This window comes from Phalangium opilio, unplaced genomic scaffold (assembly GCF_054372755.1).
Source record: "Phalangium opilio isolate 3A_F unplaced genomic scaffold, DU_Popi_V2 ptg000013l_1, whole genome shotgun sequence".
NCBI classification, from domain to species: Eukaryota; Metazoa; Arthropoda; class Arachnida; order Opiliones; family Phalangiidae; genus Phalangium; species Phalangium opilio.
In genome coordinates, this window is record NW_028324148.1 from 12,650,222 (window position 1) to 12,914,289 (window position 264,068).

General features: G+C 36.8%; 29 protein-coding genes and 7 long non-coding RNA genes across 42 annotated transcripts; 25 read left to right on the plus strand and 11 right to left on the minus strand.

Annotated features, from left to right (window-relative positions):
- Positions 1-783: 783 nt before the first annotated feature.
- LOC149709239 (uncharacterized) lies at positions 784-5,960 on the plus strand. Of its 3 annotated transcripts, none has more exons than XR_016380224.1 (4): positions 784-1,865; positions 1,924-2,110; positions 3,841-4,001; positions 5,804-5,960. It is a non-coding gene; the product is annotated as an uncharacterized LOC149709239 (long non-coding RNA). The 3 variants fall into 3 exon arrangements; XR_016380222.1 differs by having other exon boundaries at positions 3,859-4,001; XR_016380225.1 differs by having other exon boundaries at positions 1,932-2,110; positions 3,859-4,001.
- Positions 5,961-6,014: 54 nt separating this feature from the next.
- LOC149709240 (uncharacterized) lies at positions 6,015-8,733 on the plus strand. Its single transcript, XM_089863353.1, has 4 exons — positions 6,015-6,085; positions 6,813-6,977; positions 8,157-8,283; positions 8,373-8,733. Exons 1-4 carry the CDS (start codon positions 6,071-6,073, stop codon positions 8,684-8,686), a joined length of 621 nt encoding a protein of 206 aa, XP_089719479.1. The 5' UTR covers positions 6,015-6,070; the 3' UTR covers positions 8,687-8,733.
- A 343-nt stretch (positions 8,734-9,076) lies between these two features.
- On the plus strand, positions 9,077-11,072 carry LOC149709241 (uncharacterized). Its single transcript, XM_089863362.1, has 3 exons — positions 9,077-9,335; positions 9,830-10,250; positions 10,362-11,072. Exons 1-2 carry the CDS (start codon positions 9,112-9,114, stop codon positions 10,092-10,094), a joined length of 489 nt encoding a protein of 162 aa, XP_089719488.1. The 5' UTR covers positions 9,077-9,111; the 3' UTR covers positions 10,095-10,250; positions 10,362-11,072.
- Positions 11,073-12,690: 1,618 nt separating this feature from the next.
- Positions 12,691-14,639, plus strand: LOC149709242 (uncharacterized). The gene is made up of 2 exons (XR_016381329.1): positions 12,691-12,932; positions 13,002-14,639. It is a non-coding gene; the product is annotated as an uncharacterized LOC149709242 (long non-coding RNA).
- A 960-nt stretch (positions 14,640-15,599) lies between these two features.
- LOC149709243 (putative glutamate receptor) lies at positions 15,600-16,873 on the plus strand. Its single transcript, XM_089863941.1, has 4 exons — positions 15,600-15,731; positions 15,956-16,120; positions 16,236-16,362; positions 16,597-16,873. Exons 1-4 carry the CDS (start codon positions 15,600-15,602, stop codon positions 16,857-16,859), a joined length of 687 nt encoding a protein of 228 aa, XP_089720067.1. The 3' UTR covers positions 16,860-16,873.
- Positions 16,874-17,012: 139 nt separating this feature from the next.
- On the plus strand, positions 17,013-20,149 carry LOC149709244 (uncharacterized). The gene is made up of 4 exons (XM_089863369.1): positions 17,013-17,313; positions 17,523-18,280; positions 18,359-19,649; positions 19,714-20,149. The coding sequence occupies exons 1-2, from the start codon at positions 17,090-17,092 to the stop codon at positions 17,761-17,763; spliced, it is 465 nt and encodes a 154-aa protein (XP_089719495.1). The 5' UTR covers positions 17,013-17,089; the 3' UTR covers positions 17,764-18,280; positions 18,359-19,649; positions 19,714-20,149.
- Positions 20,150-23,824: 3,675 nt separating this feature from the next.
- Positions 23,825-24,906, plus strand: LOC149709245 (uncharacterized). The gene is made up of 3 exons (XR_016380252.1): positions 23,825-24,375; positions 24,453-24,551; positions 24,621-24,906. It is a non-coding gene; the product is annotated as an uncharacterized LOC149709245 (long non-coding RNA).
- Positions 24,907-31,002: 6,096 nt separating this feature from the next.
- LOC149709246 (glutamate receptor U1-like) lies at positions 31,003-33,667 on the plus strand. Of its 3 annotated transcripts, none has more exons than XR_016380261.1 (6): positions 31,003-31,097; positions 31,157-31,247; positions 31,466-31,630; positions 31,733-31,850; positions 31,950-32,563; positions 32,663-33,667. XR_016380261.1 is itself a non-coding variant. In XM_089863391.1 (5 exons), the coding sequence occupies exons 1-5, from the start codon at positions 31,087-31,089 to the stop codon at positions 32,754-32,756; spliced, it is 396 nt and encodes a 131-aa protein (XP_089719517.1). In that variant the 5' UTR covers positions 31,003-31,086; the 3' UTR covers positions 32,757-33,667. The 3 variants fall into 3 exon arrangements, 1 of the variants encoding a protein (XP_089719517.1); XR_016380259.1 differs by having other exon boundaries at positions 32,746-33,667; XM_089863391.1 differs by lacking the exon at positions 31,950-32,563 and having other exon boundaries at positions 32,746-33,667.
- A 2,585-nt stretch (positions 33,668-36,252) lies between these two features.
- On the plus strand, positions 36,253-39,213 carry LOC149709247 (uncharacterized). The gene is made up of 3 exons (XM_089863942.1): positions 36,253-36,327; positions 36,647-36,909; positions 38,920-39,213. Exons 1-3 carry the CDS (start codon positions 36,253-36,255, stop codon positions 39,170-39,172), a joined length of 591 nt encoding a protein of 196 aa, XP_089720068.1. The 3' UTR covers positions 39,173-39,213.
- Positions 39,214-40,711: 1,498 nt separating this feature from the next.
- Positions 40,712-43,622, plus strand: LOC149709248 (glutamate receptor ionotropic, kainate glr-3-like). Of its 2 annotated transcripts, none has more exons than XM_089863400.1 (6): positions 40,712-40,866; positions 40,936-41,036; positions 41,103-41,193; positions 41,490-41,654; positions 41,748-41,874; positions 42,081-43,622. In XM_089863400.1, the coding sequence occupies exons 1-6, from the start codon at positions 40,822-40,824 to the stop codon at positions 42,332-42,334; spliced, it is 783 nt and encodes a 260-aa protein (XP_089719526.1). In that variant the 5' UTR covers positions 40,712-40,821; the 3' UTR covers positions 42,335-43,622. The 2 variants fall into 2 exon arrangements, with proteins under 2 accessions (XP_089719526.1, XP_089719535.1); XM_089863409.1 differs by having other exon boundaries at positions 43,154-43,622.
- A 3,034-nt stretch (positions 43,623-46,656) lies between these two features.
- Positions 46,657-48,174, plus strand: LOC149709249 (uncharacterized). The gene is made up of 4 exons (XR_016380275.1): positions 46,657-46,733; positions 46,876-46,943; positions 47,011-47,111; positions 47,170-48,174. It is a non-coding gene; the product is annotated as an uncharacterized LOC149709249 (long non-coding RNA).
- LOC149709250 (uncharacterized) lies at positions 48,167-49,595 on the plus strand. Its single transcript, XM_089863418.1, has 2 exons — positions 48,167-48,947; positions 49,186-49,595. The coding sequence occupies exons 1-2, from the start codon at positions 48,724-48,726 to the stop codon at positions 49,439-49,441; spliced, it is 480 nt and encodes a 159-aa protein (XP_089719544.1). The 5' UTR covers positions 48,167-48,723; the 3' UTR covers positions 49,442-49,595.
- A 10,474-nt stretch (positions 49,596-60,069) lies between these two features.
- LOC149709251 (glutamate receptor U1-like) lies at positions 60,070-60,724 on the plus strand. The gene is made up of 4 exons (XM_089863944.1): positions 60,070-60,322; positions 60,381-60,481; positions 60,547-60,637; positions 60,683-60,724. The coding sequence occupies exons 1-4, from the start codon at positions 60,278-60,280 to the stop codon at positions 60,722-60,724; spliced, it is 279 nt and encodes a 92-aa protein (XP_089720070.1). The 5' UTR covers positions 60,070-60,277.
- Positions 60,725-62,734: 2,010 nt separating this feature from the next.
- Positions 62,735-64,118, plus strand: LOC149709252 (uncharacterized). Its single transcript, XM_089863435.1, has 2 exons — positions 62,735-63,037; positions 63,400-64,118. The coding sequence occupies exons 1-2, from the start codon at positions 62,814-62,816 to the stop codon at positions 63,644-63,646; spliced, it is 471 nt and encodes a 156-aa protein (XP_089719561.1). The 5' UTR covers positions 62,735-62,813; the 3' UTR covers positions 63,647-64,118.
- Positions 64,119-66,632: 2,514 nt separating this feature from the next.
- On the plus strand, positions 66,633-67,522 carry LOC149709253 (uncharacterized). The gene is made up of 3 exons (XR_016380281.1): positions 66,633-66,742; positions 67,118-67,371; positions 67,429-67,522. It is a non-coding gene; the product is annotated as an uncharacterized LOC149709253 (long non-coding RNA).
- Positions 67,523-67,558: 36 nt separating this feature from the next.
- LOC149709254 (uncharacterized) lies at positions 67,559-70,741 on the plus strand. The gene is made up of 8 exons (XM_089863945.1): positions 67,559-67,563; positions 67,595-67,685; positions 67,836-68,000; positions 68,174-68,300; positions 68,522-68,754; positions 69,452-69,711; positions 70,075-70,194; positions 70,651-70,741. The coding sequence occupies exons 1-8, from the start codon at positions 67,559-67,561 to the stop codon at positions 70,739-70,741; spliced, it is 1,092 nt and encodes a 363-aa protein (XP_089720071.1).
- Positions 70,742-73,111: 2,370 nt separating this feature from the next.
- Positions 73,112-75,648, minus strand: LOC149709255 (uncharacterized). Its single transcript, XM_089863448.1, has 3 exons — positions 75,090-75,648; positions 74,348-74,637; positions 73,112-73,951 (listed from the first exon to the last, which is right to left on the minus strand). The coding sequence occupies exons 1-3, from the start codon at positions 75,096-75,098 to the stop codon at positions 73,669-73,671; spliced, it is 582 nt and encodes a 193-aa protein (XP_089719574.1). The 5' UTR covers positions 75,099-75,648; the 3' UTR covers positions 73,112-73,668.
- Positions 75,649-75,885: 237 nt separating this feature from the next.
- On the minus strand, positions 75,886-81,568 carry LOC149709256 (uncharacterized). The gene is made up of 4 exons (XM_089864619.1): positions 81,506-81,568; positions 77,277-77,380; positions 77,104-77,161; positions 75,886-76,490 (listed from the first exon to the last, which is right to left on the minus strand). Exons 1-4 carry the CDS (start codon positions 81,554-81,556, stop codon positions 76,194-76,196), a joined length of 510 nt encoding a protein of 169 aa, XP_089720745.1. The 5' UTR covers positions 81,557-81,568; the 3' UTR covers positions 75,886-76,193.
- An 8,679-nt stretch (positions 81,569-90,247) lies between these two features.
- On the minus strand, positions 90,248-93,629 carry LOC149709257 (chitin synthase chs-2-like). Its single transcript, XM_089863946.1, has 8 exons — positions 93,566-93,629; positions 93,197-93,383; positions 92,950-93,032; positions 92,576-92,711; positions 92,081-92,418; positions 91,786-92,019; positions 91,637-91,744; positions 90,248-91,398 (listed from the first exon to the last, which is right to left on the minus strand). The coding sequence occupies exons 1-8, from the start codon at positions 93,627-93,629 to the stop codon at positions 90,248-90,250; spliced, it is 2,301 nt and encodes a 766-aa protein (XP_089720072.1).
- Positions 93,630-94,264: 635 nt separating this feature from the next.
- LOC149709258 (chitin synthase chs-2-like) lies at positions 94,265-98,542 on the minus strand. The gene is made up of 7 exons (XM_089864620.1): positions 97,395-98,542; positions 97,163-97,245; positions 96,786-96,921; positions 96,285-96,622; positions 96,027-96,221; positions 94,818-95,967; positions 94,265-94,357 (listed from the first exon to the last, which is right to left on the minus strand). The coding sequence occupies exons 1-7, from the start codon at positions 97,445-97,447 to the stop codon at positions 94,282-94,284; spliced, it is 2,031 nt and encodes a 676-aa protein (XP_089720746.1). The 5' UTR covers positions 97,448-98,542; the 3' UTR covers positions 94,265-94,281.
- A 1,410-nt stretch (positions 98,543-99,952) lies between these two features.
- LOC149709259 (uncharacterized) lies at positions 99,953-111,452 on the plus strand. The gene is made up of 10 exons (XM_089863952.1): positions 99,953-100,522; positions 100,729-100,782; positions 100,951-101,029; positions 102,096-102,191; positions 102,272-102,403; positions 104,810-105,515; positions 106,938-107,724; positions 109,334-109,422; positions 110,389-110,463; positions 110,514-111,452. The coding sequence occupies exons 1-10, from the start codon at positions 100,443-100,445 to the stop codon at positions 111,038-111,040; spliced, it is 2,625 nt and encodes an 874-aa protein (XP_089720078.1). The 5' UTR covers positions 99,953-100,442; the 3' UTR covers positions 111,041-111,452.
- Positions 111,453-113,125: 1,673 nt separating this feature from the next.
- LOC149709260 (uncharacterized) lies at positions 113,126-115,901 on the plus strand. The gene is made up of 4 exons (XM_089863457.1): positions 113,126-113,321; positions 113,457-113,738; positions 114,395-114,898; positions 115,623-115,901. Exons 1-4 carry the CDS (start codon positions 113,228-113,230, stop codon positions 115,748-115,750), a joined length of 1,008 nt encoding a protein of 335 aa, XP_089719583.1. The 5' UTR covers positions 113,126-113,227; the 3' UTR covers positions 115,751-115,901.
- A 2,136-nt stretch (positions 115,902-118,037) lies between these two features.
- On the plus strand, positions 118,038-120,987 carry LOC149709261 (uncharacterized). Its single transcript, XM_089863465.1, has 7 exons — positions 118,038-118,049; positions 118,199-118,265; positions 118,326-118,487; positions 118,987-119,203; positions 119,285-119,502; positions 120,021-120,313; positions 120,564-120,987. Exons 2-7 carry the CDS (start codon positions 118,221-118,223, stop codon positions 120,802-120,804), a joined length of 1,176 nt encoding a protein of 391 aa, XP_089719591.1. The 5' UTR covers positions 118,038-118,049; positions 118,199-118,220; the 3' UTR covers positions 120,805-120,987.
- A 3,422-nt stretch (positions 120,988-124,409) lies between these two features.
- Positions 124,410-127,440, plus strand: LOC149709262 (uncharacterized). Its single transcript, XM_089863963.1, has 4 exons — positions 124,410-124,740; positions 125,018-125,310; positions 125,720-125,835; positions 127,376-127,440. The coding sequence occupies exons 1-4, from the start codon at positions 124,588-124,590 to the stop codon at positions 127,438-127,440; spliced, it is 627 nt and encodes a 208-aa protein (XP_089720089.1). The 5' UTR covers positions 124,410-124,587.
- A 114-nt stretch (positions 127,441-127,554) lies between these two features.
- LOC149709263 (sialin-like) lies at positions 127,555-138,667 on the plus strand. Its single transcript, XM_089863971.1, has 7 exons — positions 127,555-128,254; positions 136,822-137,052; positions 137,114-137,419; positions 137,480-137,632; positions 137,749-137,944; positions 138,012-138,256; positions 138,374-138,667. Exons 1-7 carry the CDS (start codon positions 128,054-128,056, stop codon positions 138,572-138,574), a joined length of 1,533 nt encoding a protein of 510 aa, XP_089720097.1. The 5' UTR covers positions 127,555-128,053; the 3' UTR covers positions 138,575-138,667.
- A 1,304-nt stretch (positions 138,668-139,971) lies between these two features.
- On the plus strand, positions 139,972-145,622 carry nclb (PWP1 homolog no child left behind). The gene is made up of 14 exons (XM_089864621.1): positions 139,972-140,117; positions 140,184-140,257; positions 140,322-140,380; positions 140,528-140,664; positions 140,743-140,825; positions 140,886-140,988; positions 141,906-142,117; positions 142,334-142,492; positions 143,663-143,724; positions 143,798-143,906; positions 143,982-144,072; positions 144,137-144,258; positions 144,353-144,464; positions 145,377-145,622. The coding sequence occupies exons 2-14, from the start codon at positions 140,195-140,197 to the stop codon at positions 145,601-145,603; spliced, it is 1,539 nt and encodes a 512-aa protein (XP_089720747.1). The 5' UTR covers positions 139,972-140,117; positions 140,184-140,194; the 3' UTR covers positions 145,604-145,622.
- A 4,614-nt stretch (positions 145,623-150,236) lies between these two features.
- On the plus strand, positions 150,237-159,757 carry Arfip (ADP ribosylation factor interacting protein arfaptin). 2 transcript variants are annotated; one of them, XM_089864622.1, is made up of 6 exons: positions 150,237-150,426; positions 150,690-150,923; positions 152,905-153,074; positions 153,885-154,228; positions 154,316-154,490; positions 155,823-159,757. In XM_089864622.1, exons 2-6 carry the CDS (start codon positions 150,695-150,697, stop codon positions 155,973-155,975), a joined length of 1,071 nt encoding a protein of 356 aa, XP_089720748.1. In that variant the 5' UTR covers positions 150,237-150,426; positions 150,690-150,694; the 3' UTR covers positions 155,976-159,757. The 2 variants fall into 2 exon arrangements, with proteins under 2 accessions (XP_089720748.1, XP_089720749.1); XM_089864623.1 differs by having other exon boundaries at positions 150,246-150,426; positions 152,905-153,065.
- A 3,308-nt stretch (positions 159,758-163,065) lies between these two features.
- On the plus strand, positions 163,066-164,483 carry LOC149709266 (peptidoglycan-recognition protein SC2-like). Its single transcript, XM_089864626.1, has 4 exons — positions 163,066-163,406; positions 163,471-163,659; positions 163,722-163,930; positions 164,048-164,483. The coding sequence occupies exons 1-4, from the start codon at positions 163,130-163,132 to the stop codon at positions 164,288-164,290; spliced, it is 918 nt and encodes a 305-aa protein (XP_089720752.1). The 5' UTR covers positions 163,066-163,129; the 3' UTR covers positions 164,291-164,483.
- Positions 164,377-181,806, minus strand: LOC149709267 (solute carrier family 35 member G1-like). Its single transcript, XM_089864625.1, has 5 exons — positions 180,920-181,806; positions 173,361-173,989; positions 172,335-172,504; positions 171,168-171,360; positions 164,377-164,758 (listed from the first exon to the last, which is right to left on the minus strand). Exons 2-5 carry the CDS (start codon positions 173,883-173,885, stop codon positions 164,483-164,485), a joined length of 1,164 nt encoding a protein of 387 aa, XP_089720751.1. The 5' UTR covers positions 173,886-173,989; positions 180,920-181,806; the 3' UTR covers positions 164,377-164,482.
- Positions 181,807-181,841: 35 nt separating this feature from the next.
- Positions 181,842-184,511, minus strand: LOC149709268 (gamma-aminobutyric acid receptor subunit pi-like). The gene is made up of 4 exons (XM_089864627.1): positions 184,393-184,511; positions 184,202-184,284; positions 182,560-182,900; positions 181,842-182,497 (listed from the first exon to the last, which is right to left on the minus strand). The coding sequence occupies exons 1-4, from the start codon at positions 184,506-184,508 to the stop codon at positions 182,147-182,149; spliced, it is 891 nt and encodes a 296-aa protein (XP_089720753.1). The 5' UTR covers positions 184,509-184,511; the 3' UTR covers positions 181,842-182,146.
- Positions 184,512-186,417: 1,906 nt separating this feature from the next.
- On the plus strand, positions 186,418-189,975 carry LOC149709269 (uncharacterized). Its single transcript, XR_016381330.1, has 2 exons — positions 186,418-189,767; positions 189,835-189,975. It is a non-coding gene; the product is annotated as an uncharacterized LOC149709269 (long non-coding RNA).
- Positions 189,976-190,105: 130 nt separating this feature from the next.
- Positions 190,106-194,515, minus strand: LOC149709270 (uncharacterized). Its single transcript, XM_089864624.1, has 11 exons — positions 194,163-194,515; positions 193,502-194,093; positions 193,118-193,181; positions 193,003-193,042; positions 192,836-192,912; positions 192,252-192,318; positions 192,026-192,187; positions 191,786-191,954; positions 191,504-191,724; positions 191,073-191,389; positions 190,106-190,752 (listed from the first exon to the last, which is right to left on the minus strand). The coding sequence occupies exons 2-11, from the start codon at positions 193,653-193,655 to the stop codon at positions 190,482-190,484; spliced, it is 1,542 nt and encodes a 513-aa protein (XP_089720750.1). The 5' UTR covers positions 193,656-194,093; positions 194,163-194,515; the 3' UTR covers positions 190,106-190,481.
- A 27,221-nt stretch (positions 194,516-221,736) lies between these two features.
- Positions 221,737-225,314, minus strand: LOC149709271 (uncharacterized). The gene is made up of 10 exons (XM_089863982.1): positions 225,227-225,314; positions 225,028-225,106; positions 224,730-224,793; positions 224,627-224,666; positions 224,487-224,563; positions 224,135-224,381; positions 223,902-224,070; positions 223,620-223,840; positions 223,217-223,524; positions 221,737-222,927 (listed from the first exon to the last, which is right to left on the minus strand). The coding sequence occupies exons 2-10, from the start codon at positions 225,104-225,106 to the stop codon at positions 222,663-222,665; spliced, it is 1,470 nt and encodes a 489-aa protein (XP_089720108.1). The 5' UTR covers positions 225,227-225,314; the 3' UTR covers positions 221,737-222,662.
- A 4,789-nt stretch (positions 225,315-230,103) lies between these two features.
- LOC149709272 (uncharacterized) lies at positions 230,104-233,883 on the minus strand. Its single transcript, XM_089863986.1, has 10 exons — positions 233,877-233,883; positions 233,620-233,683; positions 233,517-233,556; positions 232,320-232,396; positions 232,196-232,262; positions 231,970-232,131; positions 231,734-231,902; positions 231,452-231,672; positions 231,049-231,356; positions 230,104-230,829 (listed from the first exon to the last, which is right to left on the minus strand). The coding sequence occupies exons 1-10, from the start codon at positions 233,881-233,883 to the stop codon at positions 230,562-230,564; spliced, it is 1,383 nt and encodes a 460-aa protein (XP_089720112.1). The 3' UTR covers positions 230,104-230,561.
- Positions 233,884-237,018: 3,135 nt separating this feature from the next.
- LOC149709273 (uncharacterized) lies at positions 237,019-238,755 on the minus strand. The gene is made up of 4 exons (XM_089863473.1): positions 238,596-238,755; positions 238,313-238,533; positions 237,741-238,057; positions 237,019-237,530 (listed from the first exon to the last, which is right to left on the minus strand). The coding sequence occupies exons 2-4, from the start codon at positions 238,448-238,450 to the stop codon at positions 237,263-237,265; spliced, it is 723 nt and encodes a 240-aa protein (XP_089719599.1). The 5' UTR covers positions 238,451-238,533; positions 238,596-238,755; the 3' UTR covers positions 237,019-237,262.
- Positions 238,756-243,566: 4,811 nt separating this feature from the next.
- Positions 243,567-244,445, minus strand: LOC149709274 (uncharacterized). The gene is made up of 3 exons (XR_016380297.1): positions 244,241-244,445; positions 244,144-244,173; positions 243,567-243,586 (listed from the first exon to the last, which is right to left on the minus strand). It is a non-coding gene; the product is annotated as an uncharacterized LOC149709274 (long non-coding RNA).
- Between the last annotated feature and the right edge of the window lie 19,623 nt (positions 244,446-264,068).

Below are 264,068 nucleotides of genomic sequence, written 5' to 3' on the forward strand. Positions count from 1 at the left end.
CAAAACAGAAAGGGCCGCACATATTAGAAACAAGTATCCATGCCTTTATTAGGACTGTTCACGAGCTCGAGCCAGCTCGGGCTCGTGACGAGCGAGCCGAGTTTGAGCCGAGTTCGAGCCGAGCCGAGCCGCCACTTTTGCGGCTCGATTAATTATCGAGCGAGCTTTTTTATGGTCGAGCCGAGCCGAGCCGACAGGTATCGAGCCACTACGACTCGCGAGCCTAGTCACTGATATAGTGCTTTCCTTTTAGACTAGTCCTTATTCTCTTCACCAATAGTGTTTCGTTGTATTGTTACATGAAATAAAGCGTGGGAAAAATCTCTCGTCTCTAACCTTGAGCATATTTTACAGAGCGGGTTTTACTGAACTACTACATTCCTAAACATGGGATGGTATTTATAGTCGTTATATATATAACGTTGGTAGTAGCAATTTTTATAAACATGTATATACTAATCGAGAAAGCTCGGCTCGGCTCGGCTCGGCTCGAGTCGAGCCGAGCCGCTGTTTTTTTGACTCGAGCCGAGCCGAGCTTTTAAAAAAAGCTCGCTCAGCTCGGCTCGTGAACAGTCCTAGCCTTTATTATTCAATAAAATTAACTTTATGCCTCTCATATATGCTGGCAGAGTCCACGTGACTACTTATACTAAAATACTGTCATAGATGGCGCTTATTGTATTTTATAAAGATCTTTCGTTCATGATCTTTCTTTTGAGCGTTGTATTATGATAAGCATCGACATTGGGACTCTAGAGGTACAATATATTCGTATCTCTATGTTCAAAACAGTCCCCAGTGTTTGGAATTGTTTAGCTGGCGAAATACATTCGCGTTTCCATAAACATTAACGATATGCTTTTTTATTGAGTGCAATGATATGTTCCTTAAGTGAAGCACAAACAACGTGACTTGTTTCATGCGTGTTGTCAGGGTTCTCTGAAGTAAAAAATAAATTGTTTGCTATTGAATTTGCGTAGTAACAATCTACAATTGCCATAGATGAAACATTGTGCAATAAGAATTGCGCTCGGAAAGTTCAAGAAAAACAGGGAAAAATTTTTGAATTAAGTTTTAAAATCTGTTAAAAATAAAACTTTTGGGGCTTTTTAAGCAAATAAAATCAACTAGTCTGCTTCGCTCAAAACCAATAGACCATTGCGAAAATTACATACAGAGAAACCAACATAGGGGTGAGGCCACCATTGGGGTACTCTCCATCGCACCAAGACACAACGCCAGACGGAGCCCAATTCACACTGCCTCTAGCGGCGCTTCTTAGCGAGACAGAGAATTCCCCAATGGTGGCCTCGCTCGTGTGTGTTGGTTTCTGAGTACGTAATTCCCGAAATGGTCTATTTCTGCTTCTTCGGCACCCCTAACACGCTGGCAAACCTTCTACACACTAATTTTTCCACTCCAGAGGCAGTTAACCAATCAGAACTCTTACACTAGAGCGGAGTTAGAAATAACCTTTGCCATGCTTAACGGCTATGGGAGCATCTAGTGGCATTTTTTTTACATTAAACCACATCCGAGACTTTCTTTATGAGCTACTATTAAACCATTTCTTCGGGCATCTCTGGTATTACTTCCGTGGAATAGCACCTGCTATATATAATTTTATTGATCGATATCGCTGAAATTGGTTAAGCGTGTTAGGTAAAAGCCTTCCGTCATCAAAGGAGTATAGTTAAGTTCGGAAACTTCAGCGTGTTGATATAGTTTCTCGGTAACCAACGAGGGCAGGACTGGATGTAATTACCTTGTTAAAGACGCTGTACACCTTAAATACAAATAACTATTAGGTGTTGCGATATACGCAAGATGTAATGTAACTCCTAGGATCAAGCGAAATAATTTGGGTAAGCTTTTTATGTCACGAGAAAGGAATTAAATAAGTATTAACTTTTAATTCTAAAGCTTAATAGATATTAGCACGCAGTGTTGCCAGTGCTTTCGACTCAAAAATCTCAAAGATACCGCTAAAAATCGCCCAAAGAACTCTACTGGAAAACGCCTTCATTTTCGAATTTCAAGAGGCATCACGAATTTAGTTTCTTGGAAATTTGGAGTTTTCAATTCAAAAAGTTACAAAAACATATTTTTGGTGAGTAATTGTTGAAAATAACTACCAAATACTTAAAAATCCCAGAAAACTCCTTGAATTATGTCCAAAATCCCATTATCCTATTTCCAAAACAGTGGTAGCAGACCTCATTTTAATTTTAATTTATAAATAAAGTTGTATGAACCATGGATCAAAATTTTAATATCTATGACAGTGGTTTATAATTTTGATTAACCTTGGAACACCAAAATAAAAAATTAATCCTATGTACGTCCCTTAACGCCAAGCTTGAAACAGTTTAATGAATTTTAGAATAACCTTGGTATACTAGAACCTGAATCTCTCCTTGGTCATGATGTGGTATTTTTGTATTGACAACGCGTTCCCCTGTTGACCTACACACGGTATTCCAAAATGAATGATTGGACCGAAATGCAGTGGGTTCTATGAGTGATTTTGAGTGCAAAATGTTCTGTGACGATTTGCTCTCAGGACAATCGTAGACATGTTGTTTGGATTGTTCTACGGATGGCTCATTAATAAAATTAAACCGACTTGGTCCAGCGAAAAACGTTTTTGCAATAAATTACTAAATAATTAAACTAACATAGTTAGACTTGATGGTGTTTGATAAAACTTGGAAAAGGCACACCCTGAATAGTTACGGATTAATTTAAAAGTTCAACGAATAGTAATTTCGCTGTAGTTTTTGAGTAATTGGAGGTGAACCATCATGAGAAACCCCATGTTATTTCATTTAACATTTCGGATGAGTGTCATGTCATATCTAAAAGGGACCACCGGACCTGTAGCATAACTTGTCGTTCAGTTTTTTAGTTAGTTTTAAGGGGCCATCCCTAAAGCACTCTTTCAGTCATACGTTGTAAACGGTGGCCCTTAAGGCAAAATGGACCTTTTCGACTCAAAATCGTCAATAGAACTTTGGATATGAATAATACGTTGGTATTTATACATATCTTTGATCCTACCACTTTTTTCGAACACCCTGTTTAAGAATCAATGAATCATTAAGTAAGAAAGATCGTTTATTTCTAATATTTTTCAAAGGCAAATAGTGTTTTTGGGTTTTTCTTTGGTTTTGGAAAACCAAACAATTTAAATTTCAACGAATGCATGCTTTCTTGAAAACTTTAAAAATTTCTTTAAACCAAAGAGTGTATAAATAGCGGGAGTAAAAAGCTTGAATGGAGTTTATTCGCTTTCCGGTGTACGCCAATCTTTTTCTACCCTCTTATTTGTTGAAACTCTGTTAGGAGAAAAAAGTAACAAATAAGTAAAAAGGAAAAGCGAGAACTCCTAAAATGCCTTTCCAAAGCTGCTACCTTCCTTTTACCCTCTTTGTTTAAACCCTATTTCGTGTCCGCACGCAAATTTCGCCAAAATGTTTCCTTTTAAAACGTTTAAGGGAAGGTGAAAAGGAAACTACTAACTTTAAGACCTATCTGCATAGTGAGGCATAAAGCGTGCCACGTTAATTTTGTTAACAAGAAGGCAGGGCGTTGCGCGATTCGTTGGAGGTGCAAATTTATAATTATCCAAGAAATCTCAATTTAATTGAAATTTTAAAATCATTGGGAGGTATTTTCTTGATGATTAACTATGAAGAATTAACCGATAAAAATCACTTTATTTATTTTCTTTTCACTCTCCCTTTAAGTGAGTTCGTTCAGTTATTTTACCTAATGTGCAGAACTTAATGCACACCCTAAAACCCTTTATCGAATTAATGGCTCCTTTTGTTGACGAAGGTTGATGTTCTTTGCAAGGTTGCCCACGCGTGCATTATTGCCAACACGAATTCTGTGAACTCTCTCAGCAACGCTGTACTCTTTCTTTGCAAGAGCTTTCGGATGCGTAGACCACAATGGAGACATTTAAAAATTTCACTCTGTTAATTGCCGTGTTAGACGTGAGTATCTTAACTTTGAACGTAAAGCTTAGCTTAATAGCAAAGGCAATTTGAGGTAACATAAAGTATAATTTATTGGGGTGTCATAACTTCCCTTATAATGCAGGGCTCCCACCAGGTCCTTAGAAGTTCGTTTTAGTAAAATCAGGAATACATAGATGTACTACTGGGAATCTTTAAGAGGCCAAATATCTGATTGACTGTGAGGGGAAGCTCCGAAAGCTTTTAAACCGCCTGCTCCTCCTTCCTCGCGTCTCATTGGTTAGGCGAATGTGTGGGACAGATCAAGATCATGACCTTTTAAGCTGTCGTCTGCTTCAGTTTCGGCTCCTAAATGGTCGGGAAGTGCGAGAACTTGGAACAATTTGACGTTAACGACGTTTTTGAGGCGAAAATTTCTCTAACTGTAACTAAAGTCGACGATTTAGAAGTTAGTGTAGCTAGAAATTCAGTATTGAAAACGAATGATATAATAATTTCGAGCAAAGATGACGTTTACTTCCCCTTAAACCCTAAGCCTTTGCATAGGGATACTGATATTTTGTTTTTGTATAACTTTGGTGAAGAGTGGAAGGAATTAAATTGTTACTCCACCCTGTGAGAATAGTAATATCGAGTTCTTAACTGGAAGCAAGTCTCCAAGTATTTTCGCCTTTTTTTAGAAGCGTAATCCTAGGTCTACTTGTTCAGACGACGTATCATGTTTACATTTGGGTTCACCGCGCATAGGTCACGGGAGTCGCGGCGCAGGTCGCAAAATACGTCAAATAAATTATGCATGACGTCAACGGTGACGGTTTATACACCTCCTCCCCTTTCAGTCAGACACCCAGGCCCTTAAAATGGCCTCTTAAAGATTCCAAGTAGTAAATCTATTTATTCCTGATAAAACTAATAACTTGCAATTTTGTTGCAAAACGAAAAAAAAATTTATACGATGTTCCAAACATTACTTGATACTTAAAAACAGGAGTTTGAGACTTTTTTATATATTGAAGGTATCATTAAATTTCAACAGTGGTCTCGTTTTGGATTCCCACTTTTAAAATTATGGTCTCTATTTTACGGTATTTTCATCAATTAAAGTCCCTTTTTGCACTGTTTTCTTTTGCGATTTTGGTGGGAGCCCTGATAAGGTTTGTGGAGTATTTCAAGCCTCAATCTTTAGCTTCGAATTCCGGCTTGGTTATAAAATGTATTTTCTTCTCTCTATTAAGAACGCTGTATTTTGTATTCGGAATTCAAGGCACGTAGTGTTCGCCCACACATTAAGGAGAGAGGACAAAGTCTAGACTGAAAGTGTTTAGGCATTTAGATCGGTTTGTTTTCACACATTTTTATGCAAAACGGCAGAAACGTATTGGGGATTTTAGAATAATATATTTCACGTATACAGGCCAGAGTCAATTAGGGGTAAACCATTTTGAGGAACATGTTTCCGAGTTTTTGAATTTTTTATATCAATTTCGAGGTCTCATAAACCCCCTTTCCAAATTTCAACTTTCTATACCTCAGCCGAAAGTAGGATACAAAGTTAACCTTTGAAAGGAAAAACGAGCACACGCCACACTGATTTTAAATACAGAGTGATTCTGATGAGTATTTCATAAATTAAATGGTGTGTTATTTGGGTCAGACTGAGTGGTAAGTTTCAAAAACATGGTGTCTAAAACATTTAGTTTCGTAGGTAACATTGGTCCCTTAGACAAGGAAATTTGAACACATGTAGAGTACGACATATCAGAGTGCCCATCTGGTTTAGACAATTTTAATCGCTACTAACTTATTTATTTGTTTCGCAGCATCCTTCATTTCGCGTTATAAAAGATAACAAAACATTGGATGGCAAAGACAATGTCCGATACGAAGGCAGTGATTACGAAATATTGAAAGTCTTATCAGAAAAAATGAAATTCAAGTAAAGTTGTAGATAGTAATCTCCCATTTATTATAAAAGGGTTTCTCAGGTGCGCATTTATTTAATTTTGTACAGTTATATAATATCCACGCCACCGGATGACGTTTGGGGTAATTGCAACGATGACGGAAAGTGCAGCGGAATTATTGGAATGGTCGCCAGAAATGTACGCATTACCTTTCATTTTATCTTCTTCAAATGCAAGAAATACGGTTGGAAAATCAGTCCTTATACTCTCAAAATTTAGCAGTTATTTGCCAACGAACCATAGTAATTCGACAGTAACCTTTTGAGTTAAGATTTGAAAAATGTCACCCAGTCTTCGATGTCTATATCACTGGTTTATCTTTATAAAATTAAGGTTCAGTGCCAAGTATTTCAAAAGTTTACGAAGTGAAGTTAAAGCAGAACCTTTAGCTTTACACTCCCTGTATTTAAAATTACCCACCCAATTCTGGCCACATGTTTGATCATTCGTGTGAATATATGATATCTGGCATTAGTATAATCATGGAAGAGCAGAACAGGAGACTTTTATAGCTCACGTATAAGCTTTTAGTTATAATTACAAATGACGTCACGAAACGGATGCGCAACAAATGTGCTCCAAGAGCCCTTTACTCCGTTAACCATGCAATTAGCAACTTGATTTCAAAACCGGAAGTGAAGTAAACGGACTGCGTCCCTTGCGAGCTGTTGAATGCTACCCTTTTCTACTCCTCCATGGTTTAAAGCAAGTAACCCATTAAAACACGACAATCGATCGCCTCTGTTTCCCAAGAACCATTATAATCTCGTGCTTGCTATTGTTAACGTGAAAGCCTTCGTGGTCTGCTAATTTTGCTATAATACATTTAGCATACATACATATAGACCTTTCTTTAACTTTCCAGGAATGCGATCTTGCAATCTCAACTGTGACTCCTTCGCCATCTCGCGCTCGATTTGTTGATTTTTCTTATCCATATGCGCAGGACGTAGTGACCTTTATGACCAAAGCGCCGGACACAAAGAAGGATACTAATGGTTTATTCATGGTTGACCCCATGAGCGTTCAAGTAAAGCGAAGATATTAATTATTTCTTTCAAAGGGAGGGTGAAAGGGAAAATCAAATGATTCTTTTTATCGATTCTTATACTAATTATAAGACCAGTCTGCATAGTGAAACATCCAAGAAATAACACCAAATTATTTTAAAATTAAAATTAGTTTAAAATTTCATGGATAAATTTAAAGAAGTACCTCCGACCCATCGCGTTGCCTTTTTGTTAGCAAAATTCTCTTGGCACGCTCCGTATCGAAGGAAATTTATCGCAAGATTTGATATAGTTTGCGCGTGATGTGACAATCGTGACGTGAGACATGGAGCGGCCACGATAATTTTTTTAATAAAAAGGCAGGGAGTTACGCGATTGGTCAGAGGGGTTTATTTAAATTTATCCATGAATTTTCAAACTTTATTTTAAAATCATTCGGTGTTATGTTTCACTATGCAGTTTGCTCTTATAATTAGTAGAAAAATTTATATAAAATCACTTTATCATCCTTTTCACCCTTTTTTTAAAAAGGTTTCTGTGTAGGGTAGGATATTGCTACCACCTCGGACAGATACTTTTTTAAGCGCATATTTCAAAGAGAACGCAGTTAGTAGTGCCCGTTAGCTTTAAATCGGATGCCACTGGCCACGTGATAAGCTTTAAACAAGTTCTTCCTCCCTCTCTCTCTCGTTGCGAGGGTTAAGAATTACGGTTGCCACTTGCCTGTCTAAAAACCGTTTAAAGCAAGTCTCCTTGACTGCGTTCAACAACCTTCATCGAGAAAAATCAGATTTTTCTCCATTACATTTATTTTTGCAACTCAACCTCATAAGTTTTTGAACGAAATCCAAAAGCTCTTGGACAAGCTATAAATTTTTAAAGGGGCATGAGGTGTCAGAGGAAATTTTCAGGGATGAGGACGCCATTGTGGTATTCTCCCTCGCGCTCAGAAGCTAAAAGGTTGAAGTCTCTTCCCCACTTACGTGAACGAAGTCCTCCCAGCATGCTCAGCGTTTTGGTAGGGTTGCACGGTACTGAAACTATGTCACAGAATTTTAAAAAAGAAATTTCCTGTTATAAATATTAAAACTAGATCGGGGTTGCACTGGCAAGGTTTTTTTTAATAAGCGATAGATCTCCTAAATCTCACTCTGGTGTAAGAACACGTTTGTGAAGGAAAATATGTATTTCCTTCGTAGCTTTGGATCTTTTTTATGGGATTCCTAGCGATTTCGTACGTTGTTGGTAAACTGTTGATCATTTTCAACTTGGTGGATAGAAAGGCTCTGCAATTGAGAATTTTACTGGCTATAATATTTCGACAAGGTATAATTGCAATTTTCACGTATGCATTTCTCAACTAAATGGTTGTGATTTCAACAACAGTTTTTTAAATTTGATCAATTTGTTTTTAGACATATCATTGAAGCTGATTTCTAATTCGTATCTGAACTCGTTGATGCTAATTACTATTGTAATCGTCTGTGGCGTAATTACCAAACTGTACGAATGCATGATTACTTCAACGGCCAGCACAGCCCCACTCTCTCGACCAATAGACACGGTTGAAGATGTGTTGGACGCAGTTGAAAAGGAAAATTATGTTGTAACGTCGATAGAGGGAACTCACGCTTTAAGATTTTTAAAAGCAAGACTAAGTATAACAAAAAACCTTCAATTATTTCTTCTGTTAAATTCAAAAGCAATTGTTACCAAAATGTTATCTTAAAGTTCTGGGTATAAGTTTAAGACCATTAAACACAGAGTGGCTGGAATGGCGATACGGGGCGTGGTTTTTTTAAGGAAACGCCTCTAGCGCTACGCTGAGACCAATGTCGAAACTTTTTCGACAAAAACCAGGGTCATAACATGATCTGCGAGTTGAAATGTTTCGAGACTATCCCGTTAGGGGCGGCAACTGGCGATGCCATTAGAAAAACTGGAATTGAGCTTATCATCCAAGTCCATCTGTGTTTAATGGTCTAACGTTTAGACTCACTTGACTGTGCTGATATTGACTATATTTTACAATCAAAAATATTCCCTGTATAGAAAAACCGTTCCAATTTCTGATTTGGTTTGTTAGAATATAAGTACGAAATTCGCTCATTTTAGTCAGCAAGTTCTGGGATCGTAAAAACCTTACGCGATTCGATGTCAGCTGATTTCCGAGCTCCAGAGACGATTAAGATATTCGCCGAACGAGTTAAAAATGAGCGATTAGTCCTGCTTAACAAGAAGTCAGAGTTTCTGAAAACTCTGAAAATTTTCCATATTTCGGCTGAAGAATTTCATGTTGGATACGAAAATTTCTACGCTGGTTTGGCTTCAATTGCGTTTCGTAGAGGTTTTCCTTTCAAACATCTCGTTAATAGATGGTAAAACGTTCTATTTGAACAGCTAGTAGTATTTATTGTGTAAGGTTACCTTACGTTTTGTTTTGCACTTTTAAGCACTGAAACTTTTTTTTGTGTGTCTAAAAACTTTTCACACGCAGACAAATATATAGTAGTAAAAACTATGGTAGTAAGACTGGCGCAGCTATGCCAGGAAATAGGGAATTTCGTGTGGGTTGGGTAATACGTACAAATAAAAGTGCATACATTTATTATAACATTGAAAAATCAGGAAATTTTGAAATTGAAAGTGTGAACTAACATTACCTAACTTCTGGAATTTCTTTGTAACACTCTTATGCATTTCTCACCAGCTTCAATTTTCACTCATCAACCTCATTCAACTTCATTTTTAACTCATCTGAATTTTTGCACTTATGAATGCACTTGGTTATTGCTAGCATAAATTATGTAAAACAGGATTTAGCTTTTTGCTTTATTTTGAAATGTTCTAATTAATTTGAACGTCGTTTTAGGCTTAGGAGATGTGTCTCTACTGGTCACATTTCCAAATGGGATCAGGATGATATGGAAATCCGCGTTGAGAATGATGATTCTAACACAATCAGTTATATAGAATTCAACGATCTGAAGTTCATTTTTGCGACTTCAATTTGCGGATGGTTATTGAGTATTGTTACGGTGTTACTGGAAAATGCGTACTACTATTCAGCGAAACGTTACACGAATTACAGAAATAGATACCAACGTCGTAAATTATCGTACAATAGAGTTAAATAATTGATGCTTCGTTAATATCGGACAATGTTTAGTTTAAATCCGTAAAATGAACAAATCTTTTGGAATCTTTCATTTTGCAAATGAAAATTTGTTCCATACTCTCGCTTCGATTGTGGCTCGCAAAGGTTTCCATGGAAAATCTCTTTTGAAAAAGTGGTAAGATTACAATGCCCAACTTTTTGTTACCTACTCAGTTTAATTTGTTTTGGAAATCCTCGAAGCTGTTCCCGATCATTTGAAACAGGCAAATTTTATCTCACGTTTTAGGTTAGGATTACTGATCTCCTCTGGTCACGTGGCTAAATGGGAACATGACGATTTGAACTTGCGCAATGAAAGCATTAAAGGACATTTAATGGTCGGTTACTTAGGATTCGAAGATCATGTGTTTGTATTCTGGAGTGTTATAAGTGGATTTCTACTTGGTATCATTTCGGTCTTGTTGGAAAACTTATTTGATATTGTTAAGGAACGTTACTGGAAACTTAGGCAAATTTCAAACAAATAGTTACTGGATATAAAAATCTAAATTTGCACCAAACTTAATCAATCTTGTTGTTAAATTAAGAGTTTAATTCATTTTTCGTGTAAACTGGGTTTTAACGAGTCAAGTTCTATGAAATTGTATTGTGTTGAGTGCACATTCAATAATATCTTTAAACGCACTAAAAAGCAAAAGTCGTCATGTATTTAGGTGGCACTATCTGTGTCTCCAGCTTAGTTCCGAAGTGTGGATAGCGACATCTCTCGCCAATAAGCGTAAACATGGCGCCCCATTTCATTTCCCCCAAGAAACTGCTACATTTAGTTTGGAATACGATGGGCACTGCTTATATTAAAGTTGTTTTTAAAATATAGTCGCTCTAAAGCTTATTTTGATTTTTCAACTCAAGTTTTCCGCTGAATCTGGATCTATGAACTGCTGATAACATTTTATCGAACTGTGTTTTGCGAGTATAAAATATTTACAAAATGATTCTGGTTATTATTTCCTATCAAAATATTCTAATTAATTTGAACATCGTTTTAGGCTAAGGAGAAGTGTCTCTACTGGTCATATTACCAAATGGGATCAGGATGATATGGAAATCCGTATTGCGAATGATGATTCTAACACAATCAGTTATATAGAATTGAACGATCTAAAGTTCATTTTTGCGACTTCAATTTGCGGATGGTTATTGAGTATTGTTACGATGTTACTGGAAAATGCGTATTATTATTTAGCGAAACGTTAAAAGAATTACAGAAATAGATACCAGCGTCGTAAATTGTCATTCAATAGAGATAAATAATTGATGCTTCGTTAATATCGGACTATAATTAGTTTAATCATTTTGAAGAACAATTTCAACCATTCTACTTTTACTTCTGCTTCCAAAAGGGTTTGCAAAAGAATCTGTTCGAATTCTGCAGGCTGATTGGTTTTTGATGTGACCAACGAAAGAATCCATTAAAAGTGCTATTTATTTTGAGTATCTACCTAGACTTACTATTTGTTTGCGGGTACAAATCCTAGACGACGAAGCAAGCATACAATTAACTTTTTTAAAATGAAGAGATTTTTGCGTAAGAACCGGGAATCGAGCCAGGTTAACTCAAAATTAAAATCAGATAATTTTTGAATTGGTTTAGTTACATATTTTTATGTGATTGAGTTTATAAACATCTGGTCACGTGGATCAAGAATAGGTATTAAAGGCAAGAATAAGAATGTTGTGTAATTGAGAATGCGAAGACAAGTGTAAAAATTGCGTGATATAATAATGAAAATGATTTATCGATCTTTCAAGCTAAGAGTAAGTTTTTTTTTCATCATTTTTTTCCTCGGGTAGCGCTTAAAAATTCCGCATAACACGCTGCAGTCGCAGCCTTAAAAAAATACATCATAAACGCCGAGGTGTTATACGCTTCAAACGCCGAAGTAATTGCGTGGGGGATATAATCGTCCGAAAACGCCTTTTGAACGCCATTTATATGGAAATCTACGTATTATATTTTTACCATAATGATTTATTCACAAAGCGCTTTAGTTGGTGATAGAGCAACGTAAAAGAAGCGTCGTGAAAGCCGAAATTAATGGTTTTCATTCGTCTTTTTCCATATAAGTGAAATTGATATTATGGTTTAATGTATAAAAGCACTCCGATATCATTTTACTGCATTTATCGCTCGGAAACCTTTCATCAGACTTTAAGAACAAAACTTACGCACTTTTTTGTCGCATTTCAGTTTCGAAAAAAACATACAGGATAAACCAAGTTCTAAAATCAAATATTAGAAAAAACTTATGCCTCTATGTGGATCTTTAACCGAAATTGATTAGTACTAGTTGCCGAGGCCATAAACGTGAGTACCGCTGAAAATTCGATATGATAATTTAAAGAAGAATAGCATGTTTATTCAGTTAATAAAGCAATTGTTCTCGTATTGACTGCGTAGTTATGCTTTTTTATAAAATCACTACGCATTGTTTGAAAAGAACTTAAAGGAATTGCACTGTTTTCATATGAGGACGTTTGTTTGTATACTCGTTCTGAAGCTTTTCTAGGTGCTTCAATAACTTGAAGGCGTACGATGGTGTTGTCCTTAAGTAGTGAAAGGGGTTGAAAAATAAATCAATTTCTAAATCATTTCGCAACATTTATGCGTCGGAAACAATAAAACGAAGCTTTTACTGGCTCTTACTCAGTGCTTTGGAACCAAAACTGACAGACTTGTTTGTCAGATTTTAGTTCCGCAGATTTCAGTATAGTCCAACCTTTAAATTTCGATCTTAAAACCATTTTTCAAATGGAAACTTCCTTTAATTCGTCTCTGTCTATTGCAGCCGTTAACGTGAGTTTCAATCGCCTAGCAATATTTGCTGTTAGCAATTTTAATTAATTTTCTATGTATATTTCGTAGCATTCTTCATTTCGTTTCATTAGTGATGGTAACAAGTTGGGAAAACCAAAATATTACCTCTCCGAGTCAAGAGAAGGACTACCTACAAACTTATTTACCCAGTTATGGAAATGTTTCTTTTTTTTATGAACAAATACTGAAGTTAAAATTTATGAAATATTAAAGCAGTATACAAAGCATAGCAAATATACTGTAAATCAGACGACATTTTACATCCAATAAGGATATACTTGTACACATTAAAATCATCCGATGGGGGAAAAACGGGAAATGAAGAGATAAAACTTTGGAGGGATATTACCTTTACGTATTTGTAAAGGCCCAATTTGCTACTCCTCAACTGTATACCCTCTATGTTCAAAGCCATATTCACAACAGGGTTGCCATGTAAACACTATCCTCTCCTTTCACCTCAACAATTTTCTTAGTTTGTCAACATGACGATTAAAGTTACATAACACCAAAGCTAATTTGTGGCTACACACACTGAAGGTAAATGCGCACCATAAAAAGCATGAACACACGAAGCTATAATCCGATTACGATCAGACCTTTCACTGATCTGGGCTGCGTTCAGCAGAGCTCACCAAAAAAGACAGCGGATTTTGGAAAACGTTTTCTGGTGAGATCTGTCGTCATAGCTTTTCTCCGGTCATCGGTCTTTTAAAAATGAAGCTAGCGCAATAAAGCGTGCAAGGTACAAAGGCTTAACAAAAATTGTATGATAACATATTTATGGAGATAGATAAGAACAACTTTTATAATTAAACATAGAAACTAACATGTCTCTTAAACTTCTCGCCGCTCTCGCGTGATCAACTTGTTTCACGCCAATTAAATAGCTATAGTCCCATCAGAATCAGCAAGAGCTATTTGTATTAATTCCTCCATGCTTTTTCGCCAAGCTGAGAACTACGCGTTTTACGTCACGTTATCCAAAAACCCGACTATTTTCCTTGAAGACCGCGCTGGCTCACTGAGCACCGTGACGTCAAAATTCAATAACAAAATCCCGTTCTGGATGACACTGCTAACAGCGCCTGACAGCGCTGAGCTCTGCTGAACGCGGCCCAGATTTCCACCATGATTATAAAGTCTAAGCCTAATTATTTAAAAGTGTATTTAACTTTCGGCTCACTCTGAACCGTTAATGTCTCTGTATTACAGAAACGAAAACCAAACCCAAGCGTTTACTTTTTGGTTCACTAGGCCTAATGACAAATAAAAGTTCATTTGCCCAATATAGTTGCGTTCTTCTTGAAATCACTTTAGAAAGAATTATGCTATAAACAGATGTAGTATAGCTTAAGTAATATATAAACATCGATTTCAAATAATAATAATAAAAAATATTCTTGGGATATCAGAATGAAACAGAGCTTTATAGCTACAAAACCACTAAAGGCATCGAAATTACGAAAAATATTTCCATATATTAATAATATATTATGAGAAAACCAAATATTAAGGTTTTGTAGGATTTCTTTCCACAAAACAAAGCGAACTGCTAACGCGGTGCACTAACGGACGGACACACACAGACTAAAACATAGGCTGCTTTTTAACTCTTTCCGTTTTAATTTTGAGTTGAGAAACTAGATTATCTTAAATATTAAAATAAATATAATTAATATTAAATATTTTCTTCGTTAGTTGTTCGCCTTATAGAGCGTTACATCGCGTTGATAAAGAACAATTAGACATTCTTGAGAGACTTGACTAATTTTGGCGTTTGAAATGAAGCATACGCCGGTTGCATTACCTTACTCAAATAGGTAGTATATAAGGGTGTCGAACTACAGCTAAAAGCAAGAACAACCGCAATTGCGAAAACCTTTGGTGGACAACCCACCCTAGGGAGGCTAGACGTTTCTCGTAACCCTAGCTGATCGCCGCGAATGTCTTAAACCAAACGATGACTATGGAGTTAGAAGCCAATAAGACAGATTGGTGTCTATGTGGAATAGACGGAAGACCAGTAGATGGTGGTGTTTAGAAGCCAGTATGTACAGACTGGTGTCCAAGTGGGATGGACGAAGACCAGAAGATGGTGGTGATTAGAAGCCAGTATGTACAGACTGGTGTCCATGTGGGATGGACGAAGACCAAAAGATAGTGGAGATTAGAAGCCAGTATGTACAGACTGGTGTCCAAGTGGAATGGACGAAGACCCGAAGATGGTGGTGATTAGAAGCCAATGAATACAGACTGGTGTCCATGTGGGATGGACGAAGACCAAAAGATGGTGGTGATTAGAAGCCAGTAAGTACAGACTGGTGTCCGTGTGGGATGGACAAAGACGAGAAGATGGTGGTGTGAGAACTCAAGTAAAGGAGCCATTTCCGTGACTGTGAAAGCAGTTCGGAAATGGCGAACACGTTTGCTCCAATTTGGAAACTGCGAACGCGGTCACGTGGGTGTAACAACAGACAAACACACAGACAGACACACACACACGTCGAAATTAGAACCTCTCCGTGACATACGTCACTCGGAGAGGTAAAAACAAATTGCATTACCAAGGGAGAGACGTTCAAATATTGAAAGTTTTAGCAACAAAAATGAAATTTGAGTTAAAAAACTATTTTGTTTTTAAGAATGAAATGCATTTCTATATACTTCTCCACTTGTAATTGCAGTTACACGATTGTACCATCTCTAGATGGGAAGTGGGGTGCTTGCGATAACAACGGAAAATGCGATGGACTTTTGGGAATGGTCGCCCGAAATGTAAGCAATTTATTAATGTTGTGGGTGGTACTCGGTAACAAAGATGCAAGTACATAATGGTAAGAGTGGAGAAACAAAAGAAATCTCGTCATTTTAGTGGCAGTTAAATTTTAGTCAACATCGGTTTATGAGCTTCGACAACGTAACACTAACCAATAATATATCTTTTTTATCTACACCATTTGCGACTTAGTAATATTCGTTGTGCACCTGCCATTTTTCAGGAATGTGATCTTGGTATTTCATCAGTGCTTTTTTCGCCATCTCGTGCTCGATTTGTGGAATTTTCTAGTCCTTACACTTATGATGCTATGACTTTCATAACAAAAGCACCTGGATCTCGTAAAATGGCTAATGCATTTTTCATGATTGATCCTTTAAGCGTCCATGTAAGTTGATAGACCATTGGTGACGTCAGAGCCCCACGTATAATTATTATACTGTCCAAACCAAGCATAGAATGGAAAATCAACAACGTCACACTGTAAATGTTTTTTTTTGAAGGGTTGGATAGCTTCGATTGGATTTCTTGGCTTTTGTTACTTTCTTGGTAAAATATTGAAGAGATTCAAATTGTTGGACCCAAAGGCTTCTCAGTTGAAGACGATTCTGACAATACCACTCCGGCAAGGTAATTTAGTAAAATATTTATGAGTGATTGTCATCATAATGTAGAAATATGCATTACTACGTATATACCGATAGATATAGAACTGCTACAGTACTGTTTTAGTCAGAGTCAATACATAGACTCAATTTTAAATCCGCCTCACCTACTCCACAGCGACTTTGACTTAAATGTTCCCAAGTCTTACCTTTTGATAGGCTCGAGACATTAATGCTAACCTCTATAGGATATTTTCAGATATTCCTTTGAATATGTTTGATAAATCGAATCTGACCAGATTGATGTTAATTGCTATCATAATCGTCTGTGGCGTGATTGCCAAACTCTACGAATGCATGATTACTTCGAAGACCAGCATCGCTCCACTCTCTAAGCCAATAGACACCGTTCAAGATGTGTTGAACGCAGTTTTATATGAAGATTATGTAGTTACATCAGAGCAAGGGTCTTCTACTCTAGATATACTAAAGGCAAGATTTTTTTATAATGATAGAAGTTAAGAATAGGAAAATCTCTGCAGTTTTTCATTCAAATTTCTTTCATCTTTTCATATTAAATATATATTAAGCTATGGAGCTAATATAATTTAAATTATAATAGCTTTATTAGAATATTTTTCCCAGCTGGTAGTTGAATTGCGCGGGATCGTTTATGAGAATAAAATTATTAATGAAATGTTTGTTCTCGTTAGTCACCAAGCACTGGCATTTTGAAACAAATTGGCGACTCAATGTATCCCGGTTTTCAACCTCCTGAGTCTGTTGAGATGTTTTTCGAAAGATGCGAAAAGGAGAAGTTAGTTTTTGTCTATCTCAGAAAATCAATGGAAAAACATCTCTGTAACATGAATATATCTTCCGGAACCTTTCACTTTGGAAATGAAAATCTGTTCCATACTCTAGCTTCGATTGTGGTTCGCAAAGGTTTCAATAAAAAATCTGACGTGAAAAAGTGGTAAGATTGCAATACCATAAGCTTCTTAAGTCAAAATCGGAAACCTGATTTAGTTCAACTTTAAAATATTTGAAAACATTTACGTACTTAGAGGTACGGCACAAATTACATGACAGGCTTTTTGTTAACGTTTCAATTTGATATTTTTTGGAAATTCTTTAAGTTGTTCCCCGTTATTTAAAACCGGCAAATTTTATCTCACGTTATAGGTTAGGATTACTGATCTCCTCTGGTCACGTGGCTAAATGGGAACATGACGATTTGAACTTGCACGACGAAAGCATTAAAGGACTTTTAATTGTCGGTTACTTAGGATTCGAGGATCATGTGTTTGTATTCTGGAGTGTTTTAAGTGGATGGTTACTTAGTATCATTTCGTTCTTGCTGGAAAACATCTTTCATATTGTTAAAAATCGTTACAGGAAATTAAGGCAAATTTCAAACGAATAGTTGTCAGCCGAATAGTTCTAGTTGGATTTAACTAAAACGAAACAGGCTAGTCCAAAAGATATCTGAAATCTAAGGTTGTCCCAAATTTAACCTATCTTGTTGTTAAAATAAGAGTTTTAATTCATTTTTCGTCTAAACTTGATTTTATCGAGTCAAGTTCAATAAAATTGTATACGAGTTGAGTGCACATTCAATAATATCTTTAAACTCATTAAAAAGCAGAAGTCGAAAAAATGTCACGTATAATAGGTCGTACTATCTGAGTCTCCAACTTAGTTCCGAAATGTGGATAGCACCATCTATCACCAATAAGCGGAAACATGGCGCCCTATTTCATTTCCCCAAAAAATGGACTTTGCTTCATTTATTTTGGAATACGATGGGCACTGCTTACATTTTGAATCACAATACGGTACTCTTTGATAAATTCCCTTGACCAATCAGAATCCACGTGTTTCTGTACTCGAAAAGTGTTTCTTTCTCTTCGACGCTGGATAAAATGATATTTCGATATCAAGTTTAGTCTAAATTAGATTAATATTCGGCATGTAAATGATTGAGATGTTCCAAATAAATTAACTCAAAATTGTTCCAGATTACTCAAGAAATAACCCAAATTATTATGACTGGCATCTTCCCTCGCTCTGTAGAGCGTTACAGTAGATGAAAAATAGGCCAAAATAAAAACGGAGTCAAACCACAGAAGTAATTGGGACGAAATAGCTACCCCACTCTGTACAAGCAATCGCATATACCTAAAATAGGCTTCCATGCACCTTCAGTTTCGTTGGACAAAGATAATTCGGACTCCAATAGACCATAAATTATTTGCATTGAAATATAACAGGGGTGGGAGACTACCCTCTTTGGTTATTTCCCTCGCACCAAGAGGGAACGCCAGACGAAGCCCGAGTTCACTACACGCTTAGGGAGTCTAGTTGTTTCGACTGCTTCTAGCGGTGCTACTTGGCGCCAGAGAGAATAACCCAAGAAGGCGGCCCTTCTTAACCCTGTAGTGTCTTCGTCTCCTCTGGAATAAATGGAACAGTCTATTGAAATCAAGTGGCGTTAGGTTCGTGTCATTTGTCTTTGCCATGGCAACTCATGGTGGAATGAATCTCCCAGCCATTTCTAGTGACCCAAGTACCAACCCGACGTCTGTAGCACAACCACGATTAACGTCATCATCAAGGCACTGCTTTTCAACACTTAATATTACGTTATGTATCCCTTCTTGGCCTTTTCATGTCGATTTGAAAAATAATTCACACCATGAATTTACCACGTGACAGTTTATTATATAGGAAGATACATGAATTTACAAAAAGTGCGAGTTAAAATCACACTTCAATCAAGTTCAAAATCAATATAATTATTATTAAGAATGTGCAACCTGTCTATTGGTACATAATCCAGCTCACACACTGCAAGAGGGTTGTAGTATTATTCTACTATCATTTAGTGACTTTCCCCTATAATATAATTAGGGAGATACTTAATTGTTATAGTGCGTTAAATCAAACTGAATTCAAAGGTAAGTATTAAACAAGAAATGTGAATGGTTATTTTTCAAGAAATCTTTCTGTTTAAATAATCGACTAAGCTAGCAAGGTGAAGATTAAACGCAAATTTCGGTAGGTAGCCAAAGACCTACTAATCGTAATTCCTACACGCGCAGGTTCCATCATTTTCAGTGTAACCTAAACCAAGCAGATACCTCGAGGAGAAAAAAAAAGTGCAAAAGCTGTAAGGGTCATCTTTGTTGGGGCACGGGAACCCCTTGCACTGTTGGCCCTCTTTGCACATACAATGACAGGAATGCTCCACTGGAAGGTTTATTATAATTTTTTCGAATTCAGCCAGAGTTATTCTAGGAGTCATTTCTGGTACGTGCATGACGCATTCCAACTTGGTTTCCTTCGGACATTGCATCGTCTCATTTGTACACAGTTTCCTTCTGTCCTCAGGACATACTGCGTTAGAATAAATCATAAATGAAACATGTTGGCAAAGCCAAAATAATTCCTCTCCGAGTCAAGACAACTGTCTCCAAAGACCTAGCCTAACCTAACATTTCTTAACATAAAAACTATAATTATCCACCGAAGTTGTATGTTAAAATCACTAATTAAAAGATAATGTCAAGCTCTACTAGCAAGATTAATACAAATTGCGATTATTGTGAAAATAGACAGACAGATACGTCCAGAACAATGCCTCTCCATGACGTTCCTCACTCGGAGAGCTTGTACAAAAATTTTAAACCTCAATTTCGATTACAAAAATAATTTTTTGGGCAAAATGAATGATCGTCTAAGTAATTTCAGTAAGATGTACTTACTGTACGGGTTTTTATAGCAGTTGCAAAGCTTGAACAGCACCAGAATGAAAAAGGCACATTTGTAGAGCATTTTCTATCTGATGTAAAAGATTGAATGACTAAATATTTGTACCCATGATCAAAGACCGCAGGACCATTTAAGACTAAAAGGCTTAAGAGGTTATGAAGGAATGCTGGCTTAAAAGGTGGACAATGTTCAACGATGAATCGAAAATAAATATTAGCGAAACTTCCAAAGCCAAAAAAGCGCTTTTCTTGTAAAGTTTTACAGATAATTTAGTAATAACGTCGAAGTTAAATAGATATTAATTGGCAATGGAGTTTCAAATAATTGCACATTGAACGATGTGGCTAAAAAGGACTTCCTCTTCAAGATAAGCCTTAGGTACTTACCAGTAAACAGAACTTCTCTTATAGTTGTTCTTACCAGCCTAGAGAAGCGATGATGAACAGTATCTGCGAGAGTTTGTCGTTGGTTAGTTGACTAGGAACTTGTACAGTTGGCAATGGCTCAGCCTACTTACGTTTGTATATGATTCGTTTTGAAATAAAACAGGGGAAGCTGATAGACATTACTAGACAATGACAAGTATAGGTTTAAAGGAACAGTGACGAAAGTAAATGTTCCAAAACTAACCTAAAATTTCTCCTTAATTTATTAAATTCCATTGATTGGTAAGAATATCTTAATTTTCAAGACTGCATCCATCTTGAATTAAGGAAAACTTCAAGAAACAGTTATCTGAAACAGAATGTTTTCCCGGAATGATGAAACAGCATTGACACTCTTTCACGATGCCTTTAATGAATGTCTTAAAACATAATTTAAATAATATTTTTCTTCTCCTATTGTTTAGGAGTTGAATTTTTGGAAATTGTACTTATATAACAATGCGAATGTGACGCATGCCTATTTGAAATGTCTGAAACAATAGGCTCGTTTCACATTATCGCGAACTTGGCACCTTTTAGACTGTAGTTGTCCAGCCAATGAAAGAGTTAACGTTGTTGTATTATTGCGCCAGTGTTTCTTATGTTTCCTCCAGTCCCCAAGTGAGATTGGTTCTTGGAACGAAAAATGTGTTTTGGATTTTTGGGGCAGACTTCTCTTAGGCACTGACGTAAAGGTAAAGGGCAGGTGACGTTTCACCAAAGACCAAAGAATGAACATTTAAAGAGGATTATTCGCATATGGTATTGTTTAATGAAAGAGAAAGCAATTCTTTTCTAATCAATTAAAAATAATTTAATTTTTGATAACATACCAACCACAGGGTTGCCACAGTACCTGGAAAAGATGGAAATGTCAGGGAATTTGAAAATTGTTGTAAAAGTCAGGGAATTTCCGTTGCATACCGACTTTTGAAAATGTGTAGTCACGGTCAACTAGGCGCACTAGCTCAAATACGGGACAATGATAAGGTTCTATAGGCCATACATTAATGGTTTCAGAACTTAGAGAGCGGGCTTTGGTGGACCGGCAGGAATTAATTAAGGATAATTGATTTCATAGAAATTAAAAAAAAAACGAAAATAGATTCGTATTATAAGATTTTGAATTCCTAATTAAGATTTTTAAATTGCAATTTTTATGGTTTCTTAATCAGCTAGTTTTCAGAATTAATATATTTATGGATGCCCCCTTGAAATTGGCGCCTTTTTATTTTCAAATTAATAGATTTCGGTCCAGCTCGCAATGTCGTCTCACGGGTAGCTGTCGCATAGAGGCTAGTCACCAACTCACCACCCCTTTATGTATTGTAGAAGGACCCACCTATAAAACCAGCTTCAGGTTTAGTTTAAACACATCCCTTCTAAAAAATGTGGCGTTTCTTAAAAGTCGCCCCTTTGAAGCGCCCAAGTTAGATTTGTTCTAGATTTTTGAAAGACTGCATGGCACTCTTTGATAAACTCCCTTGATCAATCAGAATGGACTAGATAGTCCTAACTGTTTCTCTTCAGCGGTGGAAAAATGATATTTCAATATTAATTTTAAATAACGTAATTAATGCATTAGTCTATTGAAATCATAAACGCCATGGTGCTAACTTTGCGCCATTTGTCTTTTCCATGGTTACTCTAGGTTTTCTGAATTTTTTTCGTAATTTGTAGTGACCCACGTACCAACCCGATACAGAGCAGAAATAATAATGACCTCATCATTAATGTACACGTGTATTTATCGCTTCTCGACCTTTTCTTGTCAATTTGAATAGCGTTAGTTACAGAAAATAATTCAGCCCATGATTTTTACCACGTGACAGTTTATTATATAGGAAGATACATGAATTTACGAAAAGTGCGAGTTAACCAAACTTCAATCAAATCAAAAACAATATAATTATTATTAAGAATGTGCACCTGGTCCATTAGTATATAATTCAGATGATCAGATCAAACAGTGCAAGGGGCTTGTAGTATTATTCTACTATCATTTAGTGTTTTCCTCCTATAAAATAATTGGGGGAAACACTTAAAGGGAGACTCTCAGCTGAAAATCTTAGTGCCATGTTTTATTTTTTCCTGGTTCATTTCAATTAAATATGAAGCCTCAAATTTTTTTCTGATTTTTCAAAACATTTTTTTAATGAAAATAAATTTTTTTAAAATTTGTTAGGCTTAGCAATGGGTCTCGATTTTAGCGCACTTACCTACCGGCCAATAAAAACCTCTTTAGGGATAGAGCCAAATCAGCCAATCCCGTGAGGGTTAGAAAATATTAAGTGGTATGTTGTCTGCTTCAAACAGGAAAATCAGGGCGGGAAATAAGTATTTTTTCAGAGTGGGCTCGTTACCAGTGACTCCGCGGGGCCCGTCGTCTGCTAAAGTTTGAGGAGGATAGTAATTGTGTTGCAGCTTGACTCTGCTGAGGTGTAAAAGATGGGTTTTTAATTTTTTCCATCTCGAAGATCACAAAAAATAATAGTTACAATAATCTAAGTACACAGATCTTCCCATTCCAAAGGCTATAACTAGACACTCAAGATATACAACAAAATACGACCCGGCTTATTTTAATATGATAAGATTACGAGAGTAATTTGAGTTTAAGTGAAACGTATAAAAGCATAAACCTGCTAATTACTAAAGTTTCTAATCCGCTTATCGTTAAACGATCGAAAACGCGTCTTTCTTTCGAGTGTTAAAAAGTAGAATACATATTTCTGAACATAATGCAGACGACGCAAATGAGACTCTTATAAATCGCGGACGCTGATTGGCCGGTAGGTCGCTTTATCAAAATTCAAATGCATGTTTTGGATACAAAACTTCAAATATTGTTTAATACTATAAATAGCGCTTCAAAAAATCAGAAAAAATTCAAGGCGGCATATTTTAACATAAGGAATCAGAATAAAAATACTTAATTTTTGCCAATAGTGTCCCTTTAATTGTTATGGTGCATTACATCAACTTAATTCAAAGGTAAGTATTAAACAAGAAATGTGAATGGATATTTTTCAAGATATTTTTCTGTTTAAATAATCGACTAAGCTAGCAAGGTGAAGATTAAACGCAAATTTCGGTAGGTAGCCAAAGACCTACTATTGAAAATCCCTACACGAGCAGGTTCCATCATTTTCTTTGTAACCTAAACTATTCAGATAATTCGAACGCCAAAAAGTGCAATGGCTGTAAGGGGCACCTTTGTTGGTGCAAGGGAAGCCCTGGCACTGATCACCGTTTCTGCACATACAATGACAGGAATGTTTCACTGGACGTTTTCTTATTTTTTCGTATTCAGCTGAAGACATATGAGCAGTCATTTTTGGTATGTGCATGACGCATTCCAACTTCGCGGCCTTCGGGCATTGCATCGCCTGATTACAAAGTTTCCACCTGTCCTCGGGACATCCTGCATTTAGGTAAATCATAAATAAAACATGTTGGGAAAGCCAAAATAATTTCTCTCCGAGTCGAGACGATCGTCTCCAAAGACCTAACCCGGCCTTTCATTTTTTAACATAAAAACTATTGCTTGCAAGTACAGCTACGTCATTTTATCCACCGAAGTTGTATGTTTAAATTTGTTGTATACACAACTTTATGGGTAGATAATGCAGTGCTTTACTAGTTAGATTAATATGCAATCTACGACTATTGTAAAAACAGAGAGACTGACACATGGACAGGAACGTCTAGAACAGTTCCTCTACGTGATTTACGTCACTGGGAGAGTTAATTGAGCCTGTGCAATAATTGTTAATTCTAAGTTCGACTACAGAAAATGTTTTGCCAAAATGAATGATCGTCTAACGAATTCCGGTTAGGTATACTTACTGTACGGGTTATTATAGCAGTAGCTAAGCTTGACCAGCATCAGAATAACAAAGACCCACTTGAACAGCATTTTATATCTTGTGTAAAGATTGAATAATTGTAACTCTGCAAAATATAACCAATAATCAAAGACAGTTGAAGCATTTAAGACTAAAGCTCTTAAGAGGTTATAAATCAATGCTGGCTATTAAAAGACGGACATCCACTTCAATCCCCGTTTATTTTTCTTTCCCAGCTTAAACTGACCACCGAATACATCCCAATTGTTCATCGATGTCTCGAAAAAGAAATGTTAACGGACTGTCATGAGCCTATAGCCCTGAATATCTTTAAAGCGATCGTCTTGTAGAGTTATAGAGACAATTCAGTAATAGCTCTTGAGACATCGAATACTCGCAAACCTTTTTTATCAATACACTATTAAACAATCGCCATCCTTTAGATTTACATCAAACTAAGTTGCTAATAACGAATTCCTCTTCAAGCTTAGCCTTAGAGTTTTGGGTACTTACCAGCCAAGAGAAGTGATGACGATGAACAGTTTGGGCGAGAGATTGTCGTTGATCAGTTGACGAGGAACTTGTACAGTTGGCAATAGCTTCGCATACACGCGTTTTTGTATGATTGGTTTTGAAATAAAACAGGGGAGGCAATAAACATTACTAGACCATGACAATTAAGTACGATTTAAAGGAACAGTGACAAGTTAAATGTTTCAAAACTGACCTAAAATTTCTTGTAAATTTATTAAATGCGATTGATGGATAGGAATATCTTCATTTTTAAGACTGCAGCCATCTTGAATAAAGAAAAACTTCAAGAAACAATTATCTGAAACAAAATGTTTTCCCAGAATGATGAAACAGCCCTGACTGATAATCTGATACCATTTCGCGATACCTTTGAAGAGACACGTAAAACATAATTTAAATAACATTTTTTATCTCCAATTGCTTACGAAATAATGTTTTTTTGAAATTATACCAAACATTATGCCAAATTGACGCATTGTCTATTGGAAATGACTGAAGTATTAAGCGCCAACAAGGCGCCTTTTAGACTGTAGTGATCTCCAAACATGATTATATTTTATTTTAACACTGTCATCTTAAAATGACGAGGGAAATATAATTGAAAATTCTTTGTTAATAATTTCTAACAACTCTAGTTGATAAATGCCTGGAGATTGTTTCACCGTCCCTTTAATGAGCCTTGTTGTAAGTCATTGGTTTTTACTGTTTATGCTTGCAATAACTTTTAAGTATAGGCAGATCATAAAATAATATTTTAAATTATATTTTATTATTCTTCCATTTTAGTTTAAATAACGTGACCAGGGAATATATTTCACAAGATGACAAGACAGTGCTGTTAAGTTTAAAGGGATATTGAACTAAGTACTTATTGACTCGCCTTAACTATTGAAAGCGATCTCCAAGTCTAGTTATATTTTAACACAGTTATCTTAAATTGGCTTTATTTAGAACTATAATTGAATCAAATTTAACCTTGGAAACTGCAAACTTAAACATTATGATATTTTGATAATATCTTCTAAAATGTCTTGTTGATGAATAGCTAGAAAATGTTTCACCATCACTTGAACAAGTCTTGTAAGTCATGGTTTTTTTTAAAGTTTATGCCTTTGACGTGGACTTCAATAACTATTAAGTGTTAACAGATCATAAAGAATTATTTGAAAAATTATATTATTCTTCCATTATATTTTACGAGATTAAATTGGAATTTTTTTTTCCGATAATTATGCGAATGCGACGACGTGGCGAAAGTTATAATGTCTGGAAGTTTATGTCTGCTTTTGGTCTGACCTGAGCGTGCCTAATACTGCGGCTGGCCATCCAAAGTTAAATAACCCAAGTATTCGGCGCTGCGCCTTAAGATCTTTGCTACTCTTCCGTAATTAATAGTATATCGTACTGGTTTTTTAGGGGGGGGGGGGCGTTTCTCTATTCACTGGCAACTCAGAGTGTAATGTACGGGACCAATGAGGTTGTTTCAATTACCCCGCCATTTTTAGTGACACACGTTCCAGCCACGAGTGACGTCGACATTAAGGCACTGTTTTACAACGTATTATATCACGCGTCGCTTGTCAATTAGCTTGTCAATAGCGTTATTTACAGAAAATAATCCGGATCATGATTTTTTCCACGTGACAGTTTGTTAAATAGGAAGATACATGAATTTACTGAGAGTATTAGATAACCACTCTTCAATCAAATCAAAAAACAGTATAATTATTACTAAGAGTGTGCACCTTGACCAGACCATTATTATACTATAATTCGGCTCACACAGTGCAAGGGGGTTGTAGTATTATCCTACTATTATTTAGTGTTTTCCCCCTTTAAATATTTAGGGGAGTGAATTAAATCAATTGAATCGAAATATTAGTATTAATTAAGAAATAAGAAAGGTTTTTTATCATCGGTTTGCGGGAAGGGTCAAGACTAAATGCGCATTTCGGTGGCTATTGATCTCTATATCGACACGTCTAACCTAATTCATAGAGAAGATACGATATGAAAAACATTAACATGTACAAAAATGGGCCAAGCCTCGCCTCGTGTCCTTTCCGCCGTAAAACGTTCTGAGATCCCATGTAGAGCCAAGTCTGCCTTTTTGTTCTTATTCAATCGCCAATTGAACAATTATGTTATAAATTAGGTCCTTTTCCTAATTAATAACCAATATTCTTTGACTCTATCATTATTATACATCTTTGTTCGTATCAAAAATAGCGTGACTTGGCTATCGCATGTAAGTAATATCAGGAGCAGATGACAAAGGAGTCTCGGACGCTAGCTTCCATAATGTAGAGGGCAATGGGATCCGCGAACGTCACAATTATTAACCAAAATCATTACGCCAGTGCCACCTCTCGTAGGAAATTTGAGCTTTATTTTCCAACCAATAGCGTGGCTGCAAAGTCTCGAATGGAGATCTGGGAAATCGCGTCTGGAGCCTCTCTTTAAAAATACGTATCGTCTGCTTATAATTAGCCTAGGCTTAACGAGTATTAGAGTTAAAAAATGGATTTCAACGACTTTTTAATCTTTTTTTTTAGACTAAAATTGATAATGAAAAGTCCAGCGAGTAACGTATGTACACTATTAAAAAACTAAAATGTGTTTCAGTGCCAAATTTTTCAAAATTTCTTCTTGAATTAAATGATAGCTACAAGAGGTTGGGAAAAGAAATCACTCACGATCTTTTAAAACACAAAAAGTAAGAGACAGTGATTTCGTTTCCAACCTCTTGTAGCAGTCAATAAATTCCTACCTTTAAGTCTTATCTTTTATCTTAATACCAACGATTACAGCTGTTTGAATAAAGTAATTATATTGTGTAAATTTATGTCGCGATCGGGTAAGGCGAACCTCAGTAGCCACCGTTAGTCCGTTATTACAAAAATTTTCCCAGCAGACTTTGGTGCCAGGTATAATCCACCAAAAGCATCGTCTGCTATAATGTCTGATAGCGCCTCTATGGCAAACGAAACCGCTACAGCTGTGACGTACGCGGGTCCCATTGCCCTCTATATTGTGGAAGCTAGCGTCCGAGACTCCTTTGTCATCTGCTCCTGGTAATATTAAAAGGGAGTCGAGGGGATATTCACTGAATCGTCGCCGATTTTAAAATAATCGAAGGGATGTTCACTAAATCGTTTATGGTCGAGTGTATATGTGCAAGTTTATAAGATGAGTCATGCACACCCCTATGTACACGTTTATACGGTAGTTACATGCGATTGCCAAGTCACGATATTTTTGATACGAACAAAGATGTATAATAATGATAGAGTCAAAGAATATTGGCTATTAATTAGGAAAAGGACTAAATTTATAACATAATTGTTCAATTGGCGATTGAATAAGAACAAAAAGGCACACTTGGCTCTACATGGGATCTCAGAACGTTTTACGGCGGAGAGGGCACGAGCGAGGCTTGGCCCATTTTTGTACATGTTAATGTTTTTCATAGGATCTCACTTCTTTTTGTAGACCCTCTCGTTACACTTCGGTAGTTATACTAAAACAAGACCCTCTCGTTGTACTTCGTTTGCCAATATAATTGCTAACGCTTGTCCATATTTACGCTGAATTACCCTTTCGACCCCTAGAGAATATACAAAAAAGATAGTACGCTATATCCTAATATAAGAATGTAGCATCAGTTACGACCTATAACAAGAACACACACTATTTCTGTTGAAAAGACGACAGCGCCATCTAGTTTTAAAATAAAGAACTAAAGAACAATTTTATAAAAATTTCGGGATGTTTTAATTTTTCTGTGCTTTATAAAATAAATGAAAACAAAATCCTGAATTTTAAGTTTCCATCTACCCAAGAAGTATCTTAGAATTTTGATGATCGGTGAGTGAGTGACAAAATAAGGTAGATTTCACCTTCGATATTCCGAAAAGTATAAAGGGTAGGAACTTGAAATTTGGAAACTATTGCTAGGGTTGACAGTCCTCGCGGCAAGCAAAATTTCAGACTTTTACCTATACCCATCACGAAGTTACAGTGGTCTTAAAAGTACCGTGAGTTGCTTCGAGAAAAGGATGTCAGTGCTCGACTTGGCGGGGAGCACTGCCGTGCTCCCAGATAATTCAAAATCGCAATAGGGGTAAGGGACATCTTTGTCGGGGCACGGAAATTCCTCGCACTGGTGACCGTCTCTGCACATGCAATTGCAGGAATGCTCCACAGGTAGAGTTAATCAAGCCTGCTTGTACAATAATTGTAAATCTTAAATTCGACTACAAAAAAATGCTTGCCAAAATCAATGATCGTCTAACGAATTCCAGTTCGATATACTTACCGTTGAAGTTTGCATTGCAGTAGTTAAATTTGACCAGCATCAGAATGAGAACGACCCACTTGAACAGCATTCTCTATTGAAGATTGAATAATTCCTCTTGAAGCTAAGCCTTATAGTTTTAGGTACTTACCAGTAAAGAGAACTTTTCTTATAGTTCTACTTATCAGCCTAAAGAAGCGATGACGATGGACAGTATCGGTGAGAGTATGTCGTTGGTTAGTTGACTTGTGCAGTTGGCAGTAGCTTCGCCTACACCAGGTGTTATATGATTCGGTTTGAAATAAAACATTGGAAGCTGATAGACATTACTAGACAATGACAAGTATAGGTTTAAAGGAACAGTGACGAAAGTAAATGTTCCGAAACTAACCTAAAATTTCTCCTTAAATCGTAAAATCTCGAGTCATGAGTAAGAATTTCTACATTTCTAAGACTGCGGCAATGATGAATAAACGAAAACCGATGAAAAACAGTTATCTGAAACATAAGGTTTTCACGGAATGATGAAACAGCATTGAATATTAACTTGAAACCATTTCACGATGCCTTTAACGAGACACGTAAAACATAATTTAAATAATATTTTTCTTCTCTTATTGTCTAGGAGATGAATTTTTTGTAATGGTACTTAAATAATAATGCGAATGTGACGCGTGACTATCTCAATTGTCTGAAACATTAAGCTCGTTTCACATTAACGTGAGAGAGGCGCTTTTTAGACTGTAGTTGTCCAGCCAATGGGGTATTTAAAGGGATAGAATCAATGTTTTCCGACTAGTACAAGATGAGGGCAGTTTTAGGTAAAAAAATGTGCCTAAAATTATGTGTTAAAAAAATCGAATTAAAACGTATAAAATTAAGAAAAGTACGTTAGATATTTTTAAATTCAAACTAGCCGCGAAATACCGCCGAACTTGTTTTTCACACAGTGACGTTACTAATGTCTCTTGATTCATTGGTTGTTTGGAAATGCTGCAATTGACTACATGCAAATGAAGATATTTTTGCGTTGGAGCCGGGAATCGAGCCAGAGTACCTCAAAATTTAGATCAGATACTCTTCTTGAAATAATGTTCTATTTTTTGTTATTGTTAAGTAATTTTGTCTCCTAAAGTTAAAAGTGACGTGAACCAAGAGTAAGAATGTAGCTAAATCAAGAATGGGGGCACAAGTGTGAAAGAAATATGTGGTAGATATTTTGAACAATATTTATCGATCCAATCATCATTTAGTTCTTTCACCGTCTCAGCAGCACTACTGGTATCATACATAAGCTTCTAAAAATATTGGTTATAAGCTAGAAGAGAATTTTTTCATTAATATTTTTTCTTCGGGCAGAACGAAAATCGCTAGGCGTTGTTTGGAAAGAAAGTATATGTGAGGACGTTTGTTTGTATAGTCGCTATGAAGCTTTTGTTTGTGTAAGAGTAATGTGAATTGAAGGCATAAGATGGTATTTTTCTGTACAATGGGTTGAAAGAATAAATCAATTCCTTAAGCGTTTCACAACGTTTATGCGTTTGAATAAAACGTAGCTATTGCTGGCTCTTACTCGGCGCTTTGGAACCAAATCTGACAGACTTTGTCGGATTTTAGTTTCGCAGATTTTCATTTAGTCCAAATTTTAAATCTCAATCTTAAGGTATTTTACAAATGGATGTTTACCTGAACTGGTCTCTGGCAATTGCTGCTGTTAATGTGAGTAGCTATTGTAATCGTTAATAGTACCATTTAAAAAATTTAAAACAGTCGTTCGGTAGCATTATTCATTTCGTATCATAAGCAATGGTAAAAATAAATTGCAATACCAAGGCAGAGACGTCCAAATATTGAAAGTTTTAGCAACGAAAATGAAATTCGAGTAATAATACCAATTTTTTTTCCGAATGAAATGGATTTATACATCCTTTTCTATAATAGCTACACCGTTGTGCCATCTCTAGATGGAAAGTGGGGCGCTTGTGACGATAATGGGAAATGCGATGGACTTGTAGGAATGGTCGCCCGAAATGTAAGCATTGTTTATTAAAATTGTGGGCAACACCCTTTATTCCTTGATTACAGTTAAATGTTAATCAACATTTGTTTTTGAGTTTCAATCGTTCCCCCTGAAAAACCGGTTGAAAACGCAGCACTAATAAATTATTTATATTTTAGTAAACTATATAGTTCCTCGCGAGCCGTAGTTATTAATTTAGTAATTTTCGTTGTGTACCTGGCACTTTTCAGGAATGTGATCTTGGTATTTCAACAGTGCTTCTGTCGACACATCGTGCTCGATTTGTGGACTTTTCTAATCCTTACATTCAGGATGAAATGACTTTCATAACAAAAGCACCGGGATCTCATAACATGGCAAATGCATTTTTTATGATCGATCCTTTAAGCGTCCTTGTAAGTTGATAGACCATTGGTGACGGCAGCGATGCGATACTGTCCAAATAAAGCATATAATTGAAAACTGACGCCATCTCACTGTAAATGTTTTCTCGGCAGGTTTGGAAAGCTTTCGTTGGATTTCTTGCATTTTATTACTGTCTTGGTAAACTATTCAAATTGCTGAACCCAAAGGCTTCTCAGTTGAAGACGATTCTGGCAATAACACTACGGCAAGGTAACTTGAAAACAGATTTCGTATATTCTTTACGAGTGAACATTGAGGTTTACACGGCTATAATAAATAGCTTATGAATAGTAAATCTCTTCATTTTAGATATTCCTTTGAATACGTTTGACAAGTCCAATATGAACAAATTAATGTTAATTGTTATCATTATCGTCTGTGGCGTGATTACAAAACTCTACGAATGTATGATAACCTCGACGACCAGCAATGCTCCACTCTCAAGGCCAATAGACACTGTGGAAGAAATGTTGAACGCAGTTTTATACGAAAATTATATAGTTACATCAGAGAAAGGGTCTGCAACTATTGATGTGTTAAAGGCAAGATTTTGATAATCAAGGGTTTACTTGCTCACTCTTTTTGAACTTGTTTCCATGAAGTGGAGTAGGCCATTGTTTATGAGTATATATTTATCAAAGAAATGTCTGTTCTCACTAGTCACCAAAAACTGGCATTTTGAAACAAATTGGTGATTCAATGTACCCTGGTTTTCAACCTCCTGAGTCTATTGACATGTTTGTTGCACGATGCGAAAAGGAGAAGTTAGCTTTCGTCTATCTCAGAAAAGGAATGCTAAAACATCTCTGTAACATGAACATATCTTTTGGAATCTTTCACTTTGCAAATGAAAATTTGTTCCATACTCTGTCTTCGATAGTGGTTCGCAAAGGTTTCCAAGGAAAATCAATTTTGAATAAGTGGTAAGATTCGAATATCATAAGCCTCCTATGCAAGTCACAATCAGAGAGCCCGATAAAGCTCAACTTGAAAATATTTTTCTCTTTTTGCTTGGTTTTTAGGTGCACGGCACACTTTACAAGACAGACTATTGTTACTGACAAAACTCGATTTGGAAATTCTTTAATGTTATTTCACGTTATAGGTTGGGATTAATGATCTCCTCTGGTCTCGTGGCTAAATGGGAACAAGACGATGTGAGCTTGCGCGATGAATTCATTAAAGCTCATTTAATGGTCGGTTACTTGGGATTCGACGATCTTACGTTTGTCTTTTGGAGTGTTTTAAGTGGATTTCTACTTGGTATCATTTCGATCGTGCTGGAAAACACCTTTCATATACTTAAGGAACGTTACAAGAAATTTAGGCAACTTACACAACCAAATAATTCTAGGTGAAATTAATCTAAAACGAAATAGGCTAGCCCTATCTGAAATTAATAATCTAAGATTGTACCAAACCTAACCTATCTTGTTGTTAGAATAAGAGTTAAATTCTATTTTCGTCAAAACTTGCATTTAACGAGTTAATTTCGATAAAATTATACTTCAAACGCACTGAAAAGCACTTATTATAGGTGGCAGTATCTGTTTCTCCAACTCAGTTCCGAAATCGCAAATAAGAGAAAACATGGCGCATTCGCATTCCCCATTTCTTTTCCAAAAAAGTAGCACATTTCAATACGAGAACATTCTTTGTGAACTTCAAAGGCTTAGCGTCCCACTTAATCGAGTGGCGCGCTTTATAGGCAAAAAATGATGTCAAGGTTTGATCACATTTTTAGCGCTATTTGGTCTGGTTTCATATTAAGCCTTGAAAATCCGCAAACTGTGTTCTCGTATTGATTTCTTAGTAACTACTCTTGTGTTATTCGAGTATGACTGCTTACATTTTGAGACCTTTGTAAAATATAGTCGCTCTGAAGCTTTTCTTGGTGCTTGAGCCTTGAGCCTTGAGTATAGTCATAACTTAAAAAGCCATCACTTTGGAAGTGGCTATAAAAATGTAAAACGTCTTCTCTTAAGCACTAGAAAATTCTGAGAAAATAAAGAAATAACGAAAAACTATAAAACTCATTAATGGCGTCACCAATAATAATTGTCTTCTTATCCCTTGAAGTTCTAAAAGATACAACGAAAAAACATTTTGTATATTCTGTAGCACCATAACATTGAGAGTACTAGCTAAGACACTCTTTAATACACAAAAATCGTTAAATTGCATCTACATCCCTCTTCGAGATATTTATGGATTGCACTTCATGTTGTGTGAGGGGTATTTTTCTTCTTTATGACACGAGAGAGGTTTGGAAGTTTATTACTTCAAGCACGTTTTATATAGGCAACAATCATTAGAGTGTGCTTTACCTTTCGGATAATACACCGAGGCAAAAGAATATCGTTCGAAGCATTTGACGAGCTTAAAGGAAAATGTCAGAGGAGGAAATTTTTGTTTCTAGTTAAAAATACTAAGAGGTAATGACTAATTCAGCTTGAAACCAATCATCCCTCTGCGAAGACAACAGACAAAAGACCAGACAGTCAGATGGTATAAGTCATCCAATAAGATGTTCTTTTTGCAGCCAGGCCTAAGGCGTAGTGTTCAATAAGAAAACTTTATTGCTTGTATTTCTAATTTAATATTATAATTGGTATCATTTGAAAATATTCATCATTTTATATGTTCTTCCTAATAAAAAAAATCATACATTTTAGGAATATATGTTTTCCTTTAAGCATTAGTTATACTTTTGTTCTGTTAACGCAAGTTGGCTTTTTTTGAAACTTTCGTCGTTAAATGTAGTTAGATTTTGCTTTGGAAGTCGCGACCAGGATTTAGACACAAACGTATCTTTCTTAAAGCAGCTAAAGCCAATTGTATTCGGTATTTTGTTATTTTAAGTGTTTGCGCTGACGCTGAAGAAATCTGAAAAATTATGTTGTCAATGCTTATTTATTTCAGTTCATAAATTCGTCATAAGCATAAATGCGCTAACCTTGTGCAAAGGTTACTTGATATTTTTTGAGTAATTGACAAAGTTTAGATAAACTACGCTCGTGAGTCCATTTTTATTTCAAGAAGGTATTGGAAACTTTGTTGAGGCATTTTTTTTTTAAATTCGATACAACTACTGATCCAACTAGCAGTTCAATTTTATTTCCAGAAAAAAAAAACCTCTTTAGGTATACGAGAACCCAAGACCTTTAAATGGATCTGCAGCAAAACCGGTCCCTAACTATCGCAGCCGTGAATGTGAGTAGCTGTTTCCTCGTTTCAGTGCGGGATTATAAATTTTCCATTTTTTTCCATACGTGTTTCATAGCATTCTTCCTTTTTTTTGGCAAAAAATGAGAAAAATACATACCAATACAGAGGAAGAGACGTTCAAATATTGAAAGCTTTAGCGACAAGGATGAAATTCGAGTACTGAACACTCTTTTTAACGAATGAAGGAGATATTTAAATTATTCTTTAATTTTTGCTTGCAGTTACACGATAGTAACACCGACGGATGGAAAATGGGGCAGTTGCGATGATCAAGGGAAATGCAATGGATTTATAGGAATGCTCGCCCGAAATGTACGCGTTACATATTTAAACTACGGACAGCAACCATTTGTACATTCATGTGGAAAATGGTCGCAATCGCGGATTCAATAACCGCATTTGCAAGTTGCTCATGAAGGCTTTCGGATTTTTCAGGAATGTGATCTTGGTATTTCATCCCTGGTTCCTACTCCATCTCGTGCTCGACACGTGGATTTTTCTAGCGTATACTCCCAGGACGTAGTTACTTTCATTACCAAAGCACCAGATTCACATAAAATTGCCAATGCACTTTTTGTTTTCGACCCTTTAACTGTTAATGTGAGTTGAATTGAAAAACAATCTCATTTCATGCTTCGATTCATCATCAGTTAGTTTTGACCGAGCCTGATGACGTCAAAGTTACGTACTAACAAGTGCTCATTGTAAAAAATAAGCTATTGTGTCTCCTCTAACAGAAAAACGTCTCTGTCATACTGAGAACGACGTTTTCTTTGCAAGTTTGGATACCTTTTTTTTAATTTCTTGTACTTTCGTATTATGTTGTTAAATTATTGAGAAGATTCAAATTGTTGGACCCAAAGATTTCCCAGTTGAAGACAATTCTGGCAATAACGCTCCGCCAAGGTAAATCGAAACTGATTCCTTCGTATCTATAAGAGTGAAACTTTAGATAATGTTATCATGAATGAATGAATACCAATGAATGTAGAACCGTTATGGTTAGTATCAGTGTAAATCCCATGTACTCTACATACTTTTGCTATAACTGATAATATATCTCTAATGTCACTCCTTCATATCTTCTGATTGGCTTGAGTGAGTATGGTCAAACTCTTTTAGATGTTGAGGTTCCAAGATCCCTATGAATTTGATAGTTAAACTGTTCATAACGTGTCAAAGATTAAAAAATTGTATCAAGTGTAATAACCAAATACCTCCTTCAGGTATTCCTTTGAATCTGATTGACAAGTCGAATCTGAACAAATTGACGCTATTACTTATCATTATCGTATGTGGCGTGATTGTTAAACTCTACGAATGCATGATTACTTCGACGACCAGCAACACTCCGGTCTCAAAGCCAATAGACACCGTTCAAGATATGATAACAGCAGTTTTAAATGAAAATTATGTTGTGACTTCGCTACCAGGAACTTCTAATCAAAAGTTGTTGAAGGTAAGTTTTAGAGCAAACCAAATTCATTGAAATGAAGCTTATGATTCAAAACTGAATTTCACGAAAAACTGTCCGTAAGCTTTCGAACTTACGTTTCTTACTTCTGATTTCCTTGGTCATTTAAAGTAATAATTCCGTTGGGTAGATTGTATCGAATAATTTAATTCCAAAAGCTAATATCAGTTTACGCTAGCTCGTTTATTTAACTTTTTTTTATTAAATGGAATAATTTAATGTTACCTACTGTTCAATCTCCTTTCATTTTCTCTTCCCCATAGCTGGTAGAAATTCTTTAATGTAAATTTGTTCTTCTCTTTAGTCAGCAAGCCCTGGGATCTTCAAGCAATTTGGTGATTCCATGTCATCCAGTTTTAAGCCTCCTGAAAACGTTGAGATATTTGTAGAACGATGTGAAAAGGAGAAATTAGCACTCCTCTCTGGCAAAAATATAGTTAAAAAAGAGCTCTGCAATATTAACATACCTGCCGAAGCGTTTCATTTTGGAATAGAAAATGTGATCGTTGTTCTATCGTCGATTGTAGTTCGCAAAGGTTTCCTTGGAAAATCGGATTTAGATAATTGGTAAAAATTCTGTTTTATAAACCTGTTAGCTAAAGTATCCGTAAGTCAAAGAAATTACAATCTAAAATAAGTAATTCTTATTAAATTGAAAATATTTAGCAAGATTAACAACGAATTTTCAGCGCCATTAGTGATAAAATCGAAAACCTTCTGCTCCCCTTCCTAGCCAACTACTTTCTCTCTTTTTTACCTCTCCGTGTGACGTAGTCCAGGAGAGGTTCTGTAACGGCCGTGTCTGTGTGTCTGTCCGTTGTTACACCCACGTGACCGCGTTCGCAGTTTGCGTATCGGAGCAAACGTGTTCGCCATTTGCGAACTGCTTTCACAGTCACGGAAATGGCTCCTCTACTTGAGTTCTCACACCACCATCTTCAGGTCTTTGTCCATCCCACACGGACACCAGTCTGTACATAATGGCTTCTAATCACCACCATCTTCTGGTCTTCGTCCATTCGATTTGGACACCAGTCTGTACATACTGGCTTCTAATCACCACCATCCACTGGTCTTCCGTCTATTCCACATAGACACCAATCTGTATCATTGGCTTCTAACACCACCATCCACTGGTCTTCCGTCTATTCCACATAGACACCAATCTGTATCATTGGCTTCTACTCCATTATCATCGTTTGGTTTTAGGATATTCGCGGCGATCAGCTAGGGTTACGAGAAACGTCTAGCCTCCCTAAGGTGGGATCGCCACCAAAGGTTTTCGTAATTGCGCTTTTTCCTTATAATTATAACGGAAACGAATCGTATATATACCCCGAAATTTGAAGAAAGCGGGCAAGAGGGGTACCCTTCACTTTAAACGTCAATATTAGCAAAGTTTGAGATGATAATAGGTATAACTTTATTTTAAACGATTTAACTATTATTAATGTTAATTATTGAAGATTAAAATAACTAAAAATAATTATATTTATTTAAATATTAAAGATAAACCTCTCGTGCAAAGAGAGAGATTATCATTGCCTCCTATATCTATCAAGGCCCGTGCATTGTGATATATTTCATTCATTGCCTCCTATATCTATCAAGGCGCGTGCATTGTGATATATTTCATTCATTGCCTCCTATATCTATCAAGGCCCGTGCATTGCGATATATTTTTCAAAACAACAATAAAAATGGGAAGCTCCTCTCAGAAACATAATAATTTCTTTTCTCTATATATGAAATGAAAATATGGATAATATTGCGCTCCTTTAATGGTACGAATCCTTGCCTGTCTATTAATATTTTACGTAGGAGTAATATGTTTTAAGCGAAGTCTAAAGAGGATAAACATAAGCGAGATTGTTTCGGAAAAAATACTGCTTCCACTAATTGGTTTATACTCCTTGTTACTGTTGTATAGAGTAATCATGATAAAAGCTTAAAAAATACGAGAGGACAGACCTTTTTTATCCTCTTGTTTTATTCTTAATAAGAATATAAAACATTTATTTTTTGGTGCTAAGATTGCTTTAAAAAATCCAAACGGTTAGGCATTGGTAAAAAAGACAAATGATATTTTTCAAATCTAATGAGATAACGCCCACCTAGTTGAAAATTGCCCTTTTTTATCCGCGGGAGCCATTCTTAATGAGAATTTCGATGCTAGTAGGTTGTCAATTAAACTACCGGTATATTATTGATGTTGGAAATTGGATATTAAGTCAAATTAAGTGGTTGTAAAGAGCCAGCAGGTTTTTGCCACTTCTTTTTGTGAGTATTTGATTTTTGTATGAAAAATAGAGGAAGATAATGTTGAGAGTAAGGATGAAATGCGGAAGCGCAAAGCGCGGGAAAGGATGAGGGCAAAAAGGTCGACGTTTTCATTGGATACTTAAGTTTATATAATCTTCTCGACACGGAGAGGTAATATTTTGGTTTTCCCAACTTGTTAACAATGTGTTTTAGAGTTATAGGCTTTGTTAAGAATTTTTGTTGTTCCTTAGAGTAATGCTCAAATTTTCTCAACGTCTCTTAAAATGATCAAATTTTATTTCAACATCCTAATAGGTTGGGGTTGTTAGTCTCTTCTGGTCACGTGGCAAAATGGGATCTTGATGACATGAACATTCATGATAAAACCCATAAAGGTCAACAAATGGTCGGATACTTGGGTTTTGACGATTTTAATTTCGTCTTCTGTTGCGTATTAAGTGGATGGCTACTTGGTGTCATTTTGGTCTTGCTGGAAAACGTCTTTAATATATTGGAGAAGCGTTACAAGACGTTTGGGCGTATTTCAAACCATTGCTTGTCAAAATAATAGCTCCATGTGGACCTTCGTGTATCCCTAAACAGAATCGAAACTATGTATTGTCTGAAATTGATATATTACGTTTATGCTTAACTAAACCTGTCTAAGTGTTAAAGCAATGGTTCTATCAAATATATGTCGATCACTCTAAATTTAGAAACCATTATTGTGATGAAATATCACTTGATCATTGGCAACTTGCTAGTTGCTATTAGACGGCAGTACGTTCTACAAATGCAATATATTTTATCAGAAGTAAGATGTGACTAGAAGTACTGAGCTAACTAAATTCTTCACTTGGCGAAAGTGAATATTCTTGATAACACACCAACGGTTGGCCCTCTGGTAGCGGTTTCTGAATTTTCCCTCCAAAACGTGAGACGCTCGTGGCGGTAGAAGGCCGAACTAGATTCAAGCACCCGCGTCCGTGTTCCACGGGTTTAGGTTGAAGGGAAGGGGGTAGGAAATATTTTGGAGCTCGACCAATTTTTTTCTCTCTAGTGTAGGCGCGATGGAAGCGGCATAAAATCCTCAAATTTGTTCAGTAGTGCCAAGATCTACAACCAATGCTAGAGCTCTTTACTTCTAGTCTCATCTTACTTCTGATTTTATTTATAATATTTAACAGCGTGGAAAAGTTCAGACCAGCACCTTCACTATGCTAAATTATTGACCTCTAGTAAAAAGGGTAAATCAATACGTTTTGGACGTCAGGTTTTATTGTATGTAAATGAGAAGGTACAAAAAAAGTAGAAGGCTTGAAAATCCGCATATTTATTTACTGCAGTAAACAATTGTTCTAGTATTGATTTCTTAGCAACAACTCTTAAGCTATTTACACGAAAAAGGTAGGCATTGTTTGGAAGCGCATTAAAGGAATACGTTTGCTTACATTTTAAGACTGGTTAAAAAGTAGAAGCTCTGAAGCTTTTCTCACTTCTCGAGCCTTGAGTATAGTCATAACTGAAAAAGTCACATCTAGTATAATTTTTCGGAAATTCACTCGAAATTATATTACATGACTGACATTTCATTGCATTTTTGTGGGAAAAAGAACGTGAAACCGGCTTGGTCAAGCCATGAAACATGACATAATTTAATAATGATAATATGTTCATTTGTATCGGTCGACTTATAACTAAAATTGACAATGGTTAAAAAAGTTAAAAAAATCTTCTCTTAATCACTGGAAAATTTTGAGAAAAAAGAAATCACGAAAACAACTAAATTCATCACCAATATTAACTGTGTCTTCATATCTCTTGAAGTTCTAAAAGATATAATGAAAAAAAACATTTTGTAATTACTGTAGGACCATATTATTGAGAGTACTAGACTAAAGAATAAATTTTGGAAAAATTCAAGAACTTAAAGAGAAATTTATGGATACAAAATATAGTCAATCTGTAGTTTTTCTTGGAGCTTGAACCTTGAGTAACTTAAATTTTAGTCATCAGACGAAGTTTTCCTTTATAGGTAAATAGGACAAGCGTTGAATAAATGTATCAATTCTTTGAGCGTTTCACATCATGTATATGCGTCTGAAAAAAAAATCGAAGCTTTTTCTTTCTTTTACTCAGCGCTTTGGAACCAAAACTGACAGGCTAGTTTTTGGATTTTTGTATAGTCCAACCTCTGGATCTTAAGGCATTTTTCAGATGGAAGTTTATCTTAATTGGTCTCTGGCAATTGCCGCCGTTAACGTGAGTAGCTATCTCCTCGCAATCGTTGCAGGTACAAAATATAAATATTTTTCCATGGTTGTTTCGTAGCATTCTTCATTTCGTTTCATAAAGAGTGCGAAAAATAAATTGCCATATCAAGGCAGAGACGTCCAAATATTGCAGGTTTTAGCAACAAAAATGAAATTCGAGTAAAAACCCAAATTATTTTTTAAGATTAAATAAATTTGCTTATTCTTTTATATTCGTAATTGCAGTTTCATGATTGTACCACCTCTAGATGGAAAGTGGGGCGCTTGCGATGATAATGGGAAATGCAATGGTCTTGTAGGAATGGTCGCCCGAAATGTACGTATTTTTTTATAAATGTTGTTGCAAGCACTTCTTATAACTTGGTAACAAAGATGCGAAGATGCAAGAACATAACGCTAAGAGTGGAGACACAAAGAAAATGTCGTTATTGGACAGTTAAATCTTAATCAACATTTCTTTTTGAGCTTCAATCGTTACCCCTGAAAAATCGTTTGAAAACGCAGCACTAACCAAATTCTTATTTTTTTTATAAACTTAAGTCACTCATGAGCCAAAGAAATCTACACCATAGGCGATTTAGTAATTTTCGTTGTGTACTTGCCATTTTTCAGGAATGTGATCTTGGTATTTCAACAGTGCTTCTTTCACCGTCTCGTGCTCGATTTGTGGACTATTCTAAACCTTACACTCACGATGCTATGACCTTCATAACAAAAGCACCTGGATTTCATAAAATGGCTAATGCATTTTTCATGATTAATCCTTTAAGCGACCATGTAAGTATTTGTGAAGTCAAAGCCACTTCGTGTAATTATTAATTGGCAAAGCGACGCAATACCGTCCAAACACTGTAAATGATTTCTCGGCAGGTTTGGATAGCTTTTGTTGGATTTCTTGCATTTTTTTACTTTATTGGCAAACTATTGAAGAGTTATAAATTGCTGAACCCAAAGGATTTCCAGTTGATGAAGATTCTGGCAATACCACTTCGGCAAGGTAACTGGAAATCAAATTTCGTACAATATTTACGAGTGATAGGAAAAATCATCACTGCGTATACATATACTGAGAGGTACAGAAACGCTAAAGCACGTTTCCGTCTTAAACTTTAAAACCGACTTACCTACTCTATAGCGCCTTTGACATAAGTTCTCCTTCGACTTACTAAATTATGAATTTAATAATTAAACTTTGTATTTTAGACATTTCTTTAAATATGTTTGACAAATCGGATCTGAACAAATTAATGTTAATTGTTGTCATTATCGTCTGTGGCGTGATTTCCAAACTCTACGAATGCATGATTACCTCGAAGACCAGCATTGCTCCACTCTCAAAGCCAATAAACACCGCTGAAGAAATGTTGAACGCAGTTTTACACGAAAATTATGTTGTTACATCAGTGCAAGGGTCTTCTACTCTAGACGTGTTGAAGGCAAGAATTTTTTTATCATAGAAGCTAAGAATTCGAAAATGTCTTTTGTTTCTCAATCAAGTTGCAAATTAATCTATAAAGCTATATGATAATGATAACTATAATAGCTTTATGAGAATATCGCTCGCGGCCCGCGGGTGATAGCTGAATTCCATAAGGATCCTTTCCGCCTACCTCCTACAGTCAACTCCTCATTTAAATCAATTTCTAAAAGCTGCTTAACTTTCGTTCCTTTGGAAGATTCGGTAGTGAACCACCTGCAAGCGTCTATGTCAATTGTAACAGGGCGACCTAGAAATGGCAGAGGCCATCGTTTTTGAATATTTATAAATGAAATCTTTGTTCTTCGTTCTCGTTAGTCAGAAACCTCTGGGATCTTAAAACAAATTGGTGATTCAATGTATCCCGGATTTCAACCTCCTACGTCAATTGATATGTTTGTTGAACGATGCGAAAAGGAGAAGCTAGCTTTCGTCTATGTCAAAAAAGGAATGAAAAAACATCTCTGTAGCACCAACGTATCTTCCGGAATTTTTCACTTTGGAAATGAAAATTTGTTTCATACTGTAGCTTCGATTATGGTTCGCAAAGGTTTCCATGGAAAATCAGTTTTAAATAAGTGGTACGAGTCCAATACCATAAGCTTTATCTAAAAGATTTTCATAGTTCAAAATCAAATTGAAAATATTTGAAAACGCTGAACTTAGATTTTTCTCTTTTGTACTGAACTTTAGAGGCACATGACTGACTTTTTGTTACTGACTAAATTTGATCTCTTTGGAAATTTTTCAAATTTACACCTCATCATTTAAAACGAGCATTATTTATTTCGCGTCATAGGTTAGGATTACTGATTTCCTCTGGTCACGTGGTTAAATGGGAACACGAAGATATGAGCTTGTGCGATACAAGCATTAAAGAACATTTAATGGTCGGTTACTTGGGATTCGACGATCTGACGTTTGTCTTCTGGAGTGTTTTAAGTGGATGGCTTCTTTGTATCATTTCGGTCTTGCTGGAAAACATCTTTCATATACTTAAGGAACGTTACAAGAAATTTCGGAAAATTTCAAACAATTAGGTTTTAACCGAAAAAGTCAAATCTAAAATTGTTACAAACTTAACCTGTCTTTTTGTAAAATTAGGACTTGGTTTAATAAGTCAAGTTCGATAAAGTTGTATTTTAGTTGAGCATACATTCAGTTAGCTATTTAAACGCACTAGAAAGCTAAAAAAAGTTGCCAGTAAAATAAGTTTATTCAGTGAAATACGGTAATAAATTTTCCTTAAGAAAGTCTTTGTTTTATTAAAAAAAATATTCAATATCTGATCCTTCAGTCAAATGATAACCTAAGTCTTATCGATACTCTTGCTTCAATCCAAGACACTTTTGATTAATAATATTTTGACTTCAATCAAATTTAGTTTTTTATTGGGATTGCTTTTTCCAACCAAATTCAACCTGATAACGTAGTGTTTGTTAGCAAGAGTGTTACAGTTATTTTAAAAATGAATTAAGCATTTTAAGGTGCTAAAATAGTAAACAACCGTCGACTGCTGAAAAACAAGTGAAACTTTCAACATAATGAGGCCCACTGAAAAAGTCAACTTAACTTGTTATCACGCACAAAGCTATAATCTCCCTTGTTCTCAATTTGTTTGAAAAAAGAAGAAATACCTATTAGCGCGCTAACAGTTTAGACTGACATCTCACTCAAATGGATTTTTTGCCGTCCTTCCGTAATTAACTAAAATTAACATACTTAGACCTAATGTTTTTGGATAAAACTTGGAAAGGCACACCCTAAACAGTTACTTATTAATTTAAGAATATTCTTAAAAGTAACTTCGATGTAGTTTTTAATTAATTGGGGGGACAACATCACAAAAAACCCCAAGGTTTAGTGAAAAGGTGTGTCCTTTTAAATCTAGTAAGGGTGTCAAGTCATATGTACAATCTACAACCAAAAATTACGTCAAAATTTATTTGGGGGGAGGAAGAATTTTTGAACAGCGTCATATTTCCTGTTATTGGCGATAGGTGGCACTATCTGCGTCTCGAATTCGGTTCCGAACCTGTTTCTATGAACAAAATTGGACTTTTCGTCAATTGACGTTGCTCGGTTAATAGATGCTCTTAGAAGTGGTAAAAGGAAGGCTTAAAATTTCTCATGTTTATTTACTTAGGAAAGCAATTCTACTACTACTTTACGATAATCGGTAGGCATTGTATGTAAGTGGATTAAAGGCATACGTCGCACTACATTTTTATACTTTTGTATAATATAGTCACTTTGGAGCTTTTCTTGGTGCTTGATCCTTGAAAAACGTAAATTGAGCGAAACTAAAAGCAATTACACTGCTTCCATATGTGGACGTTTGTTTGTACAGTCGATCTGAAGCTTTTCTTGGTGTTTGAAATTTCCGTAAGTGGTACGATTCCAATATCATAATTCAAAATCAACTAGAAAATATTTAAAGACGATAAAATTCGATTTTTTCTTTTGTGTACTGAATTTAAATTGTTTAAAACGGGCTAATTTAATTTCATGTTATTTAGGCTAGGATTATTAATCTCCTCTGGTCACGTGGCTAAATGGGAACAGGACGATATCAGCTTGCGCAATGAAAACATTAAACGTCATTTAATGGTCGGTTACTTGGGATTTGACGATCTCACGTTTGTCTTTATGAGTGTTTTAAGTGGATGTATCATTTCGGTCTTGCTGGAAAATATCTTTCATATTCTCAACGAGCGATACAAGAAATTAAGCAATACTTTGAACAATAGTAGTAGTGGATAATTATAGGTAGGTGTAATTAAAGTTAAACCAAACAGGCTAGCCCAGAAGGTAACTGGATTTGATAATCTAATATTGTACCAAACTTAACCTATCTTGTAGTTAAAATATGAGTTAAAAGTTTTATTTTAACGAGTCCAGTTCGATTAAATTGTATACGAGTTGAGAATACATTCAATAAGATCATTAAATGTACTTGAAAGCAAAAGTCTTAAAGGTAATTTAATACCGACGGATTATTTTAATCTCACAGAAGTTAATTGAAGTTGCGAAAGTTTATAAAACTCGACTAATGCGAGTTTTGTTCCGGCTTCTGGGTTCTAATCGAGCTATTTTTTAGCGTAAGCTAATAACCCTGTTTAAGTATCTATCATAAGGTCATTGGTAAAACGTCTCCTGCCTTTACGTCAGCGCCTTAAAAAAACGGGCGCGATAAATACTTTTCCCTAGTGGCTCCGCTAGTTCAAATCTCTACTTTAATCGCTAGCTCCAACCGGCAATTTGTGTTATTTACCCGGATCAAGAGAAAATTATAGAGAGGTCGGGGTGGTCTGACTCTATTTGGTGGAATATTAAGTTTTCCTACCACTAGCTTCGACCTGTGTTTTTTACGTGGATCACACCGTACTTTTCCTTCCCTTGCGCTTCTGATATTTTTACGTTTCGTAAGAAAAAGAGGGTAAAAGACGAAGAGGTTTTTCATCATGGTCTTTCGGGAGTGCATGCTACTGTATAAACATTTTGGGGAAGAAAACTACTGAACTCAAACCTCGCCGGAAATCAATTAGAAGTATTTATATTCATGTTTCGCGTGTCAAACGAAGAGTACGCTACATTGAAAAACTTCACGACGGTAATGTCTCATATATTTTAAAACCAGGTTATAGTGAGACGGTTTCTAAGTTACAGGGGGACAGACTAGTCCTCTAAAGATCCCATTCAGACATTTAAACTTATAAGCAGATTATTAATTTATGATATTAAAAGAGACGCTGTTTACGTTAAACCATTATTAGTAGCGTTAAAATCGCGTGATAAACCTTGGCAAGGCAATTATATATATAATTGAAGCGTGAAATTAAGACCAGCTCTATGTTTACAACGTAGCTTTCGAAAGAAGAATGGAATATTTTAGTTCGTACTGCCGTTGAAACACGCCTGGAAATCTCAGTTGAGTGTTATGAAAGGTGGGTCCTTAAAATTTTACGCTGTTTCAATATTTATTACAACTATTTATTTCCTCATCACTGCGTATATTCCGAGAAAGACACATTAGGTACATTTTGCCACAATGAAGATACAGAGGGCTTAAACGTGCCCAAGTTGTTTCGAGCATATAAAAGTGTGTTTAAACTGCTTTGAGCCTGTGTACGGTGCATCCAGGTTAAAGTTTTTGACCAAATTGAGCTATAATTACTCCCGTTAGTTCATTTTTAGTTCCCATAATTTGTTTCTTCCTTTTCCTAGATAATATTTGAACTTTTTTCCTGAATTACTCCAAGCTACTGATCAGTACTAGTAAAACAACAGTCTGATCCATCTAGCAGTTTGATTTTACATGTATTTGAGTACCCAAGAGGCACTTATTTAAAGCAATTCGACTGCTTCCATTTTAAAAGGTTTGTAAAATATAGTCGCTCTAAAGCTTTTCTTGGTGCTTGAGCCTCGAGTAACGTAAATTGAAGTAACCAGATAATGCTTTCCGTTTAATTGAAGAAGGAAAAGTGAAGAAAGAATAAAATAATTCCTGAAGTATTTCAGAACATTTATGCGTCATTTTTCAAATGGAAGTTTACCGTAATTGGTCTCTGGCTATTGCTGCCGTTAACGTGAGTAGCTCTCCTTGAAATTGTTGAGGGTATCAATTTTAAATATTTCTCCCTTTATGTTTCGTAGCATTCTTCATTTCGTTTCAAATATGATTGGAAGAATGAATTGCAATACCAAGGCAGAGACGTCGAAATATTGAAAATTTTAGCAACAAAGATGAATTTCAAGTAAAAAAACAATTAGTTTTTCCGAATGAAATAGATTCATTCCTATTTGTAATTGCAGTTACACGATTGTGTCATCTCTTACTGGAAAGTGGGGCGCTTGCCACGATAATGGGAAATGCAATGGACTTGTAGGAATGGTCTTCCGAAATGTACGCATTAATTATTAATCTTGTGGGCAGGAGTTTTTGTTCCTAGGTAACAATGACGCAAGTACATCATGGTAAGAGTGGAGAACAAAAGAATAGGTCAGGTTAAATGTTAATCTACATCAGGTTTTGAGCTTGGATCGTACCCTTTACAAACCGGTTGAAAACAACAAAATATTTATCTTTGTGAATAGTAGATTTCTACACCGTTAGCCATATAATAATTTTCGTTGTGTGCCTTTAATTTTTTCAGGAATGTGACCTCGGTATTTCAACAGTGACTCATACAATATCTCGCGCTCAATACGTAGATTTTTCTAATCCATACACTCAGGATGATATGACCTTTATTACTAAAGCACCGGGATCTCATAAAATAGCTAATCCATTTTTTATGATCGTTCCTTTAAGTGTCCATGTAAGATTATAAAGCATGGACATTGGTGACGTCAGAGATTCGTATAAGTATTATTATTAAATGTGTTCTTGACAGGTTTGGATAGCTTTTGTTGTATTTCTTGCATTTTATTACTTTCTTGGTAAACTTTTGAAGAGTTTCAAATTGCTGGATCAAAAGGCTTCTCATTTGATGACGATCCTTTCAATTACTCTCCGACAAGGTAACTTGAAAACGGACTTCGTACATACTTTACGAGTATTAGTCATCCTAATATAAACAAGTTACGGAAATTTTAATTTCCGTATTAGTTAGGTGTGGTTGGTGGTGAGGATGACCTTTGAGTTTCGTATGTACTATACTCTACAGCGCCTTGACCTTAATGCTTATCCGTTTTACCTTCTGATTGGCTCGAGACCTTAATGCCAACTTCTTTAGAACATATACGTTACCACGGCTGTACCATAATAATTTATGAATTTCATATTTAAACTCTATTTTAGATATTTCTTTGAATATGTTTGACGAATCGCATTTGAATAAATTGATGTTAATAATTATCATTATCGTCTGTGGCGTGATTGCCAAACTCTACGAATGCATGATTACTTCAAAGACTAGTCTTGCTCCACTCTCGAAGCCAATTGACACCGTTCAAGAATTGTTAAACGCAGTTTTACACGAAAACTATGTGGTAACTGCTGTACAAGGATCTTACTTTTTAGATGCGTTGAAGGCAAGATTTTTTAAGTGACTATAAAGCTAAATAATGCTACTTATAATAGCTTTATTAGAGTTAACTGGTAGCTGAATTCCATGGGGTCCCTTCAGCGTATCTCCTACAGTCAGCTCCTCATTTAAATGAATGTCTTAAGCAGTTGAATTGATAGATTGAACAGCTTCGGCTCACATTCAAAATCAATTATAACTTGCCTACCTTATCTTTTCGACCTTGTTACCTTGTGACCTTGGCTCTAGAAAATGCGGAGGCCTTTGTTTTATTTAATAATGAAATCTATGTTCTCATTAGTCACCAAGAACTGGAATTTTGAAACAAATTGGTGATTCAATGTATCCTGGTTTTCAACCTCCTGAGTCTATTGATATGTTTGTTGAACGATGCGAAAAGGAGAAGCTAGCTTTCGTCTATATCAGAAAAGGAATGCAAAAACATCTCAGCAACATGAACATATCTTCTGGGACATTTCACTTTGGAAACGAAAATTTTTTCCATACTCTAGCTTCGATTGTGGTTCGCAAAGGTTTTCATGGAAAATCTATTTTAAATAAATGGTAAGTTTCCAATAACATAAATTTCATGTGCAAGGTACCCATAATTCATAATTAAACATCGTGATTAAGTTCTACTTAATTATATTTATAGACGTTAAAATTAGACTTTTTTCCTTTTGTTTGTGTACTTAGAGGTACGGCAGACTTTACATGACTGATGTTTTTACTGAATAAAGTTGATTTCTTTTTGGAAATTATTTAATTTGTTCCCGTAATTTAATTTTATTTCACATTATAGGTTAGGAATACTCATCTCCTCTGGTCACGTGGCTAAATGGGAACAAGACGATATGAGCTCACATGATACAAGCATTAAAGGTCAACTAATGGCCGGTTACTTGGGATTCGACGACCTCACCTTTGTCTTCTGGAGTGTTTTAATTGTGTGGATACTAAGTATCATTTCGGTCTTGCTGGAAAACATCTTTTCTATTCTCAACGAGCGTTACAAGAAATTTAGCCCCACTAATTCTAGGTGGGCGGAGTTGAGGTAAAACGAAACAGGCTAGCCCAAAAGGTGTCTGGATTTGATAGTCTAAGATTTTACCAAACTTAACCTATCTTATTGTTAAAATAAGAGTTTAAATAAATTTTCGTCAAAATGTGGTTTCAAAATTGTATTCCAATCTTCTATATCTATATAAATCAAAGTCCTGACTGACTGACTGACTGCTAATCAACGCCCAGCCCAAACCGCTTACCCTAGAAGGCTGAAAATTTGCACGAACGTTACTCATAAGTAGTAGGCGCGTACTAAGAAAGATTTTTCCAATCCGCCGCCATCTTAAAAAATGGCGCTCAGAAATGAAAAAACTCTTCTCTATGCAACAAAGTCCGATTTCAAAAATATTTAGTACACTGGTTTCTTTTAACCTATAGAAGGGCTGAATGGTCTTTCGGGTTCGATTTGTCGCCATCTTTTTAAATGGCGGCCAAAAACTTAAAAACCCTTCTTTATGGAATAATGTCCGCGTGAAAAGTAATAAAAAGTGTCCCGACGGGCTGACGGGCAACGCCGAGTGCCTTCGCTCCCAGGATGCTTCAAAAATATTAGTCATCGGTTAAATCTACCCATTCTTTATATCCTTTTGATGGAAGTTCTTATTACACGCGAGCGACGCCGCGGGTAACAGCTAGTTTAGTATACGTTCAATAAGCTCTTTAAACGCACTAGAAGGCAAAAGACGTATATAGGTCACTAATTTTAAGTTTCCGGAATTTAAAATCTACAGAAGTTAATAAAACTCGACTAATGCGAGTTTCGATCCGTTTCTTGACCTAGTTACTTGATATTAGCTTAAGCGAATAATCCCCCTTAAGTATCCATCTTAAGGTCTTCGGTAAATCGTTTCCTGCCCCCTTCTTTAACGTCAGCATCTAAGAGAAAACGGGAGACAAAAATCCCAGAGAAATCCCAAGCTACTAATGAGAGAAGTATATGGAGCAGCTTGACTTTCTTCGGTGGAATTTTAAGTTCAGTCGCACAGTATTCCTCCGCATGGTTCTACCTGTGTTCTTTACGCGGATCACGTGGTACTTGTTCACTGTTTACACTACTTATGTTTTTACGTTTCAAAAGTAAAACAGGACAAATACGAACTCGTTTTTAACATAGGCTTTTCAAAGAGCGCGCTCTTTTGTAGACATTATCTGAGTGAAAATTACGGAATGTAAACCTCAAATCGAGATGTTTTTATGTTCAAGTCCCGAATTTCATACAAAGAGTACAGTAAAGGGAAGACTTTCCTTGCGGAAGTGTATCTTATAGTTTAATATCAGGTTATAGTGAAACAGAATATGAGTTGCAGGGAAACAGAATAGTTGTCTATAGATCCCATTCAGACATAGAAACTTAAATGTGGATTATCTATTTATGATTTTAGTTTAGAAAGATTTCTGTTCGTGTTCAACTTTAAATGACAGAGTTGAGTTCGCCTGATATGCTATTGGCAAGGCAATTATGTGAGTAACTGAAGGGTGAAATAAAGGCCAGCCCTTGTTTTATTACTTTGCCCAAGAATGGGATATTTTAGTTGTGATATTCAACTGTTCAAACAGCCGCTGAACCACGCTTGGAAACCACAGTAGAGTGTTATAAAAGAACGGTATTTTAAATTTTATTCAGTTTCAATAGTTATTACCCCTTTTTATTTCTTCATCACTTCACATATTTTCAGATCAAGAATGTCTCTGAATACATTTGAACGTTAAAACATAACTAACAAGTAAGTGTTTCTTTTGAGTATTTGTAAAACACCCATTTGACTCGATGTTAGGGAATGTTATGAAAATATTCTCCCATAAAATTTGTAAATAAAATGTGACTCCGTATTGTTCGTTGAACAAAGCGAGATTATAAATAGCAATTTCATCTTTCACCAATGGAATATAAATTCATTTATTCCGAAGATTAAATACCCCAACTGTGTTACGTCCGAGAATTTCCGGCGTTTTGTTTTTAAGCTAAAGCTCTAGTCATGCGAAAGGCTAATTATGCTAGTAAATTGATCAAGTATCGCATTAATTTACCTCCAACAGCAGGAATAAAACAGAATCATCAATGCTAACGATTTCAGATTATGGTAGTTAAATAGATTAGGAAAAACATTGCACGCACTTAAAATAATTTCCATTAATTCATCGATATCACCTTCGGACATCTTGTTGAGATGTTTATTCACGTATCGGCGATCATTTATAATATTCAATTGACAGTTTGGTAACTTAACTGAAAATTGTTTCCCTCAAATAATTTTGTTAAAGAGGTCGTCTGTTGCTTGAACTTCCAGGTGCCTCGAATTTTATTGGCTACCTCGATGACGCGTATGTAATAGAAAGGTACCTCCCATCCGTAAATAACATGATATAAAGGCTAATGATATACATGTTAATGAATAAATTCATGGTTACAGGGATAAGACTTTTTCATAAATCGCAAAATAGTGAAATGTTGCTTGTCTATTTTAGAATTAAATATTTAGTCTTTGCGAACTGTTACATTAATGGAAAGGTGAAAAAGGTCAAGGCTGTATTATTTACATCGCAGAAGTTTATTGACTCTTCCTAAACTTAATTAAATTCCTCTAATGCTAGTTTTGTTCCGAGACTTGGGTTCTCCTTGAATTATTTTTTGATATTAGCCTAAACAAATAATCCCATTTAAGTATCCATCATTGGGTCTTTGGTAAAACGTTTCCTGCCCCGTTGCCTTACGTCACCGCCTCAATAAATAGGATGCCAAAAAATATATCTTTTTTTTCCTTAGTGGCACCGCTAAGTCATGAGTAGCTAAAGGGAGAATGGGGTGACCTGATTCTTTTGGTGGAAAAAAACATTTTTACTATAATTTTTCAGAGAGCCTTGACATTTTGGGTAAGAAAAGTTACTGAAATAAATCGAGGAGAAGTTTTTATATTCAAGTCTCGCGTGTCATATTAAGAGTACACCAAATGGAAGGCTTTCAATGTGGTAATCTCTCATATAATTTGATACCAGGTTTTAGTGAGACTTTTTGTAAACTGCAGTGGTACAGACTAGTCCTAGAACCCATTCAGAAACTTAATGCTAGATTATCAATTTATGATCTTAATAAGGAAACGCGGTTTGCGTTCAGCCTTAATAGCATTAAAATCGCGTGATAAACACTGGCAAGGCAATTATGCATATAACTGAAGCTTGCTTGAAATAAAGCTCTTAAAAGAAAGAATAGTATATTTTAGATGCAATTGATCCAACTGTTCGTTCTGCCGCTTAACCACGCCTGGAAGCCATAGTTGAGTGTTATGAAAGGCTGGTCCTTAACATTTTTTTTCTGTTTCAATATTTTATATTACACCTATTTATCACATTGAAGATACAGAGGTCTTTAGCGTGGCAAAGTTGCTTGGAGAATATAGTGTTGTAACTCCTTGAGGCCAATGTACGGTGTCCTCAACTTGACTGTTGCGCGGTAGTGCAACCATAATTAAAGTTTTTGACCAAATAAAGCTATAAGTTAGTTCGTTTTTAGTTCTCATATTGCGTGTATTAGTAGACTGCGCAACTGGAGAGTTTCTTCCATTTCCAAGTTACTGATCAGTACTAGCAGAAGTATGATGAGACTAGAAGTGAAGGGCTCTAGCATTGGTAGTAGATCCTGGCACTAGTGAACAAATTTGAGGATTTTATGCTGCTTCCCACGCGCCTACACTATTGATAAAAAAATTGATCGAGTTCCAAAAACATTTCCTACCCCTTCCCCTCAACCTAAAGCTGCGCAACACGGACGCGGCTCCTTGAATCTAGTTCGGCCGTCTACCACCACGAGCGCCTCACGTTTTGGAGGGAAAACTCAGAAACCGCTACCAGAGGGCCAACCGTTCTTGTGTTATCAAGAATGTTCACTTTCGCCGAGTGAAGAATTTGGTTAGCTCAGTACTTCTGGTCTCATCTCACTTCTGGTACTAGTAAAACATCAGTCTAATACATCTAGCAGTTTGATTTTATAGGTCGAGTACCCAAGAAGCAATTCGACTGCTTCCATTTTAAGACGTTTGTAAAATATAGTCGCTCTGAAGCTTTTCTTGGTGCTTGAGCCTTGAGTAACGAAAATTGAAGTCACCTGATAATGTTTTCCTTATAAGGGAAGAAGGAAATGTGACGAAAGAATAAAATAATTCCTAAAGCATTTCACAATATTTATGCGTCGTTTTTAAAATGTATGTTTACCATAATTGTTCTTTGTCTATAAATATTATTCGGAAAGGTGTTAAAGGAATATGCTAATTTAATTTCTAATATTGTCGATTTGCAGAACTTTAACGTGGTGCTTGAGCTTTTTTTTACACTTTAAGAGAAGTAGGAATGGAAGTTTAATCAAAAGTAAAGAGATTATAATCTACTTACTTTTTATTTAATGTAATAAAGCACTCCGAAATTATTTTACATTGTTTATAGCTCCGAAACCTTTCAGGAAGTGTTTCTGACTCTTACCAAGTAATTAAGAACATAAACATATAGACTTCTTTATCAGATTTTAGTTTTACATCAGTGCGAAGGAAAAGTTGGAAGGATAAAACAAATCCTAAAGCAATTCACAATATTTGCGTCATTTTACAAATGAATGGTTACCGTAATCATTCTCTGGCTATTGCTGCCGTTAACGTGAGTAGCTATCTCCTGGCAATCGTTGAAGGTACCAATATTAAATATTTTACCTATATGTTTCGTAGCATTCTTCATTTCGTTTCAAAAGCGATGCGAAGAATGGATTTCATTACCAAGGCAGAGACTTCCAAATATTGAAAGTTTTAGCAACAAAAATGAAATTCGAGTAAAAACCCAATTTTTTTTTAGGATTAGACAAATTTTTTTACTCTTTTATATTCGTAATTGCAGTTTCACGATTGTACCACCTCTACCTCTAGATGGAAAGTGGGGCGCTTGCGATGAAAATGGAAAATGCAATGGTCTTGTAGGAATGGTCGCCCGAAATGTAAGCAGTATTTATTTATATTGTGGGCAACAGTTTTGTCTTTTAAGTAAACTTTAGTTACTCGTGAGCCGTAAGAATCTACACCATTTGCGATTTAGTAATTTTCGTTGTGTACTTGCCATTTTTCAGGAATGTGATCTTGGTATTTCAACAGTGCTTCTTTCACCGTCTCGTGCTCGGTTTGTGGACTATTCTAATCCTTACACTCATGATGCTATGACATTCATAACAAAAGCCCCTGGATCTCATAAAATGGCGAACGAATTTTTCATGATTGATCCTTTTAGCGTCCACGTAAGTTGATAGGACATTGGGGAAATACGTCAGAGCCACTTTGTCTAATTATTAAAGGGACTGTAAAGCTGTTGGCTGACCTGTTGAATTTTTGGTTTTTTTTTTGGAAAAATGCACCCAACACCCTCCCCCACACACATAATCACTGACGTTAGCAGACGATGGAAAACGCCAGAAAGAGGAATTGTTTCATGGTTGTAAAGTGGTTGCTCTCATCCGGTTAGTCTCTCTCGTGATTGGTTGTGAATCACCACACTTCGGCGTTTCCCCAGTCCTCAATCTCGAGAGGACTGGTGCGTTGCTCGATCCGTCGGCTATAGCTATAACGAAGGCGCTTAGATTGGCCCAATTGCATCACTTGCCGGATAAAATTCATCGGGCCGTCGCTCACTTTTCAGACCCTTTAATTGTCAAAGCGGGGCGATACTGTGCTAACACTGTAAATGTCTTCTCGGCAGGTTTGGATAGCTTTTGTTGGATTTCTTGCGTTTTTTTACTTTATTGGTAAACTATTGAAGAGTTTTAAATTGCTGGACCAAAAGGCTTTCCAGTTGAAGACGATTCTGGCAATTCAAGTCCGGCAAGGTAACTTGAAAACCGATTTCGTACAATAGTTACGAATGAATATAGTGAAAATGAATCACTACGCATACACATACCGATAGGTAATTTCCGTATTTTAGATATTTCTTTGAATATGTTTGACAATTCGGATCTGAACAAATTAGTGTTAATTGTTATCATTATCGTCTGTGGCGTGATTGCCAAACTCTACGAATGCATGATTACCTCGACAACCAGCATTGCTCCTGTCTCAAAGCCAATAAACACCGCTGAAGAAATGTTGAACGCAGTTTTACACGAAAATTATGTTGTTACATCAGTGCAAGGGTCTTCTACTCTAGATGTATTGAAGGCAAGATTTTTTTTAATCATAGTAGCTTAGAATTCGAAGCTGAATTTTGTTTCTCATTAGAGTGTTGGGCCAGCAATTCCAGTTTTCAAACTAAATTTTTTCCAATAGTAATTATAATAGCTTTAGTAGAATTTCCCTCGCATCTTGGTAGTTGAATTCCGTGGGGATTCTTTCCACCTACCTCGTAAAGTCAACTCCTCATTTAAATTAATTTCTAAAAACTGCTTAACTTCCGTTCATTCAGTAGATTCGGTAGTTGAGCAGTTACGTTGCTAGATTGTAAAGCATCAGTTCACTCTCTAAGTCAAATGTAACGAGGCCACTTGCTAAGTCTTTTTCAATCTTGTAACGTTGACTCTAAAAGTGGCGCAGACCATCGTTTTTGAATATTTACAAGTGAAATCTTTGTTCTCGTTAGTCAGAAACCACTGGGATCTTGAAACAAATTGGTGATTCAATGTATCCCGGATTTAAACCTCCTGAGTCAATTGATATGTTTGTTGAACGATGCGAAAAGGAGAAGCTAGCTTTCGTCTATGTCAAAAAAGGAATGCAAAAACATCTCTGTAACATGAACGTATCTTCCGGAATCTTTCACTTTGGAAGTGAAAATTTGTTCCATACTGTGGCTTCGATTATGGTTCGCAAACGTTTCCATGGAAAATCTGTTTTGAATAAGTGGTAGGATTCCAATACCTTAAGCTTTATCTAAAAGTTTTCCATAATTCAAAATCAACTTGAAAATATTTAATGACGTTAAGATAAGGTTTTTCTCTTTTAGCTTTTGTACTTCAGAAGTGCATAACTGACTTTTATAGTTTCTAACTGAATTTGATCTCTTTTGGAGTTTACCCCTCATCATTTAAACAGTCTAAATTTATTTCACGTCATAGGTTAGGATTGCTGATCTCCTCTGGTCATGTGTCTAAATGGGAACAAGACGATATGAGCTTGTGTGATACAAGCATTAAAAATCATTTAATGGTCGGTTACTTGGGATTCGACGATCTCACCTTTGTCTTCTGGAGTGTTTTAAGTGGATGGATACTTAGTATCACTTCGATCTTGCTGTACAACTTCTTTCATATTCTTAAAGAACGTTACAAGAAATTTAGGCAATTCTCATACAATTAGTTATCAACCGAATAATTTTAGGTGGAATTAACTAGCCCAAAATATATCTGGATGTGATAATCTAAGATTGTACCAAACTTAAAGGAAAGGACCTCCACTTTTGCAATCTAATTTTAAATCAAGGACCAAGATATGAGGGTCTAAAATTTGCAAATATTCTGTGTTTTTGAATTAATTTTAGTTAATTATAAATTTAAAACGAAATTAGAAATGGAAAGGTATGAGGCGCCATAGCTTTTTAATTTAAAACTATGACGTTTTACGTAGCTTGGCGTTTTATTCGTCAACGTCGTTTTGCGATCACGTGATGGCTTTATTTATTTCGGAAACTTTTAAGGCCAATGCTGAATGATTTATAAAGTGACGCAGACCTTACATAAGAAGCTTTGGTTAATAACTGAAATATACTTGTTTTGGAAATTCTGTAATTTCCTCCCTGTTCTTGGGCTAATTTACTACGCCCATCATTTTAGGTTAGTGTTATTAATCTCTTTTGGTCACGTGGCTAAATAGGAATTCGACGAAATGAAGTTGTGAGATAAAAGGGTTAACCTATGGTTGATGTCTTGAGATTTGACGACTTTCAGTTTGTTTTCTGTTGAGTTTAAAGTGCCGTCAGTTTCGGGTACTGTAATGTAGATATATCATTCATTCGCCTTTCGATTGAGCATGAGTGGAAAACCACGGGATTCGTATAATCAACTTTGCATTGTTAAGGCATAGCCCACGCGCATCACAACGCAAGCTGCTCACGTCCGTGAGCGCTGATCGAGTGTGCTATGGTTAAGGATTTGCTTTGAAAAATTAGACGTACTCTGTTTAACAAGTAACGAAAAATACAGAGAGTATACGCTGATTGTGATTTATTAATTACTCTTTAATAACGTTTGACAAAGATAAAATATTAATATTCGGTATGATTGCGTGATATATTTCTCCTTTCTTCGGTTCTGCCAATCGTACTTAATGTATTGATCATGAGCTAAAAGTGACCCACATTGTGACTGCAAGACGCCAGACGCCAGACGCACTTGGCTGTTTTCGAATTTATATTACATATGGATATAAGTTCTTGAAACTAACGGTACATATCGATCTTCATTGTGCCAATTGGCAGATTGCTAACAGATATGAAACCAATTATCCGTTGGAAAGTTTTCTGTTAGAGAAAAATGTACAAAACGTTTATGGTATATTATTTTCTACCAGTAATTTCACATAAGAACGGATCCGCGATTCGATAAAGGGTAGATCAGTATACGTGTCGTTTGAGCTTCATCGGTTGTATTGCAGTTTGATTCTGATAAGTTGTTACAAACCGACGTCATTATATTATAATAATTTTCAAATTAAATTCAGTTTCCATTTAAAAACCGTCACTAGTTTCGCGAGGACAGTAAAGGACGGAACTTAATCTCTAAATGGATCTTTACCTTAATTGGACTCTGGTTATTGCTGCCGTGAACGTGAGTAGATATATCCTTACAATACTTAAAGCATTTTAGGATGACGTTACGGAGAGGTATTACACTGGACGTGTCTGTGTGTGTGTGCGTGTCTGTTTGTCACTGCGTTCGCGGTTGGCAAATCGAAGCAAACGTGTTAGCAGAAAGCAACTTTTGGCTTCTCCTCCCATCGCGCGGTGATCGGCTTGTGCTACGAGGTCTAGCCTCCCAATGGCAGGGCTTCCACCAAATGTTCTCGCAATTGCGAGTTTCCTTATCATTTATTTGGAATCAATCGCCTTATGTACCCTAAATTTCCAAAACTCTTTAAAGAGACATACGCTTTAATTCAAACGCCAACAATAGCTATGTTTGAAATTATTTTAGGAACAACGTTTCTTAAAACGATTTAACTAGATTTAAGCTAAATTAATTTTTATTAAAATAATTAGTATCAATTATATTTATTTAATCAAGAAAAACCTCTTAATTGAGTCTCGACTCGGAGAGGTTTATTTTGGTTTCCCAACTTGATTATTTTTGCTAGGGGGACGTGGAAAAATAACATTCTGGTAAAAAATCGATCCAGGGAGAGGTTAATGAATGTTTTTTGATTTCGAATTGTGATGAGCTTTAGTTGTGGTCTCAAGTCTCTCCTCCCTGGTCTTCTTTGATAAAATAGATGGATACATGGTTCAAATTTGAAATATCCATTAATTTATACGCTCTTTTAAGTCAATTAAAATAACTAGCCTGCGAGTTTTCATTTAAGCATTAATTATACATTGGTACTTTCCAGAATCTATTAGAACACCAATATTTATCTACTATATGAAACAAATCCCCATAGAATTGTGAATAAGGGTGGTTTATTGCAATTACTGAAAGGTCCATTATAACTTTAAAACTGTTTTTTTTTCATTTTGGTAACGATTTGGTTCCGCCTCTTTGCTGTTCGTTTAAACTTCCTTTCTTAATTGTATTTAGAGACTGCTTTTCCCGTACATGGACAGACGTCGATAAAGGCACGACTGAACAGTAGAAACGAGCGTGACTTTCTTAGCTTAGTTAAAGCACGATTGCAAAGCTAAATCTAGTTGTATAACCACACCTAGCAATAACCGAGCGAAAATTGAATTTGGTTCTTGGTTGTTAATTAAATATTTGCGTCGTCGCTGAAACAGTCTTGGGGTAATGCACGGCTAAATGAATGTAAAAGGTTAGTCAACTAAGTCTTTTTACTATTTCTTCACTACATAAGTTTGCTTGCATTGCATTTATCGCATCTTTTTAATATTGATCAACCTTTTTGAACCACACATGATTTTTTTTTTCGTATTCCGAACATTTGATAGGGAAATTTGAGCTATCATTACGACCGTAAGTCTACTTTTTACCTCTTCCAGTGAAGATAATGACACGGAGAGGTATTACACTGGACGTGTCTGTGTGTGTGTCTGTTTCCGCGTTCGCAGTAATTGAAAAATCGGAGCAAATGTATGTGCAATATCCGGACCGAGTTTGCAATTCACAGAAAATAATGTTGGCATCTACTCCATTATCATTGTTAGGGTTAAGATGTACGCGGTGATCGACTAGGGTTACGAGAAACGCCTGGCCTCCCCCAAAGGTTCACACAATTTCAGTTTTTCTAATCATTTACTGAGAATGAATCACCTTATATACCCTAAATTTGCAAAAATTTCGAAAAACTTATTCGCTAGAAGTCAAACGTTAACAATAGCTACGTTTAAAATTATTTTAGGGTTAATGTTTCCTAATTATCTATAATTAAGGTAAATTACTGTTTATTAAAATAGTTAATATCATTTATATTTATATAATTATTTAGGAAAAACATCTTGACTGGGTAGATAGCCCTTGTGTCGACTCGGAGAGGTTTATTTTGGTTTCCCAACTTGTTCTACATGCATGTGTCGAGACTGCATAATAAGCCGATAAAAAAATAATTTTCTCTAAATTCATTCAAGTACGAGAAAAAGAGCAGTTCGATTTTATTTAACGACAGTGGATTTAATTAATTGGCGTTTCGTAAGGAATTCTTTACATGGATGTTTACCGAAACTGGTCTCTGACCATTGCTGTCGTGAACGTGAGTATCCATTTCCTTGCTAGCATTTAAAAAAATTTAATATTTGCTTGATTCGTAGCATCAATCATTTCGTATTGCAAACGAAGATGAAAATAAATTGCGATACCTTGGCAGTGATTTCGAAATATTGAAAGAATTAGCCACAAAGATGAAATTTAAGTAACGAAGCCATTATATTTACGAATAAAATGGAGTCTTTAATTCTCATCCCTTCTTGTCAACAGTTACACGATTTTAACGCCAACGGATGGGAAGTGGGGCGCTTGCGACGATCAAGGGAAATGCAATGGACTTGTCGGAATGGTCGCCCGAAACGTACGCATTATATTTAGGGCAGTAAACATTTGTGATTTTAAATAGAAAATCGATAGTGGTTTCACGTGCTTGCTGTCCTTCAAGTGAAATGATTGGAGTTTGCAATTTTCTTGAGTACATACATGATGCTTTGGTCAATTTCCAGGAATGTGACCTTGGTATATCATCACTGGCTATTTCGCCATCCCGTGCTCGATTTGTGGACTTTTCATATCCTTATACTCAGGATTATGGGACTATTATTACCAAAGCGACGGGTGCTCATAAAATTGCCAATTCATTTTTTATTCTCGACCCTTTAACTCTCCATGTGAGTTAATTTAAACAACATTTCCCCCTCGGGGGTTATTTTCATCGTCTGTTAGCTTTGATAGATTATTAATGACTCCATTGCTACGTCGAAATAATTAATCATTATCAAAAAACGTTCTTCTTGTCAGGTTTGGATAACTTTCGTTGGATTTCTCGTATTTTCGTATTTTCTTGGTAAATTATTGAATCGTTTCAAATTGTTGGACTCAAATATTTCTCAGTTGAAAACAATTCTGTCAATAACACTTCGGCAAGGTAACTCTAAAACTAATATATATAATCATAAGTAACATAATAACCATAAGTATGACAATTAGCCAAAACTAACTATAAACCTATTTTCGGACCTTTTACGTCATCATAAGTTCGCGCCCAGCACAGAGACCCCTAGCGGTGAAAAAAAGCGACTTCCGCCCCATATCGGAAATCCAATTTAAAGAGACGATATTGAGATTTGACTCAACGGTCCTAAGCCTTGGTTATATAGTTGATTTGTACTACCTTTTACCGACTTTAACGCGATCACATTACGAAATTGAAAATTGCACTGGGCAGATTTAGTTACCGAATATTAAGACTACAAAAGGCTTATCATTTTTGTGCTGAAATATCCGACTTATGGCAATCTCAAAGTCAAACATACAAACACCGCTACCGCGCGAGCTCGTTCAATAAATAGCAGACGAGCTATTTCCGACACGTTCAAGGAGATGGTTTATTGTGATTGGCTGAAATTGTAGAACTATGTCATTCGCCAAAGACCAGCATGAAGTACTCGACGGGGTTGCAAGTCCTGGCCCGATGTAAGTGAGAGTGTCAGTGTTGATTATAGGTTTCAGTTTGAAATTTGCATTATTACAATAGGAAGAGTCATACTTATGTTTATTATGTTACTTATGATATAATGCATGAACTAGGAAAACTCTCCATTTCAGATATTTCTTTTAACACGACTGGCAAGTCGAATCTTAGCTCTTTGGTGTTAATTCTCATCGTTATCGTCTGTGGCGTGATTGCTAAACTCTACGAATGCATGATTACCTCGAACACCAGCATTGCACCAGTCACAAAGCCAATAGACACCGTTGAAGATATGTTAAACGCAGTTACATTCGAAAATTTTGTAGTAACTGCGCTGCGAGGGTCTTATACTCTATATTTCTTGAAGGCAAGATTTTGATGAAACAATAATCATAGAAATTGTGTGTTTGGTTTTCAGAAACAATAGATTGTTTTTTCCTAATCTGATTGTGAATATGCCATTCCGCTGGTTTTTTAGCCCTGATTTAGGATATTGTTAGACTTAAGCCATGTTCACATTTACATGAGAAATCGGTTCAAAGCGATTCAAAACGTTTCCAAATTTAAGTGTGAAGAAAATTGATACTCGAGAAGCTAATTACAAACGCGGTTTCTTGAAATTGCTTCGTGAACCAGCTTAAAGCGGGTTTGGATGTTAGTTTCTAGTTTTCAGGGTTATTTCGTTGTATTTTCACCAACCTTAGCAGACAGCACCAACGAAAGTATAAACAAACAACACTAAGAGAAGCGTCTTAAAGTGTGAACCGAGGCTGTTGAAATCGCTTCGTAGTGGTAATCAAAGGGGTTTCAAAACTAGTTGGGCATTCTAGTTCTCAGCCGACTCCAGTGCAAGTGTGAACATAGCTATAATTCTGTCTTAAAATTTGATTTCCAAATGCTTTCCGCTACGTGGGACGAACCTCAATTGAGGTTACAGTCAAGGCTAGGGTCAAATTGTTCTTGTAGCTTCTTCTTTCTCATGCACGTAGTGGTAAGAAATTTATTAATAGACCGTTGTTTTCTATAGTCAAGCACGGGGATCTTCAAGCGTTTTTCTGATTCGATGTATCCCGGCTTCCGACCTCCACAAACATACGAACTTTTTGTCGAACGTTGTAAAAATGAGAAATTAGCCATCATCGATATCCGAAATTTTTTACTGAAAAATCTCAATAATTACAACACGTCTTACGATTCGATTCATTTTGGAATCGACAGTTTGTCTTTAACTCTAACGTCGATTGCGGTTCGCAAGGGATTCCCTGGAAAATATCTACTAAATAAGTGGTACTATTCTTATAATATACGCCTATTGTGCGAGGTGCTTATCAGTCAAAAATTAAACAGTTTTCAGCTAACGTAAACATTTCTTAGTAAGTTCAGCTTAAAAATAATTAGAGAAAATAAATGACGTATTTATAACGCCATTAAAGATAATATCGAAGACCTTTATCTCCATTCTAAGTGAATTATTTTCCGTCTTTTATCACTTATGTGGCGTCGAGTTATTCATTTCAGAAACCTTTGTGCCAGTGCTGAAGGGCTTATAAAGTGGCGCAGTTTTTTTAATAACTCATAATTTATTTGTTTCTGCAAGTGCTCAAATTCGCTCTCAGTTACTTGCTAATTTATTTTGCATATCATTTTAGGTTAGGATTATTAATCTCTTCTGGTCACGTACATAAATGGGAACTTGAAGAAATGAAGCAGCGGGATCAAACCACGAAGGGTCAACCAATGGTCGGTTTCTTGAGATTTGACGACTTTCAGTTTGTTTTCTGTTGTGTCTTAAGTGGATGGGTACTCGGTATCATTTTCGTCTTACTGGAAAACATCTTTCATAAACTTAAGGAACGTTACATGAAATTTAGGCAAATTTCAAATATGGAATCATGAAACGAATAATAATAGATTGAACTTGTTGGATCCGTATTTTGAATTGTTTTGGTGAAGTCCTACGTTATTTGAAACTGATAACTTTAGGTTATATCTAATTGAGCCCATATTGACGTTAAAACAATCTTGAGTTCGATTTACTACGGTTTATAATAGTATTTAATTTCTGGGAAATATTATTGAAATTACTCATTAAGTCACCTTTGGTATCTGACAAATAGAGAAAATTGTGTATTTATATTGAATATTACTTGTGTTTTATACCCATTACCATAAGTTTATAAGATATGTTCCATAAGTATGACGCTTCCTATACTTCTTACTGCAAGACACTTACTGATAGCTAGTTAGAGAATGACGCGAGAATTGACTACACTTGGTTTTGCAGTCCATCTTCCTATTTAGCCTGTGCTAAGACTTTGACAGCTATTAAGAATAACCAATACATAAGATATAAGAGAGATCGAATTATGTCCGTCATTTTTTGTTTCTATTGACTTTACATTACGAGCCTGACTTTAACAGAGTTTGGTTTCATTGTACTAATTATTCATGGAATGAAACTCGTTTTACGAAACCGTTCACTTAAATATATCTATGTAGTTTCCTTTCTATCAAACCTACAACGTGTACTTCTCTTTTAACATCGTTAGCACGTGAATTTTCCAAACAAATATTTGAACTGCTACGGTGCTTTATATATATTTTAGTAAAATGCCAACAATAAATATCACACTGAACGAAATTGTTTAGGTTATAGTGTTTCCGACTATAACCTGAGTTCTACCAATTACAACTAGCTTTCGAAGAAGTGACCCTTGGTAAGGCATAGCAAATACGTGTAACCATTAAGGAGTAATCCGCTTTTAGTGTTAGGGAAGCTGGCTGTCGAGAGAGTTTGCTGGGACCGGAGAAAATGAAGAAAGCTCGGACCCCATCAAGACTACCCTATAGGTGACCCGGGCCCCCTAGAAGGCACGGGTCCCTGAGAAACTGATCGGATTGCCCTCCACTCTCGACGGCCCTGAAAATTTTTTTCCGGTTTTAACATAAAAGCCTTAAAGCATTGGATTAACATACCTTCCCTAAGAAATTTAGCATTTCGGCAGTATGTGTCACACATTAATTTTTGCCAATAGTGTCTCTTTAAAGGGAAACGTCAGGATAATTTTTTTTTGAAATTTTTTTGATGAATTAATTATGTAATTAAGTCTTTCGCGAGTATCAAATATCCCTCTATTGGACAAGAACCAATCCGTCAGATGGTACTAGTCGTCCAATAAGGAAGTCCTCAGTTTGGCGTAGTTTGCACTAGGGTTTGCATTAGTAATCTTAACTGCTTGTATCTCTTCTTTGATATTATAGATGGATACATGGTTCAAATTTGAAATATACATTAATTTAAATGCTCTTTTAAAACTCAATTAAAATAATTAGCCTGCGAGTTTTCATTTAAGCATTAATTTTACATTGCTACTTTCTAGATGCTTTTAAAACACCGATATTTTTCTGCTATATGAAGCAAATCCCAATAGAATTGTGAATAACGGTGGTTTATAGCAATTTCTGAAAAGATCATTATAACTTTAAGACAGTTGTTTGCGTTCTGGTAATGAGAGTTGGTTCCGCCTCTTTTAGAGGCTGCTTTTCCCGTACATAGACAGACGTCAATAAAGGCACGACTGAACAGTAGAAACAAACGTGACTTCCTTAACTTAGTTAAAGCACTATAGCAATGCTAGGTCTAGTTGCAGCAATCCACACCTAGCTATAACGGAGAAATTATTGTATTCGGTTCTTTGTTTGCGTCTTCGCTGAAGCAGTCATGGGGCTAAATGAATATAAAAGGTTAGTCAACTAAGTCTTCACTACTTAAGTTTGCTTGCATCGCGTAGATGTATATTTTATTTATCGAATATTTTTAATATTGATCAACCTTTTTGAACCACACATGAATTGTTTTCGTATTCCAAAAATTTGATTGAGAAAGTTATGACCTCTTCTAGTGGCGATAACGACACGGAAAGGTATTATACTGGACGTGTATGTGTGTGTCTGTCACCTCGTTCGTAGTAACTGGTAAATTAGAGAAAACGTATTTGCAATATCCGAACCGCGTTCGTAATTCCCAGAAAGCAATATTGGCATGTACTCCATTATCATTGTTAGGGTTAAGATGTACGCGGCGATAGGTTAGGGTTACGAGAAACGTTTAGCCTCCCAATGGTAGGGCTTCCCCCAAAGTTTCCAACAATTGCCACTTTTCTTATCATTTACTGTGAATCAATCATCTTTTATACCCCAAATTTGCAAAAATTCGGAAAAACCTATTCGCTAGAAGTCAAACGTTAACAATGGCGATGTTTAAAATTATTTTAATAATAGCGTTTCTTAAAGCGACTTAACTAAAATTAAGGTAAATTACTGACTATTAAAATAGTTTATATCATTTATATTTATATAATTATTTAAGAAAAACATTTTAATTTGCCTAGGTTCTAAAAAGTTTAGTTTGGTTTCCCAACTTGTTCTACATGCATGTGTCGAGACTACACAGCAGGGTAGACACAAGGATTATTTAAAATGTCTAAGGATAAAACGCACACACAGATCTCTATAGTAAGGGAATGTTCTCTAGTTCAACTAGACTAGTTGTTCCGAAATTTTAACCCATCCCCCTATTCTCCACCTACTGTTTTGGTGCGTCAAACGGAAAACAAATAGCGAAATGGCGCCACCTATCTTATTATCGCGAAAGCATAGACGAAAGAGAGATAGTTTTCGATCGCATGCTGTATAGTTCTTGTTCGAATTGTCAACGGTCGTTAAGAACATTTAGTTCAAGATTCAAGAATGAGGTTAGGTCCTAAAAATCATAATTTAATTTTAATAATAGATTAAAGCAATTATCCTTGATTAAAGCAAACATTCAGTTCAAGAATATATGAGGTGAGTTTACACTAATTTAGTGTAATAGGAAGGCCTTGTTTGAGTACATCTGCTAGAGCAGACGAGAGCGACAAAACTTTCAAGAACCCGGTCACGTGTTGACGCTTCAAAATATTGGCTTTCCGGTTTGCCGATTGTGCCCGCTCAGTACCGTCAGGGAGGAGGAATGTAGAGGAGTAGCCAAAGGTATTACGAAGAGGTCTCCATTTAGCGGTCTGGAGAGAGAGATCTACCCGAGTCCGACTAGTAGCTACTACGCATCAGCGGTGCGCAAGTACGTCATCACTGACGTTAGAGAGAGAAAAAACCAAGTTTCAAATTTCTAAGCCGAACGACTCGCGCCGTCGCGACTCACGCGAGAGTAAATTTTAGCGGCCGACGGTCCGGAGAAAAAAATCGCGCATGCGCCTGAAAAAAAAAGAGCCTCGGTTAGGCCTCAGCGCTCTAACCCGGAATCTGCGAGAATTCTCTCTCTTTTTACAACGTGCGTAGACCACTCCTTTACAACATTCCTCCTCCCAGGTACCGTTTGGAACATCTACCTTCGATATTTCCTTCTCTGCGTTTTATCCTTAGATATTTTAAATAATCCTTGGTAGACATAAGCGAAGCTGATTTTCGATAACAATTTAATTTTGTCTAAATTCGTTCAAGTACTAGTAAAAGAGCAGTTCGATTGTATTTACCGACAGTTGATTTAATTAATTGACGTTTCGAAAGGAATTCTTTACATGGATGTTAACCGAAACGGGTCTCTGACCATTGCTGTCGTGAACGTGAGTATCCATTTCCTTGTTAGCATTAAAAAAATTTAATATTTGCTTGTTTCGTAGCATCAATCATTTAGTATTGCAAACGAAGGTGAAAATAAATTGCAATACCAAGGCAGTGATTTCGAAATATTGAAAGCATTAGCCACGAAAATGAAATTCAAGTAACGAAGCCATTTTATTTACGAATAAAATGGAGTCTTTAATTGTCATCACTTCTTGTCAACAGTTACACGATTGTACCATCTCTAGATGGAAAGTGGGGCGCTTGCGATGATCAAGGGAAATGCAATGGACTTATTGGAATGGTCGCCCGAAACGTACGCATTATATTTAGGGCAGTAACCATTTGTGATTTGAAATGGAAAATCGATAGTGGATTTCTCAATTATATTCACGTGCTTGCTGTCAAGTGAAACGATTGCAGTTTGCAATTTTCTTAAGTACATGATGCTTTGGTCAATTTCCAGGAATGTGACCTTGGTATGTCATCACTGGCTGTTTCACCATCACGTGCTCGATATGTGGACTTTTCTTATCCTTATACTCAGGATTTTATAACTTTTATTACCAAGGCGACGGGTGCTCATAGAATTGGCAATTCATTTTTTATTCTTGACCCTTTAACTCTCCACGTGAGTTAATTTAAACAACATTTCCACGTCCGGGGTTAGCTTTGGTAGGGTATTATTGACGTCATTGCTACGTCGTAATAATTAATAACTAACAAATCTCGGCGACGCTGTCGAAACGAAGTACATATAACAAGAAATCAAATCTTTCATGCTACAAACGTTTTTATTGGCAGGTTTGGATAACTTTTGTTGGATTTCTCGTATTTTCATATTTTCTTGGTAAATTATTGAATCGTTTCAATTTGTTGGACTCAAATATTTCTCAGTTGAAAACAATTCTGTCAATAACACTCCGGCAAGGTAACTCTAAAACGAATGTCGTAGACTTGTATAATATACTGAACGTCGGCGTAATGTGATATAATGCATGAACTAGTGAATGTAGAATCTTTAGCGCAAAAAAAATATTGGGCAGTAAATTCCGTAACTACTTTTACATCGAATCGATTTGGGACGACCGTTATGCTTATGATTGTATTTTAAAAAAATCTTGGATTTATTTGTAAAACCTTCCATTTCAGATATTTCTTTGAATACGACTGGCAAGTCGAATCTTAGTTCTTTGGTGTTAATACTCATCGTTATCGTTTGTGGCGTGATTGCCAAACTCTACGAATGCATGATTACTTCGAACACCAGCATTGCACCAGTCACAAAGCCAATAGACACGGTTGAAGATATGTTGAACGCAGTTACATTAGAAAATTATGTAGTAACTGCACTGCGAGGGTCTTATACTCTACATTTCTTGAAGGCAAGATTTTGATGAAACAATAATCATAGAAAATGAAGTGCAACTGTGTTTTGGTCTTCAGAAACGATAGAAATTTTTTCCTTATCTGATTGTAAATCTGCCATTTCGCTGGTTTTTTAACTGAATATTCCTTTACTGGCATTCCTAAATTAATTTTGCGCTTTAGTTAGACCAGGGGAAAGTCTAATTTTTAGGCAGCATTAAGTCTAACCAGGGATAGATTTAATTTTAGAAGTAGGAATGGAGAACGGTTAGTATTTATTTCAGTCATAGCCCAGTGTAGAGCCCCTCCCTCCAACGCGTATCAAAAAATTTAAATTATCTTATTGGCTCACTTAAACTACGTTTTGATGACGTTGCTGCCGGGGATGGTGAAAAATACGTTTTTCCTTTTTACCTCTGTCGCTACGACCCGCCTCTTCTTTCATATCCCCCCCCGTCCCGTGGAAGGGGGTTCGGGACTTTGACGCGCGCCCAGATTAACCTGTTCTCCATTCCTACTTTTAAAATTAAATCTATCCCTGGTTAGACTTAATGCTGTCTAAAATTCAGACTTCTTCCGCTACTTGGGACGTTGAACCTCAAATGAGGTTACAGTAAGGGCTAAGATCAAATTTTGTCCTTAATGTTCTTGTAGCTTCTGCTTTCTCTTGCACATAGTGGTAAGAAATTCATTAATAGACCTTTTTTTCTATAGTCAAGCACGGGGATCTTCAAGCGTTTTGCTGATTCGATGCATCCCGGTTTTCAATCTCCTCAAACTTATGAAATATTTGTCGAACGTTGTAAAAATGAGAAATTAGCCATCATCGATATTAGAAATTTTTTACTGAAAAATCTCAATTATTACAACATATCTTACGATTCGATTCATTTTGGAATCGACAGTTTGTCTTTAACTCTAACGTCGATTGCGGTTCGCAAAGGATTCCATGAAAAATCTCTACTAAATAAGTGGTACTATTCTTATAATATACGCCTATTGTGCGAGGTGCTTATCAGTAAAAATTTAGATAGTTTTCAACTAACTTAAACATTTCTTAATAATTTCAACTTGAAAATAATTAGAGAAAATAAATGACTTATTTATAACGCCATTAATGATAAAATCGAAGACTTTTATCCCCATTCGTAAGTGAATTATTTGCCGTCTTTTATCACTTATGTGGCGTCAAGTTATCATTTCGGAAACCTTTTTACCAATGCTGAAGGGCTTATAAAGTGGCGTAGCTTTTTTTAAAAACTCATAATTCGATTCTTTGTGTAAATGCTCTGATTCGCTCTCCGTCGTTTGCTAATTTATTTTGCATATCATTTTAGGTTAGGATTATTAATATCTTCTGGTCACGTGGATAAATGGGAACTTGACGAAATGAAGCAGCGGGATAAAACCACGAAGGGTCCACCAAAGGTCGAGTTTTTGAGATTTGACGACTTTCAGTTTGTTTTCTGTTGTGTTTTAAGTGGATGGGTACTTGGTGTCATTTTCATCTTACTGGAAAACTTTTTTCATATAATGAAGAGGCGTTACAAGACGTTTAGACGTATTTCAAACAGTTAACCATGAAACTAATGATAATAGATTGAACTTCTTGGATCTGTAATTTGAACTGTTGTGGTGAAGTCCTACGTTATTTGAAACTGATAACTTATACTTAATTTAACCCATATTGATGTTAAAATAATCTTGAGTTCGATTTATTACGAGGAATAATAGTATTTAATTTCTAGAAACTATTATTGAAAATACTCATTAAGTCACCTTTGGTAACTAGCAAATAGGCGGCAGCACATTAAGCGAAAATTCTTTCTCTTTTAACGTCGTTAGCACAAATATTTGAACTGCTTTGGAGCTCTGAATTTATATAAGTAAAATTCCAACTATAAATATCACAGTGAACGAAATAGTTTAGGTTATAGTGTTTCCGACAATAACCTGAGTTCTACCAATTACAACTTGTTTTCGAAGAATAGCAAATACGTGTAACCATCAAGAAGTTATCAGGTTTTAGAGTTCCGGCAGGGCTGTCGAGAGAGTTTGCGGGCCACAGGTAAAGTGACGAAAGCGTAGGCCCCCATCAAGACAGCTCTACAGGTGGCCCGGGCCCCTTAGAAGGCGCGGGTCCCTGAAAAAATGACCAAATTGCCTTCCACTCTCGACGGCGCTGAAAAGTTTGTTCTGCTTTAACAGAAAACCCTTATAGCATTTTCCCTAAGAAATTTAGCATTAGTGTGTCACACTTATTGTTAATTTGTTACACATGGCTCTACGAACGTTACCTGTTAAATGAAAGGAAAAGTGCAGCACATAACATTATACCTTAAAATAACCGCGGTTTTCTAAATATAAAAGGAAAAATATTTAAAAAAAAATAATAATAAATTCTCTTTTTTAAAAAATTAGCATTTAATTAGTCTGAAAAACGAGGACTACTTCGTCGCCATTGGTTTAGTGGCAGTAGATAAGATTATCTGCTAAACTGAACCTACATTACCCTTACCTCTCTCATCCTTTGATAATTCAACCAAGAGGTTAGGTTTAGTGGCGACTGTGTTCAGTTTAGCAGATAATCTTATCTGCTGAACCTTTCCTTTAAAGTAAGATTGACGTTACAGGTCGCGATATAAATTTACTAAGAGCTAATAAATCAGAGCATAACATGAAACTTATTTGTAGAATATATTAAAATGGATTTTTCACAAAATTGAAAAATAACAAACGTTTGTGTATTTTCAGACAAAGGCTTAGAATGAAACCCTAAATTTTATTGCAATATCTGAAAACGAGACCCATTTATCGGGATTTAGTTTAGGATTTACTCTCCGTATTAATTCTTAATAGTAATAAAACATTGCGTGTAATTGCATGCTTCTATTTTTGTATGAACTGCAATGTTTGGTTGACGTTAGCGGGTATATTGATCAAATGTGTGACCTACATTGCTTTCAGAAGCTAGGAACAATAGAAACGTTTGGAAACCAACGGGAAAAATTAAAGCGGTGGTTTCAATACTAAACTGAACTATTCGATCGTGTTCAGTGTACTAACGCGCGAACTGGCTTCACTAGGGTCTGTTTTTCAGCCAGTTTTGTTTGGTTTTTGATTTTCCAATTATACGTGAGATGAGTTGTCGAGTTCCTAAGTCACAGTATGAAGAATATGTTTCATTTTTTTCTGCTTGGATTTTATGCGTTACTATGGCTTACATAAAACAATGTAACAAATTGCAACCTGATGAAGTTGGAGATTTGGAATACGATTCTTTCAATGTTCTTAGAAATATATTAATGTATAATATATCAGGAAAAATCATTTCGTCTAATGAATTCTTTGAAGAACGGACTATATTCAGTAAGGTCAGTGTTCGTGAAAAATTATCTTGTCATAAAATGAGTTCTTCGTTAATTTTGACAGTTGGTATTAATACGAGAAGGATGGATAGTTATATCCTTAATACCTTCCCTTCCCTGATTGGCTAACGAGGTTCTGTCGTAGTTGTGCCGTTTAATGTCGTGAGGGGGGCCCTGGAGAACCAAATAATAGTTGAGGGTGTAATCTGAATTCTTTACATTATAATCGTTGAAGTTAGCGTCGTGAAACGGAATCAAGCGATTCACCCTGTAGCTGACAAAGCCGGGGAAAATTAAAGTTGCGTAACATGGGGACTATTTTTTGTGTAAGTTGGTTTCACGCTGTGTAGCTGCAATTTTCAGGCTATTATTGAGGTTGGTTGGGGTTTTTTTTTTTTTGAGGGGGTTTCAATGTGAATTGGGCTCTAACGTCCGCGACAAGGATGCGATTATTCAGGGTTCAGTATGTGAATAATCAGGGAAGGAAATGAGGTTTACTTGGGAGGTGACGGAAGGGGTGTGGGGGTCAAGTCACCTCCGGAGGACACGGGGCAGTCGGCACCTATAGGGTAGGATCGCCGACATGTGTCGTATTCCCTCAAACTTTGCCGCCCAGAAGCTTGGCTGACAGGAGTGCGCCACACTCCCGGCTCAGGTTGGTTGGGTTCACTTTTTAATCCTGAATCTACATGGCTCCCTTCTCTTATTATAGATAGTTTAAAGACATGGAGGATTCATACAATTTAGACCTGAAGGCCAGGCTACCTGGAGGACAAAAGCAGACGTGTTTTTTCCTCCAGGTAGCCCGGCCTCCTGGTGTAAATGTTATGAATCTTCCATGTGTGTAAATTATCTATTCACTTCGTTGTTACTTATTTTAGATGAGAAAAGATTACCTTCGATTCAAAGACGTTTTACAACAATCATTCTACAATCCCTTTTCATCTTCTAACATTGAAAATTATGAGTTGCCATTTGTTCAACGAACTATTAACGTATTTTTGAAAGGAGATATTTTTAATGAAACATTGAAGGAAAAGCTTAAAATTGAGCTTGTAAAATACATCAAAGATGAATTAATCATTTCTAAAACCGAAGCGAGTCTGGTTGTAAATATAACTTTTTCAACTGTGCAGTTGTGAATACAGAAGTTGAATGAACACATTAATCTGCGAGCATAAGTTACCAATCAACATTGTATGACAATGTATGAAATACGGAGCCTCTTGTGGTATTTGTTTAAACCATAAGTTTATAAGATGTGTTCCATAAGTGTGACCCTACTAATGCTAGAGACTTCCTGAGAGCTATTTCGAGAACTACGCGAGAATTAACTACACTCGGTTTTGCGGTCCATCTTCCTATTTAGTCTGTACTAAAACTCTGACAGCGTCTCACTAGGCGTCGCTTTACGAGAATCTATGATGTTTCACCTACGTAAACAATGGTAGACTTATGGAACATATCTTATGAACTTATGTTTAAACTAAACCGCAGCCACCACTTGATTTAAATTTTATTTAAGGGAATGAAGATTTCTAAAGAAATGTTGATAAACCATTGTTAAAAGTTCTCAAACCAGAAATTCACATTTCTTCGCAGCTTTTGCCGTTTTTCAACATGCCAGTCTTTGCATATTTTGAATATCACTTGTGTTAACCGCATTATTGATACGAAAGACAACCAAGCACCGTACGAGGCAAAGAAATGCAGCAAGTCCAGAATTGACAATTTTTTAAAGGAGTTATTGACATTGGACACTCTTTCTTCGTCATCGTTGCCCAGATCTCTGCTAAAAAATCTTTCTAACGGAACAGACTGACTTGTTGCGTGAAACCATGATATTCTGAAAATAAAACAATATCCTAGTCATATTTGAGCTTTTCGCTATGAACACCATTCAAATAAACAAATGACCGACCCCTCGAATATAGACTGAATTTCAGGCCCATTTTTCAAAAATTTCTGAATTTCCCTAACTTATGAGGTCAATTTCAAAACTTTTACCATTACCTGACTTTAAGGGTCAATATGAAAAAGTCGCACATTTCCTGACTTTCAGGATCAATATGAAAGATTTTCCTGACATTTAGAGTCAAGTTAAAATATTCCTACATTTCCCTGACTTTCAACAGCAATTTTTTAAATCCCTTACTATTTCCCTGATGTTTAAGGCAATAAAATTTTTAAAAAGCCATATTTGAATTTCCTACAAGTTTCGCAGTCGTACGGTAACACTTACCGAAAGTTTATGAACCGGTATATTTTTTCGCTGATATTTTTTTTCAGAGGAAATACAATGGGGCGTGGAAAATACTTTTCTTTTCCAATTTTAACCTGTTTCAATTTTGTTTTGTTCCTCAATGAAGATAGAGCATAACGAAGATTGTATTCGGTGTCTATGGCCACTTTTTCTCCCGATATGATGTCGTCGATCAAAGGTCCACGGCGTAAACTATTTCCGACTTGCCCATAGCGTGGTGCTTCAATCTTTTTCAAGAGACCTTTGTATTTATCAACGTTGTTAACTATCTATAAGGTAAATTTCTTTGTAATGTAATATGGATGACTGAGAACATGTTATTTTTAAACGGATAAGGACTCAATAGACCCAAGTAACAAGTAAACAAGTTGGCTTGGTCTCGTCACCATCATCACGTGACTAACAAGGTTGCCTGTAGCACCATCTGTTGTTGAGGGACGAAAATAAATTTACTTTTTTTCTGATTGGACTAGTCTCGACAGAGTCTGACTCTTGGGGTAAAATAGGTTCTGCGCATGACAAAATCGAGCCAATCTGGTTATCCCTTTTCTCACCTCAAAACCCGAGAACAAGATCTGAGCCGTTATGAAAATTCAAAAGATTTGTTGGTTTTGGTGAAAATAACGAAGATGGGTGTTTTTTCAGTTTTAATGAATAATGAGTGTCTTTATATCTAAAAATAACTCGTTCCCATGGTTCAATTGTTTGGAAAAGTAAGTACCGATTGCATAGGGCTCTTAGAAGGTGAAGTTTCCGATAGAATTATTTTAAGGTTCTTTCCAATCAAGTCATCTAAAGTGTCGAATTTTTCATTTATCTCCGTAGCATAACCCGCTTGAAGATTACCGTTATAATAAGAGCTTACAAATAATATATTAAACAAAAATGTTACATAAATAATTTTTGCTGCCCTGGTTATGGGTTTCAAGGCTTGCTCTATAAGGAAAAATCAGTGATTAACTTAAATGAATGGGAATTGGCCACAAGCTCAGATCCCGGAAGCTCCGTTATTCTCAATTACGCAGTCTCTATTGAGATTTGAAAATTTTCTCATGACCCAAGTTGAAACGCCTCCCTCACACTTCTATTTTGGAGTAACTGTTTAAAAATTCCAGCATCCTTTTCGTGGTTAGACACCATTAAGTGCACCCATAAATAATTTAATAGTGCAAAGTCACGTGTAAATAAAAGTTCTTTTTTCTATAACCAGGTGTCACCAAAAACTTATGTCCAACCTAAAACCAGGGAACTATGGTTAAAATTTACGTTGCTATAGAGTTTGCTACTATAGAACCAAAACTTTGCAGTGGAAACACCGCGTAAGAACTTAACGTGATCTAAAATAACCTTTGTAAAAAATATTTTTTCAAAGGGATGGTTGTTGTTACTTAAAAAGTAACAGTATTTAAATTAAATTTCAGTTTTTTACGTAGCCATAGAAAATAGTTTTATGCAAATGAGTAAGAATTATTTAGAGTCTTTAAAAAAAGGGGAATTAACATATATAAAAAATAATATCCTTTTTAAAAAATAAAAATTTTTACTTGAAAATAAAAAAGTAATTTCCTTTATTGCGCGCATACAGAGGACGCGGCGGCCGACATAATTTAGGCAATGAACTGAGGTGGAAACTTATCAGTTAAAGAAACCCCACTTTCACTGCTGATTTTGGTTTGAATAGATTAATTTTTTCCCTAAAATTAACGAGAATAATTAGGTCGGGATATCGGTTTTTCGGAGCTGCGCTTATGGCCACAAATCATGGAAATTATCTCCAGTGCAATAATTCAAATATTATGGTTCGGTGAGTATGACCGTAATTTTTTTACTTACCTTTGAAGATTAAGGTTTCGAAAAGTAATAATGAACCACTGAATATATTTTTACGTCGTGTAATGTTATTGAAAAGGATATACATGAACCACGTGACCATCGATGAAACAATAACGCAACACCACGTGCTTGGTCGTAGACTTAAGGAAGTTTTATAATCGACTGTTGTCCTCTCGCTGCTAGTTTTAGCCAATATGGCGGTGTACGTTGTCGTTAAGCTATTTGTCAGACTATTCTTCAAGTAGGATGCAAAGCGTGGTGCGATTCGATGATAAAGAACATCCGCTTTCTATAACATATGAGTAATTGTTAAAGACTAATTTCGCAAAAGTTAGGAATGCCATCAGTTGTGATTACGAGTGAGGAGAAAATAAAATGTCTACTGTATCATTCAAATATGACATAAAAACCATAATGGGGAATTTTTAAGTGAGAGTTGGTTGATACGTTATACTGGGTCGTAGAATTGAAGTACAAGGGATGTAAGCCGGTAATTTACCAAATACCGCCATAAATTACCGATTTATATCATACCGTAATTACACAATGGTAATTTACTGCTTCGCACATTCATAACCTTTTTGAGTAAATCTAAGTGTACTAGAGACTACATAAAGATTAGTCCTCCAATTTTCCATTAGTTCCCGTTGTTTAAAGCACCACCAACTCTAGGTATAAAGTGCTCGCAATTCAAGGTGAACAGAAGTTGGGCCAGTTGAATCGCGAATTAAAAAGTTATCACTGCCCGATTTTTGCTGACAACTTTTTCACTCATCTAGTTGAGTCGAAAGTTGTATCATCTGACAAGGCTTTTAATGTCTATATTGGTAATCGTAATTTATGGAGTTTACTGATGGCAAGCCAAGTATTCGAATGATGTTTAAATTTTAAATTTTTCATACCTCTTCTAATATTCTGTTGCTACTATCAAAATTCTTGTCGTATTCGATAAAACAAATTCTAAAATAAGTGACGCTAATTTTAGTTAAAAAAATGGGTAAAGTTCCTAAAAGTACAGTTAGTAATGGCAATATCAAAAATGTTCGTATTAATACTGTAAATACAATTTGCAGACCTTTTTCGTACAGTGGTGAAAATGTAATGAAATATATCGTCCCCAGACCACTTTCCAACTTTGTAATTAACCCACCAGTAATCATCTTTGAAACGCTCTAAATACTAACATAAAAGTATAAATGCAAATATTTAGACAGTATGAATTTTCAGTTGCACGAGTGTGGAGTAGTGTACACCAACAGCTTGATTGTAGAAAATAATCTGTGTCTATGTAAATGAAAGACCTGACCGTGATTGATAATGAACGCCCATTTCAAACCGTAAATATCTAGAAGCCTGAAATTTGGCGGGGACGTTACTCTTAAGTAGTAGGCACAATAATAGAAAGATTTTACAATTCGCCGCCATCTTGAATAATGTCTGCGAGGAAAGTAAAAAAACTTCTTTATGAAGTAACGATCGCGCTTTTCAGCCAATTTATTTATATTTAGTTCTCTGGTTTCCTATATCTTAGAGACAGGACTTTTAGTTTTTGCTCTATGAACTTCTGTCATCTTTATTAGTTGGGCTGAAAACTAATCAAAATGTTCTGAGGGGATGACGGGCAACGCCAGGTGCCTTTGCTTTTAGTATGTCATTAAACGCAAAAAAACATGGGGGTACCTCTGCCACGTGGCGATAACAGTATAACTAACCGAATTACAATTTGTAGTACAAAATAGGATTAAATGGGCAATTTATATCCAAAAGCACAGATCCTAAAAACACAATTCAAGGCATTTTGTACTTTTTTCCAGTCGCTCACTTAACAGCAAAACCTAAGCTACTCTAACTTAACCAGTTAACTCAGCAGCTAATTGAATGCCATAAATTTGCATACTTTATATAAACTTCTAATCAGAGCCGCTACGCTCTTCTTCGAAACATGTGCTTTTGATTAAGTGAGAAAATACAATTAGGAAATTGCGCGCTTATATTATGGTCTTTCATTATATTACGCCACACATACTTGCTTTTCTACATCAAGAGATAGCCGCCAAAACATTTAACAAGCACACACAATTTAACTAGAAGGGAATAATAAGAGAAGGGTACCATATAGGTGCAGAATTGTAACGCGAGTCCGGCCAACCTCAAAAATACCCAGAAAGTTCGCGCAACTGCACAACGTAAAACCAATTTACACAGACGGCACAAAGATGACAGCTCGTTAGCCAATCAGGGAAGCATTATCAGGAATCTATTAATTAACATGAATATATATCTGCGTTGACTAGTTAGACTATCTATTCAGGGATAGGAGGGGCTACGTGCTTAATAAGATATTTATTGTAAGCAGTCGACGCGTCCAGTTAGTGATAGCGTTTTATCAATTTGTTTTCACCCGTTACAATTTTTTGTAGTTCAATGGTTACGGCTTCACTAACAGTCTTCACACTTAACAGATGACGATAATGTTCTGAATTGTGCTGGCGAATAATTTTTAATTCAATTCACAAAATGTTTCCAACTTTTGTACCTAGCAGTCGTAACTAACCAAAAATTGAGGCTCTCAAAGTTGGTGACGCAAGCTGGATGGCACGCTTCCTCTTCCCCCTTGCTCTGCTGCCTCACTTTTTTTCCTACCTCGTGACCGCCAGCTTGGGTCTTCAACAGTGCGTTGTATCACACCTCCTCGGTGGTGAGAGCTGGTCAACCACTACGTTTTGTGGGCTAAGCTGATACGCGCCCTTCCCAAGCCAAGGTGTGGAGGCATCGTGCTGAGGGCTGTATGGTACCGGGGAAGTTAATCTACGGTATCATGAACAATCCCCTCGGGGAAGCAGGCGAAACCCCGTTGTATTTAGCCTTCCACCCGGGTTGAGGACTACCGGGTGGTGACCGTTTATTTGCCTCATTTCTCGTGGGACCATTTATGGATACCAAAAACAAAAACATAAACCAACCTCGGCATGGAACCGGTTCTGCCGGCACCCAGCTTTCTCTTAGGGAAGGGGTTGCCTCTGGCAATTCCCGACCTGTCTCTGTGCGAGGGGCTCCATCCAGCAGTACCCGCACTCCATCCGCGGAAGGACGTATGGCTCCTCCTGCTCCTCAACAGGGTCAAACCTGGTTGAGTGAGATTAATAGGAGGCGCAATGCTAACCACAGGAAAAATCGATATCGCCAGGGTGGCAAGGACTCTGCATCGGGTGCAAGAGATACGTCCCGCGATAAGGATTCTGCACCTTCGGGTGCTAGAAAAACTGTCCTGGGAACGGACTCTACGCCTGGTGCTAGAGAGACTACCACAAGTGCTGGGAAAAGACCTTGGACGTTGGACCCTGTTCCTTCGCCTAGATCACAAGCGGTGGCACCCAAAAAGACTAAGTCTTACTGTGACGTCACCAGCCTAGTCAAGATGGCCATTATCAAAGATGGCTATCCGAAAAATGCAGTCACGGAAGCGGATATTATTCCCATTCAGGCTGCTATATTGGACGCACTTGATGCTGAGCTTTCTTTGGGAAGCTCATTGCCGCGTCTTGTAAATTTTCATCTCATGACTGGGGCCTTGGTGTACTCCTGCGGAGATGCTGCGACCGGCGATTGGCTTGTGAAGGTGTTGCACCTTAATGAATGCGCTATTGGGAGAACGCGTCTTTCTGTTATGAGAGCCAGTGAACTCCCGAAGCTGTTCAAGGTGTCCTTCCGGACCAAGGACCGGTGCACCACAGATCCAGCCACACTTTTTCGGCGGCTCAGAGCCTATAATGGCAGGTTTTTAACCGACTGTTGGAGGTGCCTGGAGTCTTATGACGAAAGGAGGACAAGATTCTGGATCTTCGTTGTTGATGGTACCTCTATGGAAGCCATCAAAGACGCTGGCTTTGAGGGCCTCACTGGTGTGGACGTCGGGACCTTTAAAGTCCTGCACGTTCCACAGGACCAGCAACTCCAAGGAGCTGCCTTAGGCTTCTACTGACGAAGAAAACGATGGCACTGTCAGTGAGAAGATGACAGCCAACATTGCAAGTATTACTTTAGAGTCATCTATTCTAGATGTCTGTGATACTTTCACTTCATGACAACAAGGTTTTTAGGAAGTACAATAGGTTTGAGCCATCTCTCACAATGTGCTCAGACAAGACTGTCGTGACCTATCACTTCAATTAGCCCTTCAACATGCACTTTCCAAGTCGTGCTGCTAGGGTGACCTCCCCAGTACTTGTAACTGTAGAACCTGTCTGGTTCCGGAGGGTTCAAAGACAGACTCTGGAGCTGGTTCCGTAGTCTGCAGGTATGGTTTCTATGAGAGCCTGGGCAATTTAGCCAACTTTTTCAAGGCGGAAATCGCAGACATTGTGTGGATTTCAGCATCAAAACAAAAAACCTTTCGTGGTCGGACGATACAGATCCATTCCAAAAGTCTAGCCATTCTCAGCGCACTAAACCAGTCTTCAGCGGTCTTGATTCCCTGGGTTTCTTGTCTGCCCTCGGCAACGAGAGGACTGATAAGTTTGCCAAAAGTGGGCGGCTGAGGTGAAGTTCTATGAACATGAGCCTGCAGTTCCCATTCCTTACGACATCATTCGTCAGAGGATTCACAGCCGGATGCCTGCACATCAATTGCAGATTTGACTCCACACGGATGGACAGAGACAAACCAAGGTATTTGTCCGAGGTCCCTCTAAGGCGAGCGAAAAGAACAGCTTGCCCTCGCCAAATCAAAATCAGGTTAGTCACCACTTTTATTACTCGACACTGTCGACTACACGTTATGAACTTTGCTGATGACCCGCTTGACATGTTCTGCCGGGAGGAAGAGGAAACCTTCCATGTCCTCTGTAGCTGTGATTACCTTGGGATTTTTGAGCATTTTGACATGCATTCAATGGAGCCTGACTGTCTCAGCTAACTGGATTCTCCGTTTCGTCGAGGCAACTGGATTCCCTGCAGTCTAACTAGTTCGAGGTTCGCAATATACCCTAGATATCGTGGCACGACGTATCAACGCATCACCCTCTTTGACAATGACAATGACCACCAAAAATTGAAGTTCTCACTTTCTCCCCTAAATTTCTGGTGTGCTATTTCGTCGTCCAGGTGTTTTGATCCTGATTGGCTTCGGCGATGATGTAAACCGCGAAAAAGGGTAGAAGAGTACCGCCTATCCCTAACTTACTAGATATAAGGGCTAATGATACAGATATATATATTCATGTTAATTAATTGATTCGCGATTTTATGGGATTATCAAGTGCCATCTCTTATTATTCCCATTATTATTAATGGATTATTTTTTACCCCTGAAGTGATAACTATCTTGATCGAACAATTTTCCAAAAATGAGTTCATGATTATATTACATTTGCAATACTAATGTTAGCTCGTTATTCTAACTCGTAATTAGTACCGTTGGGCGTGTAAATAATGACTATAATGAGGATAATGTAACAACGTTTATTATCGTGATCTATGCTTGTTCGTAGCCGTAGCGCGAGTCCTCGGTAGGTCATTGGGTGTATTGGTATCTAACGTGTTGGTATCGATCGTATTCTCGTCGGTGGCGCCATCTATGCCTACTGATCATATAGTCTTTGGCGGGACATTTAAAATATGCTAACATTCGGCCAAGCCTGACCACCCAATAATCTCCCGATTATTCGCATTACAGTGCGTATTACATAAAACGTTAGAATTACAAAACTAGATAGAGATCGTAATTATTCAATTATTAAGAAATATTGAGAAAGTATTTTTAGTTCAAAAATGTTTAAGTTCAAAAATGTTCTCGCGAAGAAAATAACGTTAAGACATAATGAAAACGTAAGGCAAGGGCCTAATCCAATATATAATCGTTTAAGTAACTTGGTCGTCGTTTCATACGTGGACGTCGTTCAAGTTGCACGTCATCGTGAGGGTTTACGTTTTCGTCAGTGGCGTCGATTTGACTGGTAGTTTTAACGTTTGCGGTTGTCGTCGTGTCCGCAAGTACTGTAGGCTTGTTGCCCATCGTCGTTTCGTCTATTTCGTCTTCGGATTCGTGATCGTCATCAGTATTGTCGATGATGGAAAAACGTTTTAATTTATCAATGGGTGCAGTGTTACGATAAAAGCGATTAGTTCGTTGATTTTCAGGAAGGTCTTCGATTAAGTAGCGGTCGTGTTTTAATTTCTTCGCTATCACGTAAGGACCTTTATATTTAACGGCGGTTTTTCGTGGTAATCCTGTTGCTGCTGCTTCACGTTCGACGATTACCAAGTCGCCGGGTTCAAATTGAGGAGCGTTTGCCCTTTTAGCATTGTATCTTTCTCGTTGTTTAGCCTGGTCGATGCGAATGGAGTCGATGGCTTTCTCTCTTTTCCGAAGGATCTCCGTGTCAAACGAATCGTAAACAGCTGTGTCCGTGAAGTTACTTGTTGGGTTTCTTGACGTGAAATTGAATAGTAGGGAAAATGGAGTGAACTTTGTTGCGGCATGATACGTATTGTTGAGACCCCACTGTATTTGATGGATGTGCGTGTCCCAATCCTTTTGATCAGTTCTAGTGCTCATGCTGGCGATAGCGGGTGTTAACTGTCTATTTACCCGTTCAATTTGACCGTTTCCCCGAGGAGTAGCCGTAGCATTAACGATATGGGTGATATTCGCGGAAGTACAAAGTTCCTTAAAAGCTTTTCCAGTATAAGAGGTTCCTTGGTCTGTGATTAAACGTTTCGGTGCTCCGAATATTCCAATAATGTCTTCAAGAAACTTCCTCGTAGCTGCCATCCCAGTATCTCGTACTGCTCGTAGGAGGACAAATTTGGTAAACGCATCTATGGCGGCGATAAGGTACGTGTTGCCTCGTAAGCTGCGAATGAAGGGACCCAAGTGGTCCATATGAACGGTGACGAAAGGAGTTCCGATTTTGTCTATGGAATGAAGCATTCCTGGCTTTTTGCCACTGGGCACTTTGTGGTATAAACAATCCAGACATCCGGAGATGTACCTACGTACGTATCTTCTTAAACCAGGAAACCAATAATTTTCCAAGATCTTTTTACACGTTTTCTCGATTCCGACATGCCCAATATCATCATGATTGTTCTTTACGATTCGCCAGCGTGCGCTATCAGGGACAACCCATAGAAGTTTTTCTTCTCCGTCGGTAGTTGTAATGCGTCGAAAGACCTTTTCTTGTTTTAGAGCGTATTCGCGTTTTATTCTTCGTTCGTTCTTCGTTAATTTTCCAGTCTTCGTAAGCAGCTCTTTAATTTCCCTAATCTTCGGGTCCGTGTATTGCGCTGCTGCTAACCAGTCGTTCGTGAGTAGTTCGGTAGAGAATACCGTCAAATCGTTTGGTATTTCTACTTCTACCGGTTCGTTGTAGGGGCTCCTACTAAGGGCATCAACGTGAGCCATCTGCTTGCCTGGTCTATGTATGACTGTGAAATCGTAATCTTGCAATCGAAGCCACCACCTGCCAATCCTTGGTATTAAATGACGTTTAGATAGTGTCCCTCTGACCGAGTTACAGTCTGTAACTACACAAAATTTGATTCCTATTAGATAGACGCGGAACTTCTCCAAGCTCCAAACTACTGCGAGAGTTTCAAGTTCCGTTGAATGGTACTTCGATTCTTCTTTGCTGTTCTTCTTACTTGCGTAATAAATTGGATGTAGTTTGTCGTCTTTACCTCTCTGCATGAGTATTGATCCTATGCCAACTTGACATGCGTCCGTGTGAACCTCGGTATGTGCATGGGGATCATACAGAGCCAATATTGGTCGTTCCGTTAACAGCGTTTTGAGCGTGTGGAATGCACCTTCTTGTTCTTCATTCCAAGTCCAATCGTTGTCCTTTTGCAGCAACCTTGAAAGGGGTTCAGCGATCGTAGCAAAACCCTTGATAAACCGTCTAAAGTATCCTGCTAGTCCTAAGAATCGCCGTACTTCGTGTACGTTCTGAGGTTGCGCAAATTGTGTTACGCTAGTTATCTTTCGTTGTCCTGGTCTCACTCCATGTTCGTTGATATCAAATCCTAAATAGTCAATCTCACTTTGCAAAAAGAAGCATTTTTTTAAATTTAAAGTAAGATTGGCTTTTCGTAGCACGTCAAGGATTTCTCTCAGGTGCTTAAGACCTTCTCCTTGGTTCTTAGATGGTATTAGAATGTCATCCATGTACGTTAGTGCTATAGCGTATCGAAGCGGACCTAAAGCAGTATTCATTAGCCTTTGAAAAACAGCTGGTCCGTTGGCTAATCCAAAAGGCATCGTTTGAAATTGATAATGGCCGTCTGGAGTTATGAAAGCCGTTTTTTCTCGGGAGTCGCGACCGACAGGTACTTGGTAATAGCCCGAAGTTAAGTCTAGGCTCGTAAAGAAAACGTTCCCTTGTAATCGTTCCAACTGATCGTCGATTAAAGGAAGCGGAAACGAATCCTTTTTCGTTATGCGATTAAGAGCTCTGAAATCAACGCATAAGCGTTCGTCCCCTGTTTTTTTCTTGACTATGAGAATAGGGCTTGCATATGGTGAACGTGACTCTTCAATAATGCCAGCCTGTAGTAACTCATTTATTTTCGCTCGAACCTTCTCTCTTTCGGCATATGACAGACGATATGGTCTATAGGTGATTGGTTCGGTTGACGTCAGTTCGATATCCAGTGTTGCTAGATCGGTTTTACCAATTTCGCGCAGATTTTCTGCAAAACAGTCTCTGTATTCGTTTAGCAGGTCGCACAGTTTCTGCTTCGTGTCTCTTTCTACTTTTGGACCAGTATTAATTTCATCAGTCGTAAATTTTCTGCGTTCAATTTGATCGACTCGTAATATTTCGTACGTTTCTTCTACTGGTGTCAGTGTGCACGTTTGAGCTTTGACCATTTTCTGACCCTTATCAACCATCAACTGGCTCACAGACATATTTATAACAGGTATGCTCGTTTTTCCTTCGTTGTCAATTTGATAGATTCCCCTTGGAATACCGTATTCTTCTCCTGGAAGAAGTCGTATTTGACCTTCAACGTAAATATCTCGTTTCGTTCCCGTGTCATTCGTTAATACTTCTATGAAACCAACGTGGTTAGGAGGAATCACCGTTGCGTTCTTTGCCCATAAATTTACAGGAGGAGGGTCTAAATCAGGGATTTGGATATTCCTCAAACAATCATCGTCGTGGGCTGGTTCGAGTGGTTCTTCAAACAATCTTAGTGTATCTCCCCTCTTAACAATCGTGATATGAGTCTGCTCCGTAACAGGTTGACCAATGAGCAGAGGAATCTTTTGAACGTTATCTTCAACCACTAGAACATCAGTTTTTGCCTTAGCTTGATCAACGTGAATTTCTGCTTGTTTAACAATTCCCACCGGCTTCGTGTCTCCTTTCCCGGCATATCCTCTAATGAAACACACGTCATCAGGCTTTTCAATGATCAAATTTAATTCGTTCGCTGAGCTCTCTCTAATAATAACGCATTTACTACCCTGGTCAATATAAGACTTGATTGGGTGACCGTTAATCGTTGCATCCATGAAATACTTTCGACCGTCTTCTGTATACTGAACTGCGCTTTCCACGTGACGGACAGCCTTCGTACTTTTGCAATCTTTTGTTTCATGGCCCGAGAGGTTGCATGATTCACAACGGGGTCTTCGTTGCGGTCGATCGCACTGTTTTGATATGTGTCCAAACCTATTACAATTAAAGCATAATGGTCGTCCTTCTCTATCGTATACTCTGTTGCTATTGTTTATCCATCGATGTCTATTGTAGTTATAGTTTGATGGTTTTCCATCGTTTATTTTCTTTTCGCCTGTATCATATTTTGCGTCACCACCGTTTTGAGTATGGACTTCTTGGCTTCTGTTGTTGACAAAGTTCTTTTTGCTTCTGTTAGCAGTATTGTCACGGTTCGTTGATGTTGATGTTAATGTTAATCGTTCTTCTAAGTTGCTGATACATTTTAAGACGTCTGGTGGACTTGTGAAGTCTTTCATTGAAAGGGATCTAATTAAATCTGCGTCGTCCAGGCCAGTTATAATGTATTCAATCATATCCATCTCTGAATAGCCACATTGACGAAGCTTCGCTACTTTATCGTGGTAGTATGTTGTTACTTTTTCACCTGGTTTCCATCTTCTTGCTTCCATCTCTCTATGTAATGTCATTACGCTTTTCGTTTCTGGGAACCACTTCTCCAACAGAGTTTTCCACTCCGCCCACGTTTGCACCATCGTATCTAAAGACTCGTACCACACCTTCGCACTTCCTTGTAATCGTGGGAGAGCATTATGGATAATCGTTTGCTCCGGCCAGTGATACGTGTTTGCTACTTCCTCTATCTTCTTTAACCACATTTTCATGGTTTGATGTGGCGCTTCCTCAGGATTAAAATCTGGTATTAATTTACTGGTATCACCCCAGTGATGATACTGCACATTACTCGTCGATCCTGTGGTTATCGGGTTAGCTTGTGCTGGCGTGGAACTTGCAAGGTTTGCATTCGCGCTCTGGGCACTCGCCAAAGCCGCCGTGACGCTTGCTTGAATCATGGTTTGTATTTGTGCTTGATTACCTAACGTGGCAGCAAGAGTCTGCTGAATTGTAGCAGCAATAGATTCCTGTAACGTTCGTTGAAAAGTCTGGATGGGGATAAATCCCTGCGGTGCCGTAGATTGACTTTCGTTCCTCCTTCTTTCGTATCGTTCATCGTCTTCTTCCATTGTTATGTTAACGTTTTGACTTTCCGTTGTTTCGTTTTCCCCTAGTTGATCGTTATCAAAAGTGTGATTATCGTTTCCCGTAAAGTTAGAATGTAATTGTTCGTGATCGTTAGGCTTAGGTTTTCCGTTTACGTTCTCGTAGTCGTTTAGCGATTGCTCGTTATCGTGATCAGGAGTTTGATTATCGTTCTCGTTGGTATCATGGGCTTCAGGGGTGAAGTCTAAGTCATTCAAGTGTTCGTGCAATACCGTCGCGTTAAAACGTTGTAACTCTGCTTGGTTACGCGCGAGATAATGTTTTTCGTTCGTTTTTACGTTATCGTTGACTTCGTTAACGTGCTGAAGTTTCTTAATACCCGACTTGTTAAATTCCTGATAATTAAGCCTTGTCGTTTGTCTCGTATTACGCTGGGAGCATCGCGCGCGTGTACATTCGTTAACTTTTCCCTCGTGCATAGAAGAATAAGGAGCACTTACGTTCCCTCGTGGAGTGTTCAATAAATCGTTTTACATCATCTTTAATTCGTACGTAATAGTCAAATATTTTGGCGTATCCCACTTCTGAAATGTTAGCTCGTTATTCTAACTCGTAATTAGTACCGTTGGGCGTGTAAATAATGACTATAATGAGGATAATGTAACAACGTTTATTATCGTGATCTATGCTTGTTCGTAGCCGTAGCGCGAGTCCTCGGTAGGTCATTGGGTGTATTGGTATCTAACGTGTTGGTATCGATCGTATTCTCGTCGGTGGCGCCATCTATGCCTACTGATCATATAGTCTTTGGCGGGACATTTAAAATATGCTAACACTAAGACTTGTGAGCCCTATCGTTGAGATAATCCTTTTTACTGTACTACTCTGACTGTAGTAGTTGCTAGAAACACGCGAATCTCTCATAAAGACAGACTGGAGATCGATGTATTTTTAAAAGTGCATTTCAGTTCAGTTAAATATATACAAGTTTATGATATTAAAGACAGTGAGAGTTTGCAATATGTTCCGAGATTAATTATTGAAACATTTTTATTTTAACTTGAGACAATTGCTGTTCATCGTACGATCGCATGCATTTTATATAGTGGTAAGGTTGTAAAATTCCCTAGTGTCATCAACTACGTTGTAAATTCACTGTTAGGGTCTAGAATTGCTAGGACAATGGGGGCGTGATTTCGAGAATTACTAGATTTTGAATTACTGTACAGACATTTCTGCAATGTTGCTGTACATCAATCTATTGCGATTATATTCAACATGTTTTCGGAATTCAGTAAAACAGTTTGATGATTACTAAACTGCATGAAAGAGAAAAATAAAATTCGTATTTGTAATAACTCCCAGTGTTGTTACCAAATAGTTATTATGGAATAATTTTTTTCTCTTGCTATTTTAGTCATTAAGAAACTAAAAGCAAATGAATTAAACATAGCCAATCAAATTATAAAACCCAACTTTGACGGTATAACACAGGCAAGTTCCACTTTCGAATAATTATATTTTTTTTCTGCAATGTGAACGGTTACATTTCAAACTCGCTTATATTTTCGTTCCAAGAGTTTTAAAACTTATACCTATTAATCTTTTTTTTAAATAATTGCACTTAGAGTGCTTTTCTCGTTTGAAAAATAACGGGATTTTTAAACCTGCGAAATACATTGTACACGGTGCAACACTTTTCAACGTGCTTCTTAATGGAATATAAGGCTAAGTTGCTTCAAGTTCAGCTAATGTTAAGGCACCGTTCCCCTAGAATTTTAAATAAGGCCATTTCCCATGCATTTTCCATAAATGATTGTTCTATTGATTTTTAAAGAACGCATGTGTTGTTTCTCATGTACCATAATGTAATCAATATACGACACATTTGATAAGCTAAAGCTGGGTAAAAATAAAACGACCTACTTCTCAGTAGCGGGCATTGATTTCAAAAATAAATAACAGTGAAACTCTAATACACTCATGAGGGGGTCAAAGTTCAATTTGCTAACAGGACATATTTAATTTCCTAATAAGGCTTACAACTTCTACTCCCCGGCTCGTACTCCCATCTTAATCTATTTCAGCTTCATCTATTCCTCGAGCTACGCACTTTGTCAAAGTTTCTTTGGTGGTCTGATCGTTCAGGTATTTACCTTAGCTACCAGCTTTTTCCTTTATAATATCTGTTGGTGTCGTCTTGGTAATGATTACTTACGTAAATTGCCTGGAAACCTTCTTTGAAAATATAAATACTAAAGATAGATTTATTTTATTTTATATTTTGAAAAGATACATTCTCATATTTTACATCGTCACCACGATAACAACTGTATTAAAGGAAATTTCGGAACAAGTGTAGTTTACCAAAAAAATTTGAAGTTAGCTAGAAACAACTAAATAAGTTGCTCAAATTGTGGGCTTAACACAACCTAACCCTCACCCTGACTCAGCCCGAAGATAACCCGATCCAGCCCGAAGATGACCCGAAACTAACCCAACGCAGCCTGAGACTAGATAATCAATATGACCCTGACCCAACCCAATATGACCCTGACCCGACCGAAGACTCGTTCACCTTTATTCCACCAAACAGATTTCTTTGTTTCTGGACATTTTTGGGCGTAAAACACGAATATCGACTTTATTTTCAGTTTAAAAAGGTTCCAGGTAAACTGCACTTATATGGAAATCTCCTCAGTGTCATTTAGTGAAGTTATACTGTAAATCTTCTTAGGGGTTCGAAATCGTTGTCATTCCACTCCGATAAGAGACGAATTACCGTACGATACCTAAAAAAATTATGGTTAATTTGTTCCAAGAAAGTTCTGAACGAATTTCACTTAAGGGAGTTGAAAACAATACCAATTTCGTAGGCGAAAAAGCACTGATTTTACTGTCCCGGCTTGTTTTTAATTTAAAGGTTTCATAAAAAGTGTCGAAATATGCTAATTAAATGATTGATCCTGAATTTCAGTTTTTATACTTCATTTAAAGTGTTCCTTCGGGGTCTTGTATGAGAAAAATCTTTGTCATGACGCTGTAGCCTAGGCCTCCGAAGGGACATCGTTAGTTGAAGAAACTCCAAAAATTACAGCGGCGGGTTCGTGAAAATTATTTGAAATACGTTACAGGCATCACGAGACGCTTAGGTCCAAATATGTATTGAAATACATAGAACCAGTACACCTCTCCTCGGTTAGGTGATTTCAAATATTTTCTAATCACCCGCCACAGCCCTCTTTGGAGTCCCTCTAACGTTTGTAAATGAGTGAAGACATTGCAAACACCAATCCTTCGCTATTTCGACACCTCTTACGAAAACCGTATCGCGCTAAGATAAACATGAGGAATATTTTTACCTATGAATTATTATAGCCACCAACTGCATCGCTGTTATTAAAATAAATATCGTCACGAGGACCAAGTCAGTTATACGCCAACTCAAATATTCAGTGTCCACACTCGCGTTGTAAAATAAAGGAACGTTGAATAACTTCGGAAGGGGGATCTTGATGAAAACTTCGAGCTGTCTTACCACAAGATAAAATAAACTAATTATTGATAAAGCTACTAATACTTTGTTCCTGAGGTCAATCATACGACGTTCAATTTTAGATTGCTCACTCAAAGACAGTGTAAACGGTTTTAACGATTGTTCAATCAAATTATACCAAAATCTTTCTTCGTCCGTATGTAAATTTTCAATTGTCACTTTTTGAAACGGTTCAGTTCGCGTCCAGTAATATTCGTCTATTATAATTGCACCGAGATTATTTTCGTTCGGAGCCTTATCACAAACTATTATTAATTTTTCATCGGAACTGGTATTTTCACGAGTCCCCCACGATGAAATGTAACACAAATTAATAGCGGCGTATAACATCGAGAAAAAGTGCATTGTTGGCAATAATGCGAAGTACGGTATGATGTAAAACACATCAATAAACTCGTTCGCGTGCAGTATGCCAACAATTAAAACGTAGATCAAAGTTGTTAGTGAAATTGTAAAACTTATTTCGCCATAATCTGCTCTGTTTTGAATAAGCTGATTCAGTTTTTGAAGTAGAAATACGATAAATATGATCCCATAGAAGGAACTTAATACTCTGGCGAAACGTAATTGGTTTTCATTACTGTCTTGAAAACATGTTGTAACGAAAGTGGCTGTCAAAATCAAGGTTATGATCGTTGATACAATCAACGGAATTTGCAACGCCGATGAAGTTGCTTCGATTGTCAGTAAAAATACGTTGCTAGGTGTGAGAAAACTGATGAAAACGGTGAAAGCTAAGTAAACTGCAAACATTGGATGGTATTTTCGCATAATATCTCGTTCTTGGAATAGTAGATCTACGTGGTTGACGAGGGTACTTGGTTCCCAGCGACGTCTTTGTTTGAAAAATTCATCCAGTGTTTCAGGTGCTTGAGTGTATACTACTGATAACGCGCTGTATTTAGCAAGAAATCCTTGTCTCATTGTCAACGTGGTTAGCCATCGGTCCTCGCCTAGCGTAGTTTAAAATGGATTAACATGTTTGTGGCAAATTCCATGCTACGATTTATGTTCCTTCAAGTTTGACGAATGAACCTTTATCGTAGCGTTACCTTACCTAATAATATAGGGGTTCATACAAACAAATTTAACCTGACCTAATAGGGGATAAATTACCCATATCAAATTTACCTGACCTGAGTCCAACCTAAATAATCATAAAAGACAACCGTTTTCACATCCAGGTTGTACTGCTCTTGTGGGAACTGCTGTAATGGTACACCTCGTTCACGGCAACTGCTATATAGGGAATTGCTGTGACGGGTAAATTGCGTTTCCGGGAAAAACCTACATAGGGAACTGCGTTTTTGGGAAACCACTATTATGGGGTCTACTCTTACGGGAACCCATCATATGAGGGCTTGCCAAGTTGGACTCACCTAGATCGAACTTCAAAAATTCTTTAGCTTCAACAGCTTCTGCTTCATATGCACGAATTGCAACTTTAAGAGCAGACGCTCTGTATAATGAAAAGCAGCCAGGAGAGCACAACACACTGCCATACACATCTTCCGTTGCTTTTGTTGTCCAATGACTAATTGCGTACTCAAATTTTTGGTACCACACAAATGGACCTGTATTTTTGTATTAACAAGGATTTTAGACTCTGCTCTCAACTTTTGGTTTCGAACTTACCAATACCGACCGGTTGTATCCTCCCGCATACAACTCCAACTCGTTTATCGGACATTACGTCATAGGCTCGACCAAGGGCCACTGATTCGAAACTTGTGTCACCATCCAGGGTTAGTATAAATGTGTTTTCGTAGTCTTTGATATTAAAGTACTCCAAAATGTAACGAGAGTACATTATTTGGCTCCATCTCTTTCGACGACGTACTTTGAGCGAGTCTTTAAGGTGAAGCACCAACGGTGTACCACCGGATAATGTCCATTGTATTTTTCCACCGTAAGGTGTGGGTTTTAGTTTAGATGGTGTCGAGACGAGAGTAGAGGACTTCTCGTAGATAATGCTGAAATTATAAAGTAAATCTTATACACTCGGCCTTTAAAGGAACACTATGTTGAGTGGCAAGTAATTTGATAGAATGTGTTCAAGTGTGGGGCGACGTTGGTACTTGACGTCGCACTACGATCTCTTTAATTTAAGTGTAGCTCGTTAAATCTTACTTGGCGGCTTCATTTTTGGCAGAAAAAAAGTTTTTCGCAAAGTCATTCACTTGTTTAGAAATGATTTCACTTTTTTGACCTTTGATGTCGATTATTTCGTTAGACCAATTGAAGGCGTCGTCCAAGAATATATGAACTAAAGAAAACCACAATCAGTGCGCCTTATCATAAAAACCGATTCCAGTTTAATAGTGCACATAGAATACAAAGGTTTTGACTGAGTATATTTTCCACCATGATCCTGCAGGCAACATGGTAGTGACCTACTAAATCGAAAGAGAATCTGTCGTAGCCATATTGCGGGCTACGTTCGACGCTTGCTCAAACGCTCACAAAATGCCGATAGGTTAGGTCTGAATAATCTAATTTAATACTTTCTAAATCTTCCATCCTTTCGAATAATTTCATTTGACTTCGATTTGTGCTTTGACTCTGATTCATCAATTCAAAATCAAGTCTGTAAATAATATTGGAAATCTAGATTATCAATATTGTAAATAGACTTTAGGACAGCAGGAGAAAAGATCCATGTTTCTTAGCTTAGTATGCGTGGTTATATTAGATGTAATTGATTAGACATTTTTGTACAAAAACCAACGGTTTAAAATGTTTTAATCTTACCCCATAACGGATTTAAGTAATTCCGTCATCTCATTGGTGGTTTCGTGCCACATGGTAACGCATGCGTAAACCTTAAAGTTCTTGTGTGATGCCTTTGTTCCGAGTGAGAGTTTAAACCTAGAAAATATTTTATTAACTAATTTTGGTGAAATAAGGCAACGGTCGATTTCGCAAAATTCAACCAATTCTACCCAAATTATATAATAATACAAAAAATAAGTTTACCTCTGATTTATACATCTTCGAGCCTTTGTGAAAATGCTGCCCATAGAATAGACGAAAGAGATGAACAATTTATACATATATTTTGTAATTGATAAAATGCGTTTTATTAAGTTCGTAATGCAAAACATCTTATCATATCACAACCGTTCGTAACCTTATTAAGATCCAACATAACTACTGTATTTTCTTTCTCATCAAAAGGAGGCATTTTTGAAAGTTCGAAGTACAGTTATGCCTGTATGCAGGTTAATGTCTTAAAATATTCCGATAATTCTTGTTGTGTAGGGATTTTTTGGTAAGAACTATGTACTCTTTATATAATGGTCTATGATGTTAAATAGAATATTGAAAAAGAGTGAATCTTGGAATTCAAGAAGCTAATAAATGCTTTCTTTTTATTTTCTTTCTGGCATCATTATGAGCATTACTTATTCACATTTTCTAACCTTGTAAGAAAGAAAAGCGCAAACGCCAAAAATTAATTGCTGGAAAAATGCTTCTTTCATTTTTAAGGCTTTATCAAAATTATCGTGTTCATTCTTTGGTGATTTCATTTGAATAAATAGAAAAGCTATCGTTTGAATCGCGCCTTAATATTTTTCTAAGTAGTGAATTTATGTACATTGGTATAGTGTCTCTTGACTATATAGCTACTTACTTGTCAAGTTCAGTTGTTGTACTCTAAGTACTATTTCCTCGGCACTTATCTAACTATAGTGATTTTCTTTAGGATATGTAAAATACTTGGAAACCCTTCTTTAAATATCAAAGATTGATAGATTTTTATTGCGTATTTTGTACGGATACATTCTCATATTTTAACACATTGAAGTTAATTTCTGCAGTGTCATTTTGTGAAGTTACACTGTAAATCTTCTTACGGGTTCGAAATCGTTGGCGTTCCCTTCCGACAAGAGACGAATTACTGTACGATACCTAATAAAAAAACATTTGTAATTTTGTTACAAGCAAGTCCTGCGAAACGTATTTCATTAAAGGGAGTAGAAAAAATTCTAATAGGAGTCCAAAGAAGCACATCATGGTACTGCCCGGGCTTATTTTTAAATGTAGCTAGTACCATTTTAAGCTAAAATTTTGATAAGAAAAATATTGTCAAATTATGGCAATAAAGTGGCCCATCCTAAATTTCGGTCTTTATACTACATTTAAAGTGTTCCTTCGGAGCCTTGTCAGAGACAATTCTTTCGCCTTCGTCATGACCCTGAATAAGCTTCCAAAGTTCCTCTATTATGGCAAAGAACCAGCGAAAAACACTAAATCTATTCCTTAAAATTGCGAGACAGCGTTCGTTAAGGTGGTTAAATGAGCGAAGGAGTTGCACACACTTCTTACGATGCTGGCTTGCGCTTATATAATAAAAAATTAAAATATTTACCTATGAACTAATAAAGCCACCAACTGCATTGCTGTTATAAAGAAAAATATCGTCACGAGGACCAAGTCAGTTATACGCCATCCCAAATATTCAGTGTCCACACCCGCGATGTGAAACGAAGAAGAAGCGTTGAATAACTTCGGAAGGGGGATTATGATAAACACTTCAAGCTGTCTTAGCAAAATATAAACTAAACTAATTTTTGATAAAGATACTAATACTTTGTTCCTAAGGTCAAGCATACGACGTTCAATTTTAGATTTCTCATTATAAGATGGTGAAAACGGTTTTAACGATTGTTCAATCAAATTATGCCAAAATATTTCTTCGTCCGTGTGTAAATTTTCAATTGTCACATTTTCAAACGGTTCAGTTCGCGTCCAGTAATCTTCGTCTATTATAGTTGCATCGATATTATTTTCATTCGAAACCTTCTCCCAAACTTTCTTCAATTTGTCATCAGAATTGGTATCTTCACGAGTTCCCCACGAAGAAATATGACACAAATTAATAGCGGCGTTTAACATACAGAAAAAGTGCATTATTGGCAATAGTGCGAAGTACGGTATGATGTAAAACACGTATATAAACTCGTTCGCGTGCAGTATGCCAATAATTAAAACGTAGAGCAAAGTTATTATTAAAATTATAAAACTTATATCGCCATAATCTGATCTGTTTTCCATCAGTTGATACAATTTTTGCATTAAAAATACGGTAAATATGATCCCATACAAGCGACTAAGTGCTATGGAGAAGCCTATTTTGTATTCGTTACTGCCTTGAAAGCATACTATAACGAAGGTGGCTGTCAAAAACAGGGTTATGATCGTTGATACAATCAACGGAATTTCTAACACCGAAGAAGTTGCTTGAATTGTAAGTAAAAATACGTTGCTAGGTGTGAGAAAACTAAGGAAGACAACGAAAAATAAGTAAACTGCAAACATTGGACTGTATTGTCGCATAATATCTCGTTCTTCGAATAGTAAATCTACGTTGTTAATGAGGGTACTTGGTTCCCAGCGACGTCTTTGTTTGAATAATTCTTCCAATGTTTCAGGCGCTTGGGTGTAAACTATTGATGACGCGCTGTACTTCGCAAGAAATCCTTGTCTCATAATCAACGAGGTTAGCCATCGGTCCTCGCCTAGTGTCATTTAAAATTTTATAAACTGCCCCGATTTATATCCCTTAAGTTTGACTCACCCAGATCGAACTTCAAAAACTCTTTAGCTTCAACAGCTTCAGCCTCGTATGCGTGAATTGCAACTTTAAGAGCCGACGCTCTATATAATGAAAAGCAGCCAGGAGAACACAACACACTGCCATACACGTCTTCTGTTGCTTTTGTTACCCAATGACTAATCGCGTACTCAAATTTTTGGTACCACACAATTGGACCTGTAATTTGGTATTAACAACGATTTTTAGAGGCTACTCTCAATCTTTGTTTTTCGAACTTACCAACACCGACCGGTTGTATTCTCCCGCATACAACCCCAACTCGTTTATCGGACATTACTTCGTAAGCTCGACTAAGGGCTACTGATTCGAAGCTTGTGTCACCATCCAGGGTTAGTATAAATGTGTTTTCATAGTCTTTGATATTAGAGCATTCCAAAATGTAGCGAAAGTACATTATTTGGCTCCATCTCTTTCGACGACGTACTTTGAGTGAGTCTTTAAGGTGAAGCACCAAAGGGGTACCACCGGGTAATGTCCATTGTATTTTTCCACCGTAAGGTGTGGGGCTTACTTTAGATGGTGTCGAGATGAGTGTAGAGGATTTCTCGTAGATAATGCTGAAGAGATAAAGGAAATCTTTAACACTCTGCCTTTAGAAGGAACAATATCTAGCATGAAAAAGGCATTTGATAAAATGTATTCAATCACATTAGTACTTGACGTCGCACTAGGATCTCTTTGACGAACAACAAAATCTAAAACTAACTCGATAAATCTTACTTGGTGGCTTCATTTTTGGCAGAGGAAAAGTTTTTCACAAAGTCATTCACTCTTTTTGAACAGATTTCACTTTTTTGACCTTTTATCACGAATACTTCATTTGACCAATTGAAGGCGTCGTCCAAGAATATATGAACTAAAGAAAACCACAAGCAATTACGCCTTAGCCTGAAAAAACTGATTCTAGTTTAGTGATAGGGGCTATCATGTTAGAATACATGGTTTTTGTCTAAGTTATTTTCCATCATGGTATTTCACCTACTAAACCGAAAGACAATCTGTCGTAGCCATATTGCTGGCTACGTTCGACGCTAATTCAAAACGATAAAAAATGCCGATAGGGTAGGTCTGAATAATCTAATTTTATACTTTCTCACTTTCTAAGTCTTCCATTCGTTCAAATCCTTTCATTTGACTTCGATTTGTGCTTTGACTCTGATTCATCAATTCAAAATCAAGTCTGTAAAAAATATTAGAAACCTTTGTTATTAAAATTTTATAAATAGACTTTAAGACAGATCATGTTTCTTAGCTTATAGTAAGCCTTGTTAAATAGTTTGATTAGTTGTTTTTCTGTATAAAACAACGGTTTCAAAAATTTAAACTTACCTCATAACAGATTTAAGTAATTCCGTCATCTCATTGGTGGTTTCGTGCCACATTGTAACGCATGCGTAAACCTTACAGTACTTGAGTGGTGCCTTTGTTCCAAGTGAGAGTTTCAACCTTTAAATTATTTTATTCTCTTAACAACTAGGAATTTATTGAATCTATCACTTGGGAATACCATATGTGTATTTATACATTCCTGATAGTACCATGATAAATTTTAGTACATAATTAAAGACTCGTAAATAATAAAATATTCGTTATTGGCCCACTCTAAGGTTTATTTCAATGAATATTACTAGGCCTAATGATCGAACTGAGGCCCTTGATCGCCAATGACTGTTATGGACATTTTTATCTAAATTGATCGGAAGACGCGTACTATACGAGTATGAAAGTGACTCTATTTGACGCATTTTTTTACAAGGTAAAGTTTATTTCATTTCTCGAGAAAATTTAGGTTAGCACGGTTAGTTTCCTTGATTTGGGTGGAATAAAAGAGTTTCTAGCATCAGCCATTCGTTAAACTATGGTTCGATCATTTCCTGCTGCGATCGGTGATCTAAAATTCAACCAGTTCGACCCAAATGATATATTATGATCATGTGTTTATAACTTATCCTCGGAGATATTTTATGTTATGATACAAAAATATAAGTTTACCTCTGAGTTATGCATCTTCGGACTTTGGCGAGAATGCTGCCTATAGAGCGTAGTATCCAGACAAAAGAGATGAACAATGTGTAAAAACATTTTATTATCGTTAAAACGCGATTAATTAAATTCATAATGCAATCCATCTTAGCATGGATATCACAACTTGGATTCTAAGTTTTGAAACCGTTTTCCAGATACAATATAACTATGGTATTTGCTTCCTCAGCAAAGTATGAAGTTTATAAATAGTTGCTATGCATTTTTGAAAGCTCGAAGTACAGTTATGCCTGTATGTTAATGACTTAAAATATTCCGATAATTTTTGATGTGTAAGGATTTATTGGTTAGAACTATGAGCTCTTAGTGTAATGGTCTATGATGTTATATAGGATATTGAACAAGAGTGAATCTTAGGTTTCCCAGAAGCTGGTAATGGCTTGATTTTTATTTTCTTACTGCGATCATTATAAGTAATACTTTTTTATTTTTCCAGTAATGTTTAAACAACAAAAATGTAATTGATGGAAAAAATGCTTCTTTGATTTGTTAATGTTCTTTTTAAAAAAAATTCCGCTTTAATGTAGCCTCTGTACTCCCATCTACGGCAATGAATTCCTCCCAGCATCCTCTACGTTTCGGTAGACTCATACGTTACCGAAACGTCGAGGATGTCCCCTGTGCCGTTAAATAGAAGCTAGTTCTCAAACAAATACAATAGCATTAGGCGGCAGCACTGTGTTTGGTGGGAGCGTGCACAACGTACTCTGGGACTCTGGGAGACATTCGTAGCTACGAACATTTCTACTCCATTACTCTCTCTCATCAAGGGCTCATACATACGATGTTTTTTGTTTTGACCAGCGTGGGAAATAAGGCACAGGATAAATGACCAGTTTAAAAATTGCCTGGTCCAATTTAAAAATTAAATCGGAGGGGGCTCAGTGGTCCACGGGACCACTAAGAAAATTCAAGGGTAACCAGAGTCCAGGCATTAACTCGACGACGTGCTCCGGTCAATGGTGGAGGACCAGTTTATTTATTCCAGTCCAGGGGAGTTGCTCAATGAGATAGAATATACTATTGAGTTGCTGGCCTAAGGTCCAGTTTAAAAAGAAATCCTTATTTCCCACCCTGGTTTGACAATAAAAAAACTCGCATGTCTTATTCCTTCTATTTTATCCCTGGTTGCAACCATAGATATATATACGGGTCTAGATACCCTACTGAATCGGGGAAAATACGGAGATGACAGCTAGCAGTCGACGCGATTTTCCCGGGGGAAGATACCTAGTGCGCCATCTATCGCTGAATTTTGAAAGCTAAAAAATTGGATAAATAACTTTTGCCAGCGGGCGTGCTGATGCTTTGCAGTAACAGCTGATATTTAAAGAGATTTAAGCGAATGTTTGTTCAAAGTAAAACTATTTCCTAATCTGAAGGGGAGGTCCTCTTATTCTGTTCGTAAGTAAATCATTTTGTAAATAAGAACAACTGTTAACCATCTTTAATGCCTTATTTCACTAACATTTCATTAAAAACACTACTTCTTTTACATAAAAACTATTTATTTCACTTAAGAACATAATTACACGTATAAAGGAGATCAGAAATACGTAAAGCTATTTGAAAAGTTAAGCCTAATTTGAATTTCCCGCTCTTTTCATATTCGAATTTCCCGCGCTTTCCATATTCGAATTTTTCGTTTTTTTGTTTCTTGAAACTCTCAATAGATGGCGTTTGGATCTAATTCCCCCGCCGTAAAGCGTCGACTGCTAGTTCTCACCTCCGCATTTTTTAAAGGGCCTAACAGAGGGGAAGTGTATCTAGACCCGTATATATATCTATGGTTGCAACCAGGGTGGGAAATAAGGATTTTTTTAAAACTGGACACTGGGCCAGCGACCCCTCTGGCCTGGAATAAATAAACTGGTCCATGACCACTGACTAGGGCGTGTCGTCTGCTAAATTGAAGAAGTGGATAATTACAATATATTAGCTAATGTCTGGGCTCTGGAAACCCTTGAATTTTCTTAGTGGTCCTGTGGACCACTGACCCCCCTCCGATTTAATTTTTAAACTGGTCCACGCAATTTTTAAACTGGTCATTTGCCCTGTGCCACCGCCTTATTTCCCACGCTGGTTGCAACTCTGTATTAAATTCGTAGCCCAATCGATCTTGCGCTTGGGATTAGCCTGTGGTATGGCCAACTGTTTTCTTAACGTGTAGTAGGAACGAAAGATAAAGTTGAACTTGGCCATCCATTTAGGATCATTCTGATTCTGATTCATTCAGTTCAAGTCAAGATATTGAAGGATTCTAAAGATGGGTAGGATGTTGATGGTGGAGAACTTCAACGCCAAGAAGAGTAATTTGTACGTAACTTAATTAAAATGAGTGTTAGGAAAAGAAGTAGAGCTAATTCCAGCGACATTGAAGAACTGTCTTCCCCAAGCAAGAAGAGAGTAGAGTTGTAAGTTTTCCAGAATATTTTGAAACTCAATTTAGCGATGTTTACACTTTCTATTAGGCCTTGGTCCTTTTGTGTGTTATTTTTAACTAAAGTTGCTGTAAACTTTAAACGAAGCTTAATGTATCTTTTAATTTATGTCAAATTATTGATGCGATAGTGTTAGTTGAATTCGAAGGGCTGACATAATGTGTTTTATGTATTTTCAGAAACGGAGAACTAAAAATAAAAGTGTGCACAGTTAGACTGAAGCCTCTAAGCAGGTATGTTTATGTTTCAATGGGGGTGTGTTTTAAAGGATGATAAGCAAACATTTACGAAATAAAACTATTAAAGTTCTATAAATAATTGATTTTCATGGTTAAGAGAATATGTTAGGCTCAAAGATTATCATTCTCTATGTAATTCTTACACTTTGTTGATATGTTTAGGAATGAAGTGAATCAACATAAATTGTCTCCTGATAATGGAAATGGTTTAGTGGAGATTCCGCCTAAAGTCATTAAAAAGGTTTGTTTGACCTTAAAAGTATCCATAAAGGGCATAGGATTTGCAACAAAGGGTCAGGGGATTTAGAAAAGGAGCAATTAAGGGTCGGGGGATTTAAAGGGGCAATTAAGGGTCGGGGGATTTAAAAAAGGGGCAATTAAGGGTCGGGGGATTTAAAAAAGGAGCAATTAAGGGTCAGGGGATTTAAAAAAGGAGCAATTAAGGGTCAGGGAATTTAGAAAAGGAGCAATTAAGGGTCAGGGAATTTAGAAAAGGAGCAATTAAGGGTCAGGGGATTTAAAAAAGGAGCAATTAAGGGTCAGGGGATTTAAAAAAGGACCAATAAAAGGTGGGAAATTTAAAAAAAGGACCAATAAAAGGCCGGGAAATTTTAAAAAAGATCAATATAAGGTCGGGAAATTTAAGAAAAGGACCAATAAAAGGTCGGGTAATTTAAAAAATGACCAATAAAAGGTCGGGTAATTTAAAAAATGACCAATAAAAGGTCGGGTAATTTAAAAAATGACCAATAAAAGGTCGGGTAATTTAAAAAATGACCAATAAAAGGTCGGGTAATTTAAAAAATGACCAATAAAAGGTCGGGTAATTTAAAAAATGACCAATAAAAGGTCGGGTAATTTAAAAAATGACCAATAAAAGGTCGGGTAATTATAAAAGGACCTAAACAAGGTATGGAAATTTAAAAAAGGACCTAAACAAGGTATGGGAAATTCAAAAAAGGCCCTAAACAAGGTCGGGAAATTTAAAAAAGGACCTAAACAAGGTCGGGAAATTTAAAAAGGACCAATAAAAGATCGGGAAATTTAAAAAAGGACCAATAAAAGATCGGGAAATTTAAAAAAAGACCTAAACAAGGTCGGGAAATTTAAAAAATGACCTAAACAAGGTCGGGAAATTTAAAAAATGACCAATAAAAGGTCGGGAAATTTAAAAAATGACCAATAAAAGGTCGGGAAATTTATGAAGAGCACAAAAGATAATGGATAACCTGGCAAATTTAGCTAGAAATTGAATAAGAATCATCCAAAATAGCCACCACGAATAATTTTGAATATATTTTTTAAAGGAAATTTGTTTAGTCAATGATTTGAAAGAAGAGCTATTACAAAAAGATAATCAAGTCAAAGCTTTGCAACAACAATTGGACAAAGAAAAATCAAGGGTATTGACACAGTTTTAATTAATGCATCCCTATCATTAATTGTTATTGGCAAAAAGGTCTTACTTTTCTTTTGTTTGTAGTATAATGCTTTAGTTGAAAGTTCAAGAAAACAACAATTGAAGAATTCTCAAATGATAGCCAAACAACGCGAAGAAATTGAAAGTCTTATCAAAGCAAATACTGAACTCAAAAATCTACTTAAAGATCTAACAGTAAGTTTAATAATTATTAATTAATTACAATTTAATTTTTCTTTAATAACACAATCAAGGAATATGACATGCTGAGTCCAATTTTGTAATGTCAGAAGTCAGAACTACTTTTTATATGGCATTTTTCCAGTCAGAACTCATTTTTACATGGCATTTTTCTTGTGGTCTTTATCATCTTGTTTCTGAGTCATACTGTAGCGCCATCTTCAGTTCAAATATTTTAGAAACAAACCCTGAACCAAAACAATCAGTGGCCATACATTATAGTTGACACTTTTTTGGTTGATTGAATGGGAATGAATTAATTATGGGCAGAGTTTGTTGTGTAAGTACTTGTCGTAGTAGGAGCATTATAAACATCTTGTTCCTTTGCTATTTTAGCACTCCAAATGCGATTAGTAATAAGTGTAGTAAAACTCAAGTATATCAGGGTTCATACAAACCTGGAAAACCTGGAAAAATCAGGGAAATAAATAGTTGACAAAAACCTCAGGGAAAACTCAGGGAAATTTCGAATTTTTAGTAAAATTAAGCAAAATGTTCATAAACATCACCTCCATAGGATTAACATCTGACTATACTTTGGAGGCTCATAACTCTGGTTATATTAGAGATACGGGGATGTCCTTTGATTATGTAATAGTCCTATTTGCCCCCCCCCCTCCTTCGTTAACATTTGCTCCATAGGATACTCCATATACGGGAAAATTCAGGGAAGTATATGGGAAAAAACCTGGAAATCTGTTTTCCAAAAGTTGTATGAATCCTGTATAGGGAGCTCCAGAGAGGGGTGGCTTAAGATGGCTTCTCCCCTTTCCTCCAAAATGGTGGCAAACTTCACAAGAGTGAAAGGATAGTGGGGGATGGCTCCTGATTGGCTAAGTGAGGGTAGGAAGATTTTCACCTCTTTGTCCACTCCCTATTGGTCGAAAAGACGCGAGGAATGGCAGTAGATGTTAAGCCTTGGCTTCTGTTAAAAATGGCCGCCGCCACGATTATTCTGGCCAATGTTCTGAATTTCTGTTGTAGAGATGGCGCTTCAAACCGTGGGAAAAACAGGTTGCCATGTTGTGAACTTGCAGTCTGGGAAATATGGATATTTTTTAAATTAGTCCTTGGGACCAGTGAACCCCTTAGTGTCTGAAATAATAAACTGGTCTCTGGAGTGAGTGATCCCAGCCTTTCTTCTCCTATCGATTTGTAATTAATAAACTGGACCATTAACCCCCACTTCTTGAATTTAAAAACTAGTCCAAGCAATTAATAAACTGGTTTTGGACCAGAAGAAGTGTGCTATTTCCCAGACTGTTGTGAAGTATTAGAAGTTCAAGCCAAGGCTATTGACGCACTCTAGTCTCTATATTCATAAAAAGTTAAAGTTGCCAAGCAGCCCCAGGTCAGGAAAATAAGGAAATTTAAAATGGGCCAAAAGATCCAGGACATTGAACATTTCTCAAAGGAATCTGGGAATTTGTGTTTTAATGGGGACAGTTTCTTGGTTTTAAAAGATTTCAGTGTTGTATCATATATTAAATCAGTTTTAAAATAAAATTAAAGGAATAGCGACGTGATTTAAAAATTATCTTAAATCTAAAGAAAACCTTACTTTTTTGAGAGTTTAAACTCTTCTGATTCCAAAAATATGCCTGATCAATATTTAAATATGAGGGAAAACACAGAAAAAACACTTGGAAAACTTGAAATTTGGGGGCAAAAGCAAATTTGCGGAGAAGATTTTTGGCGGGTTTTCTCCTTGCTACGTCACTCACGGCATCTCGCGGAAAATCCAAGCGCGAGCGTCCGAGACTCCCCAGTCTACTAATGCCGCGCGAATCTGAATAAAATAGGCTTAACGCGGCGCTGAGACTCTAACAGGCGTCACGTGAGCGACACCTAGAGAGAAAGTTTCTCCTTACTACGTCATCAAGTGAAACAAAATTTTAACTAAGCCTTTTCCAAACACAAAACTTTGATTGCAATTTTACAAATTTCTACGAAACCAAATACAAAAGTAAACGTATCATAATAAACTAGATTTTTCAAAGGATTTTTTTAGCATTTTAAGTTTGTGGATGACGAAAATTATGTCACTAACACTTTAACTAAAAATTGGTCTTGTTTCTCAATGATAAAAATCCTAAAAATGTGCTTTTAGCATCGAAAATTTTTAGCTTTAAAAACTCATGGAAAATAACAGGAAATAGACAAAAACACTTAAAACGTCATCTGGGAATTTTAATCTAAAATATTTGTGACAATCTTGTAACAAATTCATATAAAATCATTGAACTGATGATGACCCAATTGAAATTGTTTAACACAGGCTGACGAAACTCAAATCATCTTTACTATTTCAAGTTAAAAATATAATTACTAATTACAAAACACAAAATTTTACATTTCCAGGAAAAAAATCAAATCTTAAACTCAACACCACCACCACCAGCACCAAAGTCAATTTTAAAGAAAAAGAAGAAGAATCCAAATAGCAAAACTACTAAAATAAACCACGCAAAAAGCGATGAACTAGAACCCGCGATTGTAACTAACGAACCCAAAAATAGTGACAATTCATCTAGTCAAGTTCAACCTGATGATATTTTAATCCCTACGGTGATAAACATTGACATTGACCCGGAAATTAAAATTAAATCGGAAACATTAGAAGAGACAACCACCGATGAACCAAATATGTTTCAGGGTGAATTAGATTTCGGTATTCCTGTTCAGGATCTATTGTTCCCCGAGATTGATTACGCCGAATTAACACGTGTGCCATTATACGTTCCTAAACCTGACATTTTTAACATGGAAAATGCGCAAACTTTACAACAAGATACTGTTAATGTTAATGTTAATGTTCCGCAACTGCAAGAACGCCTGCAAGAAGTTAGTGACGTTAATACAACGTCCGAGCAGTTTCTGACTTCATCGACCTTAAAGGAAACAACTACTACGCAAAATAGCCAGTTTGGAACTGATGGAACTGAGCAGCTTTCTACCTTAACTACGCTGGAAGTACAAACCCCGCCACCCCAAATTTTAGAGAATGGTGTTGGCTGTGGAGGTCAAGAAGAGCAGCAGCAGCAGCAGCCGTCTGTGCCCAGAAAAGGTTAGAGTGGTTTTTATTTTGGGTTTAAATTAGAGTAAATACACTTTTCAGTAAAGGGAGGGCTTTCGAAAAAGAAAGAATAAAGTCACTTTCTTTTTATGTGGCTACCCAGTACCCACTAACTGTTAAACGTCATTGAAGGGTGTACTATAGGTGTCAGTCGGTAATTTACCGTATGTGACTTAAGTTACTGGTAATTTACTAAATACCGTCGTAAATTACCGATTTATATTATACCGTAATTTTGCAATTTTAGTATACTGGTACATTACCTTTGTAAATTACCAGACAGTAATACGTGCTAAGTGTACTAGACTGCTATAGATTATGAAAATTGGTCCCTTTTACTCTGGAGTGCAGTTTCCCTCAATTTCCCATTAGTTCACTAGGTATAAATTTCTTCCAATTCAACGTGGTTTAATTGAGTACATCAACGTGAAAAAATTAGTTAACGACAGAATGGTAATTAAGCATATATAGGTGTTACATACAAATGGTTAGAACCTCGGTTCTACTAAACTATTTAGGTTATTGTTCAAAAGTAAACCCCTAAGTAAGGCCTGCTATTCACCTTCTTCGGATATTAAAGGTTGCATTTTTGTATATATGGCAATAAAGAAACCTTGATGGGGAAGACAGTAGTGGTTATACACAAGAAATTACAATATGCAATTTTCGAATGGGTGAAGACCAATATTGCAACTCCATACATATTATGTTGGGACCAACGAAACGAACTAGTGAAGGTACTTGTTTAGTTTTGGGTTTTAATGTTAGCTGTAAGGCCAGCCAGTTCTTAAATTACGATACTGGATCTTGTTACAGTAACGAGACAAAGTTATATCATAACCACATTTTTCGTCCTTTGGAATATGTATAGAGAAATAATCAAACGTTAATGTCACTCTCTAGTTAGTGTGAATCACTGTTAAGCAAATGTCAAATGGTATTCCAGTGGACAGTTGTAATGATTGCCTCTGTAGTTGCCAATAACTTTGATTGCGAAATAAATGTTATCATTATTATGTTATTGAGCTATTTAAGTGAAGTAAATTATAGACAAACCTAATCCTACTAATGAACTGTATTAAATATCAGTCTAAACTTCTACGCTGAAAATACATAGTTTTAAATAGCCAGAATTATATAGTGAGCAAACATCGGTTTCCCAGCAGAAAATGTTAAGAAATCATTTAATGAATGAACACAAATTAATATATTTTTTCAACAGACGCGTGACACTTCAAAATAAGTAAATATTTAATTAACATCGCGATCTTTTTTAATAAAAATAAAAAATCCTCGCGAATTTAGATAGCGGAAATGGTTAACAAAATACTTTTTGATGTATGTATTACTTTCACCGTTGAATTTCACGACAGAAAGTAATATTTCTCATCTGTTTTTTGTTGTTTCAATCAGATATTAATCCCGGATGTTACGAATGTCATCGATGCGCTTATTACACATACGTTAAAGAACAATTTGACATTCATTCTAAACAGCATACCAACGCCCGCAACAGAAAAGGCGGTGGCGTTGTACAAGAGAAGAAATCAATCGGAGGTTTAACGTGCTTCGAATGTAACAAATGCGATTACGTAACGCATCGTAAAAGCAATTTTATCAAACACCAAAAAATACACGGCATCGAGTTACCGCCGCTAATAGACGTTAAAGTTAAAACCGAACCGACGGAAAGTTTTAGCGAAATAATGATATCGGAACCTAAATTAAAATCGCCGTTGAAGAAACTTTTCAAATGTCATCATTGCGATTACGTTTGTTCGAAGAAGTACAATTTTTCCATCCATAAATGTGCCGAAACGATGAAACGTTCGTACAAATGCACTTTGTGCCAACACGCTTGCAAATCTAACGCTGATTTGATAAAACATCTTCGAACTCATACCGGAGAGAAGCCGTTCATGTGCGACGAGTGCGATTTTCGATCCGCTTTCAAGTGTAATTTGGTTGTACACAAACGGAATCATACCGGGGAAAGACCGTATAGATGCGATTGTTGCGGGAATACTTTTAAACAAAAGAGTGATTTGAATAAACATCATAAACTGAAACACGCTGTTAAACCACCGTCGACTGTTGTCACTATCGTAACTACTGAAGTTCCAGTTAATGAAATACCGTTTGATCATCATGAACTTGCAGCAGATACGGCCGAAATATCTTATAATGGAAATTTAATTTAGTATTGTATCTCGATCGTAATTCTGGTGAAATTATTGAATTCAGTGTTGGTCGATGGGGGGACTGTTCTACGATTTTTCAGTGGTATTGGCGAGTGGGTTAAAATTATTTCAAATACGTCATAGGCACGTGACTGAGTGAGGAAAGACGTGGATCAATTTAAAGAAACGTAGTTTATTTTAATTCGGAAACTACTATTTTGAGGAATTGGTGCTGCAATCTATCGAAACACAAGGAGTAATTGTCTAGTCCAGCTCCATGTTGAGTATTTGTATCTTGGCGTTACGTGGTGGCTGTGACGTATTTCAAATCATTTTTACCCACATGCCGATGCCAACTTTGCAGTCCCCTTTAAACTTCCTATTTAGTTAAAATTACTTCAAATACGTCATAGGCACGTGACTGAGTGAGGAAAGACGTGGATCAATTTAAAGAAACGTAGTTTATTTTAATTCGGAAACTACTACTTCGGGGAATTGGTGCTGCAATCTATCGTAAAACAAGGAGTGATTGTCTAGTCCCACTCCATGTTGAGTATTTGTATCTTGGCGTCACGTGGTGGCTGTGACGTATTTCGAATCGTTTTTACCCACATGCCGATGCCAACTTTGCAGTCCCTTTAAACTTATTATTTATGCCAAACCTGTTTTCCGTTTTACTTGATTTCCACAAAGACAAGGCCACCGAGAACATTGTTTCTAAAATCTACGTGTGACGATGTAATCGCACAAGTAGGTAAAAAAATCCTTCGCCAAATTTTACAGTCAAAGATGCATTTGGTATTGTATTACTTTAAACGATAATGAAACCAGAATTCGCGTATTGAACCCAAATTAGTAAATTTGCCAAAATCATGTTCACAATTTTAATTAATGCATGTTGTACTGTTTAATTTATTTCGTGTTGTTTTTAATGATAATTTGTTTGAAATGAATTTTTGTCACGAATAATGTTGAGTGAATTTTACAATGGCAATGTTTTTACCTTTGCTTTAATTTTAAATTTTTTATGTATTACTTTTCGAGTAAGGCGAATTTTTTGAAGCTTTTCTTACGAAGAAGAAAAAATTATTCAATTATGATCTCATCCTTTTTTATGTTTTAAAAACATGGCGCTTGAGGATTTTAACGTAGTTATGGCCTACAAAAGTCATGGTTAATTGCCATCACGTTCCAATCTTGTATTTTAGCGATCAGGGCATTTTAGTGAAATTAGTTGCGCTTTACTAATAACAAGATAGTCAATCTTGAAGCTCTCCAAAATGCGTTTAAATTTACTTAATTAGTAACTATTTTAAGTATCGTTGTAATGCCCATGTATGGCATATGATACTGTAATAAAATTGGTATTTGTACCAAAAACATTAAGGTTTTGTGAATTTTTTGAGAAACTCGTTGCTAGACTTTTAACAAGTTTTCGTTGAACATCCTAAATAAACCAATTAGCCTCTTCGATGTAAAAAAGGGGTTGGCAACCCTCAGTATCGAGACGTACAACGAGCTTGACCCTTAGCCGTCTCAGCGCACTTTCTGGACCCAAAACGCCTAGAGCGAAGGCGCCGAAAAGCGAGATAGAAGGTAGAGTTTTACCCCCGTGTCTTTCTCTCTTAGTTACATCGATGAGGCTTATTCCGATTTAGAGGTTTTGCCAATTCCGATCTTTCACCACTTGCAACCACTTTCCACTGGTGTTTTTACGTGTATTTATTTTCTCTTCGATTCAAACTTCCTATTATTAATCGATTTAATACTCGATTAATACCTAACAGTAACGGAGATATTCATCAGCGTGTTTTATTCCAATGTATTTTTAAGAGAAACATTTTAAAACAAGATGTTTATAAGTGGTTTAAATGCAACCGTTTCGAGTGTTAAAACATTTTATCTACAAATACCGGAGCTTGTGAAGATCGAGAAATTAATGCAGCCTTCACTTTCCCGAGCTTTTAATCTTGATTCTTTGCAATGGTCCTAGTTAGCTACTCGTCGTTCGTACTTAGATCTAATACAGTTGAATAAGTGCGGATCTTTTCCATTTCAAACATACTAGTTACTGGCAGGGTCACGCGTGGCACTTCTAAGAATATAGTTATTCCTCACTGCAACACTGATGTTAAGAAGTTCTCATTTTTCCATCGCATGCATGTTTGACTTGTTTAATAAGCTGTATCACAAGAGGATAATAGAAGAATGACACTCTGTATCATCTTAATACTTAGGCCCTAAGTTATGTAACATGACTCTCCCCAAACTCCTCCATTTTGGTTGCTCTCCTGCTCATCAAACTTCAGATGGGGATCGTACCGAGGGGTGAATTCTATAATGCTTTGGTACTAAATCCTCAGCGGTCAACTTACAAACCTCATCTTGATGTGGGACAAAAATCCGTTAGCGCCTTGGCAAGTAGTTAAGCGCTAATGAGGGAACCATTTATAGGGTATGTGATTCGGTTTAGTAACCTAGCTCCAAATGTTCTGATGTTGGGATGAATCATGTTACAATTACCCCCCTTTGTGGTAAACTTCTCTCGAAGTTTCTCTTCTGGCTGTATGTAGCATTGCCCTTAGGTTACACTGCCCAAGTATCAAAAAGCTTATTAGAACGTTGCTTTAGTTACGGTGTTTGTGCGCATATTCAACCGAATGTCTGAGAGTCATTGGTTGTAGCGAAGGCCAAACAAGGTGTTAATCGAGGTGGCGAGTATTGGAGCGTTTTTATTGTTCTATGTACTGTTACAAGCTGTGCGTAATTGTTCGTTCTTCACATTTTCTTTCTTTTTATTTTTCATTAGACTCTGTTCGAGACGAAACGTTACCCAGATCTCCCATGATCATTCTTAAAAGAGTGTGTTTGGAAACTTACCAAGAAAATTACAGACGCAAGATTAAATCAGAGAAGGGGTTAAAGTGTAACCATTGTGGTTTCTTCGCCACAACATTCTGGAGGTTCACTAGACATCAGCGCAGTCATACCGGCGAAAGACCGTTTAAATGCGCACAGTGCGACTATTCATCAGGGGAACGAAGCGGGTTAACGAGGCACCAAAGAATTCACAGCGGCGAGAAACCATTCAAGTGTACTTGGTGCTCTTACGAGTGTTCCGAAAGAGGCGTATTAAAAGTACACTTGCGAAAGCATACCGGAGAACGACCTTACAAGTGTAATTTTTGTAAATCAGGGTTTATTAAGAAACACGATTTAACTCGACATGTTCGAACCCATACCGGTGAAAAGCCGTTTAGGTGTCCCGAGTGTAGTTACTCGTATTCTGCCCAGAGATATTTGGATCGCCATCTATCGGTCCATTATGGTTGTTAAGTATGCGTTTCAAAGTGTTAGTTAAGTGAGATGGTGTAGAAATTTTCGTGGGCCATAGTCTGTTACTACGAACTTTCTCGTGACGTCACACCCTCTTATCTCTAACCTCGGTTTTGGCGACCATATTGGAAGCCATCAGCTCAGGCCGCAAAACTTACACTACCAATATTGACGTCACGTCCCCGTAGCTCCTTCTCTCTCAGTACCTCTCTATATGCGGCAATGGAAGTACCTCGAGCACTCCCCTAACTTAAGAAGGGGATCGATTGTTAAGTGCTGCCGCGCGGTAGTTTGTCAATATTAAAATCGCCATAAATCCTAGCTTTTAATATATTTTATTTTGATTGGGCCGGTAATTTTTAATTCATTGTGATTGTACGTAATAAATTAAATTTTAAGTTGTGATTGTAAATTTTGGTCATTAATATGTTTGAAGTTAAAACCGTTGCCTACGTTATTTAAATAAAATCTTCGAAAGCTAGTATGCGGGCCTTGATTAATAAGGTAAGTAACCAATCAACAGTACTGTCTTCTGTGAGATTTATTATTGTTTATTTAATATTATGCATGAACCATGATTAAGAAAATAGCAATAAGTATGACATACCGTTCCCATTGCTAGTGGAATTTTTTTTTTCAGTGAGCTAAAAATATAAAATTTAGCATAAGGGCGCTGTGATCGCAGCGATAGAAAAATTCCTTGCCAGCGCCGATCTGGGAGAGACTTCTGGTGTGAACTTCGGTGTAGGTTATAAGCTTCTGTTTGTTTGTGTTGACAACTAAGAAGTTGGTTGCCGGTAATCTCGTTTTTCTCGGAAAATCCTTCAGCCCGCCGTTTGTCAAGCTAATGACATCGTAACTGTATTAGCAATTAGCTTCTGTAACTCGCGACAGGCATTGATTCATAAGGCATTGAAAATTTCTCTCCAAAGATTATTTTAATCGCAATAGATAATTCTCGAAACATAAGACGTATATATCGAGAGTTTTCTTTTTATGTTTTTTCGTAAAACATTTCGCTTTTACTGTGTAGTGATATAATAGTGATTTCAAGGAAACTGTCTGTGAAAGAAGGGTTTTTATGAAAAGCAAGGTCGTTTAAGATAGGATTATGCAGTGTTTTGGTTAATATAATATCGCAGATATGATCCGATTGCTATTTATTCTATATGAAAACTGAGGGGTTAATCACTCCTTAAATGAAGTTTTATTGCTACCAAGTGGGTATGTGACGAAACAATACGATATAGGCAACCAGTGTACTAAATATGAGGGAAAATAGTGGAAACGCGTTGACATTATTTTATATAGGTTTTTTTTTACATTTCTGGCCGCCATTTTTCAAGATGGCGGTGGATTGGAAAAATATTTCATAGTGCGTGCTTACTAGTAACGTCCCTGTAAAATTTCAGGCGTCTAGGTAAAGCGGTTTGGGCTGAGCGTTGATTATAAGTCAGTCTGGAAATCAGAACTTTGTCTTATATAGATGTAGATAAAAATCGGAGTGCAAAGTTTTCCAGAGTGAATTAACCCTTCAAATTATGGTCCACAATTCGTGTATTAAATTACCGGATAGATAACATCGATGCTGAACTAGTTGCATTTTGATGTCTTATGTCTTAAATTGAAAGTGGATTCCATTAGGGATGGGGCTATTGAAATTTGTCTTGCAAAGAAATTCGCAGGTCGACTCGTCATTTTCTTGGTTTATAGCGATCTGTGGATGTTTATATTGTACCATTGTTGGTGGTTTTTATCTAACTTCCGGAGCTCTATTTGTATTGGTTCAGGATCGTTATGACGTATCTAAGCAACAAGCTTCGTATCCAATTAACACATTAACGTCGGTTCAGTTTATATCCCGTAAGTGTCCTGCAATGTTTTTTCGTTTTTACTTTTGCCTTCTTTAGAGCTGGAAAAGTATTAGTCTGGCACCTGCTGGCTGGCAGGCTGCCTTTTCTAGTGTGCTCGTTAAATCTCGAAGCTAACAATAGTAGTGTTTGATTTGGATTGATATGTAACTCTTTCAACATAATTAAGAAAATTATGAATGATTTCTTAATAGAAATAATTAATAACTTTAAACGGTAACCGACGTATAATAATGTATGAAGATTAATTTTGTTTACAGGTATTCTAAGTGGTCCAGTACTTTACAAATTAAAAGAGCGTAATACTTTGATATTGATGGTATTCCTCGGAGTGCTTGGCTCGTGCATGTCCGTCTTCAATCCTCTGACCGACCCAATCACTTGGCTAACAATTTGTATGTCCATAAGGGGTAAGCATTGATTCGACGAATACTTATGGTGAAACATGTTCGTCACAAGGGACGAAGGGAGAAGATGAATTGGAGAGACTTGAACTTTATCAATTATTATGATATTCAAAATTTATAATTATTTTTCGTTGCTAGGTTTCGCTGGTAGTTTTTCTTTGCCGGTTGTTGTGCAAGTAGTGTCCTCACACTTCCAGAGACACCGAGCCAAGGCGTTAATGATAGTTTCATTTTTCTATACCGTCTCGAGCCTTACCCTTCCATCCATTATAAGAATAGCGGCTGAAGAATACGGTTTAGAATCTTCGTGGTTTATTCACGCAGCCATTTATTGTCAGGCCTTTGTACTGGCCTTGATAATACGGTCACGTCAATCTAATCCAATTAGTAACGAAGCTGGTGAAGCGTTACCATTGACACGTACGTAGTTTCTGTAGTACGTTTCTGTCTATCAGTGGTTCTTTGACTGCCTAATAGTTTTTCTTTGCTTTGCTATTTTGCTTTATTCGTTTGCCTCACGATGAGGTATTTTATTTATTTTTATTCCTCTATATTTATTCTGTACTTTTCTGTTCTATTGGTGGTTTCTTTGAGTACCGTTCATTTCGTTTTGCATTGGTTTTGCAATTCAAGTTTATTTGTTAACTTCCTTATGAATAATACCAGAAGTGAGATGAGACTAGAAGTGAAGGGCTCTAGCATTGGTAATAGATCCTGGCACTAGTGAACAAATTTGAGGATTTTACGCCGCTTCAATCGCGCTTACGCTAGAGAGAAAAAATTGGTCTAGTTCCAAAAACCTTTCCTACCCCCTTCCCCTCAACCTAAAGCGGCGGAACACGGACCCGGCTCCTTGAATCTAGTTCGGCCGTCTACCACCGCGAGCGTCTCACGTTTTGGAGGGGAAATTCTGAAACCGCCACCAGAGGGCTAACCGTTCGTTTGTTATCAAGAATATTCACTTTCGCCGAGTGAAGAATTTGGTTAGCTCAGTACTTCTGGTCTCATCTCACTTCTGATAATACTATTTTCTGTATCTTTTAAAACTACGATATTTCTTAAAACTTTATTCTTAGAACTGGCATCTGAGAAGCCAACGAAGGTAACTCAAGAAGGTTTAATATCTATTCTGAAGAGTTTACTGGTCCAAAAACGACTCTACATAATCGGAATTTTCACTATCATTTTAATGTCATCTAACTCGGCTTTTCGAACTACCATAGTTGATTACGGCCGTGACATTAACGTTAATAACCTCAATAAATACATCTTTGAGATTATGGCTTTCGCGGACGTAATTAGAATTCCGATTGCAATGCTGATTGACAGTCGTTTGTGTTACGAAGAAACGATTATATTGTTCAGTTCCTTGATAGCAGCACTGAGCTTTCTATTCTTGACAATAAGTTGGGGATACGTTTATGTCGCGATATCTTTCTTGTACAGTTTATGTTACGCGGTTGGTGCCGCGTGTCACGCTCCAATTATTGCGACGCTAGGGACATCTAGGATTGCTATTGTGTACGGATTAATTTCGGGAACGCACGGAATACTACAATTGGGATTACCAATTCTGATTGGTAAGTATCTATAAGAAACAATGTATTGAAACAGAGCATTAAGCCCGAGTACAAGTTAAACGTTATCAATATAAAGGTTTGGAAACAATGGATAAATTGGTGTGAAGGATTGTAGACTATTCACAAATTACGTAACATGGACAGGAAGGTAACGGGTTTCAATTAATGATACTAATTGTTAGTGTAGTATAGAGTCATAGAAAATGTTACCCTTTAGTATAGTTTCGCCTATTTTCCCACTCTTTTTAGAGGAAATTAGACGAAAAAGCTTTTTATTCTCAAAATTGTAGTATACAGGAGGGTTAGCAGTGTTTGTTACGTAAATGTGTGGAGGTCTTCTTGATTGTTACCTTCTGCGTTACGTAATTTGAGATTAGCTCGTGGTAGGGGCAAGGCTACCTTGGAAATAGAACAGATTAGAAATCACTTCATTAATCGCTTATAGCAGGTTCTAGATTTGATAAATATAAATTTAGATACGGGAATCGTGTTTCCAATCAATTATAAGTCACTTAATGATCGACCTTGATAGAAGGGCTTCTATGTATCAACGAGCAGATCTGCACTTGATCATGACGGAAAAACGGAAGCTGCGCTAATTAGAATTTGATTGATCGTTAACTCTTTTAAGGAGAGATAATTGAAAAATGTAACTCGTTCTTGGGTTTAGTTCTTTGTTAACACTATACGACTTAAACTTAAATTCAAATAAACTTTCTTTTAGGACTGTTCCGAGATGTTCATGGAACTTACAACTATTTATATTATGTGTTCGCTATTTTAAATGTGTCTTTGGCAGTTTTACTCGCATTAAGTCGTTGGAGTAGGTGGTTTACTCACTCAACCACGTGATAAAATATTTAATTAGTTTTGTTTTACCCATTTGTCGACTGGGTTGTGAAACTATTTAAGCTTTTTAAATAAATTGTATTGAACGAAAAATGCAAGACAATTATTTTTTACTGCACGTAATATTTGTAGGCGAAGTCATTTTAAAAATAAAACAGATGATAAAAACAGATACTATCAAAACGCTTATTATCAGAAGCTTATGGCATTCACCGAAGTTAACATCAGTGGCCTCTCCAGAGAGGAGAGAAAGAGGGAGAATGGGAGATAGAAACGCGCTTTATAAAATCCGCCGAAAAATGGGAAAATAGGGGGGTAGTAAAAACAATTTTCGGTACGTTTCGTCGTTTAGTTTTAGTCCTTTGCGCATGGGGCATTGACCTCCTCGCCTTATCTCTGTCATCCCCTACCTCAACTGTGCGCGAGAAAGCAGCGCATAGGCACCGCGGTGTACCCTAGATTTACCCCCGTTTTCACCACGCATGGATCACGGCTGCCTATACTGATTCTCTCTCCCTCTTTCTCTCCTCTCTGGCCTCTCCCGGCTCGGTGTTTGCGATGAATTTTTCTTTGGCTGCGACAAGAGCGCGTTATGCGAAAAAAAAAATAAAATAAAAATAGACCATTTCTAAGTAACGGGGTAAAATAGTTATTGACAGGCCTTTCAAAAACACCCTTCATTTCTGTACAACAAAGAAGGAATCAATTTCCAAATACAGGCGTGAAACGTACTTTCCTTCACAATGGTTATATTATGCTTCGATTGTTACACAAATTTCACGCGGTTTAACATACTACCCTAATTTTAGTGTCATTGATACTAGTATCCTAAAGATCTTGTAGCGTTGTTTTGTGTCGACAAAAACGCCAAGTTTCCTATCATCTATAAGTTAAAAGGAATGATACTTTAACATTCTTTTTGCATTACATTAATTTAATATTATTATATCTTTCAATAACAAATGTTTTAAAAAATTTTATTGTTAAGACCGTATATTCGCGAACCTGAACTATCGTTTATTAACGAGACTACAGCCTTCAATATTTTCTAAATAACAACTGTGGGTTAACTAAACCTAACCTTCAGTTTGTGTAACTGTCTAAATAGGAGTGTAAATATGGCTTTGAACGTACAAACACTTTTATTCTTTATACTTAAATACGATTGTCCGAAACGTACACGGAAAAACAGTTACCAAATATACATAATGGTTCTCTTAACGATTGATTTTGGTATATTTTACTGTGTGTTACAGTAAATATAATAATAATATAATCTGCGTTCGAGGTCAAGTTATTCCGTCAAAATTCCAGGTAGCAAAAAATAAAATCCTTTTATGCGTACTTTAATTCAAATGCTATCTCAGATTTCCTGTTCACCGCTTACGGATCACTAGTAATTATTTTAACATTATCAACGGCAGGAGTTTGAAAGATTACGCGTAATCACTGTAGTACAGTCAAATTTACAGTGTACATCGATTGATTACACTGGGTCCCTTGGTGTAGCCTGAGAATGAGGAGTCTAAACTCGTCTCTCTATTCCAAAGTTCAAATTAGTGAAGTATGTTTGTTATATTTTTTTCCAATCCCTGAAAAATACTTTTGAAATGTTTAAAAATGTTAGACATGTTTAAAAACGTCCCAAAGACATTTTTTAAAACAACCGTGCAATGTTTCCGTTCCCTTATATACCCTCACCGCGGTTGAACATGGCTTTTAGTTATCCAAAAATAGGCTATGGCGCTATGTTCACCGTGAGTAGGAGGGTATGCACGACGGAGCACAAGTGTTTACCGTTTCGATATAAAGAAACATAACTATTTACTGGCTTTGTTTTACGTAGCCAACATGCAAGCTGGCACCTATTTATGAAAAATGGTCCAATTATATTTGTTCCTTACTGGAATCGTGCAACAAGACGTAAGGAATTGATTAAGGGCAGCAAGCCCATTCATGTTACATGTACTCTTTACTAAATAATGCACAAATTTTAAGATAAACGTTTTTCGCAAACTGAATGTTTATGAAAACATCTTATATAATTTTTTATATTTATGTCTTGAAAACTGAACAGTTCAAATGTTTTATCATGAATCCATTAGAGCAATGACTATACACAGGGAATACCCCGTCTAATCTCGAAACATAACGCGTTAAAAAAATCTCTAGTAAATACCGTCAGGCAGGAGCTGATGGCCCTAGCTCAGAAGCTCTCTAGTTCTTCTATCTCCGGGGGCGCCCTCCTCCTGCCTTATGATTAGTTTTTGAACTACTCAAAACTCCTCAATCAAATCGAGAGGTTAGAAGGGGTATTCATTGTTTTATAGATTCATGGTGTTACTTTTTCCAATCTGTTTTGTCCACTTACTTTATTCTTTTTCAAGTATTTGTCCGCAAAAATAGTTTTTTATAAGTTTGTAGCGTAATAATTACGGCATATTTTGTTAGTGTTACGAAAGATTACATTTTCATGCCAAACTCAGACTGGACAGTATGGCGAAATCTACTCGATGATGTAATTCGTTTTAAAACACAATACATTTTAAAGTGTACACATGTTATTATTAAACCTTAGGGTTATGACGTGGTTGTGCACGGTACAGAGCCAACACCCGAAAAATACAATGATGCCAAATTCTGCACTGGATTTTACTTTGAGAGGGTCACGCTGATGTCTATCAATCCGAAAAAACAACTTAAGAAAGTGTTCGGCTTGCTATTCAACGTATCAAACGGCGTAAGTTTATTAGTTTAACTCTTGCCGTGCTATAATTTTAAAAACCGAAACTTCCTCATAGTAAATATCCTTTAGACCCATGATACTTATCGAGAGTATGATAGCTTTATGCCAATGTGATGGACGACAATTGGGGGCGCTGATCAGGCCCCTCATCTAGGTGCAGCGCCTAATAAAATGTTCTGACATGCTTGAAGGGACGTCGCCATTTTTTGACAGCCAGTAAAAGAGCAAGGGGGACAGGGAAAACATTCTGGTAAAATAGGTCCAGGCAACATGCAGGCAGAGGGAGAGGGAATGTTTTTCAAATTCTAATTTAGAATTTATCTCTCTACTCTCATCAACTCTCGACTTTAGAAAGGGAAACAACTTTTAACCCCATGTGAAATAGAAAAGGGAGCTATTGGAAAATATTAGGCCAATCGCCAACGCTGGTCACAGCATAATAAACTTTTGATTTTAGTAACACAGATTATTATCATTTTTTTTCTACAAATAGGTAACTCTCTTGTTGTGTTTCTGCTTTCTATTGGTATTGTCGTTTCTTGTATTGAACCATCTGCCCGTGATATGCAGGAAGAGAATGAAAAAAACTACAAGAACATCCACGATTACGAAGCTTTATTATATCCGTTTGGCTAAACCGTCCTTCAGTTACTATTTCTTTTTAATTTTGCAAGTCCTTTGGAATTTGCTACCGACAGTATTTTTATTTCGTGAGTAAACTTCTTCAGTCTCTCTCATTTCTTATACATCCTTCTAGGTGTTCATCTGTTTAAAATTTGTCAATTTTCAAGCCCCCAATATTAACGCTCAAGTAAAAAAATTATGGGTTCGAATTGTATACGGATCATGGCTTTTGATGTCATTCTTTGTCATACATTATGTACTGAGTGTGCAGAAGTCCGATATGCCCGTGAACTACGCAATCATCGATAACTTGTATGATTTACATAAGCAAAAGGATGTGGTGCCTATCATTGAACATGATCACTATATTTATACCCGACTAAAGGTATGTGTGAAACGATTCAAATTTCACTTGATCAGTTATGGTTTATCTGATTGAATACTGGTTGGTCGAAGTCGAACGGATTAGACAAGCGGTAACGTTTTTTGAGACTTATGGTAATTTTTCAATCACTCCCAATTCGATTACAATGTAATAAAGAAAATTTTGTCTATAGGGACAATCATAAATTGATTATACTAATTCCTGATCATTTTCTCTAAATTTAATTGCAGTTAACTATCAAAAGCATCATTTTTGTTATAAAATCAGTTTAATAATGATAAATTTTGAATTGATCACAAATGAACACTGTGATAAATTTTATTGCGGTAAACTTGACGATCAAAACATAAATTATTTCGTTGTGTTCATGTGTGATTAAGTTAAAATTTATCACAAATGAAATATTTGTGACCAGTAAACTTGACGAACAAAAACATTTTTTAAGCCTCGATCAATTTAATCATGATAGAATTAACTATATTTGATCAAGATTTAATATCCATGATTTTTGAAAACAGGAATCAACGGAATCATCGGCGATCGAAATTAGTAATCGAATCAATAGACTTGGATCGACTTATAAACTCCCAGAATTCTTTACAAGAGTTAAGGAACTTACTTCCACCAAAAACTTCGTGTATTTTTTCACTGATCCATTTTTGTACAACTTCGAAGTATCAATATTCATGAACGATTTTCGCTTTGGGACTGACTTTATTTACTTCAGCGAGGAAACCGTGTTAGAAAAACTCATGTCCATACCATTTAGCAAACATATTTCTGATACTTGCATGGATAAAATCAATATCGGGTAAGCGATCTTTCGTTATTATTATGGCTCTATTGTGGTTGGTTCAAAATATACCGTGCTAGCTAAGAAACACCAAATAATAATATAACCGCTTGAATAAATTGTGATGCCATGTGAACGTTTTGCCCTTTGAAGCCGTGACAAGAACGGTGAATGGCGATCCATAACCAGTGATGTGATATATCTCTAGTTTTTTCCGTTTCAAGAAAACTATTTTCTATAATCTAATACAGCATTCATTTTATTTCAGATTGTACAGAACGTTTGAAACGCAATGCTTCGAAATTGAAATTAAGAAAATCAAATATAAATGGGACAAAATAACTTGGTCAATTCCTAATGAAAGTGAAATTGTTCTAGACCAAAGTGAAGCGGTTATGTGTTTCGTGTTATATTCATTGTTAAACATTATCGCCATTATTTGCTTCATCATCGAATTCTGGACTCGTTTCATTGGAAACGGGATAAAGCCCAATCGTCCATGGAGCTAGTGTCTTTGAATCCTCATTAATGTCCATAAATTAACGAACAGTAATTCTCTGAACCAATGAAGGCGAAGTCAAATAAACAGACGATTCATTTCAAACCCCTACTATGTCACAGTGAAAAAAGCTGTAATTTATCCTGGGGCATAATGTTTATTTTGGCTACGTTACGTCCTAAGTTGTTGAACTCGTTTTTGGTGTGTTGTACAGTTTCGATTAAAATGGCGTTTCCTGAAGACTTAACTAATTTCACTATAATAAAATTAATTTCAAGAAGTACTGGGCTAAAACTCTTTTCAAGGCAAACGGATGCGCAACGAAAGAACCTCGTCGAGCTATTTACTTCGTTGACGATCCGATTAGCAACTTTCGAAAACGTCCAAAGAACATACCCTATAAATTCTTACAGTCCTTTTAGAAACCTCCCTTATAACGTGACTGCATATAATATTCCTCTTTGAGCAATATAACGCCATGCTAAACAGGGTGGCCTAGTTATTTGAGGAGAACCGATGTCTTTCATTCATGCAACTGAACTGAACTGATGATGTAGAATTTCCATCAAATATTCTAAATTCAATTGCATGGGTGATGTATTAAAAACTATTGTAGAAGTTTACCTCTCCTCTAATAGCTAAGCCACGCTGTATAAGCGACGTATATTTGAGAACAGAAACTGAATCAATTTCCAAATATAGATGCGAAACGCAGTTTGCTTCTACAACAGTTATAATATGCTTTGATGGTTACACAAATTTCGAACGGTTCAACATGCTAACCTAACTTCTGGGGTTTTGATGTACTAGAATCCATAACGACCAAATTGCTCGTGCATACGATGGTTTTTCGTTACGACAAAAGCGTACAATTTTCCCATCATCAAAACCTCAATTTCGAACTTATATAATACCTCTTATTAAGAGATATCTATATCTATATAAATCAAAGTCCTGACTGACTGACTGACTGACAGACTGACAGATAATCAACGCCCAGCCCAAACCGCTTGCCCTAGAAGGCTGAAAATTTGCAGGAACGTTACTCATAAGTAGTAGGCGCGTACTAAGAAAGATTTTTGCAATCCGCCGCCATCTTAAAAAATGGCGCCCAGAAATGTAAAAACTCTTCTCTATGCAACAAAGTCCGCGCGTTTCAACCGATTTCACAGATATTTAGTACACGGGTTTCCTTTAACCTATAGACAGACTAAATGCTCTTTTGGGTTCGATTTGTTGCCATCTTTTTAAATGGCGGCCAAAAACTAAAAAACCCTTCTTTATGGGATAATGTCCGCGTGAAAAGTAATAAAAAATGTCCCGACGGGCTGACGGGCAACGCCGAGTGCCTTCGCTCCTAGGATGCTACAAAAATATTAGTCATCAGTAAAATCAACACATTCTTTGTATCATTTTGATGGTAGTTCTTATTACACGCGAGCGACGCCGCGGGTAACAGCTAGTTTAACATAATTTGTTTATTAGGGCATAAAAATGAAACGTTGTTTAGTTTAGTAATGTTATGAACTATGCTTTAACAGTAGAACTACATTTTTCCGCCCTTAATACACAATGCTAGCAGTGCAATCCTGCAATATTTCCTCAGTAAAGAACTGCTGGTTAACTAAACTGTGCCAGCTTCAGTTTGTGTAACGGTCTAAATAGGAGTGCTGCTTTGAACGTGTAAACACTTTTATACAAAAACATGGCCATTAGCGACTTACACGGAAAAAGGCTTTACGAATATTTATAATGGTTCTTGCAAGCTTGATTTTTATTATTTCTTTTGCTCCTAACAGTAAATATCATTATGTAATCCGCGTTTAAAAGTGTAGTTATTTCCTCAAAAATTGCGAAAGCAGAAAATATAAAACCATTTTTTGTTGAATCTCAACGCCCTTGTTAAAGCTTAGGGGAAAGCTTACGTGTAGGAATACGTAATAATAGATCTCATGGGAAAGGAAGTAGTGTCGCCTGGATATGAGCAATCTAAACTCATCTTATTATTCCAAAGTGCAAATTGCTGAAGTAAGTTTCTTTTATTTTATAATTATCCAAGGTTTGTTTCAAGTGTTTAAAAAATAGTTTAAGAAAAGGCGGGCTCCTTTTTCGCCACAAGTATGCTAGGTAAATCATTACATACCAATTTTACCTTGTTAAAGGCGGCAACCTTTTAAAACTCGTGCACGCGATGGAGGTAAAACTAGCCCTTGCCAAGCTTAGCATGCTTCGCGGCGGGAAATCAGTCTTTAAGGTTCGACAACGGAGTCACGCTTTGCTTTAAGATGTTAGACTATTTTAGAGACTAATGATGTGAATGTGTGGGAAATTCGATTCTCGCCCCCCCCTCCCCTCTGCGTTTGGGCGAAATTTCAAATCCACCACTCGGGATTCGCCGGATAGCTATAGTTCCTTTAAATCAGGTGACCTAGCTTCCTCCAACTCAATTTAAAGCCACCTCTTAACACACGGTGTACCGAAAATTTGATAGCCTGCTTTTTAGCCTAGTCGGGAATCCATAATACCATAAATTGATATTCTACCACTAAGTTTCTATGTCTAAAGTGGATCTTTAAAGGACTAGTATTTTCCCCTGCTGCCTATAATTGGTCTCACCCTAACCTGGTAATAAATTATATGAGACACTACCACACTTCAAGCCCTCAGTTTAGTGTACTCTTAACGCGAGAGGTGTTAAAAAACTCTCGTTGATTTCCGGAGAGGTTTTCGTTCTAAAATTTTCTTGCCCAAAATGTCTATACAAGAGCAAGCAAAAAAGAGACACCCAGGAGATTAAGGCCACCCCCATTATGTGCTGAAATAAAGGATGGGGGCAAGAGACGTTCCACCAAAGACCTAATGAGGGACACTTAAAGAGGATTATTAGCTTGTGATAATACGTTTCCCTGTGAAGGACCATATTATTTATTGAAATTGTTTCTACATAGGCACCGTATAATTTGGCCCCAATTTATAAAAAATGGTCGAATCATATTTGCTCCTTGCTGGAAACATGCAACAAGAAGTAAGAAAATGATAAAGGGCAGCAACAATTAAGTCACTGTGTAATAATGATGGCATGTTTTGCTAGTGTTACGAGAGATTTCATTTTCCTGGCGAACTCAGACTGGACAGTATGGCAGAATCTACTCAATAATGAAGTACTCAGTTTCAAAGCACAAAGCAACACAAAATTTAGACACGTCCTTATTAAATCTTAGGGATATGACGTGGTCGTGCACGGCACAGAGCCAACACCGGAAAGGTACAACGATGCAAAGTTCAGCACAGGATTTTACTTTGAGAGCGTCACGCTAATGTCTATCAACCCGAAAATTCGCCCCAAGAAAGTGTTCGGCTTGCTATTCAACTTATCCAACGATGTAAGTCTAACCCTTGACCTGCTCATAGGAGGTCCGCACCCAGCTAATACGGAAATCTTAATTTTTTACGATTAGGTAGCTTTCTTGCTGTGTTTGAGCTTTCTATTGGTATTGACATTTCTAATATTAAATCATCTGCCCGTGATCCGCAAAAAGAGGACCGAAAAAGTATCCACAATTAAAAAACTTTACCATTTCCATTTGGCTCAACCATCTCTCGGTTACAAATTCGTTTTAACTTTGCATGTACTTTGGAATTTGCTACCGACTTTATTTTTATTTGGTAAGTGAACATTCTCAGTTCAGAATGAAATTTAGCTTGAGAAAATGTATTCTACTTTACAGCCCCCAATATTAATGGTCAAGTAAAGAAATTATGGATTCGAATTGTGTACGGGTCATGGCTTTTGATGTCATTCTTTGTCATACACTATACGTTGAATGTGCAGAAGTCCGACATGCCAGTGACATACTCAGTTATCAATAATTTGTATGATTTGCATAAACAAAAGAATGTGATGCCCATAATTGAACATGATCACTATATTTATAACCGACTAAAGGTTTGTGCACAACTAATCAAATTATACTTCATCAAATCGTGGTCGAACTGATCAAACTAGAAAGAATAACAAGCTTTAGGACTTCGACCAATATATACAATTACGCGGGTTTCGATTAATAGAGTGAGAGATGGAGCAATCAATGCTTGATCATGTTAATTTTTGATCAATTTGTCTTAGTTTTGTAGTTAATTTTTCGATAAGTCTCGATCAATTTAATCATCATAGAATTAACTATATTTGATCAATCTTTAATAAACTTTACTTTCGAAAACAGGAATCATCGGAATCATACGCAATCGAAATTAGTAATCGAATCGATAAACTGGGATCGACTTTTAAACTTTCTGAATTCTTCATAAGACTAAAGGAACTTACTACCACCAAGAACTTCGCGTTCTTTTTCTCCGATCCCTTTTTGTACAACTTCGAAGTATCAATATTCATGAACGAGTTTCAATTCGGGACTGACTTCATTTACTTCAGCAAGGAAACCATGTTAGAAAAACTCATGTCAATACCATTTAGCAAACATGTTTCCAATGCTTGCATGGAAAAGATCAATATAGGGTAAGCGACATTTTGATATACATATATACTTTGACTATTTTGTTGTAGTTCTAAAATAAACAGTTTGAAATATATTGACCTAAATAAAAATAATAAGATAAAGAGACTAAAATAAACGGTCAAAAATAAATAGGCTAGCTGAAATAGGCTAGGGTTAACAGAACAAAAAATTAGATTAAAATAAACAAAGCAAAAAAAATAAATAAATAACTGGCCATAATAAATGATCAAACAGAAAGTATGAACCAAAAATAAAGCACCAAAATGAACATGCCAAAAATAAATCAACTAAAGACTAAGTAAGAGAGATTAAAATAAGCTTTGTCGAAAGAGAGTGTAATAAGCTTATAAACCATTTTACTTTGAATAATGAGCTTAGTTTAATGCAGGCTCATTCATTTTATTTTAGATTGTACAGAACGTTTGAAACGCAGTGCTTCGAGATTGAAATTAAGAAAATCAAATATAAATGGGACAAAATATCTTGGTCATTTCCTAAAGAAAGTCAAATTGTTCTAGACCTAAGTGAAGCTGTTGGGTGTTTCGTGTTATATTCAATATTGAACATTATCGCAATTATTTGCTTCATCATTGAATTCTGCACGCGTTTCATTAGAAAAAGGATCAAGACCAAGAATACATGGACCTAGTTTCTTTCAATCCTCATTCAGGTTCCTAAATTAACGAACATTAATGCTAGGGACCAATGGAAAGCGAAGTCAAATAAGTAGACGATTCATTTTGAACATCTGCAGTGGCCCGCTATCTAGGATTTGTATATAGGAAGCAAACTTTCAATGGGCTCTATCTAAAGCAGATAAAGACCTTACAGATAACTAGGCCTAACTATATACGTTTATGAACAATAGTTTAATTTCTAAATCACGACCCAAAATGGCTATTTCCCAAAATAGTGTCTTTTCTCCGCCCCGCAACAACTTTACCTTTTGAAAGATCTCTTTGTTGTTGCTAAGAGTTATAAAGAGTTATAAAATATATCAGCGGTACTCCAATACCATAGTGCAACGCGTCTTTAAACATGGTATTTTCCTTTCACGTTTCACCGACAAAATTCACGGAATCTTAAAAAATATCGGCATAATTTTGCGGAAAATTCTACGGAAAAAACGACGAAAAACCGTTTTCACTGAAACAATTTGAAAGAGCGCGAGCACCAATGTGGAGACCAAAGTTGAAATTGCACCAATAGCAACGCGTCGATTTTGTTTAACTTTATTGTCTTTGTAAAAACCTTCAAATTTATCATATAGATAACGATGAAGACAAAGTTTTTCAACAAATTCTTCGGGATTATACATTTTAAGAAATTAAAACTCGACAAACCAAACGCCTTCACTTAAAAAAAAATGGCGTTGAAAAACTTCTCCCTGACCAAAATAACGCCTATGACGTCACGGATTCGTCCCTTCCCTATGGCGGCCACTTTCCTTTCTGTAAAAATGGTCGGGAAGTCAAAAACCAATAGGGACTTCGAAATTCGGGTTTAGCTCCATCCCCCAGCGCCATTATTGTATGTTCTTTCTACAGAATGAAAGTTATTTAAACACCTCCGCCTGGTATCTTAGCGCATGACGTAGTTCTGCCAAGTCCCTATTCCGTGCTTGTTGCCTAGAAAATGCGCGGCACGTAGATGTTCTTTTGATCCAGATGGCGCTCTGATTTAACAGATGGTGCTCCGTCTTAAAACCTGGTGACTTATGGTTAAATCTTGTGATAACAAACAACCTAGTAACTCATTATGATAAAGGAGAACGCAGAAACTACTTTCACTTATTGATAATAAATAACTTCACGATTTTCATTTCTCACATCAGTATCATCAATATACTTGGATGCTTTATCAGAGCATATGGAACAGAATTCTTAAAGTATTATCAAATTCAAGAGAAAGGGTGATCAATTCATTTGTAAGAAAAAAAATTCTGTTCCTAGAGTAGACAGGACCTATATTTACTCACAAAATACATGTTTCAGATAATGAAGATAAAAGCTCTTAAATAAAAATAAAATTGATGTGATAATTTCGAATTTTTGTAAATTGAAGCAAAAAGCCACATATTAAGTCCGACTGATAAGAAATTGGATCGCGGAAGATTAACGGTGGAATAGAATACTTGTTTAGTTTGAAAATTTAGGCCGACTATTATCATAAGATTATAAGTTTTTTTCCATAAGTATGACACTTCCTATACTTTGTAATGCAAGAGACTTACTGAGAGCTAGTTAGAGAACGAGGCGAGGATTGACAACACTCGGTTTTGAGTCCATCTTCCTATTTAGTCTTTGACAGCGCCTCATCAGGCGTCGATTGACAAGAATCTATGACGTTTCACCCACGTGACTTCGTGAGAAGCTCTCAGTAACCAGTGACAAACTTATGGAACATATCTTATGAACTTATACTACTATCAAGCTGTTGGACTCAAAATTGTCAATATGCTAAAATTTCCTGAGAAGCTCTTAGTTGGTAATCATTCGGGTATTTTCTTCTAATGTTAAAATTATGTAATAAAATTGTAGCAAAAAATAGGGAATTATCATCAGTTTTTTGTTTCGAGTCAGGCAGTTTCTAACTCTATTCCATGATGATTTGTCCAATCACCAATTTTTTTGCGTAATCGAAGGGTTTACGGTTGATAACCTTTTTTGTTTATCGATGCCTAGTGATTGTTACAATAAATAATGTTCAATCGTTAAACGCTTTGTTAGAAAGCTCTTCAAAATGATCGGAAAAAGATGGATATTCGTTTTCTTCTCGTTTTGGGGTTTAATGGCATTTTCAAGTTTAAATTCGTCAATGAATTTGGCCATCGTAGCGATGGTCAATCAAGACGTCTGGGTCAAGGAAACGAAAATATCCGACGAATGTTTGAGCAAACCTGATAATAGATCTGATACCAGCGTCAAGCATTCAACCTCTAGAGTATGTTGATTTGATCGTTTACAAGTATTACCAATGTATATAGGGTGGTGTGAAATTTATAGAAGAACCGAAGTACAGTAAGTTCTACGGACAATTTTTGAGTCGAAAATGTTCTATGACATTTTGTCGTATAGCCACTTAAAATTAAGAAGAAAACTAAATGTCAATCACGGCAAAATGTTATAGACATTTTCGACTCAAAATCGCCCTCTGTACTTTGGTCCTTTTATTTTCAGAGCATGCGTTCTTTTTAAATGTATCTGGGGCTATTAGTTTGACCCAAAAAGATGTAAATTGTTTAATATTCTATTAAAAAAAATATGTAGTGTCCCTACAAAGATATATTCAAAACTCCCGCTAGTTAGTTCCACTGTTAACCGCTTATGGCGCCCCAAACTACCTTCCCCAAGTTTCATGAGAGAGTCTTGGAAAACGGGCATTCTTGTTCCGGAGCTTATGAGCAACACTACTTTTGTACCTGATCATCCTCGTATATCATTATCATTAAACTCTTATTTTAGTTATAAATGTATTTATTATTTAACTCACGTACACGGTAAGATTTTACTTTACCTACCTAACCCAACCAACACTTGATTCTGACTAATTAGGCCACGGGGAGTTCGGAAAAAATAGTGAAAAAATTCTTAACCCGCCGCAAGTTGGTCAAAAAAATTTTTGAAAATTTGAAAATTGCATGTACTTACCGCCATTAAGACCGCTACGCGCCTAAACGCATTCTGCCCTCGATCTTGAAAAACTACCCGGGGGGGTAATAATAAGGACTCGCGACGGAAATCAAGGAGCACATACTGCGGAAATATAGCTATGAAATTTTAAACACCCACTGAAACATTTAGAATTCTCATACCAGGATAGAAAAATATTTGAAGCGAGCTCCAATTTTAAAAATAAACAACGATATTTTGCTAAATTGCGTAGATTATTTCGGAAGTAAATAAAGATAAACAATAATATTTTGGAAAAGGTGTAACATTATTTGGGAAGTAAATGAAGATAAACCACAATATTTTGGAAAAGGCGTAACATTATTTGGGAAATAAATGAAGATAAACAACAATATTTTGGAAAAGGCGTAACATTATTTGGGAAATAAATGAAGATAAACAACAATATTTTGGAAAAGGCGTAACATTATTTGGGAAGTAAATGAAGATAAACCACAATATTTTGGAAAAGGCGTAACATTATTTGGGATGATAAACAACATATTTTGGAAAGGCGGTCACTTATTTGGAAAATTATATAATATTTGCTTAAAATGTGGCACTTAGCGTTACCCGAGAAACACCACATGGAGGTGGCCACACGTCGTTTCTCATGGGGAGTTTTGTTTAGGCAGGTCCCCTTGCCTACTGCCGTATATATTTACTGAAATTCCACCAAATCTCGTGAAAATCGGTAAATAATAAATTAATTAAGATGACTCAATTCGAGAACCTAAATATCTAGTAGCCCCATCCAAATATTTTATAAGTCCTGAATGAATATCATATGAATAATATCTACCCTGATTTTCCGGTTTTTTCATGTAAATGAAAAGATCTGCAACCTTACGTTCGTCCTGCCTTGAACAATCTTTCCAACGAATGATTCGCCAAAAATTGTATTCCGATATTCCATTCAATATGCAGAATGCTACAACTTGCATTCTTTTTACGTATGTGCATTTTACTGGAGTGGCCGAGTGGACGCTCCATGAGCAGCCTAAGTTTGGGTTGGTGCGTAATATAGTGCTGCCATCTGTGTACTAAAATTTGTACTAAAATATTTCAAAGTTTCTTTGAATATTTTTAAATTATTTTCACCATAGAAGGCGCTATAGTCGTACGCACCAACCTTAACATGTAGCGCCTCTGGTGGATTCTGTGCTACACATCGGTACAACATACGCGTGTTGTAGGCATTGTATCGGCCACTCCAGTAACACCTTTCTTTCTCTATGGTGCATTCGTCAAAAAAAGCACACACAATATGTTCAGGAACGCTGCTAAAATCAGATACATCCTTTCCATTTAGCAACCTTCGCATCGCTGCAACGCGATTGCTTTTGAAAGCCATAATTATCAACTTTATCTCAAATAATTTTTATTTTTACAAACCGTTAATCCTTTTCAATAAATGGTTTGAAAAAAAAAGATCTAAATCTACCTTTTATTGTGGGCAGAAGCAGGTTCGGTTAGGTTTTTGGTTCGGATAGCTTAGGATTTCACTTCACGTGGAGAAAATGAATTTTTGTTCTAGATTTAAAACATCCAAACCCACCGCCGGCACAATGGTTGTCATGGTAACGTGGCAACCTTCTTCTTTGCCATGGCAACGGTTCGCGCATGCGCGAACCGTTTTTAAGTAACAGGTGACCTTTTAAGACAATTCTTTATTACTCATCAGACGCGTTTGAGCGAGCTAAGCGAGAGGTTTAATAAAACTCAATTTTGTGGCATTATTTTGTTGGGAAGAGATATTTTTGTTGGGAAGAGATATTTTTGGTGGGAAGAGACATTTCTGGTGGGAAGAAACACATTTTTGGTGGGAAGCATTTGGTTTTGTGGCTGGCCTATTTTCAAAAATGGAAAATCCAACTTTTGAAAACCCTAATTTTGAAACTGCGGAACAGTTTTTCCACAGTATTTCGTTAAAAAATTGGGGTGGATTTTTTCCATGTATGAACGAAGAGTTAAGGGCCAAATCTGAAAGGGACGCTAAAACTCTGGTGATTTCATTGGACTTGGTTCCAAGCGTTACTTCTTTCAATGAAAGAAAGATCGCTTGTACTTGCGGAAATAAATCCGACGATGGAATTATCGATGGATTTCTTGTGGGGGTGTTTAACAACCAAAGTCGGTTTGGATACGTAATCCGATGTTCCACTGGGCAATCTCGAGCCAACAAGCGAAAGGCTTTAAGGGCATTGAAGAAAAAGGTTCCCGATCATTTGGTTTCCGAGTGTGTGAAGGCTTTCGTCCCCTCCAAAAACACATGGTTTTATAATCAAAATTTGTCGGTTACCGACAATCTTTTCCTCGTTTTCCTTTGGGTTTGTAAAATGAGCGTCACTGACGCTACAACCCATAGTGAATGTTCCTCACGAACAGTTGTGGATTATTTTTCCATGTGTCGTGAGGTAACGGAGATTGTCATTTCTAATAGGGCCGACAAAGTTCAGATTGGAGGACCAGGACTGTTTGTGGAGGTGGACGAAACCTACCTTCATACTCGCAAATACAACCGAGGGGCGGAGTTAGCCGGGGAAACCATTTGTATCTTTGGAATTTATTGCCGGGATACAAAAGATGGTCTATTTTTGAAAGTGAAAAATAAGTCCCGTGCTGTTCTGTGGACGCAAATGGCAAAATATATAGCCCCTGGGTCCATCATCGTGTCTGACGGAGCCCCTATGTACATGAATTGTACGTTAATGGGCTTTCGGGAGCACCTTACCGTGCTTCATAAGTACGAGTTTGTCAACTCGGAAGATTCTCGCGCCCATACGAACAACATCGAGAACCGAAATAGACACGTGAAGGATGCCATTAAGTCCCACAGAACAGACAGGTCATTAAGTAGCTATATGGCTTCTTATTGGTACCGATGCCTATTTTTCAAGGACCAGGATGGAAACTGGCTTCCTCCTGGAACCAATTTTGCTCGGTTCTTGGAAGACGTAAAGGCTTGCTACCCTGGACCGGGCAAAAAAGGCCTTGAATTAATTGAAATCGGGGTCTCGGAGGAAGAGCTGGCTACTCTCGATCCCGAGACAGAACCAGCATTTTTAATTGCTGGCCAAAACGAAGAAAACACTGCCGAATTCACTGACGAATAAGGCAACGTTTTCTTAGTTTTTGGCAGTAGGCAAGGGGCCTGCCTTATCAAAACTCCCCGGTTGGATTATAGCGGCAGTAGGCAAGGGGCCTGCCTTATAAAAACTCCCGGTTGGATTATAGCGGCAGTAGGCAAGGGGCCTGCCTTATCAAAACTCCCGGTTGGATTATAGCGGCAGTAGGCAAGGGGCCTGCCTTATCAAAACTCCCGGTTGGATTGTAGCGGCAGTAGGCAAGGGGGCCTGCCTTATCAAAACTCCTCATGAGAAACGACGTGTGGCCACCTCCAAGTGGTGTTTCTCGGGTAACGCTAAGTGCCACACTTTACTGCATAGCCATCGGTATAAACAGTTTTGCAGTTAGTAGTGTATAATTTTTAACATACACTTTCTTCCAACATATTGAAGCCTTTTTAAAATATTGTTGATCACCACCATTTGCTTCCCAATAATTCGCCGCCTTTTCAAAAATATTGCTAATTATCTTCATTTACTTAACAAACAATATTATGCCTTTTCCAAAATATTGTGCTTTACCTTCATTTACTTCCCAAATAATGTTACGCCTTTTCCAAAATATTATTGTTTATCTTTATTTACTTCCCAAATAATGTTACGCCTTTTCCAAAATATTATTGTTTATCTATATTTACTTCCCAAATAATATTACGCCTTTTCCAAAATATTGCGGTTTATCTTCATTTACTTCCCAAATAATGTTACGTCTTTTCCAAAATATCATTCTATGCCTTCATTTATTTCCCAAAAAATATTATGCCTTTTCCAAAATATTGTGGTTTATCTTCATTTATTTCCCAAATAATGTTACGCCTTTTCCAAAATATTGTGGTTTATCTTCATTTACTTCCCAAATAATGTTACACCTTTTCCAAAATATTATTGTTTATCTTTATTTACTTCCCAAATAATGTTACACCTTTTCCAAAATATTATTGTTTATCTTTATTTACTTCCGAAATAATCTACGCAATTTAGCAAAATATCGTTGTTTATTTTTAAAATTGGAGCTCACTTCAAATATTTTTCTATCCTGGTATGAGAATTCTAAATGTTTCAGTGGGTGTTTAAAATTTCATAGCTATATTTCCGCAGTATGTGCTCCTTGATTTCCGTCGCGAGTCCTTATTATTACCCCCCCGGGTAGTTTTTCAAGATCGAGGGCAGAATGCGTTTAGGCGCGTAGCGGTCTTAATGGCGGTAAGTACTTGCAATTTTCAAATTTTCAAAAATTTTTTTCACCAACTTGCGGCGGGTTTAGAATTTTTTCACTATTTTTTTCGAACTCCCCGTGGCCTAATTAGTCAGAATCAAGTGTTGGTTGGGTTAGGTAGGTAAAGTAAAATCCTACCACGTACACAACAAATGGCGACGGAGATGGGATCTCAACACCAACGCAAGTAACTTAAAAATATCGTTTTAAAATAACTTTTTTGGACGAGATCATCTATACGACCACGCGGACGAGGCTTAGACGACCGTCGGCTAGGAACAAGAATCGCAATTCATCAGACACGGTGACTGAACTACGAACTTTCGCGGACTAATTTTCGTAAATAAACGGCCTATACATCACGGACATCACGGATATTTCGCCGGGGACCAATTATCCTTACGCGCTTTACGATAAAAGTACGGTCGACCCATACGCGATAAACGGGCCTTGGTCACAACAAACCAACATTCAACTACACAGGAGCTATATCGGAAATCGCCGCATATACGGGCCTAACAAGTTTACACCGAGCCCAGAACGTGGAAATATCGTCCCATTCAACCAGCAACACTTGGGAAATCGCCCAACCAACATTCAACTACACAGGAGCTATATCGGAAATCGCCGCATATACGGGCCTAACAAGTTTACACCGAGCCCAGAACGTGGAACTATCGTCCCACTCAACCAGCAACACTTGGGAAATCGCCCAACCAATATTCAACTACAAAGGAGCTATCGGAAATCGCCGCATATAGACATGGCAACGACAGGCATCATCGGTAAATTAAACATATTCGATAACGAACAAGAATCATGGGAGCAGTATTCCGAACGATTAGACGCATATTATAAGGCGAATAAGATCGAGGACACGGATACTAAAAAGGCGGTCTTACAAACAATTTTAAGCCCCGAAACTTACACGCTTCTTCGAAATAGACTTCGGCCGGATAAAATCAGCGCGAAATCCTATGAGGACTTGGTAGCTGCATTGAACAAACATTTCAACCCCACGCCTCTACGATGCATAGCACGCCTTCGTTTCCATCGCCGTGACCGCCAACAAGGTGAATCAGTGGAAACCTACATATCGGCTCTTCAATCTCTATCGGAAAACTGCAAGTTCGATAAACCAGATGAAATGATTGTTGACAAAATCATTTTTGGCATCAATAATGACGTGATGCAACAAAAACTCATAGCCGAAGAGGAGGAAAAGAAAGTGGTTACGCTGGCACGAGCCACCACACTTCTCGTAGCCATGGAGAATGCCAAACGCAGTCTTGGTGAAATGAGGAATGGAGATATTGACCTTAGGGTTGCACATATGCATACTCCTCGGGAACACCCTGAGCACAACGAATCTGAGCAACAAGGACGTTCTAACAGGCAAAACAACGGCAACAGCAACGCCCTTCACAATGACAACCCTCACCCGAACCTGAGACCACGACAAAGCAACCAGAGGGATGGAAAACCAATTCCCGACTTCAGTTGTTGTCTTCGGTGTAAAAACGACAACCACAGGGGTTCGGTGTGTCCCTATATTAATGCTATATGCGGGCGATGCAATCGTACAGGCCATCTAGCGAGAGCCTGTCTAAATCCAACTCTTCCTATGAAGAAAAACTACCCTCATCAATCAAGATCTCGTCCACCGAGATCGAATCATATAGGTGACATCGCACCCGATGGAAATTCCGAGCACGTGGAACCGGATGAATATGACGTAACCTTATACCATGGCAATCTCGAGCCCGTGGCACTTAACGAGTATGATGTAGACGTGTATCACATTAAAGTGGCGCTTGAGCCTCCTTCACCCACATCGCATACCATACACAATATCGACACAGCTCCATCGCCTGATGAGACTGTTCCCCCTCCGGAGGTGATAACGTTGACCGTTAATGGTAAACCAATGACATTTGAACTCGACAACGGGTCCGGGTACACGATGATATCCGCACAGGATTTCAAGCTCATCGGTAGCGAACAGAATGTTCGCCCATTCTCCCGAACACTTGAATCATATACGGGCGATGCGATCCAAGTCATAGGCCAGACAAACGTCCAAGTATCCTTTGGAACACGAGAGGCCAGTCTACCTATCCTTGTTGTCCAAGGTAACAAGCCAAATTTATGCGGACGGAAATGGTTGTACTCGGAATTACAAATCCTCCCCTCAATCAACCAACACGCTGAACAAATACACACTGTTCTGAATGCCGATCCGAAAATCGCTGCTATGTTTTGGTGGCCACATATCGACCGCGATATTGAGCACCTGTCCGCAACATGTCCCACCTGTCAGGAACATGCGGCCATGCCACCTACTTCCAATGGACAATCGCCACCTCCCACGAGCCGCAACTTCGCACTTCACGACGACGTTATCGCTTGCAATTTCGGAAAGGGGGAAAAATGGTTTGCCGGTACCATTAGCGATATAATCGGAAAAACCGTGTATACCGTGAGAACACCACAAGACGAAATACGCCGTCACAAAAACCAAATACGTCCTCGGTCTGCTTATGATATGGAAATTGGAACCACAGAATCGTCGGAAGTGGAATTCGATATAGGGGATTCCGCATTCAAGGAAAAGCCGAAGACTCCACCCAATCCACCTCCCGTCAGGACATCACACGGCCCTCGGCATAACACTGTCCCTGACCATGACACACAACATGACGCCATGCCTCAGATCAGGCAAGTACACAAGGGGGTCGTATCCCCAACGACAGAAGAAAGACCATCAGAATCTATAGCTACCACAAAAGCCACAAGACAAAAACGCGTACCTGCTCGGTACCTGAATAACTGAAATATGTCACTGAACAAATTGTAACTTACATGTAATATCAATATTATCTTAACTCACTATTGTAAACAAACAAAAAGGAAGGTATTGTAGTGTCCCTACAAAGATATATTCAAAACCCCCGCTAGTTAGTTTAACTGAAATATGTCACTGAACAAATTGTAACTTACGTGTAATATCAATATTATCTTAACTCATTATTGTAAACAAACAAAAAGGAAGGTATTGTAGTGTCCCTACAAAGATATATTCAAAACTCCCGCTAGTTAGTTCCACTGTTAACCGCTTATGGCGCCCCAAACTACCTTCCCCAAGTTTCATGAGAGAGTCTTGGAAAACGGGCATTCTTGTTCCGGAGCTTATGAGCAACACTACTTTTGTACCTGATCATCCTCGTATATCATTATCATTAAACTCTTATTTTAGTTATAAATGTATTTATTATTTAACTCACGTACACAACATTTTGATAATAAATTTAATGAACGCTTTATATGCTTATACTTTATCAAATTTTCCAATGTCAAAAAACGTGGCATTGAACCTCGTAAATGATATTCATTAAAAACAATTTTATAAATAATATAATAATAATAATATGTAATAATAATCTAAGTTTTATCTATGAAGGGATGGCCAGACTAATGTGATTTTCTTTGCCTTAGGGTGAATTCAACTGGGACCCTTACACTCAAGGTATAATATTAGGAGCCAACTCTTACGGGAATGTCATAACTCATCTTTTGGGCGGATACTTGGCGTCTCGATTTGGTGGAAAATGCGTATATGGAGGAGGTATCTTCCTGATGTCAATCTTTTCGTGTATGACACCTTTAGCCGCCCGAGCTGGTGTCCCATTCATATTCACTCTTAGATTCATCTCTGGAATGGCTGAAGTATGATTTCCTAATGTATATCAAATTTCTGGAAATAGAAAGCACTCGCATCTTCCACTAGGGTGCGGCGCAACCGGCAATTTCACAGTTGATGGCGCGTTGGGCACCAGTGAACGAAAGAGGCACATTCGTCAGCTTAATTACAACTGGAACATATATTGGTAGCGTCTTGGCCAATATCTTAACTGGCTTCCTCTCAAGTTCACCCAGTCGTGGAGGTTGGGCAGCCATTTTCTACGTTGTCGGAGTGTTTGGCTGCGTATGGTTTTTCTTCTGGGTGATATTCGTGCATAGCACGCCAGACTTGCACCCAACTATATCCAAAAAGGAGTTCAATTACATAAAGCTGTCGCAGAGCACCACTACGGTAATGAGTGTTCGTTTAAAATATTTTGATAATTTATAAATTTTCCTAACCCTTTTACAGGAAATTGTTAAAATTCCATGGAAAGCCATATTTTTTTCGATTCCATTTTGGGCTTTGATCATTTGCACCTTTGGCAATCTTTGGTTCGTGTACACGTTTATTATGTCCATGCCGATCTATCTAGAGACTGTCATGCGATTACCCATTGAATACGTAAGTTAACCTGTCGAAGATAAACGGGATTGAAACAAGACTTGTAAATAGGTGGTACCAGGGAGGTTTTGACACCCAAGAAAATCCACAGGACACCCTGATAATGAATTTTTAAGGGAGGGGGGGGGGTTAATGATAAAAATCATCATAAATGCAAAAAAATTCTCATTAAACTAACAGAATGGCCTAATTATGGGAATCAACTATGTGTCAAATATTGTTGGCACGTTTGTTGGTGGAACAATGGCTATTTCATAATGCGAAAATTTAACATGAAGATAAATACGATCAGAAAGCTTTTCTGCACAGTTGGTACGCGCGACGAAATAATTTACGAAGACATACAGTTGCTCAATGTTTCTTTCTTTAAATATTTCAGCGTTTGTTGGGAGCATCTTATCTTACATTAGTATTCCATTGTTGGGTGGCTGCAACATGAATGTCGTATTTTTCTTCATGTTGGCTACGAAGCTTTTCGTGGCTCTAAACAGTGGTGGATCATTAGTCGTTCTTTTTGACATGGCACCTCAATACAGTGGGGTCTTAAGCGGATTCAAGAACACGATTACCGCTACTGTAGGATTTTTGTCACCCATGTTCACAGGAAGCATTATCAACGATGATGTAATTGATATTTTATATTTAACTGAAGTGAATGTCACATGTCACATGTGCAAGTCTAGAGTGACTAGATTTTAGAGCAGTCTCTACACGAACTATAAGACGTATTGTGTATTTCAGGTGACACCAGAAAGATGGCTGATTGTTGTCTTTGTGGCGGCTAGTGTTCAATTAGCAGGTTTAATTGTATTCCTAATATTCGGTTCTGCCGATGTACAGCCTTGGGCCACAGTCCAGGAAAAATCGAATGAAAATAAGCATTCAGAAAAGAATGGACTTAACGAGAAGCAAAGACTGTTAAATCACACCATTAAAAAATAATTTATTAATAGAAATAGGCTTTATTAATTTTGTTACATTTTATCAAGAAGATTGTGTAGTTATTTGATAATAAATGACTGATAATTTTTATAACTTTTTCATTTATGATTTTACTCCTGATTTCTTGAAACTATATATAGGCACGGGAGTTTAAAAGCCCTCTGTGAATGTAGGGACGCTAAGGATCTATTTTTATCAGAGCTTGGAGCAGGGACGAGAGAGGTGATGTGGAGTCGTATGGTGATGGGTGATCCGTGGCAATTAAAGTCTCCCAGTTTACCTTGTGCACGCCCCTACCTTTTTGTAGGCGATTGAAAATTGCTGCCGCGTAGCGCCATTGTGTTTGTATGAAAGCTAGCTTCTTTTTTAAGACACTCGACGTTTACGTACAGAACTACCTAACCGAGTCACCGAAACGCTGAGGATGCTGGGAGTGGGAGGGCTTCGTTGCCGTAGACGGGGGTACAGAGGTTGCGTTATAGATATGGAGGTTGCGACTACATCCCTCTCTCCTCCAAGCCTGGGAGCGTCAGTCAGTACTTTGTTGACCGTACTTTTCTATAAGAATAACTTACACCAGTAAAGATGTGTCACAAAAACCCATTAAAGATGTGTCACAAAACCCCATTAAAGATGTGTCACAAAAACCCAGTATAGACCCGCGATATTACTGGCGAGACGAATCATTCCTAATTAATTTTCATCTCAATCACCTATCTTGTTTATTGCATTGTCAATTCTTTGCCACATACTTCTATGGTGTTTTCAAAAAGCCCGCCGAATATGGTGTTGTACTGCGTGACCAGTCTGGGACATAGACATTAGAATACTATAATATAATGGTCTGGGAAATAGCACACTTCCTCTTGGTCCAAAACCACTTTATTATCTGGACTAGTTTTTGTATTCAAGGAGTGGGGGTTTCTCCATTGGTTTCTCGTCCTCGGGACCAGTTTATTAATTTCAAATCTATAGTAGAACAAAGGCGGGACCAGTCAGGAGACGAGTTTATTATTTCAGACCCTAGGGGGTCACTGGTCCCAAGGACTAGTTTAAAAATATCCCTATTTCCCAGACTACTGGACAATGGACACCAGTCTGGGAAATAGCACACTTCCACTGGTCCAAAACCAGTTTATTAATTATCTGGACTAGTTTTTGTATTCAAGGAGTGGGGTTTCTCGTCCTCGGGACCAGTATATTAATTTCAAATCTGTAGTAGAACAAAGGCGGGGCCAGTCCGGAGACGAGTTTATTATTTCAGACCCTAGGGGGGGTCCCTGACTCCCTGGTCCCAAGGACTAGTTTAAAAAATATCCTTATTTCCCAGACTACTGGACAATGGATACATGTCCTATAAGACATTTTTCTTATTTCCGGCCCTGGTCTTATCCTGGAGGATTGTAGTCTGCTTTATCTTCTGCACATATTTATTTCTTGAATTGATAGCCCTTGTGGGCGCCACGTGTTGAAGTGCATTTTTGTTCATATTAAAATAAGTTATTTATTAGGAGACTTTGATTATTTCGTCGAAGATAAATTGGTAATATTTCTTTTAACATTTAAGGTGAATAAATACATTTTTTCAATACATGAGCCTAATCTTTAGAAACTTCAAATATGAATTTTGTACCATGTGTCACATGGATCAAAAGAGGAGTTGCTAAATCAGTTCCCGATAAAGTAATCAAAATTAATTTAATGCATAGATAAATAAATTATCAGAGTCTAATTAAAATATAAATAGGTGCAATTAACAAAAGAAGAATTGCAATTATTAATACAAGAAGCCAGAAGTGATTTAAAGTACGTTAAACCAACAAAAAAATTACCCAAAAGGGTATAGAAATAGAGTAATGGCACCTACTTACCTTTGACTGTATTAAGCTCTATGGGTAGTTAACATGGAGTGCCACTACTCTATTGAACATTTATTTATTTATTGTTCATCAGGGATATTGTTGATGACGAAAATGATGAAAATGAAGAAGAATCAACGGAGAAAACAGCAACAGTAGACGTAGAAATTGAAGAACCGGAAGATATTGATGCCAAATATAATTTAGATGATTATGACAATGAAGAAAATGGTAAGTGCTTATCATTAACCATATTGTAATTAATTAATTAATTAATTATATTTAATTATTCTACTATTTTAAAATCAGCCAATTATGGAATGAGTAGTTTGGCACAATTCACACATTTTGCCAGCAATGATGAAGATCCAAATATAACTGTTAAAGATGAGGTAAAAGTTTGTTTTAGATTTTTTCATTGATGAAATTCATAGATGAGTTACATATTTTAGGATGACGACTCCGAAGATGAAGAAGACTTTAATATTAAAGCAACTGATAACCTGATTGCCATTGGCAAGGTTGAGGAAGATTATAGCTCCATGGAAGTTCATGGTAAGTGTTATTAAGGGTTGATAAGTTGCCACAATGCCTGGAATACTTGGAAAATGGGTGGGGAAAGTCCGGGAATTTTAAAATTCTTTTAAAATTTAAGTTAATATGATGCTAGTAATTTTTAGCAACAACATTCAAGCCACTTTATTCCTGGTGCATGAGCCAAGGCTCCTTTAAATTACGCGTCGTCTGCTTTAGAGTCGGAAATGTTGAAACGTTCAGACTCTGAAGCAGACGCCACATCTGCCATCATTTAGATCCAGAATGTCAGTTAAAAGCAATGAGATAGATAGAGTTACAATTCAAATCGGCTTACCACGAAACACTTTGTTTTTATCAAGGAAGTTTATCAAAAAATGACAGCGCCATCTGTGAGCCTCTAGCGGAACTAATTACAACTTTTACTCGCTTATTTGCAATCAGAAACACAGTTATGATTTTTATTTCATCTATTTATTAGATTAACACGTTTAAAAAACTATCTTGACAGCTTGTTACACAGATTATAGCATCAGACGGTAATAAAAAAGTTCTTAGGGTGGCGCCACCCGTATTTGATAAAGATTCATGCTCGACAAAAGGTGTATCGCGAAACGTCGATCTCGAGATTTCACGTTGTGACTCTAGGTTTAATATATATATTCTATCTCATTGGTTAAAACTGGCGCGGTAAGCCTTGGCACATGCATCCGAAATGAGATGGACTATAAAGCAGACGACGCATTATTTCGAACCAGATAGTTAGTTTAAAATGGCGCGTTAAGCCTTGACACATGCATTGGGAATAAAGTGGATTAAATATGTGAAAATTGGGTCAGGGAAAGTGGGGAAATTTTGACATTACAATCTTTAGCAACAGTTTCCCAAATAAAAATGTTTTTAAAATTAAAACTCACAATTATCTTTTGCAATATTAGTTTATAATGAAGAAGGGGCCTTGTACGTTCATCACGACATCGTCTTGCCCGCCTATCCATTAGCTATGGAATGGATGGACTATGACCCTACTGATAGAAAAGGAAATTTTTTGGCAATTGGTGATATGACTCCTGTCATTCAAGTCTGGGATTTGGATATCGTTGATACCTTAGAACCAGTTGCCAAATTAGGTTCCAAGAAGAAGGATAAGGTACTATATTTCAGTGTGTTTTGAACTTAGTTGGAATTTCTTAGTTATGACGTCAGTGTCCAGGTAAAATGTCATAGGGCTTAGGTTTGGCAGTGGGCAGCCATGTTTGGTACCACTTTGGTTCTACTGGAAAATAGCATGGGTGACGTCACACTAAGGCTTCTGAGATAGCTCTATTAACTTAGAATTGAAATTTGTGTATTTTGAATTTGATAGAAAAAGAAGGGACCCGGACACAAAGACGCTGTCTTATCCCTTTCATGGAATCAAAATGCCAGGCATATTTTAGCCAGTGGTTCAGTAGACAAAACAGTTATCCTATGGGACTTATCAGAGTCTAAACCCGTTAAAACTTTACAGCATCATACCGAAAAGGTAACTATTCTGTTTTTTAATTTTTACTTTTGCGCGCGTTTGGCTTGGCTACAAAAGTATTGGTCTGACCCCTGCTGGCTGGCTGGGCGCCCTATCATTCTAAAGGCTCTTTCAGACGATCCAACTTTTTGACTCAGCTCGATGGGTCAACTCGAGCTGAATCAACTAGTTGGATCGTGTGAATAGACGCTGGATAAGTTGAGTCACCAAAAAAGTTGGCTAGGAAAAATTGGATCAGTGATCCAATTTTTGCTGACTCAACTTTTTAATTTCATTTCTTCAGCCAATCAAAATGAATTACAAATAAAGCCTTTTTCGCGGGTTATTTCGTAAGTGCTAAGGTAGGTGGCGCTTAAAAAGTTCCATTTGGCGTTAAAAGTTTAGTCGTATGAATAGGAAGGATTTATTTCACTTTTCCCATCAAAAGTTGGGCAAGTTGATCCAACTTCTTGACCCATCGAGCTGAGTCAAAAAGTTGGATCGTCTGAAAGCCTTTAAACTTCTTAACTTTTAACAAAATTTCAAAGATAAAAACGAAAAGTATGTAAGAAACCCCCTTTACCTCTCAGAATAATGTTGACCTTTCCCCTATCAACCGGAACACAGGGAACGTGTGTGACTAGGCTTAATATAATAGTCTATGCTAGGTCTATTACCAAGAATTAACGTTTCGTTCGGCACAAAGAATACTATTTTCAATAAACCTTTGACCGCCACTTCTCTGATTGGTTATTTCGTGTAGAGGTTGAGGGAGGGTCGTTTCCTTCTCATTTTACATGGAAACTGTTTACGAAGTACACTCTTTGTTTGTATCCATAAACTTTTGCTTGCTTTTACAAAATAGGCATTACAAAACAGACCTTTATAAAGTCTCGGTTGTCATTTAGTTTAAATAAATGCCGCTAGATGCTCCCATAATCGAGGGGTGGAGTTGGCTGGCACTCTAAGCTTAACTAAGGCTATTTTTAACTCCAGCTATCGACATTAACGAGTTCTGATTGGCTCCTGTCTGCCTTTGGCAAGGTAAAATTTGTGTGTAGAAGATCAGCTAGAATGTTAGGGGTGCCCTAATACCCGACATTAGCATTGAGTTTAACTGTAAACATTACTTAACATGATGTTTTCCTTTCAACATTTGTTTAAACATTGTTAAACTATTTTCATAATCAGGTACAATCGATAAAGTGGCATCCATGTGAAGCTGAAATGTTATTGACTGGCGGTTGTGATGGGTAAGTTATTATAGCAACGTATAATCCCGGAACTTTTCATATACTATACAAAAAATGTGAAATTAATTCATAGAGACATAAATTTATGTGATTGTCGAACAACTGATGAAAAGAAAACGTGGAATGTTGAGGGTGAAGTGGAGAAAGTTCTATGGAATCATTTTGATCCATATTACTATTTGGTAAGTGTTAATTTTCTTCGTTTTTAAACCGGTTTTGTACGGTTAAAGAATTTGACCGAAAAACTTGGGTTTAAGGTTGGAACAGATATGGGATTTGTTGTCGGATTTGACGTGCGATCTGACAAATCTGTATTTACATTAAAAGCCCATGATAAAGCTGTTTCTGGTACGTTATATTTTGCAAACAAACCAGTTAGGCCTATTTTAAATAATTCTGGGTTATATTATAGACCTAGCTTTAAGTTCGTCTTGCGAGGGATGTTTAGTAACGGTTTCAAGTGATAAATCTGTTAAAATTTGGGATATCGCTAATAATCAGCCATCTATGGTTTTAGAAACGACACCTGGATTGGTTAGTTTGTATATTTGAAATTAATTTTACATGATTTTAATTAATTTACATTAATCAATCAATTTTGTCCCCATTCTCTTAATTTATAATATAGGGTGATTTGTTCGCTGTATCACCTTGTCCCGATTGTCCCTTTGTTTTTGCTGTTGGAGGTGATAACAGAGCTGATAATTTTAAAGTCTGGGATATTAGAACGAGCAAATCAGGTAATTATCATTTTAATGGCGGTAGATGGCGCTTTTTACTTCGTTTTCAACTGGTGATAAGAGGTGTTGCCACTTACGCGTCGTGGCATAGAGGTGTATTGTAGAAGGAATTGAGACTCGTAGCTTCCCCTCTACTAAGAAAAGCGCTATGAATTTTGACCAAAGTTAAGCCTCGGTTTTTTGTGCATCGGGAGTTTCTCAAGCATTTGCAAATAATTCAAGAATTATCGTTTAAATGACGGTAGATGGCGCTTTTAACTTCATTTTCAACTGGTGATATGAGGTGTTGCCACTTACGCGTCATGGCACGTTGTGTATTGTAGGAGTAGAGACTCGTAGCTTCCCCTCTACTAAGAAAAGCGCTATGAGTTTTGACCCTCCCTCCAAAGTTAAGCCTCGGTCGTTTGTGCATCGGGAGTTTCTCAAGCATTTGCAAATAATTCAAGAATTATCGTTTAAATGACGGTAGATGGCGCTTTTTACTTCGTTTTTGTCTGGTAATATGAGGTGTTGCCACTTACGCGTCGTGGCACGGAGGTGTATTGTAGAAGGAGTAGAGACTCGTAGCTTCCCCTCTACTAAGAAAAGCGCTATGAATTTTGACCCTCCCTCCAAAGTTAAGCCTCGGTTTTTTGTGCATCGGTAGTTTCTAAAGCATTTGCAAATAATTCAAGAATTATCGTTTAAATGACGGTAGATGGCGCTTTTTACTTCATTTTCAACTGGTGATATGAGGTGTTGCCACTTACGCTTCATGGCACGGAGGTGTATTGTAGAAGGAGTAGAGACTCGTAGTTTCCCCTCTACTAAGAAAAGCGCTATGAATTTTGACCCTCCCTCCAAAGTTAAGCCTCGGTCGTTTGTTTATCGGGAGTTTCTCAAGCCTTTGCAAATCTTATTTATGCTTTTCAGTTAGAAACAGGTTCTTGTCAAGAACGTCTCTGGGAACGTCAAATGAAGATGACGAAGAAGACGAGACCTTTATGGAAACGGAAGCAACTACATCTGGTTTAGAGAAATTAACTCTAGACGCCAACACTATGAGTGAAGATGAAGAAACGCAGGCTTCTAATGTAAAACTAACTAAGGTGAAGAAAGGGAAAAAGACCAAAACTAAATCATTTTTAAAGAGAAAATAAAATTGTTTAATAATTTCAATTGTACGAATTATTAATGTAACTTTGTCGTTTCTACACAAACATTTTTAAACACTTCATTTCAGTCAACAAACATTTTCAGTCCATTGACAACGTTTTTGGTAACTATTTTGTCATAATCAGCAAGTGCATCTTCTCAAGGAATGCATTCTGTATTGTTGTAACATTATTATTTGCGCAATTACAATTTTACTATGGATAAAGGATGCACGTGGGGAAATGTGTTTTCACACTATAGGATAGGCAACTCCCTATCTCCGAAGGTAGCTTATTCGTATACTAGCTGTTACCCGCGGCGTCGCTCGCCTGTAATAAGAACTCCCATCAAAAATTCAAAATGATATAAAGAATGGGTAGATTTTACTGATGACTAATGTTTTTGTAGCACCCTAGGAGCGAAGGCACTCGGCGTTGCCCGTCAGCCCATCGGGACAACTTTTTTTTCTATTCACTCGGACATTATTCCATACAGAATAGTTTTTAAGTTTTTGGCCGCCATTTAAAAAGATGGCAACAAATCGAACCCGAAAGACCATTCAGCCCGCCGATAGGTTAAAAGAAAGCAGTGTACTAAATGTTTACAAAATCGGTTGAAAAGCGCGGACTTTGTTGCATAGAGAAGATTTTATACATTTCTGGGCGCCATTTTTTAAGATGGCAGCGGATTGGAAAAATCTTTCTTAGTACGCCTACTACTTATGAGTAACGTTCCTGCAAATTTTCAGCCTTCTAGGGCAAGCGGTTTGGGCTGGGCGTTGATTATCAGTCAGTCTGTCAGTCAATCAGTCAGTCAGGACTTTGATTTATATAGACATAGATAACTCTGTTCGGAGCCTCCAAAATTATCCCTTTTTCAGTTAAACCAGGGTTCGGACGAAATTCTTATCCCTGATCATTTTAAAGTGTTTAACAGAGCCCACTTCATCACACCTGGCTCATATTTATCACTGCTCAAAGCATGGTTTCATCATAAGTACCAATTACCCCTAATAATAAAGGGTAATTATGGTACAAACGATAATAATGATAAACTTCTCTTATGGTTTAGCCCCAAAGTAATGACTATGAAATGGAACCCATGTATTTCATTTTGATAACTTTCGTGTGTCTGTATCCTGCTAAATGTGGCTAATCACTATTAAATATGACCATATGAAATGTTGAGTTCGTTTTTAATATCAAATCATACATAGTACAAAAATGAAATGAATACATTCAAACAAGCTTTCTCTTTTTAACATGTTCAATTGGTTCAGTTTTAATTGCTTCCGTTTTAATTGGAAAAGGAATTGGTGCTGCGCTATTGGCGACTTTTCTTTTCGACCCTAAAACGGGCTTCACATTTTTAAATTCCAATTGCCTGTTAACAATACTTTTAAGTAACTCATGTAAATAATCGTCTTTTTTGGGTTCTTTGATAGGTTTCGCGATCCATTTAGCAGTGGCATCGTCGTAATAATAATTTTCGGACATTTCGGAAGGATATTTTTTCTCAGCTTTCGAATTATGTTCTAGAATCGTCAATATCATCCTTGCTTCCATCGCATCAAAGTCAAAGGCCGTCTGTTGACCACTGCAATACTTGTTCATGATATTATGATACTTTTCACGAGAGGAAGTACGACAAGAAGTATTAATTTGGCCGATATCATTCAACAATCTCTTGTCGTTAATCAGGTTATTGAGAGCCTCGTGAGTTGCACTTGAAGGCACTAAAAACCTTTTCTTCTTAATGTCCTCTTTGCTCCATTGACCATGACTGCATATTTTGTACTTTTTAAAGCTTGGAAAGTAATGGCGATTAGTCACGTGGTAACCGATTGATTTCCACATTTCAATAAGAACCTCAGTGTTGTTTTTACAGTTCAGCGCGCAAAACCATAAATGCCTACAAATGGATTTGATCCACGGTTTTAATGTTACGTGATTTTTGTTTGTTGATGTTATTTTGGTTAATTTCGTTCGTAGGCTTTTGACAATATGCCAAACATCAAATCGATGCTTAATCTTGGGCCAAAACTTCTGAAGATACTCTTTGAGTTGTCCGTGACGATCCGTTGTTAATTGCGATATTTTAATCTTCAATTTCTTCATTTTATTCAAACATCTTTTTAAAGCTTCTACATCCATGTTTATCGATTTGTTCTCAACATCTGACTTTTGAACTAATTCGAAATGAATGCATTTGTCCGTTTTCTGATCAATTAAAGTCATCGCGCAATATTTGCTACTGTTCCCTGGTAAGTCGTACATCCCATCAGCGGATATATTGCACGTTTTTCGGTTTCGTACGTCACTTAAAATCAAACGTTGCATTTTAAGCCATGCTGATTTGATTTCAGGAATGACTATCTTTCGTTCTAAAGCGTAATACGATGATTTCCCAATTCCCTTTATCCTCATGAAATCGAAAAACGCTAATACTTGATTAAACAGACAACCAGTTAACAGTACACACGCTACGATTAACAAATTTCCTGCTGGCATTTTTCCCATTTTAGGTTGACTTTCCCATGTCTGCACATGTCCGTCTAAACAGTAGTATTTAACTGTAACAAAACTACCCTCTTTCTCAGATTTGGTTATTGTGCGTTCATTGATCATGTGAGCGCATCCTTTAACTTGACATTTTGCGCGGGAAAGTAGTTCATCTAATTGTTTTTCGAACACTATGTACTTTTTTTGGGTTATTATTTCATTGGGAATGGATAATAACTCTTCCTTAGAAGAATCTAAAGTTTCTTCTTTAATTGCGTAATTTGCATCTAAGCTAGGCCTTGGCTCATCATCAAATGTTACTGTAGAAGAAACTGGCATAGAGGATTTGATAGATGTAATTGCATTTTTCTTAAGATTAGCCAGTTTCTCCTCTGTTGACTGAGGAATTTGGGTTAAGTTCCCTTGTAATGGGGCTAAAGTTAAATTATCATTTATTTCTGGAGGTTGAATTGCGCCCAAATTTAAATAAGTTTCAGTTCCAACAAATGAGAACAAGTTCCCACTAACAGCCTGAACTGGGTTTAGTTCAGTTTTGGAACTTTCCCCTGAATTTTCCGCGCTTAAACTCTGTTTTACTTCACAAATTACATATGGGCTTTGTTGTACTTGTACTTCATTTTCGCAAGTATTTAGGTTTAATGTAGGATACGCGTGAGGGTAGAGTCTTTTTGGATTAAAGAATGTGGGTTTAACAGGCTCAAAATCATCTTCAGAAAAGTGCTTTATGCATACTCTATATACGCATCGCGAATTTATATTTTTTAATGCAGTAATTTGTTCCTTTTCCTCGCCTTCAAAACATTTTGCATATATAGCTTTTACGTTAGGTTTAGCGTACAACAACCATTTTTTTGTCACTTCGGGATGTCTGAAAGGTATATTAAAAAACCTAATACTGCATCTTGAGTGACTTTTACAGCCTTCTATCGCGCAACAAACCATATTTGGGTTTATTTAAATTAAAATATTTGATTAGTTTCAACAATTCTCGTCAAACTACATCAACCGACTTCAAGAATAATTTTCTCTCTGCTAGAGAAGAGAATCGCCAACGACGCCATCACTGATGGTCTCTTAGCCAATTAGAATTGAATCAATCCCGTTCGGGGAATCGGGTTCTGCATAGCAGACTCTAAACGAATGGCGAGTGTTTTTCATACCAATTAAATGGTAATTACTTTTAAATCAGAGATGATTTATTTTTTAAATACTTCCCCTTCTATTTTTAGAAAAAAAGGACGTTCTTTTAATGTATAATGTAACGTTATCCTCATTGACAATTCAAAAGTAACAAAAATATTGCACTCATGTCAGTCCACTCTTTACCCAAGTTCATGTCTTATTCCTCTTATACTACCCCAGCGCACCAGCAGCACAGAAAAAACAAGCAGTGAAGCTGCTCGCTTGATCGAGTGGGCTATGGTGTAGCTGACTGTCACTGCTCCGTAGAAGTCTGGGAAAAAAATATTTTTTTCAAACATGTCCTTGGGACCAGTGATCCGCGAGTGTCCAAATAATAAACTGCTCCTGATGACCGGTAACCCCTACTTCTTGGATATAACACTAGTGCCGGGAGTGTGGCGTACTCCTGTAAGCCAAGCTTCTGGGCGGCAAAGTTTGAGGGAATAAGACACATGTCGGCGATCCTACCCTATAGGTGCCGACTGCCCCGTGTCCGCCGGAGTTGACTAGACCCCCACACCCCGTCCGTCACCTCCCAAGTGAGCCTCATTTCCTTCCCCTGCTTACACACGTTCTGAAACCTGTATAATCACATCCTTGCCGCGGTCCACTGACCCACTCGCATTGAAACCCTCAAAAAAAAATATATAACACTAGTCCAAGAAACTGGTTTTGTTCCAGAGGAAGAGTGCTGTTTCCCAGAGTGACTGCTCAGTGCTCACTAGTGTCTACTAAGTAGACTGTACTTAGCATACTCGATCACGCAAGTGTGAGGTGATTTTTAAACAAGATACTCCTTTATCTTATGGCTAATAATTCAATAAATAAGTTTCATCCTTCAGACAGGTATGTTAAGTGCTGAAAGTCTTACACCACGCTACTTTTATGTCAAAAATGAAGGCATGCAGGAACACTCGAGTAAATAATTCGGTGCCATTAGCATAGCATTTGACGATGTGCGTGGCGTGATCGAGTCGAAACCGGCCGTGTACGGTGTATCTCTATGATACTATTAATGCAGTGTATGTGTTTGTCCATTGTCAACGCCCAATGGATTGAAATAGATGAGAAATAATAAATAAAACTTAAATTAAGAAACATTTTATCATAAATTTATTTTGTTCGTAAGTATTTCTGTATAATTTAAAAGTTTAAAATGTATATTTGTAAGTGTAAAGCGTTGTTGCGTTACAAAACTTGTGTACTTTATTAAATCGGTAAATGTATCGGCCTCGAATTTGGGCCTTGCCAGATGTTTAGGCCCTGGCCTAATCGCCTAAGCATGTACTTGGCTTCATAATTTCCTCCTTACTCCTCCTATGATGTGAATCATCGTTGTAAATTTATATTCTGTGTAATTTATAAAGTGTTATTTTAACATATTCAGTGGAAATGTCCCGATCTTTATTGGGAGGAAACACTCAGAGTAATAACTTGGAAGATTTAAGAGAAGTACTTGACGATATGCCATCCCTCAATGAAAGCTTAGATGTAGTCCATTCTGGTTTATCAAATGAAAATGATGATAACCAGCAGGCAATGTCGCCTGGCCAAAAAAGGTCCGCTGCCCTACCAAATTCATTCCCATCAGAATTGAGAAGACACAATTCTGTACCACCAGGTTTGTGGAATTATGTGTTTTAATAGTGAAAAATGGTTGTTGGAGGTGTTACTGTCCGTTTAATTTAATGTGAAAGTGTTAACTACCATTGAGGCTTTCTAAACTGTGGTAAGAACTGCGTTTTTCTAAATATAAAAGGAAAATTATAAAAGAAAATAAATGATCTCTTATTTCAGAATAATTAGTATTTGATTAGTCAAAAAAACTAGGACGACTGTGCCATCTGCCATTGGTTTAGTGGCGTCTGCTAAATTGAACCCCTTACCCTTACAGTATTGGTTGAATTCTCAGGATGAGAGAAAAGAGGTAGGGGTAAGGTTGGACATAGCCAACTCGATCACGCGCGTGAGAGGTTCCATTTAGCAGACGCCACAAAACCAATGGCGGGTGGCGCAGTGGTCCTCTTTTTTAAGACTAATTGAACGCTAATTATTTTGTAATAAGAAATAATTTATTTTTTAATGTTTTTACTCATTTAGTTTTAAAAAAGGGCCGTTCTTTTAAGGTATAATGTTATGTTAGCAGGGTCCCCAGAGGTCCTATAATTCCTATATAATCCTTTTTTTAAACTGTCCTGTAAAATCCTATAATTTTGGCTAAAATCGCCAAAAATCCGATTAAGTCCTATAATTTTGAAATTTGGGCGAAGCAACCCATGGGTTAAACCAGAACTATGGTCTAAAAAATGTCATAAAATGGGGATGCTTTCCTTAGTATTGTAGCTAACTTGTTAAAAATAGCTCGGTAAATGGGAGACAAATGGGACTGTAGCATAATCGAACTGCATCCCTATATCTCTAGTAGAACGAGAGTTATGAGCCACCAAAGTTTAGTGTAATGCTTTTAATATGGAGGGGGCTATGTTTTTTTACGTTTTACTTAATTACCAGGCCCCCGTTTGTCCTAGCCCTAATTTTTTAGTATGGTTGGATGGGGGACAAATTGGACTATAACATACTCAAAGGACATCCCTGTATCTCTAGTAGAACCAGAGTTATGAGCCTCCAAAGTTGGGTGTAATGCTTTTCCTATGGAGGGGGGTATGTTTCTTTACGTTTTACTTAATTACCTGGCCTCCGTTTGTCGTAGCCCTAGGTTTTTAGTACGCTTGGATGGGGGGCAAATAGGACTATAGCATACTCAAAGAGCATCAACGTATCTCTTGTAGAACGAGAGTTATGAGCCTCCAAAGTTGGGTGTAATGCTATTTCTATGGAGAGTATGTTTTCGAACATTTTGCTTAATTGCTCGGTCCCTGTTTGTCGTAGCCGTATGCTTTTAGTATGGTTAGATGGGGGATAAATAGGGCTATAACATACTCAAAGGACATCCCCGTTTTTCTAGTAGAACCAGAGTTATGAGCCTCCAAAGTTTAGTGTAATGCTTTTCCTATGGAGGGGGGTATGTTTCTTTACGTTTTACTTAATTACCCGACCCCCGTTTGTCGTAGCCCTAGGTTTTTAGTACACTAGAATGGGGGGCAAATAGGACTATAGCATACTCAAAGAGCATCCCTGTATCTCTTGTAGAACGAGAGTTATGAGCCACCAAAGTTTAGTGTAATGCTATTCCTATGGTGGGGGTATGTTTCTATACATTTTACTTAATTACCCGGCCCCTGTTTGTCGTAGCCATATGCTTTTAGTATGGTTGGATGGGGGACAAATTGGACTATAACATACTCAAAGAGCATCCCCGTATCTCTAGTAGAACGAGAGTTATGAACCTTCAAAGTTGGGTGTAATGCTATTCCTATGGAGTAGTATGGTTGGATGGGGGGCAATTTTTATACAACTATTTATTCAGAAAATTAAAATTTCAATTAACTGATAATAAATTTATTAATATTTTAAAATCAACAAGTTTATTTATGTTTATTGTTTTACCCTGTGTTTCCCTATGACACAATTTTAAACATTAAATTTCTGTTTAATTTTAAATTGGTATATACTTAATTAAATTACAAATTATAATATTTCAGCGAACACAACGGTGCCCCTTTCCAGTCCCAGTCCATCTTTAAATGGAGAAGATGGCCGACATTTGTCAAAATCATCCGTATCGAAAATAGATTTTCTGAAACAGTGGAGTATTTCCACTTATAAGTGTACCAGGCAAGCCCTCTCTGAAAAACTTGGGAAAGTATGTACGGTAATATTTTTACGCATCATACTCTCAGCTCTTGGTTTTCGTTTAGTGACAGCTTCACGCTTTAAAAACTAACTAATATAATATAACGCTTAATATTAAAACATTTGTGACACACGCTAAATTAAAACCAATTAATTAACTTCCGACAAAATTGCGTTTTACTTCTGTTAATTAAATGAAATCGAGCTTAACATTAGCTGGCTGTGTTTAGATCATTTAAGAGCAGATAATCAATGTAAAATTAACGTAGAATTGTCTTGAAGTATAAATAAGATGACAACAATAAGTATGATTCTGAGTGAAATGCGGTGAAAGCCTTATTTCTGCCGACACAAGAAAAAACTGTACTTTAAAAAATTAACATTACCGCACTTAGGATGTGTCATACTTTAAGCTGCAGGGTTCGTACGGAACCTGGATAAGTCAGGGATATGAAAGTTAGGGGAAAAAGTCAGGGATAAGTCAGGGATTTAAAAGTTTTTCCTAAAAAGTTAGGGATACGTCAAGGATTTCGTTTGGCATATCAAACCATGATTGCTTCGAGCAATGCTAAATATGAGACAGGTGTGATGAAGTTGGCTCTGGTAAACACGTACTTAAAATAGTCAGGGATATTGCTAAATCTTGGTCAGGGATAACCTGGAAAAGTCAGGGATTTTCAATGCAAAAATTTCGTACGAACCCTGTTAACTGTTATTATGTTATTTATGCTTTCATTGCATCCATGGAATTTCAAACTAACAAATCTTTCTTAAATGCCGTACTTAAAGAAGAATATTACACTTATTAACCGAAAGATTTCGTTATTAGGGCACAAAAACTGTTGATGTGGAATTAGAAACCCAAATTGAGCAATTACGAGAAACGCAACGCAAGTTTTGTAACATTCTGAGACTGGCGCGTGCCTTGACCAGCCATTTCTATCACGTGATACAAACTCAGCACCAATTATCCGAGTCGTTCTCGGAATTGGCGACAAAATCGCCTGATTTGCAAGAAGAATTTGCCTACAATGCGGAAACGCAAAAGAATTTGAGCAAAAATGGCGAAACGCTTTTGGGTGCTTTGAATTTCTTCGTCTCGAGTCTAAACACACTTTGTAATAAAACAATGGAGGATACCTTGCTTACGGTTAAACAATTTGAAACTACAAGGTACAAGATTTGTTTCTTGTGTTTTTATTAGGCTTCTTTATCGGAAGTTAATTGGAATTGTTGCAATTGCCACTTTTGCCACTTTAGACTCGAATACGACGCTTATCGAACTGATTTGGAGGAATTAACCGCTGCCAATCCAGGTGATAGCGCATCCTCCAGGTTGGAAGAGGCCAGACGGAACTTTGCTATGCAGAAGGAGAAGTATGAGCAGTTGAGATCGGATGTATCGGTTAAAATGAAGTTTCTCGAAGAAAATAAGGTTTGTGGTTTTTAAATGGTGAAGAATTTAAGCTTTACGCTGTTGTGTGTTTGTTTCCTTGGTGAACTTGATAAGGACAAGCTGATTTATGGTTGCACTGTTGTTACAGTATAGTTATAGTTGTTGCGGGATAGTAGTTATAGTCGTTGCAGTATAGTAGTTATGGCCGTTGCAGTATAGTAGTTATGGCCGTTGCAGTATAGTAGTTATAGTCGTTGCAGTATAGCAGTTATAGTCGTTGCAGTATAGTAGTTATTGTCGTTGCAGCATAGCAGTTATAGTCGTTGCAGTATAGTAGTTATGGTCGTTGCAGTATAGTAGTTATGGTCGTTGCAGTATAGTAGTTATGGTCGTTGCAGTATAGTAGTTATGGTCGTTGCAGTATAGTAGTTATAGCCGTTGCAGTATAGTAGTTATTGTCGTTGCAGTATAGTAGTTATTGTCGTTGCAGTATAGTAGTTATAGTCGTTGCAGCATAGCAGTTATAGTCGTTGCAGCATAGCAGTTATAGTCGTTGCAGCATAGCAGTTATAGTCGTTGCAGCATAGCAGTTATAGTCGTTGCAGCATAGCAGTTATAGTCGTTGCAGCATAGCAGTTATAGTCGTTGCAGCATAGCAGTTATAGTCGTTGCAGCATAGCAGTTATAGTCGTTGCAGCATAGCAGTTATAGTCGTTGCAGCATAGCAGTTATAGTCGTTGCAGCATAGCAGTTATAGTCGTTGCAGCATAGCAGTTATAGTCGTTGCAGCATAGCAGTTATAGTCGTTGCAGCATAGCAGTTATAGTCGTTGCAGCATAGCAGTTATAGTCGTTGCAGCATAGCAGTTATAGTCGTTGCAGCATAGCAGTTATAGTCGTTGCAGCATAGCAGTTATAGTCGTTGCAGCATAGCAGTTATAGTCGTTGCAGCATAGCAGTTATAGTCGTTGCAGCATAGCAGTTATAGTCGTTGCAGCATAGCAGTTATAGTCGTTGCAGCATAGCAGTTATAGTCGTTGCAGCATAGCAGTTATAGTCGTTGCAGCATAGCAGTTATAGTCGTTGCAGCATAGCAGTTATAGTCGTTGCAGCATAGCAGTTATAGTCGTTGCAGCATAGCAGTTATAGTCGTTGCAGCATAGCAGTTATAGTCGTTGCAGCATAGCAGTTATTATATTACACTTTGTTAAAAAAGATGTACATTCCGGAGAATACCTGCAATATTGTAGAACTCTCCGAATTATGTAGAAAGTTATGTAATTGCTGCAGAATGCTTGCAATATTCCATAAATGTGTTATTGCAATCAATTCTTTGCATAATTGACGATATTTTTTGCGCGTATCTTTTAAGGTGAAAGTAATGCATAAACAACTGCTACTATTCCACAACGCCGTCTCGGCCTACTTTACCGGTAACCAGGTGGTATTGGAAGCTACTTTAAAGCAATTTAATATCAAACTGAAAAATCCCAACTCTTCGGGAGCGTCTTGGCTCGAGCAATAGCTACTGTTGTAAAACATGGCCGCCACCTCATCCTCCTTAATCTAAATTATATTCGTACTTATCCTACGAAATAATCTAAGCTATTTTTAAGGACTCGTTAACGATCTTTAAAAATAACGTAGAAAATTAAATATTCTAGTCTTTGAAGCAAATGCGATAAATTAGACTTTAAAAAAAAAATGGTCTTAAGAAAAACTATATTGGGTTTTATTGAAGAGACGTTTGTGTACTTTGTAAATAGTTAACGAATTAATAGTTAAGTTAATATTAACTATTCTTACTTAATACGTATACCACAAAAGCAAAGGCACTAAAACGGGAGCTGCTGAAAGGTTTGTAAGAATTTAAACAGTAATATTCGAATAGGTTAATTGAAATTAAATTAATAAACAAATGTGTTACCGTAGATCGCCCAATACCGAACCGTAATATTTGTATTGATGTAAATATATGTAATTCATGGTTGTAGATCTAGTTTCAAATGATAGTATTTTAGGAGGTTAATTGCGTTCGTTTAGATCTAATCCCCTATTGACAGCAAAGGCCTAAAAAGTATAATGAATTAAGCTGGGCATATTTCTTGGAATGGTCGTTTTATCATAGAAGTTAGCTATAAGTGAAGGGACGCATTCTGGGGTTCAGATGAACACGTCATTCATATTAATCTAAAAACTACTCCTCATTGGTTGATATATTAAAGAGAATGGGAGGGGCCAGTGCCGGATCAACACCCTCGGGAGCCCCTAGACATAGGCACTAGGCGTTCAGGGGCCCACTGCGATATGACAACTGAGAGATTAAGGCTGACATCTGGGGTCCCTAGGCACGTGCCTAGTGGATAACCCGGCACTGAGGAGAAGTGGGGTGGCGTAGCAGTTAGCGCTTTCGCCTCGCAGCAAGAGGATCCCGGACGGGATCCCGGACTGTGGCACCGGGTGAAAATCTGGGAACAAATCCTTCTGCGTAGAGTTTGCAAGTTCTCTCCCCGCTTGTTAAAAGGAGTTTTCCTCCGCGGTCTCCCCCGGTTTCTCCTTTCCATCAAAACTTGCAGAGGTTAACGGTAATAGTTAGTATAGGGCGCTGTAGGTTAGCTGTGGCTTAGGGGCTAGCCACCACCCCTCTATGCATTATAAAGGGACCCACCTGTAAACAAGCCACAGGCTTAGTGTGGATATCCCTTCATAGACCAAAAACAAAAAAAAAAAAAAAAAATACGATGTTGATTAGACTCCCCCACTACTCTTTTTTTCTACTGAAACAGTTTTGAATATTGATATGAACCATTCCTAAGAGTTACCATCTGTTAATGAAAACTGTCTTTGTCTACAAAGATTCGAAAAAGTGAAAGATAAGTGAACCAAATTGAATGATTGAAGTGCCAGATATTAAAAATTTTCAGTATAGAGACGTGATTATAAAATAGTTGCTTATCTTCGTTTTTTTTTTCACAAAATGTTTTGCAAAAATTATGGATAGTAAGCATAAGATTGAAAATGAAATATTGTTAGTGTTACTGGCCATATTTTTGTGCCATAGCTATCATTATGAGCACGGAAGTTCTGGGTGTACGTGGCAAAGTCAATACCATAATCATATATGTTTTTGAAGTTTCTAATTGCTGCCAAAGTCGATATTTAAAGACTGAGTTCGAAATGCACAAATTATCCGCTAGAGTTAAGGATTATATAGAAAAAGAAACTCGTATATTTTGGAGGATAAAAGTTATTACTATTGCTGATGTTGTAGGCTTAGATATGAAACGTCTGCAATCGAAGTGAAGCATTTATTGCAACTTCAAAAATATAAATGTGCAATTCGCTTGGAGAATGACCTCAGGTTTTTAATTGGAAAATATTTATTTCAAAGATAGTGAGTGAATTCATATCCTCAATGTAGCTCATGTAAATTGCCATGTTCCTAGCGCTCTTTGTAAGATCATAAAAATGTGCCACACTTAATTATTAGTGACAAAGTATTAGAAGAATTCTAAAATCAATTCTGTGCTAGTTATACGCATATAACCTCTTCAAATACTATCCTTCAGCATTTTGCACAATGATTAGTAGTAATCATTAGCATTTTTCCTTGCCGCAATATGTACTTCTTTCTAGTCTCTACCATGCAAAGTGCACGGTGACTAAATACAAATGTTTTGCACTAAGTTGAAGTTGAATTTAGTCGAGTAAAGCAGTTCCTTATTTTTTAAATACAACTAAAATGGCATTATTTTAACACACCCCAGGTGCACACTTAATAGGTTTTAGTGAATTAAGTATTACCGGTAATTTAAGTGATATTTTAAAACTTTATTGCAAGTGAACACGATCCATCTGAACTGACTCGTGTACTTATTTAAAATGTAAAATAAATACAGAATCAGTTAACATTAACATTAAGTTTTTACATGGCACTTAATGGAACACTAGATTTGAAGGGAGAACAACCAACGCAAGTGTAAATTTTAGGACTGAGACATAATACATTGTAACGCGAGTTCATAACTAGGAAAACTTAGGTGAAGGTGTTTATCACAGTGTTCAAAAATTGTAAAATGGACATTTTCTAAATCACCTACAAATGGTATAAAGCATGCGGGATAATGCACTGATAATTCAAGATAAGTTATACGGGATTTACGGGAGGTATTTCTGTGGGCGCTGCCATAACCTGTCGGCGGCCTTTAGTTAGTGGCTGACATTCCCTGTCGTCGAACGCGCTCCGTAGCCTTGGCAGAACAACTCTCCGAAAAGGGTGCGGTAACCTCGTAAGTCCCGGATAATCTGGGGTTATTCTTGATCACGTGCCATTAATCAATACACCACGTCAGAGAAAGTGTGAAACGTCAGACCCCGCTTAGCCAATCAGGCTCATTTTCTCCAAATGTTCGCCGCCATTTTGGATGAAAGGGGAGGTGCCATCCTGAACTACATCCATCTGGCTTTTCTCTGTTACTTTTTTCTCGGTAGAATAATTTGTTTTCTTCGTTTTCACAACTATGATACTTTTCTTGTGAACTTGTAAGATTTGGCTTTTTACACTCGAATAAATGCCAAGCCTTTGCATGCACGAATAAGACTTATTTTGAAATATAGATCCCAACGAATAGACACGTCACGATTCATAGGCAGCATGCGCTATTTTTAGAACTTAGCTCGAAATTCAATTTTACTCGTCTGGATCAACGGCCATATCTTGTACGCGACATAATTATTAATTAAAGCATGCATGGAGGACTTGCATATTCCAAAATGTTTATGCCTACATTTTACGTCACGAGTCCTCCAATCAATATATCACTCTGGTTAAAAAAAAAAAAATATAACAGCGTGTTAAATTTATCAACGTGTCTTTTACTGCCTAGTTATAATAGGCGTGTTCATATATTGTAAAATGTTTTTTTGATTTTAGTTTTTATCGCAAAATAATAATTAATATAGAATTGTTTTAAACCTACTGTACGCTAGGTAGGTCTTAGAATTTATCACTTTAACACTTAGCGCCTATGTTGATTCCAAGATTAACCAATTAGTAAATTAAAATTAAACATTCCAATTAACGATATACATGTTTGACCAACTATTTGTGAAATTAATTTTTCGAAATTTTTGTAAAAGGTACATCTTTCAAAAGCAAGAAAAAAAATTAACCAAAAGTTATATTTTTTAAGAAATGGTTCTCAGTAAAATAAAATCTTGTTAAATTTTCATCCGGTAATGTATAATGGTACTAAGTTAATAACAAACCAAAAATATATGAAATAAAAACCGTTTCTGGTAACATTACCGATTTGTTTGTTTTTTAATTAGATTTTTGCGTACGTTTAAAGGTTAATTTAACATAAATATAGAATAAATAAATGCATTTTGCGGCTATAAATACTAGTATATATTTGGGAAAATCGGTGTTTGTTTTTAGAATTTAGTTTTAAGGATTTGGCGCTGGTGCTGGTGCCGGATCTGGCGCCGGGGCTGGATCAGGAGCTGGTGCCGGATCAGGCGCCGGGGCTGGTGCAGGGGCTGAATCAGGCGCCGGGGCTGGATCAGGAGCTGGTGCAGGGGCTGGATCAGGAGCTGGTGCAGGGGCTGGATCAGGCGCCGGGGCTGGGTCAGGAGCTGGTGCAGGGGCTGGATCAGGCGCCGGGGCTGGGTCAGGAGCTGGTGCAGGGGCTGGGTCAGGAGCTGGTGCAGGGGCTGGATCAGGGGCTGGGTCAGGAGCTGGATCAGGCGCCGGGGCTGGGTCAGGAGCTGGTGCAGGGGCTGGGTCAGGAGCTGGTGCAGGGGCTGGATCAGGCGCCGGGGCTGGGTCAGGAGCTGGTGCAGGGGCTGGATCAGGCGCCGGGGCTGGATCAGGAGCTGGTGCGGGGGCTGGATCAGGCGCCGGGGCTGGGTCCGGAGCTGGTGCGGGTGCTGGATCAGGCGCCGGGGCTGGGTCAGGAGCTGGTGCGGGTGCCGGATCAGGCGCCGGGGCTGGGTCAGGAGCTGGTGCGGGTGCCGGATCAGGCGCCGGGGCTGGGTCAGGCGCTGGTGCAGGGGCTGGATCTGGCGCTGGGGCTGGTGCTGGAGCAGGCGCCGGTGCTGGACCTGGTGCAGGAGCCGGTCCTGGGGCAGGTGCAGGAGCCGGATTTTGAGCGGGTATTGCTCCTGGTGGAATAACATGATAGGTGTGTATCAACGTAATACCACGAGGGCCAGCTGGACGCCGAACGATAACTGGACGCCGAATAATCCGCACATAACGCGGTTGTTGATAAACAACCTGTCCGTGTGTGTTTGACAATAGTGACACATTTATAACTAGAACCAAGATCCGGACAATCAGCTTAACTGTCATTGCACTGTAATTATGTTGTCTTCAAAATCAAACCCGATATGTTCAAATAACAGAAATATCAAAATCCGTGTGATTATCTTGGAATTCCAAACCTTTTATGTCCAACGCTCTGTAGTTTCGCAAATTTGTATCGTTCACATTCATGGTGTCTTCATATTCTCATTCTGAAACCAACAGTTCACAAACGTGCTTAAAAAAATATGATAAACCCGTTCTGTTAATTGTTTTTAAATAAGATGCTTTTTTATACCTCTCTTACCTTTATTATCTTGCCAAATGAATAGAACTTTTGTGTCTCTACCTTTTGTATACATTTAGTTATACCTCTGCTCTCTATTCAGTTAATTAACTTTTTCGTTTTTTAAACATTATGACTATTATTCTTGAACGGTAGCTGTGCAAACTTCCTGCTTTGTGCTTGCATCGCTAGATATCTTTTACTGTAGTTTCACTACTGATGTTTTCTTTTTCTGTATAAAGGCAACTGAGCATTTGTCTTGTGTAATCAAGTGCTACTGAGACAAACATTTGCGTATAATCGTAATGGTCTTTTGTTAGCATTAATTATTCAGATTTAACATAAGTTTGAGTAAAATATACAAGTAATAAGATTTAGAATACTTTCCCTTCAACTTGTCATTAAAGAAAATTTCATCTACTACACCCGTATTAGGCTTGTGATCAATTTAGCAATAATCTACCAAATTCATTGTAATATGTAAGGATTTTTTTCAATCTTTCTGATACAGGTGGATCCCCTTTTCATAGATAACCGTTGTTAATTCGATTGTAATCTTCGAACTTACATGCGCTACCCCTACTTTTTTTAATTCTACCCTTTTCTTTTCATCAGAAATAATTGTCAAAAAACAGATTAATGCATTCTTTGGAAAATCATTTGTAACCTATCTAATCTGTTCTTGTACCAACATCACAACTGCTATTAATTCTATCTTAGAATATTGGAGCACGCTCTAGATTTATTTCTTGAAACCTACACAAGTATAGGGCGCTGTAGGCTAGCTGTGGCATAGGGGCTAGCCACCACCCCTCTATGCATTGTAAAGGCGTTAGATAAGTGGCAATAAGTCGCAAGATGACTTGGTCCAATTAGCTAGCTGAACTTATATTAAAATTTTGTAAGCAACTTCAAATTACGAAGAAGATGTGAAGCCCTTAAGAAAAACTCTTAATGATTCCGTGAAAACGAGGGTGTTTCTCAATACAGCTTTTCCAAGGACTGAACTTGAGAAAATATTTTTTTAGTAATTTAAGAAGCGGAAAATTAATTTTCTTATCTGATTATCTCGAAATTATTCGCACTAATTCTAATTAATAATGTTATCTAAACGGAAGTATTAACTACGCAATCGGAATCCGAAGTAAAATTAGTTGATGGTTACATTGAAACTAATTAGTGCATCCGTTTCTTGAGGTTTAAATACGTTTATAATAAAACGAAAAAGTTGCAATTTCTAGAGCACATTCAGTCGGTGTGTGCTTCTAAATGAAGGTGTTAAAAATAGGCAAGACGATACTTTTCGTATCATTGATTATCGGTAAATTCTCTTTCTTTCATTCATTTATTTATTTATTTTAATCTGAAATGAATTCTATAAATATTGGGAGGGTTATTATTAGCAGTAAAGCCATCAGCTTATTCAAAATGAGTGTTTTTCAGAATGGTTTCTGGGTAGAAATTAAGGTCATTTTCTCATTCTGGTGCTATTACTGAGATTTATGATAAGCTAGCTCTTGTTAACTAAAACTTGAATGTGACACGTAAAATTTTAGCCCTCTGCGATGCCAAAGGAGGTCGTGGTAGTAGTGGCAGATCTAGCAGTTCAAGCAAGTCATCCAGCAGTTCGAGCAAATCGTATAGCAGTTCGAGTAAATCGTCTAGCAGTTCGAGTGGATCCAGTTACCCTAAACAACAGTACCGACCAAGCGCGCCCTCCTACAACTACGGACAACCTTCTGCTCCACCTTCACAGCCTTCTTACAACTACGGGCGACCCGCCGCTCAACCTTCATACCCTTCCTACAACTACGGACAACCTTCTGTCCCGTCACACAACTACGGACAACCTTCTGCCCCACCACTCCCTTCACGCAACTTCGGACAACCTTCTGCCCCACCACTCCCTTCACACAACTTCGGACAACCTTCTGCCCCACCACTCCCATCACATAACTATGGACAACCTTCATACCCATCTTACAACTACGGTCAACCTCCTGCCATACCTTCATACCCATCACCAAATTTCGGGCGTCCATCCGTACAGCCTTCCTACCCAATACCAAACTCACCAAACTTCCGAATGCCCTCCGTACAGCCTTCGCACTCCTCACATAATTATGGACAACCTCCATCATTCGGATCCAGTCACCCTGTTGTAACAAAACCTAATAAGGGATCATCCAAAACTAACGCCATTGTCGGAGCTGCTGTTGGCGCTTACGCGACACACAAGGCTCATAAAAATGCTAAGAAATTGAAAAAGATCATCAAGGGACCAAAGATCAAGGGAGTTCACATACATGGTTCTGGAAGAATGCACCACGGAGGGCATAGAATTTCGGGCAACGGTGGTAGCAGTGAGTTTAAACAACTGAGAGTTAATTACTGTAAATTACACTCTAAAACGGTTTGTGTTTTTAGATATAATCTTTTTGGCAACAGTTTCAACAGACGAATGGGGCTCCCGCCCAATCATGGGAGTCCATCTTCGTAGCGCTGTTGAAACCAACAAAATTATCGTACATCACACCACGTTCGAAGATTGCTATAATATGAGTGCATGCATTGATGTTTTGAAAAAGGTTGAGGCGAAAAATATTGACGTGTTAGGTAATCTGTTGAATGTTTCGATCCACTGACTGAATTGTAATTGGTGACGACTTGGGTATTAGGGTATCCAAATATTGGATATAACTTTATGATTGGCGGAGACGGTCGAATCTACGTGGGTCTAGGATGGCATCATTACAGCAAACTTACCAATACATCATATGATGAACGGTCTCTACAAGTCGCTTTCATTGGGGATTTTTCAGTTTTTCGACCGAACGATAAGCAACTGACCGCGTTTAGAGCTTTAATAAGATATGCCGACAAAAGGGTAAGTTTTGATTCCCGGAAATGGCCAAATACTCTGACCGGACATTTGCCCGAAGAATCAATTCGTAGTCTAATAGGTTAACAGGAAGAAATAATCGAGATTGGTGTGTCATTTCAGGACTACATCAAACATTATCGTATACACGCTCATCGTGACGTGGCATGCACCACTTGTCCGGGTAATGCGCTTTACCTCAAGTTAAAGGAATTTGCGCGATACGAACCTCTGTTAGATCAAGCTACTTTATGCCCTTTGAACAACACACTTGGCCTAACCAACACAACAACTGTTTCTACTAACACCACTGGCACAATTACTGTTTCTTTGACAAGCATCAATGGAACTGACCTCGTTGTCTAATCAAAAATAATTGTCTGTTCATGAACCTAAAATTAACAATAAATGAGCCCCTATAGTCAATTATAAAATATTCAGTAATGTAACCAATAATATTTTATTCTTAAAGTTTAAAATTTTGGCTTATAAAACTAGTACATTCGTTTTCTTCAGAAAAGGCACTGCCTTTTTATAACAATAAATTAAGTCAAAGGTTTATAAAGATCTTAATTCTTCAGCTTCTTCACCTTCGTCTTTTTCGTTGTCTTGGCATAAGTGACACGAGAGTAAGCAACTCTTGAATGGAGTTTTACGGTCTTTGTTACTTGAGGCCCATTTCTGAAAACCGATCAGGGCCACGGAGGAAACGACGGCCGTTGCTCCGACTAGACTAGTCCAATTTGGAATATCACCTAGAAGGGACATTTGCCAACAGAATGCGAAGACTATCTCGGATGTCCTGGCTACACTCACGGGTCCAGCGTGTTCAATCTAGTGATATGATAAAGTGCGATGATTCAGTATTAAAATAAATCTGGTATCATGAAATATTACTGCATAGTGGAAGAAAACAAGGCATATCGAACGGAAAACGCTGTTAATGAAATTTTTCATGAGAATTTAGTCTTAAATAGGTTCTAATTTGGTAGATTTTACATAAAATTCCCTAGTTTAAATTTTCTTTTTAATGTAATCCGAAGAGAATTATACTACTCCATGGTAAACCGTCATGTGTGTATTTTCAAACCGGTATGATATTGGAGGAAAGAGGTGAGATGGAGTAGTTTGGAGATAATGTCTTAACTCCGGTTACCCTTGAATTTTCTTAGCGGTCCCGTGCACCAAACTGGACCAGGCAATTTTTAAGCTAGTCATTTGCCCTGTGCCTTCGCCTTGTTTTGACATATTGATTACCACTCCACCTAATTTACCTCCTCCAAGCTCAAGGTTCGTAAAGAAAAGCAAGCAACGCTCCAAGCATAGACAGGGCCGGAAATAAAGAAACTTATTTATAGGGCATGTGCCCAGTGACGCACCCTTTGACTAGAAAAATATAGGACATTGTCCACTGTAGTATGCAAAAATAGTGTCGCATCTTCATAGTCAAACTATCAAAACTTCAGATAATTTATTGGTCAATATGTCCGGTAGGCCTAACGCCGTAGTTTTTAGAAAAATTATGGGACATTTTATAATTTTTTGGCCCATATCCAGTGTCCTGTTACAGGAAATAAGCACAGGACTCCTGTGCTTATTTCCGGCCCTCTGGAAAAAAAGCGTCTGCTTTCAAAATTCAAATTGGTGTTTTTCGTGAATCGTGAGGAGGACAGCAGGACGCTGGTCCGGGCCGGCCGCTTCGGCGGGAATCGGCGCTACCTCTACTCTACTACCGTCCGTTAGTACAGTACGTGACTCAACGTGCTTTGTGTTCATAGCGGCGATTGATAGATGATTTTGCAGAAAACCATCTTCACATATAAAGGTATGTTACAGTAATTAGTTATAAGGCGAGGTAATTATTATAATAATTGAGTGTAAATTTGCGTTGTATTGTAAGCTTTTACCATTGGTTTTATATTATTTTTCAGTCTATGTTAAAATTTATCACTGCGAATGCGAAATGTATATATTTAAGCCTTGGTCAGAAATTATTTTAGTATGTATTTTATTGTAAGTTTGTTTAACGCTACACGTCTGCAAATATGCAATCGGAAATCAACGTGTTTAGGCAGAATCTATGCTGCGCTATTAACTAAGCAAATAAATAGGTAAAACTTTGTTTGGCCTTCGATACAGAGGGCGGCCATGTTTGGTACTGTTTCTATGGGCAAATTGCATTAGTGGGCTCCGAGTGGGGCTTCCGAAATAGCTCTAGGATTCGTTTGGTAAACATGTAAGATTTGAAATGGAAGGTGAACGCTTAAAAATTTATTTCTATGCGTAATATTTTTGCTAAAATATTTGGACTTTTTGCATAAAAAAGAAAAACAAATGGGATTTGTAGAATTCTTATGTCCAACCCTGACCCATCTTGTAGCAGACGACAAAACCGATATAAAAGATTACTGCGTAGTATAAGCTGATGCAGGGTTGTGTTTACTGTAACGCGTAGTTTATGAGTATTAATTAAATCCAAGTGTTATGTTATTAAGACCGACTCGTTTCTAACATAAGCATAAAACATTACAATGGCGACGGAGCGGTTTTTCTCTCTCGTGGGTATATAAGGTAGTTACGGAGCTACTCTTTTTCCCTGATTATCAATTTCTGGCTAACGCCTTGACCAAGGCTTCGGGAAGAGTGGAACGATTTCTTTGTACTGACCGGTACATCACCTACCATGGCTCTATCCTTGCCATTGATTCTTCCATTCGACTTGCGTGCTGACCCAGAAAACCTAAATGCTGCTTGGAGGAAGTGGTGTAACAAGTTTGAGAACTATCTGGTTGCATCTGGGATCAAAGATGTAATTCGTCAGAAAGCATTGTTACTGCACTGTGTGGGTGAGTCTGTCCAAGATATTTTTTACGCATTGCCGGGAAATGACGCCACCAAAGACTACGAGGAAGCTAAGAATCTTCTCACCACATACTTCGCTCCAAAACAAAATGTCGATTATGAAATTTTCAAATTTCGTGAGGCGACACAGCAAGACCGAGAAACAATCGACGAATATCACATCCGTCTACGCTCGATAGCAACCTATTGCACCTTTGCCGATTTGGACCTGGAAATAAAACGGCATATCGTACAAACCTGTACATCGAAGAGTTTGCGAAGAAAGGCGTTACAGGATCCTACCATGGATCTCGCGCAATTACTCCAAAAAGCACGAATGATGGAAATCTCTGAAAGTCATGCTTCATCCATTGAACACTCTAGTCAAGTACCGACTGCCAAACCTAAGGAATCAGCCTTCTTCGTTCGCAACCAAGCCTCTTCACAAGGTAAACAATCCTCTACCACCTGTAGTCAGAAGTCTAACACCAACCATGCAAAATGTGGACTTTGCGGAGGAACTTATCCTCACCTTTCGAACCGTCCATGCCCAGCTAAAGGCAAAACATGTAATAACTGTGGCAGAATGAATCACTTCAGTTCAGTATGTCGGACCGAACCTGCCAAACCCTCAGGCAACACCAAAAAAAACCAACCAACGACCAAAGAATAAACATCGAGTTCATTCTCTACAATCATCCAACAGGGAATCCAATCAGCAACCCAATCAGCAACTCGACGACCAATCATCGGACTTTATCTTCACTCTTGTCAATCAAGAGGGTTCATCAGAACTACTACCCAGTTCGGATTCTCTACCACGTATCAATATCCAAATTGGTACCACTCCTGTCACGCTTGTGCTGGATACAGGGGCTAGTGTCAACATCCTAAACCAAGACACCTACCGTTCTCTTGAGAAGCAACCCCACCTCGAACCGACAAGTTTGCGAATTTATCCCTACGGATCTAATGTACCTTTACAACTGTTGGGTCGCGTTAGAACTGAAGTATCCACTGATTCACGTAAAACCACTGCCATCTTCTACATTGTCAAGGCTCGTACCGAAGTATCGCCATCTATAATTGGATATCAGACCTTGCAAGATTTAAACCTAGTTCCTAACACTCGCACACCTCTTGAACATGTACATCTTCTCCAAGGTCAAGAAATAATCACCAAATACCCAAATCTGTTCAGTGGCATTGGGAAACTTAAAGATGTCAAAATAAAACTAGCCATAGATGAATCCATTCGACCGATAGCGCAACCTCACAGACGCATTCCTTTCCACCTAAGAGAATCTCTCGAAGATGAACTACGTCAATTAATCAGCGATGACATTATAGAACCTGTCACTGGTCCTACTCCTTGGGTCTCACCAATCGTGTTAGTTGTCAAGGATAAAAATATTGCTAAAGTAGAGCCAGTGAAGACAACGAAGAAGAAAGTACGACTCTGCGTCGACATGCGACTACCCAACACCGCCATAATACGAGAGCGACACGTCATGCCCACCATTGACGATGTTATTCACAAGCTCAATGGGGCTACAGTCTTCTCTAAGCTAGATCTAAACAAGGGATATCACCAGGTCGAATTAGACGAAGACTCAAGACCGATTACGACCTTTAGCACCCACAAAGGTCTATACCGCTATAAGCGACTGAGTTTCGGCATAAGCTCAGCTGCGGAGGTATTCCACCATCTGATCAGATGTTTGATCCAGGATATCGAGGGTTCCCTAAATGTGACTGATGACCTGTTAGTATTTGGGAAAAGTCAAATTGATCACGATCAAGCTCTGGAAAAAGTTCTAAAACGACTCGAAGAGAACAACGTCACCTTAAATCGCTCAAAATGCGAGTTTAACCAAACCACGCTCGAATTTTATGGTCACGTCTTTACTCAGTCAGGTGTGAGCGTACATCCAAACAAAATTGACGCATTACGAACCATCAAAAATCCAACCACCCCCGATGAGATAAGAAGTCTTATTGGCCTTGCTACATATTGCGGAAGGTTTATACCAAACTTCTCAGATGTAACGGAACCATTGCGCGCTTTAACTAAAAAGAATGCAACATGGCTGTGGACGGAGGCGCAGAATACGGCTATACACTCTCTAAAAGCACACCTTTCGCGTGAGACAGTTTTATCGTATTTCGATCCGCTCAAGGACACTGTGGTGCACGTCGATGCCAGCCCCACCGGTCTAGGAGGCATTTTGTCACAGATAGACAAACATGGTCAACACTCCATCATATCATTTGGCAGTAAAGCGCTTACCGACGTGGAAACCCGTTATTCCCAGACGGAACGAGAAGCATTGGCTGTTGTGTGGGCATGTGAGCATTTTCACTTGTACCTACATGGAGCACCGTTTAGAGTGGTTACCGACCACCTTCCGCTCCTAACGCTCCTTGGCAAACCCCAGGCCAAAACCTCTGCCAGAATCGAGCGCTGGAATTTAAGGCTCTCACCGTATGATCTAACTCTCGAATACCAGCCAGGTAAGCTCAATCCGGCGGACTATCTGTCCAGACACCCGCTTCCTGCAACCGGTATGAAATGTCTCTCGCCTGCGACGGAAGAGCACATCTGTATGATTCTCCAACAAGCAATCCCGAAAGCCATCACTTACGAGGAAGTTGTCAAAGAATCCAAGAATGATCAAACGACACAATATGCCATTCAATGCCTAATCAAAAACCAATGGGACCAGAAACCTAAGAACACGGCGGTTGATATCGAAGCTATTCGAGCTCTGAAGCAAGTTAGGAATCAACTGACTGTCTATGATAACGTCATCCTAAAGGAACATAGGATATACGTACCACCGACTCTTCAACAACAGGTTATATCCATAGCCCATGAAGGTCACCTGGGTTTAGCAAAAACCAAACAACTACTTAGAACCAAAGTCTGGTTTCCCAAGATGGATTCTATGGTCGAACAAGTCTTGAAGTCGTGCCTACCCTGCTTAACCGTAACACCTCAGTACACTAAGGAACCACTGAAGATGACGCCTTTACCAGATGAACCTTGGTCACATTTAGCGGTAGATCATATTGGACCATTTAAAAACGGTCATTACCTACTGGTCATCATGGATGAATACTCCAGATTTCCAATTGCCGAGATTGTAACATCTACCTCACTAGAAGCCAACGTCAGGGTTTTTGACCACATCTTCTCAATCTTTGGCCTACCCACAGTTATCAAGTCGGACAACGGTCCACCATTTAGTTCCTATGGGTTTACTGAATACCTATCAAACTTAGGCATAAAGCACCAAAAGGTCACGCCTCTTTGGCCACAAGCAAATGGCAACGTAGAACGCTTTATGGCCTCTTTGAACAAGACACTTCGCATTGCAGAAGTGCAGGGTACACGTTGGCAAGACCAGCTTCAACACTTTCTCTTCAGCTATCGCATTACACCTCATTGTACCACAGGCACTCCACCATCAGAACGCCTGTTTGGCCGATCCATTAGAAGTAAACTTCCTTCAACGAATCAAACCACTACATCAACGGATCCGTCTCTCACCGACATAGTTACAAGAGACGCTGCAGCCAAAGCTACCATGAAGCGTTACCATGATCAACGAAGCAATGTAAAACCAAGCACCCTTCAAGTTGGCGATAAAGTACTTGTCAAAACACACCGCACCCATAAACTATCACCACACTTCAATCCCGACCCGTACAGTATTACTTCAATCCGCGGATCGTCGGTAACAGCTGAAAGAAACGGTCATAGCCTGACCAGAAACACCTCGTTCTACAAACGTATACCTCAAACACCCGTTTCGTACATTCCTCTCCCATCGTCACCATCGCCAAGCGCAAGTAGCGACGTTTGCGACGCTCCAGCTCTGGACTCACCAGCAAGCGCCCATCCTCAACCCACAACCGACCAGCTTCTTCTCCCTTCAGTACAAGGGACCCCGCGATACAACTTGCGTCAAACCCGTTCGGTGCCCAAGCGGCTTATAGAAGACATGTAACGTGTGTAGTTTTCCACCTGTATAATGTTTCTTTACCACTGTATAATATGTTTCTTTACCAGTGTTTACTATTACTATTATCACCTAGGTCCTAGACCTTTATTTTTCATAAGAAAAGAGGAATGTAGAATTCTTATGTCCAACCCTGACCCATCTTGTAGCAGACGACAAAACCGATATAAAAGATTACTGCGTAGTATAAGCTGATGCAGGGTTGTGTTTACTGTAACGCGTAGTTTATGAGTATTAATTAAATCCAAGTGTTATGTTATTAAGACCGACTCGTTTCTAACATAAGCATAAAACATTACAGGATTGTTCAAAATTCTCTCGCTAACTTATTTTTTCTAATGAAACTAAATCTGTAATAAGTATGAAATATATATTACCTGAGTAGCGAGAACAAACATAAGCATTCCCATTGTTCCCAAAACTGCACTTGACACGACAAAAATTGAATCCCATCCGCAATTCGGTTGCCTAAGGCCATTCCCCGTGATTAATGAAAAGCATATTCCAACGATTATGGAGAACACTGCGAGAACTGCGTTGGTTATTGCAAATGGAACGTGGGCCGCCTTCCTGAAATTTTCAGAATTTAAAAAAAAGAAAACTTTTTAGAATAAGCCATCGTTCATAGGCAATGGAAATATAAAGGATAATTTCCCACTTTGCAAATCACGTGACTCAATTCAAAGGATTTCTTTAGCAAATCACCTGACTCAATTCAAAGGATTTCCTTAGCAAATCACCTGACTCAATTCAAAGGATTTCCTTAGCAAATCACCTGACTCAATTCAAAGGATTTCCTTAGCAAATCACCTGACTGAATTCAAAGGATTTCCTTAGCAAATCACCTGACTGAATTCAAAGGATTTCCTTAGCAAATCACCTGACTGAATTCAAAGGATTTCCTTAGCAAATCACCTGACTCAATTCAAAGGATTTCCTTAGCAAATCACCTGACTGAATTCAAAGGATTTCCTTAGCAAATCACCTGACTGAATTCAAAGGATTTCCTTAGCAAATCACCTGACTCAATTCGAAGGATTTCCTTAGCAAATCACCTGACTCAATTCAAAGGGTTTTCTTTCCTTAGCAAATCACCTGACTCTATTCAAAGGATTTCCTTAGCAAATCACCTGGCTCTATTCAAAGGATTTCTTTAGCAAATCACCCAACCCAATTCAAAGGATTTCATTAGCAAATCACCTGACTCTATTCAAATTATTTTCTTAACATATCACATTTGGCAAATCCCATAATTTAATTCAAAGGGTTTCTTTAGCAAATCACATGACTCAAGTCAAAGGATTTCCTTAGATAATCACATGATCTATTCAAAGGATTTCCTTAGATAATCACATGATTTATTCAAATGATTTCCTTAGATATTCACATGTTTTAATTCAAAGGTTTTTTAGATAGGAACATGATTTATTTCAAAGAATTTCTTTAGTTTATTCCATGATTTATTTCAAAGAAGTTCTTTAGTTGATTCCATGCTTTAATTAAAAATAATTCGTTAAAACCTTGAATTATGCAAAATCATTTACCTAAGAGATATGTACATAGCGGCCATTAGAATACACCCTAAGCCGATTAAACCAAAACCAATTATTCGGTCTCCATTATCTCTCTTGTCCGCGTGGTCGTCGGCTCCAAATATGAATGATGGACGGCATACTAGAAACACTCCAATCAAAGCTAGAAGGACGGTGACTATCTGGAATTTAGATAATTGAAAGTTTTAATACATTGTCAATTTTGTTGGATCAGCTATCTGTTGCCAAATAAAATATATAAACCAAACCAAACTAAGCTTTATCCGCAAAGGGACATCCACCCTAAGCCCTGATAGATTCTTGATGAGATATCGTGCCCATGGATAAAGAATGTGCGTGAGGACATCTGTTTTCACGCTATAGGATAGGCAACTCCCTATCTCGGACGACGGCTTATTCTGCACATTCTCTGTTACAACATCGGTTGTCAGCACGAGCAATGCTAGACCTCTATGTAACTTAGCTTTGTACGTGCTGTCAAGAGACAAAAAACTTCAGGATCTTCAGGATTTAAAATATTCGCGAGTTTTTTAGCTCGGGTGCACGGACCTCTAGACCTTAGTTTCAAATACGTGTAGTAGGTCTAGCATTGCTCGTGCTGACAATCGATTTTGTAACAGAGTATGTACAGAATAAACTGTAGTCGGAGATAGGGAGTTGCCTATCATGTAAAGTGAAAACAAATTTCCTCACACGAATTCTTTATACATGTCGTGACATTTAAATAACTCTCAGGAAAATTGTGCAATATTTGATATAATCAAAAATAATAGTGCACTTTCAAATGGTGTTTGATTAATCAATTATAATAGACGAGCAAGTTTGAAGGTCGCAAATGTCCCCACTCTCGTAGCTAGAGGTGTCAAATTATAGCTTTGATACTATTTTTAATTTTTTTTACTAAGTAAACCAACAAAAATTCAGACCTTTTTAGGTTTCAGAATAACAGATATCATTGAAAAAAATTTCATTGGTAATTTACCAGGTAGATTACTGAGGTAAAATAGTGTTATTTACCTGAAACAAGCCACATTTTTCTTTGAGAAGAACACACGCGAAAATACTAACAAACACTGGGGCACTGAGAAGTACTGCAGTACCATCAGCCACTGGAATAAACTTAATCGCGTAATAACTTGTCACTTGTTGAATAGATCCAAAAACTCCCGTTAAAAACAGACAAAACACCGATCGCCTGTCTAACAAATTTCGTAACGAGTGTCCCTTGTAAACTGCTACCGCCGTAAACAAGAATAACTGAAAATATCCGCGGTATATTACGAATAAAACCGGGTCCGCCGACTTTACCACTTTCACCAAAAAAATGGCGATACTGAAGGAAAAACTTGAGAAAATTGCTAAGATTATTCCTGCTGCTGGAAAAATTGCTTTGTCTCTGCATAAGAAATTTACTGGGCTTTGATCGTTAATTATCACAGCACTGTCGTTAAGATTTGGTTTTTCTGCTGTTCGTAGTCGCACAATTTGAACCTTCGGAGTTGTAAGAACTAAGGAAGCCGCTGGAGATGGATTGGACGCCATTTTACGAGTTTTCAAGTTGTACTGTTAGAATTACGTTACAGGTTGCCTTCTTTACACGGTTACATTCTCGTTTACGCTTCGTAGCCGGATTAAAATTTCGGAACCTGAAATGAAAAGGTGCAACGTTAGCAAACATTCATAGCTAAAACAAAAAGTATACTTCATTCAAGCTTGCCGTGCCGCGTAATATGAAACCCCCCCCCTTTACTTCAGAATAGTGTCGACCCCTTCTGCATATGATTACCTTCACGACCGTAGCACAGGGAACACGCTATTCTAGCTCTAGTACCAAGAGCTACACCTCCGTAGAGTACTAATTTCTATACACCTTTGAGCTTAAAACGTTCTTCTCTGATTTTTGTATAATACATTCACCTTTATAAGCGATCAATTATACAAATACCTTAAACTTGAATTCATTATTAAACATCTAGCTCCTTTTCATCTTGAAGTTTTAAACCTCCGCTTGTTACGTGACGAAAATAAACATTTTTGACAGTGTTCCAACTCTTATCGAAGTAAAGGTGTGACCTTTAAAACTAAGAGAGTCAGTGTTACATTTGTCTCAATTTAGTTTCGGCAATGAATTAAAAAAAAATATAATGAACTACTGCAATAATTTAGTTTGTGAACCAGATGTAAGTGGTTCGTTATAGAAAATAATAAACAATTTCACAGAGTAAAAATGTGCCTGCTAAGAAATATTTGAATGCCCGAAGAATGGAGGAATAAATTAAAATTTCTAAATGCTTCATTTAAGAATATATTCAACAGCGAAATTGCTTAATTGCATTAAAACTGCTTGCTACAAGCATATGAAGAATAGACGAAAAATAAAAATTTGCAAGTGCTTCATTTAAGAAAATATTGTACAAAGCATTGATTTAAATGTGCTTAATAGAACTATTTGTATATATTAAAAACCGAACAATGAAGTTTAATTTTTTTTAAATTTAAGTGGAAATTTGATTGCAATTTTAGTAGAAGCCTACCTTGAAGGAGTAATTTTGAATGCAGAAAAAATTGGTTTTCGTTGAAAATATTTACCCCGAAAAGCAAAATAACGATTTGTGCAAAGAACGGGGATATTAAAACACTGCAACAGATATTTTTTTTATCAAATGAACATCGAAATTATCAACTATATTTAACTTGTATTGTATTTTAGATTAAATTGGAACGAGGTTAAATTCATAATTAAATTTTTTATGAAAGATATTCCTGGGTTTTTCTTTTATCATTGAATTAAATTTTTGTTAAAAATTGATGTTTAAAAATAAACTTACGATTTTCCAGCACAAATTCCGTAGTTTTTTCAAAATTTATTTTGTTTAAATTAAAATTTTTTTCAGTTTTAAATATCTTAAATAAAGTTGGAAATTTTTCCAAATAAAATTCCGTAGTTTTTTCAAAATTTATTTTGTTTTAATTAGATTTTGTTCAGTTTTAAATGTCTTAAATAAAGTTTGAAATTTTTCCAGGTCAAATTCCGTAGTTTTTTCAAAATTTATTTTGTTTAAATTAAAATTTTGTTCAGTTTTAAATGTCTTAAATAAAGTTTGAAATTTTTCCAGTTCAAATTCCGTAGTTTTTTCAAAATTTATTTTGTTTAAATTAAATTTGTTCAATTTCAAATATTTTAAATAAAGTTGGAAATTTTTCCAGAACAAATTCTGTATTTTTTTCAAAAACGTTTTTTGATTAAATTTTGAAATAAAATGTTTTAAATGAAAATGTAAAATATAAAAACACGGTTTCAATAAAATAGCTTTCACACTCGAAACGCTTAAAAGTACTTACTGTATTTTATCACAGAATCGGAGTGAAAATTACTCAATTTAGGCTATCAGTCTTAAACACAACGTTCTTTGAGATGAATCCGCGATTAAATAATCGAAATGCTTTTATTTCCTAAACTAAAAACCTGTAATCGCCTGAAGTGTTTTAATAAATTAAAATGTCCTCGTAATTTTTTGGGTGGTTCATTTCCCGTTTAGATGTAAACCGGCGCTTAGCAAAAGAAGTGTGTAGTAACAGCTGGAAGCGATAGTATTAAGAGTTGCTCCGTAACTCTTTAATCACCGGATGTCGTGGGTCGAAACAATTGTCGCTTAATATAAACTATGCCGAGATACTGAAGATACTGTAAAATTAATGAAGTTGAAATATTCAGGATTTGAAACAAGTTGATTTCGCACATAATAGAAGATTCACGATTCACAAGAAATAATTTTGAACTGTTTTTCAAGGATTTTATGGACAATTAAAAATTTGAAATGAATGATTTGAAATTCTTGTTTAATTGATTTCGAGAACTTATTGTGGTTTTGATTAATTTCACGAATTTCGTCTTCAATGATTTTGCCATGGTTTTCAATGATTTCAAGACTTATATGTGGTTTTAAAAATTTTCAAGGAGAGATTTGTTTTCAAATAGGTTGTGGTGTTCAATGATTTAAACTACAACTTCGTTCATTTCATTTTCAAGAATTTTACGTGGTTAGAAATTATTTTAACTCATATGTCAAGAGTTGGAAATTGGATTTATTCATATGTCAAGAATTGGAAAGTGGTCTTTTTTTCATGTTGCAACAGTTGGAAAGTGGTCTTTTTTTCATGTTGCAAGAGTTGGAAAGTGGTCTTTTTTTCATGTTGCAAGAGTTGGAAAGTGGTCTTTTTTTCATGTTGCAAGAGTTGGAAAGTGGTCTTTTTTTCATGTTGCAAGAGCTGGAAAGTGGTCTTTTTTTCATGTTGCAAGAGCTGGAAAGTGGTATTTTTTTCATGTTGCAAGAGCTGGAAAGTGGTCTTTTTTTCACATTACAAGAGCTGGAAAGTGGTCTTTTTTTCATATTACAAGAGTTGGAAAGTGGTTTTATTCATGTGTCAAGAGTTTAAAAATGGTTTGATTCATATGTCAAGATTCGGAAAATGGTTGGATTCATATGTCAAGAGTTGGAAAATGGTTGGATTCATATGTCAAGAGTTGGAAAGTGGTCTTTTTTCAGGTTGCAAGAGTTGGAAAGTGGTCTTTTTTTCAGGTTGCAAGAGTTGGAAAGTGGTATTTTTTTCATGTTGCAAGAGTTGGAAAGTGGTTTTATTCATGTGTCAAGAGTTTAAAAATGGTTTTATTCATATGTCAAAATTCGGAAAATGGTTGGATTCATATGTCAAGAGTTGGAAAATGGTTGGATTCATATGTCAAGAGTTGGAAAATGGTTTTATTCATATGTCAAAATTTGAAAAATGGTTTGATTCATAATTCAAGGCTTGGAAGTTGTTTTTGTTCATAATTCAAAACTTGGAAGTTGTTTTTATTCATAATTCTAAACTTGGAAGTTGTTTTTGTTCATATTTCAAGACTTGGAATTTTTTTTTGATCATAATTTAAAACTTTTTAGTGGTTTTTTGTTCATAATTCAAAACTTGGAAGTGGTTTTCTGTTCATAATTCAAAACTTGGAAATGGTTTTTTGTTCATATTTTAAGACTTGGAAGTGGTATTTTGTTCATATTTCAAGACTTGGAAGTGGTTTTCTGTTCATAATTCAAAACTTGGAAATGGTTTTTTGTTCATATTTCAAGACTTGGAAGTGGTATTTTGTTCATATTTCAAGACTTGGAAGTGGTTTTTTGTTCATATTTCAAGACTTGGAAGTGGTTTTCTGTTCATATTTCAAGACTTGGAAGTGGTATTTTGTTCATATTTCAAGACTTGGAAGTGGTTTTTTGTTCATATTTCAAGACTTGGAAGTGGTATTTTGTTCATATTTCAAGACTTGGAAGTGGTATTTTGTTCATATTTCAAGACTTGGAAGTGGTATTTTGTTCATATTTTAAGACTTGGAAGTGGTATTTTGTTCATATTCCAAGACTTGGAAGTGGTATTTTGTTCATATTTCAAGACTTGGAAGTGGTATTTTGTTCATATTTCAAGACTTGGAAGTGGTATTTTGTTCATATTTCAAGACTTGGAAGTGGTTTTTTGTTCATATTTCAAGACTTGGAAGTGGTTTTTTGTTCATATTTCAAGACTTGGAAGTGGTTTTTGGTTCATATTTCAAGACTTGGAAGTGGTATTTTGTTCATATTTCAAGACTTGGAAGTGGTATTTTGTTCATATTTCAAGACTTGGAAGTGGTATTTTGTTCATATTTCAAGACTTGGAAGTGGTTTTTTGTTCATATTTCAAGACTTGGAAGTGGTTTTTGGTTCATATTTCAATGAATATGTTCTGGATCATATGAAAAGAGTTGAAATATGTATGTTCTGGGTCATATGAAAAGAGTTGAAATATGTATGTTCTGGGTCATATGAAAAGAGTTGAAATATGTTCTGGGTCATATGAAAAGAGTTGAAATATGTTCTGGGTCATATGAAAATAATTGAAATATGTTTTGGATCATATGAAAAGAGTTGAAATATGTTTTGGATCATATGAAAAGAGTTGAAATATGTTCTGGATCATATGAAAACTGAAAAGAGTTGAAATATGTTTTGGATCATATGAAAATAATTGAAATATGTTTTGGATCATATGACAAGGTTTGAAAATTGTTTTGAATTATATTTCTAAATTTCCCATTTGTTTTAGGTAAGATTGCAAGACTTGAAATTTTTGGTTCATATGACAAGTATTGAAAGTGGTTTTCATTCATATTTCTAAAGTTGGAAGTTGTTTTGGTTATATGGATCCATTTCAAGAATTTTATGTGGTTTACTTATGAATTTGGTTATTTTCCAGAATTTTTTCTGGTTTTCTACAATTTAGTTTAATTTGTGACTTTGAATGATTTCTATAATTTCATTAGTTTCTCATTTAATATATGGGTGAAACTAAAAAAATTTACATAAGGAAAAACCAAATATTCCTGTTGAAAAAGGTTGCTAAAATCAAAACCTGATCGATGATGTTTACGCAATCAACAAGAAAAACGTTATCCGACAGTTTAATGAAATCAACGAAATACCGTAACTTATGAAGCTGTTTTTTTTTTATTAAATTTCAAATTGAATTGGAATTACGCCTCTAATTTGGGGCACCGGCTTTTTAATCGATTTATAATTTTTTAATTACAGAACTCTAAAAAGCATTACTGATTTTGTAATTTAAACGTTAAATTCTGAAGAGTTAAATGGTAATTAATTTTGCTTTTTATTTGAAACATATATGTCATAGTTCACTAGGTTTAAACGTGTCTCATGAGATGTGAACTAAGTTTATTGTCTAATTTACTGTTTTGTTTAGTGTGAGTTGACATTTAACACCTGCGCTCCTATTGTGTAATTATTAATAGACAATCAACAGTTCTAACTGAAGGGTCACGTATATTAACCGGAATTTTTGGTTTTGCACCTGCACCATGTTTTAACATAGAGGTTATCCCTAATAACCTATATTGTTTTTTATCCCACCCAATTTCATATAGGCCTATTGATTCGACCTCCGTTTTTCAGGTTTAAAATTGCTTTATTTACCAATTAAGTAAACTAGTCCTTCCAATCATCGAGATTAAAATTACCAAATATATAGAGCAGCGATTATATTATTATGCAATCAATACCTGTTTATTAACCAATAATTTGGAAACGATTAATATTTATCTTTGCATAAGTTAACTCGAGTCTCAATTATTTTAAATTCCGTTGATAGAATTTAAGTTAAATACAGTTAAGATAATAGTAAAAAAGGGTTGAATTAACCCTTTTTATTTAAAATCCTAATCCTAAAAAACGAAGCAGGAATATTACTTTAAATGTTTAAAAGAAAAAATATTTAAATATCTGGGGCTTCAATCATACGATTAGCTTCACACTTATCGTTAATTTTTTACGTCTTGGATTAAACGAATACCTTTTTATTTAACACTAATACTTTAGATTAAAAAGTTTTACCTGAATAATAATAAAGTTAGTCCCAATCGAGCTGCAATTGAAGGTTGTACTGCCTTCGACAAAGTACTGTTTTTACTTTCAACAGGTAAGTGTTTTAGACCTCGACTCGATGCACCTACAGATATACGTATTTTCGACTGATCAAGTACAACCGTTAACCGCGTGTATTAGCGTTATCCGCAGCAGGTTTGAAATGATGTTCTAACGTTCTAGTCTATTTCGACATACTGTAGAAGATTTATGATCCTTTCCCAAAGCTTCTGACTTAACTCTTACTCTCGCGACATCATAATTTTAATTACGCGCAATGCTAAACAGTCGCTTAAGGCGTTAACGTTTTCGATCCTGTTCTATTCAGTGTAGATGTACTAACTCCGAAAAAAGTTAAACAAAACAAGTACAGTGATAGGTAATTCATCTCACGTTTAATGACGGTTTGCGTTACGTCAAAGCCGCCAGTCGTTTAAATTCCAAGCCATTTGGAATGGGATATGTTTTGGAAAGAGCCCACGCTCTTTGGCACCTTAACTTAAAGGGATAGTGGCGTATTTAATTTTGCTTCGAAACGTAACTTCTTTTGAGTAGAATATAAATGAGATTCCAATTTGGTAAAATAGCTGTTGTTTTTTTTGAAGAGACTAATGAAGCCATCGATTTGTGGGTAAAATTATTTGAAATACGCCATAGGTACCTGACTCAGGAAAGCCATGGTTCAAAGAAACTTAGTTCGTTTAATTTCGAAAACTACCACTTCCAGGAATTGGCGCTGCAATCTCCCGAAAAACCAGGACAAGGTTTCCAATCCCACTCCATGTAGAGTCTGTATCTTGGCGTCACGTGATGCCTGTGACGTGTTGTAAATATTTTTTATTCTCCCACCGATTTCTACTTTACTGTCACTTTAAATAAGCTTTGTTTGTGAGACCATTTGAAGAAAACGACACCGATATGGCGCCCTGTTGCTAGAGTTATGTCTCTCTATGGAGCATGCAGATTCCTGTCGCCAGGAATCCTTTTTCACCCGAAAGCTGAAAGCGATACCGTTTAGACTTCATCACCCAGTCAAACGGTGTACTTTCATATTTTCAAGAATATGAAATTATCAAAACCGAAAGGTAGTCGCAAAATAAATGAGAGATTTACCTGTTGAATGTAGGCCCACATGGTTGAATCCGTTATAATCCATTTTATTGGCACAGTACAATCTCAACCTGATGTTATACTATTTTTTTAGATCTTTTTCATTATTATAGCGACTAACTGGTTAACTGTAAGACCTAGCTAGAGCTTTTGTTATGACCGCTGGTTAAGATCGTTAGGTTTTATGAATTTTTTTCTCTCTTTTCTGTTGCATTTGTGTAGGGGTATAAAACTTCACGCGATTGTACTGCTAAGCGATCAATGAAAGCGTTGCTAGCCAAAACATAACACCAGTACTTGGATACAAACGTATGCATATATTCCATTGAAGGGAGTATATTCAAATTTTGGGAAAAATAAAATTGCCATTCTGTCGGTGATTTATTTGAATTTTTCACTTGTATAACGTCTATAAAACCACACTGAATTTTCAGAACTTCACACATAGTTTAGGTGGTGCTATAAACCACGTCAAATAATGGGTAATTGAGGAAAAATTGGACAAAAATAGGCAAATTATTATTGTCTTTGGCAGTCAAGTACACTCAGTTTTATTAAAAAACGTTTTGCCTCTGTGAGCCAAAATTTGAAACTGATTGATAATTTTTCATTGTAAAATTACGGTATTATATAAATCGGTAATTCACGCCGATATTTGGTAAAATTACCGGTTTAGTTGACATATTTGACGACGGCGGTCACTTTCTTTTCTTTGTCAAATGTTGTACAGTCGCCGCAATTAAAAACTTTCTCTCTCGCGACGTCTTGTTTCAACAACAAGCCGCAAATTATTGATCTGATACAATTGATTAAAAACTTATCTTATGTTGTTGTTTTAATAAAGTTTTTACTAAGCGTTTTTTTTAAACTCGCCACTTTCCATTTCCAACTGCAAAATAGAGGGTTTTGAATGATTGGGATGATTTTAAAGAGGTCCAAATAGCTCGTCCAAATTACCGAATGACATTCCAGTAAAGGGACAGTCCAAACTCCCTTCTACTCCCTTTAAACTCCTAATATGTTTTATCAAAAGAGCAGTTTCCAAGAATATTTTACTCAGATATGAATTACGTACTTTGGTGTGCTGGTAGTCTCAAGTTATTATTTTCTATAATGTAATTTCTCTTATGTTCTTTGAAACAACAAAAATGAACTGTGGTCTGGGTTGCAATGCTGAACCATGTTTAGATAAAAAACTGTTAATGTATGGTAGTAGCGATTGTATCAAGTTTAGTTTGTTGTGAGCCTGATAAAAATACACCAGTATGAACTGAAGAAAGATAAAGCCAGAATGGGATAAACAATCTTGGCAACCGAATCCACGTTAAAATTACATTGTGTACTCTTTTCTTTTGTGGTGTTAGAATTTTCAGCCATTTCTTTATCTTCATCTTTCGATCTTTTATCTTCATCTTTCGATCTTTTATCTTCATCTTTCGATCTTTTATCTTCAACTTCCATTCTCTTATCTTCATCCTCTACAACCTCCATTTTCTTATCTTCATACTCTACAACTTCCATTCTCTTATCTTCAACTTTCGTTCTTATAATAGCTTTAATATTTGGTGGTTTTACGTCTTCCTATGTAAACAAAATTGTCATCAAAGTTTGTGAATGGTTAAAACGAAAAGAAATAGCAATACCTTTGTTTCGCAAGACGACTTGGGACGAATTGATAATGTATGGGATATTATGAATAGAAAAAGTGACAAAACAACAAGCGTAAGACATCCAAACAACCAAACATCAATAGCTGTAATGTAATTGACATTTGGTAGGGAAGTTCGAACGGAAACCATTTGAGTCGATACGGTCAAGAAAGAGGTAACGCCCAGCGACACTCGTCCCGGGATCGATTTGACATCCAAATAAAAGGAAATGTAGGAAACCCAAACAATTAGGAAACTTGGGAGATACGTATTGACGATGACCGCTACGGGGTGTCGCGTGAATTTGAAGCGACATTCGAGGGTTGATGTGTTTACTGTAAAGAGAAATTTATTCGTAATCAATCTATTTTTAGTTCGTATTATGACAGATTTCAAAAAGCCTAAGGGTAAGAACCCATTTAGAGAAATAAAGAGCGATAAAAAATTCAGTGTAAAAATAAGAAAAGATTGAAAGAGCTGAAACGATATTTTCTTTTCTTTTTGATGCGCAGCAGTTTATTTTTGGGAAATGGGACTATGAAAAGGACCTATTATAGCCCTAATCATAACTTTATGTACGCGTGCGCATGACGAACATCATGGAAAAAGTAGACGACGTGATTGCGATATTGGAAAATGGCTAGAGTCATGATGCTTATTTAGATCATTATAATGAGAAATTTAAAGTAAATTTTGAAACTATAAGAATTGTGGAAACACAATAGAAAATAGTTTAAAATTAAACTATAAAAAAATAAATTGCGTATGTAGGCGCTCTGAAAATCAAGAAATTTAAATTGTTCCCTTTGGTAACCAAGGCTCATCGTCGTTACCCACCCGTCCTCTGTGCGCGCACGAAATTTCGAATAGAACCTTTTGAGTTAAGCTCTAGTAGCTTTATTTGTTTTTCGGTCACATTACGTTTCAAGTATTATCATACATGATAGCTAAGATTGATGATTAATACCTGCAGGAAACCTACCTGATGATCGTAGGTGAAATTTACAAATTTTAGTTTCTTACCAGACTTGTCGAATCGATCAATCGTTAAAGCGGTAAGACTCCTCATTTCAAAACGTGTAAGCTTTTCTTGAATAAGTTTGTTCGTTTTGATACTTAAGAACTTATTGATTCTTTTGTGACTAGAATCGTGCACCCACTTTAAAATTGCTAATTCGTCTCGACTCGAAACTAAACCCAAATAAAAGTTTTAATTATACAGTGTGTTTCTGATAAATCTGCTGTAAATTAAAGCCTTGAACCTTTTTCTAGCTGAAGTTTGATATTGAATGGGTAGAATTAAATTTGCATACTCTGGTGAAGTAAAACTAATTCGAATGTTACTTCTATCTATTAAGTAGTACACTTTTGCTAGAAAAAGGTTAAATTACGCTCTTAGGTTGAAAGCTATTGAAATTGTTTATTACATCTAAACAAAATGGGCAAACTGATATATTTCTCTACGTTGGGACAAATGTTTGGCAGCCCATATCTCCGTAATTAAATATTATAGACCCCATGTTCTTTGACATTTTCTACTCTGTTTGACCCAAAGAATACACCCTTTATTTATTTCAGATTTATCAGATACACCCTGTATACTCAATAAATAGTAAATTTATTAATTTTCACCTACAGAAAGTTATGTATAATGAACATTCTTGAGTATCCATAGGGTAGTTAGTGAAATCCAATTGGCAAGAGACTGTTATTCGATACCTACATCCGGAAATATAGTTGAAAGAAGCAAAAAGAGTTCAAAGTAGTTCGTTTTAAGCGCTTTGAAAAATAGACTGAAAGATAACTCTACTAAAACTCATTTCATACCTGCTGTATTTATAAATTAATCCATCTGGATATAATTTGGAAACGGAATTGGGCACGGTATTGTTGAACAACGATGAATCTTTGCAATTATAAAACACCAGGTCAGGTTTCCACATACATTTCTCAACATCATCCGGGATTGTCTCTAATCTTTTCGACATATTTTCCAATCGAACTAAGGGATCTTTCCAAAATAGTCGAGGAATGATTTGAAGTTTAAATTGCTGCATCGTAAATAGTAAACATTATAATTAGAAACGCACAAATATGTCTGCCTCAAGAAAGATGGCGCAGAGTTAGTTTTCATAAGCCATTTTTGAGCAAGGAGCATAGATGATGGAGTGTTTTATAATAATGTTGTGTTCTTCGTGCCAAACTGAGTGGAAAATCTCCAGGAACATTTGGTCAACAACATTTAGTTAGGGAGATACGAGCTCCCAAACATTGGCCCCATGAACAAGGAAATTATCACACATGTGGAGTAAGATATATCACCCTGCCCATCTTGTATATGAGTTAAAGCAATTACAATAGCCTTCTATGAAAGATTGTTATTGAACCTTTACTTAGCTGAAGTCTAAATGGATAGATGCGTGCTCAGAAACACCTGTTTCACGTAAAAAGCCAACAAAGATTAAATATGAAGTGAAATTTAGGTGTCATAATTTAGAATGTTGTAGTCAATTAGAAACCCTGGGAAATGCTAGACTAAATTATAGTATTTGTAGTTCTAAAGTGAACCAGTGACTACAGTGCTTTGACATTTCGCATGGCCTCATCATACTAGAATCAAATATTCCCCTAGCTTATGAAGTGGTTCTTATATAGAGAAAGCGCTCTCCAGTTTTTACATCCATTATAAGATTTGTAAGATCCAAGATTCAAATATGAATTTATACCATGTTTTCTTCGTTGAAATCGTATATTTGAAGTATGGTTACGGATAGTGACACCTCAACTGGAATTTCTCCTGAAAAATAACAAACAAGTTAAATTTATGTATTTACATTTCAGATTAAAATTAATGATTTAATACTTTTATCGTGCAGTTTATAGTTATATTCTTGGGAACATACATCTTTTTTAACCGAAGACCAAAAGGAAGTTTTGCCTTCAGTTAAGATAATGAAACAGCTCCTGAAAACACTTTTTTAATATTGTTGAATGAAATTTTGATAATTGACTAGGGTTGTGCAGATCAGGCACCCGCAGAAAATTATTTTTTTCTCCTTCAATTTCCTCGCTCATACATTTCATCCCAATAACAAATTTTATGTTGAAATCAGGATTTTTAAGTCAATGTGATTAGAGGTATATTGTAGTGTGGAATGTCAAGCTCTTGGTTCTTCAAATAAACCGAAACCAAAACTTGAAGCTAAAAACCTGAGGAAGACCCTACTTCCAGTTTGAAATATTCAATAATTTTGTTGAGTATTTCAAACTACTGAAATAATTTTTTCTACTTTATAGATACCCATTATAAAAACTTGAAACGATAAGTATTGGTTGTAACTTTTCCGGATAAGCCTAGGTACCCGGATACCAGAGAAAAATATCGGGTACCCGCCCTGACACCTGAAAGCAACTTTTTGAGTACCCGAACCCAATTTTATATCCAAAAATCACTACCCGCGCACCCCTACTATTGACCAATAAACTAGGGGATGTATGATATCTAAAGTTAATTGAGAGAAATCAAAAGTGTATTTTGTTCACAGTTCACAGCCTTTGGCTGAAGACACCGTATAGAATGAGAAGCAAATGACCTTCCTCTCAACCCCTACACAAGCCAACCGATCAGGCTTTTTTGAGGTCAAAGGTTTATAGAAAATTGAACTTTATGGTGGCGATCCAAACGTTAATTCTTGGTACTACAGCTAGTACCTGCTACTACAGATAGTTTTCACACATGGAGGATTCATACCATTTACACCAGGAAGCCGGGCTATCTGGAGGACAAAACCAGACGGGTTTTTGTCCGCCAGATAGCCCGGCCTCCTGGTGTAAATGGTATGAATCCTCCATATGTGAAAACTATCTATAGGAGCCTATTCGCACATGTTCCCTGTGCTACGGTCGTAAAGAAATCCATACGCAGAGGGGGTCGACACTATTCTGAGGGTAAAGGGGGTGGTTCTCATATTACACGGTGCGAGCAAGCATAAATAAAATATACTATTTATGCTTATCTTTGTACTATTGATAATATCCGTTATATTATGATTTTAATACACCGCGTATGGAAAATAGCACATGAAACATTCCTGGGACGCCGAAATAACTTAATTTTCTCACCAAAAGAATGATGTCCAAATTCTTACTTTCATCTTGGAAAACGTGTCTTAGATAAGGAACGAAATTCGTTAGTTCTACAGCAAACCCTAGAATAAAGATAATGAAAAATCCAGACCATTATTTTGGTACGTGTCACTGGAAATATTGACTTGTTGAGCGTGCTACTGTACATGAAAGCGATTACTACCCCTGTGCATGCGTAGAATAATTATTTATTTCGCTAGCGACCGTCAAGAAAGGCAAACTTCATGTACTTTGCAACACTGTGGCCTTTATATGAGAGCCAAGTTTGGAAACGACGCGAATATTAACCACAGACGGTTTTGCAGTCGCAGTCCACCGTCCTCCTTTTTAATCAATATGAAGAGTTTTGACAGCGCCTCACTATACGTCGCTTTACGAAAATCGATGACGTTTAAACTTAGGTCACGCAGTACATTTAAAATTCATAAAAGTGATAATAAATTACAGTCGTGAGTTGAAAAGTTCCAATCCAGCAGAGCATCTGCAGGGACTCAACACTTACAAAGTTCCAATGACGATAATATCAGTCTTGAAAAATTTTAGGGAGGATATTATTCTATACGCTAAAACTCGTTGAGAGAAAGAAGTCGTTGATATATAAAATTAACAATACTTCAAAATTGGAAAAGTAACTAAAGTGTAACCCTAAAATAATCTGCGTAAGGTACGCCTTCCGTAGGAGCTTATATTTAAGGGATTGTCCATGTGGGAAAAATTAAAGACATCTGTGTCATGATTGCCATCGTCATTTAAAGGGACTGTAAAGTAGGCGTCGGCGGGTGGGTAAAAATTATTTGAAATACGTCACAGGACAGGCACGTGGCCGCTGAGAGGCGTGGTTCAAAGAAGCTTAGTTTGTTTTATTTCGAAATCTACCACTTAGGAGAATTGGCGCTGCAATCTCGCGAAAAACAAGGACTAAATGTCCAGTCCCACTCCATGAGGAATCTTTCTATCTTGGCGTCGCCCACGCCCTCTTTTAAGGGACTGTATTTACATGGGTAAAAATTATTTGAAAACGTCACAGGCACCACGTGACGGCAATCACTCCACATGGAGTGGGACTTGACATTAGTCCTAAATTTTTGCGAGACCGCAGCGCCAATTCCCCAAAGTACTAGTTCTCGAAATAAATCGATCTAAGTATCTTTGAACCATTCTTCTCCTCGGTCACGAGCCTCTGACGTATATCAAATAATTTTTACCCACCAGCCGATGCCAATTTTACAGACCATTTAACTATTTAACTGGGACAGAGTAGAGGCATGGCCTACTGTGATTTCATTCCTTGGTCAAGTCAGGTTGCGTATAGATGGTGATAACGGTAGATAATAGTTTCCGTTTCCGCCACTAGGAGACGCTCATCTACAAGAAATACGTTGAATCGATCATTTTATAAAGAATGCATGCTCGTAGCAAATAGCCTTTGGAGATTACCATAGGGTTATGGTTATAGTGGTTATTATTGATCGACTTGAAAAGCGGTTTGCGTGCTTGTGAATTTACCAACTTATGCCCTACATGTATATTAGAAAATTGTGTGTATTTAATATTATAAAGAAAGTTGAGGGGTACAAATATGCTAAGTTATCTAAATGCACGAACTAAACTACTTTCCATCGGAAAATTACTAATGTAATATTCCTTTACGGCAATGGGAAGTACCATACGTATTGTTGTCACGCTACATTGGCATTTATCAATTACTATCTTATCGCTAAAGTACCCTAGATATTTTTAGCTATCTATTATTTTACCTTGATCGTCAATTTTTAGATGCACATCTAAAAGTTCCACCACGAGCAGGATATAATTAAATTTTAATTCATTTATAAATATATCATTCTTGTCACTGACCCTCAAAAATAAATTCATTTGTCTAAAATAACCACAGTTACAAGGATGAAAATTAAAAAATATGGAGTGAATGCGAGGGGTCTGCCATTTGAATGAAATCTGAAACCATTGAAAATGTCGCGGTGTATTTACCGCATATTTGTTATCTAGTATGAAAATTTGTCAGATTTGAGAATTATTGGTAGAAATCTGCAGATATTTTTCAACGAAATATACACATACTTTCGTAATTAAGGAAATAATGTAAAATCTGTGCATTTTAATCAAACAAATATATGAAAATGGATGTACAATAACGAAATCCCGGCAAACTTTCTGCAAAATTGAATATATCATAAGGTCAACGAAATAATATAAACCAAGAAATCCTGCAAGACCATGGCGTAATAAACGAAAGAAATTTCATATAATCTCTGCACCATAAAGCAACGAGATTCCACAAAATCTCAGCATAAAAAACAAGACATAAATCATGCAGCAACATAAAATAATAAACCAAAACATAAATCCCGCTAGAACATGAAATATTATACCAACAAATCCTCGCAATCTCTTTGCATACGATTCCATAGAAATTTAATATGGTTTCTTACAAATGAATTTCTGTTAAATATACATGAAACCGATGATATCTCAACATCTTTATATTATATTATTATTCGTGATCTCTGCATAATCAATTAAATCCACAAAATAGTTGAATGAATCAACTAATATTCCAAAGTGAATCCACTTTCGATAATGTTCGTCCCCTCGACTGCACTTTCAATATCAACATCCTAAAAAATTGTGTAATTAGCAAATTACGTATTTTTGTCGACACGCTTGGTGAGCTTGACAGTATTGGTACAAAAGGAAGCAAAGTCTCCTTATAAATACGGCCTCCCAATATTCATCAACCATCAAATTATCGAAAGTTCTTCAAGCAGAAAGTCGTAAAGACAGATTTATACACTACTCGTTATTACAACGAAGTTACTTCAAGCTATAATGAATTCCCAAAGTTTCATCGTAACGGTTCTCTTTGCTCTCGTTTGCACTTTCACCATTATTCAACACGTTAATGGAAGCGAAATTGAAAAGTTAGCATTTTTGGCTTTGATTTTCGGTGACCAAATGAATCAACATCACCACGGACACGTTATTCCAATCCCGATTTTAATTGGTCATCATGGACATCACGGACATCATCATGGACAGTAAGAGTTCTTTAATTATGCATGATTTAAAACATGTTTTATTAATTGTTTTTAATTTATCTTGTAGTCACTCCTTTATGCGCCGGTGAAAACAATCTATGTAAAATGCCAAGTTGCGTTAATTATTTATTGTATTTATTTTTTTATTCAAAGACTTTGTGTACATATATAAGTATTTAATCATATTAAATTGTATTTTTGAAGTGAATTTTTCGTGATTTTTATTTAAATAGTTTCGTTTAAAATATTTGAATTGTTCAAAAATTGTTAATTCTGATTCTATGCAACCCATTTTTATGTTTTTTAATTGTAAAAATCTTTATATAAATTTGCAATTATATCAAACGGTGTTATGATATATTCCTCACGACCCACCTTATTCACTAATTACGTGGCATTATTATTAACTTCAGTTGAAAACGCACGCAGCGTTTCTAAATTCAAAAACAAAAGTTTAACTAATATTTTAAAGTGTTTTTGAAAAACGGATACAATCACTCAAGAAAATATTATGTTAAAGTGTGCAAAATTTCAAAGTTCAAAATATGGCTTAACAAGAATTTTTTAAAAGAATCCACCGTAGTTATGGTTGTCAATCATTTGCGCTACTATCATATTCAACAACTTGTTGGTCTTAGCTACTTGATTCTTCCATTTTCGTCCCAATTGATCGTAAAATACCATCATTATGACAAGCGAGGGCGCTTTATGGTATCACATTAACATATTTGACCACGGCCGTTGCTGCCGCTGTCTTTTATTTGACTTAAACTCGCCAACGATGTACCAGACGAAAATTTCCAATATGAGAACAGCAATGCACAGCATATATCCAACAAATGCAATGTAGAAAAAGAAAGACAATGAAGTCAGATTTAGTGTGAAATCTTCCTTTTGAGGTTTTCGCCAAGTCATAAAATCCAAAGACAAGTGAACGAGAAAGTACAAGTAGTCGAAAGGCTTCGTTTCGAAGAGGGCCATCAAACTAAAAGTCACATTTGTTTTTGTATCAATAGGAAAGCATTTTTAAAGGAATGTTGGCGTGTAATTTCGACTACAATAAGATTTTGATAAATTTAATAACTAAGGAAGACTATATTAGTGTCGACAATAGGCACTCCATTATACGGTTATCATGAAGAGTCTCCTTAGTAAGGGGTTTCTAGGCTTCGTCTAGTGTGTCTTTTGATAATAATATTTTTCTCCAATGTGGAAAACGTTACCCTACGTGCATTTTTTATGCCATTTATGTATCAGTCTCTTGCTGATAAATTGGAAGGTAGAAGAGCGTATCTATTGACTTACGATAAACCGTAGCTTTCTAGGAACTCGCGGTGACTTTCGTAAAAGGATTTGTTGACGAGATAGGCGACGAATTCCTGATCACTGGGTTTCGAAAAATACACTCCCTGGCAGAGATCCTTCATTTTGTATCGCTCCTCAACATTCTCCATCAACAATCTGCCGATGGTCCACAAGAAGGTTTGCTTATCGAGAATGATTGCTTTCGTTCCGTCGCAAATTTCCATAAAATAATCGATACCATTATAGTCGACGATAGTTCCGAAACTTGACTCATCCAATTTATCAAACCAGTTTTTAATTTTATCGTCATGCAAAGCCTAACACCAAAATAAAATTAAAATTGTTAATCAGACGTAGGATTTGAGCAGCGGACACAAGTAGTTCGAAATATCTTGTTTCTATGCTCGGGTAACGATATCATTCAGTGTTACCTTTCTCTTCAAGTAATTGGTGGAAATACCACCACTCATTAACTGTGGTCGAATCGATTTATCATCGATTAAATCGTACACGGAATCGATATAAGAATAACTCTCTGCCATTAAATCTGATTGCATGTACGATGTCAGGAAGATGACAATAATGACAGAACACAAGAGCCAAAATAGACAAATAATCCGATCCGGAACTCGGTTCCTGATTCGAGGATAAGCTGCAATCGAGAATGAAATTATTACGCTGACCTTTTTCCCTTCTTCTTACCAGCGACTCACGTTCAGCGAAAAACACAGAAACAGTGTCCCATAAATGAATGACGAAGCGATAGATCAGTGCAAGTAGAAGTTTTTTCCGATTAGCTAATTGGGTTTCCCCATAAGTAACGCTACTCGCCGTCAAAATGAAAGCCACTAACAACAGAGCAGCCAATATGAGGAGCTTCACCTAATTATTAACTTTATTATTACGTATGATTTTATTTCTTTTTTGGGGGGGGGGGTGAATTTTCAACTTGCCGTGGAATCCATTTGGAGAATATCTAGATTGGTGGTGACGTATTTGCGAGGTGCATTTGTCATGACAACTGTTTCCGTCACCCCGACCAAACCAGTCGACGCCCAAAATTTTTCTTTCTCGAATAAACTTAGTTCCCATGGTAATGCCACGAAATGAAGATGCTGAACGAAAAGAAACTGGAATTTTCCAGGTCCAATCTCAAATTATATTACAAGGCAAACTTACTCGAAACTTTTCTGGGCTTTTATACATTTCAGAAGTCGTTTCCAAATCGATAAAATCGAATTGGAAGCTACGATAGGTTAAAAAATGATCAATTTCCATGATTTCTTAGAGGAAGTATCCAAGCTAAAATTTCCGTCGGCTTAAATCATTTCTCACTGCTAAATATACTAGAATCGGAAAGTAATTATTCATAAAGTTGCATTGGTTAGCTTTTAATTAACATCAAAGTCCTATTTTTGGGGAAAGAAATGGAGAACGTGTCATGTTTCCGTTTATCGACGATAGGTGGCGCTATCCCCATTTTGTTCATAGGACTAACTTCGGACCCATGACGCGTTCGCCGGTTCTTTTCCTATAAAAATAGGACTTTGACGTCATTTTTGACTTATTGACCAAGACACGTGCAAACACAAAGTGAGCCTTGCTTGCTTAACATGGATGTAATCTTCCAGGGTTAATTACCCATTCAAATTTGAGAATTATTAGTTATTCATTTCAGAATTTTAACAGCAATGAATTATTAAACTCCAAGAAACTTTTATCTCGAATCTTTCCTTTAAGTTCTTGATACTGTTAAAACTTACTTGAGGTTGTGCATTTTGTTCAAGTACTGTACTATGCCTTTTACCTCTATATCTATTACTTCTAATAAGGTGGTTTCCTGTGGAAAATTATTCGTTTATAGAAATTTAAATTTACTAAAATAAACCTAATTTCGAAAGCCTTAGCTCAAATTTACAACAACACTCACGGTAAGAAGACCCAGTGTTAACTCGGTTACGTTGGAAAACCTTCGACAGAAATAATTGATTTTCATAAAAAGCACAACAATAACAATCACAACATACCACAAGAAGAACACTTACTTGTATTTAATGAATTGAGTGTCGGATGTTTTCACATATGGGAAAAGGTCCTCAACCATGGTACCTGTATGTTAAAGCAAGAACTTATGAATAGACAGCTTAAATCTCTGTGGTCTTATATTTGATTCTAGCAGGTCGTTATAATGTGGTGATGTAAGGAAACTGAGAGTAGTGGAAATAAAAAAGCTGAGGTCGCGAGACGAAAGTTCAATTCTTTCTGTGAACTTTCTAAGATTCAAATGGTTAAAAGAAAATTGCAGGCATCATAACATTATACCTTAAAAGAACAGCCCTTTTCTAAATGTAACAGGACATATATATATATATTTTTGGTAATTAGTATTGGTGCGTTCCCTCGCCCATGATTTCATCATGTGTTCTTACCTTTAAACATTATTATTATTATTAAAGAAATTATAGTTCGTCTTGAAACGTTGTTCATCATGTTTTTTAGACAAATTTTTATCAATTTCTGAAAATAAGTATTTATTAGAATTATCAATTTTAAATCGAAAGCGTTAATTTTTTGAGTGGTCATATAAGCGGTCCTATAATTCTTATAAAATACTGGACTTCCTGAGATTGTTATTTTAACACGCTTACTTAAAGGCAAGTGTACTTAAGAACAGCTTAAATTCAAGTTCAGCGATATAAAGTCTTTGGAGTAGATTACAATGCACTTAACGTGCACCGAAGTCTTTGTCGAAATTCTCTTGGTAAATAACGCGGGAATTTTTTTCTTTCTATTTACAACTAGTATGTTTGATGGAAAAATCAAGTCATAACGCAACTCTACCTCAACATAGAGCTTTGAAATCTTACCGTTTGAGAAGTGTACTTTACTCGCTCGTGCGATAAATAATTAAGCTGCAGCAAAGGCTTACCGTTTGAATCAGTAGGGAAGTGTTGGCTTATAGAAATGTTTACCAAAAAAAATACATCCGGTTCTTTCGAAACAAACATTATCCATTACAGGCTGACATATATAGAACGGGTGTAAGTTTGCGAGAACATCTAGCTTGGCCATTAACGAGTCATTTTCTACCTGCAGTCCATGCTTATCTTTCAAGAAAATTATTTTTATGAAAGGAATAGTTTGGATATCTAACATTATATCTTATAAGAACGGCCTTTTTCTAAATATTAAAGGAAAAATAATCTCTTACACTAAAAATAATTGGCATTTAATTAGTCTTAAAAATAAGGACTACTGCTCTGAAATTGGTTTAGTGGCGTCTGCTAGGCCAAACCTTTTACTCCTACGGCATTGGTTGAATTCTCAGGGTGAGAGAGGTAAAGTAGGAGTAAGAGGTTCCTTCTATTATCTGCTTCTATCTGAGCCTATTCACGCGTTTCCCTGTGTTTCGCAGAGGAAGGTTCGACGCTATTCTGAGGGAGTTTGACATATTACACGGCTCGAGCAAGCTTCAGTGAAGTATAATTTTTGTTTTAGCTATGACCTTTGTATTGTAGATATTAAATTTGGGATCCATTTTGTTTTGTTTTTTCATTCCAACTTTGTTAATATAAATAAGAAACTGCTACTTCATGGAATTCGTTAAAATTGTAATTTTATTAACAAACGAAAAATTATTTTGGGGGCTTTCGAACCGCGGTCCTGTTTCATCCTAGTTTTAAATCTATACTTTGTTTGCATATTCGCGTAACAACATTTTAATTTTTTCTAAGAGAGCTAGAAATAATATACCTCTAAGTAGCGAGCTCCACCTACCGCCTTGTTCCAAATCTTTTTGATAAACAACGCCGGTGTTGTTTCCCTTATTTTCACCACTAGAATTATCGATTAACACATTGTTTTCGCAGTATTAAGCTTTGAAGTCTTAACATGTGGGAAGTGTAGTTTACTTTCCCACGTTATAGTTAATGAGGCTGTACTGCCCAAAACAATAAAAAGGTGTAGATGTATAGTTACAAGTCTGGTAATTCTAGAGGATAAACAACTTTTACTGTCCATAAAACACTGTCCTGGCTAATACATATATCCATTAAGCTGCCATATTATGAAAGGGTAATTATCTTTTTTGTTTTTTTATTCAATTTATTCAATTCGGTTTAGGTACATGAAGTAACATTGGCGTGTGGCGACCACCGATATTCTTATTGATAATTACAATAGGCTTTAAGTTAGAATTAGAAGAATTGTAATGTATCAAAATAATGTTAACAGGGACATAGAATGATTAATAAATTGTTTAATAGATATGTAGTAAATATATACATTTATTTTTAGTGGTAGGGCATAGTGGTGGGTAGGGTGAGTCAATTTGTGTTTCGTAGACCAAAGTTGGTCCTTGTGTGAGTGATTTCTGTTAGGCAAGGAAATTATCACTGATGGTAGGTTCCAACGGTCAATGACCATTTTGTGAAATGATTTTGGCTTAGAGTTGTCTTAATTTTTGACCTAGCCAATTTCATAGAACGACCACGGGCAATAGTGCGTAAATGGACTTCGTAGAAGTCATCAAACTTTAAGTCTTGGTTGTTACTAAAAATCTAGTAATAGGCAAGGATAATTTATGCCATGTCTGGTATGAACATTCTCTATTTTCAAGTGGTGCAGTCGTTTTGGTGTCTGAATTTTCTATCGTTTTTTGCGAGAGCTTGATGCGGTTTTGGGCTCTTTGGATCACAGTTTGGGATCCAATATGGTCCTAACGGTCGAAACGTCATCGAGGTTCGGTAGGATAAGGAGATTGTAAAGAGTATGGATGTGATGGCGAAAGCAATTTGCGAAATTTCTTTTTCTTCTGGAATTAACGGAATGTTCTACTATGACGTTAAAAAGTTTTAGATAATTTTCTGGCCACGATTTGCAACATGACCACTAATTGCTGCTATAAATGATATCATTGAGCCATTGCGCACTGTTTCTGTCGAAAAGGTTTGAAATATACGACAGTTAGTGCTTTGAGAAATTATACATGGACAAAACGATATATAAAATCCTTGGTCACGTGCATTTAAGGGGCGATTGAATTTTTACAGTTTTATTTTGCTCTACCTCAATTTCAAGGAAATATTAGTGTCAAAAAAGTCTCTGTAAATGTGAATTAGGATTGTCTGGTTCTTAGTTTTCTATTAATGAAATAACATCATGATTCTGGAGCGAGGCCGATGTACTTTCTTGCATCCTTTTAAGTGGCTAATAATGTAGGCCACGAAAATTTCCGATAAGAGAACAGCAATGCAAAGCAGATATCCAATAAATAGAATGTTGAAAAAGAATGTCAACGAAGTCAGATTTAGTGTGAAATCTTCCTTTTGAGGTTTTTGCCAAGTCACGAAATCCGTAGATGCGTGAATGAGATTGTACAAGTACTCGAAAGGCTGGGATTCGAGGAATACCAGCAATCTGCAATATTTCAATTGATTTATGTTAAGGTTGTTTTGGAAAGACGTGTGTATGGAGCGGTTTTTCTTTCGATTCCTGACAATAGGTGATATCTTTGAACCGATACCATTGTTTCTGGTAACTTACGATAAACCCAAGCTTTCCTGTAACTCAGGGTAATTATCGTGAAAAGATTTGTTGACAAGGTAAGCGGTGTATTCCTGACCACTGGGTTTCGAAAAATACACTCCTTGACAAAGGCAGCGTTTCGAAGAATACCAGCAATCTGTGTTTTAAAATTATTTTGCGAGTTTAGTAAAATAAAACGTAAATTTAAAGATTGATATCTCTTAAAAACTACGAGAAAGCATTTCAAGTGATTCAAGTTGAAAGGTGTTGATTTGGGGAAGACATTTTGTATGGAGCGGTTGGACTTTCGATTCCTGACAATAGGTGATATCTTGGAACCAAGAAAAATGATTCTGGTGACTTAGGATAAACCCAAGCTTTCCTGTAACTCAGGGTAATTATCGTGATAAGATTTGTTGACAAGGTAAGCGGTGTATTCCTGACCACTGGGTTTCGAAAAATACACTCCTTGACAAAGATTTTTCATTTTGTTTCTATCCTCAAGATCCTCCCACAACAATCTACCAATCGTCCACAAATACATGTGTTTATCGAGAATGAATGCTTTCATTCCGTTGCAAATTTCCATAAAATACTCGAAATCAATATAGTCGACGGTATTTCCGTAATTCGACTCATCCAATTTAAGTAACCAGTTGTTATCTTTTAAAGCCTAATACCAAAAAAAACCCCAAGAGTGTTGGTTAATTAAACTTAAGTCTGAGAGATGGACCTCTGCTGTTCGAAATACTTTCATCAGGAGTTCGAAATACTTTCATCAGGAGTTCGAAATACTTTCATCAGGAGTTCATAATAACGGGGAAGTACGAAACTGATTAAAAAGCCCGTAACAACAAAGTTACGCCGTAAAGCTCAGCGGATTTATACACCGTTTAACTCCCAAAGAAATAGTTATCCCAATTTTTAGCGCCCACGCGCATTAACTTCCACACTTTCGCTTTAGCACTATTTTTATCTCTTGATTTTGGGAGCGAAAATAGCTCGCGTCTGCGTCTGTCAGCGCGGTGGAAATTAAGCCTTGGCTAAGAAGTTCATCGATGGTTTCTAGTTTTCTACAAAACATTTCAACGATCGTCATTAATGTTTTGTTGTGATATGTGTGACTGAGAATTCCGTGGTTAAATTAAAACGGTATGGACATTTATTCCCAGTATCTTTAACATAAGAATTCCATCGTGTTTCTACGTCCACCATAGTCGCCATTTTTCTTAACGACGGAGATCCCAGCCAACGGAAGTTTTGGAACGAAAACTAAGGAGCATAGATATGACAACAATTACTGTAAAGTTGTATGTCCATCAACGGCTAGTCCTTTCTATACGCAACGACAAAATCTTGTTGTTCGCGATTTTTACCATTAGCTCTATGGCCAGTTTCGTTAGGGGGGGGGTTATTATGAACTCCTGCTTTCATCGATATCGTGTGCCCTCTTTGATCATGAAATTATTTGAACTGGACGCCTAGGTCTTTGGTGCAATGTAGAGTTTCTTTAAAAGACTGAGTATATTAATTTCACCTTCCCCTTCAAGTAATTGTGAGAAAAACCTCCAAGCAAAAGCTGTGGTTGAATCGATTTCTCATCAATTAAATCGTATACCGAATCTACATAAGAATAACTCTCTGCCATTAAGTCTGATTGCATGTACGATGTCATGAAGATGACAATAATGACAGAACCCAAGAGCCAAAATAAACAAATAACTCGATCCGGAACTGTATTGCTGATTCGAGGATACGCTGCAATGGAGAATTAAATAACAATGCTGACTTTTGCCTCTTTTTTTCACCAGGACTGACTCACGTTCAGCGAAGAATACAGAAACAGTGTTCCACAGATGAGTGACGAAACGGTTAGTCAGTGCTATTAGACATTGTCGGTTAGCGGTCAATCGGTGGTTCCCGTGAATAAAGCAACTCGCCGTCAAAATGAAAGCCACTGTCGACAGAGTTGCCAATATGAAGTGTTTCACCTAATTATTAATTTCGTTATTATGTTGGAATTTCTTTAGAGGATGAAGTTTAAACTTGCCGTCGAATCCATTTGCAGAATATTAAGATTGGTCGTAACGTATTTGCGAGGTGCACGTGACATGATGACTGTCTCTGTCACTCCGGTTATACCAGTCGCTTTCCAAAATGCTTTTTTCTCGAATAGGCTTAGTTCCCATGGCATGGGCACGAGATGAATATGCTGAAGCAAAGGGAATATATAGCGGCTCTTATTTTGCCCCAGTCTAAACTGTGATTTTCATTCGTTGGAAACTTACGTTATACTCTTCGGGTTTTTCATATATTTCAGGAAGGGTTTCCATTTCAACTAATTGCCTTTGAAACCTTCGAGAAGTCAAAAATTATTTATTTTACGTTGTCCTAGCAAGGTTTCTTTCTTAAGGAATGAATATATTTTTAATACGTTAACTTACTTGATATTGTGAATTCTCTCTAAGAAGGAAATTTTTCCTTCAACTTCCGCATTAATAACTTCTATGAAAGTGGCTTCCTGCAGTGAAATTAAATATTTCTGATAAAACTGCTATAAATTTAACGTGTTTTTTGGATCAAACTGCTTGGCATGTGTCAAAGAACATTCGGTTTAAAACATTTTTTACGAACACAACATTGGGCCTTAAAACAAGGAAATAGTCATACATGTGAATTAGACATATATGCTTCAAGCTAAGAAATGTACTACTCAATGTTAATAAGTAATAGTAGTAAATGTTAATAAGTAATAGTAGTAAATGTTAATAAGTAATAGTAGTAAAAGTTAATAAGTAATAGTAGTAAATGTTAATAAGTAAAGGTAAAATAAAGCTCATTATCCATTGTGTAACTATTTTCTTGATTTAGTTGCAATGTTTCGCAGGCCATATATCCGTATCTAAGTGTTGCAAATTCCATGTTAGTTTTCTCATATTTACGAAAAAAACTCACCCTAAGGGTAATTATAGCTAAGTTCGTCACGTTCGAAAACCTTTCGTTGAAATGAAAACGGTTTCGTAATATTAGAACAAAACAAGTTGGGCAAACCAAAATTTTACCTCTCCGAGTCAAACGGATTATTATCTTACTATTTATTTCCCATGAATATGCTTATTTTATTTAAATTTAATTAAAAACTACTGCCGATATAAAAATTACTAATCACAGCATCACAGCTAGGTTTGAATTTACACAACGTTATCAATAATTGTGCCGTGCATTTCATTTTTTGGTTCAAACTAGTGCTGAATGATCTTTTGCGCGTAGGAATGTGAACTTATAGTCCGTCATGACTTAAAACTATTTTTATAGCTATTTTGTTTACATTCCTGAGTTTTAGTAATGAAATGAAAGTAATCATTACATTGTTAAATTTACTTTGGCCTTGACCGAACCCTTGAACCGATTTTTAGAGGACACACAAAAATGCCTATTATTTTATGTTATATCTTTGTAACTTCTAACTTCAATGCTGAAACAGAATTAGTCCAGATCCAATAAATCACAGGTCGATCCGTGGGGTCCGACATTTTAGCGGAATCGCGAAATCTTTGAAGAAGTCATGAAATTACGAAATCAAAGAGTAAATTCCGAAATATTTGGCAAAATCGTGAATTCAAGAAGGTATTTCTATGGCGAAATAAATGAAGAAATCCCGAAATTTTTTGCGAAATCAAAATAGAAATCCATAAATCTTTTGCAAAATCGCGAAATCACTAAATATTTCTCTAAATCACGAAATCTTTGGTGAAATCGTGAAATCATGAAATCCCGTACGCTTTTTTGAGTAATGTTGGACCCATCAGGTCGATCGGTTTGCGTAAGAGAGCTGTGCTTTGAAACGGGTAAATTCTACTATTTATAGAAAATTTAAACAACTAGGCCTAGGTAATATAATAATATTATAAGAGTTAGTTATGATATTTTGTTGAGGCACGACACTTTGCTTACAAGCAGAAGTTAAAAAAATCAGGGGAGCAAATGCTGTCCCCTGGTTTTGTAACAACAGACAGACACGACTTTAACAGAACCTCTCTTACATACGTCACTCGGAGAGGTAAAAAGAATGCACTTCTAGTAAGAATAAAAACATAACATTTACTTGTATTTAATAAATTGAGTGTCAGATGTTTTAACGTATGGAAAAATGTCCACAACCATGGTACCTATGGGTTAAATCAAGTAAATATACATCAACTGGGAACGTAACCGGAAATGCAGACGTATTCTATTTGTGAACGTTGTCTGATCGTACCTTTACCCATGGTAAATTGTCTCCCCGTATTCTTACCTTTAATTAGTGTTGTTACCATAAAAAAAATTATAGTTCGACTTGAAAAGCCGTTCATCGTGGAGTTCGGTACTTTTTTATATTTTAATTCTGAAAATAGACGACGTAAATTATAAAAATTTATTTAAAGCGGACAAAGTGAGATATTGAAAGGAGTTCGTGTAAACGCGCTGAAAAGTAATAATCTACGGAACACCCAAAATATTGATTTGGTTTAAAGGCCGACTTCCATCGAAAAGACTTCTAGCGAACTGAAAACCGAGCATCGAGACTAACAATGGAGCGACCGTGCCAATTTTCTAATCCCCGCTGGGGTAAAAGATGGAAGGGTTCTAGCTAACAGAAAGCCGTGCAATGTGGTTCTAGCGAACTTAAAATACGCCATGGAGAATTTCCTTCAGGGGAAAGCAAAAATTCGAAAGGAAATAAATTTAAAAGGATTTCTATTGTTCATCTTAAGAGCGACTAATAAAATTTTTGCCCAAAGAGCACAATTTTTCGCGTCCTTAACGCTGGTGTTTCTGTTAGAAAAACTGCTTTGTGAGAATTTTCTACTAAAGTTTCTTTTTGTTAATTTTTTTTCATTTACCAAAACACGCTTTTCTTATTCGTAATTATTCATTATTTCTTCGTACTTACAGGCTTTTTTGATGGAAATAAAACTCATTTTATCATGAAAGGTCTCTATAAATAAATGTCTCCGTTCAAATTGCCAAGTATCTATCCCAGTAATATCGATATGGGCATTGCGTTTTTTTGGTCAACCTCGAAAATATAGCGTGTTTGGAAATGAGTGGCGAAATACGAGAAAAGGCTTTTTTCATAATTAAACGCTAACGTTAAAATAATACAGTGATCTGGTTAAGGCATAACGCCGAGTTTTTTATTGTTTTCTTTTAATGTTAGACCCGCACGAAGCCTAGCGGAGGTAGTGCACCTAAAGCAAAGACAAGGGTTAATTTATGGAATTGTATAGGTTTTAAAGCAAATATCGGCTCCTGTGGCACCACTAACACGCTTGCTAACCATTTACACACCAATTTCACCGTTGCCAAAGGTAGGAACCATTCAAAACTCGTAAACTAGGGCGGAGCTAAAATTAGCCTCCACTAGTTAACTCCACCCCTCGGCTATGGGAGCATCCAGTGGGTTTTGTCTAAACTAGGCCCCAGCCGAGACTTGCTTTAAATGTCCTAACCGACAATTATGAAAAGTTGTACGGATATAATTTATACAGTAAACAAATCCATACTTTCTTGCCATGTAAAGGAAAAAACCAGAAACATCTGTCTGGTCCCCTAACTATCGATTTTCATACACTAACATACTAGAGGCAAAATTCATGGAAAAATTAGTATTTACTTAAAAGTATGAAAGAATTGATTACATTATTAGTAATATTAAGTTTGTAAAAGATAGTTAAATTTATGAGCACCCGAACATTTTCTTTAATTCAAATAAGCTTGTAAGATGTTTACAATTTAGTCAAGTTACAACATTAAAGGGTATGCGAATTTACAATTTTATATCATATTTTACCACGAAAGTGGTATTATGTTACACTTTCAAGTCTCTACTTTCAAAATATCAAGTTTTTAATAAAATTGAACCAAAGTTTCTATTTTTAAAATGCATTGAAAAATCACGAAAACTCAGTTTCGATATATCAATGATTTTGTCTTGTCGAGCTTGTTTGCCAGTTTTGTGACATCACTATGACGTTGAGGAAAAAAAGCGCGGGAATCCTATACGCATCTCGAGCTACTCGCCAGTGCAAACTCTGGGTCTGATAGCAGAGAGTGGCACCATCTCACGTCGAAAAAATATATCTGTGACGTCAAACTACTGGGAACGTTTTAGCCTTTCATAAAAAGTGCATTTGAAATAATTTCAAATGAAGTATTTTCAAATGCATATTGCCAAATAACCAGAAATCGGAGAATTAAAAGCTTCATATTTTTGAATTCACAGAAATTAATTCTATCTTTTATTATATAAATCAGAGGTTTTTCAAACGACGCTTCTCATACCCTTTAAAGAATATACGAAAAGTTCAGTTGTTTAAAAGAGCCATTGTGCGTTAGGCTTCTGTGTGAAGGAGTATATGGCGTTATGTTTTTTGACGAATGTAATTGGCCATCCTAGACTCAAACCTGAGAGAGCAAATGAGATAAAGTGTGATGAAACGTTTTCTTCAGTGAGAAATTACGGCTTGAGACCTATTCCGTATGAAAATAGTTTCAGAAAAATTCGGGTTCAGGGTTCTCAAGCAACAGTAATAAATCACTAACAATGATAATATTTTACAAATATGTACTAGGAGCATAGAGATCCGGTATTTTTCAATTTTCTTTTATCCCCTTTAAAGTTAATTAAAACTGGACGTAATATATCTGGTTCATTTTATCTCTCCGAGGGACGTATGCGCACAAAATCATAATGGAGCTGCAGGGTTCTCTCGTTAGACTTATGGTGACCTTTTATGACGATTCTGAACCGTCACCGTATTTTTTGACTTAATAAAATCACCACGTGAAGATTCTTGGGCGAGGTCGATGTACTTTCTTGCCTCCTTTTAAGTTGCCAATGATGTACGCCACGAGAATTTCCGATAAGAGAACAGCAATGCAAAGCAGATATCCAATAAATAGAGTGTTGAAAAAGATTGTCAACGAAGTCAAATTTAGTGAGAAATCTTCCTTTTGAGGTTTTTGCCAAGTAACGAAATCCGTAGAGGCGTGAATGAAATTGTACAAGTACTTGAAAGGCTGGGATTCGAGGAATACCAGCAATCTGCAAATATTTCAATTGATTTATGTTAAGGTTGTTTTGGAAAGACGTGTGTATGGAGCGGTGTTTCTTTCGATTCCTGACAATAGGTGATATCTTTGAACCGATACCATTGTTTCTGGTAACTTACGATAAACCGAAGCTTTCCTGTAACTCAGGGTAGTTATCGTGAAAAGATTTGTTGACAAGGAAAGCGGTGAATTCCTGACCACTGGGTTTCGAAAAATACACTCCTTGACAAAGTTTCTTCATTTTGTTTCGATCCTCAAGATCCTCCCACAACAATCTACCAATCGTCCACAAAAACATTTGTTTATCGAGAATGAAAGCTTTCATTCCGTTGCAAATTTCCATAAAATACTCGAAATCAATAAAGTCGACGGTATTTCCGTAATTTGACTCATCCAATTTAGGTAACCAGTTTCTAATTTTGTCATCTTTTAAAGCCTAATATAAAAAAAAAACCAAGAGTGTCAGTAAATTAAACTAAAGTCTGAGAGATTTACCTAATCTGTTCGAAATATTTTCATCGCTATCGTATGCTCTCTTTGATCTTGAAAATATTCGAACGTTGACCCCCTTGGTTCGTGGTGCAATGTAGTGTTACTTCAAAAGACTGATTCTATCAATTTCACCTTTCTCTTCAAGTAATTGTGAGAAAAACCTCCAAGCAAAAGCTGTGGTTGAATCGATTTCTCATCAATTAAATCGTATACCGAATCAACATAAGAATAACTCTCTGCCATTAAATCTGATTTCATGTACGATGTCATGAAGATGACAATAATAACAGAACCCAAGAGCCAAAATAAGCAAATAATCCGATCCGGAACTCGATTCCTGATGCGAGGATACGCTGCAATCGAGAATTAAATCACAATGCTGACATTTGCCTCTTTTTTTTTCACCAGAGACTCACGTTCAGCGAAGAATACAGAAACAGTGTTCCACAGATGAGTGACGAAACGGTTAGTCAGTGCTAGTAGACATTGTCGGTTAGCGGTCAATCGGAGGTTCCCGTGAATAAAGCAACTCGCCGTCAAAATGAAAGCCACTGTCAGCAGAATTGTCAATATTAAGTGTTTCACCTAATTATTAATTTCGTTATTATGTTGGAGTTTCTTTAGAGGATGAAGTTTAGACTTGCCGTCGAATCCATTTGCAGAATATTAAGATTGGTCGTAACGTATTTGCGAGGTGCGCTTGACATGATGACTGTTTCTGTCACTCCGGTTATACCAGTCGCTCCCCAAAATGCGTCTTTCTCGAATAGGCTTAGTTCCCATGGCACCGCCACGAAATGAATATGCTGAACCAAAAAAAAATATATAGCTCTTTTTAGCCACATCGTAGTATACGATGAGGCTCTTAATTTGACCCGAGCCGTAATAGTAGTAGTAGTAGCAGTTGTGGCCGCAGTTTTCGCTTTCGTTATCGTTATAGTTATATTTTAGCTTAAAAGGAACTCTTTTACCACAACCCACCCATAGAGGTAACTGGGCTCGGTTAGAGATTTAAAATTTTTTCATATCGCAGCCGGGAATCGAACCCGGGTCGCTCACGCATTAGAAAGACATTCTACCACTGAGCCATAGAGACTTGATAAAAACTCCGAGTTTATGTCGTTAAGTTTTATCTCTCAAATGTTGGGGTGATGTGGGTTGGGGTACCTCTTAATCTGTGGGGTCGGATACTTTTGAAATTTTATCTGTGGGGTCGGATACTTCTGAATTTGTATTTTTTTTGCACCGTAAATCATTTCAGCATTGTACTCATTAGGGTAAGGTATAGAGGAGTTATCCACTCGTACGATGTGGCTACTATTACGAGCCCTTGGGTCGTCTTGTTTCCCCTGTCTGTGATTGTCATTCGTTGGAAACTTACGTTATACTCTTCGGGTTTTTCATATATTTCTGGAATGGTTTCCATATAAACTATTTGCCTTTGAAACCTTCGAGAAATGAAAAATTATTATTTTTTCGTTGTCCTAAGGAATGAATTTATTTTAAATACGTTAACTTACTTGATATTGTGTATTCTTTCTAAGAAGTTAATTTTTCCTTCAACTTCCGCATTAACAACTTCTATTAAAGTGGCTTCCTGCAGTGAAATTAAATGTTTCTGATAAAACAGCTATAAATTTAACAACGTGTTCCTTGGATCAAACTTCTTGGTATGTGTCAAAGAACATTCGGTTTAGAACATTTTTTTACGAACAAAACCTTGGCCCTTGAAACAAGGAAATAGTCACACGTGTGAATGAGACATATCTGTTTCGAGCTAGCAACTTTATTGAAGCGGAAATGTACTACTCAATGTTAATAAGTGTGTATGCAGGTAAAATAAAACTAATTAATCATTTTGTGACTATTTCCTTAATTTAGTTTCAATGTTTCGCAGGCCATATCTCCGTATCTAAGTTTTATAACCCTTTCTCGTATTTACGAAAAAAACTCACCCTAAGAGTAACTAGAGCTAAGTTCGTCACGTTCGAAAACCTTTCGTTGAAATGAATACAGTTTCGTTATATTAGAACAGAACAAGTTGGGTAAACCAAAATATTACCTCTCCGAGTCAAACGGATTATTATCGTACTATCAGGAGCAGATGACAAAGGAGTCTCGGACGCTAGCTTCCACAATATAGAGGGCAATGGCACCCGCGTACGTCACAGCTGTAGCGGTATCGTTTGCCATAGACGCGCTATCAGACATTATAGCAGACGATGCTTTTGGTGGATTATATCTGGCACCAAAGTCTGCTGGGAATTTGTTTTGTAATAACGGACTAACGGTGGCTACTGAGGTTCGTCTTATCCGATCGCGACATAAATATACACAATATAATTATACTTTATTCAAACAGCTGTAACCGTTGGTATTAAGATAAGACTAGGCCTACATTTTGTGACTTTAAACCTACTAAAATTAAGTCCAAACTAGCAGAGAAACCCAGGTAAGCCAAGGCTTAATTAACAATTTGTGCCCACTGGAATGATTGGGGCATGGGCTCGGGTTTTCAAATTATAAAGCAAGGTTTTAAAAGATGCCGAAACACAATGTTATAAATGTGTTTTAGGGCCAAAATATTCCGTATGTTTTTGAATTAATTGACTGCTACAAGAGGTTGGAAACGAAATCACTGTCTCTTACTTTTTGGGTTTTAAAAGATCGTGAGTAATTTCTTTTCCCAACCTCTTGTAGCTATCATTTAATTCAAAACGAAATTAAGAAAAAATTGGCACTGAAACACATTTTAGTTTTTTAATAGTGTACATACGTTACTCGCTGGGCTTTTCATTATCAATTTTAGTCTAAAAAAGATTAAAAAGCCGTTGAAATCCATTTTTAACTCTAATACTCGTTAAGCCTAGGCTAATTATAAGCAGACGATACGTATTTTTAAAGAGAGGCTCCAGACGCGATTTCCCAGATCTCCTTTCGAGACTTTGCAGCCACGCTATTGGTTGGAAAATAAAGCTCAAATTTCCTACGAGAGGTGGCACTGGCGTAATGATTTTGGTTAATAACCGTGACGTTCGCGGATCCCATTGCCCTCTACATTATGGAAGCTAGCGTCCGAGACTCCTTTGTCATCTGCTCCTGGTACTATTTATTTCCCATGAATATGCATATTTTATTTCTATTTAATTAAAAACTACGGCCGTTAACGTTATAATCATGCATTATTCTTTAGCGCATAGGAATGGAACTTATAGTCCGACATGACTTAAATCTATTTTTATAACTAGTTTTATTTACATTCTTGAATTTAAGCAGAAGTTAATGACTTCTTATCCTGGGAAGTATTGGACACTAAGAGTTTATACAGGGTGTTTTTGAAAAGTCCATCAATAATGAAAGAGCGTATTTATTGGGCCATTTTGAGTCGAAAATGTTCTATGACATTTTGCCGTCCGAGCCACGGTTTTCGAGTTATGATTTGAATATTTTAGGGATGACCCCTTCATTAAATTAGCGCTGTCTTTCAATTTCTTAATTAAATTTAAGGGGTCATCCGTAAATTACTCCAATCATAACTTGTAAACAGTGGCTCGGACGGCAAAATGTCATAGAACATTTTCGACTCAAAATGGCCCAATAAATACGCCCTTTCATTATTGATAGACCTTTCACAAACACCCTGTATAGTATCCATCCCTGCTAGTCAAAATTGCCTATGGCAATCGTAAAAGAGGGTCGAAAGTTTCCTCCCCACTAGGAAAACTATTTAATCTACTGAAAAAATCCCACGCGGAGAGGATGTGGCACTCAAACTGTGGGACGTGTTCAAAAGTTCTTCAGCGCCAATCGTTGAAAAGCCGTCTATGAAAATCCATTTCAATCCATGGGCCTAGGACCCCACACTAGTTTGACCGGAATTTCTAGCAAACTCTATTAACAGCTGTTCTTGTCACCGTTTCTGATTCGTTACCTCAAACCACAGGACACGCCTTAAAGTTTCGTTACTTGCTCGCTGCTGGCGCGCAAATCAGTCTGCCAGCTCAAAATGAGGGAAACGCCGTAGGTGGCGCGGTGATCGGACCTAACAAGAAGTTGGCTAACAGAGATGTTCCAGATATGGTAAGAGTCCAATACTTCCCAGGATAAGAAGTCATAAACTTCTGATTTGAGTGATAAAATGAAAAGAATCATTTCATTGTTAAATTTACTTTGGCCTTGACCGAACCCTTGAACCCATTTTTAGAGGACACGCACAAAAATGCTTATTATTTTATGTTATGTCTTTGAAATTTCTAACTTCGTTGCTGAAACAGAATTAGTCCAGATCCAATTAATCACAGGTCGATCCGAGGGGTCCGACATTTTAGCGGAATCGCGAAATCTTTGTAGAAGTCGTGAAATTACGAAATCAAAGAGGAAATTCCGAAATCTTTGACAAAATCGTGAATTCAAGAAGGTGTCACGAAATCTATTGCGAAATATCGAAACAAATGGAGAAATCCCGAAATCTTTTGCGAAATCGCGAAATCAAAGAAGCACGAAATATTCGCGAAATCACTAAATCTTTCTCAAAATCACCAAATCTTTCTGAAAATCGTGAAATCTTTGGTTAAAAAAATCAGGGGAGCGAATGCTGTCCCCTGGTTTTGTAACAACAGGCACACACAGACAGACACGACTTTAACAGAACCTCACTGTGACATACGTCACTCGGAGAGGTAAAAGGACTGCACTTCTAGCAAGAATAAAGAACATGACATTTACTTGTATTTAATAAATTGAGTGTCAGATGTTTTAACGTATGGAAAAATGTCCTCAACCATGGCACCTATGGGTTAAATCAAGAAAATATACATCAACTGGGAAAATAACGGAAAATGCAGACGTATTTTATTTGTGAACTTTGTCTAATTGTACCTTTACCCATGGTAAATTGTCTCCTCGTATTCTTACCTTTCATTAGTATTGTTATTATGAAAAAAAATATAGTTCGTCTTGAAACGCCGTTCATCGTGGAGTTCGGTACTTTTTTATATTTTAATTCTGAAAAATAGAAGACGTAAATTAAAAAAATTTATTTAAAGCGGAAAAAGTGAGATTTTGAATGGATTTCGTGTAAACGTGCTGAAAAGTAACAATCTACCGATCGTCTCTGCCTGAAAGCAACACCGAAAATATTTTTATGGTTTAAGAATGTTTTCGGCATTGGTCGATTGATTATGAGGCCAGGTACTAGACACGGAAAAACGTTTGAGGAGCATGCAGTTTTGCAGATTTGGGATTCACGATCATAGCCAAATTTCGACCCACTAGGCCTACCTCACCCACAAGTAGGATTTAAACCCTCTTAAGAAAAATCAGGTTAATATCCGCCTCTGGGATTTTATATATTACCCAGTCAATCTGCATATTTTTTTCCCGTTTTCAAAGTACCTACTTTCAGTTAACGAAACTAACTTTTAAGGATAAATTTCCTCGTATTTAAAGCTACCCAAGCTTTTTATAATGGTAGCCAAAATGAAACGCTATTATCCCTTAAATACATTGAAATTAAATTGAAATACCAACCTTTGATAAAGACTAGTTTAACATTGCAAATTATTCTTCTGGATTTTTGTGTGAGAAACTTTAGAGCGACTTATCAAATTTTTGCTCAAAGAGCACAATTTTTCGCGACCCTAACGCTGGCGTTTCGGTTAGAAATTTGCTTTGTGAGAATATTTTACTTAAGTTTCTTTTTGATAAGTTTTACTTATTTCTAATTATTCATTATTTATTCGTACTTACAGACTTTTTTGATGGAAATAAAACTCATTTTTTCGTGAAGGATCTCTATAAATTCAAATTGCCAAGTATCTATCACAATAATTTCGAAATGACCATTGTGTGTTTTGGTCAACCGCGAGAATATTGGGAGCTTGGAAACGAATTTCGTCATACTTGAAAACGCTATTTGCAATTCAAACACTAACGTTAAAATAATACAGAGAGTAAATATCTAGAGCGGAACTATCCAAATAAAAGCTGCGTGTTTTCCTAAATGAGAAAGTATTGAAGTTCTGGACATAACCTACAGTAGAAAATATCTTCAAAATCAATATCATAATAATTATTATTAAAAACTATGTGGAAAAAGTAAATAAGTGAACAAAAACGAATGACTAAAATACCATACTTTGAAAATTTTCAGTTTAGAGACATAATTATAGAACATCAATTATTTGATAAAATATCTTGCGTACGCTTTTTTAAGCTTTTTGCCCATAGCAAAAGCTTTATACGCAGACCCCTGGAAGCAGGCTGGCTGGCAAGGACGGCTGGCTGTTTCGCGTTCGCGTACATTTTCGTGAATTTAAATTACGCGGCAGAGCTCGGGGGAATTTGATTCTCCACCGCACTAGCGACATCTATACTAAATTCGATCATATTTTCGACGAGAAAATGCGGACTCTCGGAGGTAGCGGGAATCGAACTGACGTTGCCGGTGTGGGATACGGATACTTTACGTCTGCGCCACTACGGATTGTTGTTAAGCTATCGATATTTTTCCTATATTTTTCCACGCCTTTGGTTATTGGTAGCGGGATTTGAACTGACGTTGCCGGTGTGAATATCCCTAATTTCGGGTTTTGTTAAAGACAATATCACGCTGCAAAAAGCGTTAATATGGTTTGGGGCATATCTTGTTTTCAACAAAGTTTAGTGCTGTGCGTGTATTCGATAAGAGTCGAGTACGTACAGAGTACTCGACTTGATACTCGACAACAGATTTTCTGAGGCTCCAAAAAGTTTCGAGTATCAAACCAAGGCTCGATAAATACTCGAACCTGCTTTTGGAAGGCCTTTAAATATGTAAATGGGAAATAATAGTTATAAAAAATAAAACTACTAGAAAATCACTCTTAGTAGTTAACGGACGCAAGTTAGTGCTGATTGGGTAGTTTATATCATAATGCCAGTGTAATGTAGAAGGGTAGTAGCAAAGCATTGAGTTCGGGTAGTAGCACCAGGCTGGTTCAATTGTGGAAATAAAACAAATGAAATGAACGTTGACGGTTAGTAGAATTTTTTTTTTTTGGGACTTGGCGCGAATTATAACTTTGGCTAGTGCAGTGACTCTGCTGAAGAATGAGGTTCTGAAGAAGATATTTATGAGGAATTAGTTTCTTAAATTGAAAGGAAACAAGACTAATACCGTCTGGGAATTGTTTGAAGTAGTTGTCGATGATCAAAATTACTCCAAGTGTCTATTATGAGAGCGATAAATTAACAGAAAGTGTGGAAATATTAGAAAACCAATTCCCAATTACTCGATAAATGTTCGAAACAAATTTTTATATCAGCTGCTGACGTCAATGATTGGGGGTGGGACGTAGTATTTTTTTAATTTAACGATCCGTCGACTTCTTTACAATTTCTTTTACAATAAAGATTTTTTGAGCGTCGGCTGTCCAAATTTTGTAAAATTTCATACAACTACTAGAAAAACTAATCCACTTTTTTTATGTATTTCTTAAAGTTGATTTGTATGATAAAAATCATTAAATAGGCATTATGAAGTTTTAAAATGAAATTTTTTTATCATAAAAAATTTTATAGATAAATTTAATCATTTCAAATTGTATTCTTGAAAGTGTCGTGTCGAGCCGTTTATGCTCTTGTTAATATTAGTTGGATCAATTCTTCTACGTGAGTCTGTTTTGTTACTTTATTTTTTCTGGGTTTATGTGAAATATAACAAATTAAGTTTAATCTATCGAAGAGATTATCGATGTAAATACTAGTAATACAATTCATAGAAGGTTGTTGCGTCGCATTTAGGCCACAAATATCCGACCTCACCTTACATTGTCGCACTGGCCTTAAAGGGGCTCACCGGCGCTGTTGGGGGGAGACCGCCCTTAGTTCAGGGGGAAAACACCTAGTTCTTTGGCCATAAGGAATGGCGCTACCGTCGCGGTGGGCGGGTAAGCAATATGCTAACCAACTGTTTGACCCCCCTTCACCCCAACAGCTCCGGCCAGCCCCTTTAAATTATCCATTTCTCGAAGCAACTCTGGGCACCTTTAAGCCCCCTGTATCTCTGTGGTGGACCGTGGGTTTGAAATATCGCGTAAAAAGAGTATTTACCAAGCTTACATTCATCCCAAAAAATTAAAGTTTTTTTCCTAATATAGTTTTCGAAATATATATTGTCAAATATCTCTTATTTTGTCACTCACTCATTGATCAGCAAATTTTGAAGGTACTACTATGAGAGATAGATACTTAAAATTTGGAATCTAGTTAGTATTAGTTTCCACAGAACGGAAAAATTATAAATCCTGAAATTTCAATAAGACTGTTTTTTGGTACTGTTTTTTGTCATTGTCGTCTCATTGAATCGCCAACTGAAAAATTTTGTTAAAAATTAAATGGATTTCATAATTAATAACCAATATTGTGTAACTCTTAATTATAATACATTGTGTCCATATAAAAAATATCATGGGTTGGTAACCTCAGACCAAAAACATATCTCCTATGGACGTAGCTACGATTGTGAAGTTAACAAAATTTTTATATAAACAAAATGTGTAATAATAATAAAGCCATAAAATATTGGTTGTTAATTTGGAAATGTACTTAATTTATTTCAAAATTGTTCACTTGGCGATTGAATGAGAAGTAATGATAGACTAGGCTCTACGTGGGATCTCAGAACTCTTCAAGCTGGTGAGGTCACGATGTAAGACTTGGCCTATTTATGTAAATTTTTAAATTTAATAATGGTATACTTACTATTACCGTTAGACTCAGCAAGTTTTTAATGAATAAAAGAAATAGGGTAATACCTCGGGGGAAAACTTTTAACTAATGGGGAGAGAACTTTCTGACTACGCAAATACTGAAGTTTCAAATTTAAGGGAAACATTTATGCAAAATACGTCACTATGGCTTGAATAAACCTGGATTTCAAATGTTCCGGTTCTTTGTAGTCTGACGATACATGAATATACTTGACCACGGTCTTCGCCTTTTCTTGCCTCGTTTTAACTGGCCAGTGATGTATGCCAACATAATTTCGAATACGGCAATAGCAATGCAAAAGAGATATCCAATGAATAAAGTGTAGAAATAGAAAGCCAACGAAGTCAGATTTAGTGTGAAATCTTCCTTTTGAGGTTTTCGCCAAGTCATAAAATCCACAGATGCGTGAATGTGGTTGTACAAGTACTCGAAAGGCTGTGATTCGAAGAAAACCAACAATCTGCAAATAACGTGCGTTTTAATATTGGGAAGAGATTTTACTTTCGAAATGATTGGTGCTCTAAAAAAATTCATCCTTCAAAGTTGTAGACCTTTGGTTGTGAAAACTTATTATTGATTCCCATACGTGCAAATACGTGGATTGGAATTAGAAATAACCCGCTTCTCTGGTTTGATTAATATGAAATTTTACAAACAAGAGCAACGTTTCTATTGGCTTACGTCAAACCGTAGCTTTCCAAGAACTCGGGGTAGTTATTATGAAAAGATTTGTTGACGAGAAAAGCGGTGTATTCCTGACCACTAGGTTTCGAAAAATACACTCCTTGGCAGAGTTCCTTCATATTGTACCGATCTTGAACACTCTCCGACAACAATCTACCGATGGTCCACAAGAAGGCTTGTTTATTGAGAATGATAGCTTTCGTTCCGTCACAAATTTCCATAATATAATCGAGGTCGCTAAAGTCTATGACATTTCCGAAATTCGATTCATGCAATTTATTAAACCAGTTTTTAATTTTACGATCTTCTAAAGCCTAATACCGAGAAACAAAGGTTGAGTTAATTAGACGTAAGATTGATTCGCGAAATATATCCTTCGATGTCTAGTTTGTCAACACGAATCAAGACATTATTCGAACATGGACCGCTTGAAGGGAATGCGAATTTACAATTTCATATCATATTTTACCATGAAAGTGGTATTATGTTACAGTTTCAAGTCTCTACTTTCAAAATATCAAGTTTTTAATATAATTGAACCAAAGTTTCTATTTTTAAAATCCATTGAAAAATCACGAAAACTCAGTTTCGATATATCAATAATTTTGTCTTGTCGAGCTTGTTCGCCCGTTTGATGACATCACTATTACGTGAGGAAAAGAAGCGCGGGAATCCTATACGCGTCTCGACTTTCTCGCCAGTCTAAACTCTGGGTCTGATAGCGGAGAGAGTGGCAACATCTCACTTGAAAAATATATCTGTGACGTCAGCCTACGGGAAACGTTTTAGCCTTTCATAAAAAGTGGACTTCAAATAATTTCAAATGAAGCATATTCAAATGCATATTGCCAAATAAGCAGAAATCAGAGAATTAAAAGCTTGATATTTTTGAATTCACAGAAATTAATTCTATCTTTTGTTACATAAATCAGACGTTTTTCAAACGAAGCTTCTCATTCCCTTTAAGGTCTTTCACCCAATTCTTTTAAAAGAATCTGTTATTTTCACCTTTCTCTTCAAGTAATTGGTTGAAAGAGAACCTTGCAGAAATCGTGGTTGAATCGATTCGTCATCGATTAAGTCATAGACGGAATCGATATAGTAATAACTTTCTGTTATCAACTCTGATTTCATGTAGGACGTTATGAAGATGACAATAATAACAGAGCCCAATAGCCAAAATAAGCAAATAATCCGATCCGGAACTCTATTCCTGATTCGGGGATACGCTGCAATCGTGAATGAAATTATTACGCTGACTTTAGCATTCTTTTCTAACCAGCGACTCACGTTCAGCGAAAAATACAGAAATGGTGTCCCACAAATGTAGAAAGAAACTATAGGTCAGTGATAGTAGACACTGTCGGTCAAGAATTAATCGGTGTTCACCGTAAATTAGCCGACTCGCCGTCAAAATGAAAGCGACTGTCAACAGAGCCGTCAGTATCAAGTGTTCCACCTAATTTTTAATTAAATTATTATGTGGTTGTTTGGGATATAAATTAAACTTGCCGCCGAATCCATTTGCAGAATATCGAAACTTGTCGTAACGTTTTTGCTAGGCGCACGTGACATGATGACTGTTTCTGTTACTCCGACCAAACCAGTTGCAGCCCAAAATGTTTCTTTCTCGAAAAGGCTTAGCTCCCATGGTACTGCCACAAAATGAATATGCTGAAGAAAATTAAGTACATAGAAGCGTTACTCAACTCAACCCTAATGTATTATGATTGTGTTACATCGCAAACCTACGTGATATTTTTCGGAGTTTTTATACATTTCAGGAATTGTTTCCAAACTCATGAAAAACGGTTGGAAACTATAATTGGTTAAAAAGTTACAATATCCATTATTTCTTAAGATTCCCAAAAACTAGCAATTTACTACTCTAAGAGAGGTTTTATTAAGTATTAAATAGTTCCTTATTTTGTTCATAGATGGCGCACAGTGTACATAAGAAAGTTACCTATTTTGAACCGGTCTGGGAAATAGCACACTTCCTCTGGTCCCAAACCAGTTTATTATTAGCTTTGACTAGATTTCAAATTCAAGAAGTGGGGGCTACTGGTCCTCGGGTGTAGTTTATTAATCGCAAAATGCATGTTAAAACTTAGGGGTGACCACTCCGGAGTCCAGTTTATTATTTTGAACAGTAGGGGGTCACTGGTCGAAAGGACTAGCTTAAAAATATTCTTATTTCCTAGATTGTTTTTAATGTGAATTTTTTCACTGATGATAATCACAACTTTCAAAATAACGAACTAACCAAATGCATATTTTACATAACTTTAAAGAACTTAAAAACGTATGTACTCAATATTGTGCATTTTCTCCATGTAAAGTATTTTTCCATTAATCTCTAAACTCGTTACATCTAATAAAACGGTTTCCTGAAGAAATTTTGAATATAAATATATTTTCTAGAGCAATAGCTCATGTCTACGAATTTACTTACGGAAATAACACCTAGAGTTATGTTGGTTAAATTCGAAAACCTTTCAGAGAAATCAATACAGATTCGTTATTTTAGTGTCGAAAAGGACTGAAATTAGTTTAAATGCAACATATCACATACTTGTATTTAATAAATTTAGTATCTGATGTTTTAACATACAGGTGAATGTTCTCAGTCATGATACCTGTGTGTTATATCAAAAACTTATATATATATAACGCCCTAGAACGTATAAATAATCCATTATATATCAATTGGTCTTTGCTAATATACCCTTTTTTATCAAGTTCGGAATATGCATTATTCATATTGACGGGTAATCTGTCCCATGATTGTCACCATACATGCTTACCTTTCATTATTACTATTAAGGCAACTATAATTTCCATTGAAACGCTGTTCATAGTGGACTTTTACAATACCAATTTTAAATTTAATTCTGAAATTAAGCGTGGATTACAAACTTTTAACTTTAAATCCAAAAAAATGGATTATGAAAGTTTCTTAGCGAATGATTTTAAGACTGTTATTTTTATATAATGTAGCACTGCCTATAACGACAACGCAACGCTTTATCCAATTCTTTCTGGGAAACAACACCGTTAATTCCCTTTTTTATCGTTGCTATTTTCGATCTGGTTAAGGCATAACGCCGAGTTTTCCCAGAGTCAGAGCTTTAATATCTTAACATTTGAGAAGTGTAGTTCAATTTCCCACGGTATGATTATTGTGTTCTTTTAATGTTAGGTCCGCACGAAGCCTAGCGGAGGTAGTGCACCTAAAGCAAAGACAAGGGTTAATTTATAGAATTGTATAGGTTTAAAGCAAATGTCGGCTCCTGTGGCACCACTAACACGCTTGTTAACCATTTACACACCAATTTCACCGTTGCCAAAGGCAATAACCAGTTGGAACTCTTTTACTTGGGCGGAGCTAAAATTAACCTCCGCTAGTTAACTCCACCCCTCGGCTATGGGAGCATCTAGGGCTTTTGTTTAAACTAAAGCCCAGCCGAGATTTGCTTTAAATGTCCTAACCGACAGTTATGAAACGATTCACGGATAAAAATTATGCAGTAAAAATCCATACTTTCTTGCCATGTAAAGGAAAAACTGAAACATCTGTCAGCGTCCCTAACTATCGATTTTTCATACACTAACACACAAGACAGAGGCAAAATTCATGGAAAAAATAAATATTTATTTCAAAGCATTATCGACATTATCAAGTTTTTAGAAGGTTGTTAAATTTGAGCACCAGGATATTTTTTATTGAAATAAGCATAACACAATTTTACAATTGGATCTATGTGTCAATTTACATCATTAAATAAGATACAAGAAATGCAGTTGTCTAAAAGGGTACTTATGCCTTGGACTTCTGTATGAAGAAGTTAATGACGTCATGTTATTTAGGGAATTAATTGGCCATTCTAGACTTAAACCTGAGAGGGCGTATGAAAAGTGTTGATAAACATTTTCTTTAGTGAGCATTTACGGCTTGAGACCAATTCCGTTCAAAAAAGGTTTCAGAATAATTCGGGTTCTGGCTTCTTAAGAGGGGTGTTTACTTGTTATGACGATTCTGGACCGTCACCGTATTTTTGAACTAATAAAATCACCACGTGAAGATTCCATGGCGAGGTCGACGTACTTTCTTGCCTCCTTTCAAGTGGCTAATAATGTACGACACGAATATTTCTGATATGAGGACAGCAATGCAAACCACATATCCAATAAATAAAATGCGAAACAAGAAAGCCAACGAAGTCAGATTTAGTGTGAAATTGTCCTTTAGAGGTTTTGACCAAGTTACAAAGTCCAGAGATGCGTGGATGAGAATGTACAAGTACTCGAAAGGCTGCGTTTCGAAGATTAGCATCAATCTAAAAATCATGTTAATTTTTACTAAGAAATGGTTTTAATGTAACTTGAAAGAAGTCAGGGCTGGTGGATTCAAATTATTTGAAATACGTCAAGGGAACGTGACCGAAGGGAGGCCATGATCAAAAAACTTGCGTTTCAATTGGAAAGCTATGTGTCTATTTGTACAGTAGAACTAGACACATAGCTTTCCAATTTCTACTCCTTATGGAATCTTTGGATCTTGGCGTCATGTGGTGCCTGTGACGTATTTCAAATAATGTTTCTAGAGACACTTGAATCAGTAGACTCTTTGATGTTGGCAAATAACTTACGATAAACCGTAGCTTTCCAAAAATTCAGGGTGACTGTCGTGGAAAGATTTGTTGACGAGGTAAGCGGTGTATTCTTGACCACTGGGCTTCGAAAAATACACTCCTTGGCAGAGTTCCTTCATTTTGTAGCGCTCCTCAACATTTTCCACCAACAATCTGCCGATGCTCCACAAAAAGGTTTGTTTATCGAGAATGACAGCTTTCGTTCCGTCGCAAATTTCCATGAAATAATCGATACCATTATAGTCAATGAGAGTTCCGAAACTCGACTCATCCAATTTATTAAACCAGTTTTTAATCCTACCCTTCTATAATACCCAAAATTCAAAAATTAGAGATTCAGCTTCGCAGCTACCACTAGAAGCTTGGAAGAGGGAAGTAACTGGAATGGAAATCTTGCGGTACCCAAGCTCGGGACACGGAATTGCGCAATTGGTTGAACGTCATATAGTGCTGCCACCTTTAAGAGTAATTTTGAAGTAAAAGTACTTTTATTTTTATGGCGAACGTTCAGGCTTGGAAGAGGGAAGTACTCTTTATTTATATTTTTATGATATCGGAAGTCACTTTTACCATTAATGTAACACAATTAATGTAACAGCAGTACTTCCCCATAACTAAACAGAGTAAAAATAATAAAAACAGTTGCGAATTGCGCGTTGCTAAACTTTGGAAGAGAAAAGTTAGCCTAGACCGTGCCTCCCGCCCGTCACTGAATTTATTTTTTTCGAAACTGAAAAAAGCAGACGAATTTCACAAAATAAGAATAAATTTCAACACTAGGTGCCGCTACAGACTGACGTTCAACCAAATTCGCCCCCCTCCTGTCCCGCGCCTGGGTACGTACGGCTTATGTTAGAGGTATCCTATTTTCCATTCCAGTACTTCTCTCTTCCAAGCTAGAAGTCCTTCGCCCAAAAGACTGAGTGTCACCTTTCTCATCAAGTAATTGATAGAAGGTGAACTACGCAATAATCGTGGTTGTATCGATTCATCGTCGATTAGATCGTCAACGGAATCGATATAAGAATAACTCTCTTCCATAAATTCTGATTTCATGTAAGATGTCAAAAAGATAACAATAATGGCACAACCCAAGAGCCAAAATAAACAAATGATCCGATCCGGAACTCGATTCCTGATTCGAGGATACGCTGCAATCGAGAATGAAATTATTGCTTTTGCCCCTTTTTCTGACCAGCGACTCACGTTCAGCGAAAAATACAGAAACAGTGTCCCATAAATGAATGACGAAACGATAGGTCAGTGATAGTAAACACTGGCGGTAAGCAGTTAATCGGTAGTCCCCGTAAATAACGCGACTTGCCGTCAAAATGAAAGCGACTGTCAATAGAGCAGCCAATATGAGGTGTTTCACCTAATTATTAGCCAAATTATTGCGTGTGATATTTTGGGGTAAAGTTGCAACTTGCCGTGGAATCCATTTGGAGAATATCAAGATTGGTAGTGACGTATTTGCGAGGCGCACTTGACATGACAACTGTTTCCGTCACCCCGACCAAACCAGTCGATGCCCAAAATTTTTCCTTCTCGAATAGACTTAGTTCCCATGGTAATGCCACGAAATGAACATGCTGAACAAAATGAAACTGGAATTGTCCAAGTCCATTACCTGATTTATCTTATGGGGTAAACTTACGCTGTAGGTTTCTGGGTTTTTGTACATTTCCGATATGACTTCCAAATCAGTGTAATCCAATTGGAAGCTACGGTAAGTGAAAAACTATCAATTTCCAAAATTTCTTCATATGGTTCAAACTTACTAGATATTGTGCATTCTGTTCAAGTACTGAATTATGCCTTTCACCTCCGTATCCATAACCTCTATTAAAGTGGTTTCCTGTAGCGATATTATGCATTTATAGAAATATAAAGTTAGTAAAATATTTATTTCGAAAGCCTTCGCTCAATTTGTGTGTACCCTGTCATAGCAGTTTACAGAAGAGCAGTTCGCGAAAAAGCTACCACGATTTCATAAAACAACGGCTCCTGTTTTAGAATTAGAGGTTGATGTTTTGAGAAATAGCAGTATTTTTACAATTCTTAACCCTACAGTTTACCTTACCTATTATGTACAATTAGATCATCATACGCTAACCTTACCTGACCAAATACTATTGGGATTCAAATAGCAAAACCTCTAATCTGACATAACACTATAGGGGTTTAAACAACCTAACCTAATACTATTGGGGTTGAAATAACCAAAAATACACATTCATAACCGACTACCGTTTTTCACATGCCGGTTGTACTGCTATTTTGGTAACTGCTGTAACGGTACGCCGCGTTTACGAGAACCGCCCTGGAACTGCCCATCGGGTAAATTGCGGTTTCGGGAAACTGATATTTGAAGAACCGCGATAACTAGGTTCGTTTTTATGGGGGCTTCCCGCTCATTACACTCACGGAAAGAACGCCCAGTGTTAAATTGGTTAAGTTGGAAAACCTTTGACAGAAATGAAATATTTTCATTATTGAAGAAACTCACCAAGAACAACATATCACTTACTTGTATTTAATAAATTGAGTATCGGATATTTTTACGTATGGGGAAATGTCCTCAGCCATTGTACCTGAGTGGTAAATCAAGAACGTCATGATATATTTCCATGACTTCACACTGCATCGTTATGTGCTTTTTACTGGACAATTTCAACAATTCCAGAAGAGAAACAAAAACCCAAGGGGCTGGGAGGCCTTCTTGGGTTATTTACAAAGCTCGTTCCAACAGCGCCGCTAGAGGCAGTGCGAGCGCCGACGTTGTCTCTTGGAGCGAGAGAAATAGCCTAAGAGGGCGGCCTCACGCCTGTGTGTTGGTTACTCTCCAAGTGGGATGGTTAATATGGCGACGAGCTGATATTATCACAATACAACTTTCTGCCATTTTTATTGGTCTTTGTTAATGTACCCTTTTCCCAAGAACTGTTAATTTTCTTTCATTTTGGGATATGCATTATTCGTATTGATACGTAATCTGTCCCAGTAATGTCATCATAGTGCTTACCATTCATTATTACTATAAATGAAACTATGATTTCCATTGAAATGCTTTTCATCATGGATTTTATAACACCAATTTTTTTATCTAATTCGGAAAATGTACGTGGATTACAAGTATTAACTTCAAATCAAAAATGTGGATTATAAAAGTTTCTAAGCGAATGATTTTAATACGGTTATTTAGATATAATATAACGACAACAACCCAACGCTTTATCCAATTTTTCGGGGAACAATGCCAGTAGTTCCCGATTTTATCGTTGCTATTTTCGACCTGGTTATGTCAAAGCGCTGAGTTTTTCCAAACACGGAGCTTTAATATCGTAACATTTGAGAAGTGTAGTTAAATTTCCCACGCTATATTTATTTTAATCTATTAATGTTAAGTCCGCACGGCACGAAGCATAGCGGAGGCAGAGTACCTAAAGCAATAATAAGGGTTGAAATATAATTTATACAGTATACAAATCCATTTTTTCTTGCCACGTAACTGAATAAAAAATAACCCCAAACATCAGGCTGGTGCCATTTCTATCGATTTTTCATTCAATGACATACATGAAAGAGGCCAAATTCGTGGCAAATTTAATATTTACTTCAAAGTATGAAAATATTGATTACATTTTCAACATTATTAAGAATGTGAAATATGGTTAAATTTAAGCACCAGGTTATTTTTTATATTCAAATAGGCATAAACATTATATATACAATTGGATCTATAATACTAAAGAAGATACAAGAGGTTAAGATTCTAATAGCGCCCTTATGCGTTAGGCTTTTTTGTGAAGCAGTTAATGACGTAACGTTATTTAGAGATTGTAATTGGCCATGTTAGATTTAAACCTAAGAGGGAAAATTAAGAGTGTTAAGAAATGCTTTGTTTAGTCAGCATTTACGTCTTGAGACCAATTCCGTATGAAACTAGTTTCAGAATAATTTGGGTTCTGGCTTCTCAAGAAAACACTAATAAATAACTAACAGCATAAGCATATCATACCACTCGGGTGGTAATATATGCTTATGCTAACAGTGGTGATATTTTACAAATACTAGAAACAAAGAGATCCGGTGTTTTCCGTCAGGGCATTGCTGTTACTTTTTGGTCCGCCATTTTTATATATCAGGGCACATTCAACGGGCAAAGCCTTTAATATATAATTTTTTCGTTTTCATTTTTTCAATTTTCTTTAATCCCATTAAAGTTAATTTATAACAACTGGACTTATATCTGGTTCATTTTATCTCTCCGAGTGACGTATGTGCGCAAAATCATAAAAGGCCGGCGGGGTCTCTCGTTAGACTAATGATGACCTGTTATGACGATTCTGAACCGTCACCGTATTTTCTTGTCCTAATAAAATCACTACGTGAAGATTCTGGACCGAGGTCGACGTACTTTCTTGCCTCCTTTCAAGTGGCCAATGATGTATACCACGAATATTTCTGATATGAGGACAGCAATGCAAACCAGATATCCAATAAATAACATGTAAAAGAAGAAAGCCAGCGAAGTCAGATTTAGTGTGAAATCGTCCTTTAGAGGCTTTGCCCAAGTTACAAAGTCCAGAGATGCGTGGATGAGATTGTACAAGTACTCGAAAGGCTGTGTTTCGAAGATTACCAGCAATCTAATAATCATGTTAATTTTTACTAAGCAATGGTTTTAAATTAGCTCGAAAGAAGTCAAGAGCGGTTGGGTTCAAATTATTTGAAATACGTCATAGGAACGTGGACGATTAGTGGCCTGGATTAAAGAAACATTGTCCGTTTTATATCCAAAGCTACGGGTCCAGTTCCACACCTTATGGAATATTTGCATCTTGGCGTCACGTTGTGCTTTCAAATAATTTTTGGAGACCCTTTAATCAATAGACTCTTTGGTGTTGGCAAGGTGGAGCAATCTTACTATTGACTTACGATAAACCGTAGCTTTCCAAGAATTCAGGGTGACTGTCGTGGAAAGATTTGTTGACGAGATAAGCGGTGTATTCCTGACCACGGGGCTTAGAAAAATACACTCCTTGGCAGAGTTCCTTCATTTTGTATCGCTCTTCAACATTTTCCACCAACAATCTGCCGATGGTCCACAAAAAGGTTTGCTTGTCGAGAATGACAGCTTTTGTCCCGTCGCAAATTTCCATGTAAAAATCGACACCATTATAGTCGATCATACCTCCGAAACTCGACTCATCCAATTTATTAAACCAGTTTTTAATTCTGTCCTCCTGTAATACCAAAAATTCAAAAGTTAGAGATTGAGCGGCGCAGCCACTCGAGTCACACCCAAAAGAAGTCCGTCGCCCAGAAGACTGAGTTTCACCTTTTTCGCCAAGTAATTGATAGAAAGTGAATTACGCAATAATCGAGGTTGTATCGATTCATCGTCTATTACATCGTAAACGGAATCGATATAAGAATAACTCTCTTCCATATATTCTGATTTCATGTACGATGTCATGAAGATAACAATAATGACAGAACACAAGAGCCAAAATAGGCAAATAATCCGATCCGGAACTCGATTCCTGATTCGAGGATACGCTGCAATCGTGAATCAAATTATCACTCTGACTTTTGACTCTTTTTCTAACCAGCGACTCACGTTCCGCGAAAAATACTGAAAAAGTGTCCCATAAATGAATGACGAAACGATAGATCAGTGATAGTAGACGCTGACTGTTAAGAGTAATTCGGTATTCCCCGTAAATAACGCGACTTGCTGTCAAAATCAAAGCCACTGTCAACAGAGAAGCCAATACGAGCTGTTTCACCTAATTATAATTTTAATTATTACTATTATTATTGGTTTGGTGCAATTTAAGTTTTTAAACTTGCTGATGAATCCATCTTCAAAATATCTAGATTGGTCGTGACGTATTTGCGAGGCGCACTTGTCATGACAACTGTTTCCGTCACTCCGACCAAACCAGTCGAAGCCCAAAATGTTTCTTTCTCGAATAAACTTAGTTCCCATGGTAATGCCACGAAATGAATATGCTGAACCAAATTAAATGTGTGTTTTGTTGAAGTCCAATTTCTTATTATGTTATGAGCAAATCTTACGTTGTAAATATCTGGGTTTCTGTGCATTTCAGAAAAGACTTCCAAATCAGTATAATCCAATTGGAAGCTACGATTGACGAAAGATTATAAATTTCCACAATGTTTTAATATGGTTCAAGCTTACTTGATATTGTGCATTCTGTCCAAGAACTGTATGATTTCTTTTACCTCAGTATCCACAACCTCTACTAAAGTGGTTTCCTGCACCGAAATTTATAGAAATATAATATTACTCTCATATTTTTCCGATACCGTTATACTCACGGTAAGAACACCCAGTGTTAACTTGGTTAAGTTGGAAAACCTTTGACAGAATTTAATTATTTCCAATGTTGAAGAAACACCATAAGAATTACATATCACTTACTTGTATTTAATAAACTGAGTATCGGATATTTTAACGTATGGGAAAATGTCCTCAGACATTGTACCTGAAAGTATCAAGAACCAATATAACGCACGTAAGGACATTCACGTCGTAAACTTCGTAATTGAACGTTTTCACCTAAATACCTTTTTCGCGAGAAACACTAAGTTCTGATGTTAGGGAGATACATGATATAATTACCCCTTTTTTAGTATACTTCCTGTTTCTTACATTTGGGGATATGTAGTTTACGTATTCTCGCGTACCCTGGACTAATATTGCCATCCTGCATACATACCTTTCATCACAATTATTAGTAAAGAAATTAAAATTCGCCTGCAAGGGTGGTTCATTAACTTTATCATGTATTTCTCCATCTGAAATTTTAAATCCAATTTTTGCAACTAAACATGGATTAGAAGAGTAAATTTTTAGTCAAAAACCAGATTTTTAAAAGTGGTTTTATAAGATGGTTACCAAATGTTCTTTTAACTTACTTAACCCTAAATGAAATTTATTTGCTATTCATTCAGTTCAGCGCCATAAAGCCAGTGGTTTTCTTGATTTTTCTGAATCACTACTAGTAGAATACCCTACACTAAATGTGGGTGACTCAACAATATCTGAAAATATGTGCAGTGACAAGGAAATAAAAACGCGTAATAAATGCTGAAACGGTCTAAAATTTAAAGTACCTACCTTTCATAACACTCAACCGTGGTTTCCAGGCGTGGTTCAGCGACACTACAAACAGTGGATCAATTACAATTAGAGTATGCTATTCTCTCTTTCGTGAGCTGCGTAATAACACTTGCGCTGGCCGTTATTTAACTCTTACGTACTTAAATGCTTTGCCAATATTTTACCTGGCGAGCTTTTACACTGTTATTTAAGGTTGAACTCAAACAACGTACAGTAATCTTTCTCAATTATTATCATAAATTGGCAATTTTTCATTAAGTTTGTATGTCTGAATGGGATCTACAGAGGAATAGTCTGACCCCTGCAGCTCATAATTCTGGTATTAAATTAAATGAGACCCTAGCCCCACGGAAGCCTTCTCTTTAGTGTGCTCTTAGTATGGCAAAGGAGACATAAAATATTATCCTTGATTGCAGGCAAGGTTTTCGTTCCGTAATTTCTATACAAAAGCATGCTCTCTGAAAAAAATCATGCTAAAAACTTGTCCTCATTTTCTTTTGAAACGTAAAAACCACAATAGTGTAAAGAGGAGGGAAACCCTTCGACTAAACAATGATTTCCACCGAAGAGAGACAAGCCACCCCATATATATGTTATATTTATAATTATATCTATGTTATATTTATAATTATATCTATGTTATATTTATAATTATATCTATGTTATATTTATAATTATATCTATGTTATATTTATAATTATATCTATGTTATATTTATTATTATATCTATGTTATATTTATAATTATATCTATGTTATATTTATAATTATATCTATGTTATATATTTATAATTATATCTATGTTATATATTTATAATTATATCTATGTTATATTTATAATTATATTTATGTTATATATTTATGTTATATATTTATAATTATATTTATATTATATATTATATATATGGCCTTTATACCAAGATAAATAACATGTTCGTGGACCCTACGCATAAAACGAAATTAGTAATTGGATCAACTTAGAAAAACCTTTTGCATAAAGAAAGCAAACTTATGTTTAACCATGGTTTAACTCAATGCTGAGGAATTTGAAAGTGCAATTAGTAGTGAAAAGTCTGACCTTTTACAATCTAAGGTCCTTTGTTTCGCTGGGGAATTTGTATAAATGCGGTTTTTTAAGGGATGCGACGCCAAACTCGTTGTTGTAAAATACGTGCATAATTTAGCGATTCCAACAGACAACGGCTTATAGTGCTTTAAATTGTAGGGGTATTTATGGTCCTACATGGGCAATAGGAAGACAATTTTGCCAGTCACTCAGCGTAATCTGTATACACGACTGTACCCTTCCTTGTACTAAAACGATTACGCAAAATTTTTATAAACCCCACTCTTGACAGTACAGAATATATCGCACTTAATACAAGGGTAGTATGAGCGTGATTAGGCCCTCGAGTCATAGCTCTTCGGGAATTGGAGTGGAAAGGCCTGGAGGGTGTGAAAGCAAGGGGATATTGGTGTAACGTTATAACTAAGGTCGGCCAATAAGCTCCCGTCGTCGGTGCCGATGTGCTAATGCGCAATTTTCTAACGCATCATACTGAGGCAGACGACAATTCTTCTGGCATCTGACGGTGATTGTGTAAGGAAACGGCGTGTTGCGATCATGCACAATTAAACCAAAAGCCGAAAAATGGACACGTGACCCGCTACTTTTCGCGAAGAGAGACTTCTATACTTCGTTATCTTGAACTTCCTTGGTGAAAAATGAAATTGCTATTTAAAATCTGGCTCTGTTCTACGTGACTTTGGGGGTCTCATTTCTCAACAGAATTGTTGGGAGATGATTTCACAACAACGGGCGTTGGCCAAATATCATTTCAGAGAGAATTTTTATAAATACTCAAAAGAAACACTTATTAGTTACAATTTAACGTTCAAATATATTTAATTAGTCACTCTCGATGCAATATCTCAATATATGCGCAGTGATGAGGAAAAAAGGTGCAATAAATACAGGAACGGTCTAAAATTTGAACTACCAACCTTTCATAACACTCAACCGTGGTTTCCCGGCGTGGTTCAGCGACACTACAAACAGTGGATCAATCTCAACTAAAGCATGCTATTCTCTCTTTCGTGAGCTGCGTGATTTAACTAGCGCTGGCCTTTATTTTGCTCTTCAATTGCATACTTAAATGCCTGGCCAATATTATATCAGGCGAGCTTTTACATTGTTATTTATGGTTGAACTCAAACAACGTACAGTAATCGTTCTCAATTATTATCATAAATTGATAATATTTCATTAAGTTTGTATGTCTGAATGGGATCTACAGAGGAATAGTCTGACCCCTGCAGCTCATAATTCTGGTATTAAATTAAATGACACACTAGCGCCACGGAAGCCTTCCCTTTAGTGTGCTCTTAGTATGACAAAGGAGACATTTAAAATATTCTCCTTGATTGCAGGCAAGGTTTTCGTTCCATAATTTTCTTCCCAAAATGTCTATACAAAATCATGCTCTCTGAAAAAAACCATGCTAAAAACTTGGCCTGATTTTCTTTTGAAACGTATAAACAACAATAGTGTAAAGAGTACCGCGTGATCCGCGTATAAAACACAGATCGAAGCTAGCAGGAGGGAAACCCTTTGACTAAACTATGATTTCCACCGAAGAGAGACAGGCCACCCTATGTATAATTCTCTCTTTAGCCTCTCGCAATTTTGCGGTGCCACTAAGGTAACAAAAATTAATCTTTTATTTTTGGCGCCCGATTTGTCTTATGCGCTGACGTAAAGGAGGGAGGCAGGTGCCGTTCAACCAAAGATATACTGATGGATACTTATAGACCCTTAATCGCTTATGATAATATAAAAATAAATAAACTTTTGACCGGGAGCAGAACTCGAATCAGTGGAATTTAATGATCCTAAGTCCCGCAACAAAACTCGAATCAGTGGAATTTAATGATCCTAAGTCCCGCAACAAAACTCGAATCAGTGGAGTTTAATGATCATAAGTGCGCTAAATAATAGACTTTTTTCAACTTTTGTTTTCTTGTGGGTTTAGGGAGCTTATTTAATGTACGCCCAACTCGAATAGAATTTTGCGGAACCATAAGAAAATAATATATAGCTCTCTATAAGTATGAAACGTAGTACATTTTCATACTAGACCATTTACTTCTAAATTTGGCGGGTTTACGCTTTTACGCCCCGTGAAAGAACTTTTGTTACTACGAGTTAAAGGTGGGCGAAACCGCCGCCTACGTGGTCCGCAAAAAGCACGATGGGTCACAAAAACTGGGAAACATGGCCGCGCCCGTAGAGACACAAGTCACTCCTTACCTTGTAGGGGGAAGCCCTCAGATGAGCGAATTCCATAATAGCGGTCCTCATATCAGCAGTTTCCTAAATAGCGGTTTCCCGAAATGGCAGTTTACCCGTTACAACAGTTACCGATACAGCGGTTCTCGTAAACGCGGCGTACCATTACAGCAGTTCTCTAAAGAGCAGAAAAACAGGAATGCGAAAAACGACTGTTGTTTGTTATGGTGTACGCTGTGTTATATGAACTTAAATAGAACTAGGTCAGATATGGTTAGCTTCAAGTTGATTATTTGAACCCCCAATAGTGTTAGGTTAGGTTTGGTTAGGTTAGGTTAAAGTTGATTATTTCAATTAAATGATCACAGAAAAAGGTAGTTTTCGAAAACAACGAATATAACTGTATTGTTAAGAAATACTCGAAACTGAAGACAAACACTGCTATTTCCCAAAATAGCAGCCGCTATTTCTAAAACAGCAGTTTTGAACAACGCCGCTGTTTTTTTGGAATCGCGGCTGCTATTTCGAGAACTGCTCTACCGGGAACTGCTCATACGAGGTACAACCCCTTGTAGGAGAGGTAATGGATTGGAAACCCCCATACCTATATCGTTGCCTCTGTACCACCACCTACGGCACCGTAGTCCGCCCAGCGTCCTCAGCGGTAGGTAGGGTCGTACCGAACGATATTGTGAAAGACGCTCCCTCTATCTTAAAAATACAACCTAGTTCTCATACAAATATGACCCAACGAGGCAGCACTTAACAATCGCCTACCAAAGGGTAGTGGCGGCCGCGAGGTACACTGGGAGAGATACGGTGCTGCAGGTCACCCATCATCATTTCCAATCCATCTCACCTCCCTTATCCCTGCTCCTTACCTCGTTCAGGTGTATGGGACTAACCACGGTCGTCCAAATCAAAAATTTTAAATTAGTTTTTCACACCATCTATTAATTTTTTGTGGTAAATTATTAAAAACAGAGTAGAGATGTCGATTTAGGATAAAAAGCAAACGAGGTGTTTCGTGTGGCTCTCAATTACGGTAAAGAAGGTTGTTTTTTTCATTTTGTAGCAAAATAAAAACAAAAGCTACAGTGCGACACATTAAAATTTATTTAAAGAGGTGTTGAGATATGCGATAACAATTCATATTTCCTACTAATTATACTGCTTCTATTCTTTGATTCATACTCCCTGCTATTTTTGTGTCGGTGTATTAACAAATCCTACAAAACCTTATTATTTTCTATTTTCGCAATATAAAGCCAAATATGAACAGTAGGTTTTGTAAGATTAGTGCCTGTAGCTCTAAAGCTTTGTTCCATTTCGATATTCCAAGAACATCTTTTGATATTAATATTTGAAATGGATATTAATTAGGGTCTACAACATTTATACGTGGCCCGAAAAATGATTTAGACATTGCTAGATTCAAAGTGAAGTAATGCATTATTACTTTACATTAAGGTTTTACCTGTTTGTAGTGGACTTAAAGTAAATACTCAATAGCTTATCGTTAAATAGCACTAATAGATCAATATTCAGGGAAAATAAATGGAGAGGATTCAGGTAATATTTTGGTTTTTTCCAAAATTGTTGCTTTTGCCCTCTTTGGTATTGTGCAAGCATTGATTATTGGACTCCTTGTTGCTGGATGCTTCATTCATCCGCCATTTTTCAAGTGACGTGAGATAATCCATTATAAAGGTAGCTTCTCGTATTTCACTCTTCCCGCTTGAAAAATTCCAGCAACTAGAAGGTTCGCAAAATCGTAATTTGCCTGCTGGGGTCACTTTTTATGACGGTTCTGGACCGTCACCGTATTTTGAACTAATAAAATCACCACGTGAAGATTCCATGGCGAGGTCGACGTACTTTCTTGCCTCCTTTCAAGTGGCTAATAATGTACGCCACGAATATTTCTGATATGAGGACAGCAATGCAAATCAGATATCCAATAAATAAAATGCGAAACAAGAAAGCCAACGAAGTCAGATTTAGTGTGAAATTGTCCTTTAGAGGTTTTGACCAAGTTACAAAGTCCAGAGATGCGTGGATGAGAATGTACAAGTACTTGAAAGGCTGCGTTTCGAAGATTACCATCAATCTAAAAATCATGTTAATTTTTATACTGAGAAATTTTTTTAAAATAACTCGAAAAAAGTCAAGAGCGGATGGGTTCAAATTATTTGAAATACGTCAAATGGGATATTTGGATCTTGACATCACGTGGTGCTTTCAAATAAATTTAAAAAATTTTTGGAGACCCTTTAGTCAATAGACTCTTTGGCGTTGTCAACATGGAGCAATATTTCTATTGACTTACGATAAACCATAGCTTTCCATGAACTCAGAGTGACTGTCGTGGAAAGATTTGTTGACTAGGTAAGCGGTAAATTCTTGACCACTGGGCTTGGAAAAATACACTCCTTGGCATAATTCCTTCATTTTGTATCGCTCGTCAACATTCTCCACCAACAATCTGCCGATGGTCCACAAGAAGGCTAGTTTATCGAGAATGACAGCTTTTGTCCCGTCGCAAATTTCCATATGATAATCCATACCATTAAAGTCGATGGCAGTCCCGAAACTCGACGCATCCAATTTATTAAACCAGTTTTTAATTCTACCCTCCTATAGTACCAAAAATTCAAAAATTAGAGATTGAGCTGCGCAGCTACTCGGGTCATGACCACTAGAAGTCCTTCGCCCAAAGAACTGAGTGTCACCTTTCTCATCAAGGAATTGATAGAAGGTGAACTACTCAATAATCGCGGTTGTGTCGATTCATCATCGATTATATCGTCAACGGAATCGATATAAGAATAACTCTCTTCCATAAAATCTGATTTCATGTACGATGTCAAAAAGATAACAATAATGGCACAACCCAAGAGCCAAAATAAACAAATGATCCGATCCGGAACTCGATTCCTGATTCGAGGATAAGCTGCAATCGAGAATGAAATTATTACGCTGACCTTTTTCCCTTCTTCTTACAAGCGACTCACGTTCCGCGAAAAATACAGAAACAGTGTCCCATAAATGAATGACGAAAGGATAGGCCAGTGATAGTAAACACTGGCGGTTAGCAGTTAATCGGTAGTCCCCGTAAATAACGCGACTTGCCGTCAAAATGAAAGCGACTGTCAATAGAGCAGCCAATATGAGGTGTTTCACCTAATTATAATTTTAATTATTGTTATTGGTTTGCGTGTGATTTTTTTGGGGTAAAGTTGCAACTTGCCGTGGAATCCATTTGGAGAATATCGAGATTGGTAGTGACGTATTTGCGAGGCGCACTTGACATGACAACTATTTCCGTCACCCCGACCAAACCAGTCGCTGCCCAAAATGTTTCTTTCTCGAATAGACTTAGTTCCCATGGTAATGCCACGAAATGAACATGCTGAAGAAAAATAAATTGCAATTGTCCAAGTCCAATGTCTAATTATGTTATGGGGCAAACTTACGCTGTATGTTTCTGGTTTTTTGAAAATTTCCGTTAAGGCTCCCAAATCAGTATAATCCAATTGGAAGCTACGATAAGTGGGAGATTATCAATTTAAACAATTTCTAAATAAGGTTCAAACTTACTTAATATTGTGCATTTTGTCCAAGAACTGTATGATTTCTTTCACCTCCGTATTTACAACCTCTATAAACGTGGTTTCCTTTAGCCATATTAGGCATTTATAGAAATATAATTTTACTAAAATATTTTCTTTCGAACACTTTCGCTTAATACGGGTATACCTTATATCAGCAGTTCCCAGAAGAGCAGTTCCCGAAATGCCAAACATGATTCCATAAAACAGCCGCGTTGTTCAAAAACTACTGCTCTAGGAATAGTGATTGCTATTTTTGGGAAATATCAGTGTTTTTACGCGATGTTTGATTAATTCTTAACCCTACAGTTTACCTTATCTATTAAGTACAACTAGATCATCATACGCTAACCTCACCTAACCTAATACTATTGGGATTCAAATAACAAAACCTAACTTAATGTGACCTAATACTATTCTGGTTTAAACAACAAAACCTAACATGGCCTAGTACTATTGGGGTTAAAATAACAAAACCAAAACTGACATAATTCAATTGGGGTTCAAATAACACAACCTTAACTGACGTAATACTATTGGGGTTCAAATAATCAAACTTAACCTCACCAGACTTAGTAATATTAGTGTTCAAATAACCAAACCTACACCATAACAGAAGTGAGATGAGACCAGAAGTACTGAGCTAACCAAATTTTTCACTCGGCAAAAGTGAATATTCTTGATAACACACGAACGGTTGGCCCTCTGATAGCGGTTTCTGAATTTTACCCCCAAAACTTGAGACGCTCGTGGCGGTAGACGACCGAACTAGATTCCAGCACCCGCGTCCGTGATCCGCGGCTTTAGGTTGAGGGGAAGGGGGTAGGAAATGTTTTTGGAACTCGACCAATTTTTTTCTCTCTAGTTTTAGCGCGTGGGAAGCGGCATAAAATCCTCAAATTTGTTCACTAATTCCAGGATCTACTATCAATGCTAGAGCCCTTCACTTCTAGTCTAATCTCACTTCTGACCATAATAAACGATTATCGTTTTTCACTCCCGGTTGTTCTGCTATTTTGGTAACTACTGTATCGGTACGCCGCGTTTACGAGAGCCGCTGCCCAACGGGTAAACTGCGGTTTTGGGAAATCGCTATGTTGGGGAACCGCGTTTATGAGGACCGCTTTTATAGGATCCGCTCATAGGGGAACTGTTTATATGAAGGCTTCCCGCTCAATACACTCACGGTAAGAACACCCAGCGTTAACTTGGTTAAGTTGGAGAATCTTTGACAAAAATTAATTATTTTCATTATTGAAGAAACACGCTAAGAACGACCTACCACTTACTTGTATTTAATAAACTGAGTATCGGATATTTTAACGTATGGGAAAATGTCCTCAGGCATGGTGCCTAGAAGTATCAAGAAATTATATAAAACACGTAAGGATATTCATGTCGTTAACTTCACAATTGAACACTTTCACCTAACAGAGTGCCTAAATTCATTTTGTAATATATCCTTTTCACAAGAAACTCTGAAGTTTCAAGCATTTGAGGATACGTAGTTTACGTATTCTCGCGTACCCTGGACTAAGATTCTTACCTTTCATCACTATTATTATTATTATAAAATAAATTATAATTCGCGTGGAAACGCAGTTCATCATGTATTTTTCAACTGAAATTTTAAATCCAATTTCTGAAACAAAACTAGGATTAGAAGTATAAAATTTTAAGTCAAAAACGTGATATTTTGAGTGGTTATACTGTACAGTGTAAGATGGTTACCAAACACGCTTACTCTAAGGCAAGTGCTGTTCATACAGTTTCGTGCTATAAAGCATGTGCGTTTCTACCTTTTTTTTCCGAATTTCTACCAGTAGAATACGCTGCACAAAATGTGGTCGACTACCGACTTTAGTAGCGCAATCATATTGATATTAAATTTATATTTAGTGCGTTTATACCAAGATAATAAACATATTCGTGGACGCTACGCAAATAACGAAAATTACGCCTTTTTCAATTAACCACAAAACGAAGTAGCGTAAAAACTATAAGTATAACGCTAAAAGAAATAATGGTGTTTCCGAATGAAACGTTATTTCCGCCACCGAACAAAACATAAATGTAGAAGTGAACCCTGGTGAGGCTGAACCATTAGCCAACGTTTGACGTCCAACGAACGCTTTGACCAAGTTCTCTTTAAAGCTAGATTCCCACTCGACGGAAAACACGACGGAAACCCGGCAGAAAGGGGTTCGACCGAAAAATCTGTCACGTGACGCAGAAATATCTACCGCCAAACTGAAAAATTCAGTCGTAGTGTGAACGGTCTACCGCCGGACGCCGGCGTAAGTTAAAATTTCTACCGTTGGATGTGTGATTTCCGCCGGTTTTTTCCGGTCGAGTGGGAATATAGCTTAATTTTCAGTTTGGCGGTAGATATTTTTGGGTCACGTGACAGATTTGAGTGGTTTCCACTCTGAATTGGTATCTTTGTCCCCTTGTCGCTTAGATTGTACAAGTAGGGATATTTTCCAACCTCCTCAATAAAGTCTTCCTTATTTAAATCTTATATCTTTTCACTTCCGTTATTTTCATTCAAGGCATGTTTCCGATAAGCCTTGGTCAACCACAAAAAAATGGCGGCTATCAATCTATCTCGCGTATAACAGTTTCTAACCGAATGATTTGAATGGCTATATCAACGACAACGCGTGACTTTATCCAGTTGTTTTTGGGAAACAACACCAGTAATTCCTCCTTTTTTGTCGTTGCTATTTTCGATCTGGTTAAGTCCAAATAGAGACCTTTAACGTCAACTACCTTTGCCAAGTGCAGTTTTTACTATAATTAATGGACCCTTTTAATGTTAGGTTTGCACGAAGCCTAGTGGAATCAATCCACAAAAAACAAATTGAACGGTTGAGTAATGAAATTGCATTTAAAGCAAATGCCGGCTTCTCTCTGACCAAAGAGGGTATGAAGAGGGGAAGTTGAAGATAGCAGCTTTGGGTGGCATTTTCTATTTTTTTTTGTTATTTATTTGTTATATTATCCTCCTAATATCAGGTTCGTCGTATTTCAACCAATAAGAAGGCAGAGATAGATGCGCGCGCACCGGAACCTTAGAGGTAAACTTTCAAACGAGAACACTCCAGTTAAGCCTTCTACTCCACCTCTTTGCCCTTACCCTAACATGATGGCTAATCTTCTACACACCAAGTTTTCCTTGCCAAAGGCAGGAACCAATTAAAAAATGCCTACTAGCTAAAACTAACCTTCGCTTAATTTAGCGGGCCAGTTAATTCCAACCCATGGCTATGGAAGTATCTACTGGCAATTGTTTATACAGCAGAGACTCGCTTTAATTAATATAATATAGTTGTGTAACGTAAAAAAAGTATAGTTTATACTGTAAACAAATCGATACTTTCTTGCCACGTAACGAAATAAAACCGGAAATATATGGCTGGTACCCTTACTATCGATTTTCACACACTAACACACAATAACTCTTTGCAAAAGCACGAGGGGTTAGTCACTTGAATAATCAGGTATACAAAACCGCGCAAAAATCGTTTACTTGATTTCTAGAATTCTTAGAAAATCATCAGTAATCACATTAATTTTTTATGGGTAATCAAAGGTTATCAGAAATCGCCGATAATCACTGGAAATCTTGAGAAAATCACATGATTTACTTGTAATCTTTTGTAATCACAAATTTCGTGAAATAATCACACATAATCAATCGAGGAAATCGAAAATCCAAAATAAAAATCGTATTCAGTTGAAATAGAAATAATCACTGAATTCATCGTAACTCACCAAGAATCCAGTGGTAATCACGGCATTCACCAAAGTATCACCGGAATTAATTGGAATTCAAACAGAATCACAAGTAATCTGCGGCGATAACGAGAAATCAATGTAAATATTATGGAAATCACCTAAAAAATCGTGACAGACGTTGAATTTAAAATTGGACACGAATAATTTCTCTACCTTTCTTTTCTTACGAAGGTTTTGGTATTTTGATGATTATTTAGGCTCGTCTCCGGCTAGAGAATAACGGCAAGGCAGATACAGGTTATTGTTGATTTAAATCGTTTGATTAAAAACGCTGATTTAAATCACTCGTCTTTTTTAAAAAAATCGTTTGATTAAAATCAAATATTTGTTTTTCAAAAAATCATTTCATTAAAATCAAATATTTATTTTTCAAAAAATCGTTTCATTAAAATCAAATATTTATTTTTCAAAAAATCATTTCATTAAAATCAAATATTTATTTTTCAAAAAATCGTTTCATAAAAATCAATTTTTTATTTTTCAAAAAATTCTTTAATTAAAATCAAATATTTATTTTTTTTTCAAAAATCGTTTGATTAAAATCAAATATTTTTTTTTACAGAAATCGTTTGATTAAAATCAAATATTTATTTTTTTTTCAAAAATCGTTTGATTAAAATCAAATATTTTTTTTTACAGAAATCGTTTGATTAAAATCAAATATTTATTTTTCAAATAAAATAAATGCTTTAAAAAAATTACAACAAATAGTTTAAGAAACTTGGGGCCTCTTATCAAAGCAATCATGGTGTTGGCATATTTCAGTTAAGGCTTTTCCCCAGACCTCCATGCTGTCTATCAAATATTTTACTCATATAAATACAGTATAATACTCATGTGGTCTCTATTAACTCGAGTAAGCTTCGAAACACGCTCGAAAATGGCCAATCTAGTCTTATTTGCAAGCATTTGAATAGTAATAATAAGAATAACTCTGTAGAAAATATCTAATAGCTGCGTAAATGTAATGATTATTTTGCTTACTCAAAACGTTTTCAGGTTGGTAATTTACTAATAGTTCAATAAAAATAATAGCTTTCTGACGTACAATTCCAAATGATTACAAATTGCTGCTACAGATTATATTGACCAGATGTAAATTTTCTGGTTATTTGTGTTCTATTAATCAAATCACCACGTGAAGATTCTGTTGCGAGGTCGACGTACTTTCTTGCCTCCTTTTAACTGGCCAATGATATACGCCACTAAAATTTCCGATATGAGAACGGCAATGCAAATCAGATATCCAATAAATAAAATGTTGAAAAAGAAGGCCAACGAAGTCAGATTTAGTGTGAAATCTTCCTTTTGAGGTTTTTGCCAAGTCACGAAATCCACAGATGCGTGAATGAAATTGTACAAGTACTCGAAAGGCTGGGATTCGAAGAATACCAGCCATCTGGAAATTACGTGTTTTAATATTATTTTGCGTAATTAGTGATTTCTTTACAGTTAAATGAAATGTAAATTCAAAGATGTCTCTTTTAAAGCTATAAGAAAAATATATGTAGTAAGGGGCGTTGATTTGGGGAAGACATTTTGTATGCAGCGTTAGGATTTTCGATTCCTCACAATCTTGGAACCTAGTCGAGCAATTCTGGTGACTTACGACAAACCGTAGCTTTCAAAGAATTCAGGGTTGTTATCGTGAAAAGATTTGTTGACAAGGTAAGCGGCGTATTCCTGACCACTAGGTTTCGAAAAATACACTCCTTGACAAAGTTCCTTCATTTTGTGTCGTTCTTGGTGGTCCTCCGACAACATTCTACCGATGGTCCACAAGAAGGATTGTTTATCGAGAATGAAGGCTTTCGTTCCGTCGCAAATTTCCATAAAGTTATCCATATCACAAAAGTACATGACATCTCCGAAATTTGACTCGTCCAATTTTCGTAACCAGTTTCCAATTTTATCATCTTTTAAAGCCTAATATAAAAAAACCAAAAGCTTCAGTTAATAAAAGGGGCAAACGACAATCTTCCTCATAGAGCTTAGCAAAGCGGGTGGGTAAAAACGGAGAGGGGGTTGGTCAGCCCCTTTAAATGTAAGACCGAACAATTCGAAATATTTTCATCGATATTGTATGCTCTCTTTGATCACTAAAAAATATTCGAACTTTGACCCCCTAGGTTCGTGGTGCAATGTAGAGTTACTTCAAAAGACTGATTCTATCAATTTCACCTTTCTCTTCAAGTAGTTGTCAGAAACACCACCAAGCAAAAGCCGTGGTTGGATCGATTTCTCATCAATTAAATCGTATACCGAATCTACGTAAGAATAATTCTCTGCCATTAAGTCCGATTGCATGTACGATGTCATGAAGATGACAATTATGACAGAACCCAAGAGCCAAAACAAACAAATAATCCGATCCGGAACCCGATTCCTGATGTGAGGATACGCTGTAATCGAGAATTAAATCACAATGCTGACTTTTATCTCTTTTTTTTTACCAGGGACTCACGTTCAGCGAAGAATACCGAAGCAGTGTTCCACAGATGAATGACGAAACGGTATGTCAGTGCTAATAGACTTTGTCTGTTAGCGGTCAATCGGTGGTTCCCGTGAATTAAGCAACTCGCCGTCAAAATGAATGCCACTATCAACAGAGTTGTCAATATAACGTTTTTCACCTAAATATTAATTTCGTTATTATGTTGGGGTTTCTTTAGAGGACGAAGTTTAAACTTGCCGTTGAATCCATTTGTAGAATATTGAGATTGGTCGTAACGTATTTGCGAGGGGCACGTGACATGATGACTGTCTCTGACACGCCGATGATACTAGTTGGTCCCCAAAATGTTTCTTTCTCGAATAGGCTTAGTTCCCATGGTATGGGCACCAAATGAATATGCTAAAGCAAAAGGAATAATATATAGCGGCTCTTATTTTGCCCCAGTCTATGATGTGATTGTCTTACTTACGTTATACTCTTCAGGTTTTTCATATATTTCAGGAATGCTTTCTATACTAATTAGTTCCCTTTTAAACCTAAGACAAGTCAAAAGTAATTAATTTCCAAGATTTCTTACGTTGTCCAAGCAAGAATTCATTCTTAAGGAATGAAATATCTTCTTAATAGGTTAAAAGTTACTTTATATTGTGCATTCTCTCTAAGAACTGAATTTTGCCAACAATCTCCGTATTAATAACTTCTATGAAGGTGGTTTCCTGCAGTGAAATTTATCATTTACATATACAGTGTGTTCTTGGGGTCAAATTGAGTGGCAAGCGCCAAAGAACATGTGGTCTCAAACATGTATCTACGAAGATATGACCTTCACAACATTTACCTTCAGGAAATAGACACATGTGGAGCTTACATCCACCTTGAATCTAAAAACGTTATTAATCTTTTTCAAGCAGAAGTGTACTTCTACTTGGAATCTTTAAGAGGAACTAGACCCCATAGTATTATCTGATTGAAGTTAAGGGAAAGGCCTTAAAACTTTCTTAAACCTACTTCTAATTCCTAGCATTTCAAGGGCTATTTACATATATAGTGGGGTGGCGTAGTGGTTAGCGCTTTCGCCTCGCAGCAAGAGGATCCCGGACTGTGGCACCGGGTGAAAATCTGTGAACAAATCCTTCTGCGTAGACTTTGCAAGTTCTCTCCTCACTTGTTAAAAGGAGTTTTCCTCCGGGGTCTAACCTGGTTTCTCCTTTCCATCAAAACTTGCAGAGGTTAACGGTAATAGTTAGTATAGGGCGCTGTATAGATTAGCTTGGGCATAGGGGATATCCACCACCCCTCTATGCATTGTAAAGGGACCCACCTGTAAACAAGCCAAAGGCTTAGTGTGGAAATCGCTTCATAGACATAAGCTTAGATTATTATTATTATTATTATAAGACAACCGTCGACCCTAGATTTACTAGTTCAGAACACACAAAGAGAACTTGTTTACATTCGAGTACGGCACTAATAGGCCGCGGGAGTGGCTGCACGGGTTCCAAGCTACGTCAGTGTCACGTTTTTTTTTAAGTTAAAATACATTTCGCATGATTCAAGGTGATAGATTTTACTCCTCCCCTTTAATTCATGCAGAAATACCCAAGATGTGACCTTTAAACAATTCTAAGTAGAAGAAATCTAGGTATTCCTGGTTCTATTAAAGGGGCTGTCTCTAAGGAAACTATTAGCAAATGTGGATGAGAGGGAAAGTATGACAATGGCCATAGAGCCTGTGTTAAAAAACGCGGACATCAAAGTTTCGCCAATAACTATTTAGTTTACTAGTGACTGATGGGCTTGCAAACTCGCGACTGAAAGTAGTTCAGACATTTATGCTCCTTGGTTTAACCATGACCCACTCGATCACGCGAATCACGATGCAAGCTGCTCACGCTATAGCTAAATTACCGATATTTATTTTAAACGTACCTAGTTTTATGTGCTCTTCTATTGCTTCGTTAACCTTACTTAAATCCATATTATACCTTCAAATAATTTTTAAAACATTACCAGCTACTCTGTCCTGACTACAAACACAAATCAAGGAAGTTCTAGCATAAAAAATAGCAGACGACGGTAACCGTGTAGCCGCGGATTAACACAAGACCTATTTTAAGGGAGTGAACAGGCCCAGTATAGCTACGCCAATAAAACGGTCAACTACGGCGAAACTCTTATGACTCGCAACTTTTGACCATTTTCATACTTTTCCTCTCATCCACTTTTGCTATTAGGAAAATCGTCATTTGTCCTGCGGTCTGAGGAGCCCCTCGTGCAGTGGTAAAGTAAAACTTAATTATTACTCTACTTCCTTGTTTTAGGGGCCAGTGTTGGCAAGTAGTATCTCCGTAACTAAATGTTGTAAACCCAATGCTAATTTCAAAAGCCTTGGCTCTTCTTTACGAAACAACTCACGCTAACAAGACATAGAGTTAAGCTCGTCACGTTTGAAAACCTTTCGTAGAAATCAAAACAGTTTCCTTATGTTAAAACACTTCTTGTAAGAATCAAGAACATAACATTTACTTGTATTTAATAAATCCAGTGTCAGATGTTTTAACGTAGGGAAAAAGGTCCTCAACCAAGATACCTATGTGTTAAATTAAGCACATGCATATATATCACCTGAGAACGTAATCGGAGATACAGTCGTATTCTATTTGTGAACGTTTTCAGATGGGGTTTACCATGGCAGATGTTTGTCAACCTGCATTCTTACCTTTTATTATTGCTGTTATTATTAAAGACATGATAGTTCGCCTTGAAACTCGGTTCATTGTGAAGTTTTGGTACTTTTTAGCTTCCGAGTTTGAAGTGAAGTAGTACGAGAAACTTGCAGCGTGTTTATTAACCTTTTCTGGGAGAGTAGAAAGCAAAATGAGTATTGTGTGTTTTGCGGTTAAAGCGAAAATTGCGTTAAGAGGCGTTCTCCAAACTAATTATTAACGTTCAACAGAGCGTAATAGGACAATAATATCAAAATAAGCGTTGCCTTTATAGCTAAATGAGAAAGTTTCGAGTTTCTAGAAATAGCTTTCAGTAGAAAATATACGAAATGGTTTTCTCTCTCTCTCTGGGAGTCGTTGTTAAGCGCGATCAAATGTAAAAGAGGCTAATCAACAAAGTGGAGCCATTACCTGCACCTGCAAATGCATTTCTTCGGTGTATTGTAAAAATTTTCGATGATTGGGAGAACTAAAACCAATTAATTTTCGGCTATGCGATTTAAAAATAGGTATTCTTGGTTGGATTCGAATTAGCGTGTTGAGAATTGCTAAGGTAAAACTATGAGTTAAAATATGAAAAAGAACTTGTTTTATAATACAACAATATAGCTATGTTTAAATTCATTTTAGGAATAAAGTGTCTTAAAACGATTTAACTAAAATTAAGGTTAATTAGTGACGATTAAAATAATTAGTATCAACTATAATTATTTAAGAAAAACCTCTTAATATTGTCTCGACTCGGAGAGGTTTATTTTGGTTCCCCAACTTGTTCTTACCAAAAGTAATATAAGAAACCTTCCTTTCCAACGACCATATCAAAGGACTAAGATCTACCGTACCTTGTCCATGAGCAATAGTGTCTGAATATGGTATTTGGCGGTTCGAGGATGTCTCGCGTGTTTTAACGTTATGCCTATGGCGTCTTGTATACTTCCCTCCCGTAGGGAGGTTTCTTATATTACTTCTGTTCTTACTTTATTCTCCGCCATTTTAAAAATGGCATGTTGAACTGCAAAAGTTTTGTTTTGAGTTTATAAATTTTCATTTATTCTATTTAAATTTAAAGAGGTCATTTATGAGACACTGAAACACAAGAATTCTTTGCAAACGTTTCATTTACTTCAAAGCATGAAAATATTTATTACATTTTCGGCGTTATTATGTTTGTGAAAGGTTGTTAAATTTAAGCACCCGGTTACAACTGCAAATATGTGCCTATCTCAGGGCCGGATTAAGGGGGGGCAAGGGGGCACTGGCCCCCGGACGCAATGCTTGTTGGGGGCGCATTGAGTTTAACTATTCCCCCTTAGGGACATTTGCTGTTCCGTTTTTTCCGACTTAAGGGGGCGCACACTATCTCGGCCCCCGGGTGCAAAATTGCTTAATCCGGCCCTGGCCTATCTACAATATTAATAATGAGATACGAGCAATTAAGTTTTCTAACGCGTTATGATATTTGGGGACTGTATTTGGCTTAGACTTAAACCTGAAAGGGCGAATGAGATCAAGAAGTGTAAACAAACGTTTTTGTTAAGTGAACATTTACTACTTAAGATCGATTCCGAATGAAACTAGTTTCACAATAGAACGGGTTCTGCTTCTGAAGGTTTATTATTTATTTGTAATATTTTCCTCTTAATATCCGGTTCGCCGTATTTCAACCAATAAGAGGGCAGATATTTAGATGCGCGCGCATCGGAACCTTAGAGGTAAACTTCCAAACGAGAACACTCCAGTTAAGCCTTCTACTCCACCTCTTTGCCCTTACCCTAACATGATGGCTAATCTTCTACACACCAAGTTTTCCTTGCCAAAGGCAGGAACAAATTAGAAATAGCCCTTTTCACATGTCGGAGGGTAAAAGTGGGGGAAAATGAGAGGCGCATGCGTGGATAAAATTTACTTTCACTCCCTTTAAATTTAAAGAGATCATTTATGAGAAAACCGTTAAAGTAACTTTGTTAAATCTGGATTTATAATATCTGGTTCTTCTTAGACTTTTGAAGGCATTATATGAACATTCTCGATCGTCGTCGCATTTTCTTGACTCCCTTAAACTGGCCAATGATGTACGCCACGAAAATTTCCAAGACGAGAACGGCAATGCAAAACAGATATCCGATAAATAAAATGTGAAAAAAGAAAGAAAGTGAAGTCAAATTCAGTGTGAAATCCTCCTTTTGATGTTTGCGCCAAGTTACGAAATCCACAGACGCGTGAATGAGATTGTACAAGTACGCAAAAGGCTGCGTTTCGAAGAGGACTATCATTCTGAAAATCAAGTTTGTGTTAATATTGGGTAAAGGTTTAATGTAAAAATGGTTAGTTCTTGGAATAATTGCAGCTCAAATTTTTTGAGCAAGCGCAATGGGCGACAGTAACCACCTTGTTGGTTAACGTAACTATCGCGTAATTGACCAAGATATGCTAAACATGTGACAGAAAATTGTACCAAAATGGCGGCCGTGCAATAAAGCGTGCAAGATACCAAGGCTTAACGAATCTTGGATGAATACATGTTCATAGAGGTAAGTAAGAACAAAAGTGGATGAGGGGAAGTATGAAAATGGCCAAAAGTCGCGAGACATCAGAGGTTCGCCGTAGTTGGCAGTTGAATCGGCGTAGCTATATTAGATTTATTCACTCCCTAAAAGTAGGTCTTGTGCTAATTCGCGCAAGGGTTCGCGGTTACCGTCGTTTGCTATTGTGTATGCTAGAATTTCCTCGAATGTGTTTATAGCCTGGACAGAGTTGGTAATTGGTAAGGTTTTAAATTATTTAAAGTTAAAATATGGATTTAAGTAACGTTAATAGTAAAAAATGGTTACCCTTGATTTCTACAGGGAGAGGACTCTTTTCTAGAAGTAAATGAGAATTATTTTTATCTTAATTATTAAAGGCTCTTTGCTTTATTTTGGCAAATACCTAACGTTTTATGTGGATTCTTCTATTTTTCTCTTTTAAACTTTTTCACTACCGTCACTATTTGCATAATTGCTTTCTTTACAATAATGCAAGATACTTCACAATTGCTTTCATAAATGTTTTTGACGTTTCTGGAGCATATTGTGATGAGATATCATATCAACCGGCGTTACTATCGCCTCCATTTTGTTTTGTAATCGCTTCAAGTTTCAACCCCGAAAGTAAAACCAAGGAGTATAAATGTCTGAACTACTTTCAGTCGCGAGTTGGCAAGTCCATCAGTCACTAGTAAACTAAATAGTTATTGGCGAAGCTTTTATGTCCACGCTTTTTAACACAGGCTCTATGGCCATTTTCATACTTTTCCCCTCATACACTTTTTGGTAAAAACAACGTAAATAATTAAATAAGTAGTCCCCTCAGTATTGCCCCATTTTTGTATTTCGTCAAACTAAGAACTAAGTGTTTTACGTCACGTGATCCAAAAAAGCAACTATTTTCTTGGTGACCGCGCTGGCTCACCGATGAGCGGGATGACGTCAAAATCCTGTTCAGTAAAACATAGTTAACACTGGTGACTTAGCGGACTCAGCGGCGAGCTCTGCTGAACAACGGCCTTAGTAAACACTTTAGAGACCAGGGCTAAATTTGAACAAACCAAGCCTTTCACATCTTTTCTCAGCACCAACCATATGGAGTCTGTGTTTTAAGTGGAGCAGTCAGAGAGATTTCATGCACTGACTTGCCTCTACCGCGGAGAGCTCGTGTAGCTATAGGTTCTTCGCTTTATGAGGTATTTTGTTATATTGACGTGCGAGTTTCGACTCTCAAAAATTGGTAAACGGAAAAAAACGGCTTTTTTCGAACTCTGATAATCGCTGATGTGTTGGAAACTAAAGCAACAATCCTATTGACTTACGATAAACCGTAGCTTTCCTGGAACAATGGGTAACTCTCCTGAAAAGATTTGTTGGCGAGAAAAGCAGTGTATTCCTGGCCACTAGGTTTCGAAAAATACACTCCTCGGCAAAGTTCCTTCATTTGGTATCGCTCCTCAATATTATCCGCCAACAATATGCCGATGGTCCACAAGAAGGTTCGCTTATCGAAAATGAAAGATTTCGTTCCATCGCAAATTTCCATAAAATACTCGAAATCAATATAGTCGACGATATTTCCGTAACTCGACTCATCCAATTTACTCATCCAGTTTTTTATTTTATCTTCTTCTAAAGCCTAATACCGAAAATCAAAGTTTTAACTTAATTAGACTTAAAATTGAGCTACTCTTTGATATCTCTTTTGTCCACACGGATCCAGATATTATTTGAACTTTGAACTGTAGGAGTCCGACACCCAATAAAGTCTTTAAATTTCACCTTTTTCTTCAAGTAGTTATGAACTATTGAACCTTCCAATATTCGGGGTTGAATCGATCTTTCATCGATTAAATCATAGAGGGAATCGATATAAGAATAACTCTCAGCCGTCAGATCTGATTGCATGTACGACGTCATGAAGATGACAATTATGACAGAACCCAAGAGCCAAATCAAACAAATGATGCGATCCAGAACTCGATTTCTAATTAGTGGGTAAGCTGCAAATGAGAAATATAGCACTTAATGGTGCTTTTGTCTCATTTTCATAAACCTCTTCGATGTGAAAAAGGGGATAGGCAACCTTCAGTATCGAGATCAGGTCGAGACGTATAATGGGGTCGAGACGTATAATGGGGTCGAGACGTACAATGGGGTTGACCCATAACTCTCTGCACACTCTCTGGACACAAAACGCCTAGAGCGCAGGTGCCAAAAAGGGAGATGGATGGCAGAGTTTTAGTTACATCAAAGAGGCTTATTGATGCCATTCAAATACTCACGTTCAGCGAAAAATACAGAAACAGTGTCCCATAAATGAATAACGAATCGATAGGTCAGTGATAGTAGACACTGTTGGCTAAGATTTAATGGGAATTCCCCGTAAATAACGCGACTCGCCGTCAAAATGAAAGCCACTGTCAACAGAGCAGCCAATATGAGGTGTTTCACCTAATTATTAACTTGATTATTAAAAGTGATTTTTGGGGTGAAGTTGCAACTTGCCGTGGAATCCATTTGCAGAATATCGAGATTGGTCGTAACGTATTTGCGAGGCGAACTCGAAATGATGATTGTTTCCGTCACTCCGGCCAAACCAGACGATGCCCAAAATTTTTCTTTTTCGAACAGACTTAGTTCCCATGGTATCGCCACGCAATGAAGATGCTGAAGAGAAATCAAATGTATGGGAACGTTTGTTAGAATCAGACTTATCTGGGCTACCTTTTCTTGTCAAACGTAAGTTATATTTTTGCGGGTTTTTATATATTTCAAGAACGGTATCTAAATTGATTAAATCCAATTGAAAGCTTCGAGATGTGAAAAATGATGAATTTCATTAAAGTCTGACATTGTAAATAAAATTTAACTTGTTGATAATTAAAACTTACTGGATATTGTACGTTCTCTCTAAGTACTGCAGCATGCCGTTAATCTCAAATCGCACAACGTCTATTAAGGTGAGTTCCTGTAGTGAATAAACGCATTTACTAAAATCTATCATTTGCTCATCTTTACGAGTATACTCACGGAAATTATACCCAGATTTAGTGTTGTTACGTTTGAAAACCTTTCGTGATAATCATTACAGTTTCATAATTGAAAAGTTCTGAGTTTAATTTAAAAAAAGGTAATACTTACTTGTATTTAATAAATTGAGTGTCGGATGTTTTAACGTATGGGAAAATCTCCTCACCCATTATACCTATATGTAAGATCAGGAACATACATATAACAACTGAGAACCTATGAATACCCGGCCTAAGGGCTAACTAGTAAGAATTTGGTTGTACGCTGATTACGTAATCGTAGAGCACAACACGAGTACAAATTACACTGATTACTAAAGCATTGAGTACAACATGAGTACAAATTACACTGATTACTTAAACATTGAGTACAACATGCATTGACATTATTACGCTGAATACAAATTATTTCAATGAGTACGAAATGATTAATACAATATGATTACTCGTGTAGAACTATAGGCTTGAAGAAACATGAAGACTACGCCTTACTACAGGTGAAGTGTTTACACAATGATTTCGTGTTATAGCATAATGAATGCGGATGATTTCGTGTGATTACATAATGGATCGGGATGATATCGTGTGATTTCATAATGATTACAAAATTACGATTAGTTCGAAGGATTTCAGATAAAATCTTTAAAGACAGCTGTCACACTCGGCCGTTTATGCTTGCCAGTATCTTGAGACGTAACGGTGAATAATGGGGAGAGAACTGTACAACACAGATCTTATTGAGATGAAAGTGAGAAGAAAACATGGTGGACATAATTTTCACCACGATAATGATGGGTTGAATCAGAAATAGGTAGAGACTAGAAGTAAAGAGCTCTAGCATTGGTAATAGATCCTGGCACAGGTGAACAAATTTGAGGATTTTATGCCCCTTCCATCGCGCCTACGCTAGAGAGAAAAAAAATTGGTCGAGTTCCAAAATAATTTCCCACCCCTTTCCCCTCAACCTAAAGCCGCGGAACACCGACGCGGGCGCTTGAATCTAGTTCGGCTGTCTACCGCCGCGAGCGTCTCACGTTTTGGAGGGAAAACTCAGAAACCGCTACCAGAGGGCCAACCGTTCGTGTCTTATCAAGAATATTCACTTTCGCCAAGTGAAGAATTTGGTTAGCTCAGTACATCTAGTCTCATCTCACTTCTGGTTGATTACGTATAACGAGGGCTTTTGGTAAGCAGAAATCCACCACTATGGCTGTCAAAACACTACATGCTTACCTTTCATTAGTATTATTATTAATGAGATTATTATTGGCCCTGAATGGTGATTCATCGTGGATTTTTCAAACTTAAGTCTGAAAGTAAACACGGATTAAAAGTTTTCACTTCAACGCAAAAATGTGAAAAATTACCTCTAATTAATTAATAAAATCTATGCTGGGAGAGTACAATTATTTCGAGTCCTTTTGCGAGTTAATTTTTCAGTGACGTATCTATCGCAATAATACCGAAATGAGCATTGTGTGTTTAGGTCAGCCGCGAAAATATTGGGTGCTTGGAAACGAATTTCGTCATACTGGAAAAGGCTTTTATCAAATTCAAACACTGACTTTAAAATAATACAGAGAATAAATATCTAGCGTGAATCTATCCAAATAAACGTTGCGTGAGACAGTATTGACTTGAGTTTCTGGATGTAACATTGAGTAGAAAATATCTTCAAAATCAAAAAAATAATAATAATTATTAAAAACTGTCTATGTGGAAAAAGACAAGAAAAAGTAAATGATAAGTGAACAAAAGCGAATGACTAAAATGCCATATTTTGAAAATTTTTCGTTTAGAGACATAATTATAGAACATCAATTATTTGAGAATATTGCTCGTGTTCTTATTTTTTTCACCAAATTTCCAATTTCCCAAAATATTTCATGGTGAAATTAAAGCTAGTGAAAGGACAGTATTCATTTTACATTCACCTTTGGATATATAAAGTGTTAAAATGGAAAATATTATTTATTACCCGCTGCACTCTTCTTTCGTTCCGCGTTAGCACTTTTATTGTCATACAGGGTGTTTGTGAAAAGTCCATCAATAATGAAAGAGCGTATTTATTGGGCCATTTTGAGTCGAAAATGTTCTATGACATTTTGCCGTCCGAGCCTCGGTTTTCGAGTTATGATTTGAATATTTTAGGGATGACCCCTTCATTAAATTAGCGCTGTCTTTCAATTTCTTAATTAAATTTAAGGGGTCATCCGTAAATTACTCCAATCATAACTTGTAAACAGTGGCTCGGACGGCAAAATGTCATAGAACATTTTCGACTCAAAATGGCCCAATAAATACGCCCTTTCATTATTGATAGACCTTTCACAAACACCCTGTATAGTTCCACTGGTTTCAACAATGTTTCAACTATGACTTATAAATCGATCATTGAAATTCGGATAAAACAGATAGTAGTTAAAAAGTTATTTTAGAAGAATACGACGCCGGTTAGACGTTGATTAGCTGTTTTGCGAGTAACACACTGTAGAGTAAATGTCAATTATGAAACAAATAAGTGGACACCGACAAATAGCGCGCTGTGTATCATCTCATTATTGGGCTTAATTTCACTATCTCAAGTCGTATTTAAAATGAAGAGTAAATGAAATTAAACACCTACTGCCTTTGAATTGTTTCGTATTAGACTATAATAAACTTTTACTTACGAAAAATATTAACATAAGACCTAATTACCCATCACTTGAAAACGAGGTAATCAGTAAATGTTTAAACTTATAACAGTTTCTAACCGAATGATTTAGCACTGGCTATATCGACGACAATGCATCGCTTTATCCAGTTCTTTTTGGAAAACAACGCTAGTATTTCCCTTTTTTATCGTTGCTATTTTCGATCTGGTTAAGTCATAACTCTGAGTTTTTCCAAATTTAACGTCAACTACCTTTGACAATTGTAGCTTTAACTATAAATAATGGACCCATTTTATGTTAGGTTCACACGAAGCCTAGTGGAGTCAAGCCACCATAAACAAATTGAAGGGTTGAGGTATTGAAGTGCATTTAAAGCAAATGTCGGCTTCCCTCTAACCAAAGACGATATGAAGAGGGGAGTTGGAGATAGCAGCTTTGGCCGGCATTTTGTCACTTTTCTTTTTTATTTATTTGTTATAATTTCCTCCTATTATCCGGTTCGCCCCATTTCAACCAAGAAGAGGGCAGAGATAGATGAGCGCGCACATCGGAAGCTCAGAGTTAAACTTTTGAAGCGAGAACACTCCAGCCAAACCTTCTACTTCACCTCTTTGCCCTAACATGATGGCAACCAATTAGAAATTGCCCAGGAGGGCGGAGCTAAAACATAGCCGTCGCTAAATTTAGCGGGCCAGTTAATTCCAACCCTCGGCTATGGAAGTATCTTGTGGCAATTGTTTAAACTAAACCCCTGCAGAGACTCGCTTTAATTGACCTAACCGACTTTTATGAAAAAAAAGAATAGAAATATAATTTATACAAAAAGCAAATCCATACTTTCTTACCATGTAACGAAATAAAACCAGAAACATCTGGTTGGTCCCCACACTATAGATTTTCACACACTAACACACAAGAACTCGTTGCAAAAGTTTTATTTAATTCGAAGCATGAAAGTATTGATTACATTATCGGAATAGTTATGTTTGTGAGAGGTTGTTAAATTTAAACACCTGGTTTTTTTTTAATTGTAAAATGCACAAAAAAATTATATTTACAACTAAAAAAAATGTGCCTCTCTACAATATTAATGAGATACGAGCAATTACGTTTTCTAACAGGACACAAACGAGTTCGGGGACTGTAATTGGCTTAGACTTAAACCTGAGAGGGCGAATGTGATCAGAAGTGTAAACAAACGTTTTGCTTAGTGCACATTTACTACTTAAGACATTCTGTAGATTCAGGAACTTTCGAGGAACCAAGCTTAACCAATTGAAGATAATATAATTTATTTTAAATAATTTTTAATGTTTCTTTATACACCATGTTTAAATGAAAATTTAGTAAACATCTTCGATAAAATACAAATTAATTCAAAAATAAGTGAATATTCTGACATTTCTACTAGTTCCTGAAGTTATAAATAATGCCCCTAGAGCTGCTGTTAATATTAAAAAAAAAATTAAATGAATATTTACAAACATTAAATGAAAATGTACCTTTTTGAAATAATGTCCGTGTGTCTCAAGCGATTTCACTTATATTTAGTTCAAAGGTTTTCTATATTATTGACTTTTTGGGGCGATTAGCAGGAATCTTCTAAAATGGGTCACAAAAAGTAATAAAATTAATCCGAATGCCGATGGAAAAGGCTGAGTGTCTTTGCTGCTAGTATGAGAGGTAACCAGGGTTGCCGATCAGGACATGGTTCTTTATTCTCCACCATTTTATAAAGGCATGTTTCAACCGCAAAAGCCATTTTTGTTTTGATTTTTTAAATTTTCCTTTACTTCCTATAAATACAAAGAGTTCTTTTATGAGAAAACCGTTAAAGAAACTTTGTTAAATCTCGATTTATAATATCTTGTTCTTTTCAGACATTTGAAAGCATTATATGAAAATTCTCGATCGTCGTCGTATTTTCTTGACTCCCTTAAACTGGCCAATGATGTACGCCACGAAAATTTCCAAGACGAGAACGGCAATGCAAATCAGATATCCAATAAATAAAATGTGAAAAAAGAAAGAAAGTGTAGTCAAATTCAGTGTGAAATCCTCCTTTTGATGTTTACGCCAAGTTACGAAATCCACAGACGCGTGAATGAGATTGTACAAGTACGCGAAAGGCTGGGTTTCGAAGAGGACTATCATTCTGAAAATCAAGTTTGTGTTAATATTGGGTAAAGGTTTTAATGTAAAAATGGTTAGTTCTCTGAATAATTGCAGCTCAAATATTTTGAGCAAGCGCAAGGGACGACAGTAACCACCTTGTTGCTTAACATAACTATCGCGTAATTGACCAAGATATGCTAAACATGTGACAGGAAATTAAAGTTGTACGAAAATGGCGGCCGTGCAATAAAGCGTGCAAGATACCAAGGCTTAACGAATCTTGGATGAATGCATATTCATAGAGGTGAGTAAGAACAAAAGTGGATGAGGGGAAGTATGAAAATGGCCAAAAGTCGCGAGACATCAGAGGTTCGCCGTAGTTGGCAGTTGAATCGGCGTAGCTATATTAGATTTATTCACTCCCTAAAAGTAGGTCTTGTGCTAATTCGCGCAAGGATTCGCGGTTACCGTCGTCTGCTATTGTGTATGCTAGAACTTCCTCGAAAGTGTTTATAGCCTGGAGCGAGCCATGGAAATAAGGGTTTTTTTTCAACTAGTCCTCGGGACCAGTGACCCCGACATCAACAATATTCAAACTGGTCCCTGAGACCAGTTACCCCTGTGCGATTTATTTTACTGCTGGTCCCACTTTAAAATTATTTATAAATATAAAATTACATGGTACCAATTCATTTTTAATAATTTTATTTAGCCATCTTTGACTACATTATCGTACGAAAGCCAAAAGATTATCGATTTTCAACCAAAATTATCGTACGCTCCAGCGGTGTTCTGATTGACCTTGCAATTATACTAAAATCGGTACAACTTAATAATATTTACAAGGGTCCTGAAGGAGATGGACAAATAACGTCTCCAAACGTTTCTTTCTTTTCCTGCCTTTGGACTTAAAACGTGAATAATTTCATCCTATTTCACCTTTTCCTTCCTCTAGCGAGCCTTTTGTTCCCAGATTAGTTAGGTTTCCCTCTAAATTATCGTACAATTATCATACGCCGAAGCCGAATTATCGAATTTAGCCTACTAGTACAGCGTCATAATTAAAGTAACTCTTAAAATTTTCGCATTGTACTATAATTATCGTACGTCTGGCAACGCTGTACTGATTACTACTAACCTGACACTACGACTAGGAGTAGGGATAATAGATAGTTTTCACACATGGAGGATTAATACCATTTACACCAGGAAGCCGGGCTATCTGGAGGACAAAAACCCGTCTGCTTTTGTCCTCCAGATAGCCCGGCCTCCTGGTGTAAATGGTTCGAATCCTCCATGAGTGAAAACTATCTATTAGGAAATAAGATTAAGACTCCTTACAATGAGAAAGGAGTCGAAATTTGACGAAAACCTTTAATTAATAAACTGGTCCCCTTTCAATATTTATCAAAGTTTAGAATTAATAAACAAGTCCCTAGGACTCGTGACCCTCGGTTTTTGAATTTAAAAACTAGTCTGAGTAATTAATAAAGTGGTTTTGGACCTGTAAACCTGTGTTATTTCCATGGCTGGCCTGGACAGAGTTGGTAACTGGTAAGGTTTTAAAATATTTAAAGTTAAAATATGGATTTAAGTAACGTTGATAGTAAAAAATGGTTACCCTTGATTTCTATAGAGGACTTCTAGAAGTAAATGAGAATTATTAAATACTCGTTTGCTTTATTTTGGCAAATACCTAATTTTTTATGTGGATTCTTCTATTTTTCTATTTTTCTCTTTTAAACTTTATCACTACTGTCACTATTTCCTGGAATATGCATAATTGCCTTCTTTACAGTAATGCAAGGTACTTCACAATTGCTTACATAAATGTTTTTGACGTTTCTGGAGCATAGTGTGATGAGAAATCAACCGACGTTACTATCGCCTCCATTTTGTTTTGTAATCGCTTCAACCCCGAAAGTAAAACCAAGGTGTATAAATGTCTGAACTACTTTCAGTCGCGAGTTGGCAAGTCCATCAGTCACTAGTAAACCAAATAGTTATTGGCGAAACTTTTATGTCCGCGCTTTTTAACACAGGCTCTATGGCCATTTTCATACTTTTCCCCTCATACACTTTTTGGTAAAAGCAACGTAATTAATTAAATAGGTAGTCCCATCAGTATTGACCCATTTTTGTGTTTCGTCAAACTGAGAACTACGCGTTTTACGTCACGTTATACAAAAAACCGACTATTTTCTTGGTGACCGCGCTGGCTCACCGATGAGCGGGGTGACGTCAAAATCCTGTTCAGTAAAACATAGCTAACACTGGTGACTTAGCGGACTCAGCGGCGAGCTCTGCTAAACAACGGCCTTAGTAAACACTTTAGAGACCAGGGCCGAATTTGAACAAACCAAGCCTTTCACATCTTTACTCAGCACCAACCATGGAGTCTGTGTTTTAAGTGGAGCGGTCAGAGAGATTCCATGCACTGACTTGCCTCTACCGCGGAGAGCTCGTGTAGCTATAGGTTCTTCGCTTTAAGGGGTATTTTGTTACATTGCGGTGCGAGTTTCGACTCTCAAAAATTGGTAAACGAAAAAAAAACGTCTTTTTTCGAACTCTGATAATCGCAGATGTGTTGGAAACTAAAGCAACTATCCTATTGACTTACGATAATCCGTAGCTTTCCTGAAACAAAGGGTAGCTATTCTGAAAAGATTTGTTGGCGAGAAAAGCAGTGTATTCCTGACCACTAGGCTTCGAAAAATACACTCCTCGGCAAAGTTCCTTCATTTGGTATCGCTCCTCAATATTCTCCGCCAACAATATGCCGATGGTCCACAAGAAGGTTCGCTTATCGAAAATGACAGATTTCTTTCCATCGCAAATTTCCATATAATACTCGAGATCAATAAAGTCGATGGTATTTCCGTAACTCGACTCATCCAATTTATTCATCCAGTTTTTTATTTTATCGTCTTCTAAAGCCTAATACCGAAAATCAAAGGTTTCACTTAATTAGACTTAAAATTGAGCTACTCTTTGATATCTCTTTTGTCCACACGGATCAAGATATTATTTGAACTTTGAACTGTAGGAGTCCGACACCCAATAGAGTCTTTCAATTTCACCTTTTTCTTCAAGTAGTTATGAACTATTGAACCTTCCAATATTCGGGGTTGAATCGATTTTTCATCGATTAAATCATAGAGGGAATCGATATAAGAATAACTCTCAGCCGTCAGATCTGATTGCATGTACGACGTCATGAAGATGACAATAATGACAGATCCCAAGAGCCAAAACAAACAAATGATGCGATCCAGAACTCGATTCCTAATTAGTGGATAAGCTGCAATGGAGAAATATAACACTGAATGGTGCTTTTGCCTCATTTTAATAAACCTCTTCGATGTGAAAAGGGGGATAGGCAACCTTCAGTATCGAGACCAGGTCGAGACGTGCAATGGGGTTGACCCATAACTCTCTGCGCACTCTCTGGACCCAAAACGCCTAGAGAGCTGGCTCCGAAAAGGAAGATGGATGGCAGATTTTTAGTTACATAGAAGAGGCTTATTAATGCGATTCAAATACTCACGTTCAGCGAAAAATACAGAAACAGTGTCCCATAAATGAATAACGAAACGATAGGTCAGTGTTAGAAGACACTGTTGGCTAAGAATTAGAGGGAATTCCCCGTAAATAACGCGACTCGCCGTCAAAATGAAAGCCACAGTCATCAGAGCAGCCAATATGAGGTGTTTCACCTAATCATTAACTTGATTATTACACGTGAGTTTTGGGGTGAAGTTGCAACTTGCCGTCGAATCCATTTGCAGAATATTGAGATTGGTCGTGACGTATTTGCGAGGCGAACTCGAAATGATGATTGTTTCCGTCACTCCGGCCAAACCAGCCGATGCCCAAAATTTTTCTTTCTCGAATAGACTTAGTTCCCATGGTATCGCTACGAAATGAAGATGCTGAACGAAATCAAATGTATGGGAGCGTTAGTTGACCTCAGACTAATCTGGGGTTGCGTTTTGTGTCAAACGTACACAATATTTTTCTGGGTTTTTATATATTTCAAGAACGGTATCTAAAGAGATTAAATCCAATTGAAAGCTTCGAGATGTGAAAAATGATGAATTTCATTATAGTCTGACATTGTAAATGAAATAACCTGTTGATACGTTAAAACTTACTGCACATTGTGCGTTCTCTCGAAGTACTGGATAATGCCGTTAATCTCAAGTCGCGAAACGTCTATTAAGGTGAGTTCCTGTAGTGAATGGACGCATTTACTAAAATCTATCATTTGCTCATCTTTACGAGTATACTCACGGAAATGACACCCACGTTTAGGGTTGTTACGTTAGAAAACCTTTCGTGATAATCATTACAGTTTCGTATTTGAAAAGTTCTGAGTTTAATTTAAAAAAAAGCTAACACTTACTTGTATTTAATAAATTGAGTGTCCGATGTTTTAACGTATGGGAAAATGTCCTCACCCATTATACCTATATGTAAGATCAAGAACATACATATAGCACCTGAGAACCTATGAATACCCGGCCTAAGGGCTTTTTAGTAAGAATTTGGTTGTACGCTGATTACGTAATCATTGAGCACAGAATGAGTACAAATTACACTGATTACTTAAACATTGAGTAAAACACGAGTACAAATTACCCCGATTACGCAATCATTGAGTATAACATGCATTGAAATTATTACGCTGATTAGAAATTATTTCAATGAGTACGAAATGATCACGATGAGTACAGTGACATTATCCATTGTCTCGTGTAGAACTATAGACGAAGACTACACTTTAGAATAGGCAGGAGTTAGATAAGAGACTAGAGGTATCGAGGTAACAAATTCTTCACTTGGCGAAAGTGAATATTCTTGATAACACAAGAACGGTTGGCCCTCTGGTAGCGGTTTCTGAATTTTCCCTCCAAAAGGTGAGACGCTCGCGGTGGTAGACGGCCGAACTAGATCCAAGCACCCGCGTCCGTGTTCCGCGGCTTTAGGTTGAGGGAAAGGGGGTAGGAAATTTTTTTGGAACTCGACCTATTTTTTTCTCTCTAGTGTAGGCGCCATGGAAGCGGGATAAAATCCTCAAATTTGTTCACTAGTGCCAGGATCTATTACCAATACTAAAGCTCTTTACTTCTAGTCCCTTATCTTACTTCTGGTACAAGTGAAGTGTTTACACAATGATTTCGGATGATTACAAAATGAATCGAGATGCTTTCGCGTGGTTACATAATGATTACGGATGATAACAGAATTACGATGAGTACGAAGGATTTTAGATAAAATGTTTAAAGATAGCTATCACACTCGCCCGTTTTATGCTTGCCATTATCTTGAGATGTAATAGAGAATATTAGGGAAAAAACTGTACAACACAGATCTTATGGAGGTGAAAGGGAGAAGAAAAAATTGTGGGCATCATTTTCACTACGATAATGATGGGTTGAGTACATATAACGAGGGCTTTTGGTAAGGAGAAATCCACACATATACCCGTCAAAACACTACATGCTTACCTTTCATTATTATTATTATTATTATTATTATTATTAATGATAGTAGTATTCGCCTTGAATGGTGATTCATCGCGGTTTTTTCAGACTTAAATTTTATAGCAAAGTCTGGAAGTAAACAATGGATTAATAGTATTCACTTTAACGCGTAAAAGTGAAAAATTACCACTAGTTATTAAAATCTTTATTAGCTATAGTTGACGTTTGAATTCAAGCGTATGCCTCTTTAACAATTTTTGGAAATAAAGGGTATATAAGGCGATTGATTCACATTAAATGATAAGAAAACCCGCAATTGCGTGAACCTTTGGTGGAAGCCCTGCCATTGGGAGGCTAAACGTTTTTCGTAACCCTAGCCGATCGCCGCGGACTTCTTCTTAATCCTAACGATGGGGCTAGAAGCTAAAAATTGCTTTCTGCGAACACGTTTGCTCCGATTTGCCAACTGCGAACGCGGCGACAGACACCCCACCCCCTATACAGACACGTCCAGTGTAATACCTCTCCGTGACGTCATCGTCACTCGGAGAGGTAAAAAGCTGTCTATGTCTAAAAACTTGAAAAGACCAAAAAAACGTTAACTAAACAAAAGGAAAAGACTGAAATAACGTATTTTGATGATTTTCATTTTAGGGACATAATTGTAGAGTCTCAATTATTTGATTAAATTGATTATTTTCGCTTTTTTTCACCAAAGTTCCATTTTCCCAAAATATTTTATCATGAAATTTTGCATTATTTTCGCAAGAGCACGTGAGAGAACTGAGTATTCATTTTAAATTCATATATTGATATTAAAAGTGTTAGATTGAAAAAATATTAATTATTATCCGCTGAACTGTACTTTCGTTCCGCGAATGCGCTTATACGTTCACATAGTTCCACTGATTTCAACTTTTTTTTCTACGATTCAAAACGAATTACTAATCGATTATTAAAATTTCTGTAAAAGAGATAATTTAAAAAGTTACATCCCAAGAAATTTTAGAGGAATGCGTTGCCGGTTATACGTCGGTTAGCCATTTTGCCAGGAACACGCATTTCAATTACGAAGCACATAATTGCATAACGACAAACTGAAACAGCGGGCTGTGTATCTATTACATTATTTTGCTTAGTTTCCACTATCTCAAGTCGTATTAAAAGTGAATAGTATATGAAATTAAACGCCTACCGCCTTTAAAATGTTTCGCATTAATTTAGAATAAAGTTTTACTTACGAAAAATATTAAAATTGGACCTAATTACTCTTGTTTTCAAAATGAGGTAATCAGTAAGTGTATAGACTTGTAATCGTTTCTTACCGAAAAATTTGACACTGACCCATCGCTTCATCCGGCTTTTTTTTTTGGGAAACAACAGTGATAATTCTCTTTCTTATCGTGGCTATTTTCGATCTGGTTAAGCCATTAAGCTGTGTTTTCCCAAACACTGATCTTTACCGTATGTGTAGTTTACGCTATAATTATTGGACTCTCTTAATGTTAGGTTTGCACGAAGCCTAGCGGAGTCAAACTAGCCGAAATAAAGGAAAGGATTCATGTATAGAGTTATTTACATGTAAAGCAAATGTCGGCTCACCTCTAACCAAAGAAGCTATAAAGAGGGGAAGTTGAAGCTAAGACATTTAGAGTGTTCTAGCTTTTTTATTTATTTGTTATATTTTCCTCCTAATATTTGGTTCGCCGTATTTCAGCCAATAAGAGAGCAGAGATAGATGCGCGCGCACACCGGAAGCTTAGAGGTAAACTCTCCAGCCAAGCTTTCTACTCCCCCTCTTTGCCCTAACATGATGGTTAATCATCTTCACGGCCATTTTTTCTTTGCCAACAGCAGGACCCTCTAGAACTTTCCCACGAGGACGGAGCTAAAACTAGCCTTCGCTAAATTTAGCGGGCCAGTTAACTCCAACCCACGGCTATGGAAGCATCTAGTGGCATCTGTTTAAACTAAACCACAGCCGTAACTTGCTTTAATTGACCTAACCAATGCTTATGAAACGTAAAGGAAATATATTTAGTACAGTAAACAAATCCATACTTTCTTGCCATGTAAGGAAAAAAACCTGGAAACATTTGGCTTGTTCCCTTACTATTGATTTTCACACACTAACACGCAAGAATGAGGTGAAATGCATTGCAAAAATTAATATTTATTTAAAAGCATGAAAATATTTATTACATTATTGAATTAAGTTTATGAAAGGTTGTTAAATTTGAACACCAGGCTATTTTTTACTTGGGTAAGCATGAAACATGTTTAAAATTGGAACTATCTACAAAAACATTTCAAAAACTACATTCATAAAAACCAACACACAGGGGTTTGGCTGCCATTACTGCTTCTAGCGGTGCTTCAAGGTGAAGGCATTAAAGGCGCCCTATCTGGACATTGTTGTTACTTTATTCTCCGCCATTTTAAACATGGCATGTTCAATCGCAAAAGTCATTATTATTTTGAGTTTTTAAGTTTTCTTTTACTTCCTTTAAATTTAAAGAGTTCATTTATGAGAAAACCGTTAAAGTGGCTTTGCTAAATCTGGATTTATAATATCTGGTTCTTTTCAGACTTTTGAAGGCATTATATGAAAATTCTCGATCGTCGTCGTATTTTCTTGACTCCCTTAAGCTGGCCAATGATGTACGCCACGAAAATTTCCAAGACGAAAACGGCAATGCAAAACAGATATCCAATAAATAAAATGTGGAAAAATAAAGCCAGTGAAGTCAAATTCAGTGTGAAATCTTCCTTTTGAGGTTTTTGCCAAGTTTCGAAATCCACAGATGCGTGAATGAGATGGTACAAGTACGCGAAAGGCTGGGTTTCGAAGAGGACTATCATTCTGAAAATCAAGTGTGTGTTAATATTGGGAAAATGTTTTAAAGCAAAGGGCGGCTCCGTTGATGCCCCTTAAAGATGGCTTTTGTACTACACAGTGGCAATGGGACCTAGTGCATTAGGCCTGATTGGTTCCTGCCTTTGGCAAGGTAAAATTCGTGTCCAGAAGGTTAGCCAGCATGCTAGGGGTGATAATGGAGCCGCCTGTTATTTAATGTAAAAATGGTTAGTTCTCGGAATAATTGCAACTCATATTTTTTGAGCAAGCGCAAAGGACGACAGTAACCCAGCTTGTTGGTAACAATCGCGTAATTGACAAAGATATGCTAAACATGTGACAGGAAATTAAATTTGTACCAAAATGGTGGCCGTGCAATAAAGCGTGGAAGATACCAAGGCTTAACAAATCTTGGTTGAATGCATATTCATTGAGATAAATATGAACAACATAAATAATTAAATAGGTAGTCCCATCAGTATTGCCCCATTTTTGTTTTTCGTCAAACTGAGAACTAAGCGTTTTACGTCACGTGATCCAAAAAACCGATTATTTTCTTGGTGATCACGCTGGCTCACCGATGAGCGGATTGACGTCAAAATTCAGTTCAGCAAGCATCGCTAACACTGGTGACTTAGCGAACTCAGCGGCGATCTCTGCAGAACAACAGCATTTGTAAAAACTTTACAGACCAGTGCCGAATTTGAATACACCAAGCCTATCCCATCTTTTTTGAGCACCAAGCATGGAGTCTGTGTTTTAAGATGAGCGGTCAGCGTTAGCATTCCACTGTTCAATTTGTCTCTTCCCGAGTATCGATCAGCTCTAGTGAGATGCTATACGGGAGGACTAAAAACAGGCTCGCTTATGATAGAGATTCCATGCACTAACTTGCCTCTACCGCGGAGAGCTGGTTTAGTGATGCGAGCTTCTTAAAAGCTCGGCTCGATACGGGTCGAAACAGGGCGACCCAAGGGCTCGTAATAGTAGCCACATCGTACGAGTGAATAGCCCCTCTATACCTACCCTAATGAGTGGATAACCCCTCTATACCTTACCTAACCTACTGTGATTGTTCAATCCTTTACTCCTCAATTCGAACTAGGAAACGATAAAAATGTACTGCGCACACACGACAATTTAAACGAACGTCAACAACAACAAAAAATTATTAATTATAATAAGAAATTACTAAATAATTGTTAAAAGAAGTTAAAAAAATATTCCGCAATATCTTAGCACCAAAAAAATAAACGTCTCTTCGTTTTGAAGCTTTTACAAGAATGAAAAGAAAGGAATGCTGCCCCAAGCTAGTACCTTCTTTTAAAACTCTTCTCGATTTATGGAGAAATGACGTAGCTTCTAGTAATAAACACCACCTTTCCAAATATAACGTCGGTATATAGTTCCTTTTGCTTTTTAAAAATCCCCCTCGATTTCTTTGAATTTTGAAATCGGGGGGTGAGATGAAAAGCGTGAAACCCTTATTGTTGACGGGTGACAGGAATTTTAAAGGGAGTATTAAACCTTCCATTTAAATTAAGCCAATACTAAATTCCTCTCTCTCTCTCTCTCTCTCTCTAGCTTTAAATATATGGAGCAAACGTAAACCACATTTCACAAAGCTTAACCTTACCTGTACAATTAAATGTATGCTTGCACTTACTATTATAATCCCCATCCTTTTAAAATACACGAACGAAAAATATCACCTCACCACAATTCTCTCACATTCACTCTCCCTTCAATGTCGAACGAAACGTTTTATACTGCCAAAGCAATAAAATAACCATTTCTTCGGTTAGCTCTGACTAACTATTTCTTTGGGTAACTCTGACCACATTCCAAATCGCGAAAAAAAAACTACGACCACCACACCCACACCCACAGGCTCGCGGGACAAACTAATAGCCTCATCGTATATATACGATGTGGCTTAAAACGTCGGCTCGAGATCCCATGTTTAGTAATGTAGTGGTTCCCTAAAACCCCCTCGGTAAAATATGAAGAAATCGTTACATGCTCACGGTTAGAGGCGAGAAAAACAAATTTTCCCACGCTTTATTTCATGTAAAAATGCAACGGAACGCTATTGGTGGAGAGAAGAAAGACTAAAAGGAAAGCACTATTTCAGTGACTAAGCTCGCGAGTCATAGTGGCTCGATGTCCGTTGGCTTGCACGGGTCGACCTTTAAAAAGCTCTCTTGAATTCGGCTTGTTCGTGAATAGTCCTCAGTGTAACTATAGGGTTTTCGTTTTAAGAGGAATTATAGCGGTGAGAGTTTCAATTCTCAAAAATTGGTAAACGAAAAAGAAACGGCTTTTTTCGAACTCTGAAAATCGCTGATGTGTTGGAAACTAAAGCAACGATCCTATTGACTTACGATAAACCCAAGCTTTCCTGGAACAAAGGGTAACTCTCCTGAAAAGATTTGTTGGCGAGAAAAGCAGTGTATTGCTGACCACTGGGTTTCGAAAAATACACTCCTTGACAAAGTTCCTTCATTTGGAATCTTTCCTCAGCATTCTCCGCCAACAATCTGCCGATGCTCCACAAAAAGGTTTGTTTATCGAAAATAAACGATTTCGTTCCGTCGCAAATATCCATAAAATACTCGAAATCAATAAAGTTGACGATATTTCCGTAACTCGACTCATCCCATTTACGTATCCAGTTTTTTATTTTATCGTCTCCTAAAGCCTAATACCGAAAATCAAAGGTTTAAGTTAATTAGACTTAAGGTTGAGCGGCGGACCGAAGCAAAAAGCATTTCCAAGTTATTCTTTGATATCTCGTTTGTCCACTAGGATCAAGATATTATTTGAACTTTGAACTGTAGTAGTCCGACACTCAATGAAGTCTTCCTTTAAAGTTGCGAGTCTTTAAATTTCACCTTTTTCTTCAAGTAGTTATGACCTATTGAACCTTCCAATATTCGGGCTTGAATCGATTTTTCATCGATTAAATCATAGAGGGAATCGATATAAGAATAACTCTCAGACGTCAGATCTGATTGCATGTACGACGTCATGAAGATGACAATAATGACAGAACCCAAGAGCCAAAACAAACAAATGATGCGATCCAGAACTCGATTCCTAATTAGTGGGTAAGCTGCAATGGAGAAATATAACAATGAATGGTGCTTTTGCCTCATTTTCATAAACCTCTTCGATTTGAAAAGAGGGATAGGCAACCTTCAGTATCGAGACATACTAGGGTGTTGACCCATTGCCGTCTCTGCACACTCTCTGGACACAAAACGCCTAGAGCGCAGGTACCAAAAAGGGAGATGGAAGGCAGAGTTTTAGTTACATCAAAGAGGTTTATTGACGCCATTCATATACTTACGTTCAGCGAAAATAACAGAAACAGTGTCCCATAAATGAATAACGAAACGATAGGTCAGTGATAGTAGACACTGTCGGTCAAGAATTAATCGGTATTCCCCGTAAATAACGGGGCTCGCCGTCAAACTGAAAGCCACTGTCAACAGAGCACCCAATATGAGGTGTTTCACCTAATTATTAACTTCATTATTACAAGTCATTTTTTGGGGTAAAGTTGAAACTTGCCGTGGAATCCATTTGCAGAATATCGAGATTGTTCGTGACGTATTTGCGAGGCGCACTCGACATGACGATTGTTTCCGTCACTCCGGCCAAACCAGACGATGCCCAAAATGTTTCTTTCTCGAATAGGCTTAGTTGCCATGGTATCGCCACGAAATGAAGGTGCTGAAGAGAAATCAAACGTAAGGGAGCGTTTGTTAGAATCTGACTTATCTGTGATACCGTTTCTTGGCAAACGTACCCCATATTTTTGCGGGTTTTTATATATTTCAAGAACGGTATCTAAATTGATTAAATCCAGTTGAAACCTTCGAGGTGTGAGAAATGACGAATTTAATTGATGTCTGACCTTGTAGATGAAATAACTTGATGATACGTTGAAACTTACCGGATATTGTGCATTCTCTCTAAGTACTGCATCATGCCGTCAATCTCCAATTGCAAAACTTCTACTAAGGTGATTTCCTGTAGTGAATGGACGTTTTTACAAAAATCTATCATTTGCTCATCT

What these genes read in the sequence shown, in the direction of transcription:
- LOC149709240 (XM_089863353.1), top strand. An exon ending in TTGACCCCATGAGCGTTCAA is followed by an intron (nt 6,978 to 8,156) that starts GTAAAGCGAAGA and finishes TTTCCTTCGTAG; the next exon opens with CTTTGGATCTTTTTTATGGG. An exon ending in GGCTATAATATTTCGACAAG is followed by an intron (nt 8,284 to 8,372) that starts GTATAATTGCAA and finishes ATTTGTTTTTAG; the next exon opens with ACATATCATTGAAGCTGATT.
- LOC149709241 (XM_089863362.1), top strand. Translation starts at nt 9,112, where the DNA reads ATGTCAGCTGATTTCCGAGCTCCAGAGACGATTAAGATATTCGCCGAA. An exon ending in AAACATCTCGTTAATAGATG is followed by an intron (nt 9,336 to 9,829) that starts GTAAAACGTTCT and finishes ACGTCGTTTTAG; the next exon opens with GCTTAGGAGATGTGTCTCTA.
- LOC149709243 (XM_089863941.1), top strand. Translation starts at nt 15,600, where the DNA reads ATGAAATGCATTTCTATATACTTCTCCACTTGTAATTGCAGTTACACG. An exon ending in TGGGAATGGTCGCCCGAAAT is followed by an intron (nt 15,732 to 15,955) that starts GTAAGCAATTTA and finishes GCCATTTTTCAG; the next exon opens with GAATGTGATCTTGGTATTTC. An exon ending in TTGATCCTTTAAGCGTCCAT is followed by an intron (nt 16,121 to 16,235) that starts GTAAGTTGATAG and finishes TTTTTTTTGAAG; the next exon opens with GGTTGGATAGCTTCGATTGG.
- LOC149709244 (XM_089863369.1), top strand. Translation starts at nt 17,090, where the DNA reads ATGTATCCCGGTTTTCAACCTCCTGAGTCTGTTGAGATGTTTTTCGAA. An exon ending in AAATCTGACGTGAAAAAGTG is followed by an intron (nt 17,314 to 17,522) that starts GTAAGATTGCAA and finishes CTCACGTTATAG; the next exon opens with GTTAGGATTACTGATCTCCT.
- LOC149709246 (XM_089863391.1), top strand. An exon ending in TAGGAATGGTCGCCCGAAAT is followed by an intron (nt 31,248 to 31,465) that starts GTAAGCATTGTT and finishes GGCACTTTTCAG; the next exon opens with GAATGTGATCTTGGTATTTC. An exon ending in TCGATCCTTTAAGCGTCCTT is followed by an intron (nt 31,631 to 31,732) that starts GTAAGTTGATAG and finishes TTTTCTCGGCAG; the next exon opens with GTTTGGAAAGCTTTCGTTGG.
- LOC149709247 (XM_089863942.1), top strand. Translation starts at nt 36,253, where the DNA reads ATGATAACAGCAGTTTTAAATGAAAATTATGTTGTGACTTCGCTACCA. An exon ending in CTAATCAAAAGTTGTTGAAG is followed by an intron (nt 36,328 to 36,646) that starts GTAAGTTTTAGA and finishes TCTTCTCTTTAG; the next exon opens with TCAGCAAGCCCTGGGATCTT. An exon ending in AAATCGGATTTAGATAATTG is followed by an intron (nt 36,910 to 38,919) that starts GTAAAAATTCTG and finishes ACATCCTAATAG; the next exon opens with GTTGGGGTTGTTAGTCTCTT.
- LOC149709248 (XM_089863400.1), top strand. Translation starts at nt 40,822, where the DNA reads ATGGAAGTTTATCTTAATTGGTCTCTGGCAATTGCCGCCGTTAAC. An exon ending in TGGCAATTGCCGCCGTTAAC is followed by an intron (nt 40,867 to 40,935) that starts GTGAGTAGCTAT and finishes GTTGTTTCGTAG; the next exon opens with CATTCTTCATTTCGTTTCAT. An exon ending in GGCAATACCACTTCGGCAAG is followed by an intron (nt 41,875 to 42,080) that starts GTAACTGGAAAT and finishes TTTGTATTTTAG; the next exon opens with ACATTTCTTTAAATATGTTT.
- LOC149709250 (XM_089863418.1), top strand. Translation starts at nt 48,724, where the DNA reads ATGTATCCTGGTTTTCAACCTCCTGAGTCTATTGATATGTTTGTTGAA. An exon ending in AAATCTATTTTAAATAAATG is followed by an intron (nt 48,948 to 49,185) that starts GTAAGTTTCCAA and finishes TTCACATTATAG; the next exon opens with GTTAGGAATACTCATCTCCT.
- LOC149709251 (XM_089863944.1), top strand. Translation starts at nt 60,278, where the DNA reads ATGGATGTTTACCGAAACTGGTCTCTGACCATTGCTGTCGTGAAC. An exon ending in TGACCATTGCTGTCGTGAAC is followed by an intron (nt 60,323 to 60,380) that starts GTGAGTATCCAT and finishes CTTGATTCGTAG; the next exon opens with CATCAATCATTTCGTATTGC. An exon ending in TCGGAATGGTCGCCCGAAAC is followed by an intron (nt 60,638 to 60,682) that starts GTACGCATTATA and finishes GATTTTAAATAG; the next exon opens with AAAATCGATAGTGGTTTCAC.
- LOC149709252 (XM_089863435.1), top strand. Translation starts at nt 62,814, where the DNA reads ATGTATCCCGGCTTCCGACCTCCACAAACATACGAACTTTTTGTCGAA. An exon ending in AAATATCTACTAAATAAGTG is followed by an intron (nt 63,038 to 63,399) that starts GTACTATTCTTA and finishes ATATCATTTTAG; the next exon opens with GTTAGGATTATTAATCTCTT.
- LOC149709254 (XM_089863945.1), top strand. An exon ending in GTCAATAACACTCCGGCAAG is followed by an intron (nt 68,301 to 68,521) that starts GTAACTCTAAAA and finishes CTTCCATTTCAG; the next exon opens with ATATTTCTTTGAATACGACT. An exon ending in TTGAGATTTGACGACTTTCA is followed by an intron (nt 70,195 to 70,650) that starts GTTTGTTTTCTG and finishes TAAATATCACAG; the next exon opens with TGAACGAAATAGTTTAGGTT.
- LOC149709255 (XM_089863448.1), bottom strand. An exon ending in TACCGGTTCATAAACTTTCG is followed by an intron (nt 73,952 to 74,347) that starts GTAAGTGTTACC and finishes TTTTATTTTCAG; the next exon opens with AATATCATGGTTTCACGCAA.
- LOC149709256 (XM_089864619.1), bottom strand. Translation starts at nt 81,556, where the DNA reads ATGAACTCATTTTTGGAAAATTGTTCGATCAAGATAGTTATCACTTCA. An exon ending in AGATAGTTATCACTTCAGGG is followed by an intron (nt 77,381 to 81,505) that starts GTAAAAAATAAT and finishes CTTTTATGTTAG; the next exon opens with TATTTAGAGCGTTTCAAAGA. An exon ending in TTCACCACTGTACGAAAAAG is followed by an intron (nt 77,162 to 77,276) that starts GTCTGCAAATTG and finishes CACTTATTTTAG; the next exon opens with AATTTGTTTTATCGAATACG.
- LOC149709257 (XM_089863946.1), bottom strand. Translation starts at nt 93,629, where the DNA reads ATGCCTCCTTTTGATGAGAAAGAAAATACAGTAGTTATGTTGGATCTT. An exon ending in AAGGATGGAAGATTTAGAAA is followed by an intron (nt 92,712 to 92,949) that starts GTATTAAATTAG and finishes GGTTTTCTTTAG; the next exon opens with TTCATATATTCTTGGACGAC. An exon ending in CAGCAGTTCCCACAAGAGCA is followed by an intron (nt 91,399 to 91,636) that starts GTACAACCTGGA and finishes AAACTACGCTAG; the next exon opens with GCGAGGACCGATGGCTAACC.
- LOC149709258 (XM_089864620.1), bottom strand. Translation starts at nt 97,447, where the DNA reads ATGTGGCACGAAACCACCAATGAGATGACGGAATTACTTAAATCTGTT. An exon ending in GTTTTTGAAGTTCGATCTGG is followed by an intron (nt 95,968 to 96,026) that starts GTGAGTCAAACT and finishes AAATGACACTAG; the next exon opens with GCGAGGACCGATGGCTAACC. An exon ending in GTGGCTTTATTAGTTCATAG is followed by an intron (nt 94,358 to 94,817) that starts GTAAATATTTTA and finishes TTTTTTTATTAG; the next exon opens with GTATCGTACAGTAATTCGTC.
- LOC149709259 (XM_089863952.1), top strand. Translation starts at nt 100,443, where the DNA reads ATGAGTGTTAGGAAAAGAAGTAGAGCTAATTCCAGCGACATTGAAGAA. An exon ending in TGGACAAAGAAAAATCAAGG is followed by an intron (nt 102,192 to 102,271) that starts GTATTGACACAG and finishes TTTTGTTTGTAG; the next exon opens with TATAATGCTTTAGTTGAAAG. An exon ending in TCTATGTACTGTTACAAGCT is followed by an intron (nt 110,464 to 110,513) that starts GTGCGTAATTGT and finishes ATTTTTCATTAG; the next exon opens with ACTCTGTTCGAGACGAAACG.
- LOC149709260 (XM_089863457.1), top strand. Translation starts at nt 113,228, where the DNA reads ATGGTATTCCTCGGAGTGCTTGGCTCGTGCATGTCCGTCTTCAATCCT. An exon ending in TGAAGCGTTACCATTGACAC is followed by an intron (nt 113,739 to 114,394) that starts GTACGTAGTTTC and finishes CTTTATTCTTAG; the next exon opens with AACTGGCATCTGAGAAGCCA. An exon ending in GGGATTACCAATTCTGATTG is followed by an intron (nt 114,899 to 115,622) that starts GTAAGTATCTAT and finishes ACTTTCTTTTAG; the next exon opens with GACTGTTCCGAGATGTTCAT.
- LOC149709261 (XM_089863465.1), top strand. Translation starts at nt 118,221, where the DNA reads ATGCCAAACTCAGACTGGACAGTATGGCGAAATCTACTCGATGAT. An exon ending in GGCGAAATCTACTCGATGAT is followed by an intron (nt 118,266 to 118,325) that starts GTAATTCGTTTT and finishes ATTAAACCTTAG; the next exon opens with GGTTATGACGTGGTTGTGCA. An exon ending in ATATTTATACCCGACTAAAG is followed by an intron (nt 119,503 to 120,020) that starts GTATGTGTGAAA and finishes TTTTGAAAACAG; the next exon opens with GAATCAACGGAATCATCGGC.
- LOC149709262 (XM_089863963.1), top strand. Translation starts at nt 124,588, where the DNA reads ATGTCATTCTTTGTCATACACTATACGTTGAATGTGCAGAAGTCCGAC. An exon ending in ATGGAAAAGATCAATATAGG is followed by an intron (nt 125,311 to 125,719) that starts GTAAGCGACATT and finishes ATTTTATTTTAG; the next exon opens with ATTGTACAGAACGTTTGAAA. An exon ending in TCAAATTGTTCTAGACCTAA is followed by an intron (nt 125,836 to 127,375) that starts GTGAAGCTGTTG and finishes TGTAAATTGAAG; the next exon opens with CAAAAAGCCACATATTAAGT.
- LOC149709263 (XM_089863971.1), top strand. Translation starts at nt 128,054, where the DNA reads ATGATCGGAAAAAGATGGATATTCGTTTTCTTCTCGTTTTGGGGTTTA. An exon ending in TCATCTCTGGAATGGCTGAA is followed by an intron (nt 137,053 to 137,113) that starts GTATGATTTCCT and finishes ATCTTCCACTAG; the next exon opens with GGTGCGGCGCAACCGGCAAT. An exon ending in GAAGCATTATCAACGATGAT is followed by an intron (nt 138,257 to 138,373) that starts GTAATTGATATT and finishes TGTGTATTTCAG; the next exon opens with GTGACACCAGAAAGATGGCT.
- nclb (XM_089864621.1), top strand. Translation starts at nt 140,195, where the DNA reads ATGAATTTTGTACCATGTGTCACATGGATCAAAAGAGGAGTTGCTAAA. An exon ending in ATATAACTGTTAAAGATGAG is followed by an intron (nt 140,826 to 140,885) that starts GTAAAAGTTTGT and finishes TACATATTTTAG; the next exon opens with GATGACGACTCCGAAGATGA. An exon ending in GTTCCAAGAAGAAGGATAAG is followed by an intron (nt 142,118 to 142,333) that starts GTACTATATTTC and finishes TGAATTTGATAG; the next exon opens with AAAAAGAAGGGACCCGGACA.
- Arfip (XM_089864622.1), top strand. Translation starts at nt 150,695, where the DNA reads ATGTCCCGATCTTTATTGGGAGGAAACACTCAGAGTAATAACTTGGAA. An exon ending in ACACAATTCTGTACCACCAG is followed by an intron (nt 150,924 to 152,904) that starts GTTTGTGGAATT and finishes ATAATATTTCAG; the next exon opens with CGAACACAACGGTGCCCCTT. An exon ending in AACTTGGGAAAGTATGTACG is followed by an intron (nt 153,075 to 153,884) that starts GTAATATTTTTA and finishes TTTCGTTATTAG; the next exon opens with GGCACAAAAACTGTTGATGT.
- LOC149709266 (XM_089864626.1), top strand. Translation starts at nt 163,130, where the DNA reads ATGCCCTCCGTACAGCCTTCGCACTCCTCACATAATTATGGACAACCT. An exon ending in GAAAAATATTGACGTGTTAG is followed by an intron (nt 163,660 to 163,721) that starts GTAATCTGTTGA and finishes CTTGGGTATTAG; the next exon opens with GGTATCCAAATATTGGATAT. An exon ending in TAAGATATGCCGACAAAAGG is followed by an intron (nt 163,931 to 164,047) that starts GTAAGTTTTGAT and finishes GTGTCATTTCAG; the next exon opens with GACTACATCAAACATTATCG.
- LOC149709267 (XM_089864625.1), bottom strand. Translation starts at nt 173,885, where the DNA reads ATGGCGTCCAATCCATCTCCAGCGGCTTCCTTAGTTCTTACAACTCCG. An exon ending in AAAAATGTGGCTTGTTTCAG is followed by an intron (nt 172,505 to 173,360) that starts GTAAATAACACT and finishes TCTAAATTCCAG; the next exon opens with ATAGTCACCGTCCTTCTAGC. An exon ending in GCTATGTACATATCTCTTAG is followed by an intron (nt 171,361 to 172,334) that starts GTAAATGATTTT and finishes TGAAAATTTCAG; the next exon opens with GAAGGCGGCCCACGTTCCAT.
- LOC149709268 (XM_089864627.1), bottom strand. Translation starts at nt 184,508, where the DNA reads ATGTGGAAACCTGACCTGGTGTTTTATAATTGCAAAGATTCATCGTTG. An exon ending in TTCATTATACATAACTTTCT is followed by an intron (nt 182,901 to 184,201) that starts GTAGGTGAAAAT and finishes TTCTCTTTACAG; the next exon opens with TAAACACATCAACCCTCGAA. An exon ending in AGTCGTCTTGCGAAACAAAG is followed by an intron (nt 182,498 to 182,559) that starts GTATTGCTATTT and finishes TTGTTTACATAG; the next exon opens with GAAGACGTAAAACCACCAAA.
- LOC149709270 (XM_089864624.1), bottom strand. Translation starts at nt 193,655, where the DNA reads ATGACCACTCAAAAAATTAACGCTTTCGATTTAAAATTGATAATTCTA. An exon ending in TTCTCCAAATGGATTCCACG is followed by an intron (nt 191,955 to 192,025) that starts GCAAGTTGAAAA and finishes GTTAATAATTAG; the next exon opens with GTGAAGCTCCTCATATTGGC. An exon ending in CCAATTACTTGAAGAGAAAG is followed by an intron (nt 191,390 to 191,503) that starts GTAACACTGAAT and finishes TTTTGGTGTTAG; the next exon opens with GCTTTGCATGACGATAAAAT.
- LOC149709271 (XM_089863982.1), bottom strand. Translation starts at nt 225,106, where the DNA reads ATGGAGAAATACATGATAAAGTTAATGAACCACCCTTGCAGGCGAATT. An exon ending in ACTAATAATTGTGATGAAAG is followed by an intron (nt 224,794 to 225,027) that starts GTATGTATGCAG and finishes TGATACTTTCAG; the next exon opens with GTACAATGTCTGAGGACATT. An exon ending in TCAATTACTTGGCGAAAAAG is followed by an intron (nt 223,525 to 223,619) that starts GTGAAACTCAGT and finishes TTGGTATTACAG; the next exon opens with GAGGACAGAATTAAAAACTG.
- LOC149709272 (XM_089863986.1), bottom strand. An exon ending in TAACGCTGGGTGTTCTTACC is followed by an intron (nt 232,397 to 233,516) that starts GTGAGTGTATTG and finishes ATATGGCTAAAG; the next exon opens with GAAACCACGTTTATAGAGGT. An exon ending in TTCTCCAAATGGATTCCACG is followed by an intron (nt 231,903 to 231,969) that starts GCAAGTTGCAAC and finishes AATTATAATTAG; the next exon opens with GTGAAACACCTCATATTGGC.
- LOC149709273 (XM_089863473.1), bottom strand. Translation starts at nt 238,450, where the DNA reads ATGACATCGTACATGCAATCGGACTTAATGGCAGAGAATTATTCTTAC. An exon ending in ACAACTACTTGAAGAGAAAG is followed by an intron (nt 238,058 to 238,312) that starts GTGAAATTGATA and finishes TTTTTATATTAG; the next exon opens with GCTTTAAAAGATGATAAAAT. An exon ending in TTTGAAAGCTACGGTTTGTC is followed by an intron (nt 237,531 to 237,740) that starts GTAAGTCACCAG and finishes CGTAATTTCCAG; the next exon opens with ATGGCTGGTATTCTTCGAAT.